This window comes from Drosophila elegans, unplaced genomic scaffold (genome assembly GCF_018152505.1).
Source record: "Drosophila elegans isolate 14027-0461.03 unplaced genomic scaffold, ASM1815250v1 contig_149, whole genome shotgun sequence".
NCBI classification, from domain to species: domain Eukaryota; kingdom Metazoa; phylum Arthropoda; class Insecta; order Diptera; family Drosophilidae; genus Drosophila; species Drosophila elegans.
This window is the reverse complement of record NW_024545513.1, coordinates 22,056,553-22,344,910: the sequence shown is the minus strand read 5'-3', so window position 1 is coordinate 22,344,910 and position 288,358 is coordinate 22,056,553. Positions and strand designations below refer to the sequence as shown.

The following is a 288,358-nucleotide window of genomic DNA, read 5'->3' as shown; positions in this document are numbered from 1 at the left end:
TCATGCATTGAATTTGCGCTGTCATATTTGCTATTTGCCCGTTTCCTTCCCGCTTTTTATCGTTTTGCCCCACTTGTAAATGTTCCAGATGGTTAATCAGTCAAGTGACGTAAGCGAAATTATGTTTAATGCACGCCATCGACGCATAACATCTTCTTTGGCCATTTGGTGGTTCAGCTTGCCAGCCCTGTTGCACCACGTCATTGTTGCACTGCACAGCAAAAATCACTGCGATCAAGAGTTGTAATCACCTGAATTGAATGGGAATCTTGACTAAAAATATGGAAATCTGAGAGATTTTTATATAATACAATTTAAATTGATAAGAACAATAGTTTCTAGGGTGCTTAATAGAAGTACTAACTTGGCTATAGATAGTTATTTTTATCCAAACTTTATCTGACCATTAACATTTATATACTAAAAATGTGGTTGCCAAGGTTTTAAGCAAATCTGGTGCTGGCTCATAAGAATATAAGTGCAAAATTAAACTTTATAGTCCCTGAGATATCAATGTTCAAACGAAACATCACATATATTTTTTTAGGGCAAAGACATAGCTTTACTCGAGTACAAAAGTCTTTGAGCTGTAACAAAAATGTACATGAATAAAAATAGTTTTTTTTTTCACTAATTTTCAGAGAACTAAATCGAAAACATCAATAAATAAAATATAATATACATTATGCATGGTATTCTTTCTCAATTGACGACTATAGATTCAATAAACGCTGGCAACAATTACTTGCGGAAAACTCAAGGCAATTTTGTTTGCGTAAAATGGGAACCGAACCGATTCTACCGTGAACATAACGCGAAAGTGCCGTGCGAAGATTATGAGTATCTCGAGTATCTAGTCGTATTTGCGTTGGCTCGTTGATTTCCATCAAACTCTGTTCAACTATCGTCGCATGAAATTGTCTCGTTATCTTTGGCTTTTGTGGCAAAGCGTTTTCTGTCCTTTCCGTTCCGTTCCGTCCGTCCAAAACGAACGTATTTTCCGAAGAATTTGCGTTTGCATTTTTGTGCGGCATTTGCAATTTGTCTGCTCCTGGAATCCTGAATGTCCTGGATGTCCTGGATGTCCTCCTTGGCCCCGAGTTGCAATCGCAGTTTGCTTCTGCTTCTGAGCTTCTGCTGCCGCATCAGCAGAAATTCACAATAAGGCTGCATAATGCACAAAACTCTCACTCAGCACCCACCCCCCTTTGACGCCCCCGCCATTTCTGCTCAAGTGGGCGTGGCAAACTTTAGTGGCGACGGCCTACAAAAACTTTGCCGAGTCAAGCTGTTCTATCCCCTCCAATGGATTTCCCTTGGCGGTGGAAAGCCAGAAGAAGCTCAAGAACCTTTTGGCAATGCCATAAAGTACACAAATCCATTTTCAGCTTAATCGCTTCTACTTCAATTTGCATTCGTTTGATTGTCTTTCGAGCTGCGGATGAGGAGGTTTTTAGAGGTTCTTGGTCGTCCTCGGCTCTCGGTTCTCGGTTCTTGGTTCTCGGAATAAAACCCAATCTGCATCGGCCATCAGCATCGGAGCAGTGATGAATTCGCAGTTGTCAAAACAAAATGTTAAAGTGCAATGTGCAGACAGATTTTCCCGCTCGCCAAGGAAGGAAAAGCCACGAGTGTGTTTTTGTTGCAACGTACTATAGTCACGTAGTTGCAATTTCCACACACACGCACACACACACACACACACACACAAAGGACCTGCTGGAAAAACAGGAGACAATGGAGGAAAAGGAGAAAAAGGAGGAAAACCTCCACAAAAGGGAGTGTGCCTGCCTCTTGATGACAGCCACTGCGACAGCCCCACTTTCACCCACCCACCTTCACCCGCCCACTTTCTCCCTTCTCCTTCCTCCGTTCTCCTTGCGACGAGTGATAGCTTCATTAGCAGTTCAAATGTCAATCACGATGCCGTCTCGCAAAATTTGCATTTTGTTTTTCCCCGACTGAGCTTGTGGTCTCTAAATCAGTGATGATGGCGACCACCTAGATGCCTTCTAAAAAGTCCTTTCTAGGGGAGATCCTTAGTTATCTGCCCTTGAATGGTCACCATTTTACTGTACTTTACTTTGATTTTCGGTATCTATATCTTGTATCTTATAGGGTTAAAATATCCGCAATCATTTTATCTTTAAGTTGCTACTTTTGGACTCTGGCAATGTATAATGTCCTTTCGATTGGATGTTCTAAATCATCAAATTATATTTCTATTTATAATGTCTATAATTAAGATATCCTTATTTATTAGCTTTTTTATTGGTTTATACTGTGCGATATATAAAAAAAAGTTTAAAATGCATATTTAAAAAAGTGTACGAGACTTCTGATAGGATATCCCAAATCTTTATATTTAAATGCTTAGAAGTAATAAAACAATCATTAAAAGTATAATAATTTTTTTTCGTTATACGTAAACAGTATTTTTACATTTTCTTTATTTGTTTATCATTGTATTCTATATATAAATTGTTAGTTTTTTTGTTTGGTCATGTTTGTTGATTTTCCGCATACTTCTGTTTTTAGAGCGACTTATAAAATACCTTATAAATAAATATATATACTCTAAGGAAATAGTTGAATGTAACACTATAACAATTTTAGTAAACTAAACAAAGTTTAGAAATAAATTCGAGTCTTTTGTAGAAAAGTTCAAAAAGAACCGATGGCTTTTGAATCAAGAATAAATCATCTCAATTCGTTGCACTTCCTATAAAAGCAATAAAGTGAAAACATCTCAAGCATTGAGAATAATGCAATACCATTTTTCAAGATTTTTTCGTTCAAGCAAACTCTATGAATTGAAGGTATGATTTGTTGCACCCATTGCTACTTTCGAATAACAAGCCGCAAAAAAAAAGCACTTTCAATACTTCCCATCACTGGGTTGCATGCATGTCGGGAGTGGGTGGTTCGTGGGGGTGGGACCTTGGGTGTTTTTGGGGGCTGAGCACGTTGTGTGGTGGGTGGCCCCAGTGCGCACATTACGTAACCGTTACGTAAGCAGCCGCCGGGAACGGCAGCCGAGCTCCCAATGTCGTTACCTGAGCGTCAAACCAGAAGGGAAGCGCCGGGGGCGCGAATTCCATATCAAGTGGCAATGTAAATGAGAATCGAGAATCATTAAATCGTTATACGGCAGTTCCTGCACGTTCGTACACACACGAGTGTTTGCCCAGCGTATTGCAGCGGGGAAATTGCATTGGCCAAGTGCGAGTGTTGCCAAGAAAGTGTTTTCCTTGGCTTAATTTGCTCCTGACTCCAACGATTACGTTACGTACATCAGCGTTCTGCCCCCAACTTCTAAGTCACTTTCATGTGGCTTTTTTGTGCCGTAATAGCTGGCTTCGATGTCAATCTTTTACCTACATACACAGTGGCACTTTCCATTTAGCAAGTCTTTTAATTTACAAGGGGAAATATTAATTCATTGTATGAGACTTTGAAAAAAATAAATATATAAATATTTACAAAGTCTAAGATTGTTTGATTTGAAGTCATTTGTTGAGCATGAGAAAATTATTTTAAGCCTATAATCGTTGTCTATCTTTTAATTATTTACGTAACCGTATGCATGGTAATTGTTTACAAGAAATGTTGATGCAAAAGTAGTTAATTATGTTATCAAGGTTCATAATAATGAATAATAAAATCATATTTCTATCACCTAATTACAATTTTTACAACTTCATAATTAGATTTAAGCTTTTTAATAATTTGATAACTACATTTAAGACTTATATATACATCTAAAATTATATTTTGCTTTTCCAATTACAATTTACTTAACTTCATAGTTCGATTTGTTGATTTTACGGAAACTTTTCAAGTTTACAAAATTTAGGTTTTATACGTGTTCGGACGTCTAAAAATTTTTAAAACAAACGCAATCTTGAACATTATGAACAAATAATTGAAATGCTTACATTTATATGATACATATTTACAAGTAATAGGACGTCTAATAATGATTGAAATCAATACAATGATTGAACAAAATTAACAAATCACCAAACCTATTTTCGGTATCTTACATTCATTTTCACCAATTCAATACGAAGTCAATTTATTGAATTGTTATTTAAGTGTGCTTAATAAAATATACTTAAATAAGTAATGCTACCTTTTGTCAAATTGTTTGTTAGTTTTTTCATTCAAGTTATACAACAAATGGTTTGCCATGGTTTGAATAAGGACGAGTTAATTCCCTTTCATGGTCTGATAAATGTAGTCATGCAATGAATCCGGCTCGTTTATATTAATTTTCTGTAATCAGCGAAATGCTTGTACATTTATGAGCCTATTGAAGACGGTTTTAACAACCTCATAAATAATTTTTTTGTAACGAGTCCAACCATTTATATTATTATTGGGAAATGAAACGGCAAATTATCGATTTATGAATTCCCCATTTCAAGCCCAGCGAAAAGGAGTCGAAATAAGAAGAAGGATGGCGAATGGCAAATGGACGCGGGATATAATGCCTTCAAACATTTATCGATTTCATTTTTGGGGGGATTTTAATGTTTACGAGTACATCGACGGCTGTTGCTTTTGTTCGTTTATTTGGGACCCTCTATGGTCCCCGTCCTTCCTCGATTTTCCAGACCCCTCAAGCCATTTCAATGGCCACTTGACGCGCACCGCATGTTTAAAATTTTCAACGCTCCAAACACACAAATTGTTGGTAAATTAAACGCAAATATTGCGGCGCTTGGCATTTGATTGAAGTGGCTGAGGGGGCAGAAGGGTGCTTTCGGACAAAAGGCGCCGCTTTTTTGGGTGGCAGCTTGTCGCTTCGTTTTCTGATTTCTCATAGCTACCCACTCACTCGAGGAAAATGTTTTTCCAGCCCCCCTCCTCATTTTCCTTCGTGTTGTTGGCCGAACTGATTGCTGTTTCGGCTGCCATAAATTTTTCTACAACATCGCCCGTTCGTCTTTAATGCCCTCTCAATACTAATTACAACATTTTTGTGCCTCATGCTAATGAAGTCGTCAATTAATATTTAATTAAAGACATTAAGTATTTAAAGAGACTCAATGCTATTCAAAGATGTAACTTTTTCTTTAATGTATAATAATCTGTATATTTGTATATTATATTTAAACAAAATTCACAAGCTTGTTGTTTTTTTTCAATTTTATTTATAAAATGGCCAACTGTACCGAATGTGTTCAATATGTTTATTTTCTTGCAGTTTGTTTTCTGTTTTATGTTATTGTACAAACGTAAAAATATTCTTAAAATGGTGGCCTTTACGGTTACTGACAGAAATACCTTTTTTCAAAGCATTAATTAGAAAAAAATTATAATTAATATTAATCACATCAAATATTTTGCAACTTCACACCTTGTTTTGGACAATTTCTTATTAGATGATTTATATATAATTATTTATCTTATGCGAAGTGATAATATAGCAAATAAAAAAGTGGTAAATGAGATGTATAATTTGTTAATTTCATATTTGATGTCTTTGTTAGTTTTGCAATCCATAGCTTAGCAATGCCCCTACTTATGGTCGCCCTTCTGTTAGCTTAATGGCAATTGCAATACAGCGGCAAGTCTCGGTAGTTATAATAATAATAACAATAACAATAACAATAATAACAACAAGGGCCTTGGGCCTTGGGCGGTGGGTGGTGGTGCTTTGTGGTGGGTAGATGGAGCATGGGTGGTGCAAGGTTGGTTCGTGGGTGGTTGCAGCTTGCACATTTACGCCATTTGCGCTAATTGCGCGCCACATGCACTTAACAACGCCTTCGCCATTGCCATCCGATGGCCAAAACGGAGGGAACCACAGCCTGCCAAGGCAGTGCAGGATGCAGGATGTAGGATGTAGGATGCAGGATGTTGGATGGAGAACGCAGAACGTAGAACGCGGAACGCAAAACGCAAATCGAGCTTATTTGCCATAATAAATTTCTCATTAACATTTCATGTAACATGAAATGGGCGGCACAACCACAAGGAGGCGGAAATAGATGGGTGAAATGGAAACTATGGCAGCCACATGAGCACTGAGCACTGAACACTGCGCACTGAACACTGAACACAAACTTTGAATTTGACGAGTTGAAACCGTTTTCGGGCTTTCGAAGAGTGCAAGACTTTTGGCTTCCAGTGTCAAGTGGCAAGTTGCAAGTGGCAAGTTGCAAGTGGCAAGTTGCAAGTGGCAAGTGCGAGTGCTTGTGCACGTGAGTGTGCTGACATCTAAGTGCATCATCAATGTCTAGTGAAGTGGCTGAGGAGCTGTTCCTTGCGCTCCATCGAGTGGATTTGTGGGTAATTACCAAGCGCTGGCCGAGCTCCCCAGCTGCATTTCTGGCTGCAAGGACCAAATCTGGTTTTTGAACACTTACAATCAGATTGCTTATGGTTATAGTACTTTGTATTTATTTATTCAAATGGCACTTCAGCGGAAGTTTCTTAACATGATTTTTATTGAAAATATACAAATAGCAATACTAAGAAATAAAATAAATATATTTTTACATCAATTTGTATGAACAGTAGCTGCTTATGTACAATGAAATTAAATTAAGACATTTAAAGAAAGAGTAACAAAAATAAATATCACATATTTAAATGTTTGCATTGCATTTCTTTGAATAGAGGATACAAAATTAATGTGTAGTCGAATTTTAAATTAAAATTGGCTTATTAAAAAAAAAAATAGTTGTTATATTAAACTCATTAAAAGGTAACATCAATTAAAAAATGTGAATATACATAGATATTTATTTTTTAGAAATCTGTCATGGCTAATTTAACTTCTAAAATTCCATATGTTTATTAGGAAATAATTTAATTAATTTCTTTGTTTTCCACAAATGCTTTTAATCTTAAATATAAATAAAAATATAAATACGAAAATGTATACGTGTTGTTAGTAATTTTTTAGTTAAGTCTAAGGAAACAAAGGCTAAATCAAAATGTAGTTCCGCCCCAGAATGTGTTCACCATCCACTTGCCATAGTGACCTGCTACGGTTTCTGGATTAGTCAGTTTTGGCTTACAAGCTGCAAAGTGGGGCGGCCCGACCTTCGTCCTTAAGAGTCCTTGTCAATCGCGGCAAACGGCGGGCAATCAACGCCAGAACTAGGCCCACATGTGGATGCGGTGTGTGTTTTATGAAGATTGAGACACAATCGACTCGGCTGAAGTGTGACAAATTTGCCAATTTCCGACTGGTCACTGGTCCACGCCCCATCATGCCGCCTCCTTCTGCCTTCTTCCTCCTGCCTCCCCCTGCCACGCCTCCACCTGCCCATTGCAACAACGTAAAGCTACGCCACATCATCGCCATCATCATGATGATCGTCTTTGGCCAGGACCCGTTGCTGTTGTCCTCGTCATGTTAATTTCTTGTTCGGCTTTCAGCTCACGTTCCCGCCGACAAGAGGCAGTCAAATTGAGCCGAAATTGGGGGGTGACTGTACTGTGACTGACTTCTTTACCAGATATCTCGAAAGCTGTTTCAGTACCTAGAAGTGGTGACAGGTACACTGGAGAGTATCTGAATTTCTGTATTTAAATGTTGTGTAAGGCTCAACTCAAACTTTATTTCTTTAAATGACAACATCAAACATATGGTTGGTTGGATAACATCAATTAATTTAAACCTTTCCTTTTATTTCTCTATATGTAAATTAAGTATTAATGCAATAAAGTGAAGAAATAATTTAATTTTCAAGAGTTTGTTAAGTTAATATTCGAAAAAAAAGCCCGTGATTTTAAAACGTCATAGAATATATTACTCATTTTCTAGCTTTTAAGAAAATTTGCCAATAAAAGTCAAAATGGTGAGATTGGAGAAGCATATATTTTTTCTAAGACTAAAGGCGATTATTTCTTTACTTTATTAACCTTGCAGAGGGCAGTTTTCTTTTTTTTTTAATTTAGGGCGATTCCGCACTTGATTTTCGAAAATTCTATGAAGAAGAAAATGTTATTTTTTTGTAAATTTTTCGCGTGGTCTTTCTTTTTAGAAAAGCTTTCTTAATATTCAAGAAAATCATTTTCTAAAATTTAAAGCGGGCCGCCATTGGCTGAAATTCGTCGGCGATTTTCTTATTTTTTTTTTCTGGGTGTACTTTATAAAACAGTTCCTATAAAAAGTGAAATGATGTTAAAATCGCAAAGCAAAAGTTATAAGCCATTTCTTATTAGTATAAAGTTATCCGTATTTTTTTGACTTATTAACAAAACATTCCATAAAAAATTAGAAAACAAATTTTTACCTCTACTTTTACTGTTATAAAAAATGTTTGTTAAAACGTATGTATACTTATTCAAAACGGAAAACAGCAAATGTTGTTCAGTTGTTTGTTATGGTAATTGTAAAAGGTATTTTCGAAAGAGAATGTGTCTTGTTTTTGTTGTAGGTTGTAGTAGTTAATTAAATATACTTGTCTATAATTTTATATGAATGTTTTTTTTGCAGTTATTTTCAATCCACGATTGACTTATTCGATATCGAGCTGAGGATGAAAGCTCGACTGTACCTCAACAGATACTTCCCATCGCTACTAAAAATTGCGTTGCGTTATCTTATGCAGCGGCTAGTTGGCCAGCGGACTGAAGTGGCCAAGTGAACAAAAAACTCGGCTCGGCTAATGGGCAGTGGAAAATGGATAGTTAGTTGACTTCGAGGTCCCAAGTGGGCGGTGGGTGGCAATCAATCAAGTGTAGAGTGCCCTGATCAGCCAAGGAGATCGATCGCTTTTCCCACGGACACTGATTATCCATCCGATTGAAAGTTCGGGGAAAACTTGACCTCAAATGCCACCCGAGAAAAATCAACTTTTTACGGACAATATATTCTGAAAACGTTTTGCATGTACCAATCTCCTGCTGAGTGGTTTTTTCACCCGACTTCGCTTTTCGCTTTTTTCGCTTGGTCTTTCCCCAACAACTTTCTAACTTTCACCAGTTTCGGTCGGTATCTTTGGCTTTGGCCTTCGCCTATTTGTAGATACTGCCGCTGCCAAGGCGGCAAGTTTATTAGCCACATCAGCGTTGCTAATGCCAGGTGAGCTACACGCAATTAACCCGCATGCACACACACACACACAAACACACACAGAAGCTCGTAAAGTGGGGGGCGGGACAGACAATAGGATGGTAGAAGTACAGTCAAAAATGCTCACAGACGAACCAAAGGGGCTATTTCTAATTATTTAATATAGTATTACCATAGACTCTTACATTTAAAACATATTTGTTTATAAATGTAAACGATTATTAAATGTATGATACAGATCCGCTATTATCAAAGGTCTTGCTTTCTGCCATCATTACTTGATGACCTAGTTTCAGATTTAAATAAATAGTTTTCAAGGTGGAAATCAAATCAATCAATCATCAGGTTATGTGCACAAACTCAAATTTTATTCATTTGTTTATATTAGGACTAAGAGCATGTAATTTTTGCATACTTAACATATTAAATAAAGAATAAACACAATTAAGATGTTATTTAAGGAACCAAAATCTATGGGTTTTAACCATGTAGTTCATTTTCGACTATTAAACTTAGAAATAGTAGATGTAGTCGACATATTTTGCATATTACATTTTGTATTGTTTTTTATTTGAACACAAATGAAATATAATGGGTACATCCAAATGTTGGTGCTCTTTCCGCTCCAATGCCTAGCCCATTCGAGGCTTCACTGTCCCATCGTTTGCTTCTCTGGTACAACCTCTTAGGTGTGTTGTGAAAGTGAGGGTTCTTCCTTGTGCTGCAACTTCCTCCCGTTGAAAGGATTTGTTGTTGTGCTCCTGCTTTCGCAGCTAATTAGAAAAGCAGTCACGCTGCGCTTCGCACACACTAACAGCTTCAGTTGCCACATCATAGTGTTATTAATTCGCAGCAAAAGTTTCGGGACTTCGGACTTTCACAGAGAAGCCGGTCAAAAGTAATACAGGCCAAAACATATTTTCTATAATTGCTTTCATTCATTTTACAGGGCCTCGTCCTGAGCAGCTGGATTTAGCTGGAGTTTTTACCTTTAAGCCGACAATTAATGTGCATTTGTCTGGCAGCGCAAAGTTTTAACAAAATCCCGTGGAATGGACACCACTTTATTGTTATTGTTGCAAGCATCAGAGCCGATAGCGTTCTACAAGTAAAACAAAAACCTTTTTGCTTTGACATATTTATGAAATCCTTCTTTTAAGGCTTCCTTTATTTAATTACTTTTTTTGTTTTTTGGTTCAGTTGGGATCGACTAAGTCGAATAACTATTATGTGCATTGAAAAAAGTAGAAGATTATTGAAGATTTTTTAACTAGAGGAAAATAAATTAACATCAGCAAAGCGTTGTTTATAAACACTTTCTTTTTGAAATTAATGATATTCAAACTGAGCAAGTAACGTGCAATTCGAACACTAACATTATTTATGAAAAATAATAAACGTATAAGTATAAGTAGTAAGTATTGTTAAAACTAAATATATGCTTGTACACTCCTACATTTTATAATTTTTCAATTTTTTCCATAACTAACATTTTAATTTATTTTCCATTGCCCATTAAATTGTGCATCTTAAATAAATAAAAATAAGATAAGTGTTGAAAAAGGGGTATAATACATAAAACGAATATATTCGTTTCGCACTGAATTGTGGCACTTGACAGTAGAGATTTTGCTCTTTGCTTTGAATTATTTTATATGCATATGCACTTGATTCAAGTTTAAGTCTCAGCTTTTCTTTTCAGTGTCCGATCAGATCAGACTTTGTTTTACTTCCCATTTTCCTGAAGAGTTGAGCTGAGTTGGCGATTGCAGACCGCAAGTAAACTACCAAACGCCTCAGCTTATGCAAGGTTTTTGCCAATAAAACAAACTGTTGGTTGCAATGGCAGGGTGGATCATAAAGAGGGCGGTGGGCGGTGGGCGTGGCACGCCGCATGCGGTTGGCTTCCCGCGTCGACATCGTAGTCGCTGCTGCCAGCAAACTAATTAAGTTTAGCAGCCAAAGACATTGCTGTAGCAGCAGCCGGATAAGGAAGTCGATGAGGAGGAAAGCGGGAAGGGGCCTCATTTTGCTCATTTTGCTCATTTTGGCAGCGTGCATCATCAAGAGCGGCAGCATGGCTGCTCGAATTTACTTGCCAACATTCACAACTAAATTAGATGCATAAACTTTTGTTTATTGTTTGGTTTATGTCTAGCTGACGTGAGCCAACTCACTCACACAAGCCGATTCCCAAGCACAGCCAAAGTCCTTTAATCCAGATTGCGATAGCAGCTTTAAGGTGCACAGTAAAAATTTTTCTTAAGAAACTTACTTATAGAATTTTCGAAAAACATAATTATTTATCCCCATAAATGACCTCAAAAATACTTTTTATCGCATGAATCTATTGAGATCAATTTAAAGTTAGTGGGCAAGCATATAATATGTGTTGTATATTTGTATTGACAAATACAAATATATTCTTAGACGAATTTTTACCAAGCTGGTATAAACTGACATCTGAAAGAGGGACAGAAGTATTTATTAACATTTATTTTTTGCTTTCAAAATATTGAAAAAACACTAAATATTGCTTATCCGCAATGTTGGTCCGATCGACATAACAATTTTATATTGGATAAAAATATTGAAAATACATATTTAAGTTATTTAATCCCCAATGTTGGTCCGATAAGCATAAAATTGTTATATTGGTTAAAAATATTGAAAAGACACTAAATATTGCTTATCCGCAATGTTGGTCCGGCATAAAATTATTATATTGGTTTAAGAGTTTAAGAGTTTTATGGCCTAACTAAACTTTAAACTTTAAACTTTTATTTTATTTTCCTTTCAAAAGCAATGAGAATACAAAGTAGTAACATTTTCTGACTGTGTGCCATGCATTCCCATTTCTTGGCAGCCTCTCAATTAGTCTGCCTGGCATATTGTTTTCGCATTAAAAACTGTCAACGGACGGCGTTCCCAAACTCTTTCGCCAAATTGCAGCGTGTAGAACAAGAGAGGGATCGGCGGCGAGAGGGTACAGTGCGTGCCTGCGGTTCACAGTGCGTGCCATGCACATAATTCAATGCCGAAATCTGCCGCTGACACAAAAGCAACAGAACAGCGGAAAAATGTGCAACTTGCAATAGTTTAAACAACAAACTTGGCAGGACGCACATGGGAGCCCGTGCATGTGCGTTTGCGTGTGCGAGTACAAGTCATTTCGATTGCAACAGTGTTAGCCGCAAAGTTCCGATTGCATTTTCGCGCAAAAACAGGGCCAACTTGGCCGGCGACCACAATGTTGCTTGCCGGCGGATCAGTGGAGTCAATCTCTGTCGGAGTTAGTTCTGAGTTGATTTTCGGACTGATACCGGAATGAATACCCGTGGCCATTCATCCTGGATTTATCTAAGGTTGTCCCAGGGTATTTCCACTTCGCCACCAGCCTCTGAAATTGCTGCAGTGGCTGCAACAAACTGCCGTTGTTGCCGCCTGTTCGCCAAGTGGTCGGCCATTTGAGAAATGGCGCCCAACGTGGGGCCTTGGAGGGGGGTTGACGTGAGCTGACAGGCGCCAAAAAAGAAACGGCAGTCGTCTATTGAAAGCGACTGCTGACTGCGCCGCAAGTGTGAAATATTTCCCAAAGCGAGAAAAGCGAACGTGCTGGAATGGATTGCCCCGTGCCCATTCCCTACCCAAGTTGCACCATGGCCCCCACCAATCCACAGGCAACCGCAGCATTGGTGGCATAAACTGGGCAAAAACGTGACATCTGCAATCTAACAAAATACTTTAATAATATAAGCCAAATTATACCTTTTAGTTGGAATTAGGCATTCAAAAAAATGGAAATACTTAGATTGCATTCACCATCCGAGGAAGTTGTCAAGTCTATAAAACATAAAAACATAAAATAACATTGAAACATTGACAAATTTGTTTAAAAATAAATACGTAGCATAAAAATAAATTAAAATTACTAAGTTTAATGAAACATTGGATTTTGTTAGATTGAGAAATATCTAAAGTTATCAAACAAATTTTATTATTTTCAATCGGCTTTGACTAGTGCAATAAATTAAGCTCAACCTTTTTGCACTAGGATAGTAAATAAATAAATATATAAATACATATATACATATGTATATCTGTTTAATCTGAAAACAGTATATTTATAATTAACAAAAACAAAATAATTACATTCGAGTTTTTCATGCGAAATTGTCCCAACTAATCTAGCAATGTCAAATTGATATTGAATAAATGGCTTATATAATACGTAAAACAAAAAACAAGGCATGCATCAAAGATTTAAAAACAATTTTTATCAGAGACAGTTTATGTCTGACATATTGCAGCCGCATGTTAAAATAGGTTTTTTAATTTAAGTATTTGTAAACATTATTTTTGATTTTCCATTATTATTGTTTAAAAAGAAATAACAGCATATTGGCAATTTAGAAAATGTGCTGGAAAAAATACTAAAATGTGATGCATTAAGAGTTATTACTATATATGTCGCCAGTATAATCCCTGACTCTTTTGGTCTTAATAAAAAGTTATATCATAAATATAGTTGGATTTCCTTAACTAAACGCACCATTGTCTGCCAAAGTAGTATAAAGTTTGAGAGAACTTGATTTAGTTGAAATATCCAAACCAACTATTTTAGTTTTGACAATTCTTTTTCTTATTTTTGGCATAACTTGACTTTTTTATAAAACAATTTAAACTTAACTTAGTTCTCTGAAATTATTTTTATTATTTTTGCCAAACCCTCAACCGCATTTTTATATCGTTTGTTTCCAGTGTAGCTGGCAATGCAGCTGCAAGTGGAGTCGAAACTAAAACTGAAGCGGTGGCTGTGGCTGTGACAAGCGGCCCAATGCCTGCCGAATCACGGAAATTGTTTTGCCCATGCTCCCGCCATCTGGACTCGTGGGGCACGTTTTTCCGCCCGCTGTGCTGGTGCCATGTTCATGGTTCCTTTTATCCCAATCCCTCCCTCTTGGCACTTCAACGTTCGGCTTTCCAGGACCTGGCCAGCGTCAAATGCATCCCGAATCGCCAACAGTTGCAAGGACACAGATACAGACACAGACACGGACACGGACACAGTTACAGACACAGACACAGACACAGACACAGACCCTTTCTGACAGGACACATTTAGGGACGTTTGTGTGTGTGGGCCATTGTTTGTGTCGCGCTGCCAAGGACAGCAAAATACAGGGAGAAAACCGCTTTCATTGACTTGATTTTGAAGAGGGACTTTCGGGTTTTGGCCATGCACTAACATTGTTGAGATAATTACAAGATTCTACCACCACAGCTCGGAACACACCCCTCCGTTGGGCGCCATTCGACAAAATCCCTGCATTCTTTCAGCCAGCACGCCAAGTTAATTAAAAAATCATTTTGCCACATCTGTCTCGTGTTGCCAGTTTTTCATGAAGTGAGACTATCTACTGTTTTCGTGCAAAAGAAAGTGAAACTATCCTTGAGCATTAAATTAGGATTACACTAGAAAAATTAAAGAAATTATAATAAACGTTAAGTGTACGTTAAAATACTTTTGAATAAGTTATTTACTATGCATTTCTGTATCATATCTCAACGAAATAATTCCATTGATTTTGACGACTTTGATTCCCGTTTCAAAACATGTAAATGAACTTTAAATTTTCGGCATAATCTTTTAAAAGTAGGCCTTCTTGAAGTTTGGATACGATTAGTCAAGGTATAGACTATAAAATTCTAACTTTCGATTACAATTCTTCAAGCTATACACTCATAGAAAAAATCAAGAATTTCGATGTCAATTCAAGAACGAACGATGTCAAAAGTAGGGTAAATTCGAATTTTTTTGATTCAAGAACGAAAGGCTTTATTCAAGAACGAATTATTCAATCCCGAAGTTCTACATTTGAGAACGAACGTCATCAGTTCAAGTACTCAAAAGTGCTTGAAGAAAGAGCGAAAGATATTAATTTGAGTACGAAAAATTCTTAATGCAAATATGAAAGTTTCTTAACTTAAATTTATTTAAAAAATGTTTTTTTGTCTCTTTTTCTTGTTTTTCTTTTCTCTTTGACTCCATATGAAATTAGAATGAAAGAGAATATGATAAATTGATATGTAAAGGAAACAGAAAAGCAAACCTTATTTATTTTACTGCAAGTCGACCCAACCGGGATTCGAACCGAGGCCTTTGGATTCGTAGACGCATTAGCCGGTTGCGCCACACTGGCATCACAATTTGCTGTGTACTACGCCCGTATAAGAATTCGAAGCAATTTGTTTGCAATCAAATTGCTTTTATTTGCTATACTTTTGAGGTCAACTAGATAAAAATTTAAATAAAATTGAACGTTTGAAAAAAATCATAAAAACCAAAAAAAAAAAAAAAATTGATAACTTTGTCTGGGATTTGAGCTCGGGTTCTTAATAGCTTACCCAATGTTTGATGTTCCAAGACACTTACCCCCTAGGCCAATCATTTTAAGAACGAAACATTCTTGTTTTAAATTTATAGTTCTTGTTTTTTTGTTAAATTAATAGTTTTTAATAGAGTTTACTGTTTTTAATAATTCTGATATTATTTACAAACACTATAAGCAGGGATAAAGCGAAAAATATCGTTTTCTCTATGTATTAAAAAAAACATTTTAAAATATTATTATCAAGTATGACTCGTACTTATTCTGTACACGTTCGTTCTAAAAATTTTAAGAATTATTCGGGCGATTTTCAAGAACGTTCGTGCTAAAATTATTCGTTCTACTTTTTTCTGGGTGTAGATCATATGGATAATTGGGTTAAACACTTTCATGGTTAACATAATTATCTGACTATTGAGTTGAAAATTTTAAATAAATGCATTTTATTTAATTTACATAAAATTTTTATAGTCAAACATACAACTTTAAAAATTTGTCATATATTCATTTTTAAAATAATTTTAAACAGCATTCAATGAAAATCAAAGCTAAAAAAATTTAAATTGAGTAGAAAACATTTGGGCTTACTACGTTTTTTTAATAATAAAAAAAATTTAATTATCTACTCTGGAATCGCATTTCTTGGATACTGATAACGTGACATTAAGTAACTGGGTAAATTTACTTCAATTGATTCCATTGGGGAACTATTTGAGTCCGATCAAGCCTGCACAGTGTGGCTAGCTTGCAACCGCTTGTTGCACAAACTGATTGATTGGACTTGCCCCATTCACTTGCCATTTCCCATCGCCTTTCAGCGCTAAATTGTCGGCCATCAATGAGAACGGCACTTGGCACCTTATTGGCCCGGCTTAACCCCTCGTCCCCTCGGAAGTGTGTGTGTGTGTGTGTGTGAGTGTTAGTCCGGCAGTGATTGTGGTGTGCTTGCCCCCTCGAATCTCCCCTATAATCTCCCCGAAGTAACTCCCCTTCTCACTGAAAACGCCCTTTGACCTGCTCTAAGCATTCCAATTACTTTCAATTTGTTTAGCGCGCTTTGCGCTGAACTTGAACTTGCTCGACTCGGGCAAAATGACTGAGCTGAACCGAACTGAACTGAACTGAGCAGCTCAGTTAAGTTAAGATAAGTTTCCTGTTCGCCAAGGAGCAGCCCCTTGCAGTGCACTGGAAGAAACCTCTGGTTCTTGTTGGCTGGCTTGAATTTATTTTGTTTCACTTGTCTCAAAGCGATCAAGTAGTTACTTTTTGATGTTCATGCATTCATACATTACGTTAATATTGCAAATATAAAATCCTTTTGCCAAAGGGTTACAAGAGCTTTCAAATAACGAGTTTTGTTATTTACTTTATCGCGTTGTGGCTCAAATTTTAAAATATGTGCAAAAATCGGATTTTGTTGGTTAAGGTTCCACAAAAATTTCAAATTTTGCTGTCATTTAATTTCTTACATTCCCCTTATAAGTTAAGTTATATTATTGCTAATTAACATTCACATTTTCATTAACAAAACGATTTGTCACTTGTTTGGGTCTCGGCAAAAATAATCCAAATTTGATTGCAAGCATTTCATTAAAATACTAAGCAAGCATATAACTAACATATAATATATTACTTAGAAATGTTATTTTAAGAATAAGCAATAAGTTTAGTTTTGATTTATGTATTCTAATTATTCTATTTATCTTCCACTTGAAGATAACTATTAGTATTATTTTATTCTAATTGTAACCTTTTCGTTTAGCAGCTATACACACATTATTGTTTGTACCTTATTTGTATTTTAAATAGCTTATCAAAGCATATTTTTTGATTTTTAACGTATAGCTTGTTTTTATTTTTGCTGTAATTTGTAGTCAAAATACAAATCCAGTTTTCGATCCTTTTTTTTGAGTAGGAAACTCCAAAGTGCTGACGAATTTCGCGCGGTGAGGATGCTTTCGGTCGTTGCGGCTACTGATAATATGGCGTCTAACAAAGTTATGGGCCAAGCCGAGCAGATGCGGACGAGAATGGAAAGCCAAGTCAAAACTTGGCCACAGTTGAGCGGAGGGCGGGCGGAAGTAGCTAACTAAATTCATTTAGCTGCCAGTCTACTGCCATGGGCCACAAGTACGAGGACGAGTGAGTGGGCGAGGACGATGACGATGACGAGGACGAGGATATGTGAGATGGCATCGGTTTGGCCACGGCCAAAGAGTCGAGTCTGTTTGGATGGAATTTATTTTCGTGGCTAAAGGTGCAACCGAGCAGTGCTGGCCTGCATCGATGTCGTTGCCACATCATTATTTCACTCGGTGAGCAATTGTTGTTTGCCCAAGGACACGAGGACGAACGGACGCAAAGACGCAAAGACGCAAGGACACAAGGACACAAGGATACTCCCCTGTGTCGTCCAGACATTGCGCATCATTGGCATCAGAAGGAGCGAATTTATTTGCTCTGATCTCATTTTTATTGCCACCAACTAAGCCATGACTACAAATCGCTCATTTCTAATGGACTCGCATTTATTCCGACCACATGGCAAGCGGCTGCCTGCTTATTACAAGTGATTTATTTTCCTGGGCCAAGGACGATTAATTGAAATTTAAATTGCGCAGGGACCACTTGGAGTCGGTGTTTGATTAAGAGTTGCTTTCAATTAGACTCTTATTTAAATGAACCTTATTTCAGAAAACTCATGTCTGAAATAGCCAAAATATTTTGAGAAATGATTAGTCAGACAGGGTAGTTTAATCTTAAAAGGGCTTGCCTTTTGATCTTCGACTGTTTTTAGGAAAACATTTTCAATGCCGAAACAACGAGAAACTCATTACTCTGTTAACCAATTTAATAATATATATAATAGTGTCAATTGAACTTATATTATAATTATTTTTATAATTTATTATTAGCAACGACATCCCAAAATTGTCATAAAAAATGACGATATTATTACCTTAGCCGAGTTATTTTTATAAAATAATTCTATTACGATTTTATGTAATTTATTTATTTTTTAACAATTATTGGAGTTTTGTGATATTTTAATATTGCAATAGTCTGCACAAAACATACTTTACTTTAATTTAGAAAGCAGTAATGCATTCAGTTTATTTTTAGCACCTGAACATAACACAACCAAACTTGCAGTTCCTATTTAAAGCGAGAAATTGTATATTTTTCCTTCTGTTAAGTTTTATAACCTTTTATTAATAATATTCGTCTGTCGAGAGTTGACTAAAATTTTAATTCAGCATACGAACATTTAATAAAATTTGATTTATTAGGAGTAGGATTGTGACTATATATACCGCTTTAGACTACGAAAAGGATATGGATATCCTGGATTGATGGCGTTTACTAAGAAGTGGCAGCCTGGTATTCCAAAGTGGGACTTCGAGTTCCATCTGATTGCTGTCTCAGGAGCTTGGGGTTCGGAGTCCTGATGTCGGAGTGTCTGACTGGCTGGCACTCGATTCAGCGTGCTTTGTGTTGTTGCCTTAATTGAAAGCAATTAATAATATCGATACTGGGCCAGGTGGAAACATCTGCACATCCGCACACCTGCGTGCGCCAGTCACCTACAAAAGACACAGATATTTTCTGTCGCGAGTGTGTGGGCGCATTGACAAATGGCGTTTTTAATTAAAGGTAATAAATATGTTTGAGTCGTGGCGAAAGAAAGAAATAATGAAAAAAATTGCAAAAAGAAATCCAAAGCGATGTGCATGGGGCCCGCAGGCATAAATCATAGCGGCCAGCGATATTCTATATAAGAATATGTACAATATACTATATATCTGCCTGCCCATCTGTTTGCAATGCTCACGTGTACATATAGAAAAGTCAACAAGGAATGGGAGCGCCAACGGTGACGGCAATCGTGTGCAAAACTTCAAACAATTTCCATTAAAAATTAAATTTCCTTTGCATAATTAAATAAACTGGCACCACACACCGACGGTTTGAGGTGGTTGAATGATGGCATTTTGCTGCTTCAAAGGATTAATTTGTTTTGCCATCACCGTTTGTGTGTTGTGAGTGGGCGACCAGGGAATCTAATAAAACATCAGGGAGCTGGATTGAATAAGTGGGAAATCCATTAGACTGGGCGTCTATAAACTACTATTAAGTTGAGATGCCAAGCCAGTGGATAAGGAGGGATTTCCTTTTATATCTCGAATTTATTATAATATAATTTATATTGCAGAGAGATCAAAATTATTTTCAAAATTATGAAAAAAAATAAAAAATACTCGAATAGTAGTCCTAATTACCTACTAAGTTGAAATGCCAATCCAGACGATTTATTATTATTTATTAAAAATGAAATTACGCCCACTAAAAACATACAAATATTCAGTCAGTCACAGCGATCAACTTTTTAGTAACGACTTCCGGATTTGGCATTCCCAATTGCAGGTCTGTTATCCACATCGTCAGGCGTTTGAAGGACCCCCTGCCACGCCCCCACCACGCCCTTAAGCCGGCCAAATTCTGATGCACAGCCGAGTGGAAGCCACTCGGAGTGACAACAAGTGGGGACGTCAACAATGTCGGGACGCAAAGTGGAAGGGTTTTTGGGGGCAGGACGAAGGACGAAGCACGATCCCCCAACAGAATGATGGAGTCATTGCACTTCGTTTCCGTTGCACAAAATGTTTCAATTTGCTGGAGCATCGCGCAAATTAGAAACGAAATAAAACTGCCGTTGCACCGAGAATCCATCCCCTCGCAGGATGCCCCCTCATGACCCCTCGTGTGAGAGTGTGGCACTGCCGCGCACTGGAGATGTCTCGCAAATGGATTCGGATGGCCTCTGCAAGTATTTTTGGGGCGGAAAACTTTGCCAGGCTCACGGGAACAGATATATGTATGTATGTTATGTACCTCCATCCGGCTCCAGAAGTCCAGTCCCCCCGTTGTCGGCACTCATTCAATGGCAGTGCCGAGTGCCGAGTGACGGTGCCGGTGCCGCTTTCAAATGCGTTTAATATTTAAATGGCGTAACGAAAACGGCAATGGCCGAACTCTGCAGTCCCTCCTCCATTGCGTCGGCATCGGTTTTCTGGAGATGCCCGGAGGACAGGGCCAATCCACCGCACACATGCAAATTTGCTTTTCGAGTTTGCCCCAGGAAAGCACTGAGAACAAAATGGGTCGTAGAAGTGTTCGGCCAAGGCGTTTGCTATGGAAACACCAAAAAAGACAGAAGCTATTGCTCTGACAAAAGAATTAGATGGCATACCTGGCATCTGGAGGAAGTTCTCAGCCATTTTTTCTTTCAGCAACTAATCAGTCGATCGACTTCCTTCGCACTTATAGTGGCCGCCCATCGCCCAACTGATCCTGACCTCCATTAGGAACAATCATGGCTGAAGATGGCACCGAAATTGGCCGACGTCTGGCTCAGCTGGAAGTGATCACATACGGCAACGAGGGCCCTTGTGAATGACTAAAAAAAAAACCCATACCCATGGTTGAATTTTTCAGTATCAACATTAAAATTAAACTAATTTCTATCAGCTTAAAATAAATGGCAAGGCTTTATTGATAATTCTAGATAAATATTTAAATAGATTTTAAACATAAGATAGATGTTTCTGATATTACAAAATATTTAGATTATAGAATTTGGTTTGACTGGGGTCAAACCAACAAAAAGGCATTTATTAAATGTGGTATGTCGGTATATAAGTTATAAAGCTGTAAATAGTTTCTTGTTGCAAATTGGAGTCCTAAATTCTGGTAATGAAAACGATCTGGTCAGGATTGATTCCCCTAAGCTCGTTTCTTGTATGTTGGTTTCAAAATTAAAACTCTACTGAACAAAAAGTTGCTAAGCAGAAACAAATTGTATCATATTTTTTTGTTGAACGAGAGTCAGTGAAGGAGGTGTAAACAAGACCTACAATTTAGGAAAAATTACAAATCATATGAGCCAAGTGTAAATAGTTGTTTATTTATTTTGTGGCTCATTTGGTTTTTTTTTGTTTGGCATTTTCGGCCAGTGCTGGCGGAGGCCACAAAGTTCATACTCTGAAACAAGGCTGAGCGCCTCACAACTCCGCCTCTGAAAAACCAGGGGGCATTTCCCTACCTCCCCAACCTCCCCAACCTGCCCAGCCATGCCGCATATCTGGTGTGGCATTCAGTTGGCGTGCTTAAGCTGCTTAGCGGCAACTGCTCGTCGTCATTTCCGGTACAGTGGCGCACACTTGCCTTTGGCAATGGCTATGGCAGCCATTCCCGTTCTCCCTTCCACCAGCAGGCCACCGCAACTTCGCCGAAATGCAACTGACCACATTTACTCAATTAAGTTGCAAATTCATACGCACAGAGCGCAAAACCGAAAAACCGAAAAACCCGAAAACCCGAAACCCCGAAACGCCGAATATTCGCTGAGGAGGAGAATGGAGCTGTTCGAGCCTGACCAAGGTCCTGGGTCCAGGACTCCACTTCCTGGCCGGTTGACAGGGCGGGGATTACGCTTAATATGGTGTGAACATTTATTTAAATGCCTTAAAAGCATTGCCAGCGAGGCAACTAATTGAAGGTGAAGTTGCCGACCCAGAAGGCGGCGGCCATAAATAAATGGCGAAACTTTAAAGGCCACTAATCCCCTGCATGGAAGTTGCCCCAGTCGAGCAAGCCATGACTCATATATCATTGGAATAATGTACTGGATTAGGAAACTCCCGGCAAGCGCTCAAAGTATCAAGTTTTGGTATAAGTATTTATAAAAGGTATTTCAAATTAAACCAAAACAATTTAAGGGCGAAAAAATTATTATTTAAAGTAGTAAGATTTAGCAAAAGTATTAATTGAATTTTTAGTGTCCGGCTGTCAAGCTATTTCAAATTATGCCAAATATATAATCTTACAATCTTTGAATGCTGAGCCATAAATGGGGTCAAATAGTTTTCAATTAATTGAGGTAAATAATATCTGTTATTTGTAATGTTCATAATATGTAAGAAATATCACGATACCAAATAATAAGTCAATGGAATTGAAATTTTTATTTTAGTTTACTGAGTAGAGATGCAGACTTCTGTTGACTTGATCTACACGAGAAAACTTTTAAAATTATCGAGTTCCGAGTGCTGGAATTGCATTTGACATGGCTCCAGTGGCCTACAGTCGTCAAAGTTTCGAATGCATTGTTTTTGGTCCTTGGAAGCTGGGGTAAACTGTGGCCAAGGATTCCGTCTCGAACATTCGCTCACCTTTCCGGGGGAATGGCTGAGAAAAGTTCGGGGAAAGTCGGGGGAAAGTGCGGGGAAACTCTGCGGAAAAGGAGCGAGTGACTCGAAAACGGGGAGAGCAAAAGTTTCCCATGCTGCATTGTTTGGCGTAGCACAAAGTGAGCAGCCCTGAAAGTTTCTGCGTCCATTCATAGAACATTTCCCTGCAATAATTATTTTGTGGCCGCAAGTTGGCAGGCGCATGCAGAGGGCAGCTGAATGGACGTGGTCCACTCCATTTTACACCGAGCCAAAGTGTTTGCAACATCAATGACAATCCGGGATTCAAGTGGACTTTCCTTGTTGTTTACCTTCGTTGTCTGCTGAAAATGGCAAAAACAAGGTTTTTCATTCAAGCTGAATTTGCCTGTCAATTTTCCACTTCTCGAGCTTAGCAAGTAAATAAACTATGAGCCATGCCTACATACATATATGGTGATAAAAAGTTTTGAAGTACATCGATAGTTGATGTGTCTGTTTTTATGATGTCCTATTATTGTCAAGTTCACCAATTAGTCATTGAAGTGTGATAAAAGCTAATTAAACCATTTTTTTTTAAGCCTATAGTCCTTGAGTTTAGCTTAGCTAACATAAAAAACGTTATCTTAAGAAATGACCCTTTGAACTTTTTATTCCGTAGATTCATAAATTGGTTTTTGATATTGATTTCAAAAAAAATCTTGTATGTTTAGGAACCTCTTTTGAGCGTGTGATTTAGGCTTAGTTCAGTTTTTTAGTTTTTTTCTTACTTTTAAAATAAAAGAAAATAAATTATGTCTTGATTGAAAAACAAGAATACCATCATTCGTTAGAAGTAAGATATATTAAACATTGCATACTTTTAGAAAGTGATTGTAAAAACCTAGTAATTGCCTTAGATCCCTTCTGTAAAATAGTTTATTTGAACATAGTTTGATCGAACAATGTATTTAGCATCGCTCTTCTTTCAGTGTAGAGCAGCAAGTTCGGACCGCGGCCGACTCGTTTATGTGCTTTTAATTAAAATAACCAACACAACACGCAGCAGTGGCGGAGCAGGCACAATGGATTGGCATTGGAGGAGGAGATGTAGATTGAGACGGAGATGAAGATGGAGAAGGCCAAGATGTGGGAGTGAAGTGGAGTGGGAGAAAAGGAGGCGGGCCAGAAACCAGCTTTGTCTTACTCTAATGAACTTTTTGGCAAATTTAGAGGCCCACAACGGATGGCGTCTGTGGCAAGGAAACATTGAAGGACCCTTTCTACATTTCCACTCGAACTTGCGGCAGAACGGCAATGTCTTCATTGCCACATTGCCACATTTCGAGAATTTCATTAATTTTTCGTATTCTTTGCGGCAATTGTTCATTTGTGGTGTTGGTCAGCCGGCCGAAAGGAGCAAGTATTGCAAGTTAATGTGCTGCATTCGTTTGGCATTTTATATGCGGTCAGAGTCTCTATTTCAAACACAATGGCATCATTTATTCCGCTCCAAGGGATCCAAGAACTCCACTTTCCCATTTTCAGCCCATTTTAGGCTCATTTCCATGCCCTTACGCTTCCCTGAGTGAATCGAAATTAATTTGCATAAATACATTTCATAAATAAATTGCAGAACTTGTCGCACAACATCATTCAACCTGTTTCATGCTTTAATTTCAAAAAGCCAAAATGTGCAACTGATTTATGCAATAATTTGAAACTTATTTGTCACCGATTGGGATCTAAAATGAAAATAGAATTTCAATAAGTGCAAATCTGTGGCTACTTTATTAAAGAATTTGCATTTACATTCGCATCCACACTTGCCTGCTTACTGTAATTAATATTGTATTGGAGCAGCACAGCGCCTAAATTATGTCAGCTCAAAAGAAAAGGCATTCTGATATTTATTAGTCAAGGCTTGCCTAATTCTATTTTATCGAAAAGATACAAAAGAACATCAAGGATTAAGACAAGACTTGACTTAGAATAATATATGGGCTGACTTTTTGAAAATAGGTTTGAAAAATGTACCACTGTGACATTTAGCCAGGAGCAAATGATATGTCAGCCTATAAATTGGGCCTATCAAAAGATTTAGAAACGGTCAGAAGTTCGTACAAAAATGAATACTAAAATTTCAAAGGAAATATATTCAGCCAAAATGAGAGGCAAACTTGTGTGTTAAATAATATTTAGTTGCACCTTCGAGGACTTGTCAGCCTATATATTTGGATAATCAGAGGATTTATAAAGGGTCAGAAGTGCATGTTCAAATCAAAATCATGTTCATCACTTACCATGTCTGTTAAACATATTTCAAAGGAAACACATTTCAGCCCAAATATAATTTGAGTTCCTGTGAGGCAAACTTGTGTATATAATATTAATATATTATGTGTATATAATAATATTTAGCTTGCCCTTTGTGAAAACAAATTAGAGGTGCGACATTTGATAAATTAAACATTAAATAAACAAATCTAAAAATATTTTTACGCTGCATTTACCTGCTCGACGATTGGAATTCAAATTTGACTCTAAAGGTAATTAATGCGTTTGAACAAAGATACTCGACACTCATTAGTTACGAACTCAATAGGTTGAAATTCTGAAGCAAATTGAAACTAATACTCTTTAATTAAAATAATGAATACCGACAGTAAATATACATATATGTGCATTAAATCTTTGAGGAAGCTGAAGTTCAATTAAGGTTTTTACGAGTATGTGGTGTATATGGTAGAGCCTAAAAGCAACACAAATAATCATGACCATACAATAGATATTCGTTTAAGCGTTTATATATAATACTTTTGTTTCACAATTGAAGCACATAGGATTTGTCTGTTTTTTTTGGTCTTTTCAAAAACCCATTTGTTATTGCTGCCTATTTGTGGCAGTTGAGTCGCCTAAATCACATCGTGTCATAAACAACTTTTACCGCATCGTATCAAATTTGAGCCACAAATGATATGTCCCCGGGATTTCAGTTTCCAGTTTCAAGTTTCCAGTCCCGTGACCCCTGACCCCTGACCTCTGACCCCATCCTTAACCCCCTGTGGGGGCCATAAAACATGCGACATGTTTGGCTGCTGTAAACAGTTACAATTACTGGGAGGGAAACAGTCAGTTAGTCGAGTGGACGATTAATTGCCGGATTGGCTGGGTCTGCTGGGTCTGTTGGGTCTAAACCCCCTTTGACAACCCCTCGATAGCCCCTCGCAGACACTCCGCCACATACTGGCGCACTAAAAATGCTGTTAAGTTTTCAATTTGCATAAACGGGAGCGGAGAAAAAGGAGGGCGGCAGTGGAAAAGCAGCTGCCATTTTGTTTGGCACTGGCACACGGCAAAATTTATTACCTCTCCACAACAATAGAGAGCCGAACTAGTTTGGCCACAGCGAACAGGGGCTAAATTCTGGCAGAGATGCTGCGACTAAGCCTGCTTTATGACGCACACATGGCACTCCCTTAATTTCAGCCATAATTACCTGGCCTAATGATGGATTAGGCGGTCCGGAATGTGGGAGTTGGGCTCGAAATGGATCTGTTTTGAAGCCCATCACGTATTTGCATTGTTATCGTTTTTATTATTGCCACTTTTACGTGCCCAACCAGTCGCAGTCGTCGTGACCCCAACCACTTGCACCCAACCACTCAACCACCTAACCCCAATTGTCTGTGTCTGCGTCTGCGGCACTTAAATCTGCCCCTCTTATGGAACTCCCCACGTGGTTTTTTGTGTTTTTGTGGGTGGTGCTTCATAATCCAAAGTTCCAAAGTCAATTTTTGCATAATTCCCGACCGGGTTTGCCACACAGTCTGGCTCTATGGCGGCCCAAAAAAATGATGGGCACACTTTTTAAGCCATGTCACTTCATTGTCAACGAATTTGACAGGTTGCCTCAAAAAGAAATAATCACAAGTCTTGGGGCAGCTATTCGCAATCGCAGACATAAGCTGAATCAGATATGCCCTGGAAATTGTTACTTGTCATACAAATTAAAAATCCTAAAATCCAATTGATGATACGTTAGTATTTAACAAACTCTACAAAAAACTTGTTCTAAATATTTAGAAATAAATTGCTTTAAACTTAAAAAGCTTGCAAAGTAAACCTTCAAGACAAGTAAAAATACAAGATATTTAAGCCTAACGTTGCCATAAATCACTACCGAACTGGACCTCCTTTGAACTGTGTTTTCTTTAAACGCCGCAAGCCAAATGGCTCAAATGCTAATTCCCCAAGCAAAGGGTGGAAAAATAAAATTGATCCAAAGGTTAAACGCATGAGGAGTTAGGCCATGTGGTGAGGGGAAATCGATGGAGTTAAATTGCGGCGCACTGGGATTACCAATCGATGAAACTCAGACGACGCTGGAGGCTGGATGGCTGTATTTTTTAAGCCAGACATTTAAGTAGCAAATCGTAAGTTTTGGTGAATTGCCGAATTAAACGGGTATTGATAATGATGCCAGAGCTCTTTTACCTGCATTATTTGCAGAAATTCACAGGAAGGAGGCTCGATTACGAGATAATTTACTTATCTATTTTATGTTTATGGCATTCTAAAAAGTAACTTATGTTCACCAAATTCCTTGCTGTTAAATGATCACCATGCCTGATATCTCTTAACAAGGTGAAATAAATCGTGACGATCGCACTTCCAACCCACAAAATTGCCGATATGAACTTGTGTTTGATTTGTGACGAAAAATTATTAAGCATTCTGCTTCGTCGCGATTCAACAAAGATTTTAAGGCATCTTTCGATGGAGCGTGCCGAATAAGAACATACAAAAAAATATTTTTTTTTATATTCGAATGCTTAATAATTGTTCGTCCCAAAATGTATAATATATTGACTATAAATTACAGCATTGTCACAACATGTACTGCCGTCCATAGTTATATTAAATGGTTGTGTTGCATTATTGCTAATCAACGAAAAATATTTTCCGGTTGTGTTTTTTTTGTTAATTAATTCACTTTGTATTTAAATTAACATATTTTTTTACGCACTCAAAATATATATACATGGTATAATGGCCTAAAATCTATTCACACAATCACATGACTAAAATGAATTTAGCTATGTTGAAATGTTAACAAAGGTGGTAAATCTGATTTAAAATTAAAATTGAAAGCCAAACGCATTTATGTACTATTGAAAAGGTTTCATGAGTCTACGAGTATTTTAAGAAGTTAAGAGCATTGTTTCGTTAAAAATGAATTATGTCGTTTGCCTTTGTTTCAAATCTGTAATAATAAAAGAGGGAAACAATTTAAAAACTTTAAATAGAACACATACTTTGGTCTAGCCTAGACTAACCCTAATACATTAAACGTAAATTATATTAAAAAGTGATTCAAGACTTCAGAATATGACTAAATCGCCATGCTTGTGTATTTTGCCGAGTAACCATATTTCGGCAATTAATCTCCCGATTTGCCGATTCGCGAACATTTTAATGCCATTTGCAATGCTGTTCGGTTGCGGAATGCTTTTGGTCCTTCTGCCACTAAAGCCCTTCGATTTCATTCCCTTTTTCCCGATAGCTTCCTTTGGATGTGCGCCACTTGGCTCAAGAAATGAACTTAAAAAGTTACTTTGGCTTAGGGCGGCTTAAAAGCGGGCCATGTGTGAGGATGGGGCTGTTCCTTCTGCTTGGCTGCCCCACTTTAATATTTTAATAAGTTATTTATTAGAAAGTTTTCCCCGTCTGGAGTGTAGGCTTGTTTTTCCAGCGCAATTCAGGCAAAAGTTTCCATCTGCCAGTTGTCAACACTTGGGGCTTATCGCCAGCTGGCCCGTCGCCCTCTTTTTTCCACACAACCGCCTCATTACAGCCCTTTGTGTTTTTCCGCCTTTTGTTCTTCTAGGATGGATCCTACTATTTTCCCATGGATTCTTGCTATTTATTTTCTAGCCCTTTTCCTTGTTGATTTTGCCTGTGTCATGTTATTGACTGGGGCTAAGCTGATTTTCAAATGATTTGCCGGGTGTGGCATAAATTACCATTACCATTACCATCACCATCACCAGCGAAAAAGAAATGGAATGCAAAAGTAAAAGTAAATTGTGAAATGTAAAATGTAAATGCAACTTAAAAAGCTCGGCTAATAAATTTAAATTAATCCGCAAGCACAAAAACTACAAAGTATCTCTCGCACAGGGCGATGTCTGCTCAAGTGCTGCTTAATTTCAATTAAAGCTAAGCAATTTTCACAGTTTGTTAATCTTAACTAGAAGTCCGCGCTTATAATTAATTTTCCTTTTGCGAGCAGAGTGTGGACAGTCTCTTTGCAGGGGGAACTTCTATGCCCCCTCCCTCCCCCATTTCCGTTCCCAATTGCCATCTTTCATTTGGGCTTAAGGTACACAGAGCTACTTGAAACTCTTAGCACTTAATAACGAATGTTTTCCCCGCATCAAGTGCTGGGTAAACGTAAACTTGGAGGGGCCGGCGCTTTTTGTTGTTTTTGTTGTTGGTCCGGCTTGAGTTATTAGAGTGCATAAAACGCACTTTTCGACGCTGAAAATTTATTGGGGGCGCATTAGAAATTTCACCACGACATACGAAGGAAACCAGCATCTCGTGCTCTGAGTCCTCTGATCCCCAAGCAAAACACTTAAGACAGTGGCCCACATATCAGGGGGATGGGGGGAATGGGGGATGAGTGGTCATTAAATGGAAGTACTTTATGCACACTAGGAAGCAGGTCTGTAAAATTTGGATTAATTACTGAAATTAAGACCAAAGCCAGAGGTACACAATTTTAAGGGGTTTAATTTTGTTAAGTAATATACACTATTTTATTACTTAAAGGATGCGCAATTATTTATGTCACATTAGCAATCAAACTACAGAAAGTTGAGGTACTGAAATGGATTTAATTGAATTTCTGCAAATAATGCTTACTGTAGTAATTTCTAATAAGAAAATAATCATTTAGGTTTGTCACACAAATAAAAAACTCCATTGTGATCCTCTGTGTAACTTTTTGTAAGAAAAGATACGAATTTAAAGTGATATAATATCAGAATAAGTTAAAAATATATTTTCCTATTTGGTATTGATACAAAAATGGTGCAGTGAAAAAATATTTGATTAAAAATGATTCCTTTTATAGTTGTCAAAAGAAAAATTTTAAAAATAATTAAAAACTAAAAAATAAATAAATTAAATACAAAATACCTGGAAATACTAACACGTTTCTTTTCTTTCACCAGTGTAGGGTTAGATTATATTGGATATTTGTGTTGAACGTTATAAAATCCACAATATGCAACGATGGATGAGTGTAGTTATTTGTCTGCGTTTGAAACTGACTTGAGATTAGCTTGGTAGAATGATCCGCACAGTGGGGACTGTAAAAAAACGCACGTTTATCTGGGGCTGTTTTGTTGTTTTTAATTTTACCTTTGACAAGGTGTTGACCACGCCCTCAGCCCACTCATTGCCCCCTAGATCGACCAAGTTTGACACCAAATGTTTGCGTGCGAATCAGTGTGTGTGAGTATGAGTGTGAGTGTGAGTGTGTCTGGCCCAAATCCTCTTAAATGTCAAGGCATTTGCCGTTAGCTGCTCTCCGCCCGAATAGTCCTGGCTTAGTCCTGGCTCTTTAGCAGTCAATAATAAACTAGGATACGTCGGTGCGACTGTGACTTAGTTGTGATATCGTGTGTGTGACGGTGTCGGTGTGTCTTAATGCATCATTTGAACTGTAATCTGTTTTGAAGCTAAGCTCTGCTATCAACGCAAACGGCAGGGAAATAGATACGGCAAGCAGATTCGTCCACCTGGCCATCTGGCATTCCAGCACTCTACAGAATAACACAGTTTTAAATTCAAAAGTATTTTTAATTCCAGTCTTTCAGATCTAAGAAATTACAGCAATTTTATTTACTTCTTTCTTGTTTCCTTATAGATTGATGTCCTTACAAAATTCAATAAAATTAAAATGCGTTGATTTCTACTTAACTTTACTTATCAGTCTTTTGCCGTTTTATAGAGTTGAGTTATATGCTTATATCTTACGTTTAATACAGGCATTCGCATTTTAATAATTAAATGCTTGTTAATAGGAGGTGTTGCTTTTAAAAAACATGTCTTAAATTATAACGATGGAGTAACTGAAATTCTGAGTTTAGATTCTAAAATAACTTTTGCATATTTCTGTCTATGCTTGCGTTTGAATAATGAAACGAATTCAAGATTAAAAGCCAGATCCAGAACAATCGAAAATTTGTGTTCATATCATATCATAAATAAAATAAAAAATAATCTTTTAATATTTATTAGAATTTCTGGTAAGTACCATGTGAAGATTGTAAATCAATGCAGTATATCATTTTCTTTTAAATTTTTAATGTTATATATTTACTGTTTTCAAAAAGTTTGTTCTTTTACAATTCGTTTTGTATTTGTCCATAAATAAAATTTAGTTGATGATAGTGCTGTTAAATAGATTAAAGCCCTTAAGTCGCTTAAACATAATAATGCAAAGAATGCAAATTTATTTTCCATCAGTACAGATAGTGTACATATAGTTCCCTTGACTTAGTGAGGATTTTTATTCCGAGTGAATGGGATTTCCATATTCAATGCGTCATATATTGACAGCATAATACTTGCAGTCCATTCCACGCACCCAATGAGCTAAGGTCCTTCAGCTTGAAGTTTTGGCCGTTCGTAAATGCTTTTCAAAAATGTCCTAATTAAATGCACAAAATAATCAATAAGTTGCGATGGAGAAAGTGCAACATAAAAGGCAACAATTATGCCTGATTGCCATTAGTGTGTAATTAAAGTGTGGCAAAACTTATCCAATTACGACTTCTCCGTCGCCGCCCAAAAAAAGCATGCCAGAGAAATTCTAATTTAAACAGCAATCACCGCTCATGGCACTTTTGGACGATTAAAGCTTGCCAATTATTATTTAACCAATTATGGCCAGGAGTTTGCTGCCGCCCGATTTTCGATTCATCTTGGCTTTAAGCATGGGGCCGTGCTAATTGCCGCTTTGCCGCAAATGCGATCTCTGCAAATAAATGCCCCAAAAGTGTGCTGCACATATTGGCATCCCTATCCCCATCCTCATCTCTACCGTCCAAAAACCAAAACAAACTGGCTGGCTATAGAAAATTATTTGTTTGCGGCAAATCACGTTTCAGTTGGCTAAAAGTTAGCAAACCGACAACAGCCGCCTCTCATCTCATCCGCCTGAAAGCGACATTATTTGCGTACGTGAGCGGCCCTTAAACGGACCGAAAAAGGGGGGCGGTGGAGCGGGGGAGGCGTGGCAGCGGCCATTAACGGGCAGCGCGTGCGCCATTGTCCTCCACCGTCATCAGCACCAGTTTCCCATCAAAGTCCCCCATTCCCATCCCCGATTTCAGCCACGGAATTAGCCTCGTTCCGACAGTGGATTACTTACACTCGTTTCGATGGTGAAAATCAATTGCTCCACTTGAAGCTCACCATATAATTTGATCTTTATGCGAAATCGAAAATATCGCTAATCCGCAAAAATTATCATATTCCTTTACATAAAGCCAAGCGATTTTTCGCCCTACTACGCTCAGTGTGGTAATAAAGCCATAAAGTGTAAGTTAAACGAAAAATCATTATATATAATGAATTTCCAATTAAAACGACTTAATATATTAAATACCACTTATAAAGGTGTCTAAAAGTTTGCAAAATTATATTTTGAGCACGGTAGTCCATTGAATTCATTGCTAAACACAAAGTTATATATTTCATTGCATACTTAAAGGTAGCTTCTATGTCATTTCAAAGCCCTATTGACTTCAAAGCCAAATAAAAACACTTCGTTTAATTTTTTATTAGGTACTTTAACTGATGTATTCAATTGTACTTAATACTATAATTGATGTTTTCAGAGATAATGCATTGATTAGGAAAATAGCTTACGCAAACAAATTTTAACTTTCTGAAAAACAAACTGTATATATTTCCAGATCATTTTAAAATTATTTTAAATCAAAAATATATGACCTTGCAAATTCTGTTAGACCACTGTGCGCCGGGATAAAAAACTTTCATGTTGTTGTGGAAATTGGTAGGTACACAAGTCGTCACAAATTACTCGATAGGAATCAATCGCTTTTTCGCTACATTTTAAGTCAATTTTTCAATTAATTTGGTTTCCTCGATGCCGGAGATTACCGTTACCGCTTCCTTCAAAACTAGCCAATTCTGATCACTATTATATCTTGTTTGTATTAAGATTCTTTTCATTATGGCTGCTTTAGAAGCAATGACAGGACTCATTTTCAAACCGCTTTCATTACATTTTTACCATCTTCATTTATTAAGTGGTATTTTTATTTTTTAGATCTTTAGTTGCACTTTGCTGAAGGGGTAACTATTTTTTTTTTTAATTTGCCTGAAATAGGTAGTAGCTTTAATTATTTTTATTTGCGATTTTGCACACTTTTTTCAGCAAAACCAGCTATTTAAGGCCCACTGTTTAAGTCAAATGCCTGCAGCTTCTGCGGTGCGTGCAGACAACTAATGCATGCCTCAATTTTGTTTGATTAGCGGCTAAATGAATGAACGAATGAGCACGACTGGCGGGCGGCGAATCCAACCCACTCGCATCCCATTTGCAATCCAACTAGTCGACTGACTGACTGACTGAATGGCTGACTGACTCTGACTGCTCAAATCGGAGGACGAAGGCAGTAAATTCAAATTTGAAAAACGAGGCAACTTTTCGCCATGCGGGAGGAATGGAGTATTGGTGGATTGCAACACTAGAGGACTTCAGGACTGGGAACTAAGGACCAAGGACTAAGCCTGACCAGAACCATTTTAGCTAGCCGCACACGCGACTGGCATACTAAAGAGGTCCTGGCCGAGGAAAACAGAGCGGTGAGCAGCCATCTGGAGGTCAGTCAATCAGTCAGTCAGTTAGTCCACAAACAGCTGAAGTTTCATTTCTTGGCACTTCGGAGCGAGGGGGCAAGCTTTTGCTTTTGCTTTTGCTTTTGCTTTTGACTATTGATAAGAATGGGAAACGTGCAAATTGAAATGGGCTACAAATGGGGGCGTGGTCGGGTTATATGTGAGTGCACAGTGAAACTCACTTAAATAGCATTCTTTAGTATTGAAAGAAGCCCTTTAAATTTTCTGAAGCCATTTCCAGGTTTACACAATAAAAAACAGTGTGTTCTTAGGTCTAACCAATTAAAAGTGGCAATTGATTGAACTTGCTTAAAAATATTTATATGAAAATTATTTCCTGCTGAACGCCTTAAGAGGAAAAATTAGATGATGAAGTGTTTTCTTGAGTCTGTGCAATAAACAAATATATTGATATAACTTGTCTTTGAATATTATTAATCAATACAAAAAAAACCAAAAGAAAGCACTTCTGTTATAAAATGATTTAAAATGTGCCTAAAAGTATGCAACAAAAACAAGAACGGAGTCTTATAAATTAGTCTTACGCACTTTTGGACTCTAAATATATTGTTGCATACTTTAAGTTGCCTTTTTAGGTAGCGTCAAACCCTTAGAGATTTCAGTTGTTTTCCTGAATTTTTGATATCTAATTTAAAGCCCTTCATGTTCAGTATTTTTCCCATGAGCTATTTTAAAAATGGTTTTTAACAAAGAATTTTTTATGATAATAATATTTGGTGCTTCTGTTTTAACCTCTTCTGTGGATAGTCTTCTCTCCAGCTGCATGTTTGTGGGTGTGGTTTTGGGGGAGAACACAGAATGCTATAAAAATCCTGTGGCTCAAGGGGTAGACAAAGCCAACGGATTGGCACATCTAACTATTCGGAATTTACTTAGGGAAATTACTTTGACTTTGTTGCCATGCCCTTTGGTCATTGTGGACGTTGTTTCCCCTGTTATTCTGTGTACACCAATATGCAATATAAATGTGCCCGAATGCAAATAGGCATTATTTGACGAACAACTCGAGTCGATGGCCCGGCAGCATAACACTTAAGTGAAAATCAATTTCGAATTTACTTCGGTATCGGGCGGGGTGGAAGTCGACAGGTTTGCAATGCCCTCGGGGCATTTGTAACTCCATTGCATATTATCAGCGATTCAACATTTCACTCACATCAGCTTCACGTCAACGGATTTTATATGTGATGTGCAGTATTGCAACATTTAAGAGATTGTCTTTTTGAAGTTTGTTAAATAAAGTTGCCACAGGTTGGGCACATCATTCATAATATTGCCGGACAACAGGAGATGGAAAAATGCATAAAAGATTTGCTGAAACTTAAAATATGATGGCTCGCCTAGAGAAGTCAAAGCCTAAGTCTTTATTATTTAGAGAAGAAGAAGTTATTCATAACTAATTTTTTTTGATAAATTGTTATGTATTTATGTATTTAAGTATATTTATTCTGATATATTCAAAAATAATTAATGATACTCGTCATTTGTTTGCATAATAACATATATTCAAGAGACCGGGAAAATTAAAGGAAACCAAGATAGACGTCTCCAGCTGTGTTTCTAAATGAATAATGAAAAATTGTTGGAGCTTTGAATAGTAGTATTTTAAATTTAATGAATTAAAAGATATCTACTAAAAGAAATAATTCATGCATATAATTATATTTCTTAGATCCTTTTCAGTTTAAGCTGTTATTTAGTAACATTAAACGTAAATGAATAATTATATCTATAATTTTTATGTGACCTTAAGAGACAAATTTATTAAACACAATCTTGTCTGCCTTCGGAACAGTTAAAAAATTTCTTTCCTTTTAGACATAATTGCCCCCTCTGGTGGAGTGTCCTTTGATGTGGCCAATATAGCAGCACACTCTTGAGGGTGGCTCGACTAATTAATAAAATTGCCACTTGTTGCGTGAAAACAATTCGAAAAGCAGTCGATGCGAGAGAATCGCAAACAAACCCAAACTCAAACTTAAGCAAATGATCCTGAAGTGGTTGAGAAAACTCTAAAAATTTTATGAGCCCAAAAGTATTGCCATAAAATATAGCGCCTCGTATTCGCCATTCGCCGTTCGCCAATCCGCTCCTTCGAACAAAAGGCCTGCGAATGCTGTTAATTTTTATTTGAGCCTTTTGTTTAGTCTATTAAAATGACATTCTGCGGTGTTGTTGCCTGTCAGCCAGCTGTCAGCGCCACACAAATGAAGTCATTAAACGGAAAGAGACAGCGCGGCCCACATGGCGTGTGTGCGATTTTTGATGTTTGCTTAAACTCTTTATTTTCAATTAAAAATTCTCTGACGGCATAAACATACCCCATCAAGGCGGTGGGTGACGACCGCCCACTCCGCCCCTTTGAAGCGAATATAAAGCGACATTGGGGCGTGGCTCTGGTGCGTGTGTGTTTGCTTTTTAATGAAATCGCGTCTAGACGCCAACGACAACGACAACGACGTCGTTTAATGACCGAAAAAAAAAAACAAACAACGAAATATAAGATTTATGAATTCATAATTCAAGCTTCAAACGTTGAATTTATCCGAGCTTGATTGCACTTTAGTGGTGGAAACTTCCACCATATAAGTTAATAAGAAACTGAAAGTCATCGGAAGTGCCAATTTTTTGTTATGACTGCAAGGATGCACATTTATGATAAACTTATGAGCTAGCAGTGAGCTGAAGAATCAACATTTTTAAGGAATCGGTCCTCCTTTAACTATTTTGAAATATTCAGAATGCACATAACTCCGAAACTTATAGCCGATTTATATATGATTAATAAAATACAATTTATATTAGTTAAGGTGAAAATGTTTCATTGTGTGTACCAATTGGTGGCTGAAATATTTTATTTATTTGTTTATTTTTTAGACGGACCCCGACGGATTTTGAAATATATTGGAGAAAAGTGATGGAAGTGTCTTTTGATCAAAGGAAGATCAGCCACAATACGCCAGAATATTATTATTTTGTACCTTATGTAACGTTGGGAAGGACCCTAAATTGTTTTGTTAATTACAAAAAAAATGTATACAAATAATTGTGTGAATTTTGGCAAACTTTGGAGATAATGTTTTTGTTGTTGTTATTCGCCAATCCATTTTGCCAGCGTCAATGGAATGCCAACTATAAAAAACGGTACAATTAAATTAAACATGTTTACATGAGTACATTTTGTTCGAAACACGAGTGCTTAAGCGTCTTTTTAAATACGTCGATATTGGAAATTTAACGTCGATTATCTCACTGTTTTCAATATTGTATCAAGAGATTTCCAGTCCTGCAACACTGCAAATTCATTATTTCTGAAAAAGAGGATCGGATAAACAGACATTCAAGTGAACCGAATTGATGTTTTTGCTGGTTGGCAATTAGCTTTAATGCTGTTGACTGCCTAAGACGATAGAGGAAAATGCCACGCTATTTTCACAGTTTTCCCATCCGAAAACACCCTTCCTCCCCGTCCCCCTTTTAGTTTCATGTTGCCCAATGAATATGAAACTATGAAAGTTTTGCGCCAGCGAAACGCGAGCGTTGTGAAAGCGAGAGGAAGCCGAAACGAAAAGTTTTCAGGCAATTTACAAATATTTTATGCAACTATTTATTTTACTCATTATTTGCGCATTTAACGTGGGCGCCGAAGGAGGCGTGGCAGGCCATTAAGCGGCGCTTAAGTGAGTTGTGCATCGGCCAAAGAACTTAACAGAACAGGAGTCCACCCGGATGAGCAAAAAGGACGAACAATGGGGCCAACTGAGGCATCAAATTCAAAGCATTTAAGAATGCAAAATGAGGGGATTTGGCCAAAACGTAAGCACCGGCCCAAGGAGGAGGAAGAGGAGGAGGAGGAGGAGAAGAAATGCAAATGTGAAAAGTCACCGAGGTGCCGGAAATGGATAATGCCGGAAGCAGAGTCCCGATGCGAAGGACTCCGGATGAGATGGCCAAAGTTTGGCTAAGTGTGGACAAGCCTGATCTGCGATGCAAACGATTTGTGAATGAAGTTTTTCCCCTCGTAATCCTGTATACGGTTGCTAGTTCGGCTGAGAGTTGAATGGCCGGATAAAGTGAGGAAATGAGTGTAAAATTCAACGAGCAGAGATCACTTCGTGGGCCAGCGCAAATTGTGATTAAGGTGAATAATCAACGTGCTGTAATGGGGATTTAAGCACTGTAATTAAGGAAAAATCATTTTCCAAAATGAAAATAAAAAGCCTTAGGCATTTCCAAATGGCAATTCTCCCTTACTTAATACTATTTGTAAATAAACCAGGGAATAAAAACGAATCAACTGTTTAGGTGAACGGATCCATTTTAGCTCACGTTGTGGAACAATATTTTTTAAAATCTGTAATTAAAAATTAGTGTAACAATATTTTGGGTTCTATTTATAGAAAAGGAGTCGAATGCAACAACCCTTGTTCGCCATTTTTTTAATGTTCCGACGTTATTTTTTTATTAAAAGTTTAGAAGCTTAAAAAACATTTAGTGAAAATATTTTTTAATTGTATCTTCGCTTGCACAGAGTGATTGAAATTGGTACTCAAGACATTAACCGCTTTTGAACAAATTGTTGCTTGGTATTTATAAATTGTAAATAAAGGGATTTATATTGATTTTATATAGTTTATTTTATAACATTATTGAAGTACCAAGGGTTGTGTGTGCTATACTAATTTGACTTCTTAAAAAATAAGCTAAATAAAATACTTATTAACGCTGTCAACTATGTTTAAAAAGGCCTTAAAAAACTATAATATTTGCAAGGCCTAAAAGTAAAGAAAATCTATTTTAAAGGGCAACTTTACATGAAATTGACGAAAGAGGACAAGAAGGGAATTGAAGATAATTGTAATAAATACAAATGAGCAATTTTTTGTGAAGTCTAAGGTTTTAACAGCGACCAATAGTTAGTTGATCAACTGTCAATAAATCTGCTGAGTTTTCCCTTAGCTGCAACGGAAAAGCCGATACAAATATATAGCAAAGTCGAACTCGATTGCGGGCTTAACCCGGCCACGAACACAAATTGGAAAGCTTAGCGGAGTAAGCCAACCACCACCACCAACACAACCATCAGCATCAGTTTCAGTATCAGTATCAGTATCCTGACCCTGGAGCACATGCTTGTGGTCCAGAAACTCGCTTCTCGACACGTACGCACGGCGATATTTACAACTTTTGGCTCGATTTTTATTGTGTTTTGCTTTTAGCCCGCACCCGTTCTTTGGGGGGGGGAAGGGGGCATGCGTATCAATGCGTGTTTGGATGAGACTGCCAATTCCCAGAGAATGGGTAGTATGGCAGTATAAGTGCAGGGCACTTTTAATTAAATTGTTTTGCATTAAGCGCGGCGTTTGAAAAGGGGACAGGCACATTAATATTGCACGGAGGCTAGATGACCTCGTAAGAACACATCCTCCTCAAGCTGCTTAGCTTTCTAGGACTTTTCTGACCCCTGTCCGAAACTATTCCCATCCTGAATCCCAAATGTTTTGCTTATTTTAATGCTGCCCTTCCAGCGCCTTGGCTCACTTCTAGCAGAAAATGGGGCAAATGCCTTTGTTTGCTTTTATGGTGCGGATTTTCGTGACTATTGAATTGAAAAGTTTATTTACTTTACTTTGTCAGCCGACCCAACTCTCGAACCAGGGGGGCTCCACGCTTCCTGGCCCTCGGAACGCACCTTTCCACCTTTCCACCTTTCCACCATCCCATTTATTTCTATTTCCACCTTCCTTACCTTGACCATGACAGTCAATGTCCGATTGTGGATGCAGACTTATGTATACACACCCGCTTTTGGGCATTCATTTTGCCCGGCCGCTCGGCCCACGACATTGTAAAATTTTTTGGCATAAAGTTAATAGCATTTTTGATTACTATCTAAATAGGTTTTTGTCCCATTGACCACAAAAATGTTTTGCCATGCTCTGCTTAGTGGTGGCTGGTTTAGATGTTGTTGTCGTAGTTACGGATCCATGCATGTCCTGCGTCCTGTGTCCTGCGTCCTGATTCCTGGGTCCCATGTCCTGTGTTCTGTGTCCTCGGCACAGGCATAGCCAGTGAGCCGAGCCAAATTGCGATTCCTCTTGTTTGCAAAAAATGTAGAGACACAAACATAGAATGTAAAAAAATGAAAAGTCTGCAATAGGATTTCAAGGGGATGAACTGGAGATACCCTCACTAGGGTCCCATCGTTTTTTTGTGGCTCATATATTTTACTCACAGCTTTTAAATTCGATCTCTTAGTTTATTGATCTACGAACTCCTATTCAACGATTAAGCTTAAGATTATTATCAGGTTTTCTTTTAAGTACAAAGCAATTATCATTATTAACTAACTGACAACTAAATGATTTTTACAATCTCAACGTTTGTGAATCTTATCAAAACAGTTTGGTTTTATGAATTTAAATTTTAAAAACCTTAGAAATTTTAAATATTCGAAATCTTTCTAACACAGTTGAAAAACAAATTAATTTAAGTCTAAGCAATATCGAAATGAAGATACTAAGTATGCCATGTGAGCTGTATGCGGTTAGTTTTATTCAATTCCTAAGAATTTTATGTAAGGTCCTCTGCCGAGCTTAGAGCATTTGAAATCCAAAATACCAAATATAAATATGTATGCAGGAAGCGAAAGGGACAGCGGAGGATGAAATCTGTGCCTAAGCCTAATTTTGACTCTGTTTTTGGGACAATGGTTGGGTGGCTGTCGGAAAGAAGGTCACTGCCACTGCTCCAATAATGCCAGGACTGCCGATATATCCTGCATCCCCAAGTTTGCCGCTTCCCCGCTAGCCTTCGAGATTTTCCAAAATATTTTCCCACATTTTGTTACTTCTCCCTTTGCAGTCCATTTGTTTCATTCATTCTTTTTATTTTCGAGATGTGTTTGCCTTGGGTATTTTTGAGTGAATGACTGAAGCGGATTGGCTGCAGCTGCAATTTGTTGGCCATTCGGGGGGATGGGGAGTGCTCGCTTATTTATGGCATTGCTGAAATTTTTATGTATTTTAAATTGCCGTCAATTGGCGCCGATGAAGTTTGCGAAATTGCCTTAAATCTTTGACAAACGATCGACGGGCAATGCGGGAAAATTTCAACTATCTGCGGGAAAATCCGCGAAACTTTTTGTTAAATCTTGCGGGTTCTTTGATGGCTGTTTTAAAGAGGTTTTTAAGTATGGGGTAATGTTGATGGTAGCGGAATAAAGTTGTTCATTAAAATAAAAAACAGTAAAGAACTAAAAGCGCTTATGAATAATGTACAATTAATACTTGTTATAAAATATTTGAGTTAAACATAAGACCAGTTAAAGTTCAAGGTTGAAAACTTTAAGACCCGATATATTTTAACGCTGATTTCTTTTGTGATTTTGAGACTCGACAATTACAGATGCTTAACTTTTGTGAATTTAAAAATTAATGCTTTAAAAGTAATTATTTCTTGTATTAGATTTTACCTCTTAATTTAATTTCAAGCTAATTTTTCCAAACAAATGCATTTTTAATACCTGTAAGCTATCCCATTCTGATTTTTGGACCCTACAACTAGAGTTTCCAGCACTTCTGTCAATCATAAATTTAGCTGGAATAAATTGGAGCATAACGAGTAACTTTTCGCTTCAAATCTTACTTTCAGACTGCTCAATCCAAGAGCTGAAAGGATCGTACGACCAAAGGCCTTTCTCTTTCAATCCCATGCCCATTTCCCATTTCGATTCCCGTTCGCTCCCTTGACTCCTGGTTTTCCATGGCACTTAAGTGGCAATGATGAAGACCCTCGCCAAAGGTGTGTGTGTGTGAGTGGGTATCTGTCAGTGTGTGTGGGTGTGGGAAGAGGCGCACGTTTGTGAAAAAGGCATAAATCTTATGTGTTTAAGTCGGTTTAACATACGAGATCCTAAAGTGTTGATAGCGCCAGACTATAAACTATACGAGTATATGCCTATGTGCAAGTGTGTGTGGGCGCGTGTGTGGGCGTGTGTGTGAGCTCCTGTGTGAGCCTGTCTCAAACTTTTCCAGCTTCTGCCCCTGTGTGTGTGCATTTATAACAGACATTTCATTGCCTCACTAACGAAAGGGAAATATTCAATGAAGCATGCAGCAAATAAAGGTGAAAACCTTTTTCTCTTCGCCAAAGAACGTTCGGAAAATGGAACATCATTGCGAGGTGGGATTGTGAAGTATATTAGAACCCCTGGTGATCGAATCACGTTAGAATTGGCCCAAATTGCTCTTGAAATGAGCAGAGGAATGGGTCATGTGGGAAAAGTGCGGTTGCGATGGCTTCTGATGCAAACACGCTCAATAAAAATAAATAATTCTGATGTATTCTACTTGATACCTTCATTGAGTACCAGTCTCACGAACTACTGGGCTCGTTTTTTTTAGTGAACTAGGTTTGGCTTTGAAAGAAGACAGTTGATAAAAATACCAATGAAGTGGATGTTTGCAGTCCATAAGACAGATTTTTTTGGTTAACTAACTTTTTTGATGACTAACTTTAAGAGTTGATTATAAAATGTGTCCATAATTAATTTTTATTTATATTATGCAGTAGATAAAATACATTTAATTATCTAAATTTAAGATTTTGTATGTAAAAAGAAACTAAATTTAAACAGAAATTAACACAGTTTTTTTATATTAAGTCGTTTGAGGAACTTGAAATAAGTTGTGAAGAATTAAATAATTTTACAAGCTTCCACCCTACAAAATAGTTCAGAAAGACATTGCTTACTCCACTTTTTTACTACTTTTTGAAAAAGAGAATAATTACAAAAATGGTTATAGCTCAAAGTTTAAAATCAGATTATTTGTAAAACTTACAAACTTTATTGATATTTTTTTCCAAAAAAATATTTCAAATGTGTCCGAAAGACTTTAAGTAAAATTCCTAGAAAATCTTCAATCGGCCCAGAACTCCTGGCATAGCATTTGCAACTATTTGGCCCATGTGGACCGCCCCCCTTTGACACCTTTGCCTCTTGCGCACTCGTTTGCCCAGCCGGCATCTACAATGCGTATTGGGCTATATTATTCACACCCATAATGAATAAGGGAAGTATGTAGAGATGGCGGGAGAGAGAGTGGGGGCGTGGCAGGTCAGGGATTCCAGCCACGATGACACAATGAAAGCTGTCCCGACTTCCTCTTGGCTTTGCACCCACACTCACACTCACACTCTCCAGATGGCAAATATAGGCTTGTTGTACGGGCAAAAGCTAAAAATGCACCCAGAGAAACATGTCCTGGCCCAGCCATCGTCCGTCCTCCGTCGTCCGTCGTCTTGGGACCGCTCAGTCCGGTCCCAGCGGCTCACTCTCACAGAATGCGCTCAAGCGTTATTTAAGACACTTTGAAATCCTCTTATATCGAAGCTTATCAGTTGCTCGAAATAAAAATGCGAGACATGAGGCGAGGGTCCAGGACTCGCAGGAGTGGCAGGACATTGCGGGAGAAACCTCAAAGGATCAGGAGGGTGCAGATGAGTGGAGCTTCGTTCGACTCGGCGCTGTTCTACTCGGTTCGGTTGAGATGCGACGAAGGTAAAGACAAAGGCCGAATCAACGGGAAGCGAACAATGAAAAAAATAAAAAACCGGAAACGGCCGAAACGGAAGTGTTAATCTGTGTGTGTTGGTGTGGTGCGGTGTGGTGTGGTGTGGTGTGGTGTGGGTGATTGCCGCTCTTTGTGTGTGTTTGTGTGTGGATGACCCTTGGCATGCTTCTTTCGCACAAGCAAAGCATCCTGGGCTTCAGTGGAAAGTTGAAGTTGCCGGGACTTGAGACGCGGATGACAAAGGACCCACACACTCATACTCACACACACACACACACTCTAGCACTCCCATACAAAGGCGATTCGATTGTGAGCCCCCAAAGGTCAATAGCCACCCAGAAAAACCAACTATTTTGAAACACGCTGGAAAATACAGTGCAGTATCACCTTACTCTTTTTTAAACTTATTTCCCTTGTACAAAAGCTTTTTAGATTTTAGTGGGTGTTCTTAAACTTCTACAAAAATCTCTGGAGCTTTTAAGATACCAAAAAGTGGATTTGAGAGATCGTCAAAGAAAATAACACTCCACTTTTGTAAGAAAAACAAATAGAATCATACAAAATTCTCGCAGTGCACCCCACAGTTTGGCTAGGCCAAGCAAATAAATTTCGACTCCTGCCAAAGCAGAGCACAATATTTATACGGCCCCCTGTGCCGGCCGCTCCCCCACTCCCCCATACCCCCATCCCCCACCACCCGCCGCAGTGCATTGCCAATAAAAAGCTGACCAAGTGAAAAGAAAGCAAAGAAGAAATGTTTCGCTGCGCTTTCACTGAGGTTCAAGTGTGGGTGAATCGGTGGCGCGTATGGAGAAGAGTCTGCTATAAATCCAAATTACTTGTGGCCTGCCAAGCGCTAGCTTTGATTTAATAACATTAAAGTCGCCACTCCAATCGGGTCCCTTTCCTTGTACATTTCCCAACTTGCTGTCCCTTCTCAGAGCTTACTTTTTCGCTAACTTTCCCGCAGATAAATGAACAGTGCGTGTCTTAGCTGTGACAATAAACCCAAGACAACCCCTTTGCCGAGGTCCTTCAAATTCGGTTCTCAAATTCGACAGCTCTTTATAAAGCCGAATTGATTAAAAATCCCTTTCTGTTTGTTTTTTCCAAGCAAAATTTTCATAATCTGTTTTTGGACATTATAGGATAAATGGAATTTTATACAGACTAATATAAAAACTAATTAAATATTTATGTTTTTATGCCACGTAATTTTAAAAAATGAAATTATTATTTCTTTTTCAATTTTCTTGCCATTTTTAGCTTAGTTTTAATAATGGAAAGGGTATTTCGACCTCGGCCTTTCCCACTGAATATTTTGTGGCCCCTGAATTTTCACTCATTCACTCGCTTCTTTTGGCATTTGTATGCAAACTTGAGTAAATAGACAGACAACAGCCTAAATAAAGCAAACAAAGCCAAAAACACACATGCCCATAAAATGGAGATGGGAAATGGGGAAAACTGATAAAGGAAAGGCAAGTACGCGCTCCTTGTGTCTCAGTTGCTTCTGTTGCCCCGGAAAATTGACGCTGAAAATTGATGCCATTGGCAATGTTTTTGTTTTGCATGCTTTGCCATTTTTCTAGCTCGCTGACTGCCGAGGACAGCCCCCAAACCCCCTCCCCTCATACACTGGCTGCCATGCACTTGGCGAAAAATGTACCTCTGAACAAAAAAAAGTTAATTTGTTCAATATATATACTCTTTTTAATAAAAGTTTTCTGCAAAATTTACTAAAAGCTTCACAAAAAAATAAGAAGATTTCAAATAATAAACTATTATCCAACGCTTTTCAATATTTTCAAAAAAAAAAAAAATGAAAACTAAATTTAAATTTAATTTTCTTTTGTATTTTGTATATTGTATATAAATTTGACAAAAAGTTTAACAAAAAATTTTATTTAGTAACGTTTTTAAGAAATATATTTCAAAAATCGACAAGAAAACATTGCTCTAAAATAATTGACCCCTATAATTTGTTATAAATATAAAATATAATATATTTTGTATTTTTTCTAAATTGCCAGAAACTTATATTTTGAAACATATGTTGCGGATAGAATTATTTCAAAATTGGTATCAAGTCTTTATATATTTTTGAAACATATAAGACATCACATTAAATGTTTATTGTAATAGTGTTTTAAATTTCTGGCCTCCCACTTTCATTTCGTATGTAAATCAAGCGATTTTGACAGTGCATTGTACCCGTCTCAGGATTCCCGCGAATGTGTCAGTTCGCGGAGGCTGCCTGTGGGCAAACAGACAGAGCTCATTGACAGTTTAATACAAAAAGTTCACTGCCTGGCTCACTTGACACGTGCAGAAGTGGAACATTTTGAGGGGGGGGAGGCGGGGGACTTTAGATTGGGGCGATGGCTATGCAGAGACAGAATCCGGAGTTATTGCCGGGAAATCTGGTCGGCCCAATTTTACAATTAGAAAAGTTCACGCTACGCTTTTGACTCGTTTATGCCGCAAATTGTTGTGTGTCTGTCAGCTGCAAAGGAATGGTAAATGAAACTTACACTTAACATGCAGCACTCGTGTGCCTCGGCGTTGTCTAGAAAGTTTTGCATTTGCAATTCACTCGACACAGCAAATAAATCAAACTGCTGGGCGTCTGGGTCGAGATGCACTCAACCATACAGCCAACGTCAAAATATTCGGTCTTTAACTATCAACAATTTGCAGCAAACTTTAATTAACTCAATTTGAATATTCCATTAGCTATACTGATGTGGCAGTCGAAGGCAGTGAGGAAAGTTGAAGTTATTATTTAATATTTGATAGCTAAATTCGTATCTTCTAAAAATACAAACATTTGCCAAAAATTTAGTTTTCAACAGATAAGCTAAATATAAAGAAATAGTTAAAGCTTAAATAACTTTCCAGCGCATTTTGCCAATACATATAAAATTTATTTTTTGAATTTTTGATAATAGTCGATTTTTTTTTAACCTTAAAGCTGCACGATATCATAGCTATCAGAGTATATAAGTCTATTGAATGCAGCTGTCTATTTGGCTAAGAAAATTTGAGGCTCAAAATTACAAATGTTCTTAATGAAATAATACGTTTTTTGGTCTTAGTTTTTTTTTTACTGCATTTTAAGTATCAACATATTTTTGCTCTGTGTAAATTGACGTCACTTTTGCCTTTTTTTTTTGATGAAAATATTATATTAGCTACATTTTTTTTAATGAAAATATTATATTATTATTATTTTTTGAAAAACTGTTTTAAAAAATATTTATACCATGAAAATGAAAATGGGAAAATTAGTTTTTATCCAAAAACCAACACTAATGGCAAACAAAGATGTTTACAATTTGTTTATTGATAAGTTTTGATGTTTTAATGGCATAATAAAATAACTATGGATCCCGCAAATATACGTTTAAGCAATCTTGAAAAAAACCAACGCTTTTTGAATCATGTAGTAACTTTGAAATTGAATTGACTTGGAGTCTAAGCCATAAAGTATTTTTCCTCTTTTGATTGATGGTCTTAAGAATACTATTTCCCAGTACCCACCCAAAATGGCAATGCAGTCTCCTGGAAAGTTTAATTAGACAACCCAAGAGGGGAGCTCAACAGCTAATCGATGAAGATGGTAGGGGGCGGATATTCTTTTCCTCTTGCAAAGCCAAGGCTGCGGAATTTATGCAACTTTGCTGTTGCATCAGCTTAGGCAACAATTACTGCTCGCAGTTGTGTTCTGTACGCCATGCAAATCGCTGGGATCTGCTCGGCTGCCCTCATAAGTATGCAATGCTTTTTTGCTCCGCTGCCTTTTCCCCACCGCTTCCGTATAAATCATTCGCATTTGAACTTTTGGTCATTTGCACAATTTTCTTACCGCCACCGCGCAATGCCGGTTTCCCCACCTCCCGTTTTTTTTATTTTCTATTTTCTATTTTCCATTTTCCATTTTTTTTTTGTGTTTTTTGTGGTTGGCCTGCATACTTCGCGCTCTTTTGGCTCAATGGGAATCAAGAGTGCATAGCGGTAGCGGTAGCCGTAACCTGAAGCCTTGAGCGTTGCCGTGTAACGTTAACTAATGTAAAAAGTTGCCCAGCTTGATGGAGGGGAGCGGGAGGTGATGGCTGGAGTGTCGGGACGGACTCATTAAGAGTTTGTGGCATTTTAATTAAATGCAAATTTAATACGCAAAGAAAATACAGCACACAAAACTCGCAAGTTGCACAACCTGCAAATGGCAGCGCAACGAAGGCGCCATGGGTCAGTGAGGGGTCACCGCGGGGTCAAAGGTGGCCAGTGGTTGGGTGAAGGGGGGAAATAGCTCCTATCAAAGCTGATTTCAGCGCTCAGCGCTTTAGCGGACGTGGAAGCTCCGCTTCTTGTTACAATGCACATCCGCCCCTCCATTTCCCGCAGTTAAGCCGGGCTACAAATCACCTTATCCACACGTCAGCTTGTCGGTTAATGTGCATAAGCGAGTGCTCCTCCTGTTTGTACACTTGTGCAATGTGGTCAAAAACGGGATTCATTAGTGAGTGGGATTGCAAGCAAGTGTGGTTGCAAATAAGCAATTGTTTCCTCATGCAGCGACCATTTGTTTTTATGGATATAACTTTAAACACCGACTTAAAAAGCAGTAATTTTTTTGAAAAGCTTATGTGCTTATGACTGCCTGACTATTCTTTTAGATATCGAGAACGCAGACTACCATTTTCGCAAAAGTATGATTCGAAAAATAATTTATATAATTATCGTGTAAAAGCTATGAACGTTTACTTAGTGAAAGTTCCCAAAACTTTGCGAGATATAGCAGAGATACAGGAAATTTGTTATATTTCTTTTAATGTATTAAAAAAATAGTAAACATATAACATAGTACACATTTAAAGTGGACATTAATGGGAGCCCCTTAACCAGACGAAATTGCCAACGGTTTTTAGTTATTTATGTATTATTTTAGCCTGTTTATTAAAAACTAATTAAGAACTGGTACATATTAAAATATTTAATTTGCAGATCCCACAAATGGATACTTTTTTCATAGGCCAGTGCGTTTATGGTCAACTACACGGCTTATTTAATATAACTATATCAGTTTCAACACACCCAGCCAGTGAAAAACAGAACCATACATAAAAAAGAAAAGTCTTGTTTTGTCTTTTTTTGTACACGTATCCGAAATGTAAACCTTGTTAGTACCTTAACCACCTGTGTCAAAACATAAAAACATATAAAATGGGAGCATACAGAAAATCAAGTGGCATCGATTAAATTGTTTCATTCCTCAGTCGATTTCCAATTCCATTTGCAGTTTGATTCAACCGCCCGATCACGCTTTATAGTGCCTTGTAGGAAAATCATTTGCAAAAAACGAAAACAATTTTTAATTGCAGGCAGCATAGCGTTGTCATTGCGACTGCCATCGAATTTTTTCAGCGTTTAATTTTTAATGCGGGCGCGGGATAACGTCAAAATATGAATTAAAAAATAATTTCGAGGTTAATTACAATTATTTACTCACAATGACATCGATGATTATGATGTCGATTGTTATGGCTTTATTAACAGCAGCGCGCATGGCAGCGACATCGCCGGGCGTCGTGCAACAAAAGCATGGAAGTAGCAATAATAATAATATTAACAAATATGACACAAGCTAAATGAATGCCGTGGCCCGGTTCTGCGGAGCTGCGAATCAACCACATCTGCTCGTCTGACAATGGCCTCATTACAAAGGGCAACCTCCGTGATCTCGCTGAGCGACTGCACATATTGTTTATACAAAATGCATTTAAAACTTAATTGCATTTTAAGTGAAATAACAAAGCCAGTTGTCTCCTCTTGGCGTAACTAACCCAATTGGTTGAGTTTTAATCATATTTAAAGCGAAAGTGCTAAGGGAATATACAAAACGGAAGGAACAATAGTAATTACTTATTAAAATACAAAAATACAAAATACAAAAATACACTTTTTTCCAGCTTGTAAAATCCATAACAAAATCGAGTTACCTCGTATAAGCTTTTTAACATTAAAATTTTTAAAGGAACAGGTATTTCAGGTAAAATTAACCTAAGCTAGAGATAAAAAATGGGAATAAAATTATGCATTTAAAAAAAAAACTAAGTTATGTTTCTAAAGTAAATACTCAATTTTGTAAGCATGACATCAAAGAGTTCGAACTATATTAGTACCAATATTTAAAAATCAACATATTCTCTTATAAAATAGTTTCACTTTAAATTTACTTATGTTTCTCTTCGAGTTCCTGCAGAACAATCGACACTAACACTGAAACGTTAGGAACAATTTATTTTATTCTGACCACGGCATCTTCACACTCCTTTTATTGTGTTTTTATGGCACTGGCTTTCATTTTTTTCACATTCCTTCGTCGAATTCGGTAAAATTCCATGCAGACGCATGCCGTTCCGCAATCGATTTCCACTTGTACTATTCTTCTCATTTCGATTAACTGGCATCATTCATTCACTTCACATGCCATGCTGGAATTCTTCAACCCATCTTCGAGCCAACTTAATTCACCTGAAAACCATCGACAAGCAAAGCTAACGAACAACCGGATGGCACAAGAGAGCTGAAAAAACGAACATTGAAAAAATAGAATAACAATAAATGAAACGCGTAAAGCAAAAGTCCATGTAATCGTAAACAAATTAATGGCCATTGTGGGAACTGTGCGTCAATGAGCACGCCACAACATCAAAATCAACATCAACATGAACATGAACAATAACAATGGAGTGCCCGCCTCTATTGGACTTTTGGACTAGTAAAAAATAATGCAAAATTTGCAATCAGAAGTTCTGCCCTGCCCCCTGGCATTTGTGAAATATTTGCGGCAATTTGCTTTATGCAATATTTGCATTATGATTATTGCGATTATCATTACTACGCTTCGAATCGAATAAATTTAAAGCTTGCCCTGCAGAGTGGCAGCATTTTTCTTCTCTCCGCTGGGTTTTCCCGTTTTTTCCTCCCCGTTTTTTATTTTTATTTCCATTTCCTTTTTTTTTTTTTTTGGCATTTTCCAGCAAGTAGCAACCAGCGACAGCTGCAGAAGGAGGGAAAAAAGGATAAAAAGTCCTGCAAGAATATGACCGACAAGATATTAACTGAAGGTGTAAGCTCCAAGCCCCTGGGGCCTGCTTTTGAATTATGGCTGGCCGACTCCAGATCCTGAATCTGCTGGCTCGACTTGAGAAGGATGCTCTCTGGACAGCACGATGCAAGGACATTTTTAAGGGGCTTCGCCGAAGTCCGAAGGAGTATCCCAGCCCCGGGGCCAGTTGGGAGTGGAAGTGCAAAAGTACTGAGTGCAACTTTCGCCGAACTTGACTATTTATTGGCCGCGGTCGTCAAAATTAGATTGCCACAAAATAGATCCTTGTTTGTTAGGATAGGGTGTGATAACTGCTGCTGAACAAAAGGCCATGAATTATTAATAAATGTTCACGTTCCTTACGTAAGTGTGGGCGAGTTCTTTTTAATTAGCTCGAAAGGAAATTTTAAAAGGGTTTCCTTCTCTATTTCTTTATTCAATGTAAATTATGTGGTTGTGCTTGATTAAATTAGTTATACTTTCACGTCTAAAATGTTGAAAATTCTTGAAATTATTATTAAGCAGCGCTTAAGAAACTTTCAAGGAAATGCCCTTTTTTTTTTTTTTAAGTTTTAACATATGTATTTAACTATTTAAAATAGTGTATACAAAATATGCAAATAGGATAAACTGTTGTATTATAATAACAAAGTGGGCGGCTGACCTGCAAATTTTTTCAACATCTTTCCATTTTTATTTTTTGGCTGAATTCTTTAATAACTGTTTTTTCTCAAAAACAAAAAAGACTTTATTTTAATCTAGCTATTCTGATAAATCACTCTTTATCAATCAAGATGTAAATGGCAGACTCAAAATATTCAGCTTTTTTCTAAGTTTCTTTCAATCTATTTTATAATTATTTATTTATAATTGTAAGTTTGTTTATAATTGCATATTTTTATTTTTTATGAACCATTTTAAGCAAACAAAATTAGGAAATACAAAATAAAATAGAGATTTAGCTGATCAAAGTAACTAAAAGCGAAACACAAGAATTTAAAAAAAAATCGATGACACAGAAACTTTGGTTTCAATTAAATTTGAGTTAACGAAACTTCTTGAGGATTCTAATGGTGCGAATTCTTTCCCATAGTACAGAACACCTATAGTTCGGTATGCATTCGACTTCTTTGGGTTATTTTACTGGTTTTTGTCAGCTCTTTGCTGCTCTTTTTTATGCGACTTCGTTTCTGGCCGTGTCTGCGGAGGACTGTTATTTATGAACTGAGCGCGCCTGCAAGCATGCAACGATTATAATAATTTTAGCTTATAATGTGTTTTTCCACGTCCCCGCGCCCCGCGCCCCGCGCCCCTCTCATTCTCCATTCCCCCTTCCCAGTCGCCGTCTCGTCTGGCTATTTGCTGATTTATTCGCACTTAGGTGACTTAAAGTATCCTGTCTAGGGGCTACATCCTAGCATCCTGGAGCTGGTGTGTGTGTAAGTGTATTTAGCAGCTCATAACTTTAGTGCTTACCTTGTTGTAGAGGCCAGGATGCCCCACAAAAAGGGCGTCTGCATTTAAAAATGCATTAGCGTAAATCAATGAAAGCCTTGCCCTTATGATTGGCACTAAATCTCTTTGAGCGGACCTGGGGCTTGAGCTCTGGCCAGCAGACTTGTGTCAAAGATCCCTGTCCCTGGGCAAGTTCGTTTGCACTTACAAAAATTTGCGGAAAATAAACTTTCAAGTCGAACGACTATACACGTTTGGTTTTGTTATAATTTATAATTTTATATTTATAAATTTATATTTTATCAAATACCGGTAAAAATGAAAGCGTTTGCAAACTATAACTTTTGGTGCTCAAAATAAATGTCTATAAAAAATAACTTTGAAAAATACAAGCAATTGTGCATGTTGGAAAAAATTGTTCAACGAAATCTAGAAAACTAGTAAGAGTGAATAAATTATAATGAGAAAATATGGTAAAATATATATAACAAATTTAATTTACAATTTTTAGTAAATTATTATATTTCCCTAAGAATATATAGTTTTTTTTTTTTAATTTTTATAACCGACCCAAATTGCTAATCCGAGATATTAAATACTAAATTAAAAATTAATAAATTAAAAAATTAATAATAATAAAATAATAATGTGATACAAATTAAGATATTGTTAATTTAATATCTAAAAATGAAACCTAGTCTAGGTAAAACATAAAAATTCTCCGGGAACAACTGAAATATTCTGATTTATTCCTGGTGATTTTTGATTTATTTCGAGTGTGACTTTGTTTATCCTGGCTAATGCATTTCTTGGCTGAATTCATGGGAGCCTCTGCCGCCAGCAAGTGCAGCCATTTCAAGTGCAGCGAAAACAAACTCGCTCGTAAATTCTGGCGGCGGTCAAGTGAAAAATTGCGAAGCGGTGAGAAGGCCACAAGCAGCTGGCCCCGGGAGTGAAAAAGCCCATTTATACGAAAGTCTAACAATGGCAGGTCGACAAAGGGTTTCCTTTGCCTTTGACCCCTTCGTGGCAGTTGGCAGACTTGCACTTCCTCCGATCGGGCACTTTGGCAATTTGATTTGACCAACTTTCGCCTGGCACTTTCGCCGGGAATCTGCACTTTCACCTGGTTGTCGCCACTTTCTGCCGAAAGCATTTAAAGGCGCTTAAAGTCCCGGCTTCTGTCGCTCCAGCAGATGGAGGCGACAATGCAATAAAGTTGTTAATTTTATTATACAACACGAACATGCCACATGCTCGCACACATGAAAGTGTTAATGATGCTTTAAATTTGGTGCTTCAAGTTTTCATAAGCTTAATTGAATTGAGCGGAGGTGGAGGCTGAGGCGGAGGCGGAGTCGGAAGAGCAGAATGGAATGGAATGGGGCTGAGGCGAAATTAATTGAAAATGAGCGTGTGCAAAGCTGCTACAGTGCGTTTCGGGACGGGCAATTCGCCCCGGCAAGCCGCAGCCACTTGGAAAAGCCCCAAACCACAACGGAATATGCTGGGTAATTTTTGGAGATCCACAATAAAGAGCTGGTTAAATCATCAAAGACACAGCAAATGGCTGATTTGGTAAAACGCATTTTACTATTTTATAACTTTGTTTTCTTGTCGACAACATTTTATTCCTTTGTCAAAATATTTAATTTACATTATATTTCATTTGACCCCAGTTTGGCACGAACATTAGTATTGCTTCTAATTTAAGATTTTCTTTATTCGACTTTCGTTAATAAGCGTATTGTCATATATTAAGTATTATATTAACATGTGATAATATCTGTGAAAGTATAACTTTTGCTACGACTAAATTTATTTACAGTGAATAAATCAAAACAAAAAGAATGTTTTTGGTTTCCTTTTTTCTCAACTTTAACGTTTTTTTTTAGTTTTATGCACTTACGACATTTTTTTGAGACATTAAACTTAAATTAAAATCTCTCACAAACCTCTAACAAAATTAAAGTAACATGTATTTAGGCAAAAGCCTATCAATTTTCCGGGCAAAATGCTCCCAGTATACTTTACCTAATTAAACTTGGTGGTCTTGGAGTTTGTGAGAAGCGTTTGCTCGTTAGAATTTCAAAGGCACCAAGTCGCCCTGTGTGCATGTGGTGTCTACATTGCGTGTTAAAATATATTTATATAATCCAATTCGTATGAATTTGTATTTGTGTATATGCCGACAGGGCGCCACCTTGAACACGATTTACAAGGGGCACGTAGCCAGAGAAATGCAATTGAAAAAGTTTTTAATTTATTTCGAATATCGAAAGACAACGAACATGGTTGCCTCTACCTCTGCCTCTGCTTCCACATCCTGGCCTTGTTCGATTCGAATGCCTTGACTAGGCCTGTTGGCGCATCATTTATTTATCACTCATACGCCGCGTGTGGCGCACGTTCATACGGTGTAAGTTAATAGCCAGCACTCAACATAATATAACAAAGTAACAACAGCTCATACACGTATACACGTAAATATATATATACAGATATATATGTATTCCATCCCCTCGAATCTGTATGCCATAAAGAACACGCTTATTATGCATTCAAGCTGAGTTTTGCCAACTGAAAAACAAAACCAAACTTAAGTGATTCCAGACACACACGCAAAAAGGTGAAGGGGAGAAAGAGACAGGGATAGAGGCCAGCAAGAGATAGTAATAAAGCCAATTGAGACATTAAAACTTATGCTTATCTGCTCAAGCTCAAGGTAGAGCTGAAACCCAAGCATCCGGGGATGGAGAAAGAGGCTGAGTCTGCGGCTGAGCAGATGACCCCAGCATTGCCAAAAGGTGACACGAATTCACCAACACATGCCCACCTGCACACCCACATATGCCCACCATTTAACTCTCTGTCGCTCAAGGACATTGAGAAAAAAAGGACTCATAAACTATGTTTTTGATTCATGCTCAGTACTCAACTGAATAGAACAAAATCTAATTTTGAATACCAGAGTTTTTCGTTTAACGATTTTTTGTAGCATACCTTTAAGCTAAAGTCAAGAGCTTGTTATTTTTATACTTTAAAATAACATTAAAAGGCTTGTTCTTGTTTGAGCAGAAATTTCATTATTACATCAAGCCCATAAACACATTTTGGAAAATAAAAGCTTTTTTCTTACATCAAGAATTTATGCTTTAATTTAATAATAGTAATAAGAGTATGTACAAATTGGTTTTAGAATTGATAATCTAGATAAATGTATATATTATATTCAGATCCTAAAAAAAAGTGCTTAAAATACGTTTTCAAAAACGAAATACTTAAATAAATTCTTAAATCAAGAGCTAGGTATGTGCCCTGGCAACCATTTTCTCTGTGCATTATGGTCTACACTTCTTCATTTCTGGTCGTTGGGGATCCTGATTCGGACTTGGACTGGCATTCTGGCTTGGGCAGGCAGCTCCGTGGCTTCGAGTGTCCCAGGAAGTTGGCATAATTTATGAACTTACTCTGCACACACACACGCACGCACGACGGTGTATGGAAATACACCCACACAGAAATGCGCACCGAAACACGTAGCACGACAACAATAATAACTCAAATATTCATTTATACGCACGACAATTCTGACATGAATCATATTTTTGGCTCAACGCCTCTGGCCACGTTTCGTTGGTGGTTCAGGTGGTGCCCCACACTCGCAGCCCGGGAAAAATCGAAACAGGAGAACAGTGGTCCGGGTCACCTTTTCGAATAAACAGGTGAATGAATGGTCATTAGGAGCACGGTTCCAGTCGCGAATAAATCAACTGCGGCCAAAAACTGAAGCAAAACTTGGTCGCATTCAGTCCTAGAAACGATTTTCTGCGACTCCGGGCAAAGTTGACACCTGAGCTATCTAAGCTGTCCCTTTTTTGTCGCTTTCTTTCAACTTCTTAAGTGCACTGCGAAAAATGCAAATGGCTTTCACTAAAAAGTTATTATATTTTAATATATATTGAATATATATATTTAAATTATTTAATTAATATATATATTGGGCTAGGTAATATGTAGTTATGCCTGTAAATCGTAGAGAAGGAGGGTATATTGCATTCTTTGAAAAGTATGTAAACATATATTCTTGATACGAATAAGCCGAACAATTATTTCAAATGTTATAATATTATTTATACATTTTTAAGTTCAAAATTTGTAATGATAGGATGAAAGATTTGTAATCATTAATAATAAAACAATTTCGATTGGCAACATTTGTTGAGGGCATAATCATTTTGAAATTGATTAAAAGAGGAATTATATTTTACAGTCGTGGCACTCCACTTAAGCGATTCCTTTTCCATAAATTATAAATATATGATCGTGAACAATTTATTAGTAATATAAATTGTTTGTCTAATTATGTTGCAAACGTAAAGGACAATAAATGAATATGATGCAAAGGTAAGCCTGAAAAAAATGTCTTTCAATATTGTATTTGTATTTTTTATATTATTATAAAATTTCATCCTGACGCTACAAGTTTGGAACTTATAAGTTAATGCGCTAGTCACTAATATATTTGTATATATAATTCAATACCATTACTTTTTTTTACATATAAAATATATCGAAAAGAATTGTTGATATTTTTTCTGCGTGTGCCATGCCACTGGGATTTTCTCAGACTTTTCTGGGATTGCATGCAGTTAGCTTTGCCGAATTCTCGGTGGCTGCAATTGCACGGGTCAGGTCACGCCAAGGCAAATTGCCGAAAGTTCGTCCTTCGTCCTTTGGCCCGCACAAATGAGCGCAATTTATGTAGCACACTTATTTGCGCGCAGCTTCTATTTGAGTTGTGCACGTGTGTGTGCATGTGCGAGGGGTTCCTTTGGGTGTGTGAGCATAAATTCGGGCTTCAGGCTCCTTCTTCCAGGATCCAGAAGCTCTGGAAAAATCCACAAAATGGGTATTCCGCCCAGGACCCAATCAGACCCGCTCCATAAACGCCCAAAGTCATGAGCCCAGCCGCACCTTTCGTGACAGGAGGCCTGATAATTGCCCGCTTACACTTGTCTCCGTTTCGGGAGGCAGTTAATAAAAACCCAAAGCAACTGCCATCCTGCCATTCTGCCAACCTGCCATCAGTTTTCAGCCTCCGCCGCGTGACGCGTTGTAATGCTAACTATTACCAGGATATGCCACATATGCGTGCCTTGTGTGTCTTTTTGTGAGTGTGTTAGTGTTAGTGTTATGGAGTGTTGGTGTGTCTAAGCGTGCGAGTGTGAGTGTGTGTGTGTGGACTGGTGTTTCCTTTGCCAGCGAGTCCTGTTTGTTGTCGCTACCGTTCGTGCCTGTTATGTTATTGTACGCAGCTACGTGCTGCAAACTGTCAATTGCGTATTTGTCAATAGACCGAGTTCCCAGTTAAAGCCTCAAGCCAGCCCGATGAGAGTCAGAGATGCGACGGATATGAGCGACATTTACCTGTCCAGCATCATGTCCAGGTACTAAATAGATAGGTAGAGGGACCACAGCATGATTACTTTTGTTACTAGTCCACCTACAAGGCAATCCATGTCGCACCAACTAAATTACAAAAAAATTAAATTTGATAAATACATAAAGGTACAAAATTGTCTAAATGAATCGTTATTTTGAAGGACTAAACATCGTGAATTAAAGTTTCAATAAAGTTTACTCATAGGAACCAAAGCTAGTTGTAATTTAACTACTATTACATAAAATAAGCTCTCATCACGAAAATTTCACTGATACTCAATTATTTTTGAGAGACTTTATAATTACGGGGAGTTCATTTTGAGAAGCTGGCAATTAAAGTAACTAACTCTAGTGGCGGGTCAATTCGTGAGTAAGATTTTCTGGTAATTACTAGTCAATGTTTTCAAAATAATTAACACTTTTTTAATTGGCAGATTTCCTATGATTTTGTGATCATGAACATAGTGCCCAACTGAAGTAATTGGGTACCTAGAACTACAGTACTTCCCATCACTGACGATAACAAGTTGCCGGAGTCTCTTTGTTTTCCGGTAACTTGCGTTCGCATCTGGTTGTGTGAAGAGCCTGCCAGTTAAGTAGACAACAGCTGCGAATATGACACACATGTGCGACCGTGTTGGATTGAGGAAGCCACTGGCAGCTTTCTTTGGAGCTCAGTGACGTTTTTCAGTGGCGGCGCCGGGAAGCATTGGCCCATTGAAAAGAGTCTGTTAATTCAGTTGTCTTGTTAACTGAAGTGAAATCCAAGCTGAAGATCAGCCATTTCCGAGAAATTATATTAATGTGTAGTTTTAGTACTTTTCCAATGAATGCAAAAAAATTTGCCTGGAAATTTTACAATAATTTAAATATTACTTATGAAACTCGAGTACCGTAAAGAAAGATAAATTGCTAAATTGAATCGCCAAATATTAAATGTCGTATTGTCAACTGGCCACTATTAGATGCATAAGTTAGTAAATTACTGCCACCTGTTTCCCACCTCCTTTTAAACAGTGTTAAATTGTCCAACCTTACATAACATATATTTGTAAGCTTTTTGTCGCCTTATCAGTATTTTTTACTGCTACGAGCAGAAAAGCGGAAATGGTAACTGCAGTCGGAAAGGAAACATATTGTTGCTGCATGCCCGGCCACGCCCCCTTCCAGATATCCTTCGCCCCGCACTCGAATCGGTCCGTGACCCCTTTTCTCGACTTTCCCTTTGTCATATGTCATTCGTCCTTTGTCTCTAATGCGGCCGGCAAACCACTTCAGACTGGAGCAGCAATCTTACGCTCGCTTTGCTCAGATCCATCTCTGCGTCAGGGGCGCACAAGGGGATGCTGCAGCTATCAAATATATAGGCTGGGAAATAGTTTAGTTACCTAATCCAAATTAACTATACAACTGACAAAAAAATGCAAATGAAAGTTTTAATTATAAGTAATTGATATGTTCATTTTAAAAGTCAAAAATTCTAATGCTGCTACAAGTTTTGAGTAAGGTGTTTGAAATATTTCACAGCAAGATATTTTGGTATTGTGTGTTGTCTTTGTACATATTTATTTTATACATACAATTAATATAAAATGCCTGAAATTAAAATATGAATCGACTCAGAAAAGTTTTCTAGGTAGTATGTATGTTGCTTTCATATCCAAGTCAATATATTAACCAATCTAAAATCGTTATATCATACTTAAATGTATATAAAACAATAATATAGCAGTCAAAATAACTGGTTATTTAATTGCAATTTTACGTTATAAATACTTCTGTTATTATAAGTATAAGGGGTTTATTCGAAATCTAGACGGCCATAGAAAATTGAAAAGGAAAGCTTTCCAATTCATAAGGTAAAAAATAGCGCGCAAAAATAATAGACAAAATATTTTATAAATAACAAAAATTAGATCCATAAAATTTCGTTGAGTTCTCTATATATCATAGAATGTTCATCCGACTGCCAAATAATTATATTGTACAATATATATTTATTAAATTCGAATTGACAAGCTAACGGCTATTCTTGTTTCTTTTATAACTTAATAAAAATAATCCCTTACGATGTTGGGCCAAATTGACTATTTTCCAATTTAAGCAACCCCCCTTCTCCCGAAACCCAGTCTACGCCACTGATCTTTGCCTTTGGTCTTTGTTTTCGTCACTGCGCTGCATGAATAAATGGCGCATGTTATTGTTGCTCTAAGTGTTTGTGTCAATTTCGAGCGAAATGAATAATATGTCATGTATGTCGGCGACGTTGTTGGCTTTTGTCTTCGTTATTTCCATACTCCGAGTCGAGTCCTCTGATCCGAGGACGAGTGGCTCTGTCTCCAGACTCTGGACTCCGTGGGTGGGTGTGTGGGGTCCTGCTTCGAAATCCTTTGGCCACACACAGTGGGCACTCGCTCAAGTGGACTTGCCAGGATGGCCGCTCTTCGAGCATAATTTAATTAATTGCCAATTTGACATTTTCTTGGTGAATTTTCCGTGGCCACTAGGCCACTCGGCCATACGCTCGGTGGATGATTAATTGGCCGCTGTTGGCCTGACCCCCGCTCGATAACTTATCGGCCAGTGTCCAGTCGTTCCAGTTTCCCAATTGTTGTTGTCCTAGTTGTCCTTGTTGTCCTGTCTGCTATTATTGTGGTTGTTGTTGTTGTTACCCATGCACTCGAGTTGGCTGCTCCGATGAATTCGCTATCCGCTTTGTTTGACTTAGCTTTTGAGGAACTTAAGCATGCTTTTCATTACGTTCCATTTGCTGTGAAAATATTTATCTAATTCATTGATTGGCAGCCCACAATCGAGTCCCTGGCGACCCGAACGGGGGGGCGTGGCAGGGGCGGGCATGCCGTGGGGCAGGCATTGTTTGTATCTAGGTGCTCGCTTGGATACGTCCCACCACTCGTATGCTTAATATATTCCTAGTGCCCTTTGGACTAAGTATATGACTTTGGAGTTTCGCTAAAAAGGTTGACTTTTGTAATACTTGTTTAATTTGGTATAATATACCTAGAACATACTCGCAAAATGTAAATTCGATCTGTTCAAAAGTTTCTGTATATCTATGGTATATCTTTAGTTAGAGCTAATTTTAAACAATTACAAAGTGACAAAACTTTAGTTAAATAATCGGTTAACAGTTCGGATAAAAATTTTAAAGTACTTCTTTTCATTGCCCCTCTTCTGTTTGCTTGTATTCTTGACAAAACCGATATCAGTTTGAAAGGTTAAATGTGCTTTAATAAATATGCTAAATCGTTGAACAACATACAAATATTGTTAGTTAAATAATAACGATAAAAAAGCACACATTAAAGTTTTTATTATTTAAGAAATAATTGGCTACCATATCTAGCAATTCTTCTCTTCCATTTTAGGTGTAATCGGCTTTGATAAAATGTCAGGTAAATCAAAAAAATACAAAGCATATAGGCGATGGAGACGAACTACCGGTACTCCTTTCAATACATATCCCCTTTTGCCATATGGAAGGTCATTTGTTGCTCCTGCCGGAAAAGAAGAGCAGTGTAGGGAAGTGGAAATAGACGGCAGAGCGAGTGGAAGTCGAGGCAGATTTATAGCATTCAATATGTTTTCAATACTTCCGCGAAAACGTCAACGGCAGCAGCGAGAGCTAAATAACCGCTTGAGATGAGACACGCAGAGCGAAAGACACAGTACACTGAACAAAAATTATAGTTTTTTAAGCTTTAATTAAGTATTAGTCAAGTTAAGTCCCGAAAAATATAAGGTTGATCCATGTTCACATCAAGTAAGCTATTTCCTTGGTCTTAAATATATATAAAGGTATATTATTATTATTTATTTGTAAATTAGTAATGGGCATATAAAAATTGTATTTCTACAGGCACTTCTTATTTAAAACTTAAGAAACACATGCACATTGGCACATTAATTTATTTTTAAAAATTATTTAAAAGTCCACATTGTTATTGCAATCTCTTATTAAATGTATAAAGTAAATAATAAAAACGTAATAATTAGCAAGTTAAATAATATTATTTAACCATTTTAACAGGGTTATTGTTTTTACAACTATGCTTGTTCAAAGCAAAGATAGCCCTGGTTTCATTCTGTGGATTTAAAGAATATTGTTGCCTAAGAAACAACCTGTCATGAAAGTAATTTGGTAAAATAGTTAATATAAATATAAGTAAACCAATTGATAAATTTGTTGCTACTTCTATCCGAATTTCTCTCTGTGCAGTGAACGGGGGTGCAATTGGACACTCTAATATATTTCTAAGCGCCTCGTATTGCAACGCATCCTTCATGGAGTGCTGCCAGTGGCAACAAGACAGAGGACCGTGGCAGAACGGTGGCTGAGATGGGGGGGGGTCCTGCCCAGAGACGGATGTGTGGATGTGGATGGGCTACGGCGGATGCGACTTCGACACATGTAAGCACACAATGTGCCCCAGTGTGTGTGGCAGAGTGTGTGGCAGTGGGCACTGTTGCAGGCTCCATCGGATTCACTGCTCGATGCACATGAATGCATTTTTCCACAAAATTTAACTTTTATGGTGGGGAGCAGGATGGAGGGTGGGAATGCAAGGGGAAGGGGGAATGGAGAACGGAGGACGGCTTTTGTCCTAGTCGCAGTCCTCGGCCCAGCATCCTGGCAGCCTTTTCATCCTGCCCCTGCCTTTTGTTCCTGTTGCCGTTCCGCTTTTTGCCAAGGACTCTGCGGCGGCTGTCAGGTGGCCGACATTGCCCAGACCCTGAATTCCTTGTCAACGCGTTTATATTGCAATTGCTGGTTGATTGGATTTGCCAGAAGCCAGACAGGACCCTCCCAGCCCTCGACCCATGCATTTTCCCTTTCATTTTGCTTATGAATTGCGAGCGATGCGGAAACTTAAAGCTGCGAGCAAAGGGACGAGAAACTATTTCTGGTCCTGCAAACGATGTGTTAACAAGCATGAAATCTAAATCAAACCGCAAACACGCGGCCCATTCCTTTGGGTCTGCTGAAGCCCCTCTGGTCTTGCCATTGCAAAATGCTACAATTCATGATTGAAATTTAAATTGAATCTGTAATCTGAAACAAAATCTAATCGAATTATAGCAACAACAACGCCACTCCCACTCTGAGAGTTGGGATTCAGGATTCTGGATTCAGGATCCAACATCCAGCATCCAGCATCCTGGAGGTCGAAACTGGGGTGAGGGAAGTGGAATACTCGACGAGGGAGCAACGCCACGCAGAAATCAGCAAAAGTTAAAGCAATGCAAAAAGCAATGGCAATCAACCAGAGCTGGGCAAAAACAAACCAACCCACATATGTGCGACAGGCGGATGCCCTTGATAAATTGGCAACAGATGGAGCCGGAAAAGGACCGGGTACTTTTAGTCCTGCAAAGGACTCACTCGAATAGAGACTCCAAATGAGGGAGCACAGACCACACATATATTTCTGCGACATTTTACTCAATCATTTCCATGAATCAGAACATGAGGGGTAAAAGTTTAAGACAATTAAAACATCGACTTTAATATTTCGTAGTCACATTTTACTCACTATCAAAGAAATAAGGGCAATAAGATGAAATAAAAAACCGTGAGTCTGAATACATTACAATATTATATTGTCTGGTGTATATTTACAAATCTGCGATGGGATATGAGCTGGTAATTAAAAATGATGAGTGTTGTTTTCACAAATAATGAACCGGTTAAGATGCGGTTACGACTTAATTTAAATCAGTTTACAATTTTTTACAGCTATTATTATGATAAATGCTCTCGAATGGTTTTAAATAAAAATGTCAAAGGCTTGAAACAAGTGTTAAGCAGCAGGCTTTAACCAATCAATTATTTTAGTGCCGTGGAATGTTAATCGGAAATGAGTGTGAGTCGTTTGTATGGAATGAAACTGTTGTTATTTTCTATCCCCAGCGTTCTAGTGCAATTAAAACACTCAATGCAAATGGTAGTTGGATCTCCTCATTTTACCAAAAAATCAAACCAACCAACATAGCCAACAAACTCTTTTCAATTCGTCGAGTTCGAAGTTCGAAATTCGAAGGCATTGCGATGGAATGGGTCACAGTCAAAAGGTTGCTTCGCCCCGAAAAAATGCCCATCTGCCGCTGCCCTTTGACCAATTTAAGCAGACAAGCCCGAAAAGGCAACATCATCAATGCCAACTACCAGCAGACAGAATCTTCCATCTGGCCTTCTGTGCGTGTGTACTTCTGGGTGGGTATGGGTATGTGGATTCAGGGTACCCAAGCCATATTTAAGTCAATTTACATGCAACAATCAATATTTTTGGGCAAAGAGTCAACCTATACCAACCAAGAGCATACCAAGCCTAAGCCCAGGCCAGCAGTCAAACAAAATCCCACAAATTTGTACACAATTTTCAATCTCGACCGAAAATATAAATGGGCGGGTGCAGTGCGTCCTCTTTGATGGCCGCTCCATTTTGGTAGCCAAAAACTTAACTAATAACTCCTCGGTGTATCAGGAGAATAAAGCCACTCCCCGAGCGACCGAAATACTCGGGATGGGCAGGCCGGTACACAGAGAGAAAAGTAATTTTACCCTCCTTACCATTTTTATAAAATATGAATCGATTAAAAGACACTTTCATTTCAATTTTTCCAATTTTTCTTAAGTACACAAAAAATATTGATATGAAAGAGGATTAAATTACATGTATTTTTTATAAAATAAAACGAAATATTGAATATTAAAATTATATCGGAAAATATTAATTTCTAAATTAGACGAGAAAAATGATAAATAATGAGAAATGATCATAAGCTTTTTAAGGTGTGAGGCTTTACTTTTCACTTAAGATAATTGGCTGAAAGCCAAAAAATCTTTTCTAGTTTTGTTTTATTATCTCTAAAGAAAATCTCATGTAATCATGTCTTAAATATAATTTAATTTTTTGCGAATAACAAAAATTAACAAGGAATGCTTAAAAATGTACAATGAGAAAATAAAATAGTATATTATTCTAAAAAGCTGATTATTAATCTGGCATTAACCTGGATACAAAAATTTTGAAAAAGGTAATATAAAGAATTTTAATGTGAAAAAAGTTACAAAGCAAAATGAAAATTAGATTGATAAATGTTGACAAGATCAGCGCCCAAAGCCCTTACTTATATAGAATCCGTATAGAATCTGACTTCCTTGTGAGCCAATTAAGTTTTTTAGCGAAATTCAAGTGGAATTTTTCTCCCAGTGCAGGCTGGCAGCTTTTGGCTCGAGCCATTGCGAGGGTTGCCACAGCAATGCCAATCCGAACCGGCTGGATTGCGACATGGCCTCCACATTTATCCAAGTCCGCCTCGCCAGCCAATTGTTTTCTTTGCAGCTTGGCCTGTGTCGGCTGGCAAAATGTGATTTATATGCTGGGGAAATTTATTTGGCCAGAATACACGGGGCTAAAAAGGCAAAATGAAATGAGAACTACCAGGCAATGTTCTCGTTGCTGCTGTGGTCTCGTTGTCTGTGCTTGGCCATTGCCTTTTCGTTTTGCAAGACAAGAAACAACAAACAACGAACAGCCGGCTCACAAACCGTCGGTCGGAGGAGGAAATGAAACTTGTACAACGTTTATCGTGGCCCAAAAGTAACACTGACCCAAATAGAAATCACCAATCTCCAGGCTGAGGGGACAATGACTGAGGAGCAGTCTGATGTGAAGGATTCAGGTAGAACTGACTACCGGATAGTTTTGTTTTTAAGGGGCTTTTATCCCTTCAAAGTTTTTGATTATTATTTGAATCAAAGGAGTACTACTGAAATCAATATGATTTTAAAGAAGTTTCTTAAGGTACCTACAAGTATGCAATAAAAATCTATCAGAAATCGGCATGAATTATTTTGTACATTGCACAAGCCTTTAGACGCCTTTGAAAATGATTCCATTCAACAAATAATTTAAAGTACAATGTCTCCAAACAAAGAAATTTTGTATCGGTTAATCGCTTTCACAACAGGGTACCCTTTCCATCGCTTCCGAAGGCCCCAAATGTTTAGACACAAGTTCAACAAACAAACAATCTTGTAGCAGCTTCCACATGGCGCATTTAATGGACACTCTCCCCCACCAAGGAAATCCCACATTTCCACCCCGCCCCCTCGAAACATTCTCCCACCTGCTGCTCGACACATGCCTTTGTATGTTGGGCATTGTAAAATCCGCTTAAATTGTAGCATTTAACGTCCGCTCGGGGCAAAGGAAGCTCGGTGAAGTCCGCTCGTGGATTGGTGGCACTGCCAGAATGCCTTGTGTGTGGTTATTTTACGGTCAGCGGAGGGGAAATTTTCCTGATGATAACTGCGGAGTGCGCTCGTCGGTGGTCGAGTGTATCGTTATCCTTCCCGGCTGCTAAGCGGCTTACCCAACACATTTCTGGGCCAGTAAGCTGGTGGTCTCACCGCAATTCGCGACATTTCAATGATCTGTTGAAATGTAACTCAACTGAATAAGACTAATTTTATTAAGTTCGAGACAAGGAATTAAAGGAATTGCCAGGTAATGAAAAGTGTTGTTCGGGAATAATTATATCCATAAAATGCAGGATGCCACAGAATTCAATATTGATTTGAACTCTCCTTTAAAAGTGTCTGAAAGTATGAAAGCATATTTTTAAAAATCGAAAATTCGAGAAATACATAACAAAAAGAGAGGGCAATTATTTTGCTGCATACTTTTAGACATCCTGTAATTTTATATCTTATATCTGACCATCAAAATAATTCCTCTGTGGGCATTTCCAAACAACTTCTAGATCAAAAATATTTACCGCTTTTGTTTTTTGCGATGAATCCACAACTTATTTGACCCCTTGCTTGAAATGTCCATATGGAAAGAACGATTGTCATTCGGATCCTAAACAACTCTCCATTTCGCTTTTTCTTTGGCATAACAATTCGCTTTCGATTTTGCCGCCTCGTAAATGAACCCGGCTCGGCGTTAATCATGCGGGGAATTCAAGGCAGTATCTCCTATCCCTCGACCGCTGCAATTAATCGGCGGAGCACAAAAGTGCACACGATGCAATGGCGAATATATTTCCATGTCGATCGCGGCCGGCAATTGCAATTTATGCCCGCCCCTCTTCCGCCGAATCCTGTATCCAGTATACAGTATCCAGTATCCAGCATGCGGTATCCTGAATACGGGCCCTCTGTTTTGGCCAGGTAGCGGCAACGACGTTCGGCTGCAATAAAACTGTCAATGGTGTCAAAGCGAACGGGCCCAAAATGCCACCCTTCGCCTTGCAGCGCCAGTGCACACAAAAGTTGGTAAGGAAAATGCAACGATTTATTGTGGTTTGGTTGCCGACGGCCGATTGCCTTGCAAGGACCTGGTCGCACAAAGGATTCCGACCGAAAGATTCATGGCCCTGCGAATTTAACAGCCATTCGCCATACCCAAGCCCCTCGAATTCGCAGGAACTCGGCCAGAACACACCCGGGAATTGCCAACTCTGTGTGTTTGGGTCGACGCGCTTCTGGCGCCACATTGCAGCCAATTCGAGGGCGGGCACTACTCGTGGTACCCTGTAATTGGGTCGTCATCTCCATCTACCCATAATTTTTGGAACTTATCGCGCAGGAAACTTATTCAAAAGTTTTACTCCTCTTAGATAAAAATATGTTGCTGGGGATATGAGTTTCCATGTTTGGGAATGGCTTAGTTTTGATACTTTCCGATAAGAAAAATAGGAAGGGCTTTAGATCATTTTTTAAATACGCAAAAACAATGGAAAAAATGTTCATTAATTTCAAGTTTATTCGTCATATTTGTATCGGCAGCTCACCTACAAGCCGCACTTTTTGCAACCTTTAGACACACCTTTTCCATACATGAAAACAAGGTACATCCTTGATTGTTGTGTTAAGTAAGACCTAAACTTACTACAAGAAACAAAAATATGTGTTTAAGAAAAAGTAACTAACTGAAAACAAAAAATTCCATTCAATTACCATAATAAGAATTATACAAATTATTATGCAAGTATAGTGTCAAAAATGCAAATTGTTATCAACTCTTTGAACTGAAGTGGGTTTAAAAAATATAGCTGAGTGCAAAACAATTACTAAATTGGCAGCTTATGACCTTAATTTTTCCAATCTAAGCCTAACCAACTAAAATTTCAGAATTTATCGATTTTCATACTATATTTGGGGAGCAAATACAAAACATACAATGGGCAAGGTAAATGATAGTCATATGAAAATGAATATATCTCTGGCCCACCTACAGATGTATAGATATTCGATATGTGTCCATCCAAATGCAGAGTTATTTCCCCATAACGATAAATTTAAACATCAATTTGGCTTGGCAGAAATGAAGTTGGCCAAAGAGTTTATGGGAAAGCAATGAAAACAATACGATTACCTTTATCAGTTTCAGGTTTCGTCCGCCTCTCAGAGCATGAAAATTCCAATTCTATTTTTTTTGCAAATTTGTTTTGAATGTTTGAGATTTGTATCTGCGCACACATACATGCATACGCAAACGCATACACATACGCACACTCACGCAAGGGGCTCAAGTTTGCCGTTTTGAATGCTGTTGCATACTTGTAGGCGAGGAAAAGTTTTATGTAACTTTGCCTGATTCAATGATATGAAAGAAAGTTTGACATGTGTAGCAACCGTCAACGACGGCAACGCCGCCGCCATCGAATGCAGCGGCAGCGAAAAAAATCGTATTCCATTTGAGAGAAGAGAAATACGAAAAAACGATGAGGAAAATATGGAGAAAATGCTCAGGCGCAGGCAGCGGAAACTTTTTTCGTCATTTTCCTGAGGGAGACGGAGCAGCAGCAGGCAATTGTCTCGTGTTCCGCCTGATAAAACACAACAAGAACATAATTTATTTCCACAAAACTTGAAAATAACATGAACGCAGAAAATGTATAAAAAATAATAAAACGAAGGGGAGCCAGGCAATGAAATTTATGGCCAAGTTTGAGGCATTTCCCCCCCCTCACCACTCCCTTTCTACACCAAGTACACCGAGAAAAAAAAAATGAGGCAATATAATTAACATTAAGGTTTTAAATTGTGTATATACGCTGAAAAAAGTAAAATAGGTTAAGCAAAGCATTTTTAGTGAAAATATTTTAAGGTATTCGGGATGGAATTGGAAAAATAAAATGAGATAATAAAATGCAAGCTCTTATACCACCAAATAAAAGGTATTCATTAAGTGGATTATGATATTAGAGATTTAAAAATACGCATTTTTCAGTGCTTTTCGCCCATTTTCGGGCCATCGTTGATTTCCGCCATTTGGTTTTTGGCGTCAGTCGCCGGAGAAGAAGCCCACGCAATTCACGCACTGCGAGCAATTAGCACGGGATGGCCAAAAGTGGTATGCTGCAATGGGCGGTGGGTGGTGGGCGTGGCCGGCCGGAACGATGCTTGGGCAAACGGCGCTGACAACTTTTGACAATTAAGTGCAACAACGTGACCAGCAAACACAAATTGGCAGCCGTGGCTGTAGCCCACAAAAATGCCGTCCAAAGCTGAAACAATAAAAAAGAAGTTGCAGAGGACTGGCCGAAGAAACGGCTTAAACAGAAGTGGCAAATGCAGTTTTTCAGCTTCAGTTTGGGTTTCAGTTTTCAGGATCTGGTGGCCATGGCATGGAATGATGCAGCAGCGAAGGAAGCCAATGCGAAACGCGTGCTGAAGGCATCTCCCAAAATGCAAAAATGTTAGCCATGCATCGGTCAGCCGGACGGAGAAAGGAAAAGAGACGGACGGATGGCCGCCGACAGAGACGGAAAATGAGAACTGACCCGGTCCTTTTGGTCAGGGCTTAATAAACTATGGCTACTGACTAACGAGGCATCGCTGTCTGGCATTAGACGAGAGCCCTCTGATATTTTCCGCATTAATCCACAAAACTTGATATAGTCAAAGACATTTTGGAAAAAATCGAAATCTAATTACTTGCTAGTTTACCTGCTCTTCTTATGCAGTTCCTATGGTTGGTTTTTGATGTTTTTGCAGATATACAAACTTTACTCATTTACAACATGACTTGCTGGGAAAACAGTTTTTTTTGTATAATACAAAAAGACGTAATCAAAATGATTATAATTACGATATATATAATTGTAGTTGCTAAACAATTTTTGTATGTAATAGCTGAAAGAAAAACGAATTATGAACTTTAAAACATTAATTTAGCAACAAATGAATACGCCACTGAGACCAGCCGCCGACATTTTGTAAAGCTAAACAAGAAAGAAAGCAAACTTCGGCAAGCCGAAGTTCATATACCCTTGCAGCTATTGCATGAATTAAATACTTTTGAAAATATTTAAATTATGATTTACTTGAGTAAATGCTGAAAAACATTGATAGTTATTTTATATATTTTTATTATTTCTATGGGAGCTATATGCTATAGACGTCCGATTTTGATAAAATTTAAACCATAATTCTGAAATAATTAAACCTTGCTATATGTCGAAGAACTAAACAAAAAATTAAAAAACAGCAAAGTTATAATTTTTTTTCATTTATTTTTCCGATTGTTCCTATGGGAGCTATATGCTATAGTCGACCGATTTTGATGAAATTTAAACCGTAAATCGGAAAAATTTAACCATTACTATATCTCGAAGAACTAAAAAAAAATTAAAAAACAGCAAAGTTATAATTTTTTTTCATTTATTTTTGCATATAAACGGACGGACAGACGGACAGACGGACAGACGGACGGACAGACGGACAGACGGACGGACAGACGGACATGGCTAGATCGACTCTACTAGTGATGCTGATCAAGAATATATATACTTTATAGGGTCGGAAACGTCTCCTTCACTGCGTTGCAAACTTCTGACTGAAATTATAATACCCTCTGCAAGTGTATAAAAAAAAAAAGTGTAATAAAATACCTTCAAAAATGCTTCGATTGAAAGTTCCTTGTGAATTTCCGCAGAAGCTCTTCCACAAGAACTATTTGACAACAGCTCACAGCGAGCCAAAGCCCAGCTTAGGTCTACTTTTGATTCGGCCTTCGCCGGGTGACCTTTTATCGTCGCTCTTTTGTCCTTTCGATGACATTCGCCTGTCATTCTTATTGTTTATGAGTCCAAACAAATTGTATTTTATTTGTGTAACTTTAGACGCGTGAAAAAGAATACGGAAAATAAGCAAGCTTTGGCCCAAGTGGGGGTCAGATAATCAAAAACAAAGCAAGACGCAAGCGGAGACAAAAAGCGGAAAGAAAATGTAACGTAAACTGATTTGCCCTGGCCGGCGAAAGTGGGGGTGGGTGAAAGGGGGAGATAGTCGTCGGTGCAGGGCTTCAAGGCAGCGGTGAAAAATGTTTGCAGCTGGCGACTCGCAGGACATGACAAAGGACATGGAAGAATACACCGTCCAAACGAAACAAAACATAATAGAAAAATGAAATAATAATAATGCCTTGGCACTCAGCCCCGCCAAACATAGGCGAGGGGAATGGAAAGGATACAGCCGGCGAGGAGGCAACTAAAGCCACTGGTCGTGTATTTGCTTAGTTGATGTCCTTAGGAGAAATTACATTCAGTCTGTCTGCCAGTTGTTGTCTTTGTTTGCATTGCTAAGCTCTTTAAAAAAACACACGGGGTGCAAGGGCTGCAACAACAAAATTGCAGGCTGCACTGGGAGAAAATATCACCAATATTGGTTGTCAATTGCTCAATTACATTCTGAATAGGGATTTAAAATTATAAGTTACTGAAATCATCAGTTATTTAAAATACATTTTAAAGGTGTCTAAAAGTATGCAACAATAAATTTGTAGTCTGAAAGCTGGATAGATTCATTTCAAAATACCACAAACTATTTTTTGTTGCATAGTGTTAGATATTTTTAAAATTATTTTAAATTATGGGAAAGTAATAGTTATATTTGCATTCTGCATGCTTAGTTTTGCTTATTGTTAATTGATACAAAATTATTAACAATAAAATAATGTTACTTATTGATCAATTTAACTAGATACAACTAATGCTCTCATGATTTTTCTCCCAGTGCGGCCAATTGTCCTTGTTAGGACCCTCAACCCAACCTCGACTCGCGTATGCACAGGGAAGAAGAAGTAAAAAAGAAATACCAAAGAACAGGCAAACGGCTAGAAAATGAGCGCGCCGCCAGGAAAAACTTTCACCCCATACCCATTATCCCCTGCCCCGAAAAAACAAAAAAACAGACAATGAACATAGCGAAAAAGTATCTACAACTCAGGCTTTTGTTGTTGCTTTGTTTGGGTCAAAACAATTGCAACTAACAAAGCCGACGGAATACTCGAGATACTCCGCAAGAAAGATGCAATGGTGTATTCGGCTGTTGCAAGAAGTATTTAAAAGTGAGAAACGCATTTTAATTTAAGTTTAAACACAATTAAGATAATAATTATACCCAAAAAGCTGAGCTCCCATAATAACATAAGTATAAGTACTGGTTAAAATTCATAATAAATTCAATTTAAGTGGACAATTAAGCAAAAGGAAACAACTAAGCTCAATTTGCTGGCTTATTTGTCTCCCTTCAGTATCACAAAGTCCAGCAATTCCCGACAAGTCCTGCTAGCTGCGAGGTATCCACTTCCGCATATGCTTCGGCACAGAAAGAGCCAGCGACATGTGCACCCACTTAGGGACGACTTCCTCCCCAGGACGACCCCATCTATATATATATATCTATATCTATATCTACCCAGGCCCCAGACAGTTGATCTGTCTTTCAGCTCATTGTTATTGGGAGTTTAATGCACCTCCGGTCGGGAATACTGTGTCTGCCCAGTCCCCCTTTTCATTGGTCATTGGTCAGGTCCTCTTGTGTGTTTGGACCTCTCGGCCATTGAGTTTCATTATTTGCCAAGGTTGATTTCCTAAGGCTGACGGCTATTTTCGATAAGTGAAAGAGAAGTTTTACAGAACTATGTCTTAAAGCAATTATTTGATTGACCTAAATGCAACGATTAAACACAAATGTCAAAATAACAAAGCTCAATTAATTGGTTTTATGCTTACGTACACATTTTGTGTACTAATTTCCTTAACTCTTAAAACTGCATGCAACATTTTTGACACCCAATTACATTTTTATTTGGAAGAGAAAAAGTAAGCTTAAATAAATGCGAGTTTTTTAGTAATTTCAGCATCTTTTACATTTCGTCTGATTACTTTTCGCTTGATTTGTATTCAATTGTTAGTTTAATGATTCATTCAAAAGTTTCGGCATCATTACTTTGGCGTTTTTGCGTTTATTTTTTTGCAAAGTCAAACAGCTCTCCTCGTCAACAATATCGTCGTCATTATCAGCGTAGACGCAGGCAATTTTGATGACTCGGCGCGATTGAAAGTGGTTATGGCCAGCTTTAAATGATCTCCCAAACTTACCAGCACCTAAAGCTTTTTGCAGTCTTTGGTCATTTTAATGTAATCTTATATTTCCGTACACAGGGAATTTTAAATACCGTTATCCCATTGTTTTGGTAAGCTGAATTAAATATATTGTGTGCTAGGAAATAAGCTGGAACCCTTCAAACGTAGATTTTTAAGATTTTTTTTAGATTATTTATAACAATTAATGCTACGATATCAACGATTTTTTCATGTGCTTCTCTTTTCTTGGCTGTCATAGGCCATTGGAAGCAATTTGCTTTGTTTTGTCAATTTTGTTTCGATTCGTTTCAGTTTCAGTTTCAGTTCGGTATCGTTTTTCTTTCTCATTTTGCTTATGCGAATTAAATGTACCGAAAGTGAGAAATGGTCATGGAGACGACCGTTCCCGCATCCTTCACGCGATCGTCATTTTAATGAGCGCTAATTATATTTATATACGTCTATATAATGTTCCAGTTAATGGAATCCTATTGTGGACCATTTCCCATCCGCCCCGTTGGCGATTTCTTTGTCAAATTGCACAGACGCAAGCATAATTTGTTTTCAAATGTTTATTTACTTTTTGGGGCGAATGAGAGTGCGTGGGCCTGTAATTGCTCGATGGGGTTGCATAACATCATTTGCGGTGTCTGCTTATTGAAGATGATTACGATGTGATGTCTGATGTCCAATATACTTCCCTCGTAATCGACAGAGAAAGCAGTCGGAAGTCTTTGGAAATGGAACGCCAAATCTTTGGTGCCGAGTCAATTGCATAATCGACCAAAATGCAGCTCTAAAATTATTGTAAAAGCATTTTAATTATCCTGGGGTATTTTCTTTATATTACAAACACGTGTATTTTATTTTCCACCAGAATATAAGAGTTTTTATCAATGATATGATTTTTAAATTGCTTCTTGTGTGATTTATAATAATTGTATAATGTTATATTTTTATATTTTTAACAACTGATTCATTTCTTTTTACCTTAACTTATCCAGATAAAAGCTTTGTTTTAACAAATGCCGTTATAACAAATAATTGTTTTCCTTATAATAAATAAAACATTCAAAATATATAAATTTTTAAGCTGCAACCTACTAATTCGGCATACTGTAAATCAACTTTACTTTTTATAAGTTTTCCATGTCCTGAACGAAATAATATTTTGTTACACTTGTTTTAATTATTATTTATTTTTTAACTTTTAAGTTTAATTGTTCCTTTTGTTTTAAGAAAATTTTCAATAAAATTTTCAAATTTTGTTTTGTTTGCTTTCCGTTCTTTTTATTTTAAAAAGTACAATTTTTAATTTTGTTTTGTTAGTTTATGCTTGTTACTATATTCGTTGCATATGTATTTTGCTCTTTAAGTGATATAATACAAATATATGTCAATTTAATTTCGCTATTGTTCAGATGATTGTATTGTTTTTGAAAATTACATTTGACATCCGGATATTAATTTGGGTTGTACATTTCCGTGTGCTCATGCATGCGCTCATTACTTAGTCAATATACTGCAAATCTCTCCACAGTCCGGCCAAAAGTGACCCTTAGCAAATGAAATCAGTTTCCAGAGGTCTAAATTTGTATCCAGTTTCCTTGATTTTGCTATCCTTCGGTCAAGTTAAATCCACTTCAGTGCCATTACCCACAGCACCTTGTTCAACAAATTTTCTGCATCAGATCCCTGTCCAAATATTGCTGTTATTGTTTCGCCCGGCACTCGCAATCGCAATCGCATTTCTGCCCTCGGGATTGGAGCCCTTTGACATTTTCCGAAAATTTGTGAAATTTTTCGCTTGGTCCGAGAGAAAGCTTCCATCTGCGACTCCACCTGAATTCCGCTTTTCATACCCAGTTACCCAGTTACCCAGTTGGACATACTTCAATGCCGAATCATTCGCCTTTCCTGGGGCTCCGTGTTTTTCGCCTCGGCAATGAGCCAAATTCCCCAGCAGAGCCACATTCCAATGCTAATTCTAATTAAGCGCATTTGATGAAGTAAACGTGTCCCGAGTTTTTACTTCATAAAGAAGGCAACAAAAATCCGAAACGAAACCGAACTGAAACTAAAGAATGGTGGAAGGGACGGGAAAAGCGGGAAAGCGGTAAAGCGGAACAGTGGGAAAAAGGAAAAGCGCAGAGGGTTGAGCACACAGATAAAATTTCAACGCGCGCTCATTAAAAACTTTTGGAACGGCAATAAAAAAAAAAACAGAAACAACAATAGGGGCTGAAGATGAATAAATAAAATGAAATGTGCACGAGAGGCGAATAGCGGAGGAAAATTCATTGTCATTGTCAAAATAAATTTTTCTTTTGAAATCCATTAAAGGTTTCATTTGAAGCGAAATTGTTAGAAAAGTGCAAACGGCAAGCAAAAAATCCAGTCTGAAAAAAGGAAACACACAGTGCCGAGGCAAACCGAACCGCAGATGAAGGAGAGGAAGTGGCCGGAAAAAATTGAAATTATTACAAAACTTTTGTGATTATCTCGAAGGCCCCTGCCGCGACCACGTCCTTTGCCCTGGACCTCTCCAATCAGTCCTCGTCCCGCGAAACTGGCCAGAAAAAAGTCAACTTTGTTTCGCCCAATAACTGTCAATGCGGCAAGCGTTTGGGCGTGGCCATTCGCTCAATTGCCCGGACAATTGTTGCGCCAATACGCCAAATTACCAAATGTTGCCCAAAATCCAGCCGAAACAGGAAATCCCTACAAGGACACAGATTATAAATAGTTATTAAATTTTAAAGAAGGTCGGCACCAAACGTTAATCCGAAATATAGGGTCGAAATTGCATCATTTAGCTAAAATTATTTCATTATATTATACAAATAAGAATTAGAAATTTTGAGCGAAAAATAAATGTATTATGTATTTACTCAAATTAAAATTGAAATCGTATTGCCAATGAGCCAAATCTTATATTTCTTATATAATCATCCAATAACAAGCGCACATAAAAAATGTACCCCTTACTGCCCTGCAAACGCCTAACAAAAAAAATTTAATTATACAAAATAAAATTACAAATTTATTATATTTTCTCACATTTAAAATGGAAATCGGAATTACCAATGAACAAAGTATAATATTTCTTAAATAATCTTATAATCACAAGCGCACACAAAATGTACACCGACTAAATATTATATAAAATATTAAATATATATATATATATATATATATTAATAACATTATTTAAGAGTCCAGTCGAAATGTTACGATGCTTGTAATACCTAACCACTAGTTAATAGGACATTTTTTGCCCAATACATTTTTTTACCTAATTAATATTATTTATGAGTTAGGCTGTTTGCGACCTACCTGAGAAAGTCATTTACTTTTTTTGTGCAAAGGGCCTAAAATGTTTTATAAAATTAAAGTAAAGCATTTAACCCGTAAGCCTGATATTTTTAAGTAGGCTTACTTAAAGTTCATGCAATATTCAGTTTTATTTTGGTAATTTCATTGGATATAATTAAAACAAAAATATTATTATGTTGGTTTAAAATACAATGAATAAAACGATAAGCATTTCAAAATAAATGGTAGATGATAATTTATTTCTTTTCTGAGTTGCCAGTTGAACTCATTGATTTTTCGAACGATGAACTTGATGGTATAAAAATCAACAGTTGGGCCGAAATGTGATCGAAATGAAACCCGGATCAGCCTGCTTAGTCTTAATTAGTCATCGCACTGGAATTGGCTGAAACTAGGTGATAAACCTATTAGCGGATGTGTGGCATAAATCGTTGGATACAAATCTTTAATAAACAGCTGGCCAGTGGCGGGTGTCGCAAGCGGGGACCCAGTGTCGTAATGCCATAATACCCTGTGGCAAGGCTGTGGAGAAAGCTGAATGGCCTTGCCGCCTGTCAGTCGACCTCCGCTCACCCCACCCTTCCGAATTTCCAAAAAATTGGGGGTGCGGCAAGACGAGCCACTTAATATAGAGATTTATGCTAATCAAGCAAAAAGTATTTGCCGACGAGAGGGGTCTCAACTCGCCTTCGACTTCGTCATCGCAGTGGCTCAAATGGAATGGAATCGAGGGAACTGGAGTGAAGTGGGGTGAAGTGGGGTGAAGTGGGGTGAAGTGGTGGCCTCGTCACACTAAATGAAAGTGAAAATTCTTATGTAATATGCTAATATTTCTTGCCGCGCCTTGGATTTGAATTTTTGCTGTGTGGATTACGAGAGATTTTTATAATTTTAGATTTATGGAAAGGGGCTGCTGAAGAAAGCGACGACGCAGAGGAACCCAGAGAAGTTTTGAGCTGTTGTTATTATCTTCTGAATGCTTTTGTTGCTGTCATCTAATAATCGGCAACGAAATTTCCAGAGATTTTTAGCTGGATTTGTTTTTATTTCAAGAGGGGCGGAGGGGGTGAAGGCGAAGAAGAAATTATCGTATTTTTGTTTATTTGTTTCGGTTTCTTGGGCCCTGATTTATTCACAATTTGCCGTGTTTGCCGCGCAAACTAATTAATTTACATTTAAATGTGCGTGTAAATGGAAAGTTTTATACTTTATGGCCGGGCTCTTGTTTATAAATACATTTATGTCATTTTTTCGTTAATAATTTATGGAACCACATAATTTGGGATTAGATAATGAAAAAAATCTGTAGTATCTGCATACATATCGCCGTAGATGCGTATTTGTGTGCCGATTATGGCTGCGTATTAAAAATCAATTAATCTGGGGAGAAAACCTTCATTATGCTAATAGCATGGAGTGGAGCGAAACACGACAATTGATAAATGAGGCAGCGAGTAGGTGAAATGAAAACAAAAGCCATGAATTAATTGAACACATTTTTAATGCCGAATAATCCGGCGAACAAGTTAGTTATCCATGTGCGACGCAGCGGAGAATGTATTTAATTAACGGCTTAGAAAAAATTTAATCATGACGAAAACCAAACAATGGCTAAAGTTTGACCAGCCAATGTAATTTTTCTCTGGCAATTTCGATAAGCCTATTAAACAATAATTAAAAGCTGTTTAATGTTGTTAGTTTTGTTTAACAATAGTTTAATAGCAAGTATTTTTTGAAACAAATAAAACTATGTGTGGTTGGTTAATTTGACGAACCTATTAGCCCGTTTCCAAATATTATTAAGGTATTATCAAGGTATTATAGGTAAAAGGTATAGCAAAAAAATCAAAAACTTAACACAAAGAATGTAGTGTTTGAATTTTTAAATTTTCTTTAATTTATCTGACGTTCTCTTAAGTTTTTAAAGGCGAAGCAGTGTTTTTGCGACAATAAAAATGTTTTCGTCCATGTCAAAAGTACGTTTTGATTGGTAAATGTAAGCAATCAATTATTGTTGCCCGCATAAAATAAATGTAATTGTTTGCATTCTAACTAGTAATGCCTTTTTAGTAATAATGGTGAGCTTACTGTGACATTAGTCCTGAAAAAAGCATTCTCAGGTAAGCCAATTTTCCATTCGCATTTTGGTGTTCCGCCAAAAAGTCCGTAGACAATGTCAACACAACTAACGTTCGGTTTTCAAATAATTTACTTAATTTAATTTAGCGTCCGCTTACATTAAGCAATCGCATGAATTTGATTTAAACATTGAGCTGTCCGCAGCGCACATGCATTTTAAATGGATTGAATAAATAAATTAAACAGAAGGGCAAACAAATCACTTGGGCTGGCCGTTTTTCCGATATATGGTCGTCAGTAGGGATTATTGCAGCAGCAGTTCTTGATGAGGGCGTGTTCGTAGCAGGATTTGGCATACAGCAGCGAGCAGTCGTAGTACAAACACTGGGGCGGTCGCAGTTGAGGGCCGACGGAGGCTGCGGGTGGCGCCAAATTGAATAAAATTAATAAACGCAGGCGATTAAAAACCGTGCATGAATAATATCGCCAAACGGCTTTGGGCCAAAGACCTTGATTAATTACCTGGAAAATCGCAGCAACAGGCATCGTGGACCATCTTGTGGGAGCAGTACGTGTACACCGACGAGTCGCACAGCGGGCAACCCGGCTGCTGTTGCGGCGGTCCGTAGCCCGGTCCCGGTCCCAGTCCCTGTCCCGGATATCCCGAGGCTCCAGGTACGGATCCGGGGCCCAGTCCGGGTCCTATTCCCGGCCCGAATCCAGACCCGCCTCCGAAGGCGGGGCCCAGGCCATTGCCAAAGTTCTGGCCACCAAACTGACGAGCTACACGGAATATTGGAATTTAAAATTAAGCTTACATGTAATTTTTACAAAACAAATATGACTCTTGTTAAATAAAATATTTTCCATCGCAATTCAAATATTGTAGTTAATAGCCCTGCAATTATTTAATTATATATATGATATGAAAATAAAAAATGAAAATGCTTTTCATTTATTAAGTTAGAAACGAACTGTAAAGGAAACATAATATGGCATGGTGTATATACAAAATAAAATAGTAAAAAATAATATATATATTATTTTGTTTCTAACTTGATTAATGAAAGCATTTTTATTTTATCTTTATTTTTTCAAACAAAAAACCTCTGAGCGTGGTAAAAAAGTCGTGACGATCGAGCCTTCAACATACAAAGTATCTGATACCAAATTTTGAGACGAAAGATAAATAAGCATTCGAATAAATAAATACACTTTTTAAATGTTCCCATTATTTTGCGTTACCTCTCGATCACTACACTTAATGCCATCCATAGTGATATATCATCTTATCATATCAATATACAGTATCGAGTCATTAGTACGTAGTCTATATCGATTCAAAGTAGATTCTTTAAACACCAATAAACTAAAATATCTATAAGCCTACACTTATTTATTAAAAAACTACAACCATTTTTTGTGTCATTCAAAATGCTCGCGTTGACCGATTAAAGCGATTAATTGCGCTGACAGTTTTTTATGTGTTGTTTATTATGAAACAGGGCATTAGTTTTTATACCTACACATTTAATAGCTAATAATCTTTTGTGCGAAATGTGTGAAGCTAAAACCTTTGTTAAGAAACTAAAATAAAATATAATTACGGTTTAACATAAAAAAATTAAGCAAATTAAGTTAACACTTAATGCTCATTTCCGAAAATAAGAATCTAAGGTGTAAAATGGTAACACGTGTTGTTCAAAACGTGTTATTGTTTGTTATTCTGAATCATAATAACTAAAAATGTTTGACCTTTGAATTAAGGGTTTTAAACTAAATTAAAAAAATTTTTAATTTGTAATGAACTAGTGATTGGTAGGTAATATTTTTCCGTTTTCTATCTAAAAAAAAGTATATAACATAAAATATTCGGAGTTAAGTATAATAAATATATTTAAATTTGTGTTCAAAGACTTGTCTGCATTTTATTGCACTATTTTCAACCTAAGTCCGAACATCAAATTTAAAGGTCAAAGATGAACTTTTTTAGTGATAAATATTTGTTTATCAAAAATAGTGTTAAGTAAAAATAATGCAAATAAATGAAAAAATACTTATGAGCTCATTAGAAGATGAACTTATAGGCAATTTATTTTTCCGGCAGGTACGGTGCTTTTTTTCCACCTACTCACCTGCAGTTTCCTGTTTCGCGGTGACCAAGACGATTGCCACTAGCACGAGCAGTAGCACGTGGTCCACACTGCGTATGCGCAACATCTGGGATTTCTGCGTAGAGCTGTCCTTCTACAAAACAATCGAGTGCCGAGTGATGATGATGCTGATGCTGGGACTGCCGTCCGTCGACTGCAACAAAGGAAACCTTTATAGAGCCACGATCGAGTGGCGATCGACGAGGCTTTCGCTTTCAACTTGTGACAAATTCATATATAATTTGATTTGATATTTGATGGCTCTTCAGGCAGCACGACAACAAAGCCAAATGACACGACAGTTGATGCTCAGATCTCGCATTTCAACTTTCCAGCACACCCAACGAAAAAATAAGAAAGAAAGAAGTTGAGTGAGACTCTAACGAAAGTTACGGGGGCCGTGATGTGAAGTGAACCAAATCGAAGCAGCCCATGCCCATGCCGATGCTGGGGTTTTATTTGAATTTTTATTGTTCGATTGTTTGATTGTTCGATTGGTCTGACAAGTTGATTGGCAAAACTCAGCCGAAAACTCCCACGCAGTCAGATTCAAATTTCTGGCGGTTGACACATTTCTCGATTGGCAGCAAAGTCTCACCACCTGCAGCTGCAACCTTTTCAACTTTTACTTTTCCACTCCATCTTCTGCTGTTAATTGCTCCATCTGCCGCCGTCCCAAGTTATTTTCCCAGAGACGCGGAAGCGCTTATGTAAAATTAATAAGACATAAAATAAATTTCGAATTATGCGCATAAAACAAACATCAAAAACGATTTTTGTTGGTGTTTGTTTTGTTGAGTTCGGTTCGGTTTGGAGCTTCATTTGTTAATCGTTTAAAGCGAAACGCGGAAAGCAAAGTAAAAGTGTTTCATTTTGATTGAGTCCGAGTTGCTAATTGATTTCTGGCCATTATGCTAATGGATTGGGTTCAGAAATCACATTCTAGGAGGCGAGATGATCTCCACCCAATCTCGAACTCAATCTGAAGCTGAAGCTGATGCTGATGCTGAATGTGAATCGGCATCCCCATCCACTTTCTCCTGCAATGAGCTCGAAAGGCGAAAGTCCCTTTAGCGCTGGCACACTCAAAACTGCCGAAATGGCTCCCAAATGTAATTTCATTTAATTAACTGGCCCCGACAGCTGCTTCTGGCCAGTGAATTGAGCCCGGTTTGAGCCTGGTCAAGCGCAATTTGAATGCAGCAGACGAAAGCGAGCATGAAATGCTTCCCTCAGGCCCTTGGAAAACAAATATGAAATGTTCATTTACATATATATTTACATATACATATACATTTTCATTTTGATTTTTATTTTCATTTTGATTTCCATTTGCATTTGCAACTGACTCGAGTGAGCATCTGTCGGTACGTGTATCTCGTTATGTGCTCATCGTCGCTCTGCGTTGATTATCTTGTAAATTTGTTGCACGTTTTTGATGCAAATCCGCTTGTCATGTCTACTCCACTACACACTCTACACACTATACCCGCTGCACACAAAAAATTACACAAGTGATGTCATCACCTGCTGCAGATGCTGATGGCGATGCAGATGGAGATACAAAGATACAAATGCGTACTTGTAGATAACAAGATGGATGGACCGCCCTTTATTTGGATCTCACGCACGCAAATGTCACAACTTTATTGCGGCAAAAGTAACAAGGTTAATGTTAATCAGTAAGCCAGACAGCTTTCTCAAGCCCTTCCATTTTGTGTCTGTATCTTGGGGTGTACGCAGAAATAATGCAACTTAGTTCGACCAGTTTGGAGTTTACTGAACATAAAGGTGATGACAGTAATTCGTGAAACGGTTATACCATTTGCTTATTTGATGGAACATTTTGGATAAACTTTTTAGTAGCCTCTTTAGGGGAATAAAATACATTTCTAAACACTATTTTAGCACCTTAGGAATTAAGCATATAACATTTGTTCTGTATTTGTATCCGCTTCCATATCTCAAATGCATCTAGGGTCATGTATCTCAATTTGTAAGTTTGGCTTCTCATACCCCAAAAACAATAGAAACAACAGAACAATGCGAAACCCGCTCCGCTGAACAGTGGATCCACTAGAGATCAAAGATATAATTTTAAATATATCTATTTATATAAAGAACACATTTTCAATTATAATAATACAATAATTTATAATTATGATTGGTACCATTTATAAATAATACAAAGCCTTTCAAATCTACCAAATGTTTTTTATACAAGTTTTCATGCTCGAATAATATTTTATTCTGCTGATGATTGTCAACAAATAAAGTGGCTTATCATATATTTATGAAGTACTCATGACCTATAACATTTTTTTGGCTGTACTTATTTTCGTGTGTCTTTCTATTGTTTACAAAATATTATTTCTAAAAGTCCCAAGATTGCGGTTTATTTGTAGAAGAACCATATTATTAAATACAATTAATATTAAATTGCATATTTGATTTAAATGCATTTGGTTTAATTTTAGCGTGGCTCAAATTTAACTTACACTTTCAGGTATAAAAGAACTTCAATGTATAAAAATCAAAGTGAAAAGTATGTAAATTGAGTGACAATTATTTGTATTTACTAGTTTTTTCACCAGTGTATAAAATTGTTAAAATAGTTGTTTTTATTTTTATCTTAAAAAAAATTATGTAGAAGTGTATATTATTACTAATTAAAATATAAGTAACTTTTGTTTAAGACGGAACCAGTGTGCGCTTGCGATCGAGCATACGTGCGAGTATCTGATAGATACATGTGACGTAACTGCCTGCGAGGCATTACTTTTACCACGCACGTCATCGCCATCGCACCATCCCTCTCCCTCGCGCCGCAGCTTTTGTATTGGACTTCGCTTCGCTGGAATTTATCTCACTCTCTCTCGTTTTGTATCTTTAAGTTCGTCTTTTGGGTAAACAGGTCACTTCTGCTTCTTATGGTGGCTTGTGCGGCCACTTTCCAGCCCGCGACGAGTGACCTCAATTAAACGCCCGCCACGCCCAGATACCGCACCTGTACCGCCCCCCTTTCACCGCTCACCATCCCCCTTTACCGACTACCTGTTACCACCTTCGATTGCTCGCCCATTGTCGACTGACCACAAAAATTAATGCCGCAACAGAAATTTCCTTGTGGCCACTGCGGATGGGCGGATGGTGAAAGGGGGCACTTGGGGGCGTGTCGCCGGGGCATATGCAAAATTAAACTCGTAAACAATGCACGCCGATGAAATGGCCATCGAAAACCCATTTGGTTTTGTTTAAAATATGTATTTTATTTGCGGCTGCTTTGATTTATATGCGGGCTAATAACCAATTGACTGCCACCGAAAATGCAATGGGAACAAGTCATAACTTCCGCACCCAAAATGTTATATTTGAGAGTATGAATAGAGATTAGTTGGTATCTGAGTATCTGAGTTCTATATAAAATACAATTAGAGTATATAAAGTCCACAATATTTTAGATTAATGGCATTTGATTAATTAAGCTATAAAACTTAAGCTACAAAAACTGTTTGAACACTGGTTAAACCAAACGAAGTAAATCCAATTATTTTTTATTCAATTTTTATGGTTTTCCATTGATTTTCATACAGTCAGTAGTCTGATATTTATTTTTACTATTCCATTTTTTATCATTGGATAATAATTTTAATTGGGTTTCTATGCTTAAATTCTCACTTTTAGCTAAGAGAAATAAGGCACAATTTAACCAACTTCTTCTAAACAAACTACCTAATCCAAAAACAATTGTTCTAGCGAATTATTATTAAAGCTTTGAAATTTAATATTATTTAATTAAGACCACTAATAGCTACGCTGTAAAAATGACCAAAAACGCCTTCTGAAAAACTCAAATTAGTGCACAATATATAATAACAATGCAAATTTAGTTTATTAGAAACATGTTGCCCAACAAGTGCTTTTGTTTCGCTGCTGTTGCCGCTGTTTTGTATTATTATTATTATTATTGTTATTTTTATTGCTCTAGTTGCCTTTGTTGTTGCCGCCGATTTTGTGTGCGGCACAAAACCAATAGTTGTGCTCTCAGGAGTTCTTTTAGCGAATGTGTCGATGGTGCCACTGATGGGTTTGTTGATGTTTGCGCTATATATGCACAGCTTATTTGCGGACAAAATGTATAAAAGACAATATTTAAACAATTTTAAATGATAACAAGAGCCGGTGTGATAAATTCAATTTTCAAAAAACGTCCAATGCTTCATAAATCAGTTTTTATATGGTCAAATAGCCAGGATAAGTTTTCATGAGTGAGGAGTGTAATTAAAATGTAGTCTCATCTCTCAACTTGTGTCTGTCATTTTGCCATCATAAAGATCCTTTTTCCGCCCAGTGGGGGTTCATTATTAAGGCAGGCAGATAACAGTGATGAAAAAATAAGTCGAATTCATATATGAAGTCCCGAGGAATGCGGAGCATCCTTAAAATGCCAGCAGTCGCCTGCAGCCGGAGATAAACGGAAAAACTGAACACTGAACACTGAAATCTGACTCATACATAGTTTTCCAAGAGCGGAGAAAAGAAAACGCCAACGCTGTCCTGCGGAAAATATGCAAATTAGCTTTATTATTTGACAGTTTCTATAAAATGCAAAAGCCACAAAAGGCTACAGCAGCTACAACTTCATCAACGTCAATGAAAACTTTCGGTGCGTTGGGGGAGCCGTAAGCTTGTCCATCCAAGTGTTTTGCGGCCCAAAGCGCCGCCCCCAGTTTCCCCATTTTCCCATTTCCATTTCCCATCAACTATCTACACTTCTACCATTTCCCCGGAAAGCACCCACATCGCTCTGGCTTATATGACAAACTGAAATGCAATAAACAAGTTGACAACTCTGACAATTTGGACAAGAGAAACATGTTAAATGCTCAGAATTATGACAAGAGACGAGGAGTCGAATCCAGAACGAGCAGCCAAAGTCAGGACCAAAAAAGGACGTGGAGGATATGGCCAAAATGAGAGCAAACAAACAAATGGCATAAAGAATAAGTAATAAGCATGCAAATGCGTCAAGAGAGCAACTCTCGAGATGCAGATACAGAATAATACAAAAGCTCGGTTACTGCCACAGCCGTTACAGCGTGGCTCCAGTGGATTTCTCATGGATACGAGATACTTTTTCGGCTTAATTACTTTGAGTTGAGGAAGTCAGGCAGCCAGGCAGCCGACAACAAACAACCAACAACCGGCAACTGGCTCTCGGGACTGACTGCCATTGGCCCGTATCTCTTCATCCAAGTATCTGACTATCAGAGTATCCAGGCATCTAAGTAACCAAGTACCTAAGTATCTAAGTATCCAAGTATCCAAGTATCTGCGTATCTGCCGTGGGTCCTGTCTGACTATAAAGGGAGCTTATACTGCTTCGGCAAGTTTCCAGAGCCTCACCTCAAAAGTGACTTTCGAGCTCACTTTTTCTTCCTGGCAAATTTATTTTCGCAAAAAACTACTACTAATTTTTCGCCCGAAAGCGAAATTTTGACGGTCGTAATTGCCTTAAAATGTAAAAGAAAAATATTTTATTATGAGCTGACAAATAGAAAGAATGCCATTAATGAAACTACAAAAATTGGCCAAAATTAAAACATTTATTCAAGGTCCAGCTAAAAACAACTTGAATTTAATAATCAACATATTGCCAATAATTCATATTGTGTAACGATAACTAATTTTTTTTCTGTTAAAGCGATGCAAATATTTTTTAGTTGCAAAAGTAAATTATCACAAATCATTTTTGTTAAGCCACTAAACATCAGTCTCACAACATTCCAATCGGCAGTCAGCATTCGTTTAAGAGCTTGTCTTAAGTGACCTAAAATCCTTATAAAATTTAAATTAAAGAATTAAGAGTGCGAGATAAATAAATGTGTTATTTTAGCTATTATTTATAGAACCCTGTGAATCAACTCCTGATTTGTTTCTTCCAATTTTCACCGACATTCCCATAACTTTCTCATCCTTCGAGGTTTTTCCAAGTTTGCTTGTTAATTAAATGTACAAAAATGTACCCACAACAAACACTTTCGCTCGAGATACAAGACATAAGATACATTTACGAACACGAGAACATGAACGTGACATCACAGGGGGCCTCTTACGGCCACCGATAACAAAGAAAGTTGGCCTATCTTTTTGTCGGTTGCACTGGAGGCTGCGGGAATTTATTTACAACTTGGGTCAAATTGATTTGGCGATTTAAGGGGCCTACTTGAGGGCCGATTTATAGCCCGATGCAGGGCTACAAAACTATAACAGACGGCGACTAAATACTTTTATTTGCCCACTATTGTAAGCTGAGTTGTTTGTTGTTCGACGCTGATGCTGCTGCTGCTGATGCTGCTGCCATTACAAAGTCAACACAATGAAATTGACCAACGAGCGCGTTGTCATTGTCATCACTGCCATATTTCTGTTGCCACCGCCGCCGGGGGCAATATTTTGTTTGCCTTTTAATTGTTTGCCCCCCTTGTGTCGCCAATAAAATTATGCAAAGCCCTGCCGGACAATCGATAGGCGGATAGGCAGACAATCGGCCGCTTCGATAGCTCCGTCGGTTGCACAAGTTCCGGTTTCCGTTCCCCCGAGGTTTGAGCTGAGGCTCTGGGCTAAGACAACCACTTAGTGCAGGTCAGGGAATCATCGGTTCGAGGCTTCTATGAAGTACCGATTTAAAATTGTGGCACCAGCTTCACAAGTACAATATTCAGAAAAGTACTTAGTCGATTTTTGATTGAATTTAAATATTCATTATATGTTCAAGCACTGCCTGCGTTCTTCTATAGTCAACAGTATGTAAATTAACAATACTTTTTGAGATATATTTCTGCTCGTTTTGGCACTAAAAAAAGTATGATTTGTTATAGCCGCCATTTATGATAAAATTTAAAATAAAAAGTTTGTTTTTTATACTTAATTACACGCTTAAAAAATCCTTAAAAAATTAATTATGTTCTTTAATTTATACTTCCCAAAAATACTATTTAATTTTGGCCTTTTTCAGCCGCTAGAGTAACATGCATTTCTCCATTTTTATAAACATTTATTATTGTAATCATTCGAAAAGTAATATTATTTAACATTGAATTTAAGACCTTTATAAATAATAATACTAATAATAATGAAAGCATATTATTATAGTAACTTAAATGTGCTTTAACTATAATTGTATAATTTTGTTTTCAACTGTTTATCGGAAAAAAGCGTTATAGCTGTGATCACTTAATTTGATTAAAGACATTAATATTTTATGTGTTATTTAAGTTGAATGTAAATTAATTCCGGTCTTAGGCCAATTTCTAAATAAAGTTAAATAATACATATACATATCATTTTTTAAAGACCACCATGCGTAGCCAGCTCGGTTGTAACATCTTACAGTTCACTTATTTCAGAGTTATGAAATGCCGCTCCCCGAACTCGTTTCCCATTATCGTTAGGCAGTTGGTCGGCTGATTGCCAGCGCTTTTCTCTTGACCAATTGAACAACAAACACGGGGATCGCTGGATAAACATCTAACAAGCTGGGCAAGCGAATCTCGTTCGTTTGTCTTTCGGCTTACCCCCTTTTCCCCAGTGGGTACTATACTCTTTTGTGGGCCCAATCCCGGACATCATCAGATCAGCGCATCGTTTTATGCAACGCAACCCTTGTTTTGTTTGGACGCGATCACGCCCAAGTGTTAAGTGGCCCATTGTGGGTAATTGCATCATGGGGATCGGCTGGTATGCGGTGGGCAACCCACGGCTCGAAAAAATGGGCGCTTGCACTTGATTTGCCGGGGTCTACTCTTCAGTTTTGGCGTATTTTGCGGCGCTGCCGTTGCAGCCCCATCCCGGCGTGTATTTGCATTTCAATTATGCACTGTGGCCACGGCCAAAGACGAGGGTAGGAGGCTCTCTCTGAAACTGCCACCCAGACCAAGACCAAGACCAAGACCAAGACCAAGACCAAGTCTAAACAGACAACAGGTAGACAAACAAAACAGTCGGTGGGAAAGCGTGTCGAGGCATCCGAAAGGGGTAATGGGACTGGGGATTGGGGATGGGAGACTGGGGACTGGGGACTGGGGCTACGATGCAGCATCCCAGAGTCAATAGCGAAGGCTGCCGGCAGCACGGAAAACATTGCGAAATTTGCATACACTGACCTTTCGTCGATATCTTATTTGCCCACCTTTGGGCACTGGGATAAGCCAAATCTTGTCTTGGATAACTAGGTATTTAAGGCCTTTCATTTAATTTAGTTCGTTGAGTACTTAAGATTCTTCTAGAGTGCCTGCCATTTGTGTAGACTTATTGTTTATACTTGTTCTTGATCAGCCTCAAAAAAACTAATTATCATGGTATCTCTCCATTATGTATTTTCACATAAACTTAAACTATCAGAAATGATGGCGATTGTTATAAACGTATTGACGAATCGAAAATAATATAAGTCTTTAATTTGTATTAAGTTTACTAAACAAAAATACTATAATAAACTGATTAAGTTTAAATTGTGTACAAGGTTTAAGATGATTGTATAAATAAATAGATAAATAATAACACTCTATTAATTTTTTTAAAAATAAATTAAGCGTTGGATTTTAAGGGCGCGCACAAGTTCTCTCTGCAATTAACAAACGCAATAAAATTTTGTTTAACTTTACTAGGTGTTTTTTACCTTCTTTTACCTGCACAAGCACTAGTGTTCTGGCAATTATTATTTGCAGAATATTAAGCTAGTAAAATAAAGGGAAAAGTAAGACCTCTAAAATGTTGTATCTCAAATGACTTGGTTACGTATGCCCAACTGTCATTGCACTCAGGGCATTCGTTGGGCGAAAGGTGCGGAAGTGCCTTGAGATGAGAAAATATTTGCATACACAAAAATATGGCCAGGAAAGTGCTGACACAGGGGGGCGGTGGGGGATGTGGCAAAGTTGTCGACAATCGGGTGGGGTAGGGTGACCCCAGTTCGGGCACCGGAGCTGATCTGAAGACATCGCCTGCAGCTTGTGTGCGAGTGCGCAAATAAACAAGCATTAATATAGTTGAGTACTTGTGTAATTATGGCAAATGTTATTTGATTTTGGCACCCATGCCAACACCACCCCCTCCGCACCCTATCTGTCATTCAAGACCGAAAAGACCGCAGTTGCGTGCTCCAAATGATAGTGGGATATAGTGGGGAGAGGCTGATATTTGCACATTTCGAGAGCGCTGCTGCTGCTGCTGCTGTTTGCACTTTCGCCCAAATGCCGACACAACAACAGCGTCAGAAAAAGATGCGAAACCGAGGAAAATAGTAAAAGCAAAATAAAATTCGCATGTGGCTGGTGCTTCTTGAACGGCCCACTATCCACCTCCCGGGCAGTACGGCATACACAGAAAGAAATAATGTTAAATGCAAATTGCAGCCATCACCTTGTTGTATGAGCTAGTGCTTGTGAAATATTTAAAATATATATATACATTTTAGAAACAAAAGCAAATAGTTCAAATTTCACAACTTGCATAACTCCACACAATGTTTCTTCACAATTAAATTGATATACAAAAAAAAAGGAGTAAAAATAACTTAACATAACTTAAGTCTTTTTTCGCATATGGACATTTGTAGTTTCTACGATTTTTGGGAAAAATTAGGCAAATTTTTTATGACCTCGAAATCCTTTAATTTAAGACCATAGCTTATGTAGTTCTAGTGGGTGTTTTATATATTATATTAATTAGTTCTTATACATAATGCCACTCGCATATGCATATTAACTGTCTTCCTGGTAAAAAAGTTAATTTCGAAATGTTATTTTAACAGATAAAATATCATGTTTACCCTTTTCACCTAATTTTATTGTAGTATATTTAAACATTTTGGTTTGAGTGAATTTGGTCTGGCTGCGACAGTTTTCAAACTGCATGCATGCAGAGCAAACAAACAAGCTTATGACATATCAAACACAAAGCATACAGCGCATAATCAGCTGCTGCTCGGTGCTCGATGCACGATGCACGATGGCAAGTTGGTGCGGCTCTCAAAATTTTCCATGACAGCGAGGCCCCGATGAAATGGAGGCGGTGCACAGTGGGACAGCAAGAATATAGGACTTATTGCCCAAAAGTCCACAATTTGTATGGCCAGTTAAAATGAAGTCAGGGTCGTGACCGCTTAAACACCTTAAGAAACATTTTCAAAGTTTATATACAGGAACAAGAAGATTAATTTGGCTTTTGAACTCCGGCTCAGCCAATATGTGGCTTTTCAAGGAATGATAATAATGTTTATTGAATGTTCTTCACCCTCATAACTAAATATTTATACTCTGTTAAAAAATTTGTTAATAGTTAAAAAAAAACGAATAAGCCAAATAAAATAAAATTAAATTAACTTAAATTATTATGGATTACTTGCAAAGCAGTTTTTAAAATTTTAGTTTTTTTTAGATTTGGTTTCAAATTTGGTGGCTCTCCATTTCAATGTGCAGTGGGTGGTTTCGGGGATAAGAAAGGTTGGTGGTGCTGATAGCAAATAGAATGCCGCACGTTCGCTGTGCGGCAAGTGCAACTGCAGAACCACCATGAGGTCCTCGGTTTAAGCTATGTGTGTACTATTGTTTTTAAATTCCAGCCAAGAGTCTCCGGGATTCCATTTGTTCCAGCCGGAACATACCTGACAATAAAGCGAACGTCGAAGCGAAGAGCAATCCGATTGGGCCAAAATTTAAGCGAACGCAAGGCTAAATGAATTTGCACTTGGAAAATCGTTTACGAATTACGATTTTGTTAAGCTGTTTTCATAACACCATCAAAAATTGTATTATTCATAAAAAAATTAAATATATATACATTTTGTATTTCTTAGTTTTTTTAAATGATTAAGTAGTTTTAGAACTAAATTTTCATATAAATTAAGGTTGTACACCTTTCAGCATAGCAACAATAAGATGAACAACTGCTCAAGCATTGCAGTATGATTAGCTTTTTTAACCAAGAAACGGTCAACAATGCGGAATAATTTGTTTGTATGTTTTTGATTTTAAAGTAAGTCGCTTTCATATAAATTGCAGATAACAAGAAAGGCATTGGCTGGAAAACAATTGTTGTCTAGATGTACATTAAATATTATATTGCATTAAACTCCGACAGATTATGAATCTTAAAGGCTTAAAGTAAAGCCAAAAAAATTCTCACTTCAGACTTAGCGTTTTTTAAAAACAATAACACACAATAAAAATACAATAAAATAAACAATTGTAGAAAACATGCCAGTTTCACCCTTTTATTTGTGGTGCAGGCCATGTAAATATTAATTGTTTTTATTGTGCTTACAGTTTAATCAAGAGTCGCCGTAATGAGCTTATAATTGATTTTAATTATTTACAACTTTCGATCGTCTTCAGCATTGTGTAATGCCCATTGATCCGCCGTGGGATCTCGGAATTGGCCACGCCCCTGGTCGCAGATCTCCCCAGGTATTTACCTCCGATTGTCGGGTTGTTTGGCTTTTGAACCGATGAGTGTTCATCAAGGCATCCGGGGCGGTCCCAACTACCTGGCCGCCCAGACAATAACCCCTGAGCGCCACGCACAATTGGAGGTGATGACCCCAAAGGTACCCCGCTTTGGGTCTTGTGTTGATTGTCGATAGCCGCTAATCGAAAGCAATGCGTGCAATGAAATTCATTTGAGTCGAGTTGGGTTGAGTTGAGAAGTTGAGAAGGGCGCCTGGAGGCGTTGGCCGGCGAACAGTGAGCAGTGAACAGTAAGCAGTGAACAGTGAAAGTTAATTGAACACACAGCCGAAATGAAATGGAAAACACGGCCAAAACAACAGGCTACCGTCGAGCTTAAGCTGGGCACTTGAGGGATTAGCGATCGCAGGTGACAGGCTTTGCCGGAGGGGAGATTGGAAGATCGGTGATCAGTGCGATTGGAATTGGGATTGGGATATCCGAAGATGGGATGACGTAAGCGGGACAAGTGCCAGACTTCCCCGGGAAATAATTGACCTCTCAGAGTGACGACACTTTCTGCCTTTCGACCCTTTTTGCATGCCACAAGCTTTTATTTGGTTTGTTCGGCCAGTGAACAGTGGTTCGTAAGGGCATTTTCAAATAAAAATGGCAATAGACTTATTTTTAAGAAATTAATTGGAACTACTTCAAGAATTTCTAAGAAACACAATGCTATAACTTAAAAAAACCTATATATGGGAAAAGTGTGCAACAAAATACCAATAGTAATAATATATTTACTTAAAACCAATTGTATAATATTGAAACTTTAATTACTCTTATGACTGCAATAGTGTACAATTTTAATTTCATGTTATATTAAAGTTTTTTTAATATACAAATATTATTAAAAGCTGTAAGTGAACCGAATAAATTTAGCTTTTGTTGAAGTACAAAACAAGAAATGGTTTCAAAAATATTTTAATTATTAATTTTAAATTTATACATAACATTTTGTCTATATCTTAATAAGAAGATCTGCAAGCTGTTTCTAATCATATAATAATTTTGTTATAATTTTTTAAAGAAGTAAGTAGAAGTATTATTAGTAGAAGTTAAAAATAGCTAAGCCAGTTTAGAAATATCATATTAAACTTCTTGATAACAATGTTTAACATAATATTTAATAATTAAGAGTTATGAATGCACCTGTAGCTGACTAGTCTTGAACTACAATGGTTTGTCTCAGCAAGATACATTAATATATTCGAAGAAACTGGCAAACAAAAATTACCGCCGCTGCCGTAGGTAAACACTATAATTTGAATGTCTACTAAAATATGCAAAAACATATATAAAGAGGCTGGTGAGTTCGAAATACGTGAGTTTTTAAGAAATCTGTACTTGATTAAATGTCTTTAAATTTAAAAAAAAAGGTTTATTAGGATACAAAATCACTTATTTTTGAAAAAAAATTTAACTGTTTAGTTGAACATTACAACATACTACATAACATACTTATGGGAATATGCCTACATATTTTGAAATATGTATTCAGGGAAATGATTTGCAGTTTGAATAAAGTCCTAAGTGCTTTCACTAAACGGCTTGGCGATCGATCGGCTCGAGATCTGCCTGGTTGGCCACGTTTTGCGCAATGGGTGAAAGTCGAGGGCCAACACTTGCTGTACGGCAGATGCGCGTTTCTTTCTTTTGGCCAACTCGGAGTCAGTCAGTCAGTCAATAACCATACGCCGCCGTACGCCATACACGTTATGTTATGGGCATGGCCATTATGCAGCCAGCTGCCCATGGGCTCATCCCATCTCATCCCATTTCATCTCATCTCGTCTCGTTTGGATTGGTTCGGGGTTGGATGGACTTCGTTTTCGTTTCAATTTTGGGGCTGGTGCCGTTCGCTTCCGAGTTTAACACCTCTCGGCGATTAATATGGTAATTTATGGCCGTCGCGGCAACGCAACATAAATCTGCAGCCACCGCGAGTTGGCTGGGAAAAGTGCTCACGCCACATGAGCACAGAACAGGGAGTGGATTCTTCCCCTTCCACTTCCACTTCCACTTCCATTTCAACTTCTATTGGGGAAGCATGAGCCGCAGTCGTTCTAAAGGCGTACTCAAGTGTCATAATGAGGAATCCGCCCAGCAACCCAGCCACCCAACCACCCAACCACCCAACAACCCAACCACCCAACCACCCAACCAGCAAACCGCTTTCAAAGCTTTAAGTTATTGGGAATGCAAATGAGATGCGTGCGCCCAAATTGAAATGGCAAATGTTGACAGCGCCAACATAGCGCCCAAAATTCAAAGTTAATCAACGAGATATTTATGTAGGAAATGTTTTGCGAGGATGCGTTAACTATGCGAGTGTCGTGGAGTCGTGGAATCGGAATTGGAGTCCCCATCCATGAACACTGGCATGTAAGGCAGGTTGGATCAATGGGCTGCAGGAGTCAAGTCAGTTTGTCACTAGCTTTTCGGCTCATATGGCTTTGTACGCCAACGGGTTGATAAATTAGTTTGGAACACCCTGTATTTGGCTTAGGATTCAGCCTTCTATATATATATAGAACAATGAATGAGTCATTGCCATTAATATTCATTTAAAATTAAAAGAAAACAGCGCTGGAGAGCGCCAAAAAACTTTAGGTACTTGGACGTTTTTGGGTTTTTGGAATGTAAAGAACAATTTATTATGTTTAAACAAATTTCAGGATACAACACAATTTCATCGGATAAAATGAGAAACAGTAATAGAAAAATTAATCTATTAATATCAACTATAGTTTAAAGTTGGCAACATGTTATTATTAATACTCAAGGTATTACTCATATTTAATAACTTACTTGATAGGATCACCAATAACCACAACATGTTTCTCACTCGTAATAAATGTTTCATAAATATAATGAATTAAAAAATGTTGTGCCACTGGTATTTAAATTTCTCATAACTCCAATATACGTTTTGATACTTGTCAAACCAACCTCGTGCGATTCCTAGCCAAAAATGCGTCCACTGCTGGGCTCGGCATAAACATATTTATGAATTTTCTATTCTGCATTGCGTTTTTGATTGTCATAAGTACGAGTATGAATGGAAATGGGAATGTTGCGGAGGCGAATCCGAAGGCTCAGACTTGGCTCATTTGCATTAGCTGATTAACATAAAATTAAGCGTTCGAAAGGCATGCGGCAAATGGGCTTTCGGAGTGCGTATCTGCGAACTGAGGGAAGTGGGGCATCGGATCGGGATCCAATGGAATCGTGGATGCGAATCCAAATCCAAATCGGAGTCGGAGTTGGAGTTGAATTGAAGTCGTAGTGCTGGGCGCTGGCTGATAAGACGAGGCGCGGCGATAAGCGCATTTAATTAGCATTAATTAGGGCGAATTGCGAGACTCGGGTACAAAACTAACGGCAGCTACGGAAATAAACATGGTACCCTATAAGGAGGAATTATCGGAGACTTGTGAAAGTGAGGCAATGGCAATGGCAGTGGCAATTCCAATGGAAATGGAAATGGCAATTGTACTTGGCAATCAATGGTTTTTGGAGCACGGCACGCGGCATGACAAATTGCAAATCGCTTTGCCCTCCATCTGTCTTCATTCCACTGGGTCTCGGCCTCAAGAAGCGGATGCTGGGATTGGGATTGGGATGTCGAAGCCCAAGACTTCGATACACGGTAACGTCAAGTGTCATAGCAACAGTGCACAGTGGGACAAAAGCGGTGGAAACTGGATAAAATCTTCTAAGCCCACTTTAAACGCATGACAAAATATTTAAATATTTAGTAGATCGGAAACAAATAAATACACACCACGTTCAATTGATGTTTGAGATTTGATGTTTTAAGTTAAATAGTATTTTATTTTTTAACTCTTTATCTAAATTAAATAAAATAATTCAGATTAAAAAAACCAAACATATATATAACTAAGTATAAGTTATTAAGAACTTCAATATAAAATTCCAAAGTACTGTTCCAGCACAAAGAGAACACCACACCACAAAGTCGTATCTGTTTTAGATGGTATTATATCAACGTAAAATAATTATTAAAAACAAATTAATGTAAATAAAAAATTGGATTGTGTATAAAATGTATATAAAATTCAACCTATCTGGTCTTTGTTCAAGACGTTTGTATATTTTAGGGTAATTAATTTCCTATTCTGAGGCATTAATAATTCCTAGCTTGAGCTCTAATATCAAATCCAAAAAAAGTCTAGAATTTAGATTAATTAAGATTACTTAATTATTCATGAATTAAATTATTATAATATATAATTACAAGCCCTTGATTACTCTTCCATTTAGGGAAGTCCATAGTTCATTGTATTGTATTGTATTTTTGTTTTGAGTGTACTTTTAGTAAAGCTGTAGAGAGCATGTTGAGGTGTAAACAGGTATTTAAGTTTGTGATGGCACCTTCAAGATCGGCTGAATGTGCGTTTTGGACCACTGTGCGTCTGTGGGAGAATGAAAGACGGCGAGAGGAAAGCGGATTGCGTAATACCTGCGTCATGACATAAAGCCGGAGGCCTCGGCGATGAACGAGTGCGGAGAAAGGGAAAGGGGTTTCGAAAGGGGGTACGAAGGGGACGACTGGGAGACTGGACCCGCATAATTGTGCGGCTACACTTGAAGTCAAGTTAAGGGCTCTCTCCGTCTGAGAAACTAAAACTGGAACCGAAACCGAAACCGAAGCCAAAGCCAAAAACGCAGGCTGAAATGTGGGCGAGGCCTAGGCGCAGCAGCAGCAGGTCCAAAAAGCGAAAAACAACAGCAGCATCAGCTTTAGCTTTAGCTTCAACAGCTCGACGACGACAACACCTCATGCCATTGGAATGCAATTTCACTTCTTTAAATATTTTCCCAATTGTTTTTTGTGCGTGTCTCTGGCTCAGCGTCTCGGATCTGGGTCTTCGGAATGGCTTGGATCAGGTTATTCCATATTCCATGTCCGCGATGCGAGGCATTCAAGTGCACTGAAAGGCCCCTATGTCATTTATTTCATTCAAACACTTACTATACAATGCTTAACTAATGATTAATTCATAAATCCTTTTGCTTTTCTGCATAAAAAAACCAACAAAAGTAGTTAAAGCTGTATCAATTTAATTAGCTCTTTAATTTTGCGGAAATATTCATTGCATTGTCCGGGTTAACTGACAATTAGTTTGGTTAATGCAAAACTTGACAGCTTGTCGATTGTTTTAACAATACAATCAACTTAAACGGTCCTTTCCTACAGAATAGTTTTTCAACACTTTATGGCAATTGATGTTAAACAAATTTACGAATACAATTTATGGAAACATTTTATTTACGATTTATTGTTACAAAGTGCTTTTTGTAAGACACGATTTAAAAAGAAATTTTGAATGAGGTCTTTTGTCAAAGTAATATTTATTGGATAGGTCAACAATGTTGATGAATTTAACTTGACTGCTTAGACTGAAATATTTTTAAAAACAACTTTTATTGAAATGCTCCATGATATTTAAAGATTATAAATGAGACATACTAATTTTTCGAATATTTGTTTATTTATTTCTTAGGCCAAGCTAATTTTAAAGTTATTTGGTTTGGAAACACTTGGCTTACGATTTATTGTTACAAAATGGTTTTATTAAGACTCGATTTTTAAATACACTTTGAATGAGGCTCTTGTTAAGGTAATATTTATTGGATGCAGATGTCTGTTTGACTTTTATGTTTTTCAAAATATCAACATCAAATTTTAAAACTGTTTAGTTACAAGTGCTGTGAATTTTTAACGTCATAATCTAAACAACAAGTGCACAACTATTCAACATTTAAGAGTTTTTTTTTTGAAGGTTTAACTCATCAGTTCGAGATTTGATTTATGTACATTTAAGATGACTATATTTGGATTGCCAAAAAATAGCTCTTGACAAAGAAAGTGATTTTGCTCCCATAATGAAGCCAGCTAGCCAAAAGAAAGTTACATTTAATTTATTGTTGAGTTATTACCTAATTTGTATTAATGGGTGTGCAGATGGCACTAATTTCAATAATAAATATTTGAAAATTCGTTTTCGTATTATATTTTAGTTTGTACAATAGGTTGGGCTCAGATATTATTTTAAAATAATTTATGCGTCATATCTTAACCATACTAATCCCAAAAAAATAGAAACTATTTATGGCTATTGAGGACATACTGCGATTAAAGGGAATTGGCAGTTCGGTTTTGGATGCAAGGCATGCCCGATTGGCTTCGCTCTGTGGACCCTTATCACCATCCAGCTGGAGGGCTCTTTCCGATGAACCCATTTAGAGCTCGAAACGAAAGTAGCCATCAACGCAAGACTCGAGGAAGTAAAAGCGCAAATAATTGCGAGCGACGAAAAACAAAAAACATATACCCACACATTCGCGTGGCACCAATAGATGTATATGAATATATACTATATATATAAGTGTGCAAGTAGATGTATATATTGGGGGATATTTTAAATGTGTAATGACAACAGATGCGGCCGAAAAATATTGCCACTCAGTTGAATGTTGCTGCTTGCATTTGCAGTCGCTGCTGTTGTTGTCCGATATTGCTGCTGCATGTTGCTAGTTGTTGTGACCAGTTGTTGTTGCTGTTGCTGTTTCTGGTTGCTGGTGACTGCTGCAACTGGTCACATGATGGCAATGCGGCACCCGCAAGATGCAACAGCAGGAAGTCGAAACTTGGCTGCAGCAGCAACTGTGAAGTAACCTGGCCAGGAGGGAAGAGGGTCACCAAATGGACGGCGTCTGGCGAATGGGTTGTGCGATTTTTCGAATTTCTTTAATACCCTAGCTAAGAGAATATGGCGTTTTTTGGTTTGCCTTGGGTTGCATCATCATCTTATGTCATGTTATATGATATATATTATTATGTAGATATAAAATTAAACTCTTCATTCAAAACAAAAGTTTTTGTAACTTAAATTGTATGTATAAAAAATTGCATACGATTTTATTACAGCGACAAATAAAAATATGTGAAAAAAAGAAGGCCTTATTCTGTTTTATAATTTAAGGATTCCCATTCTTAAAATTAAAATTTCCAACTTCAACAAAAGATCTGGGTCACGACCATATATCCATTGCACCCAAACATAAATTGTCATATAAACTTAACTATTGTTATATGAATTTTAAGCCAAAAGTATTAATTTAACACCACGAAAGTATCAACATATAATTTATTTCGCTTAAAATAAAACCTTGGACAACAGTGTTAAACTCCTCGTTGCAAAAGATGAAACTAAAATGGTTTGGGGTTATATTATTTAATATTGATATAATACTTCTAAGTTAATACTGGCGTAGTTTATTTCCAAGACACACATGAGGTTGAAATTTAACTGGAAGATACACTTTGGGAAAACCGAGCACTTGTTTACTACATGTTTTTAAAGTTGTGTGTTAAAATATCGATGTGACAATTTCGAGAAAATATGTCAGCTTTGTATTGTATTAGGGTAGTGCGCTATTCAGTGCCAAATTCCAACCACTTTTCTTGTTTTTTGTTAGTCAATAAGGGAAGAAGGAGTGGACTCCCAATTTCATTCCCCAATTCGAGAAAGCCAGCGCGTTTCTTTCCCGTTTTCTGGGTTTTGTTTTGGCTGGAGTGTCTTGAGACAGCCATGACGATCATGATGATCTCATGACGATGATTACGATGATGATGGTGCTGGTGCTGGGATGGAGATGAGGATGATGATGATGATGATGAGGATGATGGTGTGGCCGCCGCCAAGGCAAAACACAAATTCAGAGAAAAGAGTGGCCCAAGAAATGCAAATGAAAGCGAAATCGAGTCACGCGAAGGCCGCGCATCTCCATCGCCATCTCCTACTCCCCAAAAACTCAAGACCGGAGACTCGAGTCTCAAGACTCAAGACTCAAGTCCCCCCCCTCTGGTCTCCAAGATGATAACTTGATCTCTCGAGCGGCTGCAACTTCTTCAACAAGTTGCCTGGCGAAGCACTTTTATGACTCAACTTTGTGGAAAAGCAGCGCCGAAAGAGGAGAAAAAGTGTCGGACACTGCGGCAAGTGTGTTGACATTGTTCTACTGCCAGTTGGCCCATTAATGTGCCTCATGAATATCGCTGCGCTCTGCAAGCCAGAAAATCTGCCTGGCTTTCGGCGGTGACCAGACTATTAAGTAATATGAAATGGAAATTATGTAAATACTACATACATATTAATCGGAGTAGAAATGGAGTCCATACCGACGTTTTAGTGGGCATCAAATGAATTTAACATCGGAATTCAAACAGGGTAGAAATGACATTCGATGAATGAAAGGTTGTAAAAAGTGGAAGTGTTTTTAAATTGCTTTTAAATTAGTCGATGTCGGATAATGACTTTTGTCAAAGGCCATTCTTAACAAAAATATAAAATAAGAAAAAGAGAAACCAGCTTTATTACTCTTGAGCAAGTATGTATAATTTAGATCCTAGTTAATTCCTTGTTCACAATAAATATATGGCAAAAAACTGAGTGAAGTGAGAACATTAATAAATTATTTAATTTATACCAATTATTTTAAGCAATAAAACTACTTCAAAATCTTCATGACATATTCAATTCAATATGCCACTTTTTAAACATCCACATAACTTGGTTTAAATTTACAAAAGTTTAAAACTAAAATTGCCATATTTCAATTCAGTAACATGTTATAATATGTATGTATACTCCTAACAAAAGCGGAAAGGAACTAAAATACAGGCTTTTAAATAACCTATCAGTTTTCGTCAATGCCAATTATAGGATGTAAGTCACAAAAGCAATTAAGAAACATAAAAATATGCTAAATAAATAATTACCAATTTTAAACTTTTGTTGCCTGCATTTTTTAAATGCTTAAATAATTCTTTTAGCAGAAAATGTATCAAATTTTATAAAAGCCAAAAACCATTAGGCAAATCAAGCAAAAATATAGCGAAAAAGGGTAATGTTTAATATTTTTTTCTCCAAAGGCTGCGAAAAAATAGGACAAACAAAGCCCAAAACCGCCCAGATTCCCGGATGGCACTTGCAGTGTCATCACTTTTCGATTATGAGGAAGCACGGTCGTTTGGAAACCCATTAGGTCCGTAATATTTACACTGTCAACAACCAGAGAAGCCAAAACCACTCGAAGATCGCGTCTGAGGCGTCTGAGCGGCGTTCAAGGCTCTGAACTTTGACAAGGATCTTCAACTATTCAACTCTTCAACTTTTCAACTTCGACTCGCGAATGACACTTGGCATCGTCATCGGTGCGCCGGCATCGTCATCATACTCGAGTGCCCCATGTGGCAAGGTTGTGGCAGTGGCTGTGACTCCGACTCCAACTGCCAGATGCTCCAATGCTCCGATGCTCCGATGCCAAGGTACCGATGTGAAAATGCTGCAAAACTGGTCGCGAGAGGGAAAATCTCTCGGCTGCTGTCCCTTTTTGCTCGGCACCTTGCTCCGGCTCATTTGGGTTTTACGTCTTTACGTCTCTGAGTTTACGAAATTTCTTCACTTTCGGTTTCGATTCGGTTTCTTCAGCTTACTCGGCTTTTTTTTTTTTCTTATTTGGTTTCTTCGGTTTCTTCAGTTTTTTAGCGGCTGCGCAGCGGCAGAGAAGTCGACGTTTGGCCGGGCTATTACCTATATGAGCTGGCGTTATCATCTGAGCGGCAGCATTTTCAACTCGCGACTGACAAGCAGCGGACGAGCGTCGCCGATCCGTTGTCGAGAAGAGATCCGATCAGATCAGATCCCAGATCCCTTGCGATCCTAACCGATCCAAACCGATCCAAACCGAACCGAACCGATTCGAACCGTTCCGAACCGATTACGCGTTCCGTGAGTGCCGCGAGTTTTTCGAATTCGTTTTTTTTTTTTTTTGTTATTTTCTACAATTTTCAACGGATCCTTACTGTGTGCAGTGTGCCGGCCTTTATCGAATCGAATTAGTTGCATTTTTTTGCGAGTGCCCAGTGCCGAGGATAACCCACAACACCATTAGCAGCTGGCATGGTAAAGAATCGTGTTTCTAATTGGACTCGAGTGCAAAGGATTACGGAAGAAACTCAAACACAAGCCCAATTAGGAGAAAAGTCCACGCGACTCAAGGGAAATGCCAGCGAAAGTAAAAGTTACCCATCCCTCGGGGCAGATAGATTTCCCAAAACTTTGAAAAAATCCAATACACAGAGGATAATTTTGGCATTTTAATAGATAGATATACAATTTTGGAAATTATAAATAGTTGTAGTTACTTTATCAGGTTCAAAATGATGCATTTTATCTATAAAGTAAAATTTGGTGCAAGGATTTTGTATGTCTAAAATATCACAAAAACAAAAGGAAAGAAAGAAAAAGTTTAGTGTTTATTAGATGAAAATATCGTAGGTACACAGAGAATCATTTTGATATTTTGTTCGAAAGATTTGAGGGCTATGAAAAGATACAATTTGGTGAATTACGATATTTTATATATAAAAAACAATAGGAAACACAAGTTTGTTATTCAATGTGTAAATGAACATAAAAAAAGTATAAATATGTTTTTGTAGTTTAAAAACTACCATGTGTTGAGAATTGGCTGACAAAATACTAATACTTAAATACGAGTTAGTAATTTTTCGTGCAGATGTATGTGACTTGGCTAGGCACGCCTGCGCCTTGGCCTTTGACCTTGTGACCCGACCTCTGCTAATTGATGAGGGTTGCCCGGCAGCAAACGAAAATTGATGCAGGACCGGGCTCGGTTGGGAATGCCTGTTAAATCCTGGCCCAGATTATTCATTTGCTTAAAAGGGGACAGGGACAGGGCCAGGAACAGGGACAGGGAAGCCTGCTGACATAATTTATTCATTATCGAAATTGATTCATAAATAATTTCGCATTCACATTTGCCCGCTTTTTGGGCTTGGCGGTGGGGGAAATTTAATTAACGCAGATTACGATTCTCGACTTTTGGGCCAGAGCAGGCAGCTGTGGCCAAAACTTAGGGCCCTGTCTCTCGGGCAACCCTTTGGGCATTTCCGAAGTTCGCTTCCTGAACAGGCCCGTTTTCCTGCCCCTGATTTTTGTGGCGTCTTGTTCATCTTCGAACTACATTTTTGTCTTCTCAGCGAGAGTGAAAGTTTCGCCGGGCCGACTGTTTGTTTTTTATTTGTTTGTTATTTGTTATTTTTTGTGTGTGTGTTTTTTGCCGTTGCTGCTGCTGCCCGGGCCTGCTTTTCATTTGTTTACCGTCTAGCGCTGTTGTCAATTGTTTAGCATCAATAACAAATATTTGTGGCCTATGCTAATGAACAGAAATCGAACGCCGGCCAAAGAAAGCGGCCCCGCAGCCCGTGACTGAAGTAGTGATCGCCCGCGTGAACTGTGACCAGTGACCGGTGGTGAATTGAAGTTCACATATAGTTAAAATCACAATTATAGGTTTTTTTAAGGCGAATATTGGATTTATGTTTTTTGCCAAGTTGTTGAATTTATTTTGGATTTTAATTAATTACATTTAAAGTTACTTTCATTTTATTACCGTTTTTGCTAAAAATATATATTAAATAATTAATATACACGTAGTTATAAATATTGAAAACGGTTCAAAATGAAAGAAATTTTAGATGTAAATTATTTAATTTATATCAAATTTAACTATATATATATTAAAACACACAAACATTAAGGTCCGCAAAAAAAACGAATAATTTGGCTCAAGGTTTTGCCTTAGTTTGTGCTTTAATTCACTTTCTTTTTAATTGGGCGGTTTTAATTTATATATATCCATATAAGCATAGATTTTATTTAGTTGTTTGTAAATGCCATTAAAAGGCGTATGGGAAAGACAATTTTGGTTATCGTTGTTTTAAATTTCTTTTCAAATTGAAGACCAATTGCATTGGACTTGGCAATAAATATATAGGTCGGTACTGCTATTTTGAGCACAACTGTACACATGCGACCACTGACTTAGTAACTCATATACAGGGTACAATGTCTATGGAAAAGCACTTGAATGGAATTGAGTTGCAAATGCTGGCCACATGCGGGTCACTTCACACGCTTCACAGACAATGGGCACAGTCGACCCCCTCCGCCCCAAAAAAATACCCATCAGCCCCGCCAATGCCCACACCATCACCCCCTTTAATTGTTTGCCATTTCTTTTATAATGTATTTTCATTATGCGGCGCATAATTTCACTGCCAACATTTGTGACACCTACTCATCCCATCCCATCCCATCCCATCCCATCCCCACGAAACGAACCTCACAGATACGCAGATACATGGAGAAACACCACCCGGAGCCAAGTGAAAGTTACCTTTTTTTTCGGCTTGTCGTATCTTCTTCTTCTCCATTTCGACCGCTTATGACATTTTAACACCGCCGCTGGCCAAAAAGGCAACAGAAAAAGTAACAACACATTTTGTGGCTTATTGTGATACTCGTATTCAATGCGCATCGCTGACCATTGAGGTGCACTTTTCCATTTCCAAAGATTGCTGATTGCCGACATTATGCAATGCAGTCGTAGCAAATGGCATAATAACCTGGCCATTACGCCTGCCACGCAGATTATGGGTTGGTTCTTTCAAATTCGGGTATCGTATCTCAGGCAGAAATGACTATTATGTAAGGTAGATGCATAAGAGAATTTGGGCCATCATTTCATATTGTACTTAAAACATCAAGTCAATTGAAGTGTGGGTTATAGAATAGAAAAGCTTTAGGGAAAAAAGATTTTAACTACATATGACTCTTAAGAAATGTATTATAAAATAAATTTATAAATTCTTTATAGATTGAAGGGGACAACAAAATATTTTTACATTTTAGTTATCTAAGTTATATTTCAGTATTCCAATTAATTTCATAAAATAAGAATTTGCACTTTTGGAAAATAATGAAGATATAAAACTTCAGAGCAAAGTTGCTTAAATAAATATGATAATAATCATTAAAATTATATAAATCCCTAGCTCTATTATTCATAATTCATAATAACTCACTTATCTAAGATACCTTGAATAATAGAGTTGTCCGAATAGATATGCCATTTAAAAGCCATGATTCACTGGGCCTTTAACTTACTCATCTCAGATACCTTCACCTCTTACAACACTCCAATCACTTTCTTATGTAAGGGCATTCCAGCTTCGTCACCTTTTGCGGCCGATCCGCGTGCTTTAGCTATTTTTTGTATTTTTATTGGCATTACCGGTGTCGTACTGCGGTTAAATCGCGTGTTGTGCGTTGAATTTTGAAAGAAGCGCCGTTTTGATATTGTTTTGGCCCGTTTTGAGTGGCTGTGCCTGTTTGTTTTGCCGCAGCATTTGTTGTTAAACATAAAACCAATTAAATGGCCCCGTCCGTCTTGGCCAATGGTTATTTTTAGTTATTTCTGTGCTTTTGTTTTGGTTTTTGAGTTTTATTTCACTGGCACGAAGTCGCCATTCGCCTGCTGAATTATTGATGATCATGATGAGCGGCGGCGACATCCATGCTGATGACGATTGCGATGATGATGACGATGATGGTGATGGTGATGGTAATAATGGTGGCGAGTCTGCCCGGGTTATGTTTTAATTAGAGCGTAATACGCCAACGTTTTCTGGGCAACCGCAATGCCAATTACACCACGCAACAAACTTGGCCTTAATGGATCAATTAGCGCGTCCTCGTTGGCCAAAATAATTAATGAAAATTGTGTTATGGCAATGGCAGATTTGGCAATGTTTTTTTTTTGCTTTTTAAATAGGAGTTAACTCAGTTTTAGGTCATGTATTACAAATTTAAGTTGCATTTTGAAATGAAGTGCACAATTTAAATATTTTAAAATATAATTGTCAATTATTTAATTAATGAAAACTGTTTGGAGAGAGTCGCAGGAGGTTTTTAATAATTGATGTTAAATAGTTTGTAGGTCATAGAAAGAAAACATTTCTTGAAGTTTCTTGTTTAAAATATGAAATTAACTGCGCAATTAAAATGATTTGTAATAAACTTTTAAGATACTGGCCAAAGTAATCAATGAAAGCTGTAATTAAACATTTTTTTAAATTTATTTAATTAAGTGTGTTATGAAAATATTTTGTAAAAAAGTTGTTGGCCAAAATAATAAGACATTTAAAAACGGCCCGAAAATGATAAATACATATGATATAATGTGCTTAGTCTCTCAATTTAATTCTATATACATACGTTTTCTGTCATAAAATTTGGTTAGGAAATGTAAGTGCTTATTAAAAATATAAACCTAATGGTTTCTGCTTAACTACGCCCTTAACCTTGCTGCACAGTGTTGACAGGCCTGGTAAATGGAGGCAGGTCGGAGGTTTGCAAATTAGCGCAGATTATGGTTACATACTAGGGCGGGGGCAGCCCACACACTCGCACACACTCGGAAAACGACACCTGGCAGAGGCTGGCGAATGAACCCAGGACCTGTGACCTCTGAAAAGCCTTGACAAGTTGCCGGCGGCCAAAAAGGTCACCGAGACAGCTGACAAATGAGACGCGGCCGAAGGGGTTGACAGCTGAGGTCGTGGATGGGGATTCAGATTCGGATTCGTACTCGGATGTGGCTGAGGATGGAAGGAACTAGAGACACTTTGCGCGAATGCCACTCCATGAATATCACGATGTCGGTTGGCCGAACAAACCATCACATAACATATTCATTTGTTATCTCTCAACAAAAAAAATTAACTCGCCTTATGCAACCGAAACAATTTATTTATTTATTTAAATTTTACATTTTTTTTTGGCTTACTCTAAACTTTTTAAATTTACACTACATAGCCTGTAATTTTTAAAGCTAAAAAGTTGGCTGGTTCTTTAGTCAGGGAAATAATTTTAATCAATTTAATATGTAATTTTAATGTTATATGAACTAAGAGCTCAACCAAAGTTATAGCTTTTTTGTGCCTACATATTTTTTAAAAACATTAATATGTTGATGTAATCTTAAAAATGTTAATATGGCTATGAATACGTGAAAAAAGGGTACTCCAATATTTGATGTCCCATAAAACAACGAATGAGTAACTATTTTTCTTGTCATTTTAATAGGGTTAAATATTTTTTACGTGTCTTATGAACTGAATATTTTGAGTAATGTTTCTATGAGTGCGTCCCCTTGAGGAGTTCAACTTCCGGTCCAATCGCTCGTGGCCATTCGTTACCCGGCTAGATGCCATCTTGACAAATGACCTACATTGACCCACATTTTCCGCCTTCCTGTCCATTCCGTAGATGCTGCTCCGCCTGACTTTGCTGGCCGCCTGCTGCTTCTGTGCCGCCCAAGCGGTGCTCAGCGGCAAGGAGCTCAAACGCCGCGAGGCGGGATTCGACACCTACGGACCGCCTCCGCGCCCCGCCCCCCAATACGGACCTCCGCCCCCACAGCACGTGCCTCATCGGGAGTACGGCGTGCCGCAGCAGATTCCCTTCCGGGAGTACGGTCCACCTGCCCTGAAATACGGACCACCCAAGCTTAACTTCCTGGGAGGAGGAGGCGGCGGCGGCGGCGGCGGAGGTGGCTCCCTGCACGAGCAGATCAAGACCCACTTTGGAGTGCCCAAGCCCTTCTACGGACCCCCTCACATCCAGCACAAGCCCGCTCCCCAGTACGGTCCGCCCAAGCCCGCTCAGCAGTACGGACCACCACCTCAGCCCGCTCCTCAGTATGGTCCGCCCAAGCCAGCTCCTCAGTACGGACCGCCACCGCCGCAATACGGCCCACCACCACCGCAGAAGATCCAGCACCGTCCGGCACCACAGTACGGACCCCCGAAGCCCCAGTACGGACCGCCGCCACCACCGCCGCAGCTGCTGCCCTCGCCACATGCCGCGCCCCTCTTCAAGCCCGCCCACCAGCCGGCCACCTCGTACGGACCGCCTGCCTCCGGACCACTGAACCTGCCGCCCAAGCCCATCTACGATGCCCCGCCGCCAAACTACGGACCTCCGCCGTTGCCCGTTGCCCTGCCCGGCAACGGACCACCGACCACCACGATAATCCTGAGCGGAGCCGGACACTCCGGACACTCTGGCTTCACCGGACCCAGTGGCCCGGGGCCCCTGAAGCAGGTGCAGATCCAGATCGACGCCTCGGGACACACGCACAGCGTGAGTGGATCCCAGGCACCCTTCCACACGGCCTGCGACGGCTGGAAGCCCATTCCGGCTCCAGTGGGCGCCTACGTGGAGCAGAACCACATCGAGACGCAGGGTGGGTACAGCCAGGTGGCCCAGGGACATGGCGGATCCTTTGGCACGCAGTACAGCCTGGGCGCATCCACTGGATCCGGATCAGGATCGGGCAGTATCATCGATGGACTCTCCGACGAACAGCTGGTGGCGGTGGCCCTTCAGGGAGGAGGCGATGGCGCCCATTTGATCACCGGACCCGGAGGCAACTCCATCGAAGCCGAAGCTCTGCAGGTGAGTTGCTGGTACTGCATTGAACACTATTGAATAGGTAGAGCCTATACATTTAACAGCTGTGGTCAAAATATTAGTAGAGGCAAAATGTAAAATGCCAAAGAGAGGACTTTTATTTAATATATCATATTTGACAAAATGATACTGTTTTAGTTTTTTAAGCAAATTAAAAGCTGTTTATAATTCACTTTTCACTTTTCAAATTGACTTTTCAATACACAGTACTTAACGATTTTTAAACAATTAATGATAATAACCATCATTCCTTGTTCATCATTACTTTGTATTGGAATAAAAGTGTTTTTAATGTTTTTTTAATAACATTTTTTTAATAAACAATTTTTTTTTTTAATTTTAAAGCATTTTACCTTTTTAGCGTGTTTTTTTATGTTTACCACATTTAGTTAAAAAATAAAAATATTTCCGCTAGCCTATTTTTGATAAAAAATTTAAGCTTAAATAAGCTTAAAAACTATTTTTTTTTGAACGCAACATTATATTCTTGATCAGGATTAATAGCCAATACTAGGTAATTATAAAAGCAGCGCAATCTTATTTTAAGATGCAGGGGCATTTGAATTTAGCTCTCCTTCCTGTCAGTCTTCAATAAACATACTAATTCTGGACTCCTTTCAGGCCGCAATTGGTTCACTGGATGACTCGTACTCCAAGCCACCGTCGGATTCCTTTGCGCCCGGCTCCGTGCATGCCCAGAAGTACCAGACCATTGGACACTCCGAATCTTCATCGTCGTCAGGCGGCAACTATGGCCCTCCACCCCCTCCCCCGAGTGGCAACTACGGACCACCACCACCTCCGCCAAGCGGAAACTACGGACCACCACCACCTCCCCCATCCGGGAACTATGTACCACCACCGCCTCCTCCATCAGGCAACTATGGACCACCACCACCTCCGCCCAGTGGAAGCTATGGACCTCCCCCAAGTGGCAACTTTGGACCACCACCACCCCAATTTGCCGCCCTCACCAGCAGCAGCAGCAGCAGCAGCCACGCCCACTCCCAGTCGAATGTGAACATCCAGTACGGACCGCCATCCGGAAATCCGCAGCCATTCCCGCAGCACGGAGCTGGTCAGCCCAACAAGCCCGTGGCCTATCGTCCGCCAGTGCCCGCTGGCCTCTTGGAATCGATTGGCGCCACTGTGCAGCATCTGGATCAGTTTGGAGTGAAGCCGCAGCAACAGCCTGCCACGTACATTCCGCCGGCGGCCAATGAGATCGCTCTGGCCGGTTCCGCACCGCCATCGCTGCCTGCCCCACAGGCCCTGTATCAGCCACCACCTCCACCGCCTCCCGCTGCTGCTGCTCCCCAAGTGATCCTGCAGCAGCAGCTGCCTGCTCCTCAGCCAGGACCCTCGTTCATCCACCAGAAGCAGTTCGGACCACCGGGACCACCACCGCCGCCGGAGCCCCAGTACCTGCCGCCTCCAGTGGCCAATATCCGGCCCGTGGGACCACCCCCACCGCCACCACAGCAGCAGTACCTGCCCGCCGCTCCACCACCGCCAATCTTCTTCCAGCAGCAGCAGCAGAACCAACACCACCACCATTCGGAAAACAGCTACAGTGCCTCGCAGTTCCATGCCCAGGGACTGCCACTGCCGCAGCAGGCGCCCCGCTTCAATCTGCAGCAGCAGCAGCAGCAGCAGCCCATCATTGTCCATGACTGCGGACATGGCCCGAATCTAGTGAGCAGCAATGGCTACCAGGTGCAACAGCAGCAGCAACAGCAGCAACAGCAGCAGCAGCACTTTGGCAGCATTTCGGCCGCATCCGCGGGAGCTTACAATGCCATCTCGCAGAGCATTCCGGTGGCGGAGCAGCACACCCAGCAACTGGTGACGGGTCCGGCGGACAGCTATGGTCCACCACCCTCCGGAAACGATTTGGACTACGATCACGCCGGCTATGCCTCGCAGAAGAATGCGGTGGCAGCACTGCCCGATGGCACGGATCCCCAGCAGTTGCCCGGATTGGATGGCCTCGACGTCCTCTCGGCCACCAAGTCACAGAGCATCCAGCTGAATGGTCAGCAGCCGACGCAAAACTTCCAGGTGCAGTTTGGGGGATCCCTGAACAACAACCCCAGTGCTTCGAATGGCGATGCCAACCACGAGGAGATCTTGTCGCAGGGTCTGCTGCAGTCCATCCTCACGGCCATCGAGCAGCCCAGTCAGCAGAATCTGCCCCAGAACCACAAGGCCCAGAGTCGCTCCGACGAGCATGATCAGGTCAGGGATCACGATCATGAGGATCTGGATCAAGGCAATGATGAAGATGAGCCCAGCTCCAGCTCCTCCAATCGCGTGGAGGTGCGTGTGCTGCCCGAGAATGGCGACAACGAGGAGGAGACTCCCGCCGAGGTCAAGGAGATCGAACCCATCGTGGTCAACGAGGAGGAGGCCAAGCATTAGTCAGCCCCAAACAACACTAGTTACATCGAACTCATCAGCGCCGCTTGAACCTATTTATTGCTGCCTCATCTTCATCAACTGTAAGAGCTGAGCTCCAGCTGTCCCCCAGTTGCCATAAAGTGAAAGTCCAGGGGACAGGTGGGGGGTACACCCCACACTACAATACACCAAACACACACTACACACACACACATCTTACACACACCCACAATGAGAACAAAGAAGCTACCATTGACATGCGCTGCAAAGTGCCTTTTCATGCTCGCAGCTCTCGTGTATAAAAATTATTTAAAGTAAATAATTAATTTATTATAGCATTGTATTGTATTTTATGCTTTAAACAACAAATAAATATGTATGTATACAAACAGAAAAAAAAAAGCCAAGTCGAGAAAGCCAAGTGCAAGTCATCCGAAATCGCAAGTGAGATAGGGCCAAACACAAAGAGCCAAGTCAATGGCAATGGCCAAGAGGCGAAAAACTGCAACGATGCTCGAAGGCAAATCAACTGTGGGCGGCAGGGGCGATCAGGGGGCGTGGCTGCCATTCAAATGCCGCCCTGTGGCCAAAGTACCAGTGTTAACGAACTTGTAATACCTATACCGATGGTACACTGAAAGTACAAAGCTGGAAATTATCATACCTCAAACTGTTTAACATGTGAATGTCATTAGTGGTGAATTAAATTTTCAAATTATGATATTATTTGCATTATTAATGAAAGTCCAAGTATATAAAATTCATCTTTATTTCAAAAGTAGGCGCATCAAAGTTTGGAGTCATCTGGAGTTTTTATGAAAACCAGTACCTAATATTTAAAGATTTTATGGTATTGAAAAACGTTTGAAAGAAATTCAAAGCGATATATTTTAAGCCGGTTAAGGTATAAAAAAAATCGCTTAAACTCTTATAAAAAATTGGCATAGTAAAAAAATTATACTCATTTTTATTTATGAGCATTTCATTACTCTTTATTTAATAGCAGGGATTAAGAATCCCTAAAATGTTTTAACAATTAAAAACTTTTTACCCAATGAGTATTTAATCTTAATTATTTCATAGGACATTATTGCATTTTTTTTTCATGCTTCCCCTTATCGTTCTAAGGTTAATTAACAATTTTTCAACTTCTGGCAGAAGTTAACCCTTTGTCCTCGAGTTTTTTCACGCTCAATTCCGATTCCGCTGCCAATTCCATTTCAATTCTAAGGTATCCGCATCCGTATCCGCATCCGTATCCGCAGTGGAACGGACTCCCAATTTTGGCCGGCCAAAGAGCAACAAATAAAAGACATAAAATTAATTAAATTAGCCATAAACAAAGCGAAAGGTGATTAATTAACTAGAAATTTATACCGTTATATAACCGTGGGGAAAAAGGCATGAAAGACGTGCCCAGTTTCTAGGGTTGAGTTCCGTCCCAGGGGGTGGTGGTTGGGTGGGTTTGGGTGGTGCTGAGGGCCGGTGAGTGGGTGGTTGGTTACTTACCCATTCATTAAAATTTGGTTGCTTCAGTTTGGGCCTGAACCTGGGCTCGCCTTGCTGCTGATTTCCTTTCGTTCGCCTACACTGAGACAAAAAAACAAAAACACCCCCAAATAAAAAAAAAGGAGATCCTTTAATAAACAATAATTATATAAATGATAAAATAAAAATAAAAATAGGGTTATTCGCAGTAATAAGACGTGTTTTAATATTTGTGCCATTATTTTAGTGAAACAAAAATTATTTTTAGTTTTGGTCTACCGAAAACTTTTTCATTAACATTATGTGTTAATAAGCTTAACCATAGTTATTTCTAAAAATGGTTTTTTAGAAAACTTTTTCGTTAATGACCACAAAACAAGACCGATAGATCTAATTCCTCAGAATTTTTCTCTGTGTATACTATCGCGGGCTGTGTTCTTACTTCTACTTCATTTTTGCCCCATTTGCGTTTCGCGTAGCCGCTACCTTTGTTTGCCAAGGCGTCGAAGGGAATGCCGGACGGAAGGCTCTTCAGACGGACGAACAGACAGACGGACGGACAGAAATACGGACGAACAGACAGACGGACGGACAGAGGCCAATGGGTAGTTGGCGAACGGAAAAAACGGGAGGAAATGGTCCGCTGGCAGCGCTTTCATTCAGTTTGCGCTCTTTTAATTAATGTTATTAAAAAGTCAAAATGAGCAGCACCTATAGAACGACTTTGAAGGTGTGTGGAGGCCCTTATTTTGGAGAATGGCAAGGGCAATTGCATACAATGCTGGTGAATACAGCATCTATGACGACAGGAAAAGTTCGGATTTATACAAGACTTTAGTTACTCCGCAGACGAAAATCATTTTCTATTGCTCAGCCCAACTAAGAATTATCCCGACTCAGAAAAACCAAATTGTGCAGATTCGATAGGGTATTGCTGAATTTTTGAAAGTGCTACGACAAATGTAAGTATTATCGGGAACCCTTACTTAAAGTCTTAGGCAGATATTAATAATGCGAAAGTATTTAATTTCTGAAATTTAAATTTTGCTTAAAATTATTATAGGTTTAGTAAAAGTCTCTTAAAAACAAACTCGGACAGTAGTAAAGTATGTATGTATGAATTTGATACAAAAAAGCTTCACTATTTTGTTTTATTTCTAGACGAAGAGTCCAAAACTGAAGCCTAAGGCCTTTTTTGGAAACCACATAGGTTTCGTTTCTAAAACTTAGTGGTATTAATTTAATCCTCATCCTATTTAGAAATTATTTAACAACCAATAGTATTAAATATGTGTAACAATAGTTTAGTTTCTATGACAATTTTTTTTTTGGGTGTAATATTGAAAAGTTAAAAAGTAAAGACCTAATTTGATTTTATAACAAATAATGCGTTCTGTAACACTTATCTTCCAACGATTGGCGAATATGCCAAAATATGTTTTAAATAAATAATTGCATTGATTTTCTGACTCTGCAATTTGTATAAAAATATACAAGCATTCTTGTTTTCCCATCATCTGCGTCAACTTTATAGCCTGTATTTAACATTTGAAGCTTTTTCTTGTGTACGTTTCCAACTGCATTGCGGCTTATATTCGAAAATTCTTGTAGGTCTACCTTAAAGTCATGCAGCAAGCTTCCAGACACATCACTCACTTTTATATCAGACACGTTCAATCTCACTGCAAATTAATGCTGGTAGACTTCTCCATCCGAATGCCCTTCTTGGGAATAATTATTCCGCAAAACAGTGGGGCTCAAAGGACCCACAGAAGCCACCGCTGCTCCGAAATACTCTGTATTGAAATTCACGAGGACCCATGTGGACAAGTTGTTGCATGTATTTGCTGTGGTTTCGCTCGAATTTCACTTATTTCCATTAACTTTCGCAATTTGACTTTCGCCATCGCCATGGCCATCACCATCGTTGAAGCCAATGCCTGATCGGCTGCCAATTGTGTAAATTTGTCATTTCAGTCAGCGAAAAACGCGAAAATTGTAATTTGCAGCAACAATTGAGGGAAAGTGGTATTTTGATTAATCGTCGATTTGCATGCGAATGCGGGAATCCAACAAAAATCCAGCCAAGAAAATCAATCCATATAAAAAGGAAAAAATTGAATAAATACTTTGGGTGGAAACGGTCTTTGGATACTCTGAAAAATGTATTCAGATATTAAAATATTTTTAAATTGAAGCAATAAATTAAATGATGGCTTAAGTTTTTGTTACGCTTAGCCTTTAAATTATAAAAAAAACAGGTTAAGTGATAGGAATAATCAAATAAATATAATAAATAACAATAATTTAAGAATACGTGACTGCTAGGGGCAGTTTTTAATGCAACATAAAATTCTTTTTGTTGATGTTTTGAAAGCCCAAGCCCAGTATATCCCCTTCTTGCTGAGTATAAAAACAACTTCCGGCAATATAAAACTATTGAGAGTGAGGGAAACCAGACCGTGCGAGTGGTAAAATAAGAAGAACAACAGCAGGCATTAAAGGGAAGCGCGCTGAAAATGGTGTTGATTTTCCTGCATTTTATTGTTGCGTTTTTTGCCCTCTCTTGATTTTTATTTGCCATGCGGTGTTTGAAGGGGAGTCCGGCCTGTTTACACGGCGTATACGTAGTACGCATTACGTATACGCAGCACGCATACGAGCGGTGGCTGGGAAATGCGGGTATCGGGATGCGAAAAGCGTAAAAAGAAGAGCGAGTGGTGTTGGTCCTGCACTTAGGTATTTGCCCAGCGCCAATGCATTGGCCATTTTATATGTTCGCCTCGGATCGGTTTCTTGGCTATGTTTTTGGGATGCTCTATAGGGGGGGTCAAGGCAATCGGGCAAACGGTCCGCCTACTTTGGCGAATGCTGGTGTTTGTTTGCTCTGGTCACGCAGAACTGGGCGACCCTAATTACAGTTAATTGGTGCCTGCTGGGGGAACGGGAAGGACTTTCCGGCTGATGGGCCAAAGCTTATACGCACTGCGCGACAGGGCAAAAATACACAATTTTCCACTTTGTACTAATCAAGAACTCATTATCCTTCATTATGCTTTTCAAGTTGCCGTGTCGGCGACGTTCTTCCGCCCTCCTCCTGCCCACATCCTAATGTCGCCGGCGCAGCTGCAATTGCAATGCGTCGACGCCGGAGACGCGAACCTTGCCCCGACACTGGAAAAAAAGAATTACCAACATTGGCAATTAAATTTGCCATATATTAACGCAAAAGAAACAATGCCTTTTATTAAGAAATCTCAAGTTATGGTGTATTTTATGTCAATTATATAAAATATAAATTGGCTAAGGGGTTTTAATCACTTGTAAATTTCCATTCCGAACTTTTTATTGTATAATTTATATTTTGTTCGATTTTTTGTCGATTTTTTTTTTAAATATGATTAATAAGAGTGCTACAGAAATCTTTAGGCTTTGTAAAATTACATTATAAACATTATACATTCATGTATGTTTATAACGACAACGTTTCTTTTCTCATTGCCTTTTTTAGGCACCTATTATAGAGAGCTAAAAAACTGATTTCACTGATCATTTGATAATTTTGATTAATGATTATGATGATTCAAAGAAGATTTTTTTTTTATATATTTTTAGAGGCTTTTTTTTGCACCTATTATTAAGAGCTAATAATTGTGTTTAGTGTGATAATAATCTCTTTACGATATTAGGAAAACTAATTATTCAAGGAAGTTTTTCTTTTTGTGCACCTCTCTATATTATTCTTTCGCTGGCTCCACGGGAATCATCATTCATGTGGTCGGTCACTCCGGTTTGGCTTGCTTTGCTCTGCTTTGCTTGGCGAAAGGGAACCCGCAACTGCTGAGCTTAAATTATGCACAATTTTATAAATGCCACTGCAAATGTCGACACAAATACCCCCGGCGATGCAAAGGGGGGAGGGGGTTCGCTGGGGAAGGGGAAGGGGAATGGGAAGGGACACACATGAGCACTTAGCCAGGACGTGACTGCGGTCAGCATAAATAACAGGTCAAGGCGCTCGCTGCGCCAAAGAACAAGGATCTTGGGGCCTCACATGGCGAGTCCGGCTCATTTAGACTCTTTGACCGATTACACCAGGCTCCAAGGGACTGCATTTGCACATCCCTTGACACTCTGCTGCAACACTCATAGAAACAGAAAATATTATGCACTGTGCTGGTTGAAAGCACTTTCTGAGTTGAAAAAGGCAAAATGCATTTTATTGCCAAGCTGCAGGCCTTCTTCCAATTTTTAAATTTTATATATTGGTCTCTAGCTGCACTGAACAGTCAGTCTTATGGGTTTGTGCCTTGTTTTGAGCAAGATACAACAAAATACTCTGAAGAAATCTCTTTTTTAAATGCCAAAAAACCCAAAAACATCTTTGAAAATTTGGGTTTTATATCAGAACACTGGAAAGTAATGGTCTTTCATCGTTGACTTCGCCATAATTCCAATCGAATGGCATTCACAGATAATAATTTTTAAATTTTGTGTTCGGAGAAAATCTCGGAATCTCGGTTTTTCGATCGAAACCCCGGGACACAATGGTCGAAAGTTGAAAATTCATACATCGTTGAATTCGTCACAAGGCATTTACTGCTAAAAATTATTAATTTTCGCAAAAAATCCAATTAAAATAAAATCCACGAGAAGCACATTACAGAATCGGGTTTTAATAGAACAAATCACATAAAAGAAGTCATTAATAACACGATAAAAACCTATTGAAAGTATCTTGTCAAATATTGCAATGCAAAAATAAGACAATGAAGTATAAGCAATAAGACAATTTACTTGACATCTTCGTGTCCATCTATTTGTATGAACTTATTTGACATAAGTTTATATGTAAAAACCGATTCAAGTGGTGCTTGCAATAAATTGAAGGAAGAAGCTACCTAACGATATAAATAGGCTTCCATGGCGTAAGTGCTGCCCTGTCCGTATCCGTATCTCCACACTGGTTGACCCACTGCGGCACCGTGTCAATGTGCCTTTAATGAACGCATTTATGCCAAATGGCTCGCTGGCAAGGAACGAAAACAAAAAAACAAGAAATTACACCCTTACACCCGTTCGCAGCAGGACACTTCGGAGGCTTCGAAGGAGCGAAATGAAAAGCGCTAATAAAGTGCACTTGTCGCCGCGGCAATGGCCATTGGCCAGCACACTCCAACCTCCGCCCCCTTTCTCTCTTTTTTTGTTTGCCAGGACAGGGGCGTGGCATCGCCTTGTTTACTGCTCGCCAAAAACAAGGAAACACGGATGGGGGGGGAGGAGGAAAGCGTTTCTAATTTCAGTCTGTGGCGCATAAATCTTCTCCTCCTGGCAAGGCAGCCAACTCTCCATTGTCCACCCACTGCAGTCGGTTAAAATTATTGTTATTGCTGCCAGTGTTTGTTAAAATTTTTGCAATTAAGTTTCAATCCCGGCAGCCAAGGCGTCCATTACAAACCGTTTAGTTGGCCATTCAATGGAGGAGATAGAGCCACCTCCCGCGTCCCACTTCCCACACCGATTCCCGATTTCCAAGATGAGTGGAGAGCTTGCCTCATGCATTTATTCATTTCATTTTGTTTAAGTGACCTTTTGGCCCGGCCAGCGCGTGACCTTTGACCGGGGGAACAGGTGAGGTGCTGGTGGCTGGTGGGTGGGTGGTTGGTAGGTGGTTTCACTGTGATGTGTTGGCCGCTTAATGACTGCACGTAGTCGCATGTGTGAAATGTTCGTTGGTGTGCGTGGCACACTTCATTAAATGCGCATATAATTTGTGACTCGCTCTGAACTTCGAACCCGCTTTTAATTGCCTTACACGGCCCGCAGGTCACAAGGGCACTGTGGACACAAGGACCTGGAATATCTTTTCGAAGATTGGTTTCCATCTCAGCTAGGTTCAAAACGAAAAGCAAAAATAAAAATTGAAAAAAATTATAAATTTACAACAAATCTTGAATTTCTCAAACTAATTTGGTTCTTATTTTGAACGGTTCTACTCTTAAATTGAGAACGGGTCTTAATAAGGCACAAGGAAAAATACCTTTTACAGAATTTGTTTCGATCATAGGCAACTTTAAAAATAATATAAATAATAAATTTGTAAAAATAAAGATATAGAAGTTAAAAAAATTATAAATTTACAACAAATCTTGATTGCCATGCAACAAATTTGTTTCACGCTTAAAACTGTTCTGCTTTTAATTTGAAAATGGATTTGATTTTCTTAAAGCACACAGCATTTCATAAATAAAATCGATCTAAATACCTTTTATAAGATTGGTCTCGATCCTAGCTAACTTAAAACAAATAATATAAATATTTGTAAGCAAAAATAAATAATAAATATAAATTGGAAATGAAATAAATCATATTCTACAAACTTTTTATGTATAAATCAAATTTGATTCAATTTGGGAAGACTCTTTGCGTAGCAATGTCGAATTAATGAAGATTTCTGTGAAGCGCAGTTTCTTGTTGCCTTATTGGACTTATTTTATTTTGTTGAGCTCATCTGCTTTCATTCCACCCTTTCTTAGAGCTAAATAAGATTTTCTTCTACTTTGTCAGCTGAGCACCGCTCTTACTTTGTTTGCCCCAGTGATTATTTAAAGCCGTTTGTCTTCTGCCATTCCTCGGAAAAACTTCTATCAGTATTTAGTCCCAGATAGCCGCCATTTGGCCCACTGTCCCAGAAGCCAGCTACCTTGTAGTCCACCCATCCACCACCCAACACCATTCTGAGCCCCGTGGGCTTTCCTTTCGGCCCGCCGGCCATTTTGTAGTTTGTTTTATTGCAATTGCATTACAGAGTCGCAGCTGCTGACAAGTTCGGGGGGCGGGGGTGAAGATCCTCTGCCTAAAATGTTATTCATAGCCGAAGCGGAACAAACGCTTATTACACCTTTTAATTGGGAATTTATGGCAGACTTGAGTGGATGGACGAGAGGTGGGTGGTGGGAGGGGCGAGGAAAGGCGGTTAATTTACAGCTGGGGCGGACAATGAGAGGCTTCATTCCGCCCGCCACCTGCCGACTGTGAATTTATGCCGCCCACCTTCGACCTCGCGGGATAAGCAAATAATCCCCTTATAATTAGCAGCAAACAGGACACGAAAAAAGAATGAAAACGGTGACAACAACAAGGCAATAGCCCAAGGACAACAACAGGCCGCCAAGTGGTTAATGTTGAGCAAATTATTAAATTTTTGGACCGCTGGGCTTAAGTGGGCAGGGGGCTGTGCCTAGTCGGGCCATAAAAAGATTAAACAGGCGAGCGGCGTGTTAATTTATGGCCAACAAATATGCTCGACAAAACGTTTAAGCAAGCCTCCTCTTTTCCCGCCGAAAAAAGGACTCGCCATCAAAAGCCAAGGCCAAATGTCCTTGCGGGGCCAAAGGGCCCCAAAAAGGGGGGGCGTTGGGTGGTGGGTGGTGCGAGGGCAGTGACAGGTGGCCGTAGTCGCTTAGACCCGCTTAAAAAGTTGTAAAATTTGTTAAAATACTCGAGCGCGTCGAATAAAGAAAGCATGCGAAAAATTAAACGAGCGTAAATAATATAAAAAGCAACGACAAATGGTCAACAGAATGGGCGGCAGAATATTCGGGGGTTGGAGCCCCCAAAAAACAGATAGCAGCTGCATGGGACAAGTTTCAAGGAAATATCAGTACAAACGAAGTCCTTTGTTCAACTCGGCCCAGAAAGGTTAGTTGAGAAACAAAATGTTTAGCGACAAAGGTTGTGTGAGAGGTAAATGAAAGGCAAACGCGAGGCTGAAGCACAAAATGTATTCAACGTTAAATGATTAAGAGGAAAGTGCAAGAGCACTTTCGTTCCTATATCATTACTATTCTCAAGCATAAAATTCAATTTAAAAAAAGTCGATGGGGTTTTGTTATGTATATGGAAAATTGATTGTTTTTTGGTGTTTCTTAAGGTAGTAGCTTATACTTTTTTGTAACTGTCTTATAATTTTAAAATAGAAAATAGGAAAAAACTGATAAGCCAAATGCTATTTCGTAAAACATAGTAACGAAAGTGCAGCTTATGACTATGCTCTTTCTATAGTTTTGAACTTTTGGATAAAGACGAAAGAAAAGTAAAAATTTTGGTTTTAAATTTTTACTATTATTGAGTAACAGCCATATGAACGATTTCCAATAACATCAGCAGCAACATGCCAAATGAAAGAGAATTAAAAAGAAGGTATTAGTTTTTGTTAACTTTGTCATATTATCGTTAAGAACATAAATGTTACCCAGTTCCACCACTCGATCTTATGGCAGTTAAGGGATGTAGAAGTCCATTTCTTTCAACGACTCTCCATTTAAACGCGATATTGTGGAGACGTCTGGTCTGCTTTTTACCGATTAATGCCCAATTAAGTTTTTGGCCGGGCCTTTCACTGAAGCCCTTTGCCATCCGCACTCGACTTGTCCCGAGAACGGGTCCATTGGTCGCGCTGCTGACGCAATCAGATGGCTTTCAGTACGCGCGGAATGCAATCAAAATGAGCTGCACAAAGCCGGAGCCGCATTATCCGATGTCTCTGACATTGTTTGGCCGGATGTCCAGGACTCCGAGGACGGACGTTAGGGTCCTTAATGAAAACTGTCAGACAATGGCAGCGATTGCCAGCGCTCTTCGCATGGGACGGCCCATGCCCAATCATCGATCTGGGAAATTATTATTAATATTTCATATAGGAACAGTCTCCGGCTCTGTCTCATTATAAAAACATTTAATAAAATTGCGATTAAATTCGCAAATAAAAGTGTGTGGAGCGGCGGAGTGAAGGAATAACGTTCAACAAATTAAGTTAATATTCCGAGACAGAGGGCCGGGCGTAATTTATGGCCATTTGCATTTACATCGATTTCTGGAGGATGGGTGTCTGCTTTCGTGTCCACGTCGTGCATGATTTAAAAGTGTCATGCATTATGCAAATTAATTTGACTACAAACAACGAGGCAATATGCAAAAGTCCTGCAAAAATGTAAAATGAAATAAATGGAAATAAAAAGGAAAAGAGGAAAACGAGGGGGAACCCCACAGCGGGTGAAGACAATAAAAGGCAAAAAGTGCAGAGCAATCATGCCCGACAGTGCGAAATTAAATCAAATAAAACATTCAATGTAACTAAAGAGTGCGGTCGCGACCACAGAATGAGATAGATAGATTGGGCCGTCAGTTGGGCAATCGAAGCCTTCTAGTAAATTAAATATTAATTACAATAAATCAAAATGCAGTGGACAATCGGATTCCGACCGAAGAGTTCGGCATCAATTCATACCGACTTAAAGTTGACAGAACTGCCATATGCATTTCTTTTTTTTTTATATTTAATCATACACAAAAATTGCTACCGACATTTATATATAAAATTTATGGCATGTTTTTAAGTGCAAAAATTCAGGACAGTGGAACCTAGAAAGAAAAAATATATACATTTATATTCACTTTTCAATACTTATACAAATCTTACTTGTATTTAAAAGCTTAAAAGCGAGGTGATTGCTTAAAAACAAAGTTGTTTAAGCTATTTTTACAGATCAAGTAATTGATAGTTGCATTTGTTATTTTTAATCAACCTCTTTGTTTGTTATCTGGCTTTAAAGTTTCGAGTTTTTAAGGAATTTATCTATTTATTATTTATTTATTTATTTATTATTACTTATAATTATTTACTATTATTTATTTATTTATTATTATTCAATTAATTTTTTTTGTCTTGAAAATGGATTAGAAATTTGTCAACGCGAGTTGTCATATAATGCCTTATAATGCATATTTGCCTCTTCGGGTTTATTCAAAATAACTTTTTTTTACTTTTTCACAATAATCTTTTACTTACTATGAGAAGGAAATTAGCCAAAAAGTTTCTTACTGTTTCTTACCTTTTTGCCAAGTCGCCTTGTAAGCCTCATAAGCCATATTTTACCTATTCTGCAGTCCTGCCCCCTTTTTTTTAGCAGTTCGTGCGGTGCGCTAATCGATTCGGTCGCAATTTTAACACCTGGGCCAGACTGCAATAACTTAATTGCCTAGTTGACATCATTTTATGCATGCACACACCGGCAAGCATGAGACCCATGTAGTTTTAATTGCACATCATCAACAGCTGGGTGGAAAAAACGCCGTATGCATAAATTATATATATTTCATAATATTTTTTCAGCGCCAGTTTGGCCAGCACTCTAATTCTGCTGAATGCGTTTGGATGTGTCAACAAATTTGTGAGCTATCAAATTAAAGGCTGGCGAGTGGGAATTCCCAAATGGAAGGGAAATGGCCACAAAACGGACACAAAGTGCTCACATCTGGGTGACACGACAATGGCTGGAATTGAAAATGCAGCGTTTGAGTTTTTTTTTTTACACTTTTATTGAATTTATATTTGGTTTTTCAGATCGAATCTCTCGTTTTTCGGTTCAAATTCACTGGTCAAATTGCATGGTTCTGAATGTGTGTGTCTTGGTATGTGTGTGTCCATATGGTGTGCGCGTGTCTGTATTGGTGTTTTGGTGAGTGTGTGTGTTTGTGTGTGTGGCGATGCTCAGTTTATTTGCAGCGCCTTCGTTAATTTTTGCTTAGACCTATGCAATTTAATCCGCAACTCTTGTTCCACTTGATGGTAGGATCCTGTTCTCATACCCCTTTCGTAATTATAGTTATTATGAATTGTAATATTTCAAAGTGTCCCGTTTCAACTGGAACAACACACACATTTTCCATTGAATTCGGCATTTTTCTTATTTAACCACATTAAAATTGTTTGCTTTTTACGCCATTGTTTATGCTTAAAATTGTATTTAACATATTTACTTTAAAATTGTTTTTGCTCTTCACGCATTTTCTCTGTTTACTTTTTCCTTTAATTAACTCTACCACAAAAACACAAAAAAAAAAAAACAAACCCTCACAAAGAAAAGGAAACAACGAAAAAACGAGCTTCATAAAATTAATATACACATATCGAACGAACATAATAGTGGGGTCAACACATTTTTAATTATCTCTTATCATGTACATATTTATATCGGTTTCATTCAATTACAATATACCATATATTTATAGGTTTAGCATCTGCAACATGGACTTTATTTCACCTTATTTTATACATAGAAATTGTTGTCGTTCCTTTTATATATATTTGTTTTATTTTTTTTGTTTGCAATGCGACTTTTCTCTATGTCGGTTCTGGTTTCGGTTTGATATTGAATTAAATTCAATTTGCCTATAAACATTTAAACACTCTTTTCAAGTTTCGCTTAGACTAGTGCATGCGGATAGATGGAGAGCAAAATCAAAATCCTGCCAGACACATTTACATTACATTAACTTTATATGCGGTTGCAGCTCCCTGCAAAGGGAAAATCGACTGTGACAAACTTCGAATGGAGGTGATGTAACTGGAATTATGTTCGGGATGATTCTGATTTCGATATTGATCCCAGAACTTGTTGGCCTTTGAAAGGAGCTTGGAAAACATTCAACACTATTATTGAGAAGATTAACAGAAAAAAGAGATTCTTCTTAGTGAGATTTTTTCTGAATTTTTTTGGTCTTTACTTTGGGGTTTTTAGTATATGTACTTTTAATTTGCTAAACGTCATCACATTCATAAAATATATTCCTTTGGTTTTCCCTTCTGCTCTGTTCTGTTCCATCTTTATCATTATAGTTATGCGTACCATATTCATATCCATATAATTACGTGTAGTATGGAGAGTATTTTAAATATTTTCTTTTGTTTTTCATTTGGAGCGAAAACGTATGAGAAGTTTGTTTCCAGTGCCTGGCTCACCAGATTTTTGGGGGCTGGGATGGGACAGGGTTAGACCCTTTCTCTGGGGTGGGATCGCGGATCTGATTCTGATTCTGATTCTGATTCTAATTCTTCTTCTTCTTTTTTTTTTCTGTGTACCTCTATCTTTCCACTAGCTTGGCTTAAAGTTACAGTGTTACTGCGTTCTTGTGTTTCTTTTTTCTTTTCTTTTATTTTTTTCTTTTCTTTTTTTTGTTTTTTTTTGGTTGAGAAAGTCAGTTAGAGAGTTGTAGAGAAATATAGAGAGAGATAGAGATAGATAGAGAGAGACACTTAAATACTCAAGTTGAATTAGCAATACGCTTTATTGGATAGTTGGTTAGTTCTCTATGTCAATATCTGCTCTCAATGGCATTTGCGTTTTGGATTTTCGTTTCGTTTCGTTCGTCAAACATACAACAATAATTAATGTCGCTTAGGCCCTAAACACATCAAAATGACCTATATATATAGGTAGAGATTATTCTGATCTGATATATGGGTGTAGCCAAAAAAAAAAAACAAAAAAAATCCATAGACTAATTATGCTGCTTTACTTATATGTACACATTAAATCCAACAATCAATCGCTAATCCTAGTCTCCTCCATTCGTTTTTAGCTACTTCTCCGCATTGCTTTCTCCCGTTTTCCTTCGCTTACATTTTACTATAGTCTTGAACTTATGCTAGTTATAAAAAAAAAATTCATTTTCGTACTCTTTCTTGCCTGAAATCGCAAGAACATCCCGTCGATACTTCACTCTGCTATTTGTTTTTAATATGTTTAGACACCTATAGCTTATCCTTGTACTAGAGAATGTTTCAATGAGTGTGTGTGTGTGTGTGTGTGTGTGTGTGTGTGTGTGTGTTTGTATTTCAGTTATAAATTGGAACCAGCCGAAAAAAGTTGAACAGATGTCGTTTTCTTTACCAGTTATCGTTGGAAGAGAAATCTCATCTAAGTTGCTGTATTTACAAGGTGTGTTTTTGTTTGCCTCGCCCCTTAATAACATGACTTTACGAAAATCATCTGCCTAACTCTCATAATGTTTCATAATCATTTTTACCTTACTTGAATTATCTTTGGAATCCATTTTTGTTCCACCTTTTTCCCCTACTGCATTGTCTATGTATGTATCTTCGGTAATTTGTAGTTTTTAGAAAAATCTGATAAATACAATACGTTCGTCGGACCAGCTCTGGCTACTTAATTTAGTGATAACAGGATAAGCTCCAGCGGAGAAAAGGCCCACAGGTGGGACGAGAGCAGGACCGAAAACCGAAAACCGAAGGCCAAAACCCAGGAAACCAAGGAACAGAGGGTTGGGTAGGGGCAATGGATGGTACAGGGGAAATAGAGGAAAGAGGGGGAGTTGGGAGTTGGTGAAGGCCAAGAAGCAGGAGCATTTCCCCGAGCCTCGAGCCTAAAATGCGATTCCTGTTGGCAATTCGGCAGCGATTCCGTGTCGCGATCCGCCGAAGAGCTATGTCCCGGGCACCGGAATCTCGAATCCTCTGCGGCAGAAGTCCTCCTTCTTGAGGATCCCAGCCTCTCCGAGAGCCTGGCAGTTCCGGGTGCTTCGTTGTCCTCTTGGCGTGTCCTTGGTGAAGGTCGTGCCAGGTCGATGGGCGGTGCTACGGCCGGGGGGCGTGGCCGGGACGAGGGCGGCGGCGGAGCAGCAGCAGGCCACCAGTTGCAGTAGCATCAGCGTGCCGCAGGTGAGGAGGACCAGCGGCAGCAGTACCGGCGGCTGGGACGCCGTAGAGTTGCCGTTGTTGCCGGTATGCATGGCCGCCGGATGCTCGCCTGGAACGAAACGGAAACGGAAACGGGAGAGAGCGGTCAGTGATCGACTGGTGGAACAGTGGTAAGTGGAACAGCGACACGAACAGCGATTGGCAGGCAAGGATGCAACCCCCCCTTACATTGGAAAATATTTTTTTTTTATTTTTTTTTTGAGTTTGTATAAAGCTCCAAAATAGCAAACGTTTTTCTTCGTCTTAAGAGATCCAGCAAAAATTTATTATCGCAATACCTTCGAAAATATAGGTTTTTAAGCTGGTGATTTTCAGATAGTTAGAAGAACATTTCCAATTTTCCACTTAAGACTGGTAGACAATCTAGCTGAAACAGTTACTTAGCGATCTTAATTATATTGAAATATTCACACACACCCTAGATGAAATTAGTAAAAAGCAAAAACCTTTATTTAATTTAAAAAAAAAATAAAAATCGACAATAACTCATCCAAAAATTCGGTTTTTACGAGAAAGTTCCTTAAAATATTATGTGCTTTAATTTTTTCTTCGTACATTTAATTCATTTTGAGATACATATTTCCTAAATTAAGTTCCTAAATTCAAAATTTGTAAAGCTTTTAAAAACCGAAAAATTGTTATTATAATTTGATGTCAGTTGTGAAACCTTTGTAAGACTTTAAACCTATTTTAAGTTGACCATGAAAACGAGTCTTAATGATTTTAACTGCTTTTCACATTCATCACCGATATGCAAAGATGCAGCCCCATTACATTCACATTAATTTACACTTTTTCATATCCATGGTTAAAAGAAGGAATATTTTGCAATCTCTTCTTTAGAATCATTTAATTATAATATTTATTATAATTATTATTATTATACCATTTTTGAAATTTGTTTTATAAAACCTTACAGTTACACTTTGTGGAAAAAAAACTTCCTTGCAGTACACCACCAAGCTATTTAGCTTCCTACAGGTTTTGAAACATTTGGTAGGCGGTTCAAAAATAAACAAAACAAACCCCTTTCTTCAAGCTGATACTTCCGCTACAATTTAACTACTTTTGGATTCAACAAAATCTCATTGCTCTTTGATTAACTTTTTCGCAACCAAATCGAGCAAATAAATGGCTCGCCAGACGAGAGTATATGCAAGCTATTCAGATAGTTGCGAAACAATCAACAGACCGGATGCGATGAAAATCGCCGCAGACCAATAAAAGGCAGCACAAGAAGTTAATTTGGAAGTGGACTGCATCTCGCAGATCCACTAAAATACATTGATTTGAGATGCGAGACGAGACGGGAGTGGAGTTGAGTAGTAGATAACTTGGGCCTGCAGCCGTATCTGCATCTGCTGCCACTGCCATTGGCCCCCCTGGAAAATCCAGAAGCTTTATTGCCTATTAACTTAATTGCCGGCAATAAAAACGCCAAGACTGGCTAAAAAAAGAGCAGCAAAAAACAAGAGCAGCATTCAAAAACTGCCCAACTACTTCGCGGTGGGTGGTTTGGGCATGGGTTTTTGGGTGTTTTTTGAATGGTTTTGTGTGCTCATCACAGTATTGGGTGGGTGGCACAGATGGCAGATAGGGAGCCATAAATTCTGGCATGAAATGCGCGATAGTCTGTCGTCGAGGCGGATACTGCTGCCATACTGCTGCTATACTGCTGCTACACTGCTACTTCTGCAGCCCCTACAGCTTCTATGGCCTCAGCCGCCGCTTCAATTATCATGCATCGTTCGTCCTTTACGAGTTCGTTGATGCCCATCATGAGCTGTTACTTAAGAGTCCGTCTGTGTCTGCATAGGCTCCCCTGTCTGAATGTGCGTGCGACTGGGCCGCACTGTGGTGCTTGTACACCTAGTGAAAGCACTTTCTCCGCGACCTGAATGCTGATTATCGTGCCGGCTCGCTGGCAATAAAACCTCGAAACCCAGGAAAGCTGAAAGAAAAACGGCTACATATATCTTTAAAATAAAAGTGCGATGTCTTCGGAAAATAATCAGCAACTATGTATTTGAAATAGAGCCAAAAATGAATACCTATTTTCTTTTGGATACTAAAGAACCCTTTCAAGTCATAACAATTTATAGAGGCATCTGCATAAAATATTTATATAAAATAAAATCAGTTGGCGATAAACTTTTTAATAATTCATAAGCATGAAAATGTAATTTATTAACTTAAAATTTCTAAGTAAATTTATTGATATCTTATGGGTATATCGCTAATGGTTTACTAAAAACAATATATCTTTAAACTTTAGCCTAGCTGAACCCTATATTTTTAATGTTGTTCATAATAAGTCAGTTTTAATTTTTTGATAAACAAGAAATTCGTTGCTAATCGACAACATAAAAAATTGAAATTTGAAAAAAAAAAATTTTTTTGTTGTACAAAAGAATTTAACTTATGTATTAATTGAAAAATATAATAGAAACTAACAAGATATATTTTACCAATTCCAAATTACTTAATTTAGAGTGTGTACTTAATATAAAAAATGATAAAATGGCTTTGAAATTCAGCTTTTTTAAAACGCAAGTCAAATATTTTGCTTTCAAGCAATTTACTTTTGATAATATCATTTTAATGATTTGCAACGCCAAAGGATCAAGGTCCAATTTTCCCCACTGTACTCGGGCAGCACGTGGCTGTGAGTATTTCCAAACTTTTTCGTGCCGAATGCTAAACGAGAACGCCAATAACTCGGCGCAGAGCGGATCGTCCAACGTCTCTAATTACTAGGGAATCCGGGAAGAGAGGGCAAGTGGAGCCCCAGTGGCCCCCAGTTAATACGCTTTGACATAATTAAGCGCCCAGTCCGGAAAGTTGCAAAAGACAATGAATCGTCGCCAGAGCCTCACTTATGACAGCCGGGGCCCCAGTTTTTGGCATCAGTAGTCCTTCGCTCCTTCGCTCATTCGCTCCTTTGAGTGCGTTTAAAGGCAAGCACTTGCAGATAAAAGCGCCATAGAATGTACACTTAATTGGATTGGGGGTCGGATTCTGTGTAATCCAGTGGACCAGTGGACCAGTGGTCCAGTTGTCCAGTGCTCCACTTCCAGTGGACTTCGACTTGACCACGGAGCTGAGGCAGCAGTTCAATTAATGAAAATGACTTTGATGTGCTGCCACAGAGTCGACTTTTGTGTGGCTAGGTGTAATGATCGCCTTAAATGGCCTAGTGCCCACAACAGGACCAGCATGTCAAAACAAACAACTTTAAGCGGCTTTGTTCCAGCTTTGAAGCTGGCCCAAATTATCAATAATGCAACAACCGAAGGAGGCTTACAGAGGCAAAAATTTATGGCTAATGCCTCCCGATACATTTTTCGCCTTATCTAAAATAACCATTTCACATTGATTGGATGAAATTATTTCTTAGCAACTGCTTGAAAGAAATGGTTGTTTATAAGTTTGAGGTATGTTCCTTTTCAAAAGGTCCAATGTCAGAAAAAAATATCAAACATATGCGTTCTAAAAATCTTTCCCAATTTTGAAAAGTAGTAGTATTATAATAACATGGACTTTAAATCACTGAGTGAGATGTTAAACAATTTCAAACGCAGAGTTTTTATATTTAAGAGTAATATCAAACTTGATATAAGCTATTAAACTATTTTAAACCAAATTACAAATTTATAAAGAAATTAAAATGAAATGGATAATCATTCTTTCAAATTTTGTTTTGATTTTAAATGTGGATATCCCAATTCTTTGCTACTGGTCGCAATTGTATAATACAACAAGACCCACCCACAACTCCAGTTTAGCAAGGTATTTATTGTAATGTAAATCAAAAATTGTAATTAATTTTGAATTTGAAGAGTTTATTTTTCAAGTGTTCTGAGTGGCTGCAGCAGAAAGTGAGCAGCAAAGACAACAATTGTCCGAATAAGGACTCAGAGTCAGAGGTGACTCTGATTTCGAGAGTGAAATGGCAAGTAATGTCGAAAACGAAGGCGAACGAATGAATTCGAGAAGTCTGTCGAGACACTGGAGTGGAAGCACGCTTCTGTGGAGAGCGTAGAATATTAAATTTAATGCTAAATGCACTTGTCTGTTTGATTTGGACTCGTTATTGTTAGGGGAAACACAATACAAAAACTCAAATCTAATGAGATATTGATTTCAAGATTTTTTATATGAAAATTCTCTGGTTCTTAAGAACCTAAATTCATAATTACCATTTACTCGTTGAGGACAATGAACAAATCATTTTTTGTGTAAGTCTTTGACTAAATATTAAATGTTTTACCACACCAAAGAAATTTCAGCAGGCGAAAATAAGCTAAAATCGAATCCTCTACAACATTGGAGCATGAAATGGGATTCAGTTCGACAGTCGGAACGAAATGCGAACCCAAAACTTGCCCGACTTCGTGTTCTTGATTTCTGTACTCATTTGCGGAGATGCCGCTGAAAGCTCATTTACCGACTTAGGTATGCTTCGCCGCTCAAAGAGTTCGACTCCTCCGGAAGGGGAAATAATCCCAGAACCCTCGCCCACCAAAAAAAAAAATAGTAGAAGTGACCGGAAGAAGGGGGTGATCTCTCTATTCACTGGCACTTGAACGCCTTTGTGTCGATTTCAATTTGGCTGTTCACCTCGAGCGGTTTCAGCACAGAAAAAAGCAGTTTAGTTACTATGTATCAAGGTAATAGCTAAAAATATATAAATTATTTACTTTGCAAATAAATCAAACAATTAATGAAAAATTAAATATCGAGGGTGGTAAAGAAATCACTAGAAGTTTCATAAATCTTTATGAAGATATGTGTGCAACAATGTATTTTAAGCCTAATCTGTTGGATTTACTTGAAAACTTCTTTAATTTTTAAGTGCATGTCGTGTTGAGTAATTTTAAAACCCTAGTGATTTTTTGACAGCTTCCATATTTGTAAATGGTGTATTTAACCACAAGTATGTAAATGCTTAATCTTTAATTGATGTAACAGATACAAAAACGCATTAATCCTCTCTTAAGGCGGTATTAAATAACAATAAATAATAAAGCAAAGACTGCAATATCTGACAGGCCGACCATAACGTGGGCCACATGTATATCCGGTTTGCTTATAAAATAAACCATTTTTATATGAGAAAGCAAGCAATTGCTGATGGATTTTTTTTTATATTTTTTGCCGTGCAGCCTGTCAAATATTTTTATTAAATAAACTATTAGAAGGGTGGGTGGGTGGTTGCGCCCCCTTCCATCACATCAATACCCTGTCCTGCGGCACTTTTGCCCGCAACGTTGAGCGCAAACAACTTGTGTTAATTACTTAAGTTTCAGCAGTTGTTCCACTTAACAAGTTGCCGCTCCTTGCTGCTTCTTCCACACTCTCAGCTGCCATATCTTCTGCTCCGTTGTTGTTATTTTAGTCTAATTCCATGGCGTATTTGTTGTAGCGTGCCGCTTACACGCCAAAGTCATTTGCGCTCAAGTTGTTAAACTTTTTGCTTTGTAAGCGCTTTTTTCCGGCCTCAGCGGAAGCGGCGAATGCCGGGCGGAAGGCGGTGGGCGGTGAGTGGAGGGCTGCCCAAAAAGGGGGAGTGGCAGTCAGCAAAAGCCGAAGAAATCCTCCGGCGAACTGAACTGAACTGAACGGAGCCCGTCCAAAAAGAGAGAGAAAGGCATCTGCGGCATAAACGAGTCAAAACTTGTGCAAATGTTGGTGCCCAAAGTTTTTCCTAACTAATTTTCTTTGACTTTAGCATGTGTGTGTGTATGTGTGTGTGCGTGCGAAAATATGAGATATTGTCAGCAAATTGAGAAGCTCTAAGTTGCAGAGCCAATAAAATTTATGGAACATCGCATGAATATGCCTAAAATAAATTAGGCATCAGCCAAACTGCCCTTACAGAACAAATATGGTTAAGTTTTGAAGAATTCAGTAAAATACAGGAAACCATTCTGCATGTAACCACCAAGGTTTTAATTTAAAATCCAAGAGGGTATTAGACTTTGTTAATTCATCTATATATGAACTACACAGGCTGGCACTCGAAACTTTGCAAAACATTTCACATTTTTATCACCATTTCGTTCTAAATTCTGTGAGTCCTAAGCATCTTTAGATCGACAAAAAATGATTTATTTTCGAATTTTTTCACGAATGGCAAGGTAAGACTAACTATTACGAACTTACGGTTTCGTTTCGTTGGGAAGCTTATTTTATGTGAGTAGTCAAAGGAAATGATTTAAAAAAAGTTTACATTTTTGTTTACATGTATGCAGATTTTCCACCTCGCAAAAACTAAAAGCAGATTGCTCATACGCAAAGTTGTCGGCTAATTGTTGGCAAGCACCCCCAGCTATTTTCCACCCCGGAAATTCCCCACTCGCCCACCGTCTCTGCGGGCTTTTAGAAAAAGTTGTCGTCAATCACAGGACGCGCTCGTCTGTCAAATAAAGCCAAACAAGCTTAGTTGACTTTTGGGCGCCGCACATTTGTCTTGCTGTGCTGGGCCATTCGGAAAATGACCCCCAAAACCCCCCTCCTCTTAGCTAGCTTCTCTGCCCAACTAACCCCTGCACTGAGAAAAGCCTTTCCGACAATCAGATCCCAGCTTAGACAAAACTTTACGTTTTGGATTAGAAAGATACAAAATTGTTTGTGTAAATATAGGCTTATTTGCGTGAATTATAATAAAAATTGCTTCGAAAAGAATTCAAAATCTATTGATATTAGAACATTCAATCAATGTTTAACATTTTTATTTTCAAGTAAGTTTTATTTAGGCGCCACTAGAAGCTTGAACTCCCTTGTAAAGGTCTCCAACAGAATGCAGTGAAAAAAAGAACGTCGACCTTCCAAATGAAGCCAGCAATATTTTTTCTTTTAAATATATTTTCACATATCTTTAAACATCTTTATCTGTGATTTCCCTACTAGTTTCGGTGGCACTGCCACCTAACTCCTTTTAAAGCACATATACTGAGTCGCTATTTTAATATTGCTAAACTAAATCCATTTTCTTTTATGATATGAAATCAGATTGGTATTTTTGTATCTGAAAATAAATGTTTTTAATGGTGGAATAGGTAACTGGCACTTATTATTTTTAAAATAATTGTAGCTAAGAGCTGTCAAGTCCGCGAACAAAAATTATAACAAACAAATGGTCCCTTTGTATGTGAATAATTAAATGATGTCCTGGTGTATCAGTTTTAAACTTATTTATAAGAGATGTAATTATATATAATTATTAAAAAAAATATATGTAGTTATCTATCTTATCTTTTTATGTGACTAATTAAAGTAAACTAAGTTTGCATTCCTTTTTAAAGATCATCTAAGCTAGCTAACTGGCTTGCAGAGCCAAGCCAAGCTAAGCATGCTATTTTGTTGCCGAAACTTTCGCCTGGATCAAAGTACCTCCCCGTTTCTCCCAGTGCACGCACAGCAAGAACAACACTCATATTTAGGTAAGGCAAAGCGTTTTGCATACCGGGCTACTCACCATCGACGATATGCACGCGCACCGACGACGGATTGGCATTGGAGGGGGTGCATGTGTAGAGTCCCGAGTCCTGCGTGATGGCCTTCTGCACCAGGAGCCGACTGGTGGTCAGCACACCTTTCTCGGTGACTAATGATATGCCGCCGCGAGGTGAATCGAAATTTATGATCTGAAATAAATAACGCCGACGAGCGGCGGCGGGGGAAAGGCAAACAGCTTAAGTGCCGGGACACAAATTTTTTGGGGGCATCCCTACGAGAGAGATTGCTAAATTCCAGTTGTTGTGGCTAGTATTTCTGTATTCGTGTATTTGTGTTTTTGTGTATTTGTGTATTTTGTTCCTTTTCAGGATGCTGTGATGCTACTGCCCTGGCCTGGCATGTTAGTTAAATTTTTATTAATGACATCGTGTTAGTCAAGCCAGGGTGCGCTTTAGCTCCAAAGCTTAGTTATGCCAGGCAAATTTCTTATTTCGCCAGCAACTCCCGAAAAAAAACAAACATAAAAAATGGCAACCGACAACAGTATTTCCTTGACATTTGCACAAAAAAGAGAAAAACTCGGGTGCCTCACAAGAAACATGGTTTGGTGGGTTGAGATTGCGGCTAACCGAAAATTTGGTACCTTAACAGGGGTTCGGCTTTTTGGGGAGGCGATAAAGGTTCGTTGAGTTAGGACTCACTGTAAATATTTGTATTAGTATAAAGAAAGATAATAATAAATCAATCGATTTGTGGCATTTTATTGTTATTTATTATTATTGTTCATTGGTTGTTTCTTGAAGGTTACAAAAAAAAATTTAAGTTCAGATAAAATAAGATATCAAAAGATGCCTAAGTAGCTCAATGTCGTCACATTTTTATTTATTTTCAACAATTTTTAAGTGGCCTTAAATTTTTCAACAAAAGCGAAGAGCATAAAGGACTTTTACAAATAAAACAATTTAACTGGTTAAGTTTAAGTTAAAATAATAATATGCCAACAAATCTCTTAGCTGAAGACTTGAGATATTTGGGTTATCTTTTAAACCATTTTTAACAGGAAATTTGGAGTGCATCAGTTTGTCATAGTTGGGAAAGTGGCAAGTGGAAATTCCCAGGGGTACTTGTACTTTCCAAGGACATGGACTAATAATCGTTAAGGTCCATGAAATCGACCGGAGGACCCTTGTCAAACGTAGTTATTGATGCCGCTGCTGGGCTCCATTACGACTGTATTAAATTGGTGTACCTGGGACAGCCATGAATATGTATATCTGTACATTTGCACTGCAGACACGTGCACATGTCAAGTGGTTTAGTTGCGGTTTTGTGGTATTTTTTGTGATTTTTTTTTTGTGATTTTGTGTGCGTTTTTTGGGGGCTTTCAGCTGGGCTCACCTCACGATTGTGCGACCAAACGACGGTTGGCGGGGGCTCCGGTGCGAATTTCACAATGCAAGTCAAATTGATGGTGGATCCCCGGTTGATGTGCAGATCGGGGCCTCCGATGATGTCGGTGACGGGCTCTGCAAGACAGAAAGAGAAGAGCGGAGAAAAATCATTCCATAAGCTGTGCCGCACACACAAAATGGCGCATAAAACATTTTGAAAGCTCATTTCGGTTAAGCCCGAGCAACAATAAAAGTAAAAAACAAAAGTACCCGCACACATTCAAATGGCCAAGGACACTCGTAGTCGTCGTTAGCCTGTTTAAGAAAAGTTTACCTACCGTTGCGTTAAATTGTTTTCTTTCCTGCTGCGTTACCAGAGCGTATGTACTTACCATCTAACAACAACCCACCCACCCACAGCCACCGCCCGCCCATTCCGAACTGTTTGTGTATTTGTATTTGTATTTGTATCTGACATCTACACGTTTGTTTACTTTCTTATTCATCGTAAAACAATTTCTGACTTTCGAGCAGGAGAACAGCGGACAAAACGTAAAATCACACACACACAGCAAGATGGAAATGAAGAGGGTAAAAAGTGAGCGGGAATACATGCAAAGTGACATCGAAAAAGTGAAAAAGGGAGAAGCTGAACAACGGAAATCTCAAATTCAAATGCTGAGGCAAAGTAAACAACAAATTGTGTCATTAGTTCAAGGACATTGATTGAAATCTCGGTTGGCCGTAACTAAAATTGAACAATTTTAGCTTGCTCACTTCGTCCCCCTAAGACACTTTTGAGAATACTGCCGCACAGTGGACCAAATAAACCAAAAATAGCGATTTAAAAGTTATGTTTATCTGGTTAAAAAGTCGAAGTTTTGATCTTTAACAAGATTAAAGTGGCTTTAAGCAAAAACAGCGGGGAAGAAACACTTTGAATATTTAAGTGAGCTATATTTATTGTGGACAAAATGTGTTTTTATTTACTTTTACTTGACAAATGTTAATAATAGTATTTAAGAAGCTTAAGCTTTGTTATTTAACTTGCAATCAATAAATATTTGAGTAATTATTGTTTTATTATTGGTCCAAACTCTTATTTATTTTGGATTTCATATTCATATTTTCTCAGTGTATGAAGAACTTTTCCTCTGCGCTGTTTCCTTGTTCAATGCTAATAAATTGGGATTTCTTTGCCGTCTTCTAGCCCTCTCCTTCTTCATCCCCTGCCACTTTCGCCCCTTTCTTCTCCTTTCTTCTCCTTTCCCATTGTCGCCATTTTGGGAAGCAGCAAAATGGCTGCTTTAGCGCTTCCGCTTCTTGAACAACTTTCGTCAGCGTGTCTATGTCTGCGTGTCAGTGTCTGTCAGTGTTTGTTGCTGTGTGTTAGTGTGTGTTAGTGTGTGTAAGTGTGTGTCTGAAACTGCAGTTACTGTAGTCGGCTAACGGTAATGTGCTCTCTTGGCAGAAAACGCCGCTAAAGGTTAGTGAAAGTTATGTACTGCCAAATGGCTGCCACCCGCCCGAAGAAAGTGGTCGGTGGGCGGTGTGCGGTGTAGAATGTGGGCGTGTGTGTGGCGCTTTTTTGGGTTATGCCCCATTTTCCCTTTGCAACGGCGCGTATCTCTCAATCTCCATTTGAAGTTCTTTATGCGCCACAGCTATCTCTCGGCGGTGCTGCCTCAGTGGCCCATTTGCCACAGATTTGATATCCGGATATTCGGTCAACCTGATGTGCATTGCTGCCTCCACTTAACTCTGCAAGTAATCCGAGTTTTTCTAAAAGTTTTCTTGCATCCTCGTCGCCACAAAAGGAACTTCACTTGAAGGTATTTTAGGGAAATGCCTCGCGAGTGCCATAACGGAAAAGTTGTTTAAAGGGGATCATTTTTATATTTTTCAGGGAAAATTGAAAGCAATTGAAACATGCTATGCAAATAGTCGTTTCATGTGGATATGGTTATTAGCTAGTGACTTTGGAAATGTTAAATATGTTAATGGTTTTGAAATGTATGCTGGGCAAAATAAAACATTGTCTTTCGGCATTTATTCGTTGAAATTCTGCGTTTTTAATCTACGGTTGCACCCCTTTAGTCTCCTTTTAATATAATTTCCAAGCACTAGTTGTTGCATAACAAATTTTAAATCGCTTTAAAATATTGAAATTTGCCGAAAAATTCTTTTACCTAAAGACTACCAATAATTAAAAAGTGTTAGACCTCTTGAAAGTCTCTAACAATGGAACTATCATTCTTTGTTTCACCAGCTAACAATTGAAAAACCCGAAATTGTTTTTAGTTGTTTAAAAATGCAAATCCTCTTGAGCCATTAACATACCCGATAACTCGACCTGCATTTTTGAGTGTCACCTTGGTCTGGAACTTTTATTACTTGAATATTCAGTCAATCGAACAATTGGGTTCGAAACGTGTTTGTCCTTTGCATAAATTCCCGCTCTGCAAGCCCTTATTTATTTTCCTTGCCGTGCCTTTTGCCTCATACGCTGGCTGGCCGACAGCTTTTATGGCAATTTAAACTTTGCCGTTTGCAACACATTAAACTTATTGATCCAAAACTGGTTCAACAACACCGCCCACAGCACCCTTTTGGCTGGTTTGAAGCTGAATTCGGCCAAAGAGCCTTTAAAAACAATACCGAAAAGGCCTGGAAGTGGGGAGGTTGCGTAGGAAATTGCGGGTCATTCAGCGCGTGTGGGCGTTATGTGCGGGCGGGGGCGTGACTGGGGACCCTGGGCGTGGCATGTGTGTATGTGTATGTGCGGCGAGTTAATATTAAACAAATATTACGCATACGACACGGGGGAGCAGCTGGAAATCATCAAACGCTTTCGCATTGTGTGCGCGTGTGTGCTTGTGTGTGTAGCGCCAAGAAGTATGCAGCAGGTTTATTATTTATGCCATTCATGCGGTGGAACATTCAAATAATCCGCCATATCGCCACGACCACCCCAACGCTTCATTCTTCATCCAATCACCCTTCTCACCACATTCCTGCAGTCCCGGGAGGAATTCATGACCTTTTTACTTTTAATTTGGACAAGATAGGGGCGATCTCTTGAGGAGAATTCCATGCGAGCCGGCGTGCGGTCATGCGCTCCTTTGAGCATTCCGAACGGATTATCTTTGGTGATTTTTAGTTTTCCTTCTGTGCCGTACGCGCCCCATCACCCCATCACCCCTTTATCCACCCACCAACTCAATTACCAGCCGAATCCGACTTTCACCACTATACAGCAGGGGTCAATGCAAGAGCACTCCAAATTATACATTTTTGTGGTGCAAACTTGACAGGTTTATGTAATATTGAAATATTGATACATTTTTGGAGTCTTGCAAATCTTTTCCAAAGTTGTTTGTTTAATTTTACTTTGCAACTCAAAATGTATTTTCTCAAAAATAATTAAACATTTTATATATACTTAAAACATTTTTTGCTGATTTGGTTAATATGTTGTAACAAACGAAAGTATTTTTCTAGTATTATACAACTTAAAGTTATAAGCTTATTATATAATTACTTCGTAACGTGGACGTTACCTCATACATTTTTGTAGTTTTAAATTATTTCTTTTAATGATTCTTATAGCTTAGTGTTTTAGAACAACTGTCTAACAGTTTGTATGAAACTAAACATTAATTTCTGAAATTAAACAGTTTGCAATGATAAATTTATCAGTTTGAAAATCTGAAAACAATCTTTAAATGCGAGTGTTAAAGTTCTACAATGGATACAGATAAAGTGCAAAGCGTTCCCATAAGTTCATAACGAAGTGCTGAGAGCTTAGGAACCACTAGAAACAGCTTCAATGTTGACCTCGACTGTATTTACCTTGGCCTGCTCCAAGTGCGTGACCAAACTGCAAACGGCAACGGGAGAGATACTAGGGCAGTCCGAGGGGCTGGCCAACTTCAACTCATTAATCAACGTAATTTGGAGTCTTTGGGAGTGTAAACGGCGCTTATGAATGATTCATGGCCCCCTTTGGTATCTCCAGGCCACTTCTTTCCGCCCTGCCACCAATCCGCCCAATTTCTATCCCCATTCCCCCTTAACTCGAATACTCTTATCGAATTAGTTGCTGCATTTGCGCCTTGCACTTTGATTAATCGCCATGTCAACATTTGAGCCTAATTTGCAACTTTTATGCCGGGGCTTTCGAATGTGATTTATGGCCGAAAGGCAAACACCAAATTCGCAAAGAGAAACACACACACACACACACACGGGTGAACTGGCGAAACAGGCCCGAAATTTAAACGCCACAGTGTGTTTCTGCGTGTGTTGCTGCCTGTCACTTAAAGGGATGTAAATCAAATAATAAATTTCAATAAAAAGACAAATAAAACCTATCAAACGTGTATGTGCATGTGCCCAAAAACGATTCCCAAGAGGTCGCCTTCAGGACTCGCCCACTTGGGTCTCTGGTTGTTTACAAGCCGATTTTTAATGCCTGCTGAAAAACATTCGATATTTGATATGTGCTTCTGGGGTCTGCGGAATGTCTAGAACCTTTTTAAGTCGTACTAAAAGCGGAACAGTCGATTTAGGGGCTGATATAAACATTTATTGATTCGATATTATGATGCACCATTAAAGATCCTTTTTTCTGAATTCCTCTATTTCTGAGTTATAATAATAAAGCATTTTAAATAAACACAAGTCAACGGTTTTCGAAAACTATATGGTGTCGTTTAGTTCTGATTTATCATTTGCCATAGGCTTAAATAAATAAAACCCTTTTATAAGGAATTTTTAATTAATTTCCTGTTGTTTAGCAACTAGTTTCCTAAATGCCCCCTGATGCTTACACTATGTGTGCATTTATTAATTAAAAATACACTTTAAAACTAAAAGGATCTCATTCTTTTTCTAAATCACTTAATTTATGGATGACAATAAAATATGTGTATATAAATTAAAGTTCAAAGCTTAAAGAATTTATATAATAAACCCGACTTTAGCCTTGCTTTAACATGAAAATAAATCTTATTTATCATTTGTTATAGGCTTTACACTTTTTAAGCATCTATTAATTAAAGATACACTATAAATTTGCACTGTGTTCCAGCTGTGTAAATAACTTGGTAATCTCTAATCCGAATCATAAAAGTGTCACCATTTCGGTGTGGATTTTTATATGTTTTCGTTGCTGTCATAAAGGTTAACGTAATGCCGCCTATAACAACACACAAGCACCCACTTAGAAGAACTCGGGGCACGCCCAGTTTGCGAAACTGAAACTGAGTTTGTATTCGAGGCTGGGAGATGGCAAAGGCTTACACGCTCATAAACCTTTATGCGTTTTCAATTGAATTGTCCCGAAGTTCGGGGCGTGGGTCTCAACCTTCATTTTTCCGTTGGCTCTGGGTTGTGGGTAATAAAATTTGTTGCCGTTGTCGCCATTGTTCTACGAGGCGCGATTTTATGATACCTTCAACATATTTCAACTCCACAACAAGGAAGAGCGTTAAGGATAAATTAAAGAGTTTATTTTTAGGGACCTCGTCCCTTTGTTCAGATTTGAAAACAATTTGTTTAGAAAAGAAAAGGATAATCTGGGGGTGTTCAAAAGTATGCAGTAAAAAAAGTAAACATCGTCTTTCTAAATAAGTTCGACGGACTTCAAGATTTTAAATATATGGTTGCATATTTTTAAGAGTACGTTACACACCTTAATAGCAAGTTTCACAACCCTGTGACTTCTATTCAAGTAACTACACCCCTTTGTAATGACTTCCTTAGCTGAATATTTAAGTTTAAGGACGCGGATACTCTAGAGTTTGGGCCAATTGAAATGGCAAATGGTAAATGGTAAATGGAAAATTGGTCCCTCGGCCAAGCGCAACAAGCACTTGGGCGGTGAACAATGGGACATGGCAGGACAATGACATGGGTAAATCGGTCCGTGGCACGTACTCGGTTCAATAGTTGATTGGGCGACGGCTTATGAACTTCCTCGACACTTGCATATATAAATGCGAAACCAAATGCGAATTGCGAATGGCGAAATCGACTTTTGTCCGTTGATTGACTCCGCCTGTCCGAACAATCGGGACAAAAGGCAGTCCTGGCAAACAGCTTGCAGTTGCCAGGATGCAAAGCCAGAATCTATCAGCCGTGCATTATAATTTCAATATTCAATGCAGCACACACGCACCCCAACTCCGTGCATATAATATGGAACTGGAATAACTGATGGATTCGATTCGATTTGGTCGGACGAGAAATCATTGCACATTTGAAAATCATTGAGAGCCGTCGATGCACGAAATGGTTGTGTGATTACGGCCCAGGCCTATCTGTTGGCCACTTTAAGCCCTGCTTTTGTGTTAGCCTACACTTTAGGAAAAACATGTTATTTGGCTTGAAATTCCATGAAGAAGGGTGCTACCGAAGTTGCTTGGATTTCCATAACATATAGGTGTCTAAAAGTATGCAACAATATACTGTAAGTCTAACGAAATCATTACAAAGGATGACGTTTCTATTTCCATGCATACTTTTAGACACAATTTTAAGTGATTTCAAAACTGTAGTGGGATGAGAAGCAAGATTATTTGTCAAATAAAGCTAACACAACGGAAATATATCTTCCTATTCTTTGCAGCTTGTGCCCCAAAAATGTTCCCATATGTCTGCATATTCATTACATATCTTCTCTATTAGGTGACGTCTGCTGTACCACTTGTAATACGCTGCTGCCCCAAAAACCTACCAGCGTTGGGTTTGTCCAGGAAATTGACATGAATTATTTGGCACTCGGCATTCGGCATATCGCATGTCGCACCCCACAAGCCAATAACTTAACCGGCGATTGCTGCACCACCCCACGAATCGCCCAATTTCATGGCGGCTGTCGTCACTGACAAATGCTAAGAACTCACCACCTCCCCCCACGATGAACTTTCGTCACGCAGCCACCGACAGGCGGACGCACTTTATTTGCTGGCATTTGGCATGACAAGGACGACGAGTACCAACGGAATGCCCTCCTCTCCTGCAAGGATACTGTGAGCTACACTCCAAGCAAGTATTATTTTATATATAACTAGAACATTATCTTTAATGAAGATTCATGTTTTATAAAAAACTTTTTAAAACAATCGCTTTAAATTCCTTTTTCTTAATGTATCTTATTCCATTTTGTACACGTTTTTCCGGAATTAACATACTAATTAATTTTTTAGTGAATTAAATGTGATTCAAATGACCTTAAATTATAATAACACCATTTGCAAAATAAATAATTTTAAACTAAATTTGTGAATATTTAATTATTTTTATTTGATTATTTTTCACTGAAATAACTAAATTCGGTGATGGATTTTGAGATACAAAACCAATATTTTTGCATTGCATATTATATAGAAAATAATTCGAACTGTTTTTTAATTAAAAACTCTTTTCTGAGTGCAGGAGAGTCTATTTTAGGGTGTGATCTACAGCCAAAACCAGAATCAAAGCTTTAGCCTGGGCAGAAATACTCCGGCTCTCTGGCAAACAACCGCAAATGTGTTTGTGCGTGACTGCGGCCAGAGCCACGCCCCCAACCTCATAGCCGCCCCTATGCCTATCCGCATAAGCACCCCACTCGAACCCCGAAGGCAAAGTGTTGAAAGTGGAATTATGTGTGTTTGTGTTGACATTATAATAATGGTTTGGTTTATGTTTATAGTCTGCTTCATGCAACCGTACACATGTACGTCCTTTCGTCCTTCGTCCTTCCCCTTGTCATGGCTTCGACTCATGTTCCAATTCCGATTCTGATCCCTATTCCTATTCCTAACGCCACAGAGCACCCCTTGCAACTTTTGCTCCCATGTCCATGTCCTGGCTGACTGTGTGTATGTGTGTGTGTGTGTGTGTTTGCTTTGATTACTATTCAAATATTGTGACAGTGTGAAAAATAAACAAATTTGCATTATTTATTTTCATATTTGTTTGCTTTCGGGCCCGGCAGAATCCCAGTGTGAGTCTGAGTGAGTCCTGCCCCGAAATAAGCTCCAAAAGCGAAAACTTTTCGTTCGCTACTCCCCAAGCAAAGTTCCCTCGAAATTTTTCCAACAATTAATAAAACAAATTATGCATTGAAAAGAGGCAGCGAGGGACGTTTTAATTTGAATACGATGTCTACAAAGAGCCTAATAAATGAGGCGACTGCCGAAAACTGTTTCTAAAATGACTGATAGAGAAAGCTGAGTAGCGAAGAATATTCGCGAAGCGCAGCTGAAAATTAAGTATATAATTGCAAAAACGATTAAGAGTAGAATTTTTTAAGGTAATAATAAGAGTAAAAAATATGCAAAATAAATGGATTGTTTTTTTTTTTGGTTTTTATTAAATACTTTCCATTTAAAAAGGATACCTTTTGTAAAAATAAGTACTTCTTAAACAATTTTTTAAATAAGTTTCAAAATTTATGTGAAAAAATGTATTGTGAAAGTCACAAATGGGATGTTTTAATGGTTAAAAGGTTGGTTCTTGCTTTCTCAATATGTGGTTCTTGTGAAAAATGTATGTCAAATGCCCCCCAGTCATTCGCTTGCTCCGCAACTAACCATAGCTGCGGTCATGACAAAGTAAATCTAAAATACGCAAAATATTGTGTGTCGTGTCATTAGTTTGCGGCGCCTGAAAGAAGGCAACGTTTTCTTGGCATCGCCTCTTGCCGCATAAGTTGTGATTTATGAGCCGAGGCAGCAGCAGCAGCAGCAGCAGCACCTTCGGCCAGCAGCAGCAGCTCCTCGCAGGATAGCAGTATCTATCCGACATCCTACATCTCAGATCATCATGCGTCCCCTGGTCGCTTGGATTTCACCGGTGAGGGGGGGAAAACTGGATGCTGGATGCTGGCGGCGGCGGCGGCGGCCTGTGAAAAGCCATAAAGTGCAAATGGTGCCCAGGGGAATCATCAAACAGCAAAAAGCTGCCATAAAACGACACAAACATGTGCGCAACACCAACACCACGCGGCAGAGTGGGAACGGGAAACGGGAAACGGGAAACGGGAAATGGGAAATGGGAAAGTGTGGGCTGGAGGGGGGTTTTGGATGTCCGGGTAAGGTAGCTGAAACGGAGACCCGGAAATAGATACGCCATCAAGTGGTCAACATTCGTTGGTGTGGCTGTCCCTGTATCTGTGTATCTGTATATCTGTGTGCCTGTGTATCTGCGTATCTGTGTGCCTGTGTATCTGCGTATCTGTGTATCTGTGGCCCGCTGCCAGATTGGATATCAGTGTAAACATCAAAGTAGTTGGCAAATCACTCACACGTAGCCAACTAAAAGCGCTATGGACCAGGAAGAGGATGGTTAAGATGGAAAAGTTGTGGCCCGTCCGTGTGCATGGCATACAAATTGGCGGCAGTTTTGGGACCACACTGAGCGAAATAACTGGCCCGGGCTTGATTAACGCGCCGGCGGGGTGTGGGAATGAATACAATAATGGGGACAGCCAAATGTGGCCGGCATCTCTTGTGTGAACAACTAAATTTGCCACAAGATATATATACGGTAGCACTGCTTGAAATGGGAATCAAAGCGAATTGAAAGAGACTGATACTGAGTGCTGTATGCTTTTACCGAAACTTGATACATCATTTATGAATGCTTTTGTGAAAACTCAAATTTGTCAATACACTCGCGTTTTGGGATATAAAAAATTTCTGGAAAAAAACATTTTTATCCTAAAATGGGTTAGATTGTTTTTTTTAATTCGCTTATTAAGCTAATGCTTCAAAAACTAAGTTATCCACTTTGAGTAACATTTAAAAACATAATCATAAGACATTGATTTTTTTGCTTAAAAAAAAAAAATAATTTTTAAGTGAGTAAGTAAAACATAATAAATAAACATTTAATTGCCATTTTTATACTATTCAAAATGACAAATATAATTTCCGGTCTGAGGAAGTTTCAGAAACCGCCATTGTAGATCTATTACCAAAGCTTTTTAATTTGGCAGCAGGGCGTATTAGTAATATGCCGTTGTATAATATTTTAAAAACTAAAATGATGTAAACGGTCTACAAATCTATACATTTTAATGCAAATTTATAGAGACTTTAACTTCTAAATCGAAATCCGAATGATCAGAATCTTGGAAATAATAGGGGTGCTACCGAAATCACTACTTTTCCAATAGCTTAAAAAGGGGCCAAAAAGTATGCAATAAAAAATTGGGTCACAATAAATCCATCAGACTTGCGGACTATTAATTGCATATTTGCATACTTTTAGACACCTTTATAAATTATTTCAAAACCCAGTTGAATTCGCCTTGTGTTTTTTTTGTACCTTCGGTATTTGCAATCGGACTGTCACCAAATTTTTAATTTTCGCACTTACCAACAATGTTGAGGTAGACGGAGTGTCCAATGGGGGGCGTGGTCGATATCTGGCACTCGTAGATACCGGAGTCCTTACGCTGAGCATAGCGTATACGCAGTGTCCAATCCTCGGCGTGTGGCGAGTGCATGGCCTCGAATCGCTGGTCGGAAGTGTACGTGTAGCGGCCCACAGTAAGCAGGTGTATATCCCTGTGCCGCACCCAGGATACCTGCAAGGACGAGAAAGGGGGTGGAGAGGGGGCACTTAGTACGGCGTCTGGGTGACAGGTGAAATGGCCACGATGAGCAGCCAAAGTGCAGCGCCAACTGACTTTTGGGGTTTTTAATTGCGCGCTTAGGTTTCGATTTGACTGCTGTGCATGTGTGTGGTGGCTGCTGCTCGATTAAAGGACATGTCGCACAGCACATCCTTACCACCACACCAGCACACTCACAAACTCTCACACACACAAACACACACACACCGACCAACGGAGAAATTCGTACAATAAACAATTTAAAAGCCAAATTGAAATCGAATGTGGTCGTTGGTCTGGCCTGCACTGAAAAAAAACTTCTTTAATTAAGCCAAGCAGAGCCTTTTGATTTTTAATTAAATATCTTGTTTTTTAGCTATCTTTTAACTTTTAAATTCTCCAAAGAAAATGGAAAACAATATAAATAGTCTGTTACTATACAACTCATGATACCTGTTTTTTATACTGTTAAAAAACATTTTAAAAGTAGTTATTTACCATTTATAATTATTTTTTTTCTCTGGTCATTTTTAATTACTCAAGCAAAAATACAAAATATTTTCTAAGAAAAATGTAGCTTATCTGTTGGTATACCTTTGACGATCAGCAAAGGTTTATTAAATTGATTGGTTATTCAAAAGTGCTTCACATCAATGTTGTGCCATGAGTTTTTAAAAAGTAGTCTTCATTTTGGCTGATTGACTTGGAAAACCCCTGGAAATTTCGAGGAATTATTGATTGGTAAATGATTTTCCCAGTGCCCGATGGCTGCTAAGCTTGGCAGATCGCCGTAGCAAACTGACTTTTGTAGAACCCTGTGAAGAGTCCTGAAAAGCTGCTCGCTCCTCGCTTCTGCATGCTGTTTGAGTTGCGTGGTGACTCCCCAGAGCCCCCCGTCCACTTCTGCTAACTGGTGGCCATAATTACGCGCCGCTTAACCCGCTGACCGGCGCGGGGGCTTAAATCGGACGGCAGACGGAGACAAATCAACAAACGCATCGCATTTGGGTGCGGGAAAAAGGATTTTGGGCTGCGGAACGTTGACATCGCCTGTGGTCTGCGGCAATGGCGCGAAACAATCGCGTGTGTGAGTGCGTGTGGGTACGGGTCGCCATTGAGGATTTGGGATTGGGGATTCAGGATGGAGGACTGAGGATTTTAGGACCCTGTTGACTTTGTCCCACTGCCCGCATATACATACGTATATGAGGCTGACCAACATGCACAACCATTCATTGACACACACGCCTGGCTTCTGCATGTCTGAATGCGAATTGCAATCGAACATTTTGGATGATTGGCAAATTTTTGAAGCAATTGGAGCGGGCGGGAGCAGATGTCCCCCTTCCAATCACTTACCCCCTTTTCCCCTGCACACTTTTGATATTTACAGCTTAGAAAAGACACCGAAAAAAATGCTGGGATTTCTGAACGATCATTTAATATGTTTTTGACACATTTGCATGTCCTGCATTAAACTATTTATATAATTAAGCAAACCATTATGACTTAAGAAAAGCTGGAATATTTATATCAAGTAAGGGCAAAGTAAATGCCATCGATTCAACAGACTAACAAATTTGTATAATTTATATTTTAATATTAGAATATTCATAATTTATATGCAGCTATCAAAGGATATATCTATTTACTCAAATGTACATTTATAAATGAAAAAGGCATATATATTGTAACTTTATAAAAATGTCATATAGTTATTAAAAGGGACAAGAATAATCTTTACTTTTTGGGTATTTTGAATATAGAATATAAATTTATAAGCCAAAATACCTTTTAGTTTTTGTGTTGTCCTCAATAATCTTTTCTTACTGTGCAGGCACTCACATTGAAGTAAATACAGTCTCTACGTTCCCCTGCAGTTGTAATTATTTTAAGGGACCATCACTGGTTTTCCCTCTTTCGAAGCAGCTTTTAATAGTGCTTTTGTTTCAAAACTCAGTTTGCTCGAGTCCCATTCGAATTCATACTCATCCACATATGGGTTGGACACATATTATTCCCTATGATTATTTGTTTCGAGCTGCTGGTCGCATCCATTGCCACCAACGATGGCAGCATGTTTGAATTTGTTTTGCTCTGGGAATCGCAAAATAGCAGTGGGAAATATTGATATAAGTCTGGCCTAGTAAAGATCAACAAATAATTAAATACATGCCCAGATTTTAAATATACATGTTTGTGATTGAATTGCATTGAATCACATATTTCATAAAAATATTCAAGGGAGTTTTTGATTTGTAAAATATGTTTTACAAATGTTTGTCAAAGGCTTACAAAAAGCAAAGCTTGAGAGCTAATTAAGTAATTAGCTTTGGCATTCCCGCAGTGTGTTTAAAATGTCCTATTTAAATATAAAGCACTTGCAATTAGGCAAAGATTCGTGTAAACCCTAAATTTGGCATGTTTGGGCCATCAGTTAGGCTGTTTTTTTTACTGTTTAAGTATGTTGGGTTTAGTCATTACGAACAGTCTGTAATTATTTTGTGCGGCTTTTGGTCTGCTAATGAATTTGTTGTACGATTTGCACCAATCACTGAGTGGATTGGAGTATAGGATGACGAAGAGTGTAGAGGAATGCTGCATTCTGGCCATTCTGGGCATTCTATGTGAAGGCAATTAGATAATTACGACAACATTATTAGCAAATTAATTTTGATTTTATGCGGCGGATGCCAAACGCCAAAAAGAGGAAAATGGAAGGATTGCACATTGTGCCCACTCCTAAATCCCACCATATATAAGGAGATATTCCCTCTGTGTTCGGTGCAATTGCAAAATGCGCATTTTTGTTGCATCAACCATAGTTGTTTTTGCCTTTGCTGCAGATTGTGTTGGCGGCAGGCCAAAACATTTGGCAAGGAAACGTGTCGGGGGATTTGCGATTGCCTTGGCCCATTTAGCAGAGCCAAAAATAAATCCCCAGCAATACAAATTAAAAAACAGCCAAAGGCGCACCTAATGAACACCTAATGCCGTGATAAGGCGCTTTCGATAGTCGATATTAAATTTAAAATCGCATTTTAGCCCAACACGAAAATCAACACCCTTCTAAGCTCTTGAGTCAAAGTGAGTAGGCCAATTAAAAATCAATAAATATGAAAAGCCAAAGCTTTGAAATACGAAAACACAAATCAATTCAAGCTTTCTTCAGCACTTAGAGGTGAGCAGAAAATTGAAGTTTTTATCAAATTGTTATTAAAATATCAGAGCAAACATTTGTGCTGGTAGTCAAAAAATACAGATTTTAATTTGGGCCAAAGCGATTATTGATCCAAATTTGCATTAATACACAATTTTATTGGAATGTGAGTGGAAAATGTATGAAGGCAACCCCAAAAGCAGAATTCCATGAGCTCTCTAAAACTCACAAATATCTGTTCAGTCTCACAGTTCTCCATTGTAATTGGCGAAACACTCACATACTTTGCCAATCGAGACAGAGCCCGAGCACTTGAGCTCGCCAAATATTGCTATGCATAAATTTGATTGCATTTTGATTTCAGTTGGATTCGCTCAGCCCCCCCCCCATCACAAATTCCCTTCCCGCTAAAGCGAAGCAATTTATGGTGCTCCAAAAATGATTTCCGCTGCTCATGGCCTCAAAATTGGAGGGGTTTGAAGGTACTGGGATGATCTAAAGCCTCGACATCAGCCCCATTATTGTGTGCTACAATATTTCCATTCAGATTCAGATTCAGATTCCGATTCTGATGCCGATTCTGATGCCGATTGTGATTTCGATTCACTTCGACTGCAGCAGCTGGCACAATTCCGTGTTGCCCGTTTTCCAGGCCCCAAATGAAGTGACCCCCGTCCCAAAAACGTAGCGAAATCTCAACCCAAATTCGACCCGCGCTAGCTCGGTATATAAAAACAGTTGCCGTTACAGCCATTTCAAATATGCCGCTGGCTTTTTTGGCATCCGCGGCTCCCTTCCGCCAAAAACCGTCCCACCACCCACCGCCCACTGTTGTGTGCCAAAAGGGGTGTGGCCGCTGGCAGACAAAACGGCAGGAAGCGAAAATCTAGCAGCAGCAAAAGCAAACGCAAGAGCAACAGCAACAGCAGCAGAAATGAGCAAAATTATGAGTGCAGAATTTTCTAATTTAATGTGATTATTATTTGCACTATCTCGCCGGGCACCGAGCTCCGGGCTCAATTTATTTTTGCGAAAATGTCTGGCCAGGATCACGGAAGTGTCATTAGTCAGGTTTCTGTGCCACCGGAGGAGAGGTATTTATATTGCCAGCAGTAGTTTTGACTCTAGATTTAAAATCAAATTAAAGGAACGCAACAACACGCTAAATTGAATTTAATAGTAATTGCATTTAGCTTTAAAGTTGAATGATATGTGTTGAAATCTCCAAGAGTATATGTTTGGCATTTTAAATTTTAACTTATCGCCATTATCGCAATATAGTTCAATGTTCTTATAGTCTTTTTGAATTGGAAATATATATTTATATACATATTTTGAAATTTAAGAAAAAATAGTAACAAAAATTGGCTTGCCTGAATATTTAATACTTTAAACATTGCTTAATTTTATGCATATTAAGAAAAACTCAATAATCACAAAAGTTACAAAATAAGATAGGAAGATAAAAAGTGCTTAGCTAAATTAAAATACATGCAAAGCTATTATTTGTAGCCTTACAAAGCGCGGACAATAACAAATTGTTACTCTGAAATGCTAGGAAATGAGTAACAGAGAATAATACAACAAAAATATGCTTTGTAAACAGCAATCATCAAATATTTCTCTGTAAGGCAGCGGCAGAGGATTGTTAATCACGAGTCCCGGGAAATCTTAAGTCAGTTTTTTTCCCGGTTCCGTGCAGATTGCCGGAATGACTTGTGAGTTGGCTGCTGTCTGTCTGTTTTGTGTATGTTTTTGTGGGTGGGTGGGAAGATGGGAAGGTGGGAAGGTCGACCAGTGAGCCACCTGCTGAGAGGGGGCCCTGATTGGCACTTCATTTCGGCTGCAGTCGGACTCCCAGCTCAGTTGCCAGGTAGTCCCAATCAGCAACCTCTCACGTGCAGCAACAATGGCAACAATAAACTAAGCAAACAACTTGGCAAACAGCTGGGGAGAAAACAGGGGGGCAAAATCCAGAAAATCGGGGGGTAATCGAGGGGAAATCGAGGGGAAAGCGAGGTGAAATCGGGGAAATGGGTCTCCGAGTGAGCAGCTCCTTACATATTCAAAAGCAAGGACATCTCATAATTTGCGCTCGTTTCTATCGCCCAGCTCGGTGCAATATAAACCAACTAAAAAGTTTCACGCAGCGCAAACTTTAAGCTTCCCAAGCCGCCCCACCACTGCTGCAAAAATAAAAAGCGAGCAGCAGTGGGGCTAACAAAGTGTCGCCGGAGCAAAGAAAAACAACCAGCGAGTAAAGCGTCGTGGAAAAAACTTGTCAGCGCGGCTTTGGGGACACATGAAGCACATGCCGCAGTCCCAGACTAAAGAATGCCCCCAAACTCCCAAAAAAAAAAAACCCTCTTTTTTAGACCCCCACCCCCCTCCATCCAGCCAATCATCAGAAGGGCGGGATCCTGAAACCTTCTAATGTCCCCGCTGTCCGTGATATGTGTGCAACCAAAAAACCAGAAGGCAAGAAAAATCTCAGAAGCCAAACCTTAAAATACCCTTGACTTCTATGGAACTAGTACAGTTACAAAAAGTATAGAAATTCTTTGAAAGTTTGCAAAGGCTTTAATTATTATTATCATCATTTGCGGATATTAGAAAACAAACAAATTAAAAAATATATAAATGACAAAGGCGTTTAAAAAAAACTGGAAAATAAGTAATAAAAAGCTGGTAAAAATACTTCCTGCTATTAATACATAGCATAGACAGTGTATTCTTAATAAAACAAAAGTTTAACTACGAAATGAGAAAGTGTTAAAAGACCTTTATTTCATGTAAGATAATACTTAGGTTCGATTTCTCAATGTCACGTTAATGTTCTTACGCTTGTAATCGTTTAGTTAAATCGTTCGTAAACTTTTTGTCGAAAATTCGAAAAAAATCTCAAAAAATAAATTTAAATGTGTTGAGAAGCAATTAGCACATGTTATAATAACTTAATTGTATGCTAATCTATCCAAAAAAGTTAAGTTGTTTTGAAATGCAAGTTCGCTTTCTCAATGAGATGTTAATTTTTAGAAGGAGAAATTTTTACATAAATCCTTGTCATTTTTGTTTTGCGGTTGACAAATTTAAAATGAAATATAGCATCTAGTTATGAATTTGCGGTAAGATATTGGAAAAGTACTTGTAAGCGAAATAGCAATTTCACTCAATGTCAAAACTTAACATGACATAAAGAAATCGGCTGTTATCACTTGGCTAGTATTTTAATAAGCGATAGTACACCTGTTGGTTATGTTGCTTGTTATGCCATTTAAAGTTCTGCAAAAAGGCAGGGTATCAATGGAGAAAAAGAGGAGCCAAGCCAGAAATCTTTTTGCCACAACAGAGCGCCCAGTTACGGCGACTTTATCGGCGCTCCGGACGGAAGACGCGCCGGACAGATCCAGTGCAAGAACAAGAGAATGAACTGGAGGAAGAGCCATGCGTCTCATCCCCGCTTCAGTTTCCCCCGTAATGCGATTTTCATTTCTTTATTCGCCGCTGCCATTGGCATTTTCTTCATGCTGCTTTCTTTCCTCATTCTCCTCTTTCTCCTCACACTTCACTTATTCATTTCGAGCAGGGTTTTCCAGCGCAGTGGGAATCGGATCTGAAACTCCGACTCAAAGTTAAAAACTTTCCAAGAGTTTAGAGTTGGCAAACAAAACTGCGAGTTTTCTCGACGCAAATTCAATCGTCAATCATTGGAAGAACTAGCTGTCTATCTTAAAAGCACATCAGGAATAATTTTTCTAATGTATCGAAACTAAAATATGTAAATGTAATATATTAAATATATTAAATCGAACTTTTGAATTTTTAAATATTTGAAAATTGCATTGGAAATACTTGCTGTAGAGCATAAAAACTCTTAAGAAAATATTATTATAATGGAGTGCACATGGAATCTAAAATATTTTAAATTGATATGAATATGTCTTGAGCTGATAAATGTTAAATATTAATTTTAAGTCATAAAGTGTACAGAATATTTCCAAAATAACGTTATTAACACAACACTTTATACGATTTAGCAACGACTAATGGAGTCAAAAGGTGGCAAAAACTTTTTGATAAGCCCCTATCAGTTACTCCCGTCTCTGAGCTCAGCTCAAGTTTATTTGACTTTGGCAATTGAAACCTCCTCGGGTTTTTCCCGTTTTTTTTTCCTTTTGGTTGGATACCGCAACTGATGTTGGAAAATTCGCTACAACTGGCGCGGGGAAAAAAGGCGAACCAATTTGCAACCACCTACGCCACAAGGCTGTCCCCTTTCCCCAATCGGTGTCTGGGTTTTCCCGCCTGCATGTTTATTTATTTTCACTCCGGCTCGTGTCGCTTTGTTTTATGCATGTCGCGCATCCAGCCCCAAAAACCAAAAAAAAAAAAACCGAAAAAAACGGAGAAAATAACGATGGCGGGCCAGAAGAAAACTGTGCAAAAAGCCACTTCCGGCACTTACAACGACACCTACGCATGGCTACCCCATCCAAAGGGCTTTCGCCGCTCAGTTTTCCCGCCATAACACACTTTTTCCCCACATACTTCATTTACTTCGTGCACTGCAAAAATTGAGCTAGGCATTTCCTTTTGACCCCATTCCTGAGATCATCTTTTTCAAACCCTTCGAGAAGATTAATCTGTTTATGGGTACTTTCCACTATTTATATCTTCCTCCAAATACCGGATTAAAGTAATACACAAATTGTTATTAATTAAAATAAATTTAAATTAACAGAAATATGAAAGTTTTATTTGGAAATGTCTTAAAGTTGTTAGATTTAAGTAAATTATGTTTAATTCAATTTGATTTTATATAGATTTTAAATCTTTAATCTTCTAATTTTATTAATAGATTCCAAGGCCCAATTTCTTGATTTAAAAAATTCAAACTAACAGAAAATGTACAAAATAGGAATACTGTAAAAACATTATGTAAATAATAAATAATAAATACAAAAAATAACACTTTAAATATCAATTTTTTTAATCGTAACTTATGATTGATTCGATTTGATTTTAGAAACTTGTAGATTTTGTATCTTTATTTCCTCTATATTTGTTAAGGCCAAATTCTTAACTTCGAAAATACATGATAACGGAATTTATAAAGAATATTTAAGTATTCTGGGGAAACATCGAAATATTTTTCCCAGTGCACGGGGTCGGAGGTTTTGCCGCTGCGGCGGCTGTTTCTTGTCACCGCAGCAACAAAACTACGCAGTCAAGTTGAAAGTTTAGCAACCCCCACCACAGTTTCGGCGCCCTTTTAAGCTAAAAAGTAAACCAATTGTTAGTTTTAATGGAATTTATTGGGTAAATATTTGCTAAGCACAAGAAATTGCTTGTGAACATTTGTCGTCGTTTGGTTGATTTAAGATTAAAACTTTTTAAGGGCTGTCCGAGAGTGTGGGGGCGACCACCCCAATGGCATGCCAATCAAACCCAGTGCCTCAATGGCATTATTGCTTTTAATTTATTTTGAATTTCTTGCCGCCCTTCTGCCCATCTGCACACCCATCATGCGATGGCCTTTCTCTCCTTTTTCCTTTTGCCTTTTTCCTGTTGTCGTTGTCGTTGTCGTTGTCGGCTCTGTTAAAAGTTTTCATTACTGTTTGTTAGTTGACGACGTCGCTTTTAGTTAGTAAATGTCTTTCTCCGCACCCCCGTCCCCGGCTTTTTATGATTTATGCTCGACCAAGTTTTAAGACAGCTCCACCAGCAGCATGACAAAGCTTTTGTTATGCATCTTTTAATTTGGTCAATAAATGTCGTCCCAGGGACTGGGTTTGATTAGGCCATGGGTTTATGGGTCGGGATAAATGCCGTTAGGGCCAATTTGCTCGAACACGTTCACTCATTAGTTTGCCATCCCCAATGCTCCATCCGCCTTTAAAGCGATGGAGGATGGGGCCGTTCATGGAGATTGTCCCTGTCAAACAATGGCCTTGAGGGACCTGTGGTCGACACTTGGTGGGTGGTCGTGTTTGGTGTTTAGGGCTAAGGTCGGATCAGGCAATTGTCCCCCTTTGTATCTACTTGGACAGCTCGAAAACTTATTTCCAAAATCAAACAAGTATCAAAATTATGTGTTTAAAAAAAATTAGTTTATAAATTGTTTGAGTTCATTGGTTCGAGACAAAACATGCAACAAATGCTTCAGCTATTGTTAGTTATTATTTTAAAATCAAGGAATTCGCAAAGTTGAATTTAAATTTTGACTTGCTTGGTTTTAAATAATATTAATTCCCCTAATAACTATGTACATAACCCCAGAAATCTCTAGGGTTTTCAAAGGCCTTCGACATGTGTCTAAAATGAATGAATGAATGAAATGAACTCCAAGGTCTTTTAGACTCCTAGTGGTTTTAATATAATAAGCTTTACTATTAGTATTTTACTTAGTTATTTAGTCGAAGCTGAAAACTTTCCGTATTGCAAACTTTCCATATTGCAAAAATAATCGAGAACCTTTGTGTCACACTCGAGTCGCAGGTGAAACAAACACAGTTGTCAGACTTTAGTACTGGACAAGGCAACTCACTATAGACCATTTTCTCCGCGTAGTATCTGCAAATACCTGAACGTTCATGGCTTACCAATTAAGTCGCCATCCAACATTTAGTGCCCCTTCCCCTAAACAATTGTCGGCGGTGCTCATATGCCCCAGGCACTTTGCTCAGCCTGCTGTTCAATTATTTTACAATCAACTTCTCTGAAAACATCAATAGGTATCGCCCAGGGGGTTCCTCACAGCATGAACGTGTACCGGCTCCTTCCAGTTGACAATCTTATTGCTGCTGACAGTGCTGCACCAAGGCACTGAGAGAAAAACAGGGGCTTAAGAGCACCTACTACTTAGCATGTAAATATTTTAATTAAAGATTCACTTTCGATCTAGAACTTAAATTTTCTTAGCGTTTTTCAAATTAAATATGCCCACATAGCTGTTTTCCAATTTTTAAGAACATTGCCTAGTGAGGTACACATGATTATTATATTAATATTAATACTTATAATAATAATAGAAAACAGCCCTACAACTGAAATTAATTTTTACAATTTTATAACAAAACCTACATATTTTTCAAATTGAGTTCAATAGTAAACTTCTTATAACCACTGTATTATACATAAATATAATTTGTTGTAACAAAATATTAGCAATACCCATATCGATTTTTTCCATCATCGATAATTTTGGAATTGGAAACGTTATGGCGTCGAAGTACTTTTTTTTTCCAGTGCACCCTGTCATCTGCCTCAGTGTCTTGCTGAGGGCTCCTCTTCGGGGCGCACCTTTTGTTCGGCCTCTGACGACGATGCTGATTATATCGAGTCGCTGCCTCCTCTAGCCCCTCCCCCTGGCCACGCCCCCTTTAGCGCCTCCGAGGGCGCAAGCTCGCATTTGTTCCACTTATTCCACTTGAACGCTTCGTTAAGAGCAAACTTTCGCCCTAATGTTTTTCAGCGCGTTTCTTTTGTTGCCGCCGCCGCGTCGAACTGCTTGAAATGGCGGCCCGCCCAGGAATGTTGCTCGGGAAAACTTCTCCGCGGCGGCAATTGTCGAGGACAGCGGGACATGGGGACATCGTCGAGATGGAGACAGGGACAACGATGCAAGGACGAAGACGAGGACATGGACACGGACACGGACACGTTCCACGCGAAGCCTATCAAGTGTAAGTAAAACCAGTCGGAGGCGCACGGGACTGTACACGAGACGAAAACTTATCTAATTCTAAATTAATCTGGCGGAAAGAAAATTGGGAAGATTTATGCATATATAAGCTTCAAACACTTGAAAACGAACCATTTCGATAGATAAAAGAACCAAAAACACCCTAAAATGTAGTTTGCCTTATAGAAATAAGTATGTTAAGTTACTTTAAAGTATATTTAATTGCAAAAAAAAATTAAGAAAAGGTTTTTGTTTTGTTAATCTACAAACATTTATTTATTTATAATTATGCTCTTTCTGGAGCCACAAGCTAAACTAAGCCCTTTTGGTATGTCACCAGTCACGATAAAAAGTCATATTGACATGAAAATAATCATTTTCAAATATTTTTTGAAAATATTCATTTTTTTTTATATAACATATTGATTTATAAAAATGTATTGTAATCTAAAATAATTTTTAAATTATATCAACAGACATTATCAAAAGTTATACCTCTATAAAAATGTTGTTTCATAAATCAAGGAGTATTTTATTTTGCAAAATATTTTATTATATAAAATAATTTGCAAAATGTTTAGAAGGTATTGAGCTTTTAAAAAATTCTGCCTTCTGATGAATATCTGCCTATGGTTCCGCTGATATTTTTCTAGACAGTGTTGAAGTTAATATCTATTTAATTAATTAAAGTTTATTTCCTTAAGGGATAAAAAATTTTAAAGAACAAATAAATTGTAATGATCAGCTGGAAAGCCAATCCTTATTTGTAATTTTAGAATATTTAGCTTAAAGCTTTCAATGTTTCTTAAAAATCTTAAAATTTGCTAACGATTGTGCTGTCTTTTTTCTTTTAATTTTTTCGCTGAGTGTGGGTGGGTGCTGGGACACCGGCGGAATGACAACGAGATGCGACCACCGCGAAGCGAGGCGACCTTGCCCTGCGATGAGTGGGCCGGCGTACGTGTTTCGCTTAACGCTCGTCCAAGGAACTAGAACTGGATTCTGGTTCCCGGATCCAGGATTCCAAGTAACACAAGTCCAGCGAAGACCCCCCCCGCCTGGCAAAGATTAGCCCGAACCTGAAACCCAGCGAAAGCGAACGACATTGACAAAGTTTGCACAAAAACGATGTCTGAACTGACAGCTAAGTTGCCGCTGGCGACAAACGGAAATCACCTGCAAGGACCCGTCTTCCATCCTGCGTCCTTTTAGCCCCAAGCCCGAGTCCCCCTCCTTTGCTTTTCCTCATACCCCCCTCCGAGTGCAGAGCAGAAAATACCCCCTACGCTGTGCTCAACTTTTATGACAGTTTTCATTTGCTGCCGCCGCCGTTCGAGCTCTCCTCGTTTTTTTCTGATTTTTTTTTGCTATTTTTCCTGTGGCACATCCTTGCGGTTGTTTCGGTTTTTAGTTTCCAGCGCATTGCTGCCGCAGCTTGTGTTTTGTTTACACGTCTTTTTTTTCGCCGTGTAAATGTTTTGACTTGGCCAAGTTAAAAGGGAACTGTGTGTGCGTGTGTGTGTGTGTGTGTGTGTGGGACGAGTGCCGCTGACAAGCTCGTCGTGTAATTTATGATTTATGCCATTCGGACTGACAGTTGCTGGCAGTCCTGGCTCGGCATTATAATTGCGACCCAAGCCCTTTTACCCCCCAGTTGTCGTGTGCAGTTGCTGTTCAAATTCCAGTTCGTTTCGTTTGACTTTCGCTTTTTGAATTGGAATTATAGAATTAAGTCGCCAGGTCCTCAAAAAATCAGTTGTTTGGGGCAGCCAGGCGAACGGCCGTCTCTTGGTGACCTATTTCTGGCCTGAATGCTGCAGTTTATATAATTTACACAGTTACGAAGACAGCTCTATATAAGCCAGATCCTTGGTATCAACGTTATTCGTGTCAATAAATAATTGATATACATTTTGGAAGAACCAAACCTGCTGCCGTTTTAAATTAAATTGTGTTCATCAAAAATGAAACAAAAAAAAGTTGTATGGATAACAAAAAACAGAAACCAACCATGTGCCACTAAAATATTTATAAACGTTATATATTGATTGAATTTAACTATAATTATATAGTTAGCTTGCTCTGCAAATCAAATAAAAAAGCTCTATATCTCTATATCTGGTCGTAATCACAGGGAAAATGCCATAAGTAGCTTTATGTTCTATGTTTGTTTACTTGTTTGCTGTTTAATCCTCTTTTTTGGTGATCTCTAAACTTGTTAAACTATGCCTATAATATGTTTTTGATTTCAAACAAATTTTTTTAGATAACTTTTTATTCAAAGGAGTTCTTTGTAGTGTTCTAGCACTTTGTTCCAAAGTATTTTTATTTTTAGAAAAAAAGGTAAAGCCAAAGCCTTTGCTTAATGATGATCACCTAAATTGGGTATGCAAAAGCAGTTATAAAGTCCAGGCAATTCGTTAAGCTTAGTTATGTTTATTCATCGTTATCTTTGTCAAATTGGACTTCCTTCTGTTTTGCCCAGTTTGAATTAAACAAACTTTTTGGTCCTGTTTTCCCGATTGAGAGCTCCTCAAGTGTAAGTAAATTAGAAAAGGGTTAGAACTACTCACATGAGAGAAGGGGACTTGAGACTTTTTTGATTGAAGGCGTTAAAACTCGCAGCAGAAAAGCGAGTTTTCCGAGGAATGAAGTCCGTTTTTGGCCATTGTTTGTTTTGGGGGCTTATGCTTTGGTTTCCGTCTGCCATAGTGTTTGCCCCATTTTACTGATTTTTCTTTGCCTGGCCATTGCTGTTTGATAAAGCTATAAATAAGATGCACGACTGCTGTCGGACCAAGTATTAGGATGAAGGGGGAAAAGCGGCGAGGCGCGTCGAGCACGTAAGGAAAAGCCGGAAAAGCCTCGGGGCCCGGAGATTTAGCCTGAGCCTGATTGGCAAGATGGTTGGCACTCGATTGGCCCGGGGATGTGTAGTGCGATGTGTTTAAGGATGATTGATTGCGGGCCTTAACCAAATGGGCGTCTTGACATCGATAAATGCCCGACACGACTACTCAATAGGTAAAAATAAGGAAATTAGAGTTAATAGTGAAGGCTCGCCTGTTGATCAGGATTAGCTCCCCTAACAATTACACATTTTATGGATATAATGCAGCCTTTTTAGACTTTTCGTATGATGATGCAAGCGCTTGTACTACAGGCGCATCTTCAAAAGCGTTAGAAGTCAAAGAAGTAGTAGTCATAAAAAATATAAATACATGAAACGTTTAAAGCAAGATTGAAGGAACATTTTAGTAAATTTTAGAAGTTGAAATGTCTGTACAGTTTTAATGTTGTACTTGTCCACAGAGTATTTTACAACCCATTAAAGTGCTAATTTAAATGAAACTCTAGCGTATTGTTATACACCTTCAAAACCTTTGTCTAATTCTTAAAAAATTGAATCCTTTTTATGGGAAAATATTTAGAAAATTCTAACATTTGTACATATTAGCATACTCCTAAAAAAACAAAACCTAAGCTAGCTATATTATTAAATGCCAAAGCTAAAGCACAATCGGTACCAATTACTGTTTGGCTAATTATTTATGACAAGTAATTTGGAATTTTGTGTTTTGTGAGACCAGTCATAATTTAATCCATTTAGATAACTATACAAAGACAAAAGGATGTTGCAAATAACGTGTAAATCGATTGACTTAAGCAAATACTTTCAATCTGAATTCAAATACATTTTTTTTCTTCAAGTTGAACCTTGTTTTTTTTTTTTTAAATGCAAGAGCACTCTGTGTAATGGCCGTGTTCTTGCACACATTACTGGAGTCCACTAGTCAGAAAGTAGAAAGTAGTCATTTGGGGCACTTTCCCTCTTTCACCAAATCGGTTATTCCGTTGACCCTCGTTTGAGTTTCCTGTCGGGCTATTTTGTATCGAAGCCAAGTATGCTAATAAAATGTAAGCAAAACAAGGCTGCGCAAAGGGGTGCGGCATCGTGTGCTGAAAGCCAATAAATATGCAAAGATAACAAAATAGCCCTCAAAGGGGCGTGGCACTCGTACCTGGGCAGATAGCTTATACATATCCCATATGGCTACGCATTTTTTGATGCGAATATACTACGGGTAGGTGTATATGTGTACATATATATTTGAGAATGTTCCGGCGTGTGGGAGGATACATATTTGTTATTTGTATTTGCTTTAAATCACTTATACGCAACGTTTTGCATTTTGAATAATTTATCATTCTGTTGCGAAAACGCTTTTCCATTGCCTGCCAGCTGGCTGTGAAGGCTCCGAATTTTGGTATGAAGATGAAGATGGAAATGTGTATATAGTATATCGTATAAAGGATATGGAGCTGAGCGATTGCAAGTCGCATGAATTTTTCATACAGATACGCAAAAAATATTACTCATACGACTCATCGGTCACACAAATTGTCTTTGCGGCAGCAGGGTCATAAAAAGCCAAGAAGAGTTTCGCTGCCAGCGGAATAAATATGAAAATTTCACGGGAATTAGCATAAGAAGGCCATCAATGGCGCCTTCGCAGAATTTATGGTTGGCCAGGATTGTTTGATTTGCCAGGGTTTCTGCTAATGACACTCGCAGGACACGTTCCACGATGCGTCGGCAACAGCTTTTCATAAACCGCAAGTGTCCGATCCTAACGAGCTAAACGGTGACTCGGTAAGGGGGTGGGTGTCCTCTGAGTGGGTAGCCAAATGGGGGGGCGGGGTAGTCCTTTCCGGCAGGTGGTTGTTATCCTGCTGCTGCGCCTCCCCCTTCGCCACCGTCTTGCTTTCCGGCTTCAATTGCCGGTGGCGTCGAAAATTCGTAAGCGAAATTGAATGAAATTGCACGGGCCACAACAACAGCACGATGAAATAATAATAATAATAATAAGCGGGGCCCCGCCCCTTTTGCCACCCTGATCGGGGCACGTAACGCCATTTCGTTAATATTTTATTTTTTTTTTTGTTTAAGCTGCGAGCGAGGGAAATTGTATTTAAATGCCTCGATGGCCGCGCCTCAACCTTTCACCCGGCACATTAAGGTGCAGGGATAGATATAAGGTGAAGCAATCACCGGGCACGTAAATCAAAAACCATTGACGAAGATAAACGACGCCGATATAGGGTGCCCACCACCTGCCGACCCGCGTACATATGTCACCTGGCAACCCTAAAAACCCACTGTAATTGCCGCATCCGAAACAATTTATTCTGTATTATTGGGTTTTTTGTTTGTTGTGCTGCTTCACTTGAGAAACACATGAATACGGAATTCATTGCTCATTTGCATATCCATTAGTCGAAGACTATTAGTCAAAGGGTGTGTTTTATTTGGAACCCTATAATGTTGGCCCGCTTAAATTGAAGATCTCTGAACTTGGTAAATAGACTAGTTAACTTAGGTATTCTCGTGCAATATACAAAAGCAGTCTCCACTTGATTTAATGGTGGAATGTTTAGATTCTTGCTGATTAACTTAAGATGAGAGAATTGATACCCGATGCTCTAGTTTGTACAACGTTATGGATATAATAGAAAAATATCTATAAGAGAAAAAATCTATAAAGGAATTGAAAAGATTTAAGTTGATAATAACTTTATTGTGCCTTAGGGTGCCACAGAAATCACTATAACTATGACATTAACTAAAAATTAACAATAATGTGTTGCGGAAAGCTACGGTTTTGTTTTTAATGCAAACTTTTAGACAACTTTTTGTGTCACTTCAAAACCTTAGTGATTTGTGTGGCATTTGTTTTTTTTTTTATTTATTTGTTATTTTCTTTAACTAATCAATACGATATTTTCCCTCTGTAAAATATGTGTTCGAGGCTCAGGAATTCGCGATGGGAAAGGGTCAGCACACTTCAGATCATTAGCTGGTTTTCTTTTGTACCCGCATAAAGACATTTTTGTCGCGTTTCCTCTGCCAGCTTAGTAGTCGCTGGAAAATTGACAGGTGGCACATGGGCGAACCATTGTTGTTGCCACCTGCGTTTTTCCGGCTGCCATGACAGTCCTTTTGGCTCAACTTTTTGACTTTCAGTTTCGGTTTCGCTTTCGTTCGAATGGATTTTATGTCGGCGCGCCCCGTCAAGCGCATAGCGAAAAATATTAAACATTTCTTTGATTGATTTGCTTTTAGCCAGCAGTGTGCCACGCCCACATCCGCCTCCTGCCAAGCGCCTCAGAAAAAGCGATGACAACACACGTTTTCAACAGAAAGAAAATATGATTTTTTCGCTTATATTTATTTTGTTTTCTGATTGAATGGGCGCATGGCGACGTCTTTGTGTGGGGGCGTTGTCCTGTGGGCGTGGCAATTGATATGTTCAAAGCATTTCTCCTTAAAGTACCGCCCTCAAAACTAACGTCCCAGGAAAAGTGATTTTTTAATGAGTCCAAACGACTTTGTGCAGGCTGAGTATTGTAACTAATTTAATGAATGCACTACAAATTCCCTTTTTGGCACAGATTTCTCGGGCGAATCTGGGAGGGGCTCATTCGGTTGACATTCCTTAACTTTTTTCCGAGCGAAAGCCGAAAGTTCTGCTTTATTTCTCCTCCCGATTCAGTTGCTTTTAGCCTCTGTGCCGTTGAACAAACAAACAGACAGTCAAAGCAGCCAAAAAGTGGGTGGGCGTGGCACTCGCACACAAAAAGTCGAAACACAATTTTTAAATTTATTTCTGTGCGTGGAGGAAGGCTTTGACTTTCGCCAAAGCAAAAAAGCACAAAAAAATAAAGAAAAGTTTTTCACCGGCATTGGGAAAGTGCACGTCAAAAAATGTTCAATCAAATATGCACAGTATATATATATTTACATATTTATATTTGCGGCTATCAGGCTGAAATTTGATTAATTCGTTTATTTCATCAATCGCTTATAACGATTTAAAAATAATCTCGCAGCAATAAAAACGTTATGCAATGAATGTTATAAAATATTTTAACTCGTCAAAGTAATTTTTTTCGTTATGCTTAAGGAGGTTTGTCTAAAGAATAAAGAATAGCAAACAAAAGAATATATAAATATATTAAAAGATATATAAAATAAGAATGAAAAAATAACTAAAGTGCACACCAATCAAGTTCACAAAAATATTTGTTTATAATTGGAAATATAACGAAAAATATCACAGAAACTGAATGACAAAGAGACCAGTTAATAACACTTTTTTTCGCCGTGCCTTCAGCATATTTCTTTTTCAGGCCGCACGAATGAAAGCGGAACGAAAACGCATGGAAATCGCAGTGGCAGCCGGGGAAAATGGGCGTCCAGGTGATGGACCCACTGCGGTGTCCATTCGGACAACAAAAGGCCAAAGATTGGATATGGGGCTGAAAAAGGATGCAAAAAGGCTGCAAGGACTCGACGGAACAGCGGAAACGGAACGCTCGAAGGACGAAGGACGAGGTCGGGGTGCAGCGAAACCTCACACGCTAAATTGCATTTTCAATTGTTGCGGCGCAAAAGAGTGAACTGGAGTGGAGTGGAATGGAGGCTTGGTTACAGCTGGCAGTGACAATTTACTTGTAAAATCAACCGCAACAATTTCAATTGCAGTGGCCCAGCTACAAAGGGGGGTCAGCTTGTGCCCCCTGGATTAGCTTCTCCAAAAAGAACCCCCTCCACAGTGGCTATTTTCAACCGATTCGGTGGAGTTATTTTTTAGACAAACAAGTCAACAAAGCTCCAACTATAGTAAAAATAGCAACAACATAAGCTACACAAATATTTTCTACATAAAAATAAATAAATACAATTTTAATTTAAATACATTCAGTAAAAATCATGGTAAATCCAAATATTTCCACTTTGAATTTGAGTTTTCGGTACTGATTTAGCCTTGCAACACCCCGCGCTTAAATCAAACTGTGTTACTTACACTTGCATTTTTATTTTTAAGTATGAAAAAATGAAGTTTTAAATGAAAAAATATAAAATCTACCATTTTTCTAATGGATAAATCAACAAACTATGTTAGTAACTACATTATCATGATTCTGTTTATTTGAAGTAATTTTATAATATGAAAAATAATGTTACATTCAAATATTTTAATGTTTGATCTTACATCGAGATTTTCCCTAAATCAGTCAGTTTATAAAAAAATAGCGTTGTGATGAAGAAATGACTATTTTAACATTTTTCTTTCCATTTAATCTGTGTTTCTAATAACATACAAATAATTATATTGAGCAATCCATGAAATTTTTTTGGGGTAAGAGCTAAAGTAATTGTTTACTTTTCTAAAACAAAGATACGTTGTGCTGCAAAGTATCTCGCTATGCGTCTCATCAGAAGTGGTCTTCAAGATTTATGTCAAGTGATTTTCTTAACCAAACAAGCATTTAAAATACGACAGAATTTCATCTTGCCGTATGGCACTTGAAAAACAGCTGAGGACAAAATCAATATTTTTGGAAGCCATTCGAACTCTTGTGGTTTTGGCCACTGTACCTGGGCAACTGACTGCTGGCTGCTGGCTCCTCAGTCATCATGTTCACGATGTCGTTGTCGTTGTCGTTGTCGTTGTCCCTTCTGTGGCTGTGGTCATTGCTCGGGGCATTGACTATTCAATTGATGCAAATCGATGCGCATTGCCCACCCACCCACACATACACACACTCACCCACACAATTACACACTAATGAACTACATGAAATGAGGATTTGGAGCACCCATTTCTCCGAGTTCCACTTTCCACTCTGCAGCCTGCAGCTATTGGGAGTCTGCGGTGTGAAAGGAGCCTTGACTTGCGGTCGTCGGATCTCGAAGACCGCAAATGACATGCTCCTTCAGTCAGCCCTATTACCCACCACCCACTTAGCACCCACCATCCAACACCACCCACCAAAACCACCCACCAAAAACCACCCACGCAAAGTTAAGCAGAGGCTTTGTTAATAAACACTCGGATGCCGCCAAATCGCGTTTGCTAATGAATTGCAAAGGGAAATTTTAATGTCGCCTGATTGCCCTGGCATCTCGCATTCTGAATCTCGTAGGAGTTGGCCCAGTACAAAGGATGGGTTGCAAATGTGGCCAATTTTCAACGGCAATGAGTTGGTTTCCATTAAGTAGACTCCCTAGATAAAACGTTAAGCCATGGCATATAAGTTAACAATTTACTTTAAAATTAAAACCAATTTTGTTCTTAAATTTTAATTTATGCCTAAAAGTATGCTATGATACATTTTGCATTGATTTTCGACATATCCTCATTGGACTTTCGGATTTTAAATATATAATTGCATACTTTTAGATACTTTCAAAAGTCATATATTTTTATGGAATCCCTGAAGAACTTTTTTTTTCAACGGTAGACAATATACAAAAAAAAACTATCCAACTCAAAAAAATTAGTTTGGAAAATAATATAATAATAGAACATTTAAATTGATACTGTCCTTTTCACATTTCCAGCTAAAGTTGTGCTTTCAATAAGCCTAAAGCATTGATCGAATAAATGTGGAAATTCGCAGCATTTGAACGTGCTTTAAGTATCCGAATAAATTTCCCCCAGAGCGATACTTAGACCGTCCAATTTGAAATTGAATTTGGAGCGGATAGTGAAGCACTATACCATACTTTATGGCGCCATTTATTGTTTTGCATAAAAACTCGCTTGAAAATTGTTAAATCGCATGGAAAATTGTGGCCATTAAGAAGCATGTGCAAGCTGCATGAGACCCTCTGAAAAGTGAACTTGTTCACTCTGTGGCTGTCGTGTGCTGATATAATTCATGGACTAACATCTTCTGAGTAATTAGGCGTCTGGGAGGAAATATACTGATGTCTGAGGAACGGGAGTAATAAATGGCAGGCTGCTCGGCCTGTGATTAATTACACAGTATTTAGCCAGCTCATCAGCTTCGATGACCAACGCACTTCGCACTTAGTATATCGAAAGTAGCCCATGCCACAAATGCATACATCACGTTGGGACTTTGGCTAGCACAGTCGGTTATACATATACGGATATTTCGGGACAGAAAACCATAAGTCTCCAGTGAAATCTGGATATCTGCCAGTCAGGCAGCTGGTACTACTTGTGGGAGTAAATAAAGCTAAGTGATGAGAAAGCTAATTAAATCGAATGCTTGAGTAATATGTTCAACTCACTGCTAGTCATAATTGATCCCTGAATAAATAGTATCTACTGATGATTAAGAACAGGACATTTGCCTATCATATTTGTTATTGTTGTTATATTATTAGTGGAGGTTCTACGGCAAAGACTCGAGTTTTGACATTGGTTGAAAAGGGTAAAGGTACCACTTTATTTTGATTCCGAAACTCCGTGGTTAGGTGTTTTTTTTGGGTTTTTGGAGACTTCACAAACAAAAAATCCTAAATAGTCCTTTTGTTGTAACTTGGCCAATATATTAATTTTGTTTCGATGGTGATTTTCAAAAATCGATTTTTGAAGATATTAATTTGATGACCAATTTTTAATTTTTGATAAGAGGGTACATCAGCATTATGTGTATAAATTTCAAAAACTGAAAAAATTTTGAACTGTGAATGCCATTTAATTGGCAATTTAAGGACGAAATCAGTGGTGTATGACATTCCATCCTTTGACCATTATTTCTCTGCGTTTTGATAGAATAACTGGTTTTTTAGGTGTTTTTTTTGGGTTTTTGGAGATTCTTAAAATCAAACTGAAACATTGAAATGTAACCAAACATAAATAATATTCTTAAAAAATCCTTTAAAATTCAAGTTTAAATACAAATTAAAGCTTTAATCAAATTATTTAAAATGCCCACAGCAATTATTCCTCAAGTCTTTCAGGTGGCTTTCGTATGAAAACAGTACCCAGAAAGTTTTGGCCACCGTGCAGCCAGAAGTAGATGAAAAAGCAGAAACAAGCTCTGACAGCAGCCAGAATGACTTCTGATATTAAATATTCCGGGGCTATAATTTCCCCTTTGTAATTCAATAGTTTTGGACGGCAAAAATGAAAAGCAACAGAAATAACTTGGGAATAATTGATACCAAGACGGCACTGTACTTAATTGGCGCTTGTTTGCCTGAGACTCGTAATTAGCTGGACGCGTCCATTACTAGAACTTGATAAAAACCCCCCTTCAGAGGCTGAATTTCCCAGGACGAGGACCCCTTTTACCCCAACTCTCAGAAAAACAGAACTCCTGGGACTAAAAGAACTGTGAGCGGAACTCGAGCTTCAAGTCATTCATTCACTTTGTCAAACTGAAATTAAAACGGGAAGCGAGCGGCGAAAACTTTTTTGGGGCAACAACAACTAAAAGGGGGGGAACAGGAGTCGAACTAGGACTTGCAGGACGCCACTCACCTAATAAGCCAGCAAAGCGTAAAAATTTTGAAAGTTTTATGGCCGCGCGACACTTGAGGAAAAACTTGCTAAAAGGCGGGGGCGACGTCACTCATACGCAGCGTTGTACCGAAACAAACGGAACAGAGCACAGAACGCAGAGCACAGCAAAACGCAGAGCTCAGTACGCAATGCCGAGCGAAACATTCGTCCCGGCTGTGTTTTGGCATTGTTTTCTGATTTCGCTAGCCGGCTGCCCGAGCGCGGGTTGAAAGTTCAGAGTTTAATTTGCTAATTGTTTAACAGCTGCAACAGCAACAGCGTCGAAACTCGAACTGCAACTGCAGCGCAGCTGCATTTTCATAATGAAAAGTCGGCTAGGAACGGGACGGTGGGGATTGGGCTTACAACTTTTCACTCAGCCCTCGGGGCTGGGGCTAAAATCCAAACCAAAAACGACAAGCGACAGCTGCCGTCAGCACACTGGCACGCCCCCTTTTCGGGGGCGGCTTGGAAGGCGTGGCACAACTGCAGCGCCACCGTACTCGCCGCCCTGTCAAGCGTAACGCCTTTTGACAAGTTTGCGCTGCGAAACTTTTACTTTTTATTCCCTCTCGTTCCTTTTTGGTCAAGTACTTTAAAAATTATTATGCGAAGCTTCTACCCCGCATACCCGCGGCATTTTGGTGCGTACTCACCGTGCGATTGCCCAAATTCTTGACGCGGCAGGTCAGCTTCACCGTCTTGCCGACGAGTCCTGTGATATTGGTGCCTATGGTCGTGTCGAAGGTCGGTCCTCCGGTTCCGGGCGTCGGCAAATCCTGCAGGAAGTCTGTGAAGAAGCGCTTCGAGGCGCCGTCCGTGCAGCCTGCAAGTAGAGGAAACAATTTAGTTGGGCTAAAAGGTTGCAAGAAGGGGGGAGAACTAATCAACTCAACTCCTAAGCAGAGGGGGCATAATATCGGACGCCAGTTTGCAAGGCACTGCACGAGACACACAGTTGCGGTCAAAATAATAGAAGACTTAGGGAAATATCAATCAAAAATAGTCTGGAAGCAACAATTGATCATTTATACATATATACCATAAACTAAATGGGGCAAATAAAAAAAAAAAAACACACTTATCATAGGTATAATATTTTTAAATATTTTTATAAAGGTTGGTAATATAAATATTTTTTAAATTTTTAATTTAATAATTTGATCAGTATGAAAAGCATTTTTATTCCAATACAAATTGCAGATGAACGGCGATTATTGCGTTTTTTCTTCCCAAAATGGAATTTTAAAATAATTATCAATTATTATCAAGAATTATTATTAATTATAATTATGTAGACCGGATTTGTATATAGACATATATATTTATATGCAAGAATACATCTTTTCAACTCTGAAAAAACAGTACGTTTTTCCCTGAAAAAGATTTCAAATTGGGCTAGGATGTTAAAATCTTTTTAATCTACATTAAAAATATTCAAATTTGTATTAAGCAATGTATTCCGGTTCTTTGCATATTAAATCGCTAAAAATCGTAAAAAAAATGAAACAGTACTGAAAAACAAACACATTTTTTAAACCCTGACAGCTTTATGTTCTCCTCTTGCTTTAGATTAAAAAAAATACTGTAGCTTTAACTATATATAAGGCCCTATGTAATGAGAAAGAAACAATTACCCAATTAAGCAATTATTTGTAGATTTGCATAAATAATCTTCTCATTAATGTTTTCGAGAAGTAATACTGTAATGCAAGGATTGTAATTTAGAGTTAATTATTTACTTTGGTCAAATTTGTACCTTAAATAAAAATAAGTAATTCAGGGGGCGTCTTTAACATAATAATACTATCTATATTTGGGTAATCTATGGTCATCTGTAGTCTTCCCCATTTTAGCCAGCAGCCAGCATTCTTTTCAAAAAAAGGCCACACGGTATTGATATTTGATATGACTACCGCTTATGCGGGTTGTTCGACTGACTACTGTATAATTAACTAAACCCGTCATGGTTTTCGAGGACCGCAATAATAGTTAAACCAACGATCTGCAAGGACACATGACAGCCATGAAGGGCTTATGTCGAAAATTACAAAGAGCCACCCCTCCTCACTTTTCAAAAGTCCCAGCCCTCAAATGACTCGAAATGACAGGTGGGCGTGGCCGGCGAATGGCTGGGAAAATGGTTTTGTTGTCGGATTCTATTCCTCTTCATTGGTTTTTGCGGTGCACACCTCTTCATTGCTCGTGGCTCAGACATTTTTCCTGGAAATGCATTCGTGCTGCTGTCGTGTCTCGAGTAATAATTTAAAAATTAGTACAGCCGAGGCAACCTGGCCCAAAACCCTTTGAGTTTGCCCCTACGCCAAAGCCCCGGAGGCATTGAAAAATGCACTTAACAAGTGTTGTAAGTGCCCCACATGACAGTGTGTGTTTGTGTGCGAGGGAGTGTGTGTTTTCCTGTGGGTATGGGTGTGCGTATACACTATGGGTATGGGCATGAGCATGTAATGCCTAGCCAGGGCCATTTGTTGACAGCGTCATGTGGCGTTAATTGCCACTTTACAACGAGTGGCAATTTGGTGCCGATCGAAAGGCGGCTCTCTCTACACACCCGCACTCCCTCACACACACCCCCACACTCCTACGCTCCCACACATACACTGTCTACACACACATAAGCAGACTCCGCAGGACCAGCATATAATACATATATGTATAAGCAAAACATGTATGTACTTTTATGAGCACGCGAAAAAATGCTATCACTTTCTTATTGCCATATCCAATTCTCAAACACAGTGGTTATTTTTCGTGCCATTTAAATCTACTTGAAGATTTTTTTCAATGGCGGACACTCACTCTTAAAGATTTTTAATGCATATATCAATTGATTTAAATACTCACCAATTCGTTCAACAAGTTTATATATTTTATGATCATGAAGATATTCTGTAGTATATATTTAATGTCAAAGTATTGAAGACATTCTCAGTCCTTAAATATTCATTGAATAAGTTCAATGTTTTATATTCAAATTATTGTTTAGAAGATATTATTTTATTAAAAAGTATCGAAGAAATTATTAATTTATTGTAAACACTCATTCAATTAATGCACTTTTATATAATCAAAATCATTGTATTCATAAAAAAAAACTATATTGGTGGGGTTGTAAAATATTGTTAGTTATATAGTAAAAAAAACCTGTTAAATCAAAATGTTGTAAGTACCCCCTATTATAGTAACAAAGACTTGATTTGTAGACACAAATAACCAAAATTAGGCTTTCAAGTGACATTGATATCAATTGAATTGAAAAGCCACGCAAAGCAGTTAACGACAAGTGTTTTTCTCTCTGTGCATCTCCGATAAGCACATATACAAGCAGGCGAGTACACAGCTGTTGCTCCTCCTCTCGTGAATTTTCCCACAGCTTTTCCCTTTGAACCGCAGTGCAACAAGGAAAGCGAAAAAAAGAAAAGCTGAAGGGCGGAAGAGTGGAAGAGCGGAAGAGTGAAAGAGTGAAAGGAGCAGAGCAAGCAGCAGCGAAAGGCGAAAATTACTTAATGAAAATGGCTCCGAAAGGCAATTAATTAAATGATAAACGCCCATATTATATGCCCAGTAGCTTGTTTGTTGTTCTGTAAGCAGTTTATGTAACATGCTGTACTCCTTGGTGCGAATATTCTGCGATGACTGCCGCGGGGAAGCAACTCGGACCCGAGTGCCGCTGGCCAGATAAGTTTCGCCCCGAAACCGGCAAAATCAGAGCGCACAAACTCACAAACTCACAAACGCACACACCTTGCCAGCTTCCTTTTAGTGAACAAATAACTAGCGCACATCCTGCCGAATGACCATCTCCGAAATGCCATTTGCAGCATGCCGCCGGCAACCTGAAACCAGACACTGCGTCGTGCAACCTGCAACCTGCAATGTGCAGTGTGCAGTGTGCAATGTGCAACAGCAACCTGCAACCTGCAACAGACATCACTGTGCACTGGCTGTCAGCAGATTAGCTGCATTTTGCAAACATCCCCGGCAGGCGAAAAGGACGAAATGGGAACGCGGACTCAAATGCACAAATAAAGAAATTAAACGGCCAAGTGCCATGCGGAAAGTCGGTCTGTGTGAGCATAGTGAAGAAATTTTGCATACAACAAGAGTGCAAATATGTTTTAGGTCTCTAAATTCGAGCCAAAAAATAAAAAAACGACTGTGCGGCTTTCCAAACGCATATACCTATTAACCCAGATTTAAAACTAAACTAAACCAAAGCAAACAATTATTAGAAGCCCTACACTGGTAAAAAAAATCGTTTTAAATCAAAATTTTTTGTATTCAATTAAAATATTTTTACCGATTGTGGCTTTTAATTATTTTAAATCTGATTTTTCATTTGGCTATTTTCGGAATTGTTTTTAATATCTGAAAATATAACTTAAATTAAAGCAATATTTTAATTATATTAGATGTATATATTTATTTTCAACATTAATTAAAGTATGTAATGCAATTAAAAATTATTTAAAAATTAAAACATGCATTTTAGTACCCATTGTATTTAAAATAATGTTTTAATATTTAATATAAATGTTAAGTATTGAATTTTGATTTCAATAGTCAGATATTTGTTTTACTATTCAACTTTTTTTTCAGTGTAGACTAGAAAATCATAAACTTCCCAACATTACCAAGCAATAAGTAAATTGCAATATATTCTCCCATAAAGCTTATGATTGCATTTTTGATGATATTAGATATTTGGAATTTAAGTTACTATATCTAGCAATATCAACAGAGTAAATCTGTATATTGGAACGTTTTATTGTATGGAATGCCAGTTGAAGTACGAAATACGAAAAACCCATAGTATTTAAAAAATGAATGAAACAAGTTTTCATGCTATTCAATTAATAAAAATAATATTTGTTTTACATCAACTAAACCATGGGCAACAAAAGCCTCATGGCTTATGTTCAAATTGAAGAACTCAAAAATTCCATTTCGGGCTTGTATGATAATCTACGTATTCAATTGCATTGAGTTTCAAGGCGTAAATTTAAATATAAGAATTTAAATACTATCGTTATTTAAATATTAATTTTACGACCTTAATATTAAGCTTCGTAAAACAAATATTTAACGAAATATCTCATACGTGTGGTAGAGCCAAGGAAAAACACTGTCAAAAGGACACGAAGCGGAGGAAAATGGGTGCCCGAAATGGCAGCGACATTTGCTAAGTGTTAAGTGCCATTTTTGGCATCAATGATCTCTGGGCCGGTGGCACTTTTCTATTTTGTGGGGACTGCTTTGGAGCTAGGTGTCGCAGAAACGAGAGCGCTTTTGCGCGACGATTACACCGACGATTATGCTGATGAGCAAGTGGGTGTTGGGTGGTGGGTGGGGGTTGGTGGTTTGCTGGCGTTTTTCGGGGGAAAGGAGATGGGCAGGCTGCCCAAGGCCTTTGGTGGCTGCAAGCCAATTAAAGGCGAACCGTCAGTCCCGTCAGTCCTCTGGGGTGACACACTCACACCCACACACACACCCACGCCTATGATCCTGGCCGCCCTTGGCTGTCGTCAGCTGATTTATGGCCGCCATTCACATGCACGTATCCTCCACACTCTCACACCCTCTTGGCACACTCACACCCCCAAAAACAGATAACCCAACACCAGTGATGTAGGCTACCTACGGCTCAGTACTTACTCAGTACTCTTCACTTTACCCGACTTTAAAATATGTTTCGATATACATAATTCGAAATTTTGAAATATTTGTTATTATTATTTAACTCTAACTGAAACAAAAGAGTTAAGGTAATTCGTTTTTCTCAATTGTAAACATATTTCATATAAAATATATTGCTTAATTGTAAACACATTTTCACATTGAATATAACAACTACTACGAGATTCCGAGTTTACCAAGATATAATTTGGAATTTTGTCATATTTGTTTTTTTTTAAATTTTCCTTAACAGAAACAAAATGGTTAATGCAATTAGTTTTTTTATTATTTGAAAGGTATTCTCCCATTCAAAAGACAGGAACGTTTTGCCTATGTAGGCATTTTATATGTGTTTCATTTTATTTCTTCCTTTCAATTCAAATAAAATTTGGATTTTTTGCATACTAAACATTTTTGATATTAAATAGGTACTCTGAAATGTGGAACCGCTTTCCATGACCATGTTTTCTGTTTTAAATTAAACAAATTTGGTATTTAGTTTTTTAATTACTAAATAGGCAGGTACTCTGAAAGTCTGTGCCGCCCTTTTTATCTAGGTAATATTTTTAAAATATATTTAATTAATTTAATTTAATTCAGCTAAGCTAATTTTTGAAATAGTAAATGCCTTTTACAATTAATAGGTATTCTGCCATGCCTTTACCAGCTATAATATTTGCAGCTTGGCTAACTTAGGTGAGAAAGTAAAAGTACCCTGGCCATCCGTGCCCTTATGACACGTCCTCGTTTTCGGCTTACAACTTTGCCAGAAAGAATTATGTTATGCAAACACAAACACTTACACACATGGCCCTGTTATCCTGGCTGCTGTTATTTGTTCAGCGTTTTATGCACTCGCTGCGGCGCCTCAAACCCTCGCTGCTCCTGCGTAATTGAAGTTCATAATTTTTTTATTAAACACACATATACGGGCAGGCGAAGGACACGGCGCCCGGCAATCACATGTCCCTTGTTCCTTGTCCTTTGTCTTTTGCATTTTTATGCTATTTTTTTACACACGCCCCCATCCCAAAAACATCCTGGTATCCAACGACTTGTCCCGCTGTGCGTGATAATGTTTTGAGCATGCCATTCAAGGAGCAGCCAAGGCATCGTTAGGTTGTCAATTGCCAGGATAACAAAAGTGATGGCCCGACGTCCCTCAAACTGCCTCCATGCCCGCTGACAGTCGAGCAACTTGATTAAGGCGCCACTGTCTGGGCATATGAATTTTTCCAACAATTGGAGATTTTCCAATACCAACCGACCGAAAAATCGAAGGAGAAAATATAAAAAAAAAAACATGAAAAATACATTCGTGTTTCCATCAACACAATTGATACAATTTTAGCTTCTTTACATATTAAAAAAACATATAAGGACTAAAGCTGAAACGTGCCTAATGAAAGTTTAATTTTTACATAAAATGTATTTTCGGGAAGCCTCAATAAATTTAAAACGTATTAATAGAGAATGCCAATTATAAAATATATTTCCCAAAAATATTAATCCCTGCTACTCAGGCGTAATCCAATGTGATAGTAATATTGAAAACGCAAGCCGATAAAAAGCACAACTTCGGCAAAGATCAGCAATTATTCGCCAGTCAAACTCCTGTCGGAAATAATGAAAAACATTTTGTCGCTTGGCCCTAAAAACTTTTGCATCCCCATCTGCATATGAAAAAGTGCAAAACCCGACGATTACTTATAGTACCTCTATCAGATTTATATATCAAATTATTATTTGTAATTTCTTTATTTGCAAAGCCCACGGGATATTCGAGTTCTGGTTTTCGAACAAAAAATTGGCTGCAATGTTGCAAAAAACCCCGGCCAAATATATGCTGAATACTATAAATGGTATAATAAATTTGCGCATTTTTTTCCATTGAATGCTTGGTGGGGCCATTAAAATGTGCTATTGAAGCATCAGCTATGGCCTTAATGCCCAAACACATTGTAGGCCCTCAATCGATTGTCTGCCAGCCAGCCAGTTCTGAACCCTTTTGAAATACTATACCATGCCGATTGCATATGCATTCACCTCGGTCGATTTTTTGCAAAACTCAATTTTACGGGCATTTTTATGTTACCGCCGCGCGATTTGAGCGCTTTTCCTCCAATCTCATTCATTTTTATTCCGTATTTCGGGTTTCGTATACCTGTTGCTCTGCCTTGCGCCAAACCAGCGAACTGGGAAATCTGGGGCACAGGAAAAGTCCCCCCGCAAGAGGCTTTCGAAGTGCGAGAGCCGAAAAAGGCTGGCTCTGTGGTCCAGTGAATGCCGAGTTGGCCGGCTTGGCCATTGCTTTTAACATTTATCATACGCAGTGTGGGCCGGGCTAAGTGTGCACTTAAGCGCTGTTCGCAAATCGACTGTACGAGTGGGAGTGGGTGGGGATTGGCATTGGGAGATGGTAAGCTTGGAGCAGGGGACCAGGGGTCAGGGGTCAGGGGGTCAGGGCTGTGATCTCGACTGTGTTGTGTCCATGTGGCATGCCAGTTTTATGGTTTTTAAAGCAAATCATATAATTTATTAGCATACGGGGAGTGGCTTCGTGAGGCCGCACCGGTCCTCGGGATTACCACATTCGATGGCAGACTTTGGTGGGAAAAGTCAGCGACTAAGCCAAGTCAACGCATCAAGTGCAGTGTGTCCGTGACTGTGACAACCCTGGCGGGCACTTCCGGCCACTTGGTGTGTGTGTGTGTGCCAACTGCCGAAAACTGCGACCGTGGGGACACTTTAATTGAGTTGGCAGCGAAACGAGAGCGATTGCCAGCCAACAAAAATAACACTGGAGTGAAATTTCCCCCAAAAACGCAGACAAACAAGGGCGGGAAAAGTGGGGGAAAGCGGCACTCGAAGCGGGCGCAATCATTCCGTCATGCGTCGTAAGTCCCGTCGCCCTGTGCGCCAAGAAGTATGCAAATAAAATTGTCAACGGGGCTAAGCATCTGCCTCTGGCTCCTTTTCGTCCTCTCCAGCTGCCTCCACTTCCACATCCCGGAGGTCCTTCTCATCCCCATTCGACGTCGCTTTCTTATCGACATCAGACCCTTGACGTTTATGTCGCGCCGCCTTAAATGCCTGCCCATCGAGATAGATCCGCTGCTTTTTTCGCTTTCCCATCTCCGGGACGTGTGTTGGTTTGGTTGGCTTTCGCTGCCAGTATCCATCTTATGACATGCAACAAAATGTTTTACCATTCTATGCTAGAAGTCTTCAAATTAAAGCCATATTCTAAGAGCAAGCTTTATGGTATAAAGAAAACAATCAATAGGGCTCATTTTTTCTACCTAATCTAATTCCTACCTAATTTTTTTCTGCATTAAAATGCATCTGGAATGGTATACCATAGTATTCATATGCAATATTATTGCTTAACAAAAATGTCAGAAAAGGCAAAGAAATCGTTTACCTTTTAAATTATTTTATGTTTTTAAGAATAACATCGGTTTTTTTGATATTTTCGAATATTCAACATTTTAGATACATTTTTTCTGAGTGTATCTGAAGCACACATGAGTCAAGGCCTCGTCATAAAAATGGGAAAGGAGCAGCAGATGGAAAAGGAGAAAACTCAAGGAGTCGGCTGATAGGCATTTATGTAAAAGTTAATCGCATGATGTGCTGATAAAATGCACAAAAAAGTAGCTCGAGATGAAATATATCTATGGGAAAAGTGACTGCAAAAAACTTGTACGAAAACTTTTTAATGCTGAGCTTCAGCTTTTTCTTTATATACGAGAACTGCTAGGTGGGTGGTGGGTTGTGGGCGGTGGGCCGTGGGCGTGGTCCCAAAGATTAGCATTCAAATGGAAGAGGAAGCAGCCGCTTTGGTTTGCCAATTGAAAGTTTGTCTTTGATTGAAATAGTTTCAGCAGAAAAAAAAATGCTCAGATAAATCAGATTAGGGGAAATCAGTCCCAAGGTGCTCTGAAAAAGGCCATAAGTTGTCAATTTGTATACTTAAAGGTGAAAAATTGGACACTTATATTTTATATATATATTTTTTTAAGTATTACATATATACTTTTGTAACTTAAAAAAATAAATATATCACTTAAATTGTATAGCATTTCTGTTTATAAGAGTTGTATTTAAATGAAAATAATAATACGTTTAATTTGAAATTATTAATTCGCTTGCTTAATAATGGCAAATTAACACAAAGCGAGTCACCGATTTTTGTATTAAAGGTGAGTACATAAAAAAAAAGAAATGGTATATAGAGAATAGAATGACTATGTGGGCATCAAAGAACTGATCCGACCTAAATGAAATCTTAAAAGGCAACATAACATGTCAAGCTAAGCACACACAAGCTTTCAGAAAAAATCTCAAGTATGGACAAAGTAATACCCCCATTTAATACGGGGTAAAATGAAGTTGGTCAGTCGAGCATGCTTTTGGGCAGCTTATTTTGGGGTTTCTTATGCAAATTTAAGCTTTCCCCGCTTGATAAGCACACCAAACACACACACCGAACGAGCACACACACCGACTCAAATCCATACAGTCGGCCAGCAATTTGCTCTCCCTTTTTCCCTTCGCATAGATTTTCAATTTTGCCCGGCATTTCCGCTCCTGCCGTTTTATAATTCACTAACTTGGCAATTTTCTTCAGCCACCGCCGCCGACGCCGCAACCAAGTCCAGTCCATAATGCCCTTTCGGTTGGTCAGAAATTGAACTCATTTGCATATAAGCGTGTAATATATTGTTGAGCCGGGCGTGGGGGGTTGGTGGTGGGGGGAAGGGGGAGGGGTTATTTCTATCGGGTTTGAGAGCCTGTCGCCTAATGGCCCTGGCAGCCCATCAAGCCGTGACATTTATCAAAAAGAAAAAATAGCAAAGTGGCTGGAGGAGCGAACACGAAACTAGCCAAAAGTGAAGGCGGCGCATTTTGCCATTCACTTTTTTGCGAAAATCGAGTGAGAATGCCACACCCAAGGCCACCCAAATACCACCCCCTCAACGTCCTTTTCACATGGCATTCAATGCGTGCTCTTCCCCTTTCCCGTCCAACTGCCATTTGAATGTCAAATGAGTTTTGTGCCAAGTTCAGCAATTTTACATTTTCAATTGGCTCCTTTTCATAATTTCCGGGTCATTTTTTATTGGCAGCGCACAGATGAAAACTATTACCGAAATTGGCCATCAACAGCAAAATCTAAGTTATAAGCTATATGATAATGTTAACCTTATGAACTTTTGATATTACAATTTGGGTGTCACGAGTTTACCTATTACATCATCTTAGAACTTTTAAATTATGCAAATTATTTCAACGTATTCAGTATAGCATAAGAAAAGCATATAATACCCATTGCTTGTTTTATCAGTTTTTCATTAGTGTCACCTGTTTTGAAAATGGTTGTGGCTAGCCTTAGGCCATACAATCAATGGAACGAAAATGAAATTATAATATTACACTATTTTACTTTTCAAGCAAAGGGTTTTGAGCTAACAAAGCAAAGTGAAACAATGGGTTTTGGTTTTTGGTTTTTCTGGTTATAAATGTTTCCGCGTGTGTGGCTTAACGACGATGAATAATATTTGTAAATTTTAGTTCGGTATTTCCATATGATTGACTGGCAGCTTTGGCTTTTTCCAACCATTTCTGTTTGTCTGCCTCCATTTTTCTTTCCTTGCTCGTAACACAACTCCCACTTTTCATGACTTCTGCCGACAGAAACAAACGGTTCTTTGACTTGTTTTCAATGCTTTTCGAAAAGTCACAGTGAAAGCAGCAGCAGCAGCAGAATGATGTATGGCCAGAGCAGCAATATCGGTGGAAGCCGCACCAGCAGCAACTATAATTGCAATGGAAGCGCCAGCAACAATGGCACAGCGAGCACAGGAGCAACATCAGCAGAAACTCGGGGTATAGAAGTGGTAAAAGTATGCGGGACAACAACGACAGCATGAACAACAGTTCGTATAGTACGTATTTCTCTGCTGCAACATCGAAAACAGTTGCAGCCGCAACATCTAGTGCCAGCAGCAACACGAGTTGCATCGTTGTGGCAAACGAGGCACCCCCGTCTGTCCGTTTTATGGCCGCCTCGAGGACCTGTCAGCAGCAGGACCCTGTTGCAAGTGCCGCTCTGCGATCCCCGGCCCAAATGGCCACGCCCACAACGCATGCGCAACAAGCTAATCATGACGCCGTTTTTCAGCACACAAGTGGACATTGGATTCACGCTTCTCGATTCCTGATTCACGATTCCTGATTCACGATTCCTGTTTCTGGGACTGAGAATGAGTCTCCTGCCACCCGATGCGCGTTGCGCCTGCCTGATTTTCAATTTCAATTTGGACGATAAATGGGCACGGCTGGCTGACTACCCCACTGCCTTCACTTTTGCATCCTGACAGTCCCGAAAAGCCCCCTTCGCTAGACGAAAAACCCTATCCCAGCTCGTTTATCATGGACGCATATTGCTGACCGCAGCATGCAGCTAAATTTATGCTTAGACTGCCCACCCGCTGTCCACCCACTCGTGCACCTACCCCGTCCCTCCCCCACCGCCACCCCCATAGTTTCCGTTTTCACTGTGTTCAAATTTGATTTCTTTCACAACCCTTTGACGGGCTGGATATTTTGAAATGTTGATGAACTCTATATTTATATATATATGCATGCAATTAGCCGAAAATATTTTGAGTTAATTTTTACTACTTATTTATGACTTGAAAATATTGGAATTATTTTTTCAATATATGACAAGAATATAAAATAAAGAAATAAACATATTTTAGTGTTATGTAATATCTAACTAGTGTAGTAAAAAAAAAAATGTAAAAGTCATAAACTTTTTTTTTCTCAATATATTTATGATTTCTAAATTAATAAAAGTATTCTTTCAGTGCTATTAGTATTTGTTAATATTATTTAACAATATTATTTATATTTTTGATTTGTAAATTTAAAAAAAGTGTCATAAATGTTTATTTTTCTCAATACATGCAAGCTACAATATAAAATTGTTAATAGTAAGTAATATCTTAATCAAGTAAATTAAATTAAATTAATAATTATGCCTTAATAAAAATGCCTTTTTAAAAAGTCAATAAAATATTGTTATTGTTGATTTTGTCTTGCCAGAAGAAATTTAAAGAAAAATTCATACTGAGTAACCAAACAATGAGGGTTAAGGTGCACTTTACTCATAAATCTAAAACCATAAATGATTTCGGTTTTACAGTTGAAAGATCTATGTGAATTCGACAATCCATTGCATTATGAAGAACTATTATGACCAAATCCATGTTGTGCGCTTTTAAAGCTTAGAAAAAGAGTGCACTTTAGCCAGCACGCAGCTCCTTAAGCTCACAAAAGATGAACAACTTCTTTTGTGTGTGATGGTTGAAAATTTAATGCCCGATGTACTAACAGCTACGAGAGCTTCCTTTTTCAGATACTTTAGGGTATTACAGCTTCTTTATGGCCAACATGGAATTCCGTTGTACTCGAAATTCTTTCGCTTTTTTTTCTCCGACTTCTTGTCCCCGCCACCCTGCCACCCCGCCAAACCGCCACCCGCCACCCGCCACCCTTCACCATCAAGTCCCGCCCGGCATGTCATGTCAGCGTTGTCATTGTTGTCAGTGTCATTACAGCAGCTGAATCTCTGGTTGGCAACACCCCCAGGACCCCACGACCCCAGGACCTGCAGGTCCTTCTGTTCCTGGCGGTGGTTTTGCGGTCGCCGTTTGCCATCCGCTATTCGGCCATCGTCGTCATCGTCGTTCTGCTTGTCATTAGACTTATGTCATTGTTCAGCCAAGTGCGCCGGCGACGACGACGACAGCAACAGCAGCAGCAACAGCAACACCAGCAGCAACAGCAGCAACAGCAGCAACATCATGCAACTATTGTGCTATATTTACTGCAGTCTCACTTAAAAAAAAAACGTTTTCGCATCTAAAAATGTTATCAATATCTAAATAACTGACAAGCTTACAAATCTGTTGGTATTACATTTAAATAAAAAGATTTTTTTCAGCTTACTAGCTAGATATGTGAAATTATATAATACATATTTGTCCGCTTTTCCTTTTTTTTTTTGCTTTATTACACACTTAATAATTTTAATGGCTTTACGTCAAACGAGCATATGCCTGATATGCGTTTCGAAACAATGGAATTTAAACAATATGTTGAATATTTGCCTGACGATCTGAATTTTAAATTAGATTAAATAATTTCGCTAGGAAGCTTTATATTGTTTCCTAAGATATGGAAAATAAAAATATTTTTAAGTCTGAATGCGTAAAGAGGGAGGTGAAATCACAAAGGTTTTGAAATTGCCTAAAAGTATACAACATAAATCTTAAGTCCGAAAGTTCGTGGGTTTTTTTATTGCATACTTTTAGACACCTTTTAACGGCATTTAAAATCACCAAATATTCAGGCCCAAAAATGAGATAAAAGTGTAAATAAGAAAGAGATCGCACTTTTGTTCGAGTGTTGCTGCTGGGCCTGCAACATGTGCAGCTGGCACGCCCCTCACTGCGTTCCAGAGGCGGCGTCGGCAATGGATGTGTATGTGTCGCTTTGCGTTCACTTTTTACGTGCGCGCATCTAAACTGACATTCCAATTATTCTTATCGCATCAGGGGAACATGACCGCCATCTAACCCAAGCTCGAAACCGAAACCGAAGCTGAATCCGAACCCGAACCCGAACCCGAACCCGCAGCCCGGTTATAAATGGCCCAGCGTCTTTTCAGTTGAACCAAGTCAGTCATTCGGCGAGTCAGTAAGTCATTCAGTTACTCAGTCAGTCAGTCAGTCAGTCAGTCAAGTCGGAGTCAAGCATCCTAGGGAGTTCATTTCGCGGCGTTTTGATGGCATTTTTCATATTTCCCTCCATATATCCCGACCCCCGACCCAGCACCAGCACCAGTTCCCATATAATGGCCGCTCTCGAAACTATTTAGCTTGTGGTTGGCCAGTACGGAGCGTTGAGATTGTAATGCCGATAGGGATGCCGAGGAGGTGGCATGCCCTGATTTATGTCATTCAAGTCGAGTCTCCTCCAGATTCCGATCAGGGTTATGAGCAGCCTAGCTGGCGGACTTTTTGCAGTCGTTCCAGAACTTACGACGCTTACGACGCTTGCCAATCACCATGCTATTTATAAAGATCCCACTCAAAAGATATTTTGAAGAGCTTAAACCATATTAAGGTCACCAGGTTTTATCAAAAATGTCAGGGGAAGTCCCATGTATTACTGAACATATTATGCTATAACGAGATTCTTCACAACAAAATTATCAATGTTTTTGTATAAGAATGCACAACAAGGAATGAAATTAACAGCAAATTATTAAACAATTATCCAAATATTGACAAAAACTTAGTCTTAAGACCAGCTAAACAAATTTATTAGACAGCGATAATTAACAATCAAAAGCACACAGTAAAATGTATTTTACTCCGTATTTACAACTCCGTGTGGTAAAAGTTTCATAGGCTAAATTATTAGTGTCAAAGTAGGCAAGAGTTTAATTAAATAGATGGCGTAAGTTTCAGTTGCTTATCTAAAAATAAATGCCAATTATTTCAAACTTAATAGCTCAAAACAATCAATAGCACGAAATTAAACTTACATATAAAGTTAAAAGATTTTTTCTTTATTACCAAAAGCAATGAAACTATAATTGACACTCAAAAGTTGAAGGCAATCAATAGAAAGTTATTTAAATGAAAGGTATAATAAGAAGATTACTTCTTTGACTACCGAAAGGAAAGAAATAAAATGGAAGAGAAGCGTAAAATTAACTTTCAATGGGTCACTGTTTCAGTCTTATTTCGAGCCAATCAATTATTATTTTATTAGCCAATAACTGGTGACCCCATCGACCTGTTGAATGTATTCACGTTAATTTCAATCAATGGGGTCACCAAAGCGATGGCCCAGTTCGTTTAATCGTTAAGCGTGGAGACCTCACCGAACTTTAATTGCTGTTCAATTTGCTCTACTCATGCAACCTGATGGTGCCCGATATTCGTCACAAAATTATTGATTACCTTCCATTTAGCGCTTGTCATTAAGCTCCCAGCATTTGCCTAACAATAGTCCGCCCTTTGATCTTTTTGGGGAAATCGAATGGCAATGGAAATTGGAATGGGGTGGCCCAAAAAAGCGACACGAGAGTTACGAAGGCACGAACTGCGCCACGAAAAGAACGGAAAACGGCTAAGCTGTCTTTAATCAGACCAACAATTTTTCCTTGGCTGACATTTTATTGATTGCCATCAGTTGACTCGAACATTAATTTCATCAAAGCGAAGGTGTTGGTGCGGTGGTGACCTCGAAAAGCTATTAAGGCTGCCTTTGGGTGAAACAAAATGAAATGAAATAAATTTGTTAAGCAATCAAAAGTGCCGTGTGTTTGTTCAGAGGCATCACTCCTCTCAACCCGCTGCACAAAACTCATTTAAAACGTATTTGCCAAGAGGAGAAGGGATTACTGGGGTGCACTTCGATGGCTACATCCATATTCATCCAACCATCCATCCATCCATCCATCCATCCATCCATCGACATCCAAGTGCAATCGAACTACTCATATTTTAACGAGCATTGTGTTGAGCTCGTCGTATCTTATGGATACACTCGTACACTCTGCGTTCACCTGCAGTCGTCTAAAATAGCGATTCGCGAAGACCGAATGCTTTTCTGCTCAATTTGCAGTTTGCCAAGCTCTGAAATGCTGTCCCTGTTTTATTCTATTGCGCATCCAATATTATTTCCCAGAAACCCTCCCTCTTCTCGTGCTCTGCCAGCCACGCCCACAATAATCAAAGCACGCTTACGGCTTGTTATTTTAAATTTCAGTTTATAAAATAGACGGCGGAGTAGATGATTTAAAACAATTTCAGCAAGGGGGTGCTGCTGCCGAAGCTGCAGTCGCGAACGAAATTGTTTATACGTGCCGCGCATGCAAAGTAGATTCCAAAGGGGAGGGTGTTTGGCCGAGGCATCTGCTGCGATCCCAAATCCCCCGAAACGGGTGTCCCCAGCCCATTCCCCAGGAATGCCGAGGACGGACCTCAGTGGGCCTAGGACACGTGGGCAGGGGGATGGTATTCGGAAATAGTTGAACTCACCTGCCAGCAGACACAGCGTTCCCAGGAGAATTAGCCAGTGTGTCGACATCTTGCTTGGAGTTCCTCTATTCACGGAATGCGAATTCGCACTGCCAAGTCTGTAGGTCAGGAACTAGAGTTAGCTTATGCCAACTGAAATTAAAGAGGGAAAAATGGTGATTATTAGGGTGATTAAGGGAGTTTTAAAATGATGTAAACTAATTTAACTATCTGCTTTTGGTGCCATATTTTCTTTACATAATTCACATATGAAAATTCATAACTATTCACCATTGGTATTAAGCTTAAATATTAACTGGTTAATAGGTGGTTAAACAAAAGTCACTAATAGACTTGCCCAAAGGTATGAAATGAAAAGAGTACAATGTTTCGGCATAAATCTATGGGACTTCCTCATTTAAATTATACTGATTGCATACTATAAAAAAGTATAAATAAGCAGCATGCTCAATTCAAAACTATCTACTAAAGAATTAATGGTTAAAAGTGGTTTAACAAAAATCACCAATAAATGTTCCGAAAAGTAAACATTAAAGTAAATATTGATTGAATGCTTTTAGACACCTTTATAAGTGATTTCAGGAATTTAGAGATTGCTATGTAATTCTATATATATTTTATATTAATTTTAAACTTGTAGTTTTTACATAGTCTCAGTTTAAATGAGATATATAAAAGTCCGGTTTACGAGTTAGCCAACTTGCTGCAGCGCACGCCCCAAAATTGTATGAATTTTGCCTTGTTAAAACATTTTTAAACAAAGCTTTGCTGCGAACCTTACAATTATCGTATTGTTTTATTCAGAAGCACCCATTCTAAAGGCTAGCATAATCCATAATGTTGGTTATTTTTGTTAGGAAAGGTCAGTATCATGGCTTTTCCGGATTTTAATAAGGGTCTTACCTACACTCAGACCTGTAGCAAAGCACAAGCTCAAATTATAACTAAAACAAACTCTCGGCCAAATGAGCCCCGCAGCTAAGTGCAATTAAAAGCAAATCATGACCTACACAAACAGGCAAAAAGTTCATAACCAGTCGAAACAACACTGTCGGCAAACAAGCTGACAAATGGACGAACAGGCAAACAAATAAACAAACAAACAAACAAACAAACAAACAAACAAGCAGGCAAGTATGCAAACAAACAAACCCGGAAAACCGCAGACAAAAGTGTTGCCCGGAACTGCAAAACCGAAGCGCAACATAAAAATCCACTAAGGCAAATTGGTTTTGTTAACCAACACAATGCACAATGGACACATTAACATCGCCCAGGACACACGGGAGCGCAGATATCCTGCAGGCTCCAGGCGGCCTGCAAAGGACATGTTGGCGACGTCGACAACGGTATGCAACAATTAAAATTTTTGCCATTCTGACGCAGCTCCCGGACTATTTTGGCCCACTTCACAAATAGCAGCGCAATGCGCGAAATTGTTTTTATTAAAATGTAGTAGATGCAGTCGACGAAAAACTAGTGACTAAGAAACTGTAAGGGTGTTTTGAAAACTTTGTAAGCTAAATTAGGAATTGAAGCTGTTTCCAGGTCGAACTTAAAGTAAGAGAACTACTTTATTAGATATTGCCATAAATCTCTAGAGGGTATTTAAAAGGCAATCAAAGACCATCTTGATTAACTCAACTTTTTGAAAACTAAAAATTTTGTTTTACAAATATATTAATTGTAGGACAAATACAAATAGACAAAATATAATATTTTAAATTTAATAGTTGTCATTAGAACTACTTAATTAAATATGTGGTTAAACAAAGGCAAATGAGTAATAAACAATAATGCAGCAATTAAAAACTCATAAATCAAAAGAAGCTTATTTTAAGATAAGAAAAAAGTTTTGTAGGGGTAAACAAACTTGTATGACACCATCAATTAAACAAATTTCGCCGTGTGAATATATTCTGTAGAAATATTGAAAAGTGCATGCCTATACAACGAATTCGAATGCCCAGTTCTGCGAATATTTTTTGGTTGAAAGAGAAAACGTAGGGCTCGTGCTCTTATTTTATAATGACTTTTGGAATCACCGAACTATTTTGTTCACTTCTCGGAGTGTAATAAAGGGAAAACGGCGGTGTGTCGGGGGATTTCGGTGCTTTCGTTAACAGAAAATTATGGACTCCATCTTGCTCGGGGAGCATTGGCACATTTTAGAAAGTTTTTTGCTCATTACACGGCTTGATTTCATTCAGTTTGGCCAGCAGTGGAGCAGAGGGGAGGGACGAGTGGAAGACCCGTAAATTAGATGAGATAATAAGCCGGCCAGGCTGGGAAGCCACTGTGGATGCCGGTTCAAAGGATGTGGAGTTGGGAGACTGCAGGTCCTGCCAGATCCTGCTGGGTCCTGGGTTCGTGTCCGTGTTCGTGGCCTCCTGCATCGCTGGTCATCTTAATTAGGCGCAAAAAAGCAAACTGCAAAATGCAAATGAAAAGGGCACCCAAATGCCCTGCGAGGCAGGGGTCAACACGGTCCAGCGCCAAAAGAGAGCTGTCAAAGGCAAACATTTCGGGTCAAATCAAATCCTAATAAACCGACCAGCTGGAGTGCTTTGGGACCTGTGAGCCCGACAATAACCCAGGCACAAAGCCGATTTCTGGCCGGAGAATGCGGACTATCTTGGCCAACAAAACCAATAGGAATTTCGTAGCTTAGTCCCACCACAATTAGTATCGTTTTTGCACCTTGGTCGACTCAAGTTTTCCAACCTGATTGTGCAATCAACACTAATGACTGCCTTTTTCATCGTTTTCTTACCTTTTCAGAGCTTATTTTATTTTACGATATTGTTCATAAACATATACGCATACACTTCTATTTAAAGTCAATTTTTTTAATTTTCAAAAATTTGGTTTAAATCTTAAGCAAATCATTAGTCGCTTGATTCATATAAAAATAAGAATCTAAATATCATCATTGGATTTTTTATGATTAAAAAAAAAATTAATATTCAATTTTATAAAAATCAATTGAGTTTATTTTCTAGCTGCCATAGGACCCAATGAACAATTAATTGGAAAATCGACTAAATTCGATATATTGTCGATTTATAAAATACAACATTTTAGTAAGAGCTGTTTCGGCTTGCCAATTTCCTCACGGTCTTAAGTTACATTAAAAGATTTGCTGTACCTCACGAATTTTTAGAAATACAGGATTAAAAGGATATTTTTTCAGCTTTTCATTTAGCCGAGAAGAGATTGGTTATAAAAATCATGTTCTTTTAGTTAAGAACTGATAATGATATCAAAAACTCAAGATGCTTAGACGTTTATTAAGCAGTTCTTCCTTTCTGTGTTGTACTGAGAACTCACAATCAAAAGTGAAAAGTAATGAAACAAAGCAAAGAAGGCTTATGCATATTTTATTGAATACTTTCGGCAAAGTAACCATATATGCAATATTTTTATTAAAAACTTTTTTGGCAGTGTTTAGCGGGTATTTCACAGTGGTATTTCGTGGCTCCAAACACAATCGTTTTTACTGTGTTTTTCTCCCCTTCGGACACTTCAAAACTAAGCTTTATTTATGGACGATCTAAGTGCACCGAACCCCTTGTCAGAGTTATGTTAATACCTTTTCCCATGCACAAGATAAAGCCGGAGAGATTGGGAGAAGGGGACGAAGTACCGGCGAGGATTGCTTCCATTTAATCAAAGCTAATTGAGAGCGTTTGGCAATTGGCGTTAACTTTACCGCTTTGACAGGCGAGTCGTCAGTGGGGGGGGCAAATAAAAGGTGATGGATGGGGGGCTGGCCATTTCCTCCAACAACTGACCACAAAATTTTCCACGCATATCGACCCCGCCCTGCGTGAATTCCTTCCGCTTTCACCGCGATGAAACTTTTCACCGTTTCCGCTCCGTTGCCCCTCGCTTTTTGGGCGAGAACATTGAAATTAGATTAAAATGTTGAGGCAATCGCAAAATGGCTGCCACTTCGGCGAGGTGTGGGAGTCGATTCGAATTTCATTTTAAACAATATCAAGCGGGTCAGTGCCTAGTCGAATGCTTTGCTTCGCTTCGTGTTTTTCGACTTTTGTTTTATTTTCTGAGTGGAAAAAGTTGGCCACCAAGTTGAAAGTTCGATTAGGGGTTTAGGGTTAGCCATTCGCGGAATTGGATGAAACATATTTTGAGGGATTACCGTGGGGCGTTGGCATTTCTCGGCGCACGCCAAATAATTGTACATGGTTTTGGTTTCCCAGAGACAAAAAATAACATCGAATGTCCATTTGGCAGTTGCCTAGGAACTTTTAAACATAAAATTGTAATAGAATTAGTTGCCTCTTATTTTAATGGAATATTTATATACACTAATTGTTATTAACTATTAACTATTTTATAAGGTTATTAGTGAAGATTTATTTATTTTGTGTCGAGTGCTCTTATTATCAGAAATAATCTGATAAATATATAAATATTTATATAAATTAATATTTAAAGTTATAGAATTGTTTGTACTTTATAGTACAATATATTTTTCGTAGCTCAATCTTTTTTAAAGTTTAAGTAAATAGTTAAAATTCATTGTATAACTCGATGACTCCATAGCTTATAGTATTTTTGGCGGTAAATTCTATATGCTGACGATAAAACGTCAGATAATTGTGATAACTTGTGATATTGAACAAGACGCATTTAACTTTAAAAACCTCCATGAATTTGAATCATTTCCTTGGCAATTTTTCCCAGTGCACATACTGGACTCTGTGCCGACGTTCGTACTTATAAAAGTCGTGTGAATGAACTTGGCTGGCCGACTGTACTAGGTCCCCTCCCTTTTTCCACGGGGCTTGGCTTTGCCGGCGCCATTTATCATGCGAATCCCAGGAGAGTGCTCAAAGCAATGAAATTAAAAGCTGAATTGTTATTTCTGCGCGCTTGCCTTTTTGCTGTTTTTTCGTCGAGTCGAGCTGAAGAATGGTGAAGAAGGAGGAACAGGAGTCCTTTGGCCGGACTGCAATGATTGGCATTTATGGCCCCGGCCCAGGAGCGGCTGCATTTGGCGAGGGTGGGCACGTGAGTTATGGCAGAGCGGCCCCGCACTCGTCACCGCTCAATTGGCTTTTAATTTTGTGTGTGGGCGCATTCCTTTTCATTACGATTAGACGCTCTGCAAGCGAATCCATTAATTAAATTCCGCTGTGGAAATGGCAACAATGCGCTGCGTGGCAGGTAAAAGGCGAATAAAACTCAAATGGCAGGGTATTTACAAGCCAAATTTGACATTTTAATGTTCGGTGACATGTGCGCGCGCATAAACGGCTTCAGGGAAAGTATTAATTCCCTTCTGCTCAAAGGATTACAAGCGGCACTCCCACGCGAGCACACGTGCTCCCTTTCCGAGAAATTGAATTGCGGGGTGGCAGTAGACATAAATATCGAGTTTCATTTTTGTGGCCCTCCATGAGTTGCGCTCCATACCCATATCGCCCACATCCATCACATATGTGTGTGTGTGTAGGGGATATTAAGAAAACATTAAAATCACATTTTTAAAAGATAACGACATGGGGTGGGGGGAAATCGAACGTAGGGGCGGCCACAAATCAGTTGGAGATGAGCAAAAGTCACCCTCCAAGCCTAGATGCACTTTCGCCCGGCGAAACAATTAGACAATCAATCAGGGAACCCCAGCCAATTGAAGCGCAACGAGGCGTATACGTAACACGCCACTCGGGTCGCCGGGAAAGCGGAAACACACAGATTCGGGGCGGTGGTGGAAACTTTTCCCGGCCGGATAAGTGAACAGAACTTAATTGAAATCAATACAAAATGCAATTTAAAACGCCCTTTTGCAGCTCACAAAAACTCAGGCCATCGCATACGTACACATATACTGTGTTTATGCGATTGCTATTTCATGCAATCATTTCATGAAATGGGTAAGCACCATTATCTTACACACGAAAGTTGACTATGAATTCAGACGAAATGCTTTGAATGGTCAGGCGCAGCCAACTTAAAAGTCATTTATTACTCTTGTCTTCCTTCGACTTAATTGTTAATTGGTTTTCCTTTTCGCTTTGGAGATAACCAAGAGTAGCTAAAATAATAAAACTAGCAGAGGTGCCAGACATGTAGTTTAAATTACTTACTTTATTTACTTAATTTTACCCGTCTGGTATCTCTGTTAATATTATTTCATGCATTCGTCTGTTTCGCATAAGCAGGGGCTATTTGGAATTCATGTATTGAAGAGTTCATGAAATTCATTGCATAAACATAAGAAAAAGTACACATTTGCCCACGAGCACATGCATTGCATACTTTGAGGCGCCGTTAGTTTATGATTACTTGAGGGGGAAGGAGGGGCAACGGGGATGCAGCAGGAAGCCGGCACTCGAGGAAGTTGTAAAGTGGGTTGCAGCCAGAAAAGCTGGGCAAAAAATAAAAATGCAGTTTAACGGAGGGTTTTCAGAATGGCAGCAGTATGCTCATTGCCCCAAGAAGGATAAGAGCTTTATTATCTCCTTGGCGACATTTTGCAATGCTTCAGCAAACGGCAACTGATCCTTAAGCAGCACAAAATGTCTTGATCCTGCATCACGGTGCACCTTCAGTTGAATATTCAAATCGCAAATTGGCTTATGAGCTAGCTCCTAGCTGATTTTTTCCCCCATAAGCATCTCAAATTACTTGCAAAAATTTGTTCACATGAATAAGATACTCAATAATTTTAATATATTTTAAGTGAGGCAAGAAATCACGTTGCAAAATGAATTAAATATTTCGGTCGTAAATTGGCTTATTTTACTTCGTCTCATCTTATAGCATATTAGATCGCATAAAATAGTCTTAAATTGGACTTAAAGTAATTTAAGCCTCATTTTCTAAAAGAATTCTGAAGAGCCCTTATGACTTGATTTAGTTTTAAGCTATGTAAACCTTCAATGTGAAGCAAAATTGCTTTATTTTTCTTGATATATTTTCCAAAAAGGATTTCACACACTTTAGATACTAGCATTATAAATATTTCTGTTAATGATTTAAATTGATTTTATGTTAGGTAAACTTAAAAATTTTTAAATTGCACCTAGAACTATATATTTTTATGAAGAAAATAAACATTTATACAAATTAAGTTCTTAACAAGGGTACTAAATCAATTATTGCTAATGGTACTCTTAAGTATATGAAATATCGCACTCGGAATGACAATGAATGAATCCTTTCCCTATATAAATGATTACCGAGTGTCCTAAGGTCGGTAGTCCGACCATAGCGCTCGTTTTTATTTATTTCGATTTGGACTCATCGCAAAGCGAGTGTCTGTATCTAGGGGTATGTAAGTCAAGAGCTTGTCGTTAAGCTGAATTTGATTGTTTCTGTTGCTCGGGGAGCTTTGCCCACTGAAAGCGAAATCTACGTTGAATACCCAGGTGTTTGTTTTTTTTTTTTTTTTTTTTTTGGAGCGGTGAGGGGATCTTATTGCAACTGACTTCATTCTTTGCCTGTTGTTTCCAACAGTTGACCGGGGCAAACAAAAAAAGAGCAAAAAAAGAAAAACAGAAAATAGGAAAAAAAAGGGAACCATGAGAAACTAAGAACACGCGACGCCTTTTGTGTGTTGAGTTTCCTTCTGCCAATTGCATGTGCGATGAAAAAGGCAAGGCGCCGGAGGCGGTGGCGGAGTGCAGAGGGCGTGGCATGTCTCCGACAGTTCAGTTTATTATGTCAGGGGAGCGACAAAAAAGGGAAGGGAGTGCTATTGCGAGTGGGAGTGGCAGACTGAATAGTGTTTAGCTGTCGACTAAAAAAGACATTTTCCTGCTCACTTTGCGGTTAAGCAGACAATACACCCAAGCCCACTCCTCTTCCTTTTGGCCAAAACCCCGTTCGAAACGAGAAAACGCATTTTATGGCATTCAAATCGTAATGATTTTGCGCTTTTCCCCATGTTCTTTCCCAACTATACTCCGCAAATGTGCGGCGAAGTTGGCAGAAAATTGGACTCCCCATGCCTGTGTGTGTGTGTGTGTGTGTGTGTGTGTGTGTGTGTGTGTGTGTGTGTGTGAACGCGTGTCATTGGATTTTCATTTGGTGGGCGCCTGGAAAATCTCAACAGGACGATGCGGATGATGAGGACGTCAGTTGCCTCATCATTGTGTGTCCACTGCACACACAAATGCTGGCCGGACAACCGACTGACAGGTACCAGGGGGTTAAGAAACAGGAGGGTTAAGGGTGGCAGGAGCCGGATCAGGAGCCCATGGATAAACAGACTGTTCGACCGTCTGCCGATCCGAAGTCATGCCTCATCTTTGAATCCGCAGAGATGCTTATGTCGTGTAATGCATATCCAATTAAAATGTTCGACCTGCTGGCTCCCAATTTACCCAACCCCTTTTCACAGGAGGCACAGCCAGCAGAAATCAAGGAGCAAGGGCAGAGAACCTCAATTCTGGATTAACAAGACTCCCAAAATTGTCACTGCAAGAGAAATTTCGCAGACAACCAGAAGAGAGTCTTAAAAGCTCTTGGCCTTTTCAATTTGGTACCTCTTTCATATTGCATTTTATTGGGCATTGAAAACAGATGCACGTACCATTTTAAAAGTGGTTTCCCTTCACTCAAGTTATGCATTTAATAGTATTTAATAAATGACAACCCCACAACGAAATACAATTGATGTTAATACACTCACAACACGCTATTGTGACAACTGAGAAACCATAATAATTGCAATTAAAAATCGTTTTGAGCTTCCGCCCAACAAATTTCCGCAGCTGTTCACACAGATGTTGTATGCAAATTGAAATTAACAGAAAAAGAACTAGATTCTAAATTGCAAAATGGAAATGCCGTCCATGGCAACGCTGCGTATGTGCAATATATTCTCATTACTGAGTAAACGCACCACTTGATAGCCAGTTGAGCGCGTAACGTTTCAAAGGAAACGTGAAAATCGAAGTTGCTGGCAGCGAATTTAGTGCAGCTGTCACTTATTTTTTTGACCTTTAAATGGAATACTAACAGTTTTCATGGGTATATTATACTTTAATAAAGCTTATCCAGCTTTTGTCAAAGCACCACTACTTTTTTAATGGTGTCATTATTCTCGATCAACATTGTGATTTTTAATAAGCTAATAAGGGTATACTATGACAACAAATACCAACTTTAAGACTTAGCTTAAGAAATTATCCCTGATATATATTCTTATAGCTTATCCATTTGTTTCTATCTATTTCTCACTCTCTCTTAAAGGTTTCTTCATCCGGCTTGAGAAAAGCTTACGCGTTTTATTGAATAAATTTTGAAGAATTAATCTGAATCAATTTGATTTTGCAGAGAGGAAAGATATCGCCCAGCTCATATTGTCTTAGGTTTTCCCACCTACACACTACCACAATCGCTTTGTGTGCATATGCAAATTACTCCCACATATTTATTCACACACACACACACACACACATAGGGTATATGGCATATAAAGTGGCATTTTTGCAAATGATGGAGCCGGGCTTAATGTGGGGAAAAATCAAAACAGTCAGGCAAGCGAGGAGAATATGAGACAAGGACAAAGCCTTTTGTGTGCCACAATAAACTATTTTTTATTGCCGTTACCGAGATGGGACAGCTGTGCAGGATGGTGGATTTCGAAGGGGGTGGGGTTTTTTCACAGCAAAGGTGCTGTCCGTTCGTCTGACTTTTTTTAGCCCCTTCACCAACCACCACGCACCACTCACCACCCACCATCTACCATCTACCACCCATCAGTCGCACTCCATTCCACCCATGATTTCGCTCACTCGCTGCGTTGTCGACCGCATAAAAGTTTTTCAATTAAGTGCCATGCCCTACTTTGGACTTTTTGCTGAAGCCAACCCACACACACTCACCCCAAACACCCATGCACACACAGAGAGCCCAACACCCATAGAGCCAAACACAGGACTCTCACACAGACAGACAGACGAACATACATGCACGGCATTGCTGCATGCATAATGCGACTGCTAAAAGCGTCGCCAGCATCGCTGTCGTTACCGTTACCGTCGCTGCGTAAGTGGAACGCACGTTCGGACCCCCATTTCCATTCCCATTCCCATTCCGATTTCCATTCCCATTCCCATTCCCAATCGCAGTCACATACCCACTTTTCCGGGCGGGAAAATTCCAACTTCGATATCCGGGATAGCAAGTCGGTAAGATTGCAGATTCGAATCTGGCTACGATAACCCAAGGCGCTGTGAATGTATTAACACAATCATAACTTATCATATAACTACACTGATAAAAAAATGGAATGGTAAGAATAAATAGCTTAACATTGAATTCAAAATTTTATATTTAATGTCATAATATTGGATACAATGCCAATTCAACTACATGATTTAACATTAAAATGTTTTAACAATTGAGGAAAATATAAGACTTAAAATAATAATTATAAAAATAAATTTAAATTTAATTTTCAATGCATGAAAATTAAAGCGAAAAATATTTAAATTGAGTGAAAAGAATTTGGACATAATACATTTACACTTAGAGAAATTCTAGGTTTTTGAAATCAGCCTGGTGATTTTTGTAGCACACCGTATACGCTATTCAAAATATTTATTAAAAGATTTACAAACTATGCTTTGCTATGCTATATTGGGAAAATACGCAACACCATAAAATAGTCATCTTGCTAAAAAATATGTAGCCCACTCGAAAGAATGACGGAGAATTTGTATAAAATTCAACCAATCCCTACTATCACTGTATTAATTTTTCCAAACAAATAAAATAATACTATTATTTTAATTTGCAGTTATTAAAAGTAAACTTGAATTTCACTTTTATTTAATAATATATGAACGTATGAAAAATGTAATTTATTCAATGCTGTTTTGCTATTCCTTTTTTCGTATGGGTTGAGGAATAACAATATTTATTTAATATTAACTTTTCTTTTGTGAATTTGTTTTGGGCTTTGATTGCACATATAAAACACAAATCTAATTGAATTGCCCCAATTATTGATATTTAAGAAAAAAGCTTTTAGTCATGATGAATTAAGTGACATGAGCAGAACGTAGTCCTGTACCGACTTATATGGATATTTGTACATTTTGGCTCCTAAAATCCCTGACTTTTCTTGCACCTTCATACCCTTTTGCAACCTCTGGCCAGTCTGCTGTGGCTCTGTATTGAAATGGGTCCGCAGCAAATTGAAAGATGAGAGAAATTGGAAAAAGGTTGCAAAATATGTGCAACTTGGGTTTTATTATGCGTCAAGCGACTGGGGACAACGAGGTCAGAAATAAGGAGCAAGAAATACAGAAATGCGAGAAAGGGGAAAACAAAAACGAGCAGCTTTTTGCTGCAACCTGAGCAATTTTGATTAAGTACAGAAAAAACGAGAAAATGTGGAAAGGTTCCAGATAAAGACCAGACAAGATGGGACAATTTTGAGCAACTGCAAAACAAATACGTGACATATGCGTTGCCTTAACTCACCCGCACACCCACACACGCAGTCACGCACACAGACGCACATCAAACGATTTTAATGAAGTAGCAACGCTTTGTTACACATTTCTGCAGCATTTTTTCCTCCTGCTGTTCATGTGTTGGTAACAGTTTTGGTTTGCTCCCCTCATCCGCCCTCTCCTTCCCACCAATTCACTCTGTCATTTACATGTGGTTACACTCAAAAAAATGATATTCGCCTGCCTTTAGGTATTTCGTTCTCATGGTAAACATTTTCTAAAAAAACATTGTACAAATTAAAAAAGAAATTATAAAATTTAGAAAGAAATATATTCGAGTTTAAGTTTTTGGTTCAGTTTCTTGAACTTACGCTTCTATTAACCTTAACTTACGCTTCTATTACCAAATGTTTTTTTTTTCTATTTTATACACAAGTGGATTTTTAAATGCTCACTTTAGTAATTTAAGATTGCGGATTAAATTAAATTGGCGCTTCATCTATAAAATTTGTGCTGCGATAGCTGTTCAATAATTCTTAACTTCGAATTAAGTTTTTATATTGAGTTCACAGCATAGATATTTTCAATTACCCATAATAAACGCCACCGTCCGAAAATAAGAATTCAGAAAATCGATGTCCAATACAACATATATGTACTACCTATAAAGTATGATATGATATTAAGTTTTTAAGTCACAAATAAACTCAAAATTAGAGCATTTAAATAAAAGCGCTCCCAAATAAATCAACACACAATGAACTAGTGTAAGTAAGCATGAGAATATTGTGCAATTTTCTACGTTATAATTGCATAACGTGATTTTAATAACAAAAATTTCAGCTTAAAATAAAATGATTAAATTTCACATGAAAATAAAATGTAAATTTGTTTTATGATATTGCCAGAATTTTTCTATTGCCCTTGGCAACTGTTGTATATATATTTTTGCTCAGGGTGTATATTGTTAGTTTCATTCCTCCAGCTGCCGCCTCTATTTTCCCCAGTTTCTTGGGTTAGCTTGATGTATTTAATTTGGCCAACGCTTGAACTTCAATCAGTAAACATAACGTGCACGCATTCTGTGGTCTACTCCGAGTTACGAGTCCTGAGTCCTGAGTTCCGAGTTACGAGTTACGAGTTCCGTTCCCCTTCGTTTTCAGTTCGCTGCAGGCAGTCAAACAAGGACAGCAGCCACAATCAACTTCAATAACTTAGACACACACACACACATACAGACGCACACACACACACACACACACACACACACACACACACACACACAAGGTAGCAAACTGCTCGCAAGAAGCAAACTGCTTTCTATGCGTTGGCGCTAGGAAGACAGCGGTTAACCACATAGCAGGTAGCAGGAGATGCCCTATGAGCAAAAAACCGTCAGAAAAGTGAAGATCCTGCAAGTCAACATCAACCACTGCGAAGCCGCGCATGATCTACTAAAGCAGACTGTGCGGGAAATCCAAGCCGATGTGGCGATAATCAGCGAGCCGTACAAAAAGATCCCCGGGCTGGACTACGTACTGGATACTACGAAGTCTGCGGCGATCTTGACGATTGGGTCATCCCGGCCACAGCACTTGCGAGCCGGTTCGTTTTTCATTCGAGCTACGGTGAACGAGGTCACAATCTACAGCTGCTATCTGCCACCACGCCTCTCTCTCCAGGAGTTCGCGGCAGTTCTGGATGAACTGGTGGACGACGCAAGGGGAAGGCGAAACGTTATCATTGCTGGCGACTTTAACGCGTGGGCCGTGGAATGGGGGTCAGTCTGCACGAACAGCAGAGGGAGAACACTGCTTGAAGCCATTGCGTCACTTGACGTAGCTCTACTAAATTCCGGATCGGAGCACACATTTAGCAGAGCAGGAGCCGGCTCCGTTGTGGACCTTACATTCATCAGCAGCTCACTTTTCTCGCAAGCCCGCTGGCGCCTCAGTGAAATCTACACTGCAAGCGACCACAAGGCCATCATTTGCGACATAGCATGCGGTCGGCCAGCTACTACGGTCCCAACAAACAGACGCTTTAACCCAAAGACGTTCCAGGAGGACGCGTTTCTCAGAGGATGGAGAGATCCCGAAACTGGTGAACACGCGGAGAGCAGCTCGGCGAGGCTTATGGGAGCCATGGTGACGGCATGCAAAGCCAGCATGAGGGAAACAAGGAGCCACCATCGGAACCTAGAACCAGTCTTCTGGTGGACTGGGGAAATCGCGGAAGCGCGCAGCGACTGCCTGAGGGCCAGAAGGCGGCAGCAGAGGGCGAGAGGTCGCCCAAATATCGAGCTTAGGAGGCTGGAGTACGCCGAGAGCCGCAGGACTCTAAAAAGGCTCATTAAGCAATCCAAGAAGAAGTGTTTCCTGGAACTTTGCGACTCAGCTGAGCAGGACCCATGGGGTGCAGCCTACAAAGTTGTAGTCAAAAAGATGGGCCAGGTAAAGCCCCTCGGCGCCGGAGAAGCTTCCCACATGAAGACGATCGTAGAGCACCTATTTCCAACAGTAACCTCAGTTCCTCAGCGCGCGTACGCAGAACCTGCAGAGACATCACCGATCAGAATCCATCCGGATGAAATCAAGAAAGTTGCCAGGGATATGCCCGCAGGGAAAGCACCGGGTCCGGACGGAATCCCAGATACTGCTGTGAAGCTAGCCATGACCGAGCACCCAGAAGCTTTCGCAAACGTCTTCAACCAGTGTCTGGCGGAAAACCTCTTCCCGGAGCGGTGGAAGATTCAAAAGCTGGTTCTGCTACCTAAGCCGAACAAAGCACCGGAGGACCCGTCTTCATACAGGCCAATATGCCTGATTGACCACGCAGGCAAGGCACTGGAACGATGCATCAGTCACAGACTGCAGGCGGCAATCTCAGCATCCGGGGATCTGTCACCCATGCAGTTCGGCTTCAGAAAGGCGAAATCAACCATTGACGCGATATCTGCACTTAAGTGCACTGCGGCGAAGGCGATAGAAGGAACGAGATGGCGGGGAGGCAGCAAGGAGTACTGCCTAGTTGTGACCCTGGACATCAAAAACGCCTTCAATTCGGCACGCTGGGACATCACCCTGGAAGCACTCCACCAACTTGGCGTACCGGAGAGCTTGGTAGGCATTGTACAGTCCTACTTTAGCGATCGCACCCTACTCTATGACACAAATAGAGGGGTGATGGAACACAAGATCACCTGTGGAGTTCCCCAAGGGTCTGTACTGGGACCGCTGCTCTGGAACGCCATGTATGACGGCGTCTTAAGACTGGCGTTACCAGGAAGATCGAAGGTGATAGGCTTTGCGGACGATATAGCCATCGTCATTGTGGCCAAAACACTCCAAGACGCAGAGCGTCTTGGAAACGATGCAGTGGCAATCATCGAGGAGTGGCTCTTAGCGGTAGGGCTCAATATAGCGCACCACAAAACGGAGGCAGTGCTCATATCCAGCCGTAAGGAAGTAGAGACAGCGAAAATTCAAGTCGGTGGCTGCACGATAGGATCAACCAGAGCTATACGGTACCTGGGAGTCATGATTGACACAAGACTGTCCTTCAGAGAACACCTCGCGGAAGCAAACAAAAAGGCCGCAAACATCGCTAGGGCACTATCAAGAATAATGCTGAACACGAGGGGGCCAAAACAAGGGCGTAGACAACTTCTCCAATCGGTTACCCGGTCGACAATGTTGTATGCCGCCCCAATATGGGCCGAAGCTCTCGAAACGCAGTCGTACAGGAAAGACCTCGAATCTACCTATAGACTCTGTGCCCTGAGAGTCTGCTCCGGATTCCGCACAGTATCCGATGACGCAGCTCTAGTTATCTCGGGAATGATCCCCATCGACTTGTTGGCAGTCGAGGCTAAGGAGATCCACGAGGATATCGCCAATCTGGGAAGGCAGTGCACTCCTTCACAGAGGCGGGAAATTAAGGCGAAGGCAAGAGGAAAAAGCCTAGATGCGTGGCAAACTCGTTGGCAGCAATCAACCAAGGGACGCTGGACCCATAGAGTAATACCAGATATCAAAAAGTGGATGCAAAGACTGAAAGGAGAGGTAAACTTCTGGCTGACCCAGATACTCAGCGGGCATGGTTGCTTTAGGAGCTACCTTACCAGGTTTGGCCACGACGATGACCCTAGCTGCCCGCAATGCGGTGTTGAGGAAACGGCGGAGCACATCATCTTCACCTGTCCACGGTTTGACCGCGACAGGGATGTATTCATGGGCGAGACCAGGGACCCGACAGCGCTGGGAGACCGTATGATCTCGGATGAGGTGTTCTGGGGCCAAATGAGTAACTTCGCTGCGGTAGCGATGAAAGCTCTACGGACCCTAGAGAGGCAGCGCGACCGAGTGCGACGAGGGACATCAAGCTGAACAACGCCACAGAGCAAATCCTGATCCTGCGAAGCAAAGCCACGAGGTAGTACCGCAGGGTTATAAGGAATAAACCAACTCACAGCTATATCTATTTACCCTACCTTATCTTTATTACTTCTTCCCTAATCTTTGTAAATACCATATTCTGACAATAAAACCAACTGATATAAAAAAAAAAAAAAAAAAAACACACACACACACACACACACACACACACACGCAGGAAGGAAATAGTGAAAGTGGAAGTGGGTCCTGCAGATCCTGTAGCTCCTGGCATGCATGTTTATATTAGTTACGAGCCACAACAACAAACGGCTGAAAGAAAACTTTGCCCAGCAACTCGGGGAAAGACTTGATTTAAGTTCAGTCAAACACGATGAAAACTGTTGCCGGCATTTAGGCCCCTCGCCTCTGATTGACTAGCAACTGATTGGGAGGCGTAAAAAGCTCGACTTCGTTTCCCTGCCAACTCCAGTGTGTGTGTCTGTGTGTGTAGCTGTGTCCTTGAGCCTGCCACGTGAAATGATTAAAACTCACGCACAAAGGCAGTCCCCCCTGGAAAAGACATGGAGATGGCGGCCTGAACCATCTTCCCGGACACACCGCAGCACTTGGCGCGCTAACCGAAATCCATTCAGCAAACTAAACCAAAGCGAACCAAACCAAACCAATTTGAAGTGAAAACCTCAATTCAGAACTTACACACTCGGGTGAATCCCATACCACACCATGCCCCACCATAGCACACCATGCCAAACCATAGCACACCATACCTTTCCATTTCATTGATTATAATACGCGACGGCTCTTAGTCTTTCATCAAGTTTGCCAGCGCTTGCGGTCGGGAAGTGTTCTGTTCGGCAAAAATTTTGAAGTCGATGCCTTATATGCAAATTTGATTTAACCCGCACAAAGTGGAATAATAAATACAAATCTCTAACACGATCTATTGGGAAAACTCTTTAGAGCACACTGAGAAAAACGTGGTACCAAGGGCTCTTTGCCCAGTCCGATATCTCAGTTGAGTTTATGATATTTTAGAACATTGCATCGAAAAAAAAATAAATGAGCAGCTCATATAAGAAACAACACAGTTTAAAAAGGCATTAAAATTTCACTGATTGAAATTGAACATTTAAAATATTAAATATTCATATATTTGAATTATTTCAAAAGTGTTAAAAATAATAATAAATTTAAAAAATAAAAATGAACTTAAGCTTTAATTGGTGTGGCAGCCATTTACTTTATTAGAAAATGCATTTTTAAATTTCCAGTAAGATAATAAATAACCTTTTCATTCTATGAACAAATTTTATGTTTTTACTGAGAAAAGATGTTTTGCTTCGAAATTTGGAACCTTCTCGCTTAAAAAAAATTTCGAGCCAATGACCAAATAATACTTTTTCTCTGTACACCTTTTACTTCTTGGTGTGTGACCTAAAATGATGGAAATTTTCGCAACAAGGTAGTGCGAATACCTTTGACATTCGGCGAGGTTGCGGAGGAGGAATATCCATCAATGGAGGGCATTGCCGAGTCATGACTGCACACATATCGCATATGCGCCGGTTTGTTTCTGTATAGAAATTTGATTTTCATAAGCTGACTCACGTGCCACGTCAAATGGCTTATGGCTGTGCGCCGTGTGTCGATTTTTGGCTTACCATCCCGGCACGCACGCTCGCATATGCCGCGAGATTGAGCTGGATCCTGGATTCAGTATTGAGGTTTAGGATCAAGCATTCAGGACTCTGTACTCTGGATACCGGATACTGGATACTGGATGCTGGATACTGGATACTGAACTTGGGAAGCGTGGTGGCAACGCATGAATTAAGCCAAAGATATGTTTGACAGGCAATATTTCCTACGCCCACACGTCCACACGCCCACACACCCTCGCACACGCGCACATTTACCTAGGGCACGTAATGCATATGCATGGGTCCTGCACAGGAGCTTAAAATTATGCAACATGCTTTTAGGGGCAGCTAGCAACGGAGCAATGGCAAAACGAAAATGCTTTTAGTGAGTGCCTGACTGGCCAAGGGGAGCAGGTGCGTAAGTACGGCAAATAAACCATCCTCGGACCGAGTTTGAGTAGTGGTAGTTGTAGTAGCAGTAGAAAAATCCCACCCCATCTCGCAAAGGTTGAGCATGCATTCAGAGCACATCTGGGCATTCAGATGTCCGAGTGCCGGACTTATCACTCACTTGAACGCTAGCCCCTCGGCCATTCGAAAGGTAAAGCGACTAATCCATATTTTTTCACCCGCATGCAGATGACAATTTCTGAACTGAATGCATGTGCATGCGCACATGCGAATTAAAATGTGAACGCGTATATGGGACCGACTGCCTGCGGGCTGGCAATTTAATTAAGTCGCCAAAAATAGCGCTGCGAGCACTGAAAAATATGATAGATGATGATGAGTGCAATTTCAATTAAAAAACTGCATGGCCAGTACTCGCCATTCATATTTGACATTCACGAAACGGCACCACGACGCCACCGCCACCGTCACCGCCACCGTCACCGCCACCGTATTCAAATTCGATTTTAATTTTCTTTTGTTGGCCGCCGTGTTTCGTGTGGTCCTGCCAAAGGATATTTTAATCCTATGCAAAAACCCATTGGGGGAGGCGGTGCGGCAGGCAGCTCAATTAACTGACGTTAAGTGACTGGTTGGGGGAAAATCTTTTTGGCATTGAACAACGAACATGGAAACGAATACAGTCGTATACACCTGAGAAAATTGATTTCGTTTAAGTATGGGCATAGGCTTAACGTGTAATTTAATTAATTTTAGTTACAAGCAATAAAACCGGCAGACAAGGGTTTGAAATAGTTTATAAAGTTGTCTAAAAGTATGCAATATGTTTTTAAGTCAACATTTTTTAAAGCTTCATTGCAAAAAACATGGCTTCTAATTTTCATTGCATACTTTCAGACACTTTAAAAAATTTATTTTAAGATACTAGTTATTTCTAATCCACCTCTTGGTTTCTTTTCTCTGCGTATGGGTTAATAGCTTTGCTAAATTTTTTTTATTGGAGAGTCTTTATTAATGGCAAATATTTTCTTGCGTGTAGCACCACCGCAAGAAAGCCCGGCGAAAGTGACAGCACAAGTGACATTTCAATGATTTCGCTGTCAGTCAGTCAGTCAGTCATTCCTTCTGTCTGTTTTTCGGGCACTCAGTGTCTGAAGAATCCAGGGGCGGTGGTACTCAAATGGGCGTGGCACTGGGGTGGGGACGAGACAAATGGCTGTCACGCAATGGCGGCTCAAAACAACAACTAAACTCGAGGCGGGACTGGTGGAAAAGTGCTAGCCACAGCAAAACTGGAGGCAACAAAACCATCAAATGGCTGTCGAAATGGCAAACGTTGTTTTTATCAGTTTCGAAGCAGCAAAGCGAAATAAAATAAAAATAGTCTTTCTTTTTATGCCCACCCCTCAATCCGAAAACTTCTCTGACCGGAAAAACAAATCTCGAGTCCTGGGGTTGGACCAAATCGACCTTGGCAATTAGTGTTAATTCACAAGGTCTACATAAAATATTAGATTCACCATTATGTATAGGAATAGATACCTCAGCAGCAGCAGCAGCTGAATATTGCCTGCAGGCAATTGGAGAAGCTCCCTCCGTATGCTAATTAGACATCGAGTGGCTTTGATCCCCTGCAAGCGGATTGTAAAGCATGTGAGCGCCGGTATCACTCAGTTCGCATGAAAAATGTATTAAAAACTAATTAGAAAACAGCCAGTGACGCAACGCAGGTCAAACGGGGCGTGGCACTGGGCGGTGACTCATTATAGCCATCAGCCAGGTGAAAGTTTCAGTTCAATAATTATGGGGTAAGGGCTGAAGTTGCGACCAAGTTCGTCCTTCGATCCAAGGCAATATTTCTTTTCCAGCACTGGACCGTAATCAATTCTAAACTCGACTTAAGCAAAAATATTGATTGCTGCAAATTTTAGTTAAAGCTGATTAAAGCAAAAACTTTGTTTTTTTTTTAACTCAGAGTTTCATTAGTTGGCTTGCAGCTGTTTTTTGAAGCTGAAATTGTTGAAATTACTTGTCTTACTTCTACTTATGCATATGATAAGACTTAAATAGTTGAAGTGTGTGTACAAGCAATTACATTAATTTTGACTGAACGTCTTAAAAAGTTTGTTAAGCTTAGTAACTACTTATATAAATTGACAGTATTATTTATTTCTGAGCCCTTGCAATAAAATTAGTAAATTAATAAAAAGTTTTGTATACTTAAATGAATGTGCGTGACACCCCCGGAATTCCCTGTGCTAGTCTGTTTATTTTAATAAATAAAACACATAGCATTTCTGAACTGAATACGTTTTCATTTATTCCTGTTTCTCCCTTTTGAGAAGATGATTACTTGTGTGGGAACTCGAGCTCAAATGCCTGACATAAAAAGTTTGACCTCTGCTCCTTCCACTGACTCTTCATCTTGAGATCCTTCAGTTCTCTGGTCTCCATTTCAATCATCTTTACTTCACGCCTTGTGATTTGTCTAATGCAGGCCACACACACTCACACTGCTCAAATACAGCTATTAGTCGACGGGCAAGGACAACACACATACGCCCCGTTGCCGAGAACGCTAACTGGAAACGAGTTTGTCTTTCGAGTTGTGCACTTTCGTTTAATAGACACTCTTCACTCGGCGACCCTTCCCCTTTTCTTCCCCACCCCGCCGCCTCTTGATCTCGTCCTGGCAGTCCTGGCCATATTTTAACTTAATTAACTTGCAACTATTTAAGTGAACAACACAAGTGGCTCGTTTTCGTGTCGCAGCTCGCTTTTCCTCGCCCCGCCCAAGGATTTTTCCCATTTCTCCTTGTGTGAGAAATCTGATTCTTCAGGTCGCCTCCTTGGCACACTCAATGACTACAAATTGTGGTCATCAGAGAAAGCGGAGAAAGGTGGAAAGGTGGAGGGGCACCGCCCGAATTAAAGGTAGAAATAGGAAATAGGAGATTTCGTTTGTCACGTTCCAATGGGGAGAAAAGAGAAAGGAGACAGGAGAAAGAAGATGGGTGGGGGAAAGCCATCAGTACTATAAAGCCAAGGCACGTATGGCGGCGGTGCCCCTCCCCCCTTTAGCCCTCCCCAGCAACCACTTTTCCGCAAGTTTTCCGCCCTCCAGCTCCTCTCTTGCCTTTTCGCCCAGCTTCACTTGGCTCCGGCGATTGCCACTGCGATTTGTATAAAATTACAATTTCATTTGAAGCCAGAGCCCGTGAATTGAGGTCGATAGAAGGCCTCTATCTCTGGCTCTTTCCATTTCCCAGCGACATCGGCTTTTCTTTTTTTTGTTGCTCTCCCAGTGGCTTTTGCTTTTATAGTATTTACATGCCTATCGAGTGGAGCACATCAGCTATGTGAAGAATAAGTACTCTTGAAAAATAAATACATAAATGGGATGGAATTTCGAATTTTCATCTTATGATTTAAAAAAGTTTGTTAATAAATGTTAAATATATATATATATATTTTTAGTTGAGATCCTGTGTGATGTGTGTTATTTAATTATTATTTCTGTGTTTTCTTTTTTTAAAAATGAAATATATAAAATAAATATTTTATAAATAGATCATAAGGTCTGTTAAGGTCTGTTGTAAAATTAATGAATTTTATTTTATTTTTGACTTTAGATCTTTTATTGGTAGTTATTTTGACTTTGGTTTTTAGTTTGTTGTATTATTTTTTAAGGACTATGAATATTTGTTTATAAGAAAACTATTAAAAACTATTGGTTCCAAATTTTTGTATTATTTTTTAGGATATATGTCTGCTATTAGTTTTAATATGCGGTATGGAGCATGTACAAGTCGATCATTGTAAAACGTGAGACTAACAGTTTTCCATTTCCTTAAGCGCTGATTTTCCAGCGAATCGCGGGTGCAGCTGCAAGTGCAGCGACTCAAGTTGAATCCGGAGCTCATTATGCGAATGGCACCCGTCGCGACTTCTCCCGTCTCATTGTCAATTGCAATTCTCTTAATTAGTTTCTGATGCTGGTGCGTTTTGCCAGACTCTGAGTTTCCCAGTTTCCCCGAATCCTGGGACCCCTGGCTGTCCTTTTGCTGTTTTTGGCATTTTCGTTCGACTTTCGGACAGTCGCTGATGTAATTTTCTGCTTGTTACGTTTCATTCGGTTTTTTCCTCATTCTATTTTATTTTATTTTTCCATTTTCTGGGACGAAGACAAGGGCAATGGTAAGATGGAGTTTGTTTTGGTTGCTAGGAATTTATTCAAATTGGAATTTAATTGAAATGTTTGTCATTTGGAAGCATTCCCACACGCCCACATGCAAATATATAATATATATTTATATTTATATATATATATATATATATATATATATAAATATATATAGATATATATCTATAGACATGTACATCTCTCACTTTTGACTTTTTCCAATTCGCTGCGGTTCCCAATTTCGCCGATTGCCATTGTTCGTGACTGTCTGTTTGTTTATTCTGCGGCTTACGTTTTCCCCACAGCTCTCAAGGCGAGTAATTCTGGAATTTTAAGAATTTAAACTTGGAAATTTCTTGGTGCAATACAAATTTCCTATTCTCCCAGGTTCTGCGGTGCTTTTTGCCGAAATGAAGGGAATTCCCATCGCATTTCTTGAACAGCCTCAGCGATCTGCTGACTCAACTTAAAACGATTGCATCCGCGAATGACTAACAAGTAAATAATTAATGCTTGACTTCAGATCCTTATAGTAAGTCTATAAGATAAAGTGAAAATAAACTGTCTTCGTTACTTCAGAATTAAGAGGAAATTAATATATTTTATTTATATTTCAACTTGTAAGAATTTCGCATTTCGAAAATTATTCTGTTATAGTTTTGTTAAATATCTTAAGAAGTATTAGTCTAAGTTACTGAATAAATTAAATTCAGATTTTGGATGCAATGAGATGTAGTACAAAATAAATTTGCAGTAGCTGGTTAAACAACATACAAGAAACAATTGTGAAGAAGAAACTTAATCCGCATCATCCGCAAGGGAACATTCAACTTTTGACTTTCTAATTTTATTTTTTTTACTATGCTTTTGCCTTCCCGGGTTGTCTCATATCCGCCCAGTACATGTGTTTCATTTCGAAAGTAGGAAGTGCAAAAATCGTCTGGTTAACAATGATTCGCAGGCAGGAAAAGCGATGGGGAAAATTCGAATAGAGTGGTTGGGCCAAAGTGAATCACAATATGCTATAACAGATGCAAAAAGGCAGGATAAATATTTTGCCAGCAATCACAACGACAAAAACAATAACAATAACAACAGCATCAGTAGATTGTTCGACGCAGTTTTCTAGCCTTAGGATATTGTTGTTATTGATGTTGTTGTTTCTCACTCTCTTTTTCGGCCTGTAAACCAATTTGCCAAAAACCGAACAACAACGGCAATGCAAAATGTTATAAACTGACCAAAAAAGAGCACGAAAAATGCAGCACAACACACAAATGCACATGCACGCTAACACAAACGGCAACAAAAATTGGCATTTGCAACATTTTTTGCCCAAAAAATAAGAGAAAATAAAACAACACACACAGCAGAGAGAAAAGAAGAAGTAAAAGCTGCGAGTCAAAGGGGCAGGAGAAAATTTTCATAGCGAACACGGCTAACGAAATTGAGCTGCCGCAATGCCCACAGAAAAATGGAGTGGTCGAGTGTGCCTCCTCCTCCCTCCCCCCTCCACTGGCCACTAACCACCCCCTTAAGCTATGCACCACCCACCCAACCACCCACCGCCAAGCTTCTGCAACATAAACCAAAAATGCAGTCAATACAAATATAAATAACTGGCAGGGCCAAACAATCAAAAGCATTTTTCCCTTCCCTTCGTTGAAGAGCCACGCCCACCGCCCCCTTGGACACACAATCAAACACACAATCAAACACACACAAACACACACACACACACACACATGAGCAAACATCGCGTGTCCGTGTTTGTGTAATATATGGAAACGAATTTTCGGCGTGATTGCATCGCGAATACACGGCGTATACGTAATGCATTCGTAAAATGCATCATGCACCTTGCAATTTGCAATGAAGCCGGGGCAGCCTTAATGAACCCAGCGGACAGGAGGCATGCAAAAAGGTGGACCACCACGGACCAACTAAATGGGAATTTTGTGTTGGCTTGTTGAAAACACACACAGCCTGCTAGACCTTACAGCCGATTCATAACCACTCCCTTCTTGGCCTGGAACGAAGAAAAACTATACTATCGACAGAAACGTTTGCTCATTTCATCTGCAAATGCCTGGGCAACCCCATCAAATCAGCGCAGTCAGGCACGTTTCCACGGGCCATTAGCCATTACCTATTACCCATTACCCGTTAGCCATCTCTCCGCCCCATTTTCATCAGCGAAAGGCCAGCCCAAGAACTGAGCAAATTTTTTTGGGAAAACCCAGCGAAAACCCAATGAAAACCCAGGAAAAACCCAACGGAACCACGCTCAACTGTTTGTTTAAATTTGCAGCGCTCTCGGGGCCAGAGCCGCGATCATTTGACCATTTCCATTTGTGTACTTTATGCCTTCCCCACGTGCCCAACCATTTTTGGCAACAATGAAAAACTGGTAATAATATTGTGGTAATATCATTTCGCAATTTAGTTTGCCCACAGACACGAATCCTCGAACAACAATAGAAGCTAACCGAAAAACTAATTTCATATATGTAGCTATCTGCCGACGAATACTCGGTGCAATAAAAGTGCGCGCAAGTGGTTGTGTGGGTGTTTGAATGTGTGGGTGTGTTGGTGTATACGTGTGTGTAAATTTCGGTCAGCAATGGAAAATTGCAAATTAAATTATTGCACACAGAGCGAGGAGCAAAGACAGCCTCCTGCTCGCTGATATTTCCACTCAGTATACACAGCGGTTTGGCTCAGCATAAAAATATGAAAATAAATATTAGTATTGAAATCTTACAATTTTCCACAGCATTAAATTTCACTTAGCATACAGAAGGTATAAGTACAGAAAAAAAATAGAAAATATATAAGCGGGCGACGGGCCGGACGAAGACGAGCGGAAAAATAGTTTCTTCCATCGCGGAGAGCAGCTCGTTAAGCGTCTGAATCTCGCCTAGCCACTGACAGACTTACAAGATAAAAGAAAGCCTTCATGCCTTCAAGAACACTCTTTTAAACTAAGAAAAATTATCAAAAAATGTACGCATACTTGTTTTGTTATGTCATGCTAAAAAAAATGATTAAACAAATTTAAAAATATCTGTCTTCGTTCCAAGTCAAAAAATTCTTAAAGAATACAGTTTTCTCATTTCAAAAAACATTAAACATTCTTTAGAAAAATAAAAAAAAATGTTGTTAAAAATTTCCTACTCTACTGAGCCAAAAATATCAACCGGCATACGCAAGCTTTCCAAATTTTGTATGAAGGGGAGGAGTTTAAAAAACCACTCAATGAAAACTACATTAAAAGGAATCTTTTGATAAAAATCGAATTAGTTTATAATATATCGAAAAAAATTATTTTGTTATATAAAATAAGGAAGCTATAGGCATTTTGTACAAAACAAATATTTAAAAAATAAAGTTTTAAGCAGTTTTGTATTCAAAATTCAAAAAATAAAGTTTTAAGCATTTTTGAACATAACAAATTTTCTAAAAAAAAATTATCTTAAGTGATATCTGATTAAAAATGGGTACAAAAATGTTGTATTGCTAGGACAATCTTAATTTGTCAAATTGTTAAGTAGAATTTATTAAAATTTTAAATATTTTTAAAATGTCTTAAGGTAAATATCACTTGATTTGGAAACTTGGGAAGTTTTCCAATTTATACTTTAATTTTTCGCAAAGCCCAGGGACTTGAGCAGACCAAGGGTATAGGAAATTTCGATTTTGGCCCAAACACCTTCGCCCACTTCTTGGCCAACTAAAATAAGTGGCTTAGCTGGAGCATCGCAGAAGTGCACGACAGTTTTGTGGGGCTTTGAGTGCTCTGGCTGCTTAGGTGGCCACACCACGAAAGTTTCGAGGCCAAATTTACCTTTTGTGTTAATTCCAGCTGCAGTGCCTTGGGGCTGCCTGGCGTTGGCCTCTTCCTTGTGCCCTCGCCTGCAAAACGGAAGGTGAAACAGAACAGAAATCAAATGTTTGCCATATTAGTTTTTTTTTCACTTTAAAAGCTGAAAAGTGATTCGCTTTCAGTGGACGGGGGGAACTCATTAGAAATCGTGCGCTTTGAAGGCATTGCAAATGATATTTACATATTTTATTCGGCAGCGTTTTATTTACGCAGCACTCAAAATAGAAACAGCGGCAGACAGGCGCCTTTCATTAACTTTCGGCTATTTGTGTGTCATCAGATGAAGCGACCAGGGACATAATTATTATTCTTTTGCCCCAAACAAAAAGCGTATACAAATTTCTGGCGCTCTCGAAAGTCCCCGGGGATGAATTCATTTCAAGACGTTTGCCTTATCTTTTTTCCCTCTTCTTGTTGGCTCCCTCAAAAATACACACATAAACGCACCTTATATAACGTATACCACCTGTATACATTTAAATATCTTTCTCTGTTTTTCTGGTGGCTTTGTAGCCTGGCTTGTTGCAGCCGAAAGATAACAGAGACTTATCACGGATTCCTGGCCGGGAGACGGGGAGACAGACACCTGGGAGCGCAGGACAATACAAATCCTATCGCTGAGTCAGGATGGGGGACTCACGGGAGCGGGAAACGTCGAGGAAAGTTCATTGGGTGACGATGACAGCAAATTGCATTAAATGAACTAGAAGAATTCCTCCAGGCGAGACTGATTGGAGACCTGTCGAGCCATTCAAATGTAAAACAGCGAGTGAGCAGAAGCGCAGGAGCCTCTTGAGACTAAAAGGAGCTTTGCTGCAGGAATATAGCTGGAAAAGCTTGGTAGTTGGAAGCATGTACTAAGCAAATAATTGCAATATACTTCAATTTCAAGTTAACAATACTGTACCTATTGGAAACGCCACTGTAGTCACTGGGATTTTCAAATTAGCTATAAGGGTGAGTAAAAGTATGCCACAATAAATCTCAAGTCTTGAATTCCGTGGGATTTATTCGAAAGACAACGTTCAAATTTAGACTGCATACTTACAAAAACCGTGGGGATTTGTTTAGTAAAATACATATAAATATTTAGATTGTGAGCCTCTATGCAGAGTTTATATATTTTCAAAATTGAATTTAAATTGAAAACAACACAAAGAGCTCAAACAATTAGGAAAATTATATTCCAAATAATTCAATTAAATTAAATTAAGTCTAAAAAAAAAAATATATTTTTAAACTCTTGTGTCAATTTAAGTTTAAAGTAACAAATGGTAAGAAAAAAACGAAAAAGAAGATCCTCCTTATGATGTATATGATTTGGAGACAGACTGACAATCATCGAAAGGTAAACATTTCGGAAAGCAGATGAGAACGGTTTAATGAGCTGGCTGTCGGAAAGGATCCCAGACAGAGAGATTCGTTTTATAAGCCCGGCCACCAGACAACCACAATGTTTCCCTGGCAGCCAAGCAAATGCTGGGTCGGCCAAGTTATTGCCAATGTCTTGCCAACCACCACCCACGCACATATTCAATATCAAAAAATTCAGGATGAGGAGGACCACCTCCTGACCGCAAAATTTTCATCCTGTCAGCATTTCTGGGAACAAATATCGTTTATACTTCTGCATTGCTCATGTTCATATGTGTGCCACCAGAACTCGGAGCCCTGGACTCAGAGCTTGCCGCAAATTGTCACTGCTGCTGGCTAATCAATTTTGGGGCCTTGAGCAGATTGCCTTTCGTGACCGATTTTCGGCGAGCTCAGGCTGTGGTTTTTCCTCGTATTTGAGTTAGAAATTTGCAGGTAATGAAGCTGTTTAATGTCTCGCCCAGAGGCAAAGACGTCGTGAGTCGGTTGGAGTTGGGCGGCAGTTCTGCGGCTAGCCAGTCAACTAACTTGGCCCTTTTCCCTCGTCCCTAAGGACATTGCGGTTGGGACAGGTCCTTGTGGAGGTCCTTCAGTGGATGTCATAAGTAGCGAGACGTAAACTAAGCAATCCTGCCAGTTGACGTTTCTCAAATGTGGTTGTGTCAGTGAGGACTTTGATTGTTGATTCTATTTTAAAGACAATTTTCCGATTGAGCGGGCCCAAGGCAATTATCCTTTTCCATTCGCAGGGAATTTGAAACACCAATTGTCACTGAGTGTTTGAGTGTCTGAGTGTCTGAGTGTAAGCTGCAAGCTGCAACTGGCAACTGGTAACTGGCAACTTTCGCCTCGAATTCATTTGCAATTAAACGCATAAACATTTTAATTATGCCAAAGCTCCGCCCGAGAAAGTTTTGCCACCACCCCAAAAACCACTTCTCAGTCGTCCACCCCAAAGCGCTCTTTGTTTGCCAAGTTTTTGGCGCACATGCATAATGAAAACTTTCGACTTTCGCATTGTGAGTGCAAGTCAGAAGTCGACTGAGCAAAAGTCTGGCTATCAATTTGTTTGTTTGGGTTCCTACTTGGGCTGGTCCGGGGGTACAGGGTTGCAGGTGGGCAAGTAAGCCGCAGCAGCTTAGGCAGCGGCTTAATGAATTTACATAACGCACACAAATCAAAAGCCAAAAAGGGAACAACTCTCAACTCTGAACTCTCAACTTTGGCCCACCGCAAGCGGGCTAATCAGCTTGCCAAAGTTTTTCGGTGGGCGAAATTGGGCGAGTTCTCAGTTATTAAAAGGCAACCTTAGAAAAATACGCAATAAATAAAAATCAAATTCGTCGTCGTTTCATGTGCAAACGCTTGAACAGGAAGTTAATGTGAAATGCGAAATGAGAAATAAGAATTGAGAAACTTTTTTGCCCAGCGAGGAGGCATTCATCAATGACAAAATTCGGGGTCAGGGGTCAGGGGTCAGGTGGCAGGATCAAGCTGCTGCTGCCTTCAATTGATGACAATGAGCAGCGAAATTGAATTGAAAATTAATGTTAAAATTAAAATGAAAAATGGTACGTGGCATGCATGCTGTCTGGCAGAGTTGACATCTTTTCATTAGACCACCCCCCCCCCCAAACCCCCCAAAGAAATCAATTGGGGAGCTTCGCCCTCCGTAAATCTTCCATAGCATACTTATGCGGGCAGGCAATTATTTACAAGGAAGCCAGTGATATATGAAGAGCCAGCCAACTCCCAATTATTAGCTGACCCCAGCAGACAATTGGCCAGCATTTCTGTATGTGCGTGTGTTCTTTCCACCCCATCGGACCTTGGCAATAAAATTAAAAGTCGCAACCGCCGAACTGGCTACGAAAAGGACCCCTCTTGCACTGCCATTCATGCCCATGTGCTCATATATTCCGGTGTTTCTGTTTGTGTGTGCTCACTCACACATGCCCGGCTAAAAGTTAAATTTATTGCCCCAACTCCTCACCCTTTTCTTTTAACATTTCCTTTTAGTTTTTTTGTATCTTGTGTTTGTGTTGCGCCTTTGTTTTCGACCCGTTTCGTTTCTGTTTTTCCACTCCGGTCCAGATTTGCCGCAAAAAGCATCCCTTTTCAGCGCCCCACTTCGGCCACTGCATTTATTTCACTTGATTTTCAAACAAAATTTATAAGTTGCGCGTCGCGTCGTTTATTTTGTTTTAATAGCAAAGCAATTTCAAATATAAAGACATTACCCAGCGGAACGTGTGTGTGTGTGTGTGTGTGTGTGTGTGTGTGTGTGTCGGCTGAGTTGCCAAGGCCTGAAAGCATCCTGCAGTATTTCCAGGCAGGTTAGTGTTCACCCCAAAAACACCGGGGGCAAGTTGGGCAAAGTATTTTGGCAAGGACAAGAAATGTGAATCGAGAGGGGATGCAGAGAAGCTGCTAAGAACTCTTTGCCCAAGGCGAATTGAAAATATTGATATAAGAGCCCTTAAAATGGATTACAATAATTGAAGAGCACTCTGAGGGCGAACTTTTCCTTTCATTGTGAACTTCGCGCCAGCTGGTGACCCCGTGACCTCCTTCGGTTTTGTGAGAAGCGCGGAGAAGGGTAGTTCATAATTGCCGTTCCACGAGGGCCCCGCAAATACACTTCGCATTTGTTCTGTTAACAGAATAGAGTCGAATCGAAAGAATCGAATCGAATTGAATGGAGCATAATGGAATGGCTGTCTGCAAGGACTTCTTTTGAATCCCGCGTATACGCGTAGTGTGACCAGCTGTTGTCTTCACCCAGCCCGATAACAATCCCAAATGGCTCGTTGCAATAACTACAGGCTGCGGCTCCGGCTCCGGCTCCGGCTCCGGCTCTGGCGAATGGGATGTAATCAGTTACAGCTACGGCAAAGTCAATTTGGGGCCAACACATGTCCGGGTTCGCACGAGTCGATATTAATAAACACTTAAGCCGAGGGACAGGGCCGGCGACCGCAATAGAATGTCCTCGAATCGGCTTCGCTTCCCGAGGATGCGCCAGAATGTGCCTAGATGACACATGTGACTTCAAATGAATGGCATCGTTTGCGGATGACAGGCGACGACCACGACACGACACGATACGGCACGACACGACATCAGGACCGGTTGCCAGATATTAAATTCGCCATACCCAGCCCGGCCACACGCTTGCCAAATAATGCGTATTTCATCAGAGTCCAAACAAAAGTGGCGACAAACAGCAAACAGCACTAAGGGAAATGGCGCTTCGAGTAGGTCTCCTCCTGGCAAGGTCTATTTTTCACTCAGCCTAATGAGATGTTCTTAGGGCCCATTCATCTTCATCCATCTTCCGGCGGGCGGCCATGGCATAAACCATTCTTTTATGAATTATTGTTGATAATGTTCGACAATAGTCATCAAATCGAAATGACAACTTTTACACAAGAAAAGCAACTATTTCCCCGAATTCCCAGAGTCCATCAAGTTGTTTGGCCCAAAGTCCAAAGGCTATCTGAACGTTTTTTAAGCACTCACATTACGTGCCAGGCGAAGTGAGGCACTTGGGCACTTGGTGGAATGGCAGCATCTTGGAGTATTGGATTCACCAAAAAATCGTACATAAAGCTTTTGCCGGCTTTAGTTTAGGCAACAAAGAACTTCATATGCCATAAAAATAGCAGCTAGATAAGCCTGCGAAACTTTGTTCCGACACTTTAAACCTCTTTTCTCGAGCATTTCGCTTGGTTAATAAAATTCTGTTTAGTAGAGCTCTATATAGTTTATTCATATATTTTTAAACATCAAGGCGAATTAAGTAAAACATATATGTAAATGCATGGTTTAAGCTAGCTTACAAAAAAAACCAAACTCATTATATACTCGGTTATTTCATATTAAATACACTGGTAAGAAAACGTATTAAATCCAAATATTTTTTACTCAATTAAAATATTTTTTCTATTTTATATATTTAAATATTAATTTGAAAATTCTCAAAATTTAATAACTATAAATAATATGCATTTAAATCAATTAACTAAAATATTTTTATATTAATATAAATTGTATTTATTGAAATAACTTTATTTATAATTGAAATATTAAACTTACAAGTTGGAATTCAGTAGTCAGACATTAATTTGAAGTATTCCCATTTCTTATCATTGTTATCGGTCACTGAAGTCACTTACTAACAGAACCTGGTCGAGAGTGAAAAACGCTGCGAAGGATGGTTTTGAGGCTCCTGTACCCATCGTCCAGATCAATCAGTGTTGGCCACATTCAATTTGGCTCTCCATCCAATAAAATGCATTGTAAGGCGACTTGTGGCAAATTAAAGTGCAGCTCCCAGAAAGAGCATTTAATGGGGTTTCGCTGTCTGCTTCTCCTGTGGGAGACTCTGCCAATTTGGCCAGAATGCTGGCTCCCAGCTCGAACCATTGTTCCCCTCTGAAGGAAAAGCAAGGGAAAAGCAGAGGAAAAGCAGAGGAAAAGCAGAGGAAAAGCAGAGGAAAAGCGAAAGCCAAAGCGAAAGCAGGGGTGCTGATCATGGGGATGTGGATCCAAGGGTGCAAAATTAATTATACACGCATGCATGGACAAAGAATGGGGGAGCGAGGAGGACAGCTCATAATAATCACTGGTGGCATGTGCTAATACGATAATGGGCGACCAGTTGGCAGATTCCACAACCCCCTCAACACCCCCTCTTTTCCAAGCCTTCCGCCAAACACTTTTTCTGCTGGGTTTTTGCCTTTCCTTTTTTTGCTATCTGTTTTATTACCTTTTTGCTATTTATTTATTACCACTAAGAACACACACACTCACGCACACCTATATGCCATGTTCCAGATATTCAGCACATCCGGCACGCCCCCTCGTGTGTGCCTCCACCTTCAACCCACACACACACATACACTTTGGGGCCCCATAAACAAATATATTAAATTTTAATGCTTAATTTATGTGCAGATTAATTTCGTACATTTTTCGAGGCGCAGATTAGTTTTCGCCGCCCTTCCGCCTCTTTGAACGTTAGTTCCGACAGTTTGGTAAGTCAGGGGGCGTGGCATATTCCCTCAACGCTTATTAATTGCATTTTGTATGAATTTTGCGCTTAATAACTTCAGAAATCAGTTGAAATTTACCAAAGACAGCAAACGTAAAAGCAAAGACTGTAACAGCAAATTAGTTGTTAAGAAATAATTTTATTTTAAATATATCTAAAAAAGTTATTTGATTTCACAACAAGAAAGAAAGCAAACTTCGGCAAACCGAAGTTCATATACCCTTGCAGCTATTGCAAAAATTAAACATTTCTGTGTATATGTTTAAAAACATTGAAACTATGATGATTTGCAGCTCAATTATTTGATAGTTATTTTATATATTTTTATTATTTCTATGGGAGCTATATGGTATAGACGTCCGATTTTGAGAAAATTTAAACCATAATTCTGAACTACATGTCGTAGAACTAAACAAAAAATTAAAAAACAGAAAAGTTATAATTTTTTTTTATTTATTTTTCCGATTGTTCCTATGGGAGCTATATGCTATAGTCGTCCGATTTTGATTAAATTTAAACCGGAAATCGGAAATATTTTACCATTACTAAATTTCGAAGAACTAAGCAAAAAATTAAAAAACAGCAAAGTTATAATTTTTTTTCATTTATTTTTCCGATTGTTCCTATGGGAGCTATATGCTATCCGATCCGGCTCGTTCCGACTTATATACTACCTGCAATAGAAAGACAACTTTTGGGAAAGTTTCATGCAGATAGCTTTAAAACTGAGAGACTAGTTTGCGTAGAAACGGACGGACAGACGGACGGACAGACGGACATGGGTAGATCGATTCTCCTAGTGATGCCGATCAAGAATATATATACTTTATCGGGTCGGAGATGTCTCCTTCACTCTGCAAGGGTATAAAAATGTGATTGCAATAAGAGCATTAAACGTCTAAAAAAATATTGTCAGCTTATATTTACAGATGAAACAACTAAATATGACAGCCAAAAAAATGTTTCAATGCACATTGTCTAAAATTTATAAATCTTTATCGACAGCGGAATACAATCAACTGAAATCGCTGAGTGGCGTATTTTTTCATTTGGTCAAAAGATAGTCCAATAAGTAATCGATAAACAAATTTAGGTAAAACTGACCTTTTCAACCGATTATTATTTTTTTTGAGCATTCAAAGGGATTCACTTTTTATTTAGTTCTATATTGAAGCATACAGATAAGCGGCAAGACAAAAGCGGTAGTGTTATATGACCCAAAAATCATTTTTATGGTAGGTTTATTTAACATGACAGAGTAAAGTTTTAATAATAAGTACTAAAAAACTATAATAAGAGGTACTTAACGTGCTAGTATTTCCAACACTAAGACTCGATTGACAAAAAAAAGAGTTTAAAGGAAAATGACGCAATAAAACCTTTTGTTAATGGTAATTAAAATTATTAATGATAGTTATTAATTTATAACTTAGTTTGAATACGGAATACAAAATGGGCTATTAATGCTTTTAGTTTCTTACGAAGCTCATTTTTTTGGACATTGATTGCCCAACACTTTTGAAAAATGCAGCTAAACACTATATTCAATGTTATTAGTTTCAGTGTTAGTATTTTTCAACACTTAGATTAACGGAAAATGACTTTCAAAAAGGTAACGTTATTTAACAGCCCGATAGTTTGGAAAAACGCAAATAAATACCATATTAAATGGTATTTTCGGTAGTGGTAATTTTCAACACTAAGGTGTAATTGTCAATTGGGGAAAATGACTTGCAAAAAGGCATTGTAAATTGACCCAGCTACATGCCATATTAAATGGTATTTAACTTACTAATATTTTTGAACACTTAAATTTAATTGACACGAAAAATAGTTCAAGGAAAATGAATAGTTCAAGGAAACAAGTTAAAGTAATTTATACTCTTTATTAAATATTGATTAAATTTAGTAGCTATGAAAAACGCAGCTTAATACTGATTTAAATGGTATTAGTATTAACACTGAGTTAGTATTTATCAACACTTAGATTCGATTGACAATATATATGTATGAAAATGACTTGCAAAAAGGTAACGTAATTTGACGGCCCGATAGTTAGGAAAAGCGCAGCTAAATACGATATTAAATGGTATTTATAGTGCTGGTGATTTTCAACACTACAGTGCAACTGACAACTGGCGAAAATGACTTGCAAAAAGGTTTCGCTATTTGGAGATCAAAATAATTTGGCACATATATTATTTAGTAAATTAGCTTAAACCATGCAGAAATGAGATAAAGAGACGTCATGTATTGTAAATGCTTTTAATTAGCGGCAAGGCCTTTTTTTTTAACTGCGGGACCGCAGGCAATTGGGGCGAACTAGTCCACTTCATCGAGGTCGTAGTACTGGTCGTCGAGCTCAAAATCATCGGTTTCGACGTCATCCTCCGGCTGCCCCATCTCTGTCTCCGAGGAGACGTCTCCGTCCCCGTCACCGTCCCCGACCAGCGAATCGTTGTCGGGGTCCGAGCCCACTTGGTTCGCCTTCGGGCTGGCGCTCCGAATGGGTCCATCACCGCCGCCATCCTGTCCATCCTGTCCATCCTGTCCATCCTGGCCATCCTGGCCATCTTGGCCGTCCTGGCCATCTTGGCCATCCTGGCCGTCCTGGCCGTCCTTGCGGTCGTGGTCGTCCTGCTGGGACTCGCCCTGGCCAGCCTTGGCCTCAATGTCGCCAGACTGCTTTGCCTGCTCGAGCATTTCCTTGGCCAGCTTGTTGCGATAGCGAAGGCGACTGCGCGGCTTCTTCGGCTTCTTGGCCTTCTGCGGCGGCTCCATCGGCATGCCCGCCGAACCGGACGGGAAGCTCTCCTTGGGGCGCTCCGGCTGGTGAACCGGCGGATGACGGCGCGTCTCGCCGTTAATCACAAACATGTTGTTCATCGTCGAGACCTGGACCTTGGGCATCAGCACCTGGATCTCGCTGGAGTCGGCCATCACCATGGTGACCTCGTTGACGGCCGGCACCTGGCTGAGGTGCAGCTTGGAGAGGGCGGTCTGCAGGCGCTTCTCCTCGATGGCCGGCGATGTACGGACGAACTTGTGCTTGCGGCGCACCGATCCCTTGCCCCCAATACGCACATCCGTCTCCATCTTCTTCAGCTTGTTCAAGTCCATTTCTGCTGACTCACCGGGTGGAAAATTACACAAATTACACATAAAAAAAAAAATCTATGCTTATATAACCTATTCACCTTTCTTTTTTTTATTTCCTTCGAATTTTTCTCCTGTTCAACTAATCGGCTCGAGACTGGACAGCAAAGTGAACGAGCTAGGTGAAACTCTCAAAAAGGTAAACTTGACATAAGAAGTCAGAGCCTACCATTTTGTAATTTCCCACTTAAGTGTTTATTAACACCAATAAATAGTGACGTGCAACACTTTAAAGGTGGCAGCGCCAAAATAACGCAGTTTAATAAGACCATAAAATGACCTTATTCTGCCTTTAAAGAAATGAATAGGTTGTTTCTTTACTGCTAATTTTAAATAATGAATTTAAAAATATTTTCTAAGGCTTATATTCTCACATCTGCCATTGTACCTTTAAAGTTCTTCAATTCGTTTGTGTGGCGTTTTTCATTTAAAAAATTCATTACAAAATTGATAAAACTCATACTAAGTATGTTAATTATACAACACAACATTTGCTAGTTATATATGCAAAGATTTTTTTTTAATATGTGTAACTTTTTCAATAAATGTTGCTTAAATGTTGCCACTTTTCCATAGGTTTTTACATCGATAACTTCTTAGAGTTACCACCATCTAATTCTTACGTCTTGCAAATACAATTTATAAAAAAGAGTTAATAGATTTGACATATGGTTTTTAAAGCTTGTATAGTGAATAAAATATTTAGAGGTCAAACATTTAACTGCTAAAAACATATGTTGAAATGAATCACTAAAAAGCCCAATAGAAATGCATTTTTTTTTTATTATTTTCATAATATTCACTGAGAGACGATTAAACTCGAAATAATAGTTAATGGGCTTTATTTATTTGTTTAAACTGTAATTTGTTCATTGCTGCCCTTCCATCCTTAGTTGTGTATTTTCAAAAACAACCAAATAGCTCCGTCCCAGAGTATTATTAACCAACAAGGTCTCCTGCTCCAGCCATTTGTTCATCATTCGTTGGTGGGCTGATTAAATTGCGATATTTTCACCATGGCTGAGCTGAAGCTGGAACTGTCGTTGTTTTTGTTTGTGGACTCTCGTAAACATTTCAGTGCAATAAACGTTTATTTGATTTTATTTGTTTTAATGCGGCGAGGTGACCTCAAGCCAACCCACCTGCCCACCTGCCCACCTGCCACCTATCCACCTTTCTACCAACTCTTAACTGGGCTCAGTTTGGTTGAGCTCGGCTCAGCGCTTCTGCCAATTGCCAGCGGCTGTTTGCTTGGCGCAGAGGAATGTTTTTTTCGCAGTCACTCGCGGCATTTTGGCTGCTACTCGTTTGTGTGGGGGCGTGTATCTGTGACTGTGTGTGTGTGTGCCGGCACGCCCACTCTTTGGCACAAAAGTCGCACAGTTGTCAATAGAAAAACGGGTAGAGCTTTAACTTTGTTGCTGCACTTTCGGCTGCTGGCAAATGGAAAAGTGGAAAGGTGAAAAAGTGGGAGGTCCTGCCTTGAGGGCAGCCAAACACACACACAAACACACACACACACACAAACCGGCGCACAGTTACAGACACAAGAATGCGGTCATTGTTACGTTTATAAACAGAATGGAGGAAAAGGGACACACACATCTGAACACATCCTGACCGCATTACCAACTGCCAAGCTGACCAGAAATAGGTGAAAGGCAAGGGCCTCAGCCTCCGCCTCAGCATTTTGGTTGAAATATTTTCTGCAATGCTGCACCTTCAATCCAGGGTAGAGGAAAGCCCAGCTCACCTGCCCATGCCACGCCCCCGACCTTACGAGGCGACTATATCTTTGGTCTTCGAGTTTTTCCGATGCTCCAGTAGCATTTCGTTAGATAATTTCGGTTTTTTCTTTACTTGTTTTGTGATTTATAACAAGTGCTTGGATACCAGGATGCCAGGATGCCAGGATGCAAGGATGCAGGGCAGCCAGAAGGGAAATAAAGAAAGTCTTCTCCTGGCAGTGGCATAATCTACAGTTTGTGTTTTCAATGACTGTCAGCAAGTGCATTTGGAGTTATGTCAGTTGCTTGAGGATGGGAAAAATACAGGGAGCACCGAGCGGACCGAAACAGAGAAGGTGAGCAATGGAGTGCCAACTGGCGATGACTGCATCCTGATTGTGTTGACCACAGTGCCAAAGTGCCCTGGCTTCCTAGGGAGCGGAACTCAATCGCCAGTCACAAATGGCACAAAATTGTAGCACTGCCCAAAGCCCGAAGCCCGAAGACCAAAACCAGCCAACGGAATTGGAAATCTAAATGCACGGAAGTGTTGATAGGGGTTTTATTTCAATTTAATTGGCATCTTTCATGGTCCTGTGGATTTCTTGGCAATCAGAGGGAGTGCAGGAACAGCTCGAATAAAAAGTAATAGAACAACTCAATGGCACTCTGTTGGACAAATTCGTTCGTTCTACTCGGTTAGAACTAACGTTATCCAAATACACATTGGTAAATGTATCTTGAACATTTTTTTTTTTTTATTTCGATTTTTTTGACATGATGATGTTGATAAATGGTACAAATTACAAAATTTGTATACCATATGTTACACATTTAGATTGTCACGTTTCACGCAGAGTTACAGAATTAACGGGACTTAAAAAATCAATTGACAAGATGCCCAAACATATGCAACAATAAACTGGAAAACGGTAATCTAAATCTGAAATAAATTCAATACGAAAAAAACCTTCTTTATTTCACTGCATACCTTTAGACAGCTTCCAATCTAATTTCAAACTCTAGTTATTTCCGAAGTATGACCATTTTCGTCATTTTTACACATGCATAACCAAACTGTTATACCATCAAGATTTCAATAGCGCGCTTTTGAGACTTAACTGTTTGCAAAGAAGAATAAAACGTTCAGTCTCGAACTTCAACACAAAAAGTAAGCTCACTATCTGTGTGTAAGCTGTCAACAATTGAAATGGCTAAACGAAAAAGTACATCAACTGCACATATTTCCCCAGTTATCCCACTCCCCATCCGCAGCCCTCCCAATTTTCCTACCAATTCCACAAAGCGGCGGAGCTGTCGAATGGTTAGCGATAAACAAAGGACAAACAAATGAACAATTGTCACCTTCTCTGGCTTTGGCCTTCAACTTTTGCGTTGGGCCTGCACACCATTGTCACCCCCATTCTTTCGTCCTTTCGTCCTTTCGCCCTTTCAATTATTGCAGATGAGCGGTGGAGCTCATCGGTTGTAGATTCCGCCGAGCACAATACACATTTACTTTGTTCACCTGAAAATGCAGTAAATCTCTCATTCCATAGGCTGCTCAGAGGAAAACTCCATTTCTAAGTCTAGAAAATCAATGCCATAAGTTTAGCACATTAAAGTACAAGTACAGATACACAATACACATCTACTTCGTTCATCTGAAAATGCAGCAATTGACAGTTTCCAATGGCTGCTCTAAGGAAAACCTGATTACCAAATTTAGGAAATCAGGACTCTTAGCTTAGAACGCTGAAGTTTAGTTACCGCTAAAGATATATTTGCTGTTCAATTGGCTTGTCGATAGACACATTGGTTTGAGAGACACAAAAAATATATTTATTGGGTGTTTCGATAAAAAATAACCTAATGAATTTAAACATATAATTTCTTAAGAAAAAGACACGACTTGAGTCATTCTAAGAATGAATATAAGGCTGGGTAGATATCAAACCTCTACTAAATGTGTACATGTTTAAGTCTTGCATTTGACTGTAGCGTTGTTGATTGATTTATGGTCGGATACGTTTCAGTAAATTTGTTCAGTGTAATGGATTAAATTGCTTTTGGCGTGCTTAAAGAGCTCAGATGGAGATCCCTGGTTGGACACGTTAAGTTGATTAATTGCAAATTTTAAGAAAACAAACTGCAAGTCAAGACAGCCACTGAAACAGGCAGACGGCCAGACAGGCTACACTGCGAGAAATCTCTGAAGGTTAAGCGAGGACTTTTCCTGATGTTCTGTGGAGTGAAAAGTGTAGAGTGAGCCACCGAAACAGCAGCCGTTGAGGCAGGCAAAATTAAATTAAGCAAATTCTTGGCAAACTGTCTGCCACACACACACACAGCCTCACACACATACACACACACTCTGAAACAAAAGGACGTCGGCACTGTGTGTCTGTGTGTGTGTGTGTGAGTGAGTCGGTGAAATGGATTTTGGGTTTTTCTGAGGCCGAGTGAACGATTTGCTGGCCGTTTTTTCCTGTCACGCGCGCTTTGTTTGCCATTTTGAAAAATGCCCAATGCACACATGTAGAGTTGGCCAAGAAGTGTGGGTGGCTTGGGTGGCTTGGGTCTCACAGACACCCACCTAATGTGTGCATGTGTGTGTTGAGGAAAACTCACGTTCTGCTCATAACTGAAATTCGGGCTTTAAGGCTCACCGACTCCTGGCCGAGGGCTTACAGAAACGGAAAACGGATAAACCAGACAATGTCCGACAGGCAGGACTTTCAGGACTTTTAGGACGGGCAGGACTGGTTGGACTTTCAGGACACCCAATGTTGTTATTGCCGTTCATATTTACGTCACCAAAATGCTTAACCCGTTTATGCCGTCAAAGGATTTCACAGGCCGCTGGAGCCGAAGCCAAATAGGAAATAGGAAAAGGAAGACCCTCAACCTGCAGGACAATGGCTAGAAAGTAGAGGTCGATGGAAGAAGGAGACCGAGTAAGTTAGAGCTTTCAATGGAGGGGGGTTAATGAACGTGCCTCGCCACCGGCAATGGCCAAAAACCATTTACCACCAACAAAAATACGAATTTTTCTTTGCTAAAATCTTTATGACACATAAAATAGCAGAACAAGTTCCAAGGAGACGTGGCCCATGGAATGTGCACTTATGTTGAAATTGCAATTGAATTCTGCAATGCGATTTGAGCCCTATAATGGCATTTCAACTATTCTTTCCTTGGTTTGCATATTTTCGGTGATTGCTATTTTTACAACATTATTACTGCGGTGGTTTAATTTGGTCGATGCATTTCGTGAGCAAATAAAAAACTTTGTTAATTTTGAATTGGAAATTCCATTTGTTATAATTCATTATTTTAATTTGACTCACTGGCTGGAAAAACCTTTGTTTGCAGATCACCTAAGACTTTACAAAAATTAGCCAAGCAATTGAGGATATTTAATTTATAATAAAAACAAATATTTTTCACATTTGCATGACCACACGATTTCATTTTATGCCATGTATATAATTCATTAACAAAAAAAATTCCCCGAATAACTTATAACTTATAATTTTAAAAGGCCTAAATTATTTAATGGTTTGGTATTCATAACACAACAATTTATTATCCCAACCAGAAATGCCGTGTTTGGCTCAACTTTTATTGCAGGGCACTTTAAACTTTACAAAACTTGACAAAGCAATCAAGGAAATATAAAACATATTTATTTATGATGAAATAAAGATTTCTCATATTTGCATGACCTTGCCAACCGAAGGGCATTCGTCAGTAGATTGTGGGCAGGCCGCATTATTTTCCCTCAAAAAAAAAAAAACAAAAATCCATCCCCTTTTTCAGGCCAGGCCACCCCAGCGATTTAAGCAACTATTTTAAGTGCCCAAGTTTCTTAATAAATTTCCAGCGTCGTTCTTTTATGATTATTTGAAAGTGGGCGGCCCAAAAAAGGTGTGGTCGGTGTTGGGGGTTGGGGTTTTCGATTGCGAGGGGTGTAAGTGCGTTTGTGGGTCCGCGTGTGTGTGTGTGGCGGAATAAAAAGTTCACCGACGTGGTACACAGCATGCACTTGGCCCTGGCGCGTGGCGAGTCAAATGAAAATGAAATCGGCATAAAACACGACAAGTGGAGGCCATTAAGCGGAAGCCAGAGCCCAATGGAAATGGGGTGATTGTGATGGTGATGGTGACCCAAAGAGCGGACTCAAAGTGCTCTGAAAGCAGACTGTGCGTGGGTATATTCGCATGTCAGTTAAATGAAAATGGTAACGGAAATGCAATCGAAGTTTTTGAAAGCGGAATAAATATAATGAAGGGCAGAATGAATTGAAAAGGGTGCAAAAACTATTGGAGCATCAGTATCTGCTCTGGCCTTGCGAAATCCTCTTTGATCAACACTTTCTTTTTATAAACTTAAATGCTCAAGGCTATCGAGTCCTTAGTCCTGCACTTCTACCTCTGCAATTACTAACTAATTTAGAACTGCTGACGATATTTTTCCTGGCGAAAGCCACCTACCTATTCGCCCTGTCGCAGCACATTACTCATACGCCCCGTCATTAGCAGCATAGCCATGCTTTTCTTGGCTTGTGCTTTTCTCTACACCATTTCTTTATCATTGTGGTACTCCCTTGTTGCCTGCACTTTTTATTTATGTATTTGTTTATCTATTTCTCTTGCTTTGCTGCTTTCAGGATAAACAAATTTTTTTTTCCCCTCTGTGTGTGTGTGTGTGTGTATGGTGGATGATGATATTTTTTCGGTCAATATCAATATGTGGGCAGGCCACCCACGAAAACACACCTGCACTGGAACTAGAAGGTGAGGCCTGCCTCCATTTTTATCCATGGTTCCCATGAAAATATTTTCGCATACTAAAATCCAAACCAAGTTGAGGGGCAAAGTGGGCTAAGGGGCGGAACTAAAAGCGCATGAAGCATAAATTTCGCATTAACGTAAAGCGCGAGAAAAAAAAAAAAGAACACGGTCAGGGAGGACGAGCGACACAAAATATGCAATAATAATGCCAAAAATAAATACCAAAAATACACCAACACACACACACACACACACACACAACAATATCATCATGGGCTTTGGGTTGCCGGAATAAAAGTAAATAAAAAGGATGCAGGAAAGAACGGCTAAAGAGCGGGGAAAAGCGCCGAAATGCAAAGCACAAGCTGCCTAGATTACTCATGCGCCCCGTGTGCTTCGTCGCATAGAAGAAAGCGAATAGAAAGTGGGTTGGGTGGTGAAGAAAGTGGCAGGTACAGGAGGACAGCTTAGTGGCAGTGATGGCAGACCGGCGACAACCGGGTATTTCAAAATTAATATGATATAACTACACAAAACGCCCACATAAAGCAGATTTACTCATAATTGACATCTGATTCTATACAATTTTTGTTTGAAAAAATTGTAACTATGGCTATAACATTGAAAAAGTCTACTGAATGAACAAAATTGCTTTGTTTTTTTTTCGTAAACATCTTTGAGCTCGCGCTTAGAAACTATATTACTACAACTAACACAGACTAATTTGTTTTATCGCTATAAAAGCAGAATAGTCATCATAAAAATGTATTTAAAAAGAAAAAAAAAACTTTAAAATCTAATTTAATTTATACCAATAAAATAATGAACCTAATTTTATTACGGTAAAGAAAGTGTCGATTTATAGTGATATCAAAGACGCCAAGAGGTTTAAGTTATATTTATGAATTTAGTAAATTAAGAAATACTTAGATAGGAAAAATGTAAATCTTTAAAGCGTGGACCAAAAAATTTGGGACTATGATTTTTTTATTATTTATGAACTTGTTGGTACTCTTAAGTTTAAACATTAAGTTTCAAGAAATTAATTCTGTGGGTGCCTTCTTTAAAATACTCTGTAAAGGTTCTGGTCTGTTAATGTTGTTGTAGTCTTGAGGATAATATAAAATTAAATGTACATGAGACTGTGGCATATATATGTCTAGGGTGTTCCCTTGTCCTGCAGCAGGACCTCAGGATTACCGGCTCCTGTCATTGTCTTGCCTTTTGCGGACTTTGTTCCGCCATCGCTGCTGTTCCTGATAGTTTTTGGAGCGCACTACATACACACTGGCCCGTGTGTGCAGACACATATATTTATGCATATGTATGCAGCTGTGAGTGTGTGAGTGTGAGGATGTGAGTGAGTTTATGCAGTCGGCGCTTAGGCAAATCTGAGTATGCATGCGAATATTTCTCGTCGCTTGTTGACGTTGAAACACAGTTGCTGATGCTGAGATGCTGCGACACTGCGATGCTGTGATGCTGGAGCTGATGATGTGGTCTCGTTTCGAGCTCCTCCTGCTCCAGGATCTCATCCTCACAAAGGATGCGACAGCATCGCCCCGACTTTTGCCCACTGCTAACAACGTTTGACAAACAACAACAGCGGCAAGCCGCCACTATGTATTTATAAGCCGTCTCTGCCTGATACGCTTGTGTTTAAGTTGGCAAATAACACGCTTTTTATGCGCTGATATCATTATAAATGTGCTGCAAATAATACACTTCACTCAATGTGAAGGTGTGCGCCGACGTCAGCAAAACATTATCATTGTCCTGCGACAGGATGCATGCATGTCGTTGGGCTTGGGCTTGGGCTTGGGCTTTGGCTTTGCCTTGGTGACTCTTCAGCTTGGGACCACCCACACAAGACACAAACATCAGGGGATAAAGTTGGTCCCATACAATATTGTTTCGCTTCAGCATTGTTCGTAGACAGAGAATTAGAGATATTTAACTGCTGCAAAACGTTGATACAAAATTCTTGAAATTTAAATGGTGAGTAATCGGAAAATATTCCTCCAATTCAATTCCTTTGTTTAATGGATTGACTATGTGGACAACGTGTTGATCAGCTAAGTGAATTTAAAATGTTTCCTTAATTGAAGTTTCAATATAATCTTACAGTGGACTAGAGAGTTAATAGTTGTAAAAGAACTTTGATTTTGTTTTGCTGTTCTCAAGTCACGAATTCTTTGGTTTAATTTAATATCTTAACTCTGTGGTTCATTTTTTGGCAGCAGGTTTTGCACCTAAAGCTATGAGAAAATGAGTAAGCAGCATTATGATGAAAAAACTAGTTCAAAATTGTGTGACCGATTGTAATTCATGATTAATAAGACTTTCTCAAATTTGGTTGCCAAAAACTGAATTAATTAATTAATTAATTATTGAAATACTTTAATATATTGAGGCATAAATTAATGTTAAGTTGATTTTCTGTATGATATTTTCATTAAAATACAAGAAATTCTTCGAAATTTGAATATGAACATGATGATAATGATTCTACATATGTTCCGTTGATTGATATTTACTCTGACAAGATAAGGTTCTGCAGCACACCAATAAGAGGGGAACCATGCTCGATTCCACCGCTGGGGCCCATTCATCAGTCACTGCTCTAGTCAATTGCTACTGTGTCCCACTTTGGTCGTCTCGCGTTTTCTCATTTTCAAATGCTTCGCGCGTGTTTATGGTCGCTGTCGCGTTTTTAAACGCGTCATTTGCCAAATAGCATGTGGCATATGGCATCAGGCTGCTTAATGCAGTGCCAGCCTTCTAAATGCGACATGTGCCAGGAGTAATGAGTGCGCCCTATCTGCACTGGGCTCCCCTTTTTCGACGTCCCTGGTGTGCACAAAGTATTGCCTACTTTTTGGGGCCAACTTTTGTGGTGCGAGGACAACTTTAATCACTTTGCAGTCTGATTTGTGGTTCTAGCCTCGTCACCGCATATTGTCGACTGGCCACAGGTCACAAATAAACAACAGGGCTAATGCCCCTTCCCCCCCTCAGACCCCTCGTAACCCTAGTACCCCCCAACTGGAATGCAAATGTAAAATGTAAGTGGTACTCACTCGGTGCGAGCGTATTACATGTGCCTGTTAAGTAGTTAACGCTGTTATTGTTGTTGCTTACATTTGGGCTTCTAATGCATGGCAGTAAACTCCCCTCAGTCGGGGGGCGAAGGGGGCGTGGCAAGGCCCAAGGAGCAGGACATCCAAGCTGGCAGCCAAGCAACCAGACAAACAACAGTTTTGCATTAGTATGCGAGTCGTTTTGGCCTTGCAGCACTAGCTTTTGCCACTATTATTGTTGGGCTAGACATTTTTGTTAATTTAATAACAACGCAGGGCGACCCAAAAAAGAGACTGCGACCAAATTAACTACGAGAACTAAAACGATGGCAACTAAGCGAATGAAGGCATACCCTTTCCTATAGGGTATTGAAAAAACCTATTAGTTTGCCAAAAATGTTATTTTATTGAAATGATTTGTCTTCTTATAAAATAAGTATAAATCTAATCTATTATCAGTTTAAAAGAAATAATTCTTTTTGGCATAATTGTGTTTCCAATAAAGAGTATAACATTTTTGAGCAGTTCTACCAAAAATTTCATATCACTTAACACATTTTTAAATAAGCTGTCCAATAATGTTTGAAAAGAGTTCAGTGAAATTATCAAAACTATTTATTTGCTTTCCGAATTATAAGCTGGGATTTTGTAAACTATTTCTTTTCACAACTTGCCCAAATACTACTAAATATCCCAGAAATCCAATTTAAGCCAATTAAGGCCTTTGAGCTTATTTATTTGTGCTTATGAGAGGAAGCCAGATTGTACATTGTCCGCCTTTAACGAAGGCATATTAAAATGTTTGGCAGGATACAAGGGTATTAGGCTCAGGTCTGCAGCGTAACTTTGGACCCTTATTTCATATGCTTTATGCTGACAGAGCCCCGAACTGTTGTGTTCTTGTTGCTATTAAAACGCAATTTTAATTTTGCGCCACCGTTAAGCACACATCAGAGCGTCTGTGTGTGTCAGAGTGTGCGTGTGTCTTAGGCGGCCTTGACTCTTTTAGTTGCACCCCCCAGCTTGTGGGCGGGGGCGGAGACGGGGGGGGAAAATATGCCGCATTTATATGAAGAACATCTGAACAATTTTACAGCATCCCAGAAAAAGACGTGGAAACGGAAAGCAGAAAGCAGAAAGACGAAGATGGAAAATTATGCCAGGAACACGGTTAAGCCCACAAAAATTGGGCTCCAGCTGCCGGGGCAGGAAGATGTGAGATGTTCATGTTGGGAAATATTTAAACCCCGAATTTTGACGCGTGCCAAGAAAATAAAGCACAAGAACGAAGGCCGCAAAAGGGAAAAAAATTAGAGGAAATACAAATAAAAGGAAACCGAGAACATGAACATTAATTAAGGTACATAAGTTTGATTGTGGGACGGTTGGGTGCGCTATCCGGTAAAGGGTTCGCCCAGGGATCGGTCGAATGGAGCTTGCCACTTTAGTCAAGTCGCAGAAGTTTGCGGAATGAAATGTGACAGCTCCATCACCATCGAAGCTGCGAGATGTGAACGCGAGGAGCGAGGTTAATTACATAATAACCTTTGAAATGTAATTAAGCGCAGACACCACACGCATGTGTGCAAGTGTGTGTGTGTGTGTGTGTGTTTAGTATTTATGTGTAAGACAAGCTGCCCAAATGAGCAGCAACAATGGAAAGCGCAAAACCCAGGGCGCCGCATGAATAATGCATCGATACACGAAGAACCGACCAACCGACTGACTGACTGACCGACTGACTGACTGACTGACCGACTGACTGACTGACTGACTGTCGACTGACTGACTGACTGACTGTCGACTGACTGCCTTGACAGGCAATGTATCGCTGACTGGGCGTATTGTCATAAGGGCTCATGTCATAATGCCAAAGGCACGGCAGCCACCAATGGCCTTGACAGTCGCCCCCAAGCCATCACCCACACCAGCCACACCAGCCAGAATGTCTCAGGTCGCGTCTCCGGGATCCCACTTCAAGTTAATGACGGAAATTGATGAGCTGCGACTAATTTGGTTAGCCGGCAGCGGTTTTAGTTGCCTCAATGAATAACAACCAAATGAGATTCCCAATACAGTTGCGAAATATCCCATTACTCAGACATTTGAGCGGCCAGGAATCGCATGGCTAAGCAGCGATGTGGATAATAATCCGTCAAGGAATAAGTGTAACCGTAAAATGTTGCCTCTTAGACACTGAAATTGAAATAACAGAATTTTGGGGTGCCCAGAGATCACTATATATTTGTACATATTTTGTTCCACACTTTTATGCACCTCTTGAACTAGTTTTAAAACCTTTTTGAGTTCTTTAAATTTAATTTCAGTATCTGACAGGCAGAGTTTTTAGGTTAAAGTCGGTTATATTTATTTAAAAATATGACATTTATTTTTGGACACCTTTTGAAGAGTTTCTGTGATTTTTGTGGCACTCCAAAATATATATACAAATATTTATACAGGTCAAACAACTAACCAATATAAAATAATATTTTCAATGCTAACTATTACATATAATTGCTGCAATAAAGACTGCAGTTATGTGCTACCTTTTAGCAGGCCTTTATCTAATTGATACCATTAGCAATTTCATGATGGTTGTGCCATTACATTTCGCCGGTCGTTTCGATTGCAGAATAAAATGCTTTCGCTGGTATCTGCCGGCATCTACTTCAACGCGCCGCAGCCGCAACGACTGGCATTCCGCATCGCTCATTCGCCGTGGTGTGCGCCTGCAATCAAACTGCAAGCTGCCAGCCTAATGTTTAATTAAACAGCTCACCGTCTGACTCGCAGGATAAGCGAGTCCTTGTTGCCGCGTTGCCCCGTTGCCTTGTTGCCTCTTTCGCCGCCGCACACAACACGGATAAGAAGGTTGTCCTGTGGGGAAGTGGGTGGCTTTAAGGATGAGGGGGGGTTTAAGGGTGTTCAGGGCTGGGCAGTGGGTGGTAGGGGTGGCAGTAGGTGGCAGTAGGTGGCTCGCGCTATCTTTCGCCCGCTTGTTTGTTGATTTTGTTGTTGTCAGCACGTTCGGCGAGCACTGCGTTCGCGTTGTCACGGCTGCTGCACTTATCAGCAGCAGCTGCTGCGCCGACAGCGGCGTCGCGTAAATATGCCGCACAAATATAGCGGAAGGAAGCAGATTAACACGGCAACCAGATACCAATAACTACGGCGACACCACGGCAGCGGCAAGAGGAGCGAAAACAAAAGCAATCGATGGTGCTGGTGCCTCAAGCCTCGTTGCCTGCCACGCCTCCCCGGCCATCCCGCCCTCCACCACTGGCAAAAAATGAGCAACCAAATTGTCAAGTCTGTTATGGAAACCAAAAGCTTTGTCCTCTGAAAATGACTTACCATTTCCTAAATAAATGTTTCAAAATCATTTAAATTGCTTTAACCATACTTATACATGTCCAATTAACAATAATATATCGACATTTATTTAATTTTAGAATTTCTATTTTACTATTAAGCCTAATTAAATGAAGCTACTAAAACACAAACAAAAAAGGAACAAACCAATCTGAATGTTTTTTTACGGGCTATCAATATAATGTTAATCTTTCATGTACTTGGTTTTTGAACTCAATTCATTACTGAATATTATTTAAAATCAATACATCAGTCTGTTATTTAATATTATATATTTAAGAACAGGTTTCAAAGAGGACAAATTGTTCAGCTTTTGTATATCCACCAACCTAACATTATGGGTCCAAGAAAGATTTGAAATGATTTATGGTTTTTAGAAATTTAAAAGTTTTTCTTTGTACTTAAGGAAAAAGATCAACTTTTTGGACAGTGTACTTACGGGCTGTCGCCGGGCTCCTTGTTCATTCGAATCCTTCGCATGGCTCGCCGCTTTTTTTCGTGTCTTCGTTTGGCTGCACAACCGCTCATACACACATGGGCAGATAGCGCTGTATTTTTTTGTCATTGATTTCAGTTTATCTCCGCCTCCGAGTGTGTGTGTGTTTGTGTGTGCGCGCGTGTGTGTGAGTGAGAGTGTTGCGTGTGTTTGAGCTGGTGTGTATGTGTGGTGGCACGGTTTAAACTGTTCAGCACACTTTTGTGGGCGAGCGACTTTTCAGAAGGAAATTTCATTCCATTTAATTGCCGCCCGCGATTTAATTCGAACTCATTTCCAATCACGCACATCACGCCAAGGGGGCGTGGCCTGTCGCCGCACGCAACTGCAACCCTTCTGTCCCTCGGAGGCCCGCACCTCCGGACCTCGTCCTTTCAAAAGTGATGCGAATGTAACTGCCTTGGCTTACCACATGGGTTTTGAACACCTGATTGCCACTAGTCACCGAGAAGGACTAATAGAAATGTATACCACCTAGATGCACTACTATTTTTTTCAGGCTTCGTTTTTATACCCTTGCAGAGGGTATTATAATTTCAGTCAGAAGTTTGCAACGCAGTGAAGGAGACATCTCCGACCCTATAAAGTATATATATTCTTGATCAGCATCACTAGTAGAGTCGATCTAGCCATGTCCGTCTGTCCGTCCGTCTGTCCGTCCGTCTGTCCGTCTGTCCGTCTGTCCGTCTGTCCGTCCGTTTATATGCAAACTAGTCTCTCAGTTTTAAAGCTATCTGCATGAAACTTTCCCAAAAGTTGTCTTTCTATTGCAGGTAGTATATAAGTCGGAACGAGCCGGATCGGACGACTATAGCATATAGCTCCCATAGGAACAATCGGAAAAATAAATGAAAAAAAATTATAACTTTGCTGTTTTTTAATTTTTTGTTTAGTTTTTCGACATTTAGTAATGGTTAAATATTTCCGATTTACGATTTAAATTTCATCAAAATCGGACGACTATAGCATATAGCTCCCATAGGAACAATCGGAAAAATAAATGAAAAAAAATTATAACATTGCTGTTTTTTAATTTTTTGTTTAGTTCTTCGACATTTAGTAATGGTTAAATATTTTCGATTTTCGGTTTAAATTTCATCAAAGTCGGACGACTATATCATATAGCTCCCATAGGAACAATCGGAGAAATAAATGAAAACAAATTATAACTTTTCTGGTTTTTAATTTTTTGTTTAGTTCTTCGACATATGGCAATGTTTAATTATTTCAGAATTATCATATAGTTTAAATTTTATCATAATCGGACGTCTATATCATATAGCTCCCATAGAACTAATAAAACTATATAAAATAAATATCTAATAATTGAGCTGCAAATCATCATAGCTTCACTGTTTTTCAGTATATACTGAAGTAAATCATAATTTAAATGTTTTCAAAAGTATTTAATTCATGCAATAGCTGCAAGGGTATATGAACTTCGGCTTGCCGAAGTTTGCTTTCTTTCTTGTTTTCTTTAAATTCAAACTTAAACGTTTTTTTACTTGCTTAGCATTTTTACCATACACACTCGAATATTTTAGCATTTGTTATGGCTGCCTATTATTCAAGCCCAAAGATGACCCAAAATACTTATTTTTTAACTTAATTGCTTTAAGTCTTCAATCTTCTAAAATCTGAAATTCTGAGCCTTTTCATTAGTGAACTTAAGAATTGTAAATATTATATTATGTATTTCGTAACACAGTGTATTCAATTCAAACTTCAGTGCCATTATCAGTAAACAATTGCGATAGTATATTTGTTTTGAACTTTTGATTCACAAAGCACTCAGTTAATTTTATTGAATTTAATTAAGTTTTTAATAAAAATCAGTACAGAACGAACATAAATCCAAGTATTGCTGCTAATTAAAATTACTTCGTGGATTTATGTTGCTTTGGTGTTTATGAGCGTTCAGTTATTTCCCTACTGAACCCGTCATAATAGTAGGCTAAGGCCAGGGGAATCGTGAAAATTCGGTAAGCCGACAATGGAATGCACATTAGTTCGGCCTGATAACGAAATTAATCGGCGACTCCGTTAAACCAGCAAAAACGCACACAAAATTTACAATAAATAAACAAAAATGAAAGCCAGTTTTCAACGTGCTCATTATGACTGCGAATGATCGGCTAAATGGCGCTCTCGTTCTGATTCTGATGCCGATTTTGATTCGAATTCGGATTGCCTTGGTCCCATTGGGTTTGTCCACTCCCCACCGAACATGCAAATCAAATTGAAAATTGGCCCAGCATTGGATGGAGCGTTGGTTGGCGCATCATTATTTTGCATTAAATTCCCCAGCAACTTGTTCGTGTATGGGCATTGACGGCAATAATTTGCGAAAACAGTCAGCTACAAATACCATTAAATGGACAAAAAGCCCAAAAATAAGGCACGAAGGGAATAGCCAACGAATCTGTGCCGGGATTCAATGTAATGAACGGCCGCCACAGAGTGAAGGCAAATTGAATGCATCCGGTTCACAGACAAAAAAAAAATAATAATTAGATATTACAAAACTAGAATCGAAAATAAAAATCAACATACATTCATATTATTTCCATTTTACTTCTAGAATCATTTGAATTATTTCGATATTCATTTGAACACTTACAAGTCTTTGTTCGGTTTTAGTTCGCTTTTGTTAGGCTTGAAAAAATGAAAAGCATTAGCAAATGCATTATTACAGACGAAATAACAAAACCAAGAAATTACAAAAATATATTTGAAAATAATAAACCACATTTTAAAGCTATAATTTTATATACATACTTTTAAAGTTGTATTTTCACAACTTAATCAGCATTCATTTATTTTGCTGAATAATTATTTGTTAAAATGGGTATTTTATTCCCTTATGTTTTGCTTTAGTTGAGTATTCGTTAGGCAAATTTTAAATTTTTTTTAAATAGATAATGATCTTCGTTTTGCTTTAATTGTGTATTTGTTGAGGCAATTACTTTACACTTAAGTAGCCTTGTTCAATAACTAACCAACTTTACCCATATTTACTTAGTTTTCAGTGATATTTCTGTCAGTGCACCCACGCACAATCAGCTCTGGGCTGAATTTAACTACCTGTCAAGGATAAACCAGTCCTGTCGATTAGGGATTACTTTAATTGTTTCAATCAATGTTGCATACTTTCGGGGGAATCAACTGACTGCAAAGTTTCCACTGCGTCACTGCCACTGCGCTGCCTCTGTTTACAACTTTCAGTTAAACTTTACTTAGCAATTACCCCACCATTCTGCCAGGGAAACACTTGTATCCGACCCCTTTTCTTCTGTCTTCTGCCTTCTGTTTTCAGCCATTTTGCACTGACAGTTGTCTTCAGCTGATGAGCAAACAAACATGAAGCCATCGCCATCCACCATCCGCCATCCGCCTGCTGTGAATATGCAAAAAGCGAGGGACTGTGTCGCCCAGCTGGTGGGCGGAAGTGGGCGTGGCAGGGGCATAACTAGCGTTTAACATTAATAAAAATTTGTAGTCAGCAGGTGGCGCCCAAGGATGAAAAAAGGAGTAATAGGGTGGGCAGGGGGTTGAAAAAAAGTGTCTCGCATTAAATGTAATTAAAATCAGTTGCAGCACAATGGGCGGACAGGAGAAGGCGTTGGGGATGGAGGGGGCGTGGCAGCTGCTAACGATGCCCGCGAAATGAAGTGAAAATGTTTGTTGAATATTTCGCTGCATAATTCGAGGCGTGCGGCGGAGCAAAAAGGAAATGAAAATGGCGAAAAAAAAATGGTAAAGAACAAAAGCCCACACACAGACATATGCAAACAGATCACACGTACAGGACTCCCTGTATTTGCCCTTTTGGCTAAGTTCCCCCCACCGATTGTGTGCCGTCTCTATAATTTTTTTCTAACTTCCATCTCCTTTCTGTACTGCATTTTGTGCTGAGTTTAGAATTTAATTAAATATGCTGGCGGCTGTGCTGCCTCCGGCTTCCAGTTTCCTTCTTTAATCGCCGCCCAACCACATTGGCGGCCAACAAGTGTCAGGCCACCGCCGCCTCATTTGTCCACCCCCCACCACTGCCCTTGCCTATTCCCCTCTCATTCGGGAAATTACAAGCCAAAACGTGAATAATTAAGCGGCAAGAGCATTTCCTGAGGCCGCCAACCTCGGTACAGAATGCCACAAGGAGTGGAGAAAGCACAAGGCAAGGAGAAAGCTGCAAGAAAGGGGAGACGCCCACTAATGCGTTGATAATTATTAAACGGCAGAGAGCAAACAGAAAAAAATTATGCGGCAGAAAAGCAAATGCGGCTAAAGCACTCTTCCACACCCTTTTGCAAATTTTTCTCTACAAAAACGTCATCATCAAATTAAAACTAGTATTTAAATATGTACTTTATATACAAAATATAGTGCTATTATATATTTCGTATATAGTATATATTTAAATGTTAGTAATAAATTTATGATGATGCTTAGTTTTAGTTTTAGTGGCAACAAAAAATCCTTAAAAATATACTTTTAAAGCTCAACAGCATTTTCTTTTTGAATAAAGCTAACTTCTTACTAAACACAACTACAAAACAAAATGATTTGGTATTAGTTCAGTTTATCCAGGGCATTAAATAATTTTAATAATTCGCCAAATTTAACCTAATAAATTAAATATCTTAAAAGATGTAAATAATGTTGGGAAAATTACTTTAAAATTTCTTTGATCTGCACTTTAGAAAGGACTTAAAATATTTCATATTCTCTAAATAATTTTGAACAAGTTACTTCAAAAATGTTTTGAAATATTAAATTGAGTATTGAAAATCAGTCTCAGTTAGTTTAAAGTATTTCATTAAAGATGTAAAGTTCGCTTTTAAGATATTAATTTTGCGTTTTAAAAATGATGTTTTTTTACCGGAAACAAATAAATTAACCCTTAGTTACCATAATAAAACCATGGATATAAGGTAAAGTTTGTGATATCTTATATTCGCTTAGCCTCGATCCCAATCAATTTTTTGATTCGTTGATATTGACGGAGGGTTTTTGGTCCAGCCGAATTTTAAATTCACCTGATTCCAAATTTTAAGGTTCCTGATGTAAAAATCAAATAAAAAAATGCTCTTTAATTTGGTGGTTGCCAATGGCTGTGGTCCTTGACAACCAATATTAAAATGAAATGCTTAAGCAAATTATATTTGGTTTTACAAACCACTAATGTTTTAAGTTACCTATTGTTTTTAAATCACCTATAATAATTTTTCAATAAAAATTTTTATATACAAAAAAATAAATTCCGCCTCAACTTTGCTTCCCTAAAGACGTCAGCACCGCCAAGGTGGTATTATTACCATCCAAACTAGGATATTACTTGTAAAAAAATGAACAAACAGAAATAGGGCCCGCAGAAAATTGAAAGTAAAAATAAACACGAATGCGTCGATTGTTTAACTTCGGCTCCATTTTTTTCCGCCTTTCCTCCGGTCTTGTGTGGGCCAGTGTTCACACTACTAACGCTCTGAGCGAGTCCCACAGCCGGGAATCGTAAATATTTTATTAGTTGAATTACGGCAAAGGCCACGAGGCCCAAGAAACGAAAACAGACGCCAAAGCTGCCAAAGGCCGCAAATATCACGCACGGAATCCAATGGCAATGAGTAGGAAGTGCGTTTCTGGGAAAGAAGAAAGTGGAAATCGGTTGGGTTAGGTAAGGGTCGAAATGAATTGAATGCCTTTAAAGTTGCCACAGAAATATTTCCGAATTTCCCTTGTCATTGATTAACCTTTTCTAGGAACCAAATAGGAAAAACTGTTATAAAATGTTCAAACAAAGCTCAATAGACTCAACTTTAGAGCAAAGATTCGTAATTTATTACAATTTTAATGAATGTAATTTTTTTTCGCACTGTAATTTTATACTTAAAAAATTGTCTTAACTGGTATCATAGCTAATTAACTATTTACGTTTTAAATTTAAACCTAATTAAAATTTTCAAAGGCTGAAATCGACAAATAAACTATGAAAACCATTTTTTTTTGTAATTATATAGATATTTTTATTTAATAGAAATTTTTCACCATAGAAATTCAGCAATATCTGTTTTGGGGTCCTTCCATTGACATATTTTCTGCGTAGTTGAAAGTATCAAACTCTTTGTGAATCGCAATCCATCTATCCGTCCGACTATCTTTTGTTAAGCTTCGATCCGTCGTTTTGTTGATGGTCAGGAGTTTGTTTAGCATTTTTTGTTTCTCTGCGACTGTGATACATGCCCATGCACATGCACATGCACATGACGATTTATTAAAACTGACAACGCAGAAAGTGTGTGTTCGATGTCCTGTGTCCGAAGTGTTGTTGCTGTCGTTTGTTTTGATTGTTTAAAGCATGTTTAGGGTGGCAACAGATCGAGGGACACAGAGGACCAGAGAAGCCGAGAGCTGTCAGAGCCGGTTGGGAGCCACAGCGGAAAGTGGAAATTGTCAAACATGCCATGGTCAACATCAACAAGCAAAAAGAATGCTGAGCAAAAATGCTTCAGTTGTCTGTGATGCTTAAAACTGAACTATGGCCGGCACTGGAAGAAACGACATGACAGGCCCTAATCCCATGTCCCCGGAGTCCTGCGAAGGACGAGCAGCAACAAGTAAAAAGGTTAAAGGTGACGTATCCCACCTAAGGAGCTCCCTTTACAAGACCATCAGCGAACTGCTTCAAACTTCGCAGCTTCCTTGTCATGTCGTTATTGAATTTCCGCTTCACTTTTTTTTCCCCAAAAACTCTGACAACAAGAACAACTGGCGGCTAAATGCACTTAATGCCCTACACTGCACAGTGGTGCAGTTCGGTGTTTGCTCGGCATTCTATCATACCACACCACACCATACCACACCACCATAATCCGCGCTGAAAATCTCTTGACATTTATGATGAACGATTTACCACGCCGTTGCAAATTAAAGCAAAACAACAGCACCAATGCCTGGCTAGAGTCCGGATCCCAAATCGAATAAAGCACTCCGACAATCATCGGCATGGCGCTGCCACGCCCTTTGCCATTTGTTTTTATGCACAGCTTGTTTTTGGCCATCGCTCACCCTCCCACAATATAAATTCTGTTTTCTTTCAGTTGACGGGGCATATTGTATTCGTGGTAATATATGTAAAAGGTCTTTTTGTAAACTTGGAAGAAGGCAAAACCTGCGCACCTCATAGGTATAAAATTCAATTCAATTTGGTCATTGGAAATATATATAGCAAGTCTATTTTCAAATTTGGTAAAATGCAAATCATTGGGTTTATAGTCAGCATAGATCAATATGGCCATTGAAAATGCATGTTTGTGGAAATAGTCTTATTAAAATTGGGAAGAAACTTAAGCAGAGGAATTCTTATAGAAACGTCTTTATAGGTCTTTATAGTCACTACACAAACAATGGTCATTGGAAATACATTTTCGTTAAAAAATATATATGAAAAATGTATTTGAAAAGTGAAAAGAAGTCGAAACAGGTCGTGATTCATTAGAGATATATGCTTGCGGCTGTTCTTAAAGTCATGATAGATTTACATGGCTACTTAAATAACAACAATGTCAGCTGTTTGTTTTATTTTTCCCTTAGTTGGGGCTTAAGGGGTATCTCAAAGTCGTTGCACTCCCCTATTTTGACTTCATGCCTTTCTCTTTTCGGCACTGCAACATCAGCAGGCGAACAAGCAAAAGCGAGTCCCGAAACTGCAACTGCGAGGGAGGGGCGGTGGCCAGAACAAGTGCATCATCCGGAAAGCAAAGCAAATGCCCCATAAAACAAATGTGCAAATAAAAATGTTTATAAACAGCGTCGACTGCGGAGAGCACTTCACAATATTCGGGATGTGCGCGACAGCGATTCACTTCGAGGAGCTTCAGGCGGAGAATGGTTTTTGGAGAGAATTTGATTGGGGTTGGGTTGGGTTCGTTTTGGTTTGGTTTGGTTTTGTGAAGACCTCTACCGAGAAAAGTGGGTTTTTGGGAAGCCAAAGCAAAAGGATAAGCTGGGGTTCTAAGCGGAAATTCTGGGAAGCCCTGAAGATGACACATCCCAAGTGAATTGGCCGATATTTGATGTATACTAAGTTGTGGTTTTTTATGTTAACCATATAGCTACCAAATTTCAAAGAAGTTCTTACTATGCATGTACATAAAAACACGGAGATAGAAGGTTTTTTTCAAGACAAAATAGTGTTAGGATGGTAAATAAAAAAACCAATCTACATTTGTTGGGTTATATTTATAAACTTTGTTTGTTTTTTAACCTACGCGCAAGACTAATAACTCTGTGTAAATAAAATAAATAAATAATATGATAAAAAAAGAAACAATTTATTCTAGTATAACCTTTACTAAATTACTTAAATGATTTTAAGTGATTATATTTTGGGAGAGTCCTAGGTGGCCTGCTTTCATAAAGTTACTCAAAGTAGTTTATGGCTTAAGATCATTTAAAGTTGTTACAAAAACAAAGCTTGTAAAATCTGAAATTTATAGACCTTGCTCTTATAAAACAGCATTTATTAATCAAACCTTAACTGAACTTCTCCCTTTGTACTGACTGAAATAACTCTACTAGTCTGTATGTTCCTTTTTCATGGAAAAGTTAATTGTTTACATAGCCATTCCAATAACCCTGGAACTGAAAAGGGAAAATTCGGCCTCATAAATGCCACTTATCGACTGACTTTTCACGTACGACCCTCCTGGATGTCAGGATACTGAAATAATTGCCTCATGGCCCAGAAAGTGTCTTATTGACATAGCAGCTCGTCGTCTCTCGATCTCCCAGAAAACCCAATCAGATTTCTGTTGACTGCGAAAGTGACCAAAAAGTGTCTTTGATTTACATGGCCGGGAGCTGTGTCCTTGCCACAATTCGGTGTTGGTTTGGGGTGGGCGTGGCAGGCCATGGGCACTGGCGATTATAAATGACTCGAGTCTGAAGGGCTCCGGTCTCCCAAACGATGGCCTTGAAGTATGCTACACAAAATGTTCGCACATAATTAAGTGCTTTCAACTATGGCAGCACCAGCTGTTGCCATCCTAGAGTTCGAGCTGCCCAAAAGTCCGAGCATTCGAGCATCGGAGAACATCATCGCTGTGTGTTAGAGTGTGTGATTTTTTTTATTAAACAGCCGAGCAGCGGCCGCATGTGGCATCTGGCCACTGGTCACTGGCCACTGGCAACCGGCAACTCATGGCTTTGAAGCTGTTCAAGTGGCCAGCGAAAATGAACTGACCAAAACCCTGGTCAAAAACTGGTCAGCGGCATGACTGGCACTTTGATTGCCCTCCATCGTACACGATTAAAAAAGAAGACCAACTTTGAAAGGTTTTCAACACGTTGCGAAACTAGCGTTTTTTAGTTGCACCTTAAAAACTGCACAGCAAAAGTTTCTAATGCAACTGAAGAGACCACAACTATCATTATGATTACTCATTTATTTTAAATTGCATTACGTTATTTATATATCAGATTAATACTATTATATTATATTACATATAATTACTATCTTTCACTGAAAACAAGTTTAAACTGATTTTTCAAGTATTTATGTTATCGACTTGCCAAGACTTTAGGTTAGGGAACTTCGACTACAGTTCTTAAATACCAAAAATTAAAAAAAAAAACCGTACCAGAGATCTCAGGAACTTGTGAAGCTAATACCAACATTTAGGTATGAACTTTTTCGTCTGGAAAACCCTTCAAAATCTAAGACAACACAATTATATATATTATGATCTTTCTTTATCATAATATAAGCAATAGTTCTCCTAGAAGCATACACTTCATCAAGTGTTTTGTTTGCCTATCGAATTTACAAACCAAACATGATATGTTATTTATGCCCTTGACCTCCAACAGTCAAGATTGGTCATTTAAAATTTACCCAAGGCACATGATCGCTGCTTACATCTTGGGTGGCGCAATCATGACTTCTTAATGCCCATTTTCTCACTGTACTGGTGGACCATGGAAGTCCATGGGCATGGCTCAGCATTCGGAAGCGGAAATGAAGGCATCCATTATGTATACTCTAACAGAGGGCACAATAGCATTTGTCAACGCAACTGGGCTGCGAGTGCGGATTTGCGGGCTGTGTCCAGAGAAAGTGGCTGCATTGTTGTCTGCTCACCTTGGAATATGCAGCTGCAACAACAGGACTGATGCCGCAATGATATCTCCCATTGCAATGAATTCTCAACTTGGTAAAGGATGTTCTTCCTTTCTGGCGTTTAAGTCGATTCTTCGGCACTTCTTTGAATTCTAGGGTATGCCCTTCTTCGCCAAGTTGACAAGTTCTCTATGGATTTTTTCCTGTTTTTGTATTTTTGCTTTGTTAATAATATTCAAATATAATGCAAACAATGTGCCAGAAAGTCGACGCAAAGTTGTCGCTTCACTGGGGTCGGGGTCGGGGTCGGAGCCACGCCCCCTTCCGGCCGACATAGCTCATAGTTTTCACTCAACTGTTTGCATTAATTTGATTCCTTTTTCCCCGCCACTTTTGTGGCTCGTTTTGTATTGTAATATCCGGCCGCTTTGGCCACGCTTCCTGGCCAAAAAGAAGGCATTCATTTTTTATTCAGAGCACTCTGGCCAACAGTCTTTCTGCCACGTTGCCACGCTGCCAACTTTATGCAGCGCTTTGTTTGCATTTTCCAACTCATTAAGAGTAATTCGCTTTGCTCTTCGCTATGTATTTTGCCAGGCGTTTCTTTTCAATTTGCTTTGCGTTTTTCAGCGGCGGCATTGGAGGTGCTCGAGTGGAAATTAAACACGCCTGGGCATCAGCTAGCCACCAGCTAGCCACCAGGTAGCCACCAACACCCACTTAAGCCACCTTGACTGGCCTAAATATTTATGGGCGTTGGCGGGCCTAAATAATGGCCAGAACAGTAGAGGATGGCCAGAACAGGCCAGGACTTCAGTTAATTAATCATCGCATGAAAAATCACTGTATCAGTGGTCAGCAGCAGCATCGGGATGTGGAGTGTGAGTGTGAGTGTGTAACTGGATGCGAAACTAAACCTGAACTGAAACTTGGACTCGGACCGGGGACAGCCTAAGCGGGCCCATAAATAAAGTGACAACAAACACACTCTGAGGGGGGTGAAAATTACGCACGAGATTGTTGAACAAGTCAACAAACAAGAACGACGACGACGACGACGACAGCAATGTGGTCAAAACAGAGCTGAAACAAAAGTAGAAAACAAAAAAAAAAAAGCGGGAATGTGACATGAACAACAAGGCGACTGCCGACTGCCGGCTGCCCACTAAGTATGCGCAAGTAAGCGATAGCCTATGAAAAGTGGCAGACGGCTGCATGGCGGGCAAATCGGGGACAGGAAGGGACCCGGAAAAGGCACAGATATAGCTGCCGGAGAAGTCACTCACTGCACAGTGGCGAAAGCCCCGCAAATAGCACTCAAACAGTGGCTCAATCCCAAGCCCCCAATGATTGAGCGCTGATTCAAACGCCTTTGCACATGCAGTGTAAGCTCAATTGCCTGTTAAATGTAGTCACCTAAAAAAAATATATTGTGTTTTCACAGAAAAGATGACCAAGACTGAATAAAGCGCGATTAATTCATTTCATGCTAAATACACATCAAATATACTCATACAGTTTTGTTCAGTCATTTATTGACGGCAAAAATAATATTTTTTTAAAAGAGTCAATAGCAAATACAATTTGTGTACCAAACGAATGAAGGGAATGCACATATAAATGTTGAAAAAATGTCAATTGGATTTATGTATATTTTTAAATGGTAAAGCTTTGGGGCTATGGTTTTTTTCTCGGAAGTTTGTGAATTGGTTTTTTAAGCAAGTTAGGTTGAGTTTTGTTGAATGTTTTTTTTTTTGGGCATCCTAACTAAAAATGGAAAGCAAACCAATTTACATTTCTCAATGTCATGTTAAGGTTCTAGTTTGTTATCTGTGAGTGAAGCTAACATGAAGTTTCGTTTGCCGATCTACAAATAGTTAGTAAGTTAAGTAAGTTTTCTGTCGGATAAACCCTTATATTATTTAGAAAAGTGAATAATTTCCAAACAGCAAATTAACCCAATGTTAAGACTTAACTTGACATTGAGAAATGACACATTATGTTTTCTTTTTATTCAGTCCGCTGGCGTTTGCATATCATAATTGGTGGCAGAAATCTGTCGCCGATTTCCACTGTGCCAACAGCACAGAGAAAAAAGGAGACCCAGAATGGAGCATGCAACAATTTGTGGCACTTGAAACGCAAGTCGCCTCCAACGCTCGACGGCTGACGGAAGTCCGTTAGCGTGGCCGAAAACTAATGCTAATGTATGTGTGAGCAAGTGTGTGTGAGCAAGTAAGTCCTTCGGCGAACACCGCACCTCAGCCCGCTACTGATGTCTCCTTTCGGTAGCAAATATCGTTGTTGAGCTATAGCCAGCAGAATGTTGGAATAAAATAAATAATCATAAAATAGAAATAAAATGACAAATTATTTCCGTTTCCGTTGAGCGAACTTCGAGGCGTGGTTAGCTTTGGTCGAGGTGATGTGGAAGTGAAAGTGGGTGTGTGTGTGGGTGTGGTTGTGGCTGGTGGCTGGTGGTTGCCAGTTGGTAGTTCAAGTTTTCTAGCTTCAACGGACGTCGTGCCCAGGCCGATTTCGAGCTCTGCTCGTACATGCCAGGAAAAAGTGTAACGAACTGCGTGGAGAAAACGTGAGCAAGGGCCTAGAACGAGGGCGAAACTTGGCTAATATATGCAGCTGCCAGTTGCCAGTTCCCGGTTGCCGGTTGCCAGTTACGCCCAGGACCTTGCAGGACCCAGATGATCCTAGCAGCTTGGGTGACAGGAGCAGAAGCAACAGAAGCAGCAGCAGCACAGAGTGCATAATGTACTTAATGCGCCCCTGGTTTCCTTTGCCGCCGGCATAAGTAATTGGCATTTCGGTTTTCCCTTAACCGCCCGTTTTGTCATGGGAGTGCGGAACATGTGGCGTATACGTGATACCCATACGCACCCGTACGTCGAGTAACGTTTTGTAACCGGTTTTTGTTTGTCGGACTCAGCAGCCTTCAAATCGATAAACGAACATGTTTGGCGCCCATTGCCAGGTCATTTCTCACAATTCTCAAATTAAATATTTACACACGCCGCACATCGAAAGCCTTCGTGTATGTAAAAGTGTGCTTATGCCAGTTCATAATTAATAATTATTTTATTACTTTCACAAACAAACGGAGCAAAAGGGCAGTGCTTAAAAAATACCAATTGTCAGCCGCCCACAGGATACTCTATAATTTAATTAAGCCCATAACTAGCAGATGGGAACAAACAAACAAAAATCACTTTTAAATGGAAATCTACTTTTTGTAACAATTTTTTAAATATTTCAAGAATTAAACCAAAGTTGCAAGAGACACAATTTTTTTAGCATTTTAATTTATTTGAGATTGCCAAACACGCAGACCAAATCAAGCGGACCCCATCACCACAAAGAGCAGGCCGTGAGCTACAAAATTATGACCGCAATTTGGGAAATGAAATGCATAAAGCAAAATAAGCAAATGGCACGCAAAGTGACCCGAGGCGGCGTCAAAGCGCTCTAATTGGCCGCACAAAGCCAACGACAGGGGCCGATGAGGGGCTGAGTTGGCGGTGCGATGAGTAGTTGTTCCTAAAAGGGCTGCGAACGGTCTGCGGAGGTCCATGAGTCGGGGATGTGATTCGAGGCACGTGGAAAAGGCTCGCAGGATCCCTGCTCGGCCGTCATTTGAAGCTATGTTCCATGGACTTAGTTTCGACTTAATAAATTTATCTTACTCATAATATTTATTCCTGTAAACTTTAACTTAATCGTTAGCCTCAGCATTTTTATATCCTCTGATAATTTCTTGTTCCTCGTATTTTAGAATACAAGATCACAACAATTTTCTTCATCACTAATCACTAATTATCAATTTGTCAATAAGTTCTTTAAGAATTGTAAGTACTAAAGGTTGTAAATGGCTTAAGCACTTTGAATGTGTTCAAATTGGCTTAAAAAATTTAGAATGAATGGACTAAATTTAAAACAAAGTAAGCAAGTATTATCACACATATATTAACTGCTCTTTGTAAGTAGATGTACGACCTTGTCTTTACCTATCAGATATAATGCGAGCTCAACACATTTCAACAGCGGACAAATGTGGGTTCTAAAATAATTCCAATTGAGGAAACCGCAACCCATGACATTCAGGGATAACCCCTTATTTGCAATGGAAAAATCGCTAGAGTGAAAACATGGGTGAGTTCAAGGACTCCACCTGCCAGAGGCCTTCGCAGGACGAATCGCATTGAACTTGTTTCAGAGTGTGCACAACCTCGTTCCGTATTTATCAACGACTCATCATTGTGATGGAGGGCGCCTGTCAGCGGGCCGCGCCCCGCGTCGAATGTGTATTAAGCCGCCGCCCTGGGGAGCTTGGAGCATGGAGCATGGAGGATGGGACATGGGATATGGATCATGGATCCTGGAACTTGGACCGCTCCCGGCGGCCTCTTTGGGGAAACGGGCCCCGAGAGCCCACCGCCATAGCCATAGCCAAAGCCGTAGCCATAGCCGTAGGAATCTCAAAAATGGCGTGCCGAGCAAAAATTAAGCAAATAAACTTGTCAACACATTCAACTTCATTATCGGGCCGCCGCGGCCACGGCCACTCCCCGATGGTCTGAAACTTACCCGTCTGCAGGGCTCTTGTGGTTTTCGCTTTTTCCGCTGCTTGGTTTTGGGTTCGGTCTGCGTTGTCCTCCGTCCTTGGGCGGCCTGAAAAACAAAAAACAAGAAAGGGGAAAAGAGTAGGAATGAAATTATGACCTGGCTCAAGCTGCGAGATCCCAAAATGGCCGCCCAGGAATATTCATATATGCGAATATTTTGTGGTTTAATTTGGACTGCCCGCGGCCAATGAGTTTCGGGATGAGTCAAGGGTCCGAGTAAAAAACGATTCGCAATCACGCACCCAGTCATGCAGCCTCCGGCGAGGGTCCACACTCGACAAATCCCTTTCAAAATCTTATAAATTCCTCAATCCACTTCTGCACTTAAAGAACATGTCTTTGCGAAACCCAATTATCATTCATATCTGCAGCTAATTTGAGCTTTTCATGGCACGTTGTTTAGAATTTAAATTTTTAAATTTTTAAAAGCCTATTTTCATTATTTATAATTAAAGTAAATTAAAATTGTTGTTCTTTATATTTTTAATGAAATAAATTAAATTAAAACATGCTGCTTAGCAAACAAATCTATGGGTGTTGTCTTAGTACATGTTTGTACCTAATTTTGTATGAATATGAAAATATAAAAATTGGTAAATAAATTAAAGAGATATTTTATTGTAAAAACACTGCAACGGCAGTGCAGTTTTAAAATAAGATTCCTTTTGATTTTAGATTAAATATTCTCAGCCAAAAAATCATTCATGCATTGCAATCACCTATATTTAATACGTAAAATAATGTCACAAGGCGGCGATTGGGCTGAAGCCACTGCAGAGTGAGCCATTTTCCACGGCTCCAATGCCGAATTCATATATATCATGAAACTTTATAGTTTTACAAGCAGTTGGACACACAATGCCCAACATAATCAGGCGAAGCAACAGTGGGCATCAATTTTACAGCCTCCCCTCAAGCGGGGGTGCAAACAATTTGCGCAAATATTGTTGTTTGCATATCGAACCCTTCTCGCCATCGACCATCGAGCATCGAGTATCGAGCATCGAGCATCGACTATGGACATCGGCATTCACCATCGACATCGACATCGACATCGCAGCACAATGAGCAGGGCGAGCAAACAAATTTATGACCGTCATAACGGCCTGGCGAGGATGGAGTCGAGGGTCGAGGGTCGATGGTCGAGACCGGCAAACACGGGGCCGACAAAATGTCCATAGTGCTACATAATAATCATAATAATAAATAGCAATAAAAATGCTACAAAGGAAATTAAATGTCTGTATCCGCAAAGAAATTCAAAAGTGCACACGGGAAACGGCAGCGGATCTGCTTAGTTGGCATGGGTTTGGGTAGTCCTGTAGTCCTGTAGTCCTGTTGTCCTGGCAACGCTTTGCGGCCCTTAAATTGCCCATAAGCTGTTTAACTGAGTTATTAGGGCGGAGCCCCCATCCGCATCCTGCCATTCCTACGAGTCCTGCTGGCCACCTACTCAGCGTGGCAGGATGGCTATATTAATGTTAATTAATGTTAAATGCCTAGGCGTTTCAAAATCATTTGCAATTTGGCCGCTGCCCAAGCAGTCGAACAAAATGGCTTGGCTCCTTGCGCCTTGGTCCTTGCTCCTTGGTCCTGAAGTGTCCTGGAGTGTCCTGAACAGCGTCGAAGCCTCCGATTGCCCATCAACATCATCAACATTAATAATTTGATAATTAGTTCGAGTTGTGAAGTTGACGCCCGGCAAGTGGGTTCCCAAATGCAATGGCGAATGCTCGAGGCAGGCAGAATTTCGGATCGAAAGGCCTTCTCACCTAAGTCCTTTCCAGTTTTCCAGTGGAGCATATCCTTTGGGGGGACAAACCAATTCAGTCGCATTTAACGGGCTGACAATGGCGCATATAAAGCGCTTTGTTCCACTCGGTCGGCAATCGTAGCCAGTGGGCGGTGGGCGGTGGTCAGTGGGCGTGGTCATATGACGTGTGACAAATTTTTGCGGTTGGCAAAACCAACGAGGGTCCAACGGAGCTGTAGGTGGAATTGGATATGGATATGGATGTGGATGTGGCAGTCGGAGGTGGCAGTCGGAGGTGGAAGTCGGAGGTGGCAAATATGTGCTGCACGTCTCCTCGTCTATGGCCGGAAAATTGTCCAACATATCCGGGAGCGTTGAGGTTGGCTGCCCATTGTGGAAAACGCTCGGTGTACGGGGCATTTTTCGTCCGTTTTTACTTGCAGTTAAATAGGGCGGAAAAATAATTGAACCATTATCAGGCAGTCTGGCGCAACGGACACTCAATTCGTGTGGTGTTTGTGTGTGTGTGTGTGTGTGTGTGTGTGTATCTATCCTATCCTCTTGCTGTGAATAAATTTCGAGGTTGGTGCGCCGCCTTTGGTTTATTGTGCTTATTACAAAATATTTAACACCCATTGAGGGAGCACCAAGAACCGCCACTCTGTGCTCCCTGTTCGCCTGAAATTGTTGCCTCATTGTACAAATTTATGTTAATATTTTAAATTTTCATGCTGCCAGCCCGGCCGCCCTCAAGTTGTTTGTTGTTCGTTGTTTGTTGTTGGCCTGGATGGCCCGAGAACGCCCCTTGTCGCTTGTAAAATGTAATGTAATTTCTACGCTGCCGGCTCTAGGCCACGGATGTTGGCAGGGCACCCAGTATACACAGAACACCCAGGACACACAGTACACACAGGACACACAGTACACACAGGACACCCAGGACACAGAGGACATGGCAGTGGCCAGTGCAGAAGAGCAAGCAGGAGCCGCTTAAAGAGCGGCCATATTTTTAAAAAGCCGCAAACTGCAATGACAGTTTACGTTGCTGGACACGCATGTGTAGTGGGGTTTTATAAATATTTTACGCTCATATTTTATGCGCATTTTTCATACTCCATACTGGCCGGAACAGCTTGAAAGGACGACGGACGACGGACGAAGGCCGAAGGACGTTCGGCATCATTAATTAATCGCCAAACGTTGATCCTGATGGACCGCAGAACCCATGGCGGCACACACACACACCGGTTGACAGGCATCTCTGGCTTTAAGTGCTGGGAGTTGTGAAGGCGAAAACAAGCGGACACCAGCTGGACGAGTAGCATAAATGCTAAGGCTCTGCAGCAGGAGGAATTGTGTTTAAGCGGCACGTCCTGCCGCCGCCCACCCATATTTGCTGCGGCATGTTGTTGCGTCGAGCCTCATTAAGCGCACTTTGTCCTGTGCCCATTTAAAGGAAACTGGAAAGTGGAAACTGTAAACTGGCAACTCCGCCGAAAGCCCGATTCATTCCTTTTCGTTTGCCATAAATTATTTTTAAATGCATACTTATGTGGAATTTTGCCACGCGCTGCTGCGACAACTTTTCATAATTTTTATTTACATGATGCGGTTGTGGGCGTTGGTCTTGGCCACCAAGGTCCTTTCTACGTGGCTCCTGGCAGTGGCGGTGTGAAACCGCATTAAAATGATTTGTAACGAGCGATGGCGGGCCTGACTGAAGCCCATGCCTTTGCAACAAAAAAATAAAAAAGAAAACAGAGCTGGAAAAGTGGCCAGGATGGCCAGGATGGGCAGGATGGGCAGGATGGGCAATGGGAGCTCACCACACGCATCACTTGCCATGGCGCCTGCATCGGACTCCCTGACAGCCTCCTATGCCACTCGCCATCCTCGAATGGCGTTGCATTGCTGCCGGAGGTCATTCCGAGGTGAGAAGTTCAAATGCGCATTAAAGGAACAAACAAACAGGAACTTTAAAGTGCTTTCCGCTTCCTTAATCAACCTTTGCGATTCGATTGAGGTCACAATTTAAAATGCCACCTCCTTGAACTCAAAAAGTGAGCACTGTAATTGTAAGGATCTGGCGAATTGGTATAATTTTCCCTTTATTAAGTTGATTTTAAGTCTGCATATTTAAATAGTTTATTTTAGTTGTGGAATCTTAACATGTGTGATAGTCAATTAAGTTACTAACAGCACACAACGCAATTAAGTCTTTGTTTTTATCAGCTCAATTATTCTATCATTCCTATTGCATTCCTATTATTAAAATTAAAACCAAAACTCTGACTTATTAACTAATAACTAATCAAAATTTAATGAAATATCTGTTCATCTATAGTTTTTAATACTCCGATTGTTCCCGTGGGAGCAATATGATAAAATTATAATTCTAAAATAATAAACCATGACTGTACAAATTTAAAGAAAGGGCAAGGCAATATTGTTTTCTCATTTCTATAGGTCGTCCGATCTGACTCTTTCGGACTTATATACTACCTACCTGCAATAGGAAAACAACTTTTGAGACAAACTTCTGACTAAAATCATTATACCCTCTGAAAGGGTATCAAGAGATGTGGAATGACAAAACCTACTTTTCGTAACATTTAAATATGTTTTACTGTTTAATCTCATTTTATTTTTAATCATTTGTGTCGAATTTTTATAGTTTTCTCATTAAATTATTTTTCATTGAAATATATACATTTTGTGGTTTTGTTTTCGCTGTGGAAACACAATACCAAACTATCCAGGTCTTATTAATTATTGATTACTGTTCAAATTAATTTTATTTTTAAAATTTTTGTAAATTATAATATTTTAATTACACAACCATGACATTGCACGCTGCATTACAAAAGTTTTAATTCAATATTAACAAAGCAGGCGTCATTTAAGTGATTGACATTAAATAATTGATGCCCATGATAATTGAGCACAATTATTAACTCTGTCAACTTGAGGCATTGAAAACAATAATACAGACAACCTCTGACCCTTTTATCACACCTCCAGAATACTGCATTGAAAGCTCAAAACGGTTGGTTAAATGCTATGACGAATACAAAAATGTATATGCATAAACAATTTAAAAAAGTTACCAAATAATTATTTTACTATACTTAAGTGTTATGCTTCTGTAAAAGGTAAATAAGACTGAAAAACCAATTAAACTAGATACCAATATTTATACAAACTACAAAATACTAATCTCCTGCAAGCTTTAGGTTTTGTTGCTTAGTCGATTGAGAAAATGAATTTCCAACTATTTCCCCCAAAAAAGCTTGCTGAAATATACATTTGTTTTCAAAAAAACACCAGTTCTCACTAAAAAAAAAATTGTTATAAAAGTAGTATACAAAATATTAACTCGATTTCTGACACCAAACTTTTCGATGAACTTTTTGTTCGCTTGGATTTTTAGACCGAAGCATTGTGAGCATGGGAGCATGTGAGCATAATCCCAAGTGCAGCTTAGTGGGTTCCTCGTTCAGCTGGACGAGTGTGCTCCGAATAATCCACTTTGCCGTCCATCAGATGGACCGCCCCCCCTTGTAATCAATCTAATTATTATCAACTTTGCATTCGCAAACCCTCTACCGTCTGTCCCTTTCCCTTCTGGATCCAGATTCTCGAGCCATATGGCGAGGTTTCAGCAATCTGTTCAGTTATAAATAATAAAATCGAGCATATGTTCGGCTGAGCCGGGACACCCATTTCATATTTACTCGCATAATCTCAATGCAGCCATTTTGTGGAAGCCAGTCCTGCTGCAATGGGTTTTTAATTGAGTTTGCTTGTGGGATCGTCGGGTTGGTATCCATTGCACTGGAGTTGGCCAAGTGTCTGCTAAATTCACCTTGCTGATGACATTTTAAGAGTCCTTCGCATAGACAAACTCGCACAGGAATTACCTTAATTATTTATATTTGGGTTTGGCAAGCCTTTGTCGCATGTTTTGTATGTGTCTGTGTGTGTGTGTGTGTGTGTGCCGCCCACTTTTTTCACCGCTCCGACGACAAAAGTGGAAATGATGAACTGGTAAAATATTCAGATTTGATGACAGGCCCACAACTCCACAATTCCGCCCCCTCGACCACTCACTCAATCAACCACATCGATCGATTTTCAATCACAGCCCGAGTGGAAATTGTTATGAAGTTTGTTTATTTATTTATTTTCTGAAAACTGTTGCAACTCATTCGTCTCGTTCTCAGCAATTTTTCAATGCGATTTTTGTATTTTGAACTCAAGCCATTATGCATGACAGCTGACTTTTGCTTCGGTTCTAGAGTGGATACATAAACAAATACGTAAATAGCTGGGCACTAGAGCACATAGCTCAACCATTTAATTACTTAAGCAATCTATATGAGTCTGTGTGGATACGTGGCCAATTTGCGGTGATTTGCTGGGATTTGCACAAAATCAGTCTTCAGTTGCACAAGGAATTCGAAATGAAAAAATGCGTTAAATACTGCAAATTTCACTGATAAATCTGAAGACAAGTACGGGTTAAGAGAAAAGGTTAAGGGTAAATGCTTATTAGCATGTTGTTGAATTGCAGGTAAGATCCAGTTGTGTTATGAATGTAGTGCTAGGGGTAAATGGATTTTCGTTTTAATTAATTCAACCTGTACTTATAAAAATAAAAAATAAGCGAAACTAACGAAAATTAACATCAATTTGGTAAAGTAGCTATCCTGACCTAGAAACCTTTTTTTAAATTATAAATATTTAAATATAACATCAATATTGGCTTTTGAGCTTTGCTCTTCTGACACCTCCAGCTATATCATAAATTAATTTTAGATATAAGCGTATATATCCTTTAAAATGGAGACAAAAATAAATTTTAAATTGAATTTTAAATTTAAATCGAGTTATTAAATATTCTCATAATAAATTCTGACCTGCTCTTAAGAAACTGTTTTAAATTACAATAAATTTGCACATGACACTAAATGATTGATTCGTGGTAAACACAGAGCGGCAGAGAAATCGGGGCTGAGTTTAAATGAAGGGGCGGACCGGAGAGATAGGGGGCGTGGCTGCAGGACCTCTCTAAGTTCGCAACTTTGCCTTTGACATTTTAGCCATCCACTAAAGCGTCGAGTTGAACAACAACAGCAAACGGCGTTTAATGTTAACGCTTTGTTGCCGATGCCAGCCAACTGCTCTTTAACCCCCTTTCGCCGGTCGGTTCACATAATTTAAATTCCATGCCTGTTTCGCTCTGGTCGCTAACCAAGCTGTTTTGCCATGCGACTCACATACAAAATGCGCCATAAACGAAAATGGCCGCCCCAGGACTTTATTCCTATATGTGTGTTTGGGTGTAGGTGTGCCAGTGTGTGCCAGTGTGTGCGAGTGTATATGTGTGTCCATGAAAGAGTGTGCGCGCGAGCCGCTGGAAATGGAACTGAAACTGGAACTTCAATTCAATCAATTACGCGCTAATGCACTTCAAAGTGTATTCCGTTATACAAAACAATATCGCGAGCCAGCAGCGCACGCAAAAAAAAATTAATAAGACCAACACCCAACCACTGACCGAAACAAAGTCAAACATTGGATTATGCAGCCACACTCAGAGAACAAACTAATCGGCATACTATACTTAATCAGCATACTATACTATACTATACTATACTTATACTTATACTTATATATATTAACATCTAGAAGCAACTCAAAAAAGTTCTAAGGATTCATTCATACGTTAATCCATTATCTACATCAAAATAATTCGAAGTTCCAACATTCAAAAATGATATATTAATAGTAAAATAAATATAAAGATTATTTACCAAATTATTGTCGCGATTTATGTGTCTTTTGTATTTTATTCTCCAAATATTATTAAATTCTGTGTTCATTTTTGATCTTTTAGTTGTCAGAAAACTTAGCATTGTTGAAATTTTTTTTTAAATAATTCGTGTTTTTTAAAGAATATTGTAAAAGACACGGTCATTGCAATTAGGCAAACTATAAATATGTAAGATATATTTTTTTCTATCATATTGATAAGCTCCCTTACCTATCCCAAAAGAGAGAGAGAGTATTACCTGATCATATTTAAAAAGAACAATTGTACGTTTGGGCTTGCATTCCAAAATAGAACCAAAGTATTTTACAAAGCCCTGTTTTTTCTAAGAATTGTAAGTTCTTTTTTTTTTTAAGTGCAATAGAGCGCCAGGTGAGCTCCAGATGGAAAAGGGGCCATTGCGTGAGATCTTTTTGTTTGCCGGCTCGGATGTCAAGCGAAGGTGGTGGGAAAAAAGGTAGAAATGAGTGGGTGGCAGCTGCCTAACCCTTGTAACCCGTGACCTTTTCAGCACCCAAGCCACCCGAATGTGTGTGCCATTGTTTGCGTGCGTTGACAAGCGAAAGGAAAATCCATTGAAATTCAATTTAAAGATTGTTGACAAACGTTTGTCATGAGACTGAGCCGCCAACACAGCACGGCTGCCATTGGCTCGACGACAGCTTAAAGAGTCCCGGCCAGGTGCTGATTTCCAGGTACTGCAATGTCATTGAAAACTCTCAGATCAACCTCAAAAATCGCTTAATCTGACGAGAAAAGCCTGACGGGGATTTTCGCAGGGGCTCATTACAGATTGGTGTGTCATTCGAGCCAATGAATTCCATCCGAGGGCTTAGTATTCCATTTAAATATGCAATAAGTGTGCAATCAATGCAGGAAACTGTGTTACCTCGCTGATATTGTAACACGTGGGTCGTTCTTTTGCAAACAAAACGGATTACAATTATATTATTTTTCACATTTTAAATTCTTTTGAAATTCGTTTACATAAAAGAATCAATTAATTCCTCAGTATGCGAATTATGCGTAAAAAATTGTTGGCCAAAATTCAACACATTAAAAAATTCCATATCTTGCAATCAAAAAAATCACTTCAACAAATAAAAAAGTGTGTTTGTCAAAAATAAATCATATAACAATAAACTTCCTTGTGGCCTGAAAAAATTTCTTTATAAATTGTATTGTTGTAGAGTTTATTTTAAAAACAATTACAAAATTAGTTTAAAAAGTTTAAGTTGTTAATGGATATGCAGAAATATTTTAAAAAAATAAATTAAGTCAATCGTATCAGAGCATCCACACATATTGTTTTTTATTAGGGGGTTATGCAAATCAAAACTTTTTCAGGCCAACGCTTGAAGAAAATGTTCAGCGAAATTCTGATACAATTGCTTATTTATTTGCTCACTTGCAGTTAAAACAATTGTAAGATAAATACAAATTTGGACTTAATTTTATTATGCACAAATATTTCACGCATAGTTGTTCTATGAATTTGTTTAGGGAGGTATATTTAAAAGGGGCGTTTAGAGTATTAAAACCAGAGAATCCACCCATGTCATTTCACATATATGTTTGCCCACCAATGGTAAAACAAAGCCAACATCCAGCACTATTTAATCAAAACACAGCACATAATATCGATTACATATCAGCGGCAGGACCTACAGGTCCTCAGCCATCAGAAACAAGCCGAATCGGGGTTGCACCGCACTTATCCCAATTGGTCATCACAATAACTTCAATATATTATATTACCTAATTACAGCCAACACTTGGCGAGGACCTTTAGCCCCTTCTCCATCCTGAATCCTTGATGCCAGCGTGGTCAAATCATGTCCATGAAAATTTGAAGCTTCTAAGCTACTTCAAACATAGAATAAGATAGACACTCGACTCGATACGAGGAAGAAGATTGGGATTGGGATTGGGTTTGCGTTTGGAAAGGAATGGAATGGAAGAGGAGCGGCGTGACGGAGCACTCGAAGAAGACCCTCGGAACAAAGGATGCGGGAAGTAGTGTGGTACACTGGTAAAATATCCAAGTGTTAAATCCAAGTGTTACTCAATTCTTGTATTTAATATATTTATTTATTTAATTCACTATTTTCGGAAAAATTATATTTAAAACTAATTATATACTAAAACTTTTTATATACTAAAACTAACATATAACTATTGTTACTACCCCAGTTTTCTTCCAGTGTAGGCGTGCGAATTGTAGGCTGATGGGTTGTAGGTCAATTGGGGTGGCCAGCGAAGCGTTGACAGTGTTGGAAGCAAAGGAATCAACTCTGGGCTCTAGTTGAGTCAACTTCTTCGTTTCCTTTCTTTGTGTTTCTTTCTTCCTTTGCAGTCATGCACAATGGAGGCACATATCGCACCTCCACGTTGTGTGTGTGTGTGTGTATGTGTGTGTGTGTGTGTGTGTGAGTGCTGGTTATGCCACAGGGATCTCAAATTAACACTTGAAAGGCAATGGGGCGAGACAAAGGACGAGAAGCGAACCTGAGTTCCTCAGTGAACTGAGAACCCGAGGAGATTGGGCGGATGAGTGGGCTTCCCCGTTTCTGTGGCTTGTTACGAGCGAATCGAGCGTATGACTTAACAAGTGTTCCAATCTGCAAGGACGCACTAATATACTCTCACAAGCACACACACTCTCACTCACACGCACACACACACACACACACAACTGCGGAATGTCCTTTACGAGTTGTCATCGGTTTTGCTTTGGCCCAAAACATTCCCAAAAACGGGATTGGCTTTGTTAGTGTGGCAGCCCCTTTCCTTTCTTTCGTTTTAAAGCATTTTTTAACACTTTGCCCGCCATTACGCGGGGGAGAAAGTGCCGTAGAAAGTGCCGGAGAAAGTGCCGGGGAATGGGCCGGAGAAAGGGGCAAAGCGGATAAAGTGGCGAGAAGGGCCTGCATGTGGTAATTGCCAGAGGCCTTTAGCGATTCTCCTTTGCGTTTGGGGCATCGTTTTCCGTTTTGTTTGCCCAGCTGCCTTTCCCCGCTTTTATTATTTATTTTCCCTTCTTATTTTTATTTTATTTTTATTCCTTTTGGTCACAGCCCGACAGCCACGCCCCCTTTACCGCTCCCCATTTTAGATGTGAGATTGTGTTTGTCTTTGCCGCAAACAACCGTCGACACAGCGAGTTTATCTACGAGTGTGTCTGTCCCGGGGATGGTCGTGTAATACGATTATTCGCTGGATTTGCCAAGAATTTCACATTTTTAAGAGCCTGCCCAGCCAGCAAATCTCTCTTTTATTCGACTGGCTTCCACAGTTCCCTTATCAAAGCCGTACATTGTGGGGATGCTAAAAAATAATTGATCTTTAGGCATCAACTTAGCAAAAGTCCCACGGCCTGACGAAGATCTTTTAATTCGAAAAAAGAAATCTCCACAGAGCCTTTAACGTTGTCACAAGAATTCTTTGTTCAAAGATTTAATCCCTTCATGTCCAAGTTCATACTTCTAAGCAATTATTCTGTATTATTAATTATTAATTAACATTCTTTTTTCATAATGAGTTACGCCATTTTTTATGACAAAATGTTCTGAGTGGTAATTATTCAGGAATTTTATTATGATTTCAATGAACCATATCATTAAATATTCATACCATTAATAAGAATGCTATGAATTTCATTACCTCTTAAATATAAAAAACCCAAAAAAGGGACCACATTTAACCAAATAAGTAAATTAAATTAAATTAAAAGGAAAGTTTGTAGAAATTATATTACTCCCAAGTTTATATATTTAACACCCAAGCTGATAATTGAAAACAATTTTTTAGTTGAGATAAGTATTCCCAATATATTCACCAGAAATTGTCTTAAATTGTTTGCACGAAATGGGGGTCGCTAAGGCACCAAATATGAAAATGTGGTAAATTGTGTGCTTGATCTAATCCCAAATTATTGACAGGCAGATGTGTACATATGTCTTGGCTTGTGTATTTCCCTAAGAGACTTCATGTGGCAGCGGGTTAAGCCCGGATGTTAACCCTTTGCTGGAGAATACATAGGTATCAGATGTCCCAATGACGGGTTAACTTTGCCCGCTTGACTCTTTTAAGCCCAAACCCCTCGCAATTCTTGAGTCTTGACTGTTTGCTTGTCGCTGTTTTCTCGGCCATGAAAGCCAAAGACTTATTTGTGGGCTTTCGCAGCACTTAGCGGAGTACAAACAATGCTCCGTCACCCCGCTTTCTCCGGCTTTCTCCCCGCTTTCTTCTGTCCCCAATCGTGCAACTCATTCACCTTAGCCTTGGTCCCAGGCTCAGTCAACTGGCTTATGTGTCTAGACTGTAGACTCTAGACTCTAGGACTTCTCTATTCAAACTCAACTTCGCCTTGGCATAGTCCCACGCGACTTGTCAATCAAACCGAAACGGGCAGAGGCATCAATCAGGCTTGCCAATCATCCATCAATCAATCAAACCAGCTGCCGTTCGTTCGTCGAGGGGGAAAAAAGGCCTTCTTTGTCTAGCCAAGAAGTGGGCCGTAGAAAAGAAATAATTTCATTCCGGATGACTGTCGCGATGCGTCTTAATCTTGAATGCCAATTTCGTGGCTCCTCCCCCTTATTTTTTGGAATTTCGAATTTCTTGTATCTCCGCTGTTTACGTAGATTTAATTTTGATGCGTTGGCCAAATGCAGGCACAATCAATTGAAATTCATCATTCATCCGGTATTCGGGTATGGGTGTGTCGCAATCGCAATCGCAATCGCAATCACAACACCACGCACACCCCATCGCTCATCAAAGCTCATTAGAGTGCGGAAAAGTGCCCGCGGAAAAGTGATGATGGAAAATGTGTGTTTGTGTGTGTACGAGGGGTGTGCAATCGAGGGAAAAGCGATGACTAAGTGCTCAAGGGGGGTGGGGGTAAAATGTAAATTAATAAGACAAGTGCTAAGATGTGGCTTAGTCGATGTGGATGGGTTTCACAAAATCCCATTCAAGCTGGAGCTTAAATATTTATGGATATATTTTTGAAAATAAATTTCCTTTGTAAGAGTATATAAATCTACGCATAGCAAATATTAGGTCTGCAATGAGAACACTTCTAGCTTACATTTAAGCAAAAAATTGCGATTTGCAACTATGCTTCCTGAGAGAACTGTAATAATGTTGTTAAATCATATATTGTTCTTTAGTATTTAATTTTCACAATTTTAAGTCTTTGTTTTATGCATTTTTAATATAAAACGAAACAACTAGTTTTCGCAAAAAATCAATAAAACTACAGTGGCGCTGAAACTTGGATAGGAATGAAAGAAATAATTTGTAATAAAACCTCACTACAAAAAGTTTTATACACGCTGTTTAAATACATTAAATAATTATAAATAATTTTCAGAAACGTCAACTAAATAAATAAATTTGTAAATAATAATGAAAATGTATTATTGCAGTATCTATGTATATGTTTGTCTTGGCATATGAACAACTAAGAGCTTTGAAGACGTCGCTGCCGATTATTTGTTGTGCGACTTCATTGCATGTTATCGATACCTGGCATGTAATGTATCCGGGCCGGGGGCTTTTCCATCTACTTGCTCGCCCGCTTGACTGGGCCAGGGCATCAGGACGTCAGGACAACAGGACGTCAGGACAGTGGGACATCAGGACAGGACTTCTTGAAGGAGACTGCCATTCGGGTATTAAAACAATGCGACAACGGCAGAAATGGCGACGACAACGACGGCTACCTGACAACCCTGAGGTGTGTCCTGTCTGCTGCTGCTTCTTGTCCTTGTTCTCCCGTTCCCCTTCCCCCCTCCACCTTCTCCATCTCCTGCTACTTCCTGCCAGAGTTGCCCCCCAGCGGACTGCTGCTCGTCTGTTTGTTTGTTGCTGGCTTGTTTGCCTGCGCCATTGAGTTTTCCATTTCATATTCAAGGGCAAACACAGGGCGAGTGCTGACAACAACGACAAGCTGAACAAGTGAGCCCGGCAGGGATCGCCGAGTTTCGACCTCAGGATACCCGCTTCTTCAATTAGCAACCATTATAGCAACCACCTGTGCACTAAGAAAAAAGATCATCTATTTAAACTCCAAAGACAAGAATAGGAATGCTGTTTAGTATGATTTAAATTTGTTTCTTTCTGTTGTTTTGTATAACTTGCGTTAGTACCATAAATTTATAATGTTCTTTATTTAGGCAAAGAAAAAATTTGATTCCACTCCTTATTTAAAAGCTTTAAGTTTTTTTATTTGAAGTTTACATTATGTTTTATTACTTTTTATGTAACATGTTTGGTTATGCTAAAAAAATATTATAAAAAGATTAAAAACATACTTAATTTGAGTTTGCTTTAGGCAATAATGATATCGAAAATCATTATAATACAATTTGTTTTTGATCATTTGGTTTATAAAACAATAAATAAGTTAATTGAATGTGTAAAGACCGATAAAAAACGAAATAGATAAATTAAATATCCGACTATTGAGTTCTAAATTTTATATTTAATATATAAATTAAATATTAAATCAAAATATGTATTATACTAAGTACAATGCTTATTAAATTGAAGCTCAGGGGAAAAATTTAAGAAAATATAAATATTTTAATATATAAAATAACGAAAAACCGATCCAAATCAAAGCAAGAAATATTTAATTTATATTTTCTTTAACAGGTGTACCTATGACGAATTAGTGTTGTGTCTTTCTTAAGTCTCCATTTTTATTTTCGGTATATGTCTGTATTATTGAGAAATTATGATATGAAATTACCATTACTATTTTGCAGGATCCTTGCACCCCTATCCTTATCCCCAGCAGACCCACAAACCATACAAGTGCAGGGTATGCGAATCGACCGGGAAAGCCAACCCACCCCGCCCCCACCTCCACCTGCATTTGAGCCGCGGGCAGTGACTTGAGTTGAGTCGACTTGGCGACTCTTTCAATTGCGCTATTAAAAATCATTTAGAGTCTGACAAATAAACAGCTGCAGGGCGTCCTGTTTGGATAGCACCCTGCTCAGACCCCCTCCTTCGAATTTTGCTTTCAGCTCAGGTGGGTCGAAGGTCCTTGGCCTTCTTCTTCCCCTGTGCAGGGGGCATGTAGATGCCTAACAGCATTTATTTTCAGTAGCACCGCAATTTAGAGATACTTTTTAACAAGGGAGTGAGAGCTGTAAATCAACAATGAAAATATTTTTGCATCGGGCGTAAAGGAAATATGGAAATTAAAAATGGAATTAAAACATTTTTATTTAAATAACGCAAACACAACACACGCACACGCATTTCTATTTCGCTGTTGCACAAGAAAAATTAATAAAATATGCAGCTGTGAAATAAGAATAGAGCGAACAGTGCTGAAATAGCAAACGCGGGCCACAATCAAAATATGATGCCACCGCCCGGCGAAAGCGATGGGCTGGAAGGGCATTTGAGGGGGGGTGGTTAGGGGGTGGTTCGCGGGTAGTTAGAGGGTTGTTAGTGGGTGGCCAAGTGGTTGGCGGACACACGCAAACACACGAATATGCCACCCACGAAGGCATCCAGGCGTTGACTCAGCTGTGCGCCAAGTGAAATTTTCACACATCTCAAAAACAGGGACTGAGCTGGACGAAAAGTGTGGTAGAGTGGTGTGTGTGCTTTCTCGCCATTACAAATTTGAAAACTAACTTCAGCTAACTAACTCTATACGCTCACCCCTTGAGAAGGGTGCACAAATTAGTGCGTCCTTTCTGAGGGAATTCAAGTCTGTTTTGGCAGGTATTAAGTGGGTAATGAAGTATCTATTGTTGCCGGATTGCCAGAGCTCATAAATAATTCGCATCGCAACGCAACGCAACTTGTTTTTTTGGGACGGCACGAATCCAAGAAGCAAAATCAATATCCAACTGATCCAACTATTTAAAGTAGACGAGCGTTGGCTTTATAAATACGCAAGCGAAACGCCGCCAAAGTGCAAAAATAGAACATAATTAATGGGAAAAAAGGCAGCCGGAAGAGGTCGATTGCCGTCATTTTAGGGGTTGCACAGGGTCTATAAATAACGGGGGAGTAATCACCCCTTTGAACAAGAAATAATTTAAGCACACACACACATTAAGAAATTGTCCATTTAAAGAGCAGTGGAAGGTGAAAGTGCCTGTGGAAAGGGTTTAATGGGGTATCCTGTCCATCAAATGCCTAATTATGCACTAGACTTTTCGGGCTTTTCACTTGCTCGCCCCGAAATCGAAGCCCGAAATCCATTTTTAAATTCCACCAGCCAACGCGGCGTATACGCAATGTTAAAATGAGTGTATGTGTGTGTGTGTATGTGCTAGCCTTGTTCGGTTTGAGCGTGTGTGTGAGTGTGTGTGGCTGACAGGCCTGTGACTTGTGGACACTTCAGTTGGCATTCGCAACAACAAGTGGAGAAGGCAAAACTGCTAGTGAAACAGAAATAGAAACGGAAACAGGAACCGAAACTTAAATTAAAACAATAATAAAACGAGTCAATTTTCATCGTTTGATTGTTTTAAATGTTGCATTAGGCTTGTGTCGTCCCGTTTGCTTATTTATTCGTTATTTGTTCGCTTTTGCAATCTTGCACTCCGTTTTGCCTGGTTTTGTTTTGTTTTCTCTTCCATTTGTTTGCTATGCTTTGCCAGCGCATTAAATGCAATTGGAATTAGAATTTAGCTTTCGGCGGTTCGTTTGGGGGGTATCATCTGCCCCATTTCCTCGTCCCATTTCCACAACTCCTTGATTTTCCCCAATCCGGTCCAGCCTCGCGGCGTTTGGCGGCGATTGGCAGTTTAATTGGCCATTTTGTATAACAATTTGTAGTCGGCGACAGTGCTGAACACTGTATTTGCAGTCGGGCTCAGGCAATTTGTGGTTTGTTTTGTTATTGGCCTCCATTGGTGCTGTTATGGCCAACTTTTGTTGCAAATTTAATGAAAATTTCGGGCCTGCCCCTGCTATTTTCCCAGTTGTTGTTATGAATCAAAATTTGGATAGGCAATGAATTGGAAACATTACGGAATGCGATAGCCACAGCGAACGCATAGAGAAAAATATACCTCGTGTTTAAATGTAGTTGTAGTTGTTGAACGATTTTAGTGATTCTTTACACATAATGTTTTATTTTGCTTCAAGCTCAGTTTATGAGATTAAAGTGAAATGGGTTAAATAAAATAGAAAAATAAGATAAGTTTTATTTTTGACAACATTTTTTTGATTATAAGATTAAATTAAAGTAAATTTTAATAAAAAATTTTATTAAAAAAAAAAGAAAAAAAATGAAAAGAAATTTGCTCCATATTTGACTACAGTTTGAGCCCTTCTGTTTCTAAAACCCGTTTATAGTTTATAATTGGCCTCTTAAATGTTTGCAATTTTCTCAGTGTTCCCCAAGCGGGGGAAATTGAAAGCGAAATAAAGCTGGCAACTGGAATTGAATGAACAACGGATTCGGATTCGGCCAAGGATTCATGGATCAGAGGACCAGTCAAGCCGGATGATTTCGGGCCAAGGCTAGCGGGCTATTACGGATCCAACGCTGCTCACGAGCATATTTTAATTAAATGCCTCGGCATAAAAATATTTTACGCATTTAACTGGCAACGACGGATAGATGGATGGATGGATGGATGGTTGGATGGATGGATGGTTGGATAGATGCAGCCAGAGCGAGATGTCTGCGGACTATCACATTAATGCAGCTTAATTACGTGACATAATTTAGAAGGCGATGACAAAACGGCGACAGGCAACGACAATTCGCCTTTGTTTACGGCCAGCAACCGTTCCACTCCGTTCTCTGGCATTGTAGCTTCTTTTTATAGCACTACCTGGTTCAAAACAGAGATGCCATCCCATCGAGACCACCCGATTCCCAGTTCCTGTCCTGAGTTATGAGCCCTTCTCCGCCCGCCCGCCTTCCCACTCACTCGCTGGCAGTTATGCTAAGCTCTGCAAATGAACATCATAAATAAAGGACCTGCGAGGGAGGGGGTGGTTTGTGGGTTGTTTATGGGTGGTTTATGGGGGGTTTGTGGGTGGTACGCCAGCACCGCTGAGACGCACGTGTCAAAGGGAGCTAAAAGACAATGTCGAGCAACACCAAAGTAAGTAAACTTTAACTCAAAAAACATGACAGCACTTTTAGACTTCACAAGGGATCGAATTGGTGGTACCCTTTTAAGTTCAAAAAGAAAAATGTTGTAGGAAATATACAGACAAAACAGAGTTCTAAGACTCAAAATTTAAACTTCAACAAGAATTTTTAAAAAGTATTGTAAATCAAAGTATTTTAGAATCAGTAAGAAAAAAAAACACTTTACATTTTAAAAAGTTTGGACCCTGTTTTTGCACCTTAAATCTTTGCCAATTTTCTGTACATCTAAAAAGTACCTTGAATATTTGTACAAATTTGTCTAGTTAGGAATGGATAAATATTTTTTGTTTTCCATTGCATAATTATTGTCTTAAGACATGTTACTCTTAACACATTTCAATAAAATAATAGCCATGCTCAAATATTTTCTAAACTATACAAACAACCAAACTAAATGTTCCAGCAATATCACTAATCTGTTTAAAATTGCTGAATCATTATGCGTTTTAATATTATTTAAAAGTTTATCATTATTATGTACATATATAGATCGATTTAACATAGAATTGGTTGAGCTAAAACCCAATATGCCGCAACATACCATCAGAGATGTGACTAAAAGTTGGTTTCGAATTGCGCGCATGTTTAAATGTTGTTATGAATATGACAGCCGAACAGACGGAGGGTATAGTCCTGGGGGAAGGGGGCACAGTGGGCGTAGGTGGGCGTGACGGCTTAGTGCGGCTGCCAAATCAACCGCATGAATAGCTGTGGAGAGGAGTCGGGTGCAAATGCTCATGAGCATTTTTTGTGTATTTGGCGCGGCTCTTCTCTCATTTCGCGAATTATTTTTGTAATATCCAGCAGCCCAACGGCCCAACAGCCGAACAGCCCAACAGCCCAGCAACCCAGAAATACCGCCTGTCGCTTGTAAGACAACTTCCGCTAATGCAAGCGCCCGCTTCCGTTTCCGCCGAGCCCCTCTACCCCTCTCCCCCTCTCCACCTACCAAAACCCCCCTCGAAAAGCTCTTTAACGCTCGGGTTCTGGCTCCGGTTCCGTTTCTTCTTCCGCCGCCGGTTTTTGTTTCACTTTCGGCTCATTTCTTATTTCACTGGCATCGCCAACGCTGTGTTTGCGCTTGTGTTTGTTTTCTGCTTTTTAGAACCTATGAAAATGCAAATTGTGTTAAATGTTGATGTGTTTGTAATCAAAGCCCCGCCCCAAAATGAGCCAACGAAATATCAACAGCGCCAGTGACAAAAGACCAGCGACGACAACTGGCGGCACGGTGGCATATGAGCGATGTGAGGGGGTAGAAATAACATTTCCAATTACCCAAGTTTATTGCCAGCGATGTGAGTGGGTAGCGCTTTTGGGGATTTGCCCTGGATCTAATCGCGCGAAGCGGGACTATAGAGGATTGCCTTAGATCAAATTTGAATGGCTTTTTATTCTTGTAATTTCCCTGGTTGGAAATAATCATCTTAATTAACAAAATTTGTATTGATTGCATTTCTTAAAAAAAACAAACATATAATTAGCAAGTAAATAAATCAAACATAAAACGTTTTTCTTTAAACTTTTACAACAATGTTACAAAAGTAACCAAAAGAAATGTTTAAAAAATATTAAAAGGCCTTTTTCTTAAAAATATTTTTGGTAAACAATTTTCAATATTTTTTGAACGCAAATCATTTGACTTTATTAACTGCCACTACACAATTTTAATTTTCAACCAAAAAAAAACATATTTAAAAACTGTAACAATTTCTTATGTCATATGATGATGAAATTTTTCCCTACAGCATGCCAATTGAACAAATTTAACAAAATTATGCATATACGGAAATACAATAATTAAAAAAAAAATATATGCTAATTTTTGATATTTAATTTTTGCCACAATATTTTGTGTTATAAAATTTGAATGTTAAGGGTGTATTTGTTTGATCCATAAAAGATTCATAAAATCATATAATTTTGAATATTTTTAAAGCATGTAGATTTACTATAATTTTTGCAAGTCCATTGTGGCTTAGGATCTGCTAATTATCTCAGGAGATTTCGCTCCTCGAATGCGACAATCAGAGGATTGATCATCGGACCCATCCGCTGACCCCGAGATGTGTGAAGTCGTAATGCGCGTTCATTCACAATTTTAATATGCGCGATTTCGTTGATTATGTGCCATTGTCGGCTTGACGGGGAGCCGGAGCTGGAGAAGGTCCTTAATGATGGGTCCTGCCGCTCCTTCCGCTCCTGCCACTCCTGCTTCTCCAACTCAAACGACGGTGGATGGAGCCGACGACAGGTGGCCAGGGTTGCCAGGGCAATCAAGTAAATTACGGAAATTTACAACTTGCAGGGGTCACATCGCTCACACCCAGTGCACTGCCACTTCTCCTGCTTATTTATTTTTTGTTTATTTGTTTGATTGCGTTTCGCAAATTGACAGCGCCTCAGTCATAAAATTTTATGCTAGTGCGTAGGCCATGCGGCAAAAATGGGGGCTGGGTGTGTTTTGGGGTTAATAAAGTGGGTGGGAGTGGAAACCCCATCCAATTGAATGCCACAGCAAAGCCGTAAAACCGATGTCCTATTAAATTATTGAGCATAAATTCAAACAAGCGGCCGCAAAAAATGAGAGACGGACGGGATAAAGCTGTAAGGCGAATCATTGGCGGCGGGTGAAAAAATCGACTCGAACATATCAAATAAATAATAAATAAATGACAGTCGATAAAAAATGGCATCGACTGTAGTTGTTGTTGTGTGTGACAGGGCGACCGGGTGCGTAAGTGGGGGTAACATCATTGAACAGGACATCACAGAACAAGGGCCATAATAGAGCGATTCATTTGCTGATTTTCCCCTATCCCCCTATCCCCCTATATCCACACTTACCGATTTATTTATTGTATATTCAAAAAATAGGGAGAAATAAAACAACACAAGGAATAATGAAACGAATCATTGAGGCAAATATTTGAATGGTGTTCAAACAAAACGACTGTCGGAATATTATAAAAATATTATTGCTTTTCATTGCGTTCAAAAATGTCAAAAATGTACAATTTCAGCAGGCGCCAAATGTGGGAAAGAAAAGAGTGCTTGGGAGCCCGTTTAGATTTCAGAGTGGGCGTCCCTAATGAGTTCTCTGGCCAGAGTCAGATCGTCGCTTTGTGCATACTTCGTGACCCCATTATCGCAGCTGCCTCTGACAAATTGAGGCAAAATGCAGCCCAGCAGTCTCAGGAGCTTCAGGACCCCAGACTTCAGAATCCAGACTCCTTTCACCGCAGCAGCAGCAGCAGCAGCAGCAGCGTTGGCAAACCCGAAAAAGATTCATTAATCAAAAAAACACGAATGGAGCGAACTGGAATAAGCTGGCAAACAGAGGGAGCAAGTCAGTCAAAGAGGCTGTACTCGAAGGAGTAATAGAAGATCCTGAGCTGAGGTAAATCTATGAATATGCAAAAGGAAAAGGAGCTGCTCATGTATTTATTACGGGTAAGCCACAAATAAAGAAAGCATTCCCTCCTTTAAACAAATAACAGAATGAGTTCTTAAGAAAACCTTAAATAAATAAGGAATAAGCGGGTTAAGGTGAAGTTAAGCCAAGGCACAACTTAAACTAAATATTTATAATATATATGTGCTTTGGAAATATATAATGCCATTAACTTAAAATTAATTGAAATTTTTGGGAAGACTCTGGGTATTATCATTTCGAAAATAATACGAATGTGTACAAATATTATAGAGTTACATTAAATTGAATAACTTTTTTTGAGTAGTTTATTAACCAAATGCTCATTAGAAATATTAAACAACTCTTCAACTGGATTTATTTATAATAAGACCACAAAGAAAGGCACTCCGCCAGTAAGCCAAATAACTTTTGAAAACTTTAAAATTAAAATACTAATACTATTTATTAATGACATTGAATAATTATTAGCAATGCTGAAGTGATTGGTTTGAAAATTTGGAAGCATTTGCTAGATATATTGAACTAAGAAAATGTTTATTTTTCTTTGCAAAACTTATGTAACTCCTTTGTAACCTAAAATCAGCACAGATATCCTTTAAGCCATATATATATTGTTTTCTTAAATAACTTTAAAGTTTTATTTCATTGTTTACTCTCTAACAAAGTATTTAACAATGATATAGAATTTATACCATAATATTACTAATATAGGAGTTTGTAGTGCATCGATTTTAAATAATAACACATTTATTTTTTTAAGATGGGCTATGGTGCAATTAAGGGTTTGTAGGGAGTGATGTACGACACAGCTTGCTTGTCGATGGCATCTCCTATCAAGGGGACACGCAGCTCTTTGGCAATTTGCCTGTTGCGGACGTACCAAATATTTATCGAGTAAACGTCATTCATCAGCGGCATACTCTCATTGGGATGGTACAGATATAAGCAAAAATGCCAGCCGCCTTTGGAGTCGAGGCTCGGTAACTGTTGGCTAATAGGAAAACTTGTCGCATTGCGAAAGTTATTGACAAATGCGAAACCCGAGTTCCCCATACGACCCCTCGACCCTCTCACTCCATTAACCACGTCCACAGGGGACAGGACACGTCAGGAAGTGAAAGCATTCACAAAATTCACAAATTTGGCACAAAAAAAAAAGGAATCCAACGAAAAAATAGGGAAAAACTCGGATGAAATAAACGTGAGAGGGGAAAACTAATTCACCGGGGGGGTGGGGGTTGAAGAATTTCAATAGAGAGAGGGGTGTGGAGGGATCATCAGGACAAGCAATTTTACAGGCAGCCGCAAGTTGGCAACCCTGGCATAACCCTAAAACCGAAACCTTTAAAACCATTTAACGTAACTTTCAAAACCAGGCTTGCCAAATATGTGTTACCATGTGTGAGTGTGTTATGTGTGTGTGTGTGTGTGTATGACTGTTATATGTTATGTGTGTGTGGGCAAAGTTTTTAAAGTGTCAAAAAGTTTGGGCAACGTCACCCGGCATCATCAACAGCGCCACTTTCAGTGGCCATCGAGAGATATTCGGAGCGAAAGGGTTTTGCACAATTTTGCATGTCGCACTTTGCATTCTGGCCCCTGGTCATACACCCATACACCTACATACCTGCACCGACCCCGACCTCAGCCACCCCCTCTCACATCCACAAATCGCTTCCAATGCAGGCCGCAAATAGTTGCGGCCATAACTTTTAAATAGATTTGGAATCTGTTTCGAATTTTCCGCTCCCCCACTTTGTTTAGTGTTTTATTTTATTTCGGTTTTGTTTTTTTTTTCTTCTTGTTGTTAATTTTATATTTTTTTTTTTATTCTGAGTATTAAAACGACAGAAGATACAAAAGTTTATTCCCCGCATATAGACACTCGCGCATATATTGGGCCTTCGACAGACAGCAAAGGAAATGGCCAGAAAATATTTGAGCGCTTTGGCAGGTGACTAGCCCAAATCTGAACTCAATCCGAGACCCCTCCTCCTTTTCCCCCGCCACTGCAATTATTTCGAAAGCAATTTGCATTCTAGCCAACCTGGGCCATCATGGATGGAAGGCTGCGAGGAAAGTTGAACGGAAGCGGGAAGCAAGTAGCATGCACAGCATTGTTTACCCCGAAATGGGGATTTTCGGGCAATGATTGTGCGATAGGGTCAGGGATAGGGCTGACAAAAGGCCGTACTTTAGATATGGCCGAAAGATCGATCGGCTAAGCTGGTTTAGGAAAAACAGCCGCCAAACTAGGGCATCTTGTGAAATGTGTCAGCGAAGGGGTGAACTTACTAATGCAATTTGCAAGAATTTATTAACGATAAATAAACTGTGAAGAATCTTTTCAAACTAAACATATAAATGTATATAAATCTGTTTGACAAGGTTTATAAATTATATCAATAAAATACGTCAGGCCATAATTTTGACCATTCACAATTGATTTCTTTTTTTTTAGATCCAAAAAAAAAAACAAACATCCGGTGGATATCATAACAATTTAGAGACTTACACAAAATATAAAGAACAACTTTATATATTCACATCTTTTAATAAATAAAGAAAAATTAATAAAAATACAATTTAAATTTTCGCCAAACATTTAAAACTTAAATTTGAATTATAATCAAACATTTTTAAGATTATAAGAATGAATACTCGTTAGTTTAATCAGTAGTTGTAGGTATTTTTAGGCATATTCACCTAATAACAAAATACAACAATACTGATAAACTGACCAATAATCTGTTAACTGGTAAAATTATAGCTATCTGCAAATTTCGTTAACAGCTTTAATTAATTACCGCTCACAAATTGGACCTTGTATTTTTTTTAATAAATGCTTGAATTTGGGAAATTTGGAAAATGTAGTAATGAATTGCTATCCTCCTACCGACAATGGCTGAATTCAATAATGTAATTAATTAACTTAGAGCGTCTACTCGGCGTCAAGAGTAATGAATCGCAATAATGACATTATCTCTTTGCTCGAAGCTTCCTATTCCTAGAATATCAATGATTTAAGGAGCAGCAACTATGTGGAAGGCATCTTCTAGTTCCCATTTGCATTCTGCCCCCTTTAAGTGGCCTATCGCAACTACATCCACTCCACCCACTTTAGTTTGTGCTGGCAAAAGACAAAGGAAAAGGCAAGGCTTTCTGGCTATCCGCCGTCTTATGCCGGTCACCGTGTGGAAAAGTGCGTGAAAAGCGCCATAATTTATGCAACAACTACAACAATAAATCCATTTTGGCAGGGTCCAACAAATGGCATGTTAAATGAACTGAAAACAGGACTCTCCAAAAGTCGAGAGGGAATAGCTAAATGAAGGCAAGTCGGCGGTATGGAATATGGTAGCTGGGAGCTGGTTAGCTGGTTAGCTACAAGCTGGAAAGGAGATGGCCGGAAGTGAGACCAATGCAGCACTTCCGGTCTGCTGCCGCCGCCCCTTGTGTGGCCCTGTGGCTTCGGCATCGTCACGGGGAAGACAGGTCCAAAAACAACAACCCAACCGCAAAGCCTTTGGCAGCTCTTGTCCCTTAGTCAGTTTGTCCGTCGACCGCGGAGTGGGCGTGGCCGCCTTAAGTAAGCAGCCCGGCCCAAAAGTTCCTAAAAAACAACCCATCTACCCCCCTCACCAACCCCCTTAGAAGGTGTGACTGTGAAAGCCTTTAATGCCCCAAAAAACGTCAAGGCACTCAAACCCAAAACAAAACTGGCAAAGTTTTGCCGAAAAGCAACTAGTTTTCTGGACAAGCCAGATGATACAGGAATTTGAGAATTCAGAGCCAGGGATCAAAAATGGGTATTTGCAGTACTAACTACTTTGGCACTTCATAGCTATCAAAATTCATAAGTCACAAATCTGCTCCTTTCAAAATCAACAATGACTTCCGACTTGATCACGCCCTTCCAAAACTTTTCACACTGAAAACTGAGCTAAGCTGATATAGATTTATTTGTTATTAGCCTTAAGATTATTTTTATTTGACAAATTTGTTTTAAACAAATATTTGTTTTAAATTTACAAAAAAATATATATATTTTTGTCAGGGAATTAGTAATTCTAAGTAAAATGTTTATAAATTCAATCTGGTTTGGTATGATTTGTTAGTATTGATTTCAGTATTGATGGGATTTTTTTAAAAATACCAAGGATAAGTTACTTTTTGTTTTGGATTCTAAACAAATTTTGTGATATAAAAATATTAGCACTTAGTTTTTTAAATGAAAAGCAGTGTACATACCAAAAAAATCAAGGCACCATAGATAAATGAAGAGATATTTGGGAAATAATGACTAAAAAATTACAAAATAAATTGTTGTTATCAGATATGCTTAATACATGTATGTAAATGATATATGTGCAACAAGACTACATTTTTTCCCTGTGTATCTATGCCGCCTGAACGGTTTAGAAGCTTAGCGGGAAGCTAAAAAATTAACTAACTTGACCGTGTTTGCTTTTGTTTGTTTCTGTAACGCTCTTTTCGCCACCGCACCACTGCAGCACTACCACTGCGCCACTACACCACTACACCACTGCAGCACTACACCTCTTTTGCTAACCACCCAAAAATCCCCACCCACTGTGAACCACTGGTTTGGCGGCACCGCCAATTAGCACACATGGAGCCAAGAGGCTTTGGCTTCAGTTTCGGTTTCGGTTTCGGTTTTCGCTTGTTTTCCTCATACGGCGAATTAAATTTGCATGGCCACAGAAATATTTCAATATAAAGCGGCCAGGTGGGTCAGTCCGGTGGGGTGAGATGGCTGGGCTGGGGGCTTAGTGGAAAACTGAACACTGCCCGGCAATGAAATGTTGTTTATATACACTTTTTTAATCTTCTCCCCTGCCTCCTTGGCCACTGCCCATTCCATTAGCTTTGCCCCTTTTTGGTTTGTGCTCCGTCAGCGGACAAGGCAAAAACATTTCCGCTGGCACAGCACACACAGATGCACTGCGTGAAAATATGTTAGCAAACACCATATATTCATATATCCCACAAATCAGTCGGAGATAAAATGTCAACTTTAAAGCCTATTTACGAATATTTATTGCAAGGGTGATTACTGCTACAGTGATTAATCACAAATAAAGTATGAAAATACAGGAAGTATGCTTAATTCAAAGAAACTGATTTGGAATTCAAAAATTACATTATCAGGTTTAATACATAGTGAGAAATCTAGTGAAAGACTATATCCAAATAACATACACTTTCCTAAAGTATGATATTTATTTAAGGATATAATTTGAATAGTTCTTAAATGGAATGGTTTCCGAAAACTTTTGATACAAAATCGGAGAAAAAACGATACCTAATTAGTTGAAATCTAATAAATATTTTTAAAAGATTAATTTTCATGAACAAATGTACAATTACAAATTCACAACATAACCAACCACTTTTAGTCCTTTCATTTTTTTCAGTGCAGCCCCACACATACACTCACGCAGGGAGTTGGACACCGCTTAACCCTCATCAGGCTTTACACCTTTCGGCGCAGTTGGAAAATTCAAATTTACTAAATTTTTTATTTTCATTTTCCTTGTTGTTTTTTCTATTTCGAGGGGGGAGGTAGTGGGGCAGGTGGTTTAGACCCAAAAATGTCAGAAGCTTACACGCTTCTATGCAGTTAGCTTGTTTGAGTTGGAGTGGTCGGTGGGTGGATGGGGCGAAGGGGGCGGAGAGTGGGAGGGGCAGCGTTTGTAGGAGAAGCTTATAATCAACATAACGGGCATAACAATGGCCATTAAAGTGCTGCGGGGGCGGGAAATGCAGGGGTGGAAAACGAAACCACTGGGGCAGGTCGAGTCGAGCAGCTGACGACCAACTGAAACTCATTTTTTATGGCCGACAGTCGGCGGGAAAAGTGGGAAAAGCGGGAAAAGCGACAAAAGGGTCGGGGAGACAGGCGGCATAAATCTGTGCACAATGCGTCTGGCATTTGCTTGATGGCCCCGGTTTCAGTCCCTATATCCCAACAGTGAAAAAAATGAATAGATCCTATTAAAGTATTTTTGGATCTCCCATTGTCAACAGAAAAATAATTTTAAAAATAAAAAGTAATCATTATTTTAAAATTGTATTTATAATAAAACAGTTAAAATCAAAACAATTATTCTCGTTAAATCAAAAAAAAAATTAGTGGTACATTACTAGGCTTTTGAAATCACGTACATGGTTGTTTAAAAGCATGCAATATACAACTAAAAATATATTTTACTTATAGACACTTTAATTAAATATTTCAAAAATCTCGTGATATCTATTTATTTCTAGCTTTTCCTAAAAAGTTATGAAAGCATTATCATTGTGGGCTTGAAAAGATTATCCATATAGTTACTAAATTATACAATTAAGTAGTTTGAAAAGTGCGTAAATATTTTAATCTAAAATAAAGAGCAGCCTTGGCCATAAAATTTATTTTTAATCACCTGGAAAATGAGTCTATGTCTTGTTATTGCCTGTACATTTTAACAATGTGCAATTTTTATCAACATATTAAGGCCTTTCTTTCAGTGCATCCCTAACCGTGTCTGTAACTGTAACTGTGAGAGTTACTGGATGTGCGAGTGTGCGTGCCTAACTTGACCACAATAAAATTTATTTGTATTTTTTGGCCGGCGTCGACATCGTTTGTTTTGTCGCTCAAGTGCGAAAGTAACAACACAGAACTAGAACCAAAAATAAAAATAATAATAAAATAAAATAATAACGAAGCACAGAACACAAGACAAAGGAGCAAAGATACACAGACACTTTTGGGTTGGGGTTTTGCGGGGCAACGACAAAACGAAACGAAGCGGAGGGATTTTCAAATGCACTTCAAAGGAAAAATGTCTGCGACTCGCTTTAGAATGTCATCAACTAATGAGCAGGAACCTAAGAGCTGGAGGAGCTTCATTTGGCCATGTGTCCTGTGTCATTTGAGTTAATTAAATTCCAGCCCCAATCCTGGCAAAACGAGCATAATAGGATTGGATGTACGTGTATTGGGGCGAACATGAGCTAGCTGCATTGGGGTTTGCGAACATATTATCTCGCAGTTCCATTTGCATTTATTTCCAAGACCAAAAATAACACAACAGCTGAGATACGTAGAATTAATAATGCCAAAAGAAAGCAATAAAGATTGTACTCGCTTTTGATGCTTTGTCTTTTGAGGAATGCAAATTAGTGAGCTATTTTGTTCACAGAGCCATCATCAAAAAAAAGGGCAAGAGATGAGCCAAACAAAATCATTCATTAGAAGGCGATTTTTCTGGAAACCATCGGTGCTTCAGTCAACCTTGTAAGTACAATGGGGTTTTACTTTTGAATGACTACATATTCAGTACATAAATTTTTTTGTATAAGAAATATTATTCCACAAGCATTTTAGACATGAATTTAATGTAGTATTGGTCCATGACAAATAAACTGTTTTGTTTTGGCCTATAAAAACATCAAAGACTTAATAAATATTAATATTATAATAATATGTTTTCTTTTAAGTTCAAAGTGAAAATTTTTGAGCTTAAAATATATTTGAATTTACATACAAACAAATTTGAAGATTTAATAGACGTTAATTATTTTCTATATTTTTTAAAGTTGAAGTTTATAATTCATCAATACATATACTTAATATGACCGATGGAAATTTCTCATCCCTGCGCACATATATCTAATAAATAAGTACTTATCTATTTAATATATCTCAGTATTTCCAACAGCTGCCAAGCTATTTAGTTTATTAAATGGCTACTTAAGTGGCATGAGAACTGCATATATATTAAATGGTATTCTTTTGCCCTTCCGCTTACACATTTTTGCAACTTTTTCCCGGCCCAGAGATATATCTCAGCACGATGCAGCTGCCGGCTGTGAGACAACAGCTCCCATTTCTCCTCGTGGCCATATCCCTCGGCTTATTATACAAGGAGCCAACAAACCGTAACTCAGACACCGCTGAGACTGAGGTTGCTGTTCCATCTCCAACTCCATTCCCTGTTTCTCCTTTGCTCGTTGGGTTTACTTTGCACGCAACATTTTTCACAGCGAACGCCATTTTCGGTGCGTCTGTGGATGTGAGTAATGCCATCCCACACCAATACTTATGCCCATACTACACATACTACCCCTACTCATACAAATACCAACTCCACATGTCCTGCGACCAGCCATTCGCCGGACATGAGAAGTTGGTATTTGGTCAATGCGTCAGTTTTACGGCTCGTAATGCTTGTAATTGATTGTTAATGCCGCACTTAACCCAGACTCCAGCTGAGCTGGCCAAAAGGACAATCGTCCTGCGGCTGGCCATGTGCTCAGACCGAAAGAAGGAGTCCTGACCTCCAACTTCTCTTCCCAGTGCGCCGTGAGCCGTGTGCGTGGCTTGGCTTATTTATTATTTAAGGGCTGGATTGCGTGTGCAATTGTTGAAATTCCTTTTTTAAAAATAACACACAGAAATCAGTTAAGAATAACCAAATGAGGGGCAATGGGAAGAGCAAAGAACAAACAGGGCCAAGGATCGTTGGTTGGGCTTATCGGCCAGCTCAGGACCAAAAACCGAAACAGAAACAGAATAAAAACCAGAATCAGAGCAGTAGCTTGGACGCGGCTTTGACATGGCCTGCATATTTCTTCCCAGTGCACTAAGAGAAACAATCGATTTAATTGGAGTTTGATAGAAATACATTTTATCATTTTAGAGGTGCTGGACCAATCTTCTTTTATCATCCCTTAATAAGTTCCTTTAAAATTTTTAATACAAGGAGCTATCAAAATTATCTTATTACATTTGTACTAGAAACAGGCATATAACAATCTCTTATAAAAATAATTTAATAATAAATATATTTTATAAATGACTTTCTAAGCTAAAAACAAATCGATTTATGAATACATTTTTAAGCATTTAATGTTAATGGAACAATAATCAAGCCAAACTTTAATTTTAACAACATATTAATGCTATTTTAAAGCTTTGCAGTTCTAAATAACCTTTTTTTTAACCTTTAGTGTGTTTATAAACTTTGAAATACAGCAATTTCTGATATTAAGAAAGGAGTATGACCGTTAGGCTACTTAAAAAGGGGCTTAGCTTTTGAGTAAGAAAATCCTTAGATTCCATTAGACTGCGTTTCTTGATTCATTACATACTTCAAGGCACCTTTTTTAATACAATAATTTCAAGAAAAATAATCGATCTGTGGAAATCTTTTTATTTAAACAGTGACACTTTTGCGTATTGATTCTCAGAAGAAAATGTTTGTTTCTTAGGCTTTTTTCTTTCTGTGCAGGGACGAGACTCTCATGGTGTTCTCCATGAGGCTGGAACAAACGGAAACGTTAATGCCGGCAATATAATAAAGGATAATGCAGCAGGAATTTCAACCCCGCGCCGGCATTCCTTGCTGCACTAAACAGCCCTGCTTGGTTCAACTGAAATGACAATAAACAAAAATGCAGCAGCCACAACCGTTGGAAAATCAGGGAAAGCTGGGAAAGCGGAGAAAGCGGAAAGGCAGAAAAACAGAAAAACAGAAAGTTGGTAAGATGGAGAGATGGAAAAGCGCTGGAATGGCAGAGAATGGCAATTTGAAATGGCTGAAATGCTGCTCTCGTTGTTTGGCCTTTTCATTTCTTCGTCTCGTTTCGTTTCGTTTCGTTTGCGTTTTTCGTTTATTGAATTCGCAGCATGGCAACAATGGCAACAATTTCTGTTGCATACTTTTTAGAGCCACTTTCGAAACACCCAGAACGGTCTGGATTCGGATCCACCCACAAAACCGCCCATTTGAGAACATCCTGGGCCAGCGAATTGTAACAACAATGTGGCCCAGGCCAACAGCGAAAAGGCCAACAGAACAGCCCAGGCAAATAACATTATAAACTATGCAAGACAACAACTAGATTCCTGCAAATTATTAAAATATCACTGATGTGCATGCCATGTCCAATGTGTTTTCGTCACAATTGAAATATTAATGGAAATCGGTCAAGGTGCCAGGAATTAATTTGGGCTTACTTTGCCATGTATTCAGTTCTGATTCTACTTTAAACTTAATGCCAAACTGAAGCTTTTGACACTAATAACACAATAAATTCACGTTTTAGTTGAATTTTTGACCTTAGATTACTTCGTACTCATTGATGAAATTTAAACATAATTTCTATTTCATAGTTAAAAGAAATATTTAACCATTTATAGTTTATATAAAACTATACTATTAAGACCATACAAATTGGTGGTGTAAACAATCAGATAAATTATAAACTTTTGAATATGCAAGATAAAATAATAGAGAAACCAACGTATTTTTACGTTAAAATTATCCAACAATAGTTGGACACTTGTGTTCTCAATTCGAATGCTGTAGGCCTTTAAATTTTTAAGTTTCGTGGAAATAGAAAACTTTCCGCCCATCAAATGACAAATATCAGTGCCTGATAAATGGTGAAAACATTGCATGTAATGGGATTACAAGCCACGAGGAATCCAAAGCCAAATCCTTTTAACAGGCGTCCCAGTTACGCCGAGCAAGTCAGTTACACGTGGTGTTCCAATGGATAGGACAACATTTAGTGGGTTTGTTTTGCCGGCTTTGTTGGCTGCCGGCATCCAGAATCCGGATGACAATACCAGTACAGGGCGGAATGGAAAGATAACCGATTTGCTTTCGTTTCTCTGGTCGCTGCAAAAACAATTACGGCAAATCAGATGACAATGGCCGGGTCTAAAAATACAACCACGGCAACGAGATAACAACGGAGCAGTTCAATGCTCGATGTTCCATGCTCGATGCTCCATGCTCGAACCGTATCTGTGAGATAGATGTGTTTTAAAGTAAGTAACTAGGCAGGGTTCCTTGGCCAACACCCAAACAACCAAACACCCAAAAAAAAACACCCCACAACTCGAACACCCCACCCTCTAAAAAGGTTACACACAATGGAAACACGGGGGGCGGAAGAGAGGGCGGGTCAGTGTGCCACCGCTACCAAAGTCGTTGAAATGAAAATGAAAATGAAGATGAAATAAAATGGAAAGCACAAACAGAGAAAAACTAAAATGTTCTATGCTGTAAACGAAATTGAAAATGAACAAGCGGAGCGAACACGGACATGGACATGGGGAGCGGACTCGGACTCGGACACGGACTCAGACACGGCATACGGACAAGGAGTACGGACACTGACACGGGATACGGACACGGGATACGGACACGGGATACGGACATGACCGGCACCCGGACGGAGACCCAGACCCGGACCTCCACCTGCACTGAGAGAAAAGTAAACACTCTTATTTGGTTCGGGGTGGCAGAGCGATCAAAAGTAAACAAACACAAACGAGGTTCTCTAATTGCTAGAGAACCAAGATGAAGTATCAGTTCTGAGCAGTTCCATCAAACAAAGTGCTATTTTCCGAGGAGTCTCATTAATCTCAGTGTAAATTTCGTCGGCTAATGTAAGATAACTTAATAAATCCGTGGTTGCCACTAATTTAAACTCAATTTATTAAAATAATTTAAGTTTCAACTTGCCAACTGTTTGATATACTTTGTTTAAACTTTTTTAAAGATCTATCTTGGGTACTAAACCTTGGTTAAGTAATCATACATCAAAAAATATGACAAATTTCCTTGGGTATAACTCAATTAACTATTCCCAGAATTGCTTATACAAATAAAAAGGAAATCGCTATCAAGATTATATTTAAAACAACAAAGTAAAATAAACTACAAAATTAATCATACGCCAGGTTGTCTTTGAAATTTCATGAAAGCGCTTGACAGTCTGATAAAATTTATAATTTCTAACAAAAATTTCGTAAAAGTGAATAAAATCTGTAAATAGGTAACAAAGTTTCTATTAATTTTCCTCAGTGTGGATACTGTTTGGGAACGTTGACATGGAATGTATGGGATTGTGTGCACTTCGGAGCATTGGAGGCGTTGGCAAACAGCGCTGAGTGCCAGGATGTAGGAGTCAATATGTGTGTGCTAGGATGAGGATGCTCGTAAGTGTGTGCGGAGTGTGTGTGTGTGTGTGTGTGGAAGGTGACTCAATGGTTTGTGTTTTTTACGCTTTTCCTTTCTTGTCTTGGAAATGGCGCGCAAGTTTTGTAATGAGCCGGGGAAATGGAAAATGGGAAAGGAAACGCTGATGCGCTGCGTCTTAACTAACCAAAACGCATCAGAGTGGGGGATTGGAGGGCTAACTGAACAGGTGGGCGTAGAAAAAGGGGCGTGGGACGGTAAGGGGGAGACGACATTCCTCACTAGAAATCGCTTAAAAGCAAATTGCGCTGAAAAGCAATCAGCGCATAAGTGCAATACAAATACAAACAAGTTTATTGCTTTTCCCGTTGTCCTCGCGGTCTTTCCGGTCAGGATGCCTTCTAAATGCGGCGGGGAGTGGGGGCGGCAAAACAAGGGGGGCGTGGCCAGCCAGAGGGATTGCATAACGAAATGAGATGCCTGAATGGGAGCAGTGTGTCCAAAGTGTCCGAGCAGCTCACCATTTACTGGCATGATATATGTCGGTTATTAGAACCGATGTGCACCATCTTCAGTGTGCCGAAGATTTAGCGTGGCAAATTCAAATTTAATGCGGCTATCTGGGTGGCTAGCAAATTTATGGATTCCGCTCCGTTCCGGGCCGCCAAAAGTCTGAACGATGGCGCTAGAATGATGCGCCTTCTAGTTTCAAAAAATAGTACAAAGTAATGATAGATGATGCCGATAGATGGATGCAGGGAATGGAATGGCATAAATAAATGGAGTACACGGTCGAAACACAGAAAACCATTGCAAGTCGAGCATCAAATTAACTTCCATTATGTTTCGACTTGTTACTGCTTTACTTTGGTTAAGGATTTCGAAGTGGTTTAAAATAGGCAGTCGAGTCCGCAAAATTGTTTGTTTAAAAAATCAAGCTAAATGCAAGAAAACAGTTAAACATTGGTATAAGGCCTTTGTGCAAAAGCGTAATTTCAGCGCATTCAAACACTGGTAAAAAAAAACTTTGTAAATTGATATTAATATCTGAAAATGAAATTTATATTCAAACCATATTTAGATTAAGAAAAATGTTATTAAATCAAATAGGAACGGTTTTAAATCTAATATTTTTAACCTTTAATCGAGTATTTAAGTTTAAATCATCCAACTTTAAGTATAAGCTTTTGAATTCAATATTCAGTTATTTATTTTTACTATTCCATTCACTTTGTGAGTGAAGAAATCATTATTTGTTTCCAACCAGTTTACTAAGACCGCATTGTATACTTCGTTTGACATTAAATTGCAAACAATTTGCATAATACTTTGCTTTTTAATCAAAAGAACTTCAGCCATAATCATTTAAGCTTGTCCATAAAATGAATACATATTCACAGGAAAGTTCATACGAACGGCGTATGTGCTATTATTTTTATTTAAATTTACATCGAAACCTGGCAAAGAGATTATCCCAGTTATATTAATTACAACCAATGCTGATACTTTGTTTTCGTTTCGAACCATTACGTTGCTTAAATGCATTTTAAATGACCAATTATTCGGCAAAGGCGAAGGAGCCCTTGACGGAATGTCAAATCCAGGACATGACGGCATGCGAATCCGTAATCCACCGCCCCATAATCTCGGGCAATCAAATTCTGGATTGCAACGCATAACATAGCACATTACAGTGGAGCACAACAAGCCCAAACAAGGTGAAAGGTGGAAGGTGGATGGTGGAAGCATTAAGTCCTCATCACTCGAAGGACTTCTCCTCCAGCTCCTGCTCCTGCTCCAGCTCCAGCTCCAGCTCCAGCTGTCCAAAAACAAACTGTCGACACCTGCCATGAGTGATCACCGCTCGCGGCTCGCATTACAATGCAAATAAGTGGGTGGAGGGGGGCGGTGGGTTGGAGGTCGCAGGTCGGCGAGGGTTATTGCCCATATGGCCGCCGGAGTTGGCAACTCGTAACCCACTCGACGGAGCGAAATACGGCAAACACATTTAGCCCGTAATGGACTTTTTTTTTATGGCATTTATAAGCGCGCGCCAAACAACGTTTCCCTGGGAGACTAAAAGACTAAAAGACTAAAAGACTGAAAGACAGTCAGACAGGCAGGCTGACAGTCAGACACACAGACTTTTACCCGTTGTGAAGGTAATATGGCAATGCCGGCAAGTGGCTCGGCTCGTCTCGACTCGACCCGTCTCGACTCGAAATAAAAGATCGAAATAAATTAAACTAGCATTGAGGGCCCCGGATGAAATATTTATGCACAATCAACCGAGAGCCATAGAGAAAACGCACTTCCGCTGAATATTTTAGCGATTTTCCCCCGCATGCGGTTTTTATAGGGTCCATGATAGTAGATTTTTCGAGTTTGGGGGTCCATGCCAGTAGATTTCCTTAGTTTACAGACCATACTACAACTTTTCCCGAGTATTTAACGGTTTGTTCAACTACCTATGGCTGGGCGCTTTCCAGTGGCCGTGTGTCTATTGAACTCGTAATAGCCAACTTGAAATCTAAATGGCTTTTCGCTTTGCCAGAGGCATCGTTATGCAGTTAACGCAATAATTAGAATGTATTTTGGAAGCTATTAATTAAATTATAATAACAATTTTGATTATTCAGGGAATATGTTACAGAGCGCTGCCTTTTTTTTTCATTTTCCTTGGCAGTCTCCAAAATTACCTATTGACGTTGTTATATTATATAATAATGAGACCGTAAATTAGTCTATAGATTTATAAATTTAAATTCCATTTATAAATGTTTTAATGAGCAAAATCAGCATAACTTTTATTAGGTATTAAGATTTGCTTATTATAATTATTTCAAATGACTGGTCATTGTGTACCATCACACAAACATAATATAAAGAAAATTCTATATATTCCTAAACTCAATACGGATAAGGAATTAAACTATTGTATGTGCGGAACTTTTTATAAACATGTGTATCTCCAAATTGGGCTTCACATGTGCCGCTCTATCTCTTGTAAATTTTCATTATTATTTCATTTCTAAGAGAAGCCATACTCCGCAGTCAATAAATAGCTCGCCATGACAAGGTTTTTTTGAGGTTCAGGTTCATGTTCCTTTTTATGCCCGCACTGCAAAAAATACTTATGGCTCACATTTTTCTGTTCTGATTTCGAATTGAGTCGTAGATAATTGCAATATTGTGATGAACTAATAATCCACGTGGAATGAAGAGCAAAGTCTTACTTATCTCACGTTAAGCCTTAATCATATTCAGCTTTAATTGTTTGTGAACAATGTTACTCATTGGTTTTACCAGTTTATAATTTTTATCATGAAATCCTACCAAAATGGTTTCAATAGTGTTTGCAAGGCCGAACGAACACACTTTAAAAACTTTTTTTTATATTTTTAAACAAATGTTTGCTATATCAATGCAAAATATTGTAAAAACGAGTTGGATTGGTAATACCAACTTGGTATTTAATAAAAAAAAAAATTTCGAAAATTTTAAACATTCCGCAACACATCCGCTGAACAATCGTTGGGGAAAAATGTTTACATTCATTTCTTAGTTTAGTGTATCTCGAAATAAATTGCAGGAAAATTACAAAGAATAAATTTTCAATTTTCGGCTAAGCTTTTACTTAAACAAAAGTTTAAATTTCAAGAATGTAAAATCTTTTACTAAATCAGTAATTGATGTCATCTTAAAATTGTTTTCTTCCTATGAAATATTTGAATTGTTTTGCAAAATATCCAGATGCTACAGAACCAAGTGGGGTATCCAATGAAATGTTTGAAGGTGATGACTTGTATAAGTAACAGTTAGAAGGTAGACTTGTTGCCATATCTAGTTGGTAGTTTTTTTCTCCCCGTGCAAGATTCTTTCGTGGTGGATCCAATAAAATGTGCGAAAAAGTTGATGCGCGGCTCGCGATTGCCATTTATTTTTATTGCCGCACTTACCTGCTACTTAGCGCCTTCCGCCTTCTGGAGCACGTGGGCGTGGCCGCTCGGCGACACAGAAAAGTTTTGAGCTTGAGCTTGAGTTTGAGTTTGAGTTTTTGACTTTTGCTCGGTGCGTTGCCTCCTGTATTGTGTGTGCCAAAGTGTGTGTGAGTGGGTGAGTGGGTGCGTGCGATTGGCACTTTAATCAGCAATGCCAGCTGCTTCTTCACCACTCTTTCAGCTTTCCCCTGCTTTCCCTGCTCCCCACCGCTTTCCCCTACTTTCTCCCGATTTCGACCAAAAGTAGGGTGGACCAAAAAGGGGAGCAGGTGTCGCGGGCTGTTGCTGCTTGGCCAGGAATTCGAATGCGAATGCGAATACGAATACGAATGCGAATGCGAAAGGAAATTCGCACATAACACTTCCCGGGGGCCATAAAGTCGCGCATATTTATAAGCCGCGCCTGTCTTTCTCTCGATTTCCATCTAGGCGCTGCTTTACTCAAGCTTTTATGGCCAGTATATGTACTACATACATTTGTACTTCATGGAATGTATCGAAAAAAACACCAGCCATTTTCACTCCATTGACTTCTTGCAACCTTCTAGACTTCTCAGAGATCCTTTGAATACGTCAGCTGCGCCGCATTTGTTTCGCATTTTGCGTTTTATTGCGCCAAATTGAACGCTGACTTTATTGCCGACTGGATTTTTATGCATAAACAGAATTTATGCATATACAATATACATACACGACCAGCAAAAAATTGCCAAAAGACGTGACAAACTCTTCGCCAAATCGAAGGGTAAGGGAAGTTGAAGCCGGGCCCGGGAGCAAAAGTTTTTAATTTGCTTAGACGCGACAAAAAAAAAAAAAAAAGAAAATGAAAAGTCTGCTAGAAACGCGCTCCTGGGAGAATCGGCTATGCTATAGCCTCTACAGCTTAAACCAGATTAAATTATCGCATTTTTCTTTATATTTTTATTTCGTCCTGTGCTCCCTGTGCCATCGTTGATTCGATTTTTGCTAACCAAAAAAAGAAAGCAAAAGCCCAGTGGAACAGCAAAACAAAATATAAAATACAAGAAAAATGAAAGCAAGTCCGTAGGCAGGCGAGAAAAGTTCGAATAAATTGAGTGAAAGTTCGCATTCGCCTCAAACATTTTGCTTTCTTTTTAGGCGACGGCACATGGAATCAACATGAAATATTCAGCTCCCCATTGGCTCAGGTGTGGAAGGCTTTCATTTTTTCCTTTGCTGGCTCTGGTGCAAAATGCTTCAAATAAGTTTTCCACACTGCCAGCTTAAGAACAAATTTTTGAAGCATATTTATTAGTGTCAGAAATTTTTGTTTTTCCACAAGTTGCAGATCGCAGATCAAACTCTGGCGTTTTGTGTAAATTTTTCAGTTTTATGGCACTTATGAGGGTTGAAGAATTTTTGCCATAATATTTTGCGCATATTTATTTTTAACATAGCCGGTTGCAAGATTCAGGTAAGTTACTGAGGTTGTGGACTAATTTAGTTTTTGGTTGTTGCTTTAGCACTTTAACATAAGCAACTTAAATAAAAAAAGCTTTTAACAGCACAACTTTGGGTTTTCTCCACAAATCTTCTAGGACTTAAAATCAAATGAGAATGTCCCAAAAATTATTCAATATTTATTATTTTCGAATCGTTTGTTAAAAAATATTTTTGTTTAAAATTAAACCGAAGTTTAAATTTTTAAGGATCACAAATATTTTAACGATTTAAAATCACTATAACTTTTCCTGGCTCATGATGATTTATTTATAAAAATGTTTTTTTTCGTTTGGCTTATGTTTTAGAGACTGTAAACTCTCTAAAATTGTTTCCACAAAGTGTATAGAGTTCACACAATTTTCAATCAGCAAGTTTCAATTTGATTTTCTTCAATATTAGCGATTATAAAATAACTTTAAAGTGATTTCATAGTAAACTTTTTGGCGCATTTTAAATACATTTTCGGTTTCGATTGGTTAAGGCCCTGCAGCAACAGCCTCGGGACTTTAAATGGCTCATCCTCGCACACACGCATACTTTGACACACCGGACACACACCAATACACCCTCACACCCGCACACACACACACTGGTGCACACTTACGTGTTGAGTTTTTGGGGCAGGCGCCGAAAAGTATGCTAAGTTATTGCAACTGCAACTGCAATTACAATCAAATGGAAATCACTTTTCCGCCTGGCAGCTGGCTGTTGGCGTCTCACTTTTCATTGTTTACGTTTCACTTCTGATTTCCCGCTGCACTTCTTCTGTGTTTTCTTTGTTTTTGTTGTTGTCAATTGTTGAACAACCCAAAAAAAATGAATTAAGCAGGCCACTCACAACAACACACACTCAACCGAAAAAAACAACAAACAACAGATGCAATTTGCGGCGGCACGCGTTTCGCGACGCGACGCGTTTTGAATTTCGCCGGGGGGATGGCCGCTCGATGAGTGCGAAGAGGAGGGGGGTTATTTTTTTTTTTAGCGGATCTTAGGGGGCCGGGGGGAAGGCCAGCCACAATTGCAATAATGATCGATCGCGACCGTTTAACCGCCTCGGATTTGGATGTTAACCCACTGGCAGCACGAAATTTAAGATTCAAGTACCGAGTATCGAGTTTGAGTTAGAGGAAATGCGATGCGAAGCGATGCGTTGCGATCCGAATCGAAACGAAACGAAACGAATCGAGTGAAATCCAGTGATTATCCGTCCTCAGTCGCGTGGCACAAACCGCTGCGTTCGATAACCTAAACGAAACTGAATCGCCGAGCACTCGATTCTCAAAACTCGGCCAACGATTCGGCTGGCTTCGCCGCTGTCTCGGCACTCGAGTTCCACAGGCACTCGCCCGTACAGACTCCTACCTTTTGGCAGGACGCACGAAGGACACGCTGCTCGGCCTTCGAGGCCGCCCCACTTCCGTTGCCCCCGTCCCAGCCCCCAGCCCCACTTCGTGCCCCATTTCCGGGCGATGCGCAGGCGTGAAGTGGCGCTTGTGGATCCCGGCTGTGGATGCCGTTCGCATGGAAGATGAGCAAGGGTTCGATAAAAGGGGTAAGCCACCCAATAAGTTTTAATGGGGGAAAGTCACAAAGAGCCACGAATTTCACATATAATTTAAGCAGTTTTTGTCTTAAATAAAAAATGGTTCCACACTGGTAAATGAAAACGTTATAAATCCAAATATTTGGTACTCAATTAAAATACTCTTAGCTCTGACTTTCATTTATTGCGGAATTTAGTAATTTTGAACATGAAAATATTAAAAAAAATAATTTTAACAATTCTAAGAATTAATTTTAATAACAGAAAATTACATTTAAATTTAAAACATATTAAACTTAAATAAAATGCATTTTAATCAATTAAGAAATGTTTTATAACTAATTTTTTCCACATTATTAAAATTTTTAAATATTTAAT

General features: G+C 39.1%; 4 protein-coding genes across 9 annotated transcripts; 1 reads left to right on the top strand and 3 right to left on the bottom strand.

Moving 5' to 3' along the window:
- Window positions 1-78,131: 78,131 nt before the first annotated feature.
- On the bottom strand, window positions 78,132-80,402 carry LOC108135408 (RNA-binding protein 12). Its single transcript, XM_017256105.2, has 3 exons — window positions 80,153-80,402; window positions 78,540-78,800; window positions 78,132-78,433 (listed from the first exon to the last, which is right to left on the bottom strand). The coding sequence occupies exons 1-3, from the start codon at window positions 80,235-80,237 to the stop codon at window positions 78,312-78,314; spliced, it is 468 nt and encodes a 155-aa protein (XP_017111594.1). The 5' UTR covers window positions 80,238-80,402; the 3' UTR covers window positions 78,132-78,311.
- Window positions 80,403-101,320: 20,918 nt separating this feature from the next.
- Window positions 101,321-110,869, top strand: LOC108135441 (trithorax group protein osa). Its single transcript, XM_017256181.2, has 3 exons — window positions 101,321-101,675; window positions 106,908-108,098; window positions 108,735-110,869. The coding sequence occupies exons 1-3, from the start codon at window positions 101,673-101,675 to the stop codon at window positions 110,532-110,534; spliced, it is 2,994 nt and encodes a 997-aa protein (XP_017111670.1). The 5' UTR covers window positions 101,321-101,672; the 3' UTR covers window positions 110,535-110,869.
- An 11,477-nt stretch (window positions 110,870-122,346) lies between these two features.
- Window positions 122,347-287,673, bottom strand: LOC108135421 (zwei Ig domain protein zig-8). Of its 4 annotated transcripts, none has more exons than XM_017256145.2 (10): window positions 287,039-287,673; window positions 284,929-285,052; window positions 247,755-247,838; window positions 209,940-210,007; window positions 184,021-184,152; window positions 167,851-168,020; window positions 144,786-144,996; window positions 134,422-134,549; window positions 133,043-133,211; window positions 122,347-125,611 (listed from the first exon to the last, which is right to left on the bottom strand). In XM_017256145.2, exons 5-10 carry the CDS (start codon window positions 184,067-184,069, stop codon window positions 125,289-125,291), a joined length of 1,050 nt encoding a protein of 349 aa, XP_017111634.1. In that variant the 5' UTR covers window positions 184,070-184,152; window positions 209,940-210,007; window positions 247,755-247,838; window positions 284,929-285,052; window positions 287,039-287,673; the 3' UTR covers window positions 122,347-125,288. The 4 variants fall into 4 exon arrangements, with proteins under 4 accessions (XP_017111634.1, XP_017111635.1, XP_017111636.1 ...); XM_017256148.2 differs by having other exon boundaries at window positions 125,526-125,611; window positions 133,031-133,211; XM_017256146.2 differs by lacking the exon at window positions 209,940-210,007.
- On the bottom strand, window positions 218,660-219,729 carry LOC108135422 (nascent polypeptide-associated complex subunit beta-like). 3 transcript variants are annotated; one of them, XM_017256150.2, is made up of 2 exons: window positions 219,606-219,729; window positions 218,660-219,533 (listed from the first exon to the last, which is right to left on the bottom strand). In XM_017256150.2, exon 2 carries the CDS (start codon window positions 219,526-219,528, stop codon window positions 218,731-218,733), a length of 798 nt encoding a protein of 265 aa, XP_017111639.1. In that variant the 5' UTR covers window positions 219,529-219,533; window positions 219,606-219,729; the 3' UTR covers window positions 218,660-218,730. The 3 variants fall into 3 exon arrangements, with proteins under 3 accessions (XP_017111639.1, XP_017111638.1, XP_017111640.1); XM_017256149.2 differs by having other exon boundaries at window positions 218,660-219,530; window positions 219,606-219,701; XM_017256151.2 differs by having other exon boundaries at window positions 218,660-219,537; window positions 219,606-219,697.
- Window positions 287,674-288,358: the final 685 nt, after the last annotated feature.

What these genes read in the sequence shown, in the direction of transcription:
- LOC108135408 (XM_017256105.2), bottom strand. Translation starts at nt 80,237, where the DNA reads ATGTTGCGCATACGCAGTGTGGACCACGTGCTACTGCTCGTGCTAGTG. An exon ending in CGCGAAACAGGAAACTGCAG is followed by an intron (nt 78,801 to 80,152) that starts GTGAGTAGGTGG and finishes TATTCCGTGTAG; the next exon opens with CTCGTCAGTTTGGTGGCCAG. An exon ending in CTGTTGCTGCGATTTTCCAG is followed by an intron (nt 78,434 to 78,539) that starts GTAATTAATCAA and finishes CGCCACCCGCAG; the next exon opens with CCTCCGTCGGCCCTCAACTG.
- LOC108135441 (XM_017256181.2), top strand. An exon ending in TCGAAGCCGAAGCTCTGCAG is followed by an intron (nt 108,099 to 108,734) that starts GTGAGTTGCTGG and finishes GACTCCTTTCAG; the next exon opens with GCCGCAATTGGTTCACTGGA.
- LOC108135421 (XM_017256145.2), bottom strand. Translation starts at nt 184,069, where the DNA reads ATGTCGACACACTGGCTAATTCTCCTGGGAACGCTGTGTCTGCTGGCA. An exon ending in AACGCTGTGTCTGCTGGCAG is followed by an intron (nt 168,021 to 184,020) that starts GTGAGTTCAACT and finishes CTCTACTTGCAG; the next exon opens with GCTGCACGGACGGCGCCTCG. An exon ending in AGAATTTGGGCAATCGCACG is followed by an intron (nt 144,997 to 167,850) that starts GTGAGTACGCAC and finishes TCGTCCTTGCAG; the next exon opens with GTATCCTGGGTGCGGCACAG.
- LOC108135422 (XM_017256150.2), bottom strand. Translation starts at nt 219,528, where the DNA reads ATGGACTTGAACAAGCTGAAGAAGATGGAGACGGATGTGCGTATTGGG.